This window comes from Colias croceus, chromosome 10 (assembly GCF_905220415.1).
Source record: "Colias croceus chromosome 10, ilColCroc2.1".
Classification (NCBI taxonomy): domain Eukaryota; kingdom Metazoa; phylum Arthropoda; class Insecta; order Lepidoptera; family Pieridae; genus Colias; species Colias croceus.
In genome coordinates, this window is record NC_059546.1 from 5,709,004 (window position 1) to 5,957,087 (window position 248,084).

The 248,084-nt window shown below is 33.5% G+C and overlaps 11 protein-coding genes and 4 long non-coding RNA genes across 41 annotated transcripts; 5 read left to right on the plus strand and 10 right to left on the minus strand.

Moving 5' to 3' along the window:
* The first annotated feature begins 7,527 nt into the window (after positions 1-7,527).
* LOC123694806 (microtubule-associated protein tau) lies at positions 7,528-22,360 on the plus strand. Of its 4 annotated transcripts, XM_045640375.1 has the most exons (10): positions 7,529-7,656; positions 12,976-13,102; positions 14,915-16,331; positions 16,456-16,499; positions 16,602-16,761; positions 16,847-17,055; positions 17,137-17,322; positions 18,464-18,634; positions 18,787-18,819; positions 19,049-20,515. In XM_045640375.1, exons 2-9 carry the CDS (start codon positions 13,070-13,072, stop codon positions 18,811-18,813), a joined length of 2,247 nt encoding a protein of 748 aa, XP_045496331.1. In that variant the 5' UTR covers positions 7,529-7,656; positions 12,976-13,069; the 3' UTR covers positions 18,814-18,819; positions 19,049-20,515. The 4 variants fall into 4 exon arrangements, with proteins under 4 accessions (XP_045496329.1, XP_045496332.1, XP_045496331.1 ...); XM_045640373.1 differs by lacking the exons at positions 18,787-18,819; positions 19,049-20,515 and adding an exon at positions 21,704-22,360 and having other exon boundaries at positions 7,528-7,656; XM_045640374.1 differs by lacking the exon at positions 18,787-18,819 and having other exon boundaries at positions 7,532-7,656.
* On the minus strand, positions 9,909-11,059 carry LOC123694807. Its single transcript, XM_045640378.1, has 2 exons — positions 10,872-11,059; positions 9,909-10,604 (listed from the first exon to the last, which is right to left on the minus strand). Exons 1-2 carry the CDS (start codon positions 10,939-10,941, stop codon positions 10,390-10,392), a joined length of 285 nt encoding a protein of 94 aa, XP_045496334.1. The 5' UTR covers positions 10,942-11,059; the 3' UTR covers positions 9,909-10,389.
* Positions 22,361-23,014: 654 nt separating the features above from the next.
* Positions 23,015-89,778, minus strand: LOC123695089. 9 transcript variants are annotated; one of them, XM_045640795.1, is made up of 20 exons: positions 89,575-89,778; positions 85,869-85,931; positions 44,269-44,422; positions 43,406-43,640; positions 40,172-40,267; positions 37,340-37,592; positions 37,039-37,225; positions 36,792-36,948; positions 34,657-36,702; positions 33,979-34,102; positions 33,589-33,837; positions 33,408-33,513; positions 33,046-33,298; positions 32,282-32,686; positions 31,515-31,674; positions 29,743-29,854; positions 28,364-28,471; positions 27,971-28,066; positions 27,175-27,315; positions 23,015-26,020 (listed from the first exon to the last, which is right to left on the minus strand). In XM_045640795.1, the coding sequence occupies exons 2-20, from the start codon at positions 85,906-85,908 to the stop codon at positions 25,852-25,854; spliced, it is 5,091 nt and encodes a 1,696-aa protein (XP_045496751.1). In that variant the 5' UTR covers positions 85,909-85,931; positions 89,575-89,778; the 3' UTR covers positions 23,015-25,851. The 9 variants fall into 9 exon arrangements, with proteins under 9 accessions (XP_045496751.1, XP_045496752.1, XP_045496754.1 ...); XM_045640796.1 differs by lacking the exon at positions 89,575-89,778 and adding an exon at positions 86,050-86,066; XM_045640798.1 differs by lacking the exons at positions 85,869-85,931; positions 89,575-89,778 and adding exons at positions 79,737-79,982; positions 80,524-80,613.
* LOC123695090 (solute carrier family 46 member 3-like) lies at positions 80,594-102,563 on the plus strand. 4 transcript variants are annotated; one of them, XM_045640805.1, is made up of 9 exons: positions 80,594-80,775; positions 92,624-92,852; positions 93,032-93,325; positions 93,752-93,904; positions 94,708-94,900; positions 95,415-95,516; positions 97,107-97,244; positions 100,962-101,045; positions 102,205-102,563. In XM_045640805.1, exons 1-9 carry the CDS (start codon positions 80,738-80,740, stop codon positions 102,513-102,515), a joined length of 1,542 nt encoding a protein of 513 aa, XP_045496761.1. In that variant the 5' UTR covers positions 80,594-80,737; the 3' UTR covers positions 102,516-102,563. The 4 variants fall into 4 exon arrangements, with proteins under 4 accessions (XP_045496761.1, XP_045496762.1, XP_045496763.1 ...); XM_045640806.1 differs by lacking the exon at positions 80,594-80,775 and adding an exon at positions 81,103-81,202; XM_045640807.1 differs by lacking the exon at positions 80,594-80,775 and adding an exon at positions 81,458-81,527.
* A 7,329-nt stretch (positions 102,564-109,892) lies between these two features.
* LOC123695092 lies at positions 109,893-112,887 on the minus strand. The gene is made up of 3 exons (XM_045640809.1): positions 112,764-112,887; positions 110,905-111,049; positions 109,893-110,385 (listed from the first exon to the last, which is right to left on the minus strand). The coding sequence occupies exons 1-3, from the start codon at positions 112,827-112,829 to the stop codon at positions 110,225-110,227; spliced, it is 372 nt and encodes a 123-aa protein (XP_045496765.1). The 5' UTR covers positions 112,830-112,887; the 3' UTR covers positions 109,893-110,224.
* A 1,285-nt stretch (positions 112,888-114,172) lies between these two features.
* On the plus strand, positions 114,173-119,289 carry LOC123695091. Its single transcript, XM_045640808.1, has 5 exons — positions 114,173-114,277; positions 115,358-115,534; positions 115,842-116,077; positions 118,070-118,219; positions 118,718-119,289. Exons 1-5 carry the CDS (start codon positions 114,268-114,270, stop codon positions 118,829-118,831), a joined length of 687 nt encoding a protein of 228 aa, XP_045496764.1. The 5' UTR covers positions 114,173-114,267; the 3' UTR covers positions 118,832-119,289.
* A 1,277-nt stretch (positions 119,290-120,566) lies between these two features.
* LOC123695066 lies at positions 120,567-121,769 on the minus strand. The gene is made up of 2 exons (XR_006751893.1): positions 120,976-121,769; positions 120,567-120,794 (listed from the first exon to the last, which is right to left on the minus strand). It is a non-coding gene; the product is annotated as an uncharacterized LOC123695066 (long non-coding RNA).
* A 1,872-nt stretch (positions 121,770-123,641) lies between these two features.
* LOC123695013 lies at positions 123,642-127,507 on the minus strand. Its single transcript, XR_006751888.1, has 3 exons — positions 127,164-127,507; positions 126,144-126,498; positions 123,642-124,718 (listed from the first exon to the last, which is right to left on the minus strand). It is a non-coding gene; the product is annotated as an uncharacterized LOC123695013 (long non-coding RNA).
* A 6,243-nt stretch (positions 127,508-133,750) lies between these two features.
* LOC123694986 (pyrroline-5-carboxylate reductase 3) lies at positions 133,751-141,862 on the minus strand. Of its 4 annotated transcripts, none has more exons than XM_045640654.1 (6): positions 141,777-141,862; positions 138,132-138,349; positions 137,264-137,523; positions 136,850-137,071; positions 135,866-136,077; positions 133,751-135,557 (listed from the first exon to the last, which is right to left on the minus strand). In XM_045640654.1, exons 2-6 carry the CDS (start codon positions 138,211-138,213, stop codon positions 135,494-135,496), a joined length of 840 nt encoding a protein of 279 aa, XP_045496610.1. In that variant the 5' UTR covers positions 138,214-138,349; positions 141,777-141,862; the 3' UTR covers positions 133,751-135,493. The 4 variants fall into 4 exon arrangements, with proteins under 4 accessions (XP_045496610.1, XP_045496609.1, XP_045496607.1 ...); XM_045640653.1 differs by lacking the exon at positions 141,777-141,862 and adding an exon at positions 138,450-138,707 and having other exon boundaries at positions 138,132-138,344; XM_045640651.1 differs by lacking the exon at positions 141,777-141,862 and adding an exon at positions 138,450-138,707.
* On the plus strand, positions 139,638-214,064 carry LOC123694985 (protein lap4). 9 transcript variants are annotated; one of them, XM_045640649.1, is made up of 36 exons: positions 139,638-139,966; positions 142,022-142,139; positions 157,700-157,868; positions 161,422-161,542; positions 162,137-162,429; positions 162,607-162,852; positions 163,361-163,530; positions 164,551-164,640; positions 165,108-165,214; positions 168,497-168,664; positions 169,012-169,143; positions 172,651-172,723; positions 189,932-190,137; positions 191,956-192,089; positions 192,662-192,743; positions 193,420-193,615; positions 194,258-194,448; positions 194,760-194,871; positions 195,047-195,369; positions 195,681-195,776; positions 196,852-197,106; positions 199,272-199,382; positions 199,654-199,833; positions 201,171-201,329; positions 201,947-202,090; positions 203,014-203,106; positions 203,784-203,867; positions 204,188-204,304; positions 207,478-207,666; positions 209,201-209,306; positions 209,392-209,563; positions 209,999-210,140; positions 211,074-211,169; positions 211,680-211,859; positions 212,241-212,286; positions 212,642-212,739. In XM_045640649.1, exons 1-35 carry the CDS (start codon positions 139,808-139,810, stop codon positions 212,256-212,258), a joined length of 5,232 nt encoding a protein of 1,743 aa, XP_045496605.1. In that variant the 5' UTR covers positions 139,638-139,807; the 3' UTR covers positions 212,259-212,286; positions 212,642-212,739. The 9 variants fall into 9 exon arrangements, with proteins under 9 accessions (XP_045496605.1, XP_045496598.1, XP_045496606.1 ...); XM_045640642.1 differs by lacking the exon at positions 212,241-212,286 and having other exon boundaries at positions 207,478-208,815; positions 212,642-214,064; XM_045640650.1 differs by lacking the exon at positions 211,680-211,859.
* LOC123694988 lies at positions 166,235-167,866 on the minus strand. Its single transcript, XR_006751887.1, has 2 exons — positions 166,816-167,866; positions 166,235-166,722 (listed from the first exon to the last, which is right to left on the minus strand). It is a non-coding gene; the product is annotated as an uncharacterized LOC123694988 (long non-coding RNA).
* A 176-nt stretch (positions 214,065-214,240) lies between the features above and the next one.
* LOC123694987 (putative inner dynein arm light chain, axonemal) lies at positions 214,241-215,877 on the minus strand. Its single transcript, XM_045640656.1, has 6 exons — positions 215,736-215,877; positions 215,502-215,633; positions 215,256-215,405; positions 214,935-215,063; positions 214,411-214,608; positions 214,241-214,276 (listed from the first exon to the last, which is right to left on the minus strand). The coding sequence occupies exons 1-6, from the start codon at positions 215,820-215,822 to the stop codon at positions 214,241-214,243; spliced, it is 732 nt and encodes a 243-aa protein (XP_045496612.1). The 5' UTR covers positions 215,823-215,877.
* Positions 215,878-217,250: 1,373 nt separating this feature from the next.
* LOC123694802 (mediator of RNA polymerase II transcription subunit 4) lies at positions 217,251-220,262 on the minus strand. Its single transcript, XM_045640371.1, has 5 exons — positions 220,079-220,262; positions 219,512-219,692; positions 219,274-219,425; positions 218,739-218,917; positions 217,251-218,166 (listed from the first exon to the last, which is right to left on the minus strand). Exons 1-5 carry the CDS (start codon positions 220,144-220,146, stop codon positions 217,991-217,993), a joined length of 756 nt encoding a protein of 251 aa, XP_045496327.1. The 5' UTR covers positions 220,147-220,262; the 3' UTR covers positions 217,251-217,990.
* A 5,253-nt stretch (positions 220,263-225,515) lies between these two features.
* Positions 225,516-242,415, plus strand: LOC123694801 (peroxidase-like). 2 transcript variants are annotated; one of them, XM_045640369.1, is made up of 13 exons: positions 225,516-225,829; positions 228,026-228,135; positions 228,224-228,524; positions 228,915-229,152; positions 229,366-229,528; positions 230,135-230,331; positions 233,319-233,514; positions 233,750-233,947; positions 235,636-235,916; positions 239,100-239,255; positions 239,546-239,666; positions 240,264-240,435; positions 240,619-242,415. In XM_045640369.1, the coding sequence occupies exons 1-13, from the start codon at positions 225,708-225,710 to the stop codon at positions 240,755-240,757; spliced, it is 2,394 nt and encodes a 797-aa protein (XP_045496325.1). In that variant the 5' UTR covers positions 225,516-225,707; the 3' UTR covers positions 240,758-242,415. The 2 variants fall into 2 exon arrangements, with proteins under 2 accessions (XP_045496325.1, XP_045496326.1); XM_045640370.1 differs by lacking the exon at positions 225,516-225,829 and adding an exon at positions 227,877-227,944.
* LOC123694803 lies at positions 226,082-227,451 on the minus strand. Its single transcript, XR_006751867.1, has 2 exons — positions 227,406-227,451; positions 226,082-227,262 (listed from the first exon to the last, which is right to left on the minus strand). It is a non-coding gene; the product is annotated as an uncharacterized LOC123694803 (long non-coding RNA).
* Positions 242,416-248,084: the final 5,669 nt, after the last annotated feature.

The window sequence follows — 248,084 nt, forward strand, 5'->3', positions numbered from 1 at the left end:
AATGTAGAGTCATGTAGAGTTCTAGTTGAAAATGGATTTCCAATAATACAGTCATCGATTAATAGATAAATGATCCTTTGCATATTTACGTTACGTAACATTACGTTGTGTGGCAACAAAATGGAATTTATAATCCTTTACATTCTATACATATATTTACAGAAGTGCAACTATATTATGTTTCATTTGATACTTATTAGTTCTATTTACTTATATTATTGTTTTTTGCGTATTCATTATAATGAGATGTCACAACCTTGTTCATCTAACTAGACTAGACCGCGTAGTACATAATGTATTGGTAATTTAGTCGTAGCAAATCAACGGATGTCAGTAGAACAATGATTTGACCTAGCGCAATGCGCGCGCGCACGTCGCGTCGTCGGCCACGTGAAGTGTTTCTCTCGATTGAGTCGTAACTCGTAACCAAATATGCTTTTATTATTATAGCATTGTATTGAGAACCATTGTAATTATTATTGTCCTGTATTTATCATTTAAATAAAATACAAGCAACGATTAAAGTGGTCTGCAATTTGAATATAATAAATGTACTTTATATTGACTACTTCTATGTAGGTCTGTGTTACGGAAAATTAGGCCAAAATATTGTATTTATATGTGTAAGAAGTATTAAGTTTAGATACAGGCGGGTTTGTTTAAATTTCTTTGTAGGTAACTTGCAAACAAATAAAATCTAAAAATAAATCTAGCAATATATGTAAACACAATTTTAAAACAGCTCGCTATCACAGAAGAGAAGCATAATATTATCCTGTAATAAAACTTCATGTCAGCCATCAATGATCCAGCCATCCCATGAACCATCCTCACATTGACGCTGTGAAAGACACGTGATCTTGCATAAAAATGTCTGTAATGATCATCACACTCGCCTTATATTTTCCTTCGTAGGCATAAAACACATTAGATAATTAGTGAGCACACCACAGCGTTACATCATCGTTTAAATCAATTGGTGATTCAAGACGGTCTCGTATGAATTATGATTATAACAACACCAATTATAATTAAAATCTTGTCAAAGATATGATTCGCTGAAGACCTATAAATTAACCAATTAGTGCTATAAAATTAATGTAAAGATATTATCTCAGATACTTGCAAGACATGACAAATTTAGCACACTTGTCGGCAAACACATTCAATGGAATATCTGATAAGATTTGTTATCAACTTATCATAGACACACAGCGGTTGCTTTGTATAAGTTTTGAATAATATTAGTTGACCTATGACGTAGGTAGTAACTATTTAGTAATCTGTGCTACTAGTTACTACACAAGTCTACAAGTCAATAAGAACGTTTAGGTAATTTTAGTGCTGATGTAACATAATATGACGCAACGTGAAGGTCAGCTTGGAAGGTTTTGCATTATTTTTGTAACTTAAAAGTTAAAACACAAGGATTGTTTTGTTATTGCAAAAAAATAGATATACATAAACATCCCAAAAAACGCCTGTGACATCTAGTAACTACTAACTTCCTACTCACCTATAAAATTTCACTGAAAATGAAAAATAAAAGACTCATCGGTAGGTTGCCTTTTATATCAGAGCAGGGGGAAATATATCCCCCCCATCAGTTCCAAGCCTTGTCGTGGCCGGGGGGGCTCAGTAGCTTGGAGTGCCCTCGTGTACTCTGAGTGAAGCTAATTGGACGCGGAGGGGCTGAAAGGCCGGTCTGTCGTCTGACGACACGATTGGTTCGACGGCCAGGGATCCATATAGCTGGCTGGCTGGCTTGAAGGCCGGCTGGCCGGGCTGGCTGGAACCGGCTGGTCACACCGGCTGCCTCGCTGGCTGGCTAGGGGGCCGGCTGGCAGGCTGGCTGAAACCGGCTGCTCCACCGGTTGGCTGGCTGGCTGCTTTGGACGGCGGCTGGCTGGCATGCTGTCACCGGCTGGTTATCCGGCTGGCTGGCTGGCTGGCTGGATGGCTGGCTAGCTGGCTAGGATCCTCCGGGGGGCCAGGATTGGCTCAGGTGCCGTTGTGGTACGGCGAGGGATGGCGGCTAGCGGTCGCGGCCTGGTTATTTGGCTGGGCAAAACGGAGTTGGAAGGTCGATTCGGGGCTCGTTTGGGTCTCGTTCCGACCGACTGGCAGGGGGCTGCGCTTTGCGGCGATGGGTGGCGGACAGAGGCCGCGCGCGTTGTTATTTGTTGGTAGTCTAACTACCAACAAAACAGGGGGCGGGATCCCGACGCGTCACTTTTGTGACACGCGGTGACTCCTGTAGGTGGGTGTAGGGCGGCGGCTGTCCTGAGACAGCCGTCTGCCAACTCGTAATCCGGTCCGTGGGGCCGGACCGAAGGCCGCCACCTATCGTGTGAGGTGGGGGCTGCGAGGGAAACCTCTATAAAAGTGCGCCGGAGGGTCGTTTGACGCGTGACTCACGTTTCGGAGGGCCTTTCGGCGCGCGTCCTTCGGCCGGTCAGTGCTGGGGTCGAGGGTTTGGGGAACGCCGATGATGGAACGGGGAACAATCCATCGTCGGCGAGTGGGTGGCGTGAGCTCGTGTACGGCTTGCGCCACCCCGGGGTGGGCATTTGGTGGAGGGCCTGGAAACGGGCAAGTGGCGGAGAGCCTGGAAACGGGCAACTGCTGGGCGGGACATGCGGAAGATTGCGAATGTGTACCCGCATCCCGTCTAAAGCAGCGCGTTGGTACACGGTGGGGTTTTGGTCGGTAGGAATCCGACATAACCCACGGCTCCTTCCCCGGGAGCCGTGGGTATCTTAGGCAAGATTTCCCCACTTGAAAAAAAAAAAATCTTGTGTGGTTTTATGAAACCACGGTACTAGTGAAACTTTTTTTCACACTATAGACATTTAACTAAAAATTATCGTATTTGTACGATAATTATCGTACGTATCGTGCGTCACGCGACATGCGCTACACTGACCAAAAAGTTCAAGACGATGTAATAAAAGTTTCACTTTAAAAAGGGGGGAAATATATAAATAGATACTTACCTATTTTATACGAGTGATTTAAGGGTAGTTTTTGTTTCTCTTGAGCAAAACCTTTTGTACAAAAGTATTATGTGCACACAAATCATTATTTCCTACACACTCTGGAAATAATATGACTTTGTTAAATTATGGTAACCACCCCTTGTTAAATTTTCTCTAGATTTGCCAAATAAACGCCGAATAATTTATATCTCGAAGAGAAATATATAGCCCTAGAATGATTACTGAAAACAAACTTTAAATATTAAACGTCTATAATATAATAACGAATGGAATTTGCAAACACAAATGATATTTTGCGGTTTTGTTGCACTAACCGGCATCAATGCTGTGGTCAGAATAATTATATTGGGTATCTGCAGTTGCACTATCAATGATTGTTTTATAAATAACTATGACTGGTCCAATCCTTCAAAACTTTCATTTATAATTAAAATTAACTGTAATTACAAAGTAAAGATTTTAGTTTTGCTATAGTCATAAAAATCCTTGACCATCAGCATCACTCCTCAGTGACACAAAGTATGCATCGAAGTTATAACCCTTTTCTCTAGGACATTTAAGTACGGAAAGTCTGTTAGTAGGTAGTGTTTGCAATATATGTATAGGGGTGCTCCGAAGGACCCTTCTCAGTTTTAACCCTTTAATATTTGAAGGGGCTGTTCCGGCCATCATCCTTTGATCAGCAGAATGCATTGTGCGATGAATTACGTGCCGAAGGAAAAGTAAACATTATTTTGTCTTTCTGGAATTTATAATACAAAAAAATACAATTTTAGTTTTACTTCTAATTCTGGAGAAGTTATTTAAATTTAAAAAACTGTATTATAATTTATAATATAATAAGTAGTGTAACCTAATTATAAGTAACTATTATACAAAATATAGAGTTTTGTATACGTCATAGTTATTTACTACTCACATTATTATTTTTCAAAAGTTCATGAAATCTGGTTTCATTACAAACGCCATCTGTCGGAAATGTTTGAAGTTACGTTATGCCACGATGGTTGTATTGCCTGAAACTTTCAGACTACAGCGCCGTCTGTACCTACTCTTTATTCTTAATTTTATATAGATGGCGTTTATTGTGAAAGTTTTGTTTCTTATGCGATAGATGGCGCTAGTAGTAAAATTGTTATAAATCTCAAAATAATTATAGTTTTATTGAATCTGAATCTGACCCATAATATACATATATATACTCCAGTCTCCATGCATCAACGAAAGTTTTCCATAAAGCATGTAGTTACAAATTGGCTAAAAGCTCAAACAAACAAAGCATCAAGAGAATCCAACTCGTCCAGTTTTAAAAATTCCAACTCCTACTTTTTGGTTATCCCACATCATAATATAAACGGGAGAGTAAATTATTCTCTCGATGTTTGCTTCGGATGTCGAGGACGCAGAAACCTTTAGTTATTTTTCGACCATTATACGAAAAGGGCAGTGAAACAAAGAGGAAGACAAAGTACACAATTAATTTGCTATATCTGCATTTCCTCAAATAAATGCATTCACTAACCCAATGCCCTACTTAGCAGATTTTCATGCGTATTTTGGAGTTGAGCGTCATAAATAGACATCGGATTATATGCACTAACAAAATGCCAAAATATGCATGCAAATATGCACTAAAAAAGACCGAAATATGCACTAAAAACGACTGATATGCCTAAAATATGCACATATAAATCAAAAAAACCTTTATTATTTTTATATATTTAAATCAAAGATTGTACAAAAACATTGAAATTTTCTTGAAATTGAGTATAGTTTTTGTGCCAATATACAATTAAGCATTTTTACCAAATTTTCGAGCGCAAATTTGTGACGTTTGTCACCCGCGAGCCCAGTGTTGCCACCTTAGACCTTTCCGGGCTAAATCTAGCCCTTTTTTGGAATTCAACCCGTGTTTTACGTTTTTAGCCCCAAAAGGGTAATCTAGCCCTATTTTGAATGGCTCAAAATTTACTTAAAATGGAGCCCATTTTGTAATTTTTTGCCATTTTACCATGCCAAAATAGGGTTTGTTTACTCGCTGAGCGTTCTGATTGGCTAATAAAGGTTAGTCGACCAATCAAAACTCCCGCTACTTAACGATTTATGCACGAAATATGCACGATTGGAGAAAAAGGCTAAAATATGCACTAACGCCGTAATTAGAGAGTTTTATGCATTTGCATATGCAAATATGCAATTGCATATAATCCGATGTCTAGTCATAAACATCGCTGTTTATTTTGCTGGAAGAGTAAAACGTATAACTTTAAACAAATGGAAGAGTACAACGCGGTGAAAATGTTATTGATTCGCCGATAAAGACAATCGACAAGGTATCGCACATTTTAAGGCAAGCGCCTGCGAAGCTGCACGCACGCCAAAATCTAATGGAAAATGGCACGCAACGGACTCTTCCTGCTTTGAACGGATCGTAACATTCAAGGACAGTTGCGTATCCATAACATTTATCACGCAAACTTTGGGAATGTTATTTGTGCAAATTTGTCAACATAGCTAGGGTGGTTTTTGGATTATGAATTATGCGTTATAAACTTTTCTTATTATAGGTAATAGGTACTTTAATACTCTTTCCGTAGTCGTTTTTAAGACAGATATAATTTGTCGTATTATCAGAACGTGCGATATACTGCATGTAAATTATTCGGAATTCAAAAATATTTAAGGTACCTAGGTAGGTATAGATAAGGTGTTTCATTAATGAAACCAAAATGAATCACATACCTACCACAGCGGACAGGCAAAGGTTGATGTTATAGAAAACAAAATAAATACATACCTATTATTATATTATGTATATTGAGCCACATAAAATAAATAAATCATTATTAATTTATCTTTAAGTAGGTACTTACCTAAATTTGCATAGTTATAATAGGTATGAGTTTTTCAAGTTGACTCACTTTCGAAGGGATAGGCACTTATTTGGAAAATCAACCTATTTTTTAAATTTTAAACATGCAATTTGTTAACTAGTATCTCTAAATATATACCTATTAACACCTATTAGTAGTAATTACCTATTTGTACCGATTTGTTAACCTTGAACGATTTTTCACATCTTTCACAGAATCTTTAACTGTGACTAAGTTTTTGTCACTTGTCCTTCATCTTTCAAATAATGACTGATAGTCTTATCTTGTGCATTTTTGCGAATCATGAATTTCCTTGCGATAAGCATATTTGAGAGATGTAGAATAAAAGTAATCTGTGATACGAATTTATCTCAAACATAAGTATCTAATCAATTACATAATAAAAATATGTTAATTGGCTCTAAGTATTTTATAAAACATTAAATAATTATGAATCTAGAATGAAATACTTCTGTGTATTTTTATTAAACCACGCATGGGGTGGATAGTTTATATAGGTATCTAAATTGAGTAAACAAACATTAATTATGACTTATTTTGTTTCAGGTAGTTGGAGATATTTTATGAAAATATTTTACTAAAGAAGTATTATGTAAGTGGCTAGTTAATAAAGCTTGAGTCATCTCAAAATGTATTACATATTATATACTTAATTGTAATTTACTATAATAAGTTACTTCTTTGTTCTAATAATAATTGGGAAGCTGTTTTCCAAAATAATGGAGGTACTTAATATGTAAATGTGAGTTCTACATTGATTTAAACCGCCATTGCTGTTTGTGCATACTCAATAAGCATTTATTTTAACTTGGGCGTTACCATTTTTAAATTGTTTTGGTTATAAAAGACTAAGGTTGTACGTCAGTACGTTTTGTACATTGAATACGTTTCACCATTAGCTAGAGTCGTAGATCTTCACAGGGATTCTCCTAATTCAAGTGCGCGCGCAGCCTTTTCAGGGCGCAGGACGCACCCTATCTTAGAGCTATAAAACTTTAGACATTCACTTTATTCATTAAATATACTTTTGTGTATAAAATTCTTAAACACGCGATTTGAATACAGAGAAAATGCATCTCTATGTAAATCTTATTCTTTTTTATTTTATGTATTTTTCTTTCTATATATTCTTAGTATCAGTAGTGGAGATCGGCCAAAATACTTTAAAAAAAATGTAAGAAATTAAATGTTAATATCACCAGAGTATTATAAATACATAGTAAAGAACGTTATGTCATTTAGATTATAAAATTTAAATGTAGATACCTACTGAAATATTTAATATCCGGAGTTTGCTATTCCCAAACGTAAACGGTAGATATTCTTGAAAGGACCTACGTAGAGAAATAAAAACCGAATTACTACAGTTGATTGTTTTAATTTGGAATGTATGATAATATTAATCCACTTTGTTGTGTATAATATCTAATGGTTTAAATGTATTATTTGAAGAATTCGAATACTTTCTAATCTAATCTTGTTGTACATATTTCTCATCTTGTTAAAAATGATTTACATTAACAATAATAACTTGTTTTGAATAATGTATTGAATATAGAGATTTCTATTGAACAATATTTCGATTGCTGCCGCATCTATTAACTTCGAAGCTCTTTGCATACTTCAGTCGCCGATAGAGGCCGTAACATATCACAGCACACCAGCTCTTGCCGGCTTCTCTGACGGTGGATGTTCTTACTGAATTGCTATTCTAAAAATACCAAGTCTTTCATATAACAGTGATAGTCATTTGCGGCATCTCGGTAAGTTACCTGTTGTCAACAGAATATTAACCTATAGCACGGCCTTTGCTTCTCAATGGAATATTCTAGCGCTCACGTTCAATACTACGCAATGTATAAACAGTGTAATTAGATACTAAACGATCATTCCGTCATCAATTGTAGCCAATTCTAATATTTCACTTGATTTATAATTAATCGAGGTTTGTAGAGTAGTAAATAACTAGTTTTCATTTTCAATTTCGTCTTTCAACCATCAAACTACAGAAATCAATAGAATCTTTAAAAAAATAATCATAACTCAATAGAACAAGACAGTAATAGAATAGACTTATTGAATTTAATAAGATTTTAATAGTATCGACCGGCCTTCGTTCGAATACGCATGGAGAAATGGGATTGTGTAAAGTGCAATATAACTGTATTATCATTTATCAATAATGTGATTCCTTTTTAGATTAGGATGTTTACAACTGACTATTCTTATGTACATTTACCTACGTGATACGTATCGCATCCAAAATGTATAATGGAAAGAAACCGGCCATTGAATAAATGTTCTGGGTTTACGTGATAAGTCGTCTATAGCGTTGTCACTAGAAATACCGATAGCACAAGTGGATATTCCATTTACTTCCTATTGTTTTTCACGTAATTGCTTTTATAACACAATTGTTTATCAAGAATTCGATATTTTTTATGACGTCAATTTGAAATTACAAAATTTATGTCTCTACCTTGGTCTCTACTAAATAAATTATATGACAAATTTAATAACTAGTTGTGAACATGATATTTTTATAAACATTGTAATATTGTATTACGTCAAAATACTAATTTCTAGGAAGTTAATTTGATAGTCATCAAATTATTGATTAATAGATAGAGTCGCAAATTTCTTATGAATATGCGAATTAAGTATTCATTAATATTTGTTATTAGGCTCTTTGTGTAATATTCGTTATAAAAATGTATAAAAAATAATATTTTAAATTTATACCACATATGAGTTACAAAAAAATAAAGAAATAAATGTTAAATTAGATTTTTTACAGTTTAATTATTCATGTCAACAAAAAAGTATTTGTGATGACTAATAAAATAAATTATACACCTATTTTATTAATGCAAATGGTTTTTCTAATCATAAACATTAAATTTCACTCTTTGTCTGACTCATGGCATGATTCACGAAACGAGGACTTTACAGGTTTTTTGTTTTAGCAATGTCTCTTTTCTTAGCGATAGCTGTATGTAGGTTGATAACAATAAACTTTCTAACATAGGCTATCATTTAATTCCTAAGCAAGAAAAATAAATTGAAAGGAATATTGCATGCTCAGACGTTACCTAAATTAAATTATAATAATTAATAAGACCAACTTGTGTACGTAGTAATAACTTATACACCGAGTATGAATTAATTTGTCACATTATAGGGTGAGGGCAGAGGGTTGGTACTTGGTAATAGCAAAGAAAACGTAATCATAATATTTCATAGCAGGTAATAGGTGGTAGTTTAAACTTAAGGTTAGGGTGAAGTAAACATAGGAATATGAATAAAAAGTCAGAAACTTCTTTCTTTGATCCGTAACTAGCTTATTAGTTAATTTTCAGAGGTAAAATAAAATAAAGAGCATACAAGCATCAGGTTACCTGGGTCAGCTAAATCCCTATTGGAGGCAAAATCTAGGTATCACGGAAGTTGTCAGGATTCGTAATGCAAAGGGGTTGTGATTCAAGTATCAATTTCAGCACTATCGTTGCTACGGTCTAATATTTGCTAAAATCATAATTGTTAAATAGCTTAAATATTATAAGTATCAATTTATTGTAATACGGTAAAATTCAAATGGTAAAAAAACATACTTTTGACAACAAAATGAAGTAGGTAAGTACTGAATGAAATAAATGTATTGATTTTCTTTCTTCATATTTGTAAATTATTAATACTACTAAATAAGTCATTTCGACGTAAAAAATATTGGCCTTGGTTCTTATCTAACAGTTTCGATACACTGTGTACATATTAATAATATGTTACATCTATTAATAACTGATTAACATAGATACCAGAATAGGTTTGAATTATAGATTTTGATAACGATAAATAAGATACCTACTAAAGTATTAAATATGTCATTTAATATTCTATTAAAGAATCTATTACAAAAAAAATCATAAGCTAAGGGGTCTCTATTATTTATAGCGAAATGTATAAACAATTCGGTTTAATATAGAATTATAGCAAATAATAAAACGAATGTGTTACCTACTTATTGATTTATTCAGAGATTCCATTATTTTATATTATTAATTATTGCTTTAATTATCACAATTGTTTCCTATTAATGACTTACTTGTCTAAACCCAAAACAAAATACATATGAAAAATTATTTACAATAATAAATATTAAGCTGACTTCCTACTTCCCTAAATTTGAACACTAGATAGCTATATAGCTAATATTGAAATACAAACAAAAGGGTTTTCAGTTGCATGAATCGTTAAACTCTCCATTCAGCTCGCGTAACAAAACGTTGCAACGAAAACAATAATAATTCCCCATTATATTCTATCCACCATTTCACTGTTTGGCAAAAGCTTCCTTGATACGTCTTACGTTTACGTGTACACATTTATTAACGTAATGATATATTTTTATTTGACTCATTTAAAAATTCGCTCTTCGGTATGGCAGCGTGCCATTATGCCATTAACTTCAACCATCATAAAAATAATTTCGCATGTTTTTATCCAATTCTGTGAGGGAAAAAGTTGCTCGGTTTCTCAGTTCGCGGTGGTGGTGTGTTCGGGATATTGTCCTGGACTCTCAGTAGCCATGGGTTGTCTATCTTCTGGGGTGGCGTTCCTTCCTTTCTTTCATTGCTGCCGGAAGGTGTTAGGTGAAGCAGAGGCAACTTCGCTTTCGGGCTTGGCGGTTTTTCTGAATTAGGATGCATTTCGTCTGTAAGAATTACACACTCATAAATAACAATGAAAGCGGCAAAGAATTTATGCATTTACTTTGTTACTACAAACGAACAAATGCATATCCGTAATGTATTATAAAATAAACCGTCAAATCAAGGCTAGATTAAGAATGTAGAGCGATTAAAACACAAACAATATGATAATATTAGTGTTCAGTACAATTGTTATAATAATCAAAATTATTCAATGAAGTAGATTTGTATAGTAAGAAAAAATAATAATTGAAAAACGTGTAACTCACTTTGTTCCAGGTGATTTAGCGTAATGTTTTCCAATCGCGAGTTAATAACTTCGACACCGTTTATAAACATTGGAACTCACTAACACTTCAATGTACGGAGGCTCGATATAAAATGCGCGATGTTGAGTTAAGATCGAAGTTTTATATTGTATCTGAGTCACATTTGGCAAGAAGCGCGGAGAACCACGTCACTGCAGTACACTGACGCGAGATTGTATGACGCTTGTATAAATTTCTTTCAGCTACGTGTAGCATTTATCGGGCCTGTCACTCAATTATAATTGAGTGATAAGCACCAATATCTATTACTTTTAATTATGATAATACCGTACGTATGATCATAGGCTAAATGTATATAAATAATAGAACTACCTATATCGCTGCAGATTATTACTATCGAAATAATAAATTAGAGCATTCCAATAAAGCGTGCTCTGATTAACGATACTGTTCCTCAGCTAATTATTGCGCTAATAGATAATGTATAATAAGATATTAGGATGATACCGCGTTATCTATTTTTTCAACGTTTTCTTTCGCTACATTGCCTCATTTTCTAAACAGTCGTTATTGAATATTGATACAGGTAATTGTGTTAATTTAACAGATAAAACACGAGTACACAGACATAATATCCATTGAAATCTGGATAATCCTTATTCTGGCTTTTGTTAGTCACTTAAAATAAATAAATGTCGAGTATTTTCGAGAGATTACTGCTTAAAATTCCTTACGCATCTATGACTAAGCTTATCTTGAAGGAAAACCCTTAAATTTATCTAATGATTGTAACTTTATAAGTGTATCTAGGTACTTGGTACACAGTTAACGTATAATTTTTCCATAAATTCTTTGTTCCTGGTAGCAGCTATTTAGTTCATAGTTTTATCAATTTAAAATTTTGATTGATTACAAAGTCAATGAAACAACGGTCAATTCACACTATCTGATAACGTACGAAAGTATGTCAACTTATAAAAATAATTAGAGATAAGGTATTTTGAACTTCCTTGAAGAATTTTCCAACTAATTGAACCTTAATTCGCGGACAAGGTTAAGTAAGTTTCCTTGAGTAGTAATTGTGGTGACTGACACATGGGAGTGTCCTAGGCGAGCCATGGTGATGTCGAAATTCGGATATATTTAGGTCCATACATACATTTTAATAGTTATACAATCGATCAAGATTCTTTTTGGGTTTAATCTTGGTTTTAATAAAAACCATAACTATAATATATATACATAATATAATTTATGTGCTTTATTCGGAAAATTCCACTTCTTTTTAAAACGGATAAAAACCAAATAATAAAAGATTTTTTTTGTTTTTATTACAAGTAACATTTCACGATATAAAAATAAACGTGACTCAAACAAATGCAATTACGTTGGTTGTACATAAAGATGACGTTGGTTAAATTTTTGTTCATCATAAGTTACTTTTTAATGAAGAGTAGAAACACTTAGATATGCTTTTCTAGAGCAAATATCCATACTAATATTATAAATGCGAAAGTAACTCTGTCTGTCTGTCTGTTACTCAATCTGTTACGCCTAAACCACTGAACTAATTTTCATGAAATTTGGTATGGAGATATTTTGATACCCGAGAAAGGATAAAGGCTACTTTTTATCCCGGGAAAATGATGCAATCCCGGAAATCCTACGGGAACGGGAACTATGCGGGTTTTTCTTTGACTGCGCGGGCGAAGCCGCGGGCGTAAACCTAGTTTCCAATAAATTCTAAACTGGTTTCATAATATGCATCTATTAAGTATCTAGGTAGAGATCACATCAATTGAAAAGAATTTTAAAGATTTTATTATCATTATCCTTGATTTACCAACATTCATCAGTTAACATTAAATGATATATAAACTATTAGCTCAAACCATAATTATCAATTATCATGTATGTATGTAGGGTTTCATAAGTAACGTGTAATAATCGTAGCTGTTATTTAGTTTATTCACTGTAAAGGGGTTTCACTGCAATTTTCATCAATCTACGTAGATCCGTGGTTTTATGCGTCAGCCGTGCACGAAGTTTTATTGATAGCACCGCTTGCGTGGAATCAAAATAATAAAAACTTATTGTTTTATAGTTTCAAGGAGATATCGCAAATAGGCGTCGAAATCATCGCGTGGATATGACATAGAGCTATATTATTGCTCCAAGATTTATTATAACCAAGAAGTATGGAGCAAACCCCGAATAACAACGTCAGTCGGGTAAGCCTTAAGGCTACACCAGCGCACAGGTTGACAACCGAATGCACTTTGCACATTAACTGGAAATTTCATTCGTACCATGCGAAGTCAACAAACTCAAATCCACGTTGAATTAGCCTTTACAATGTCAACCATTTAATGTGTAGAAATTTGTTTTCATCGCGTGCTAGAAAAATAAATTCTCAGTTATTTTAGGAAAATCATTTACATTTACGTCTATTATTTGGCGCTACATGTAAAATGACACACATTTGAAGGAAATTTTATGTGTTATGAAGTATTCGGTTTAATCACGTTAATATAAATAGATGCTTTCGTTCCACTTGCTTACTAAAATTAGTTCAATGAATAAATAGACAACAGTTATTACACTACTAATATGATATTATGTAGAGATGATGATGAATAATAATAATACGAACAAATAGTCTGTTCATACACCGAATTTTTTTTTTTTTTTTTTTTAATTCTAAATAGATAAATTCTAATTAGATATAGGTAATTAGGTATGCTACTCACAAAAATTCAGAACTAAGATCCTTAATACTGTAAAGCAAATAGTTTCTCTCTCATTACATTTTTGAAAAAAAACTCACTAAGTTAGAAAATATGATACATCTTTATTATCAAGAAGTAATATCCCGAACAATAAATTATCAACCTATTCAGCAGCAATCATAGAAAATGCACAAGAAGTAACTCTACTAAAAACCCAAATCGAGCGCATTAGGTTTATTTGTTTTGCATCTGCAGTCGAATAATAGTCCCAAATTTAGTGTAGTTTAATGTAAATTCAAGAGACTGAGTTGACGAACACTGTTTGTTATATAAGGCAATATGATCACGCGATCGACATTTTTGTAACGTGTAGCCTGCTAGTACCAATAAATTTATTGATTTTTCTTTACTACATATGTATTAGGTAAAATAGCTGCGTGGAATGAAACGCTCGTTGTTAACTAAATCAGCTCTCAGGGTGACCTAATTCTTTTGTATTAACTATTACGTTTTATACTTATGATTCTTCTTGTTACGCAAAGAAAACTCTAATATGATAAAGGTTTAAATAGTATACAAAACTAACTGTTTAGACCTTTTAAATACATTTTGCTTGATGATTTAAGTATGTAAATTGAAGAAACTAAAAATTAAAACAAAGTACATACCTACTAGTAGGTATAATTTGAGTATTTCTTGAATTCCATTTCATTAGTAGGACGTTTGCATTTTAAAATCAGCCGTGCTTTGACCTAGTAGCCGAGTTCGTGTCAATTTGTGTTCGTGGGGCTTTGCTTGCTTTACTGGTAAGGTTTGAATTTTTTTTAACTACGAAACAAAGTGACTTAATTAATAGCCGGAAGCCAAGCCAGAGGGTTAAGCAAAATGATTCTAAGTAAAGTAATTCATTTCAACATAATATGACTAAATAGTCATTTTTTTCGAACCATTATCCATTATTCTTTCTATATCTTGATGTCGATATAATAATTAATATACCTAAATATTCCTCTAGGGAGTCATTGTTAAATCTGTTTCTAGTACCGATATCGCCGCCTTACTTCACCCCTTCAGTTTTTTCTCCAGTAAAAAAATTATTTTATATTAATTGACATAGAAAATGCAATTGAAAACGACGTCTACTTTACTTGAACATAAAATTTTGAATTTAATTTAAAGTTCATGAATTAATCGAAGAAGTAGGTAACTTTTGGAAATCATATTACTTCTCTCATTGTAAAATTTGAAACTGTTAATATTTATAATAAGTATTTATACTTTTAAGTATATTCATTGACTATTTGTCTTTTAAAGCCATCGGTAGAGAATCGTTCTCCGGGTATTCAGAACGGCAGTGAGTCAACTGTACCAAATCCATCGTTTGTTCGGCCGCCTCTTACCAGAAACGACTCTCGTTCTGCATTTCCATCGCCAGCGCCTCGTCCGGCTGCACCTCAGTTGCAACAGAGACCCCAATTTCAACCAGGAGGTCCAGTGACAAACTCTCCACAATTGGGTCCTCGTCCTGGAGCCCCTGTACCTAGAGGAGCTATTACTGGTGCACCTGGATCGCAGCCAATTCGTCCCCAGGCACCTTATTTGCGGCCAGCAGGCCCTCAATCCATAAATCCACAACAAGGACCGAGGCCACAACAAAGCCCCACGCAAATCTCACAGAGACCGCCTGTACCTAACAATTTGCAATTCGGTCCTCGCCAAACTCCTCAATTTGGAAGTGCATCTACACCTGAAGGTGCAAGGCAGAGTTTAAATTCTCAATTAAACGGCTCACCAAAACAAAATCCAGCACAGAATACAGGTCAACTTTCAAGACAATCATCACAGGGCTCTTTAAATAATACTGATTCTCCTCAGTCGTATCAAAGCAAACCAGTCAACCTGGATAATCAAAATAATTCCAATGAAAATCAAAATGTTAATAAGGCCGAAGGTAACAATGAAATGCCTGGGGCAGGAAAAGCGCGAAGTTTCAGCATTGCGGCAGCACCTGGTGCACCGAGCCCACTCAAAATGGAAGACGATAGACGCAAATCAGTTAGTGCCGTCAGCGGAAGAATTGATGAAATAGGTGCAAGGAATCTCGGTCTTGGGCAGATTCAAGAAATACGAGGAAGTAAGGACGTTTTAGGCTCAAGAGAAAGTGTCAGATCAGAAGCATCCAATGAAGGTACAAAAGATATAACTGATAGACCAGAATCGCGTTTGGCAGGATCAAAAATGACGGAGTCTTTTATGGGATCACTTTCTAATTTGACAAACAAAAAGAAAACAGATGATGATGACGATGTTGTTTCACAAAACAACTTAAGTGTGGGCAAAAACGATTCCATGCAAAATAAGACAGAGCTATCAGATCGTTCACCTTCTCTGACACGTAGTGATGATTCTCCGGAGCCCAAAAATATTTCTCAAAATTCTGTTCTATCTAACAAATCCCAAAGTGTAACCCCTGAACCACAAAGACCAAAGACACCAAAAATTGAAATAAAGCAAGACACAAATTTGGAATCTAAAAAGAGTCCTTCAACACCGAATAGGCCACTTTCTAAATCTCCGTTACTGGAATCAAAATCCCCCATACCCGATTCAAAACCACCAACCCAATTAATGAAAAAGACTTCAGAGCTTCATACAGCGGGACAAACACCAGTAGATTCAAAAAGGTCTACTCCTCGGAAGGTTGTTTCTGCACCCAAATCAAGACCGAAAGGTAATTTAGAACTAATTTTAACTATTTGAGATGACTCAACGCTGACTGTGTTTATGAAACATTTATCTTTATTTTTTATTAAACAACTTATTACTATTTCTTAACTATATGCATCTCGTTTTAGATGGTGACAATGACAGCGGAGTCGACGAATCTACTCAAGGAAATGTAAGTTATTATATTTCAAATCATCCCAAATAAATCTCAATATTATGTAATAATTTATTAACAAAAAGATAAAATTTTAATAACATGTACACCTTTTCACAGGACCATAATGGATCTCCTGGATCACCTAACAAAACCTTACCTAGTAAATTACCTACTAAAGAAAAATCAAGCAGCAGCCTTAAACCAAGTCTTTCAAGATCTTCAAGCAAAAGTGCTACTGCAAAAACACCCGAAAATCCTCCACCATCGGAAAAGAAAAGTAAGCTGCTTTTTTATTTGTTGAAAAAGACCTACGTACCCATATTTTGAAATTTTATCACTTATAATATATTTTGTTTTTATAGAAGTTCCAATGAATAAGGTTCAAGTTGGCAATGCACCTTCCCCTAACATCAAGACAGTGAAATCGAAGATCGGATCTTTGGAAAATACAACTTACAAACCAGGGGGTGGAAAAGTTAAAATTGAAAACCGAAAACTCGATTTTAACAAGGTAACTCCAAAGATTGCTGCCAAAAATGATGCTTACACTCCGAGTGGTGGAGCTAAGAAGGTATGTAATGTCGAAGCCAATTTACGTTTTTTCAATTATTATAACTAACCATTAAGTTTTATAATACTTGTACATCTATAGATTACGACGACAAAATTGGAATGGAATGCCAAATCCAAAATAGGATCTCTTCAGAACACATCATACAAACCAGGTGGTGGCGATAAGAAGATAGAGACGGTAAAGTTGGATTTCAAGGAAAAAGCCAAACCCAAGGTGGCTTCTACAGTTAATATTACACACAAACCAGGCGGTGGTACTGTTAAGGTAAATTTTTAATTTTTTTATAGAAACATTAGTACAACACTCACGAAAATTATAGGTGTATTTCGCATAATAATCAAAGTGGTAAAGGCTAAATCTTCGAATTGTGAGTACTGGATAAATTTGAGCAACCGAGCACTGTAGGTAAATTTAAATTTTTGTATTTTGCAAAATTGATGATTTGTTAGATGGTAATTAATACATTTGCCTATTAGTATACACACAAATTATGACGCTTATTGGCAAAGTCTTGTAAAATTTTATTAAAATCTATCTTTCCTTAGAGATCTATAACAAAACCTGGAACAAGAGAAGTAAGTCCAACGAATTTTGTATTTGATATTGTGAGCTTTTGTTGTGCACATCTTTTCTTAGCGCAATTGGCAACCAGAGAAGTCCTAATCTAGTGTAAAATGAACTACATTCAGCGATTTAATGGGCCCTCTATGTAAACAAAAATTGTAATTTAAAAACATTAAAATACGTATTGTACGGGTATTGTTTCTAGTTCATTAAGTGGGAGTTACCAAGATGGAGAGCGTCGAATAGACGATCTCATTTGCTTTTTGTACGGTGTCAGGTCAGTTTGGATGCTATAGAGTAAAATTATACATCATAGGACATAATTAATGGAAGATGTGTTGTCGCTAGGACTCTGTTGAGGCTGTTTGCCACGCTGCATTGTTTGTGATGAAAATCAATAATAGTGTGAATGGGAATGTCCAGTCAAATATATGCATAATATTTATGTATTCTATTTCAGCACATGACACTTATTATTAAAATGAAATATATGTTTATTGTTAATACTATTTTATTAAAATTGACAACATTGGATACTCATACAAAGGCCGTCATACGCACGCAAGAACTGTTTGAAATAATTATATATTATTATTGTTGATAAATATATATTATACCGTTGCTATTCACCAAGCTATATAAAAATACTGCAGTAACACATAGGAAAATTGAAATGCAAAGCAAACAAATATTGAATGTTTACAACTTTACAACCACCACATAAATAAAGACTGATATTTCAGCACAACAATTCTTATATCCATGCTCTATTTTATAATATATGCTTTTATATTTTATATATGCGTGTCACTTTACTGTATAATGCACACATTTTAAACAGATTGAAAACCAAAAGTTGGAATTCAAAGCACAAAGCAAAGTGGGCTCCCTCGACAACGTCAAACACAAACCAGGAGGTGGGGACATCAAAATATTCGATGATAAAGATTACATAAAGCAGATCGGTGGGCACTCCCCTCTCCCCAACAGCCACGGCCAGTCCCGGCAGGAGGTGAGACCGAGCCCTTGAGCGCTGGCCCTTATGTTTACTTCCGTTTTTGTTTTGAGTTTGCTCCTGTGTTTTGTTTACTGGTGAAGGTGTCATCCTCATTGCGATACATTCAGTTAACAGTATAAATATTCACATCGTTCATTTTGTTTCAGCCAGAGTACATATACACATTTTATTGACTAAGGGTAAAGGTATTTTGTGTCGCGTGACTCCATTATATCTATCGACTAACTTGTTAGATGTTTTGTTTTGGTTTGGATTGTTATTTTTTGGGCTTTTGTTCTAATTCACTTTAAGTTTCCCTTCCTATCGTATCGTTTACTTCTTATTGTTCTTTTATAACCATATGTTTATGGATCTTTGAACCATTGGTATCTAAAATATTTAACAGTGAATTTAATTTTTCTCTCATAGAGTCCAGTACCGCCATCACAGCAGCCTCCGAAAGCGGACGAGAATCTTAATGAGCAACAGAGTTAAAGCACAGAGCGAAAACTTTCGACATTTCGATACTAATTTTTAACTAAAAGAGTCCAAACATTTTATACATTTTTTTATCTTCTTTATTACTAATTTTAACTTTAAAATTATTTGTATCGTCTAATTCATAAATAATAGAGACTAAGCCATTTTATTTCGACTCAGCATATCTTACAGACAATATAGATAATTATTGGGTATTTAATTATAATCCACCCTTGTAGGGATTCTGGTTTTCTCACTGTTTGACCTTTTCATTTATAGACTGTAAGAAACTTCATTTTAAAATATAATTTTGCAAAGACGACTAAAGGTGCCAATGTAGATTCGATTTTTTTATTGTATCATATTAACATTCAATTGTTTTTCACAACATTTCATAGTTTCAAATGCGTAGGTACTTAGTACGTACCTATTTTTGTTAATTTACCACTACACTATGTAATTCTCACTTCATGTTGTATTAGCACAGTAATTTTATATGTTTTGTAAGTACCACAAATTAGAAACACTGGTATAGCTACACTCTGAAATACAATAGTCCTGGATTTGGGAAATGATAACATGATTATCATCTTTTGTCTACGTAATATTGTATCGTCCTTTAATACCTATACGTAATAATATAGTTTTTACAGAAACATGATTAATGTAATATTAATTGATTATCGGTATATATGTTAATAATGCACCTCTTCATAAGCTTATTGTCACTCATGTTATTAAGTATCACAGCAATCAGTGTATCATCCAAATATTATTTATTAATTAGGTACGAGTATATTAGATGTTACAAATGGAACTCGATCAAATTGTTGCTATTAGTTATTTTAATTTATTAGTAATAATTATTGATAGCTTTGGAACGGGAAGGTGAACGTGGTAAGACGAACGACAATTTTCTGGACATACGCTATTTCAAGGTCAAATTGAAGCTGAAAATTTTTGAGACAAATTAATGAACTATGTCCAGGAAATTGCGTTTGGCAGTTTGACTGATGAAAGTTAGAATAATATGTTTTTTATATGTATTAATGATTATATGAAGTAATTAGTTTAGGTAGATGTATCTATCGATTTAATGTTGATGCTTTGAAGTCACAGCTTTGTTTGCAATGTCACTATTGTTACATGTTAGTCGGCTGCATTTCAAGAAAATAATTAAGTATACAATTAAATTAAACGGTATTTCTATTGTATTGGATTTATAAGTAGTATTGATGCGATTTTCTAACAAATTGATACTATTATCATCCCACAAGAACACAAAAGTATTTACAGTAGTATTAATTAAGGAAACATTTTGGATTACAAGATATTCATCCGTTTTAATATGTATACCTACATACATGTACTGTATTTGTAACTGTCTAATTTAATACAGATTAACGTATTAATGTACGACACTTGTTTTATTTCGTTTTCTTTTTATTTTATGCTTGTAGATTTGTTTTGCATATTTTATAATTAACCATGATCAAAACCATCCTAGTTGAAATATTTCATCGCACCGAGCACTTGGTAGAAAGCTTTTAAATTGGAGTTTCTAGGTGAGTACGTCACTAATTTTAATAAAACGTTTAACAGAACTTGAAAGAAAATAAAATATATGTAGGTTCATAAATATAAAGTAGAACCATATTTTTCAGACCATTAAATATTGTTTTGATTAACTAACAGAATAATGGATTTTCGTCATGTGGGCGATTTTCTAGTCAAATTAAGGCTCTATCATGCTCTATGTTATCTACAATATAATATATATTGAAACTTTTAAATTCATATGAGTAGAGGACAAGTGATAACTGCGTTAAAAACAACCGACTTCAAACTTGCACTTGCAACATTTACAAATGCAGACAAAAATGCTCATAAAATAAAAACTACTGGGCCTATCCGAATAAAATTTTAAGGGACCAATTCGACACCATCCCGCATCGAACAAAAAAAGAATCACGTAAATTGGTTCAAAAACCTCGGAGTAATCGGTGTACATACATAAAAAAAAACATACCGGCCGAATTGATAACCTCCTCCTTTTTTGAAGTCGGTTAAAAACCATAAGCAATTGTTTAATTGTACAACGTAAGTTAAATCCCAATGTTAATGATTTTTTGTGAAAAGGTACCGGTACTTCCCTCAGCTGGTTATTCCGTCAACAAAAAACCTTGTAATTAGCGTATACTTTTGAACTCAAACTATATTCTTTTATTAGATACAGTTGCATTTTTGGTTATGAAGTTGACGTGAATTTATTTAGTCAAAAAGTAAAGTTATTAATATGTGATATTACAATAATTTCAATTAGAGCAATCACTTTATTATCTACTTGTCGGGATATTCATACCAACCGATATTTCAGAAATATTAGAAAATCTAATACTATGTTGTATAATGTATATTCAAGAACACTGACCAACTTATCATAAAGCCAAACTCTCGAAGTGTCAAAATGAATAATACCATGTAATAACATCAACCTCAAATGTGTAGCCAAGCCCTCATAAGAGGCCCGTGTTCCTTCAGGGAACGTATGTGGGCTGATCATGATGTAGATGGTCCAAATCTGTAGCATAAAACAAATTTCAGGGCGACTTTTACACGGAAGAGTGGGAGGAGGAGCGTCCATTGACCCGCAGTCGCTCCGCTCGGTTCTCGCGCACACCGCGCACACCACGCGCCATGTCGCCGCGCAAACCAGACGAAGAGAGATTCCTTCGCAATACTTGCACTATGAGGAAGTCCTCTAACCGACCAGTTAGTGCTAGAGACCCGCCTCGTATGACGTGTTCTAGACGCTCGTCTATTACACACCGTCCTGCTTTTACTGTGTATTAATCGCAAAATATGAAAACTTACAGGTTTTTTCTTGAATACAAATAGCTCAATACGTCAATGTGTCTCGTTATTTGAAACGTAATTCTGAATAAAATGTTTTGTTTGTTTTGCAAAATTAAAGCAGTTGGATTGAGATTCTCTTGCGAATCCTCAGTCTAATTTTGTATAAGGTTATAAAAACTTCACTTATTTCACATGTAGGGAGTACCTAAAACATTTTACACTACACATTAGTACTGTAGTTTATTAATAGGATTTTTTTTTGGTGTGGGTTTTTTCAAGAGCATCAATCACTGACTATGTCGTAATAATAGAATAGCTGAGTTTAATGTTCAAAAATAACTATAAAAAGATGGAATTTTACAATACCATACCGACCAATTGTTAGACGATGTATCATCAACAATATTTTGTCATGTAATTTTATTCAATTTAGGCGTCATTATTCGCAAACATCGTATCTTCAAAAACTTTTCCAATTATACTTAATTTCATATTAGGTAACATAATCGAAAACTTAATTATATAAACCCTATTTCTATTGTCATTCCCTACAACAGTTACTAATAATAATTAATTCTTGGTTCGATATAGGTAATATTGTAAACACAATAATTTCAATTTGATAATAAAGATGAACATTCCAAACACTGCACAGTAGTGACTTCGTTGTATGTAAACGTGTTGGTTTCTGTAGCTGTTTATCAATAAAATATATATATGAAAGACTGTCGTTTTATTTTCCTTTTACCACCATTTTAGTTACCTGACTCATAATAGAAGTGAGTATGTATTGCTCTTATATTGGGATTCGAACCCAAATTATCAATATAAGGCTCCTTGTATTAAAATAGGTCTTACTTATGTTAAAAGAATCATAGTCTTATTGTAGAAGATTGTGAATAGGTTGAATGAAACAACATTTTTTTATATATTATTTAATTGGTGTACATGGTTATGCATTATAATATTTTATTCAATTGTTAATTTATTAAATTATGGCACTTAACATAATAATATCTTTAAACAATACATATACAAATGGATGATGAATGTCTAATCGGAACACAGGATTTTCGAAATTAACTTAATCATAATATATTCGGAATTATTTCTCAGTCGTTCGTTGAAGTTCGCAGGATAACGAAAGCCTCTTTTTATTATTTTCATTTTTATAAGAAAATAAATTTTTAACTCAAACTTATTGATCCCAATCGTAAATTATAAATTAAATTTTCACGCAAAAAGTATAACTTAAAGTTTGTACGCAGTCTCACCATTCACTTCGATCAAACTTTCACAAAACGCGCAGGAATTATTTCATCTATAAAACAAGCATTCAATATCTTTCCATACAAACTGTTAAAAACTTACCACTAACAAACTCCGCTATTTTAAATATATACGCTAACTTCCAAAGCGATTAATTTTAAGCAAAAGAAGCGAGCTATATTAGAATAATATTTTAGTATTAATTTATAGAACTGTGTGAACAATTTAAGGCATGTTATTTCGCTAATTCTATACGGTTATTAGACTGTTCGAGTAACAACTATTTATACATAATCTGTGGAAGCATTCCCGATGCAAGTAGTAGATGAATACATGGACTGATGCAACAAGCTCACTCGCACTATATGATAATTTAAATAATAACATACAAAGGCCACATCACATCATTCAGTCACAAGCGCAGAGTAATGACAATGTATTTATTTCTTTACAAACTTAAATCACACAAAGAGATTGTAGAACTACAATCAACATTCTTAACCTAATTATTGTATAAATTACACCCTATATTACAGTCCATTTTACCTTCTCCACATTTCGCCAAATATTCGGTCGCTGCGGATAAGTTTCGTCTCGATAACAATAAGCTACGGGTAAAGGGAGGCAAATGTTCGGCGAAATATTCCAAGGCATAACGATTGTCAACTGACGTTCATCCAACATTAGAGATTAGTCGTCATCGAGCCTCTGTAACTGTACACTGAACGTAGTTGGCAAGAATTTGGGGACTATCACCGGCTTCGAGAAAGACGCAAATGTAACTACAATTTTGTCTACAACACACAATAATCTACATTTCGCCAATTTGTGACTCAACCGCACGACGGACTACGAGAGGAACTGTATCGTGCATTTCAAAGGTTTCATAATTTTGACCTTTTGAATTTCTAATTATAATTTTAATATTATTTACAACTCTATACAGACGAGTACTGCAATTCCGAGTATAATTATACGATTACACGAGAGTATTTTATAAAAAATTCTATCTAAATAAACCGTCCTCCCTTGAGCAATACGTAAACCTACCGAAAAATATCGTTCTCTCAATTGTTGCACTATAAGCAGTGATATGATAGTCTATCACAATATTAGTATCGTACTTGGCATGAATACGAGGTTTCTGGAAGCAAACGAAACCGATATTAAAATCCGTAAAATGGGTGTTATTCACATTAAAATCATGTTGTTAATAGATGCTAAGCAGACAATGCTTTAAAATACACCACAAGTTTGTTTAGTTCGATATAGTTATTAGGGTAACTTTCACCTATTTTATGTATTTATAAAAGATCTCATGGATGAACTTTTAATGGGTGAAGCGAACGATCAGGATATGAAAGTGGATAGGCGCATGCGATTAGTAACAGAGATGTTACGTCCCAACACCACGTAGAACTTTCCAGAACTGTGGACCTGAGGAAAGGAAATTCGGAAGAGGCCATGCGGTTAGTTCCACAACCAAGTTAAAGCCCACACCACCATAGACATCCAAAGATATATTTTGTGGATGTACCAAAGGTAAAAGACGTCGACCCCTACCACAAACCCAATAGGAAGGTGAAATGGAAAGGTCGCATGCTATTAGTGTGATGAAATAAAGTTACGTCTGTGGCAGACTATAGACAGACATATCGATTTATCGACCAGCACGAACACGGTATTCAACTGACCCTCCAATACATAATATGCTTAAACAAACTAACACCGATAAGTACAATAACATTATGATACAAATACCGATTTAATTTAGACACCAATATCCAATGTTTATCTAAAAATTTTAATATAGAGCGACTTTCTCTCGGCCGGTGGTTCCGCTAAATGAGATTTTGTCCTTAGAGTAAAACGTATCACGCCACATTGAGGCAACATTTACCGTCAATGTTTCAATATAAATTTCTAAATGCTTTATGCTACATAATTATCATTAGCGGTAAATACTCCCACATTTGAGTTCAATAATATTATCGTTATATTTACAGTATAAGATATAGTCGTGCCTTAAAACGTAAGACTAGATTTTACTACAGATTTATACATAAATGTGCGGAATCGATTTTACTTTGTAGATGTCCAATGGTGTCCTAGAACGGGGATTACTGCGACGGTTCAAAATAAAATATCCATGTCCAATTGTCCAAACGATTAATTATAAATGTGTCATAAAATTCCAATAAAATGTCATTATGCATGAGATTCTATCGTCGAATCTTTTGATATAAAAATAAAGTAGAAATCTTAATACTACGATCGTTGAAATCCCCGTAAAAGGACCAAACATGAAGAGTAGAGGTAACGTCACAAATCACTTAAACGTTCAATATTTAACACAATTTCGTATTTCGACTTAAACTAACACGATTAAAAGTTTCGAAACGATCTCACTTATCACCGTTCAAACGAAAAACGATGCATCGACGTTCGATTCGACGCATATTACAACTTGATTCACAATTCGACACAAATTACAACTTGATTCACAATTCGACACAAATTACAACTGGATTTACGCGCACTAAAAGTACTATTCGTTCTATATCTCTACACGTGACTCACTTGGTGAGCAGCGGGCGCCAGTGTGGCTGCCAGCGCTAGGGCCAGCATCAGAAGTCGTCCATGACCGCGTCCCGGGGTACAAGACCCTTCTGATCGCCGCGACAACAGAGTAAGTACTGTTCATCGACTTCTAGAATCAGCCGAAGCTTCTCCCCCTCGTTGAACGCTAGATGCCCTGAGTCGGAGGGCAGCCTGTGCCATAGCGTTCTTACGTATCTGGAATAGGTTTAGAAATTGTTATATTTACTGGTCGAGTTATGCGAGAAAAATTAATATTTTTCTAAATAGAGGTCTGAGGTCCTTGGGAAAATGTACCAGGCAGAATTCTAAAAGGAGACCAAATGACATAATTTCTTATCAGAGAATAGGAACACACAATATCAAAAACAAATAATATGTACGCTGAAAATTTATATATCATACGATTATGTTCATAAAAAATTTGATAACAAATATTTAGTCCGTCTGCCGCAGCCAGGCCTCGTAATCGGACTTAATTGCGACTAATTTATTATTCAACTATGTGCAGTCATTGCCAAAACTAGGACATCCGGCAATGGAATAATGTCAGACTGATTCAAGTTCTACTTGCAAAGCTAATCAGTGGTTTGACAAAGTTAGATAAATGGTTTTCCGTTCAATTTATAGAAATGTAACAATGCACTTATTTTGCTAGTGATATAATATGCGTACTGCATTTATAGTTAATGAAAAATCAAAAATAAAATATAAAGCTTTAAAAACACGCTTTAATTTCATGAAATTATTGTATTTATCCTAAATAATATAGAGTACAAAGTTCGAATTAAATCTGTCTGTTTATAGTGGGTCGAAATCGACTCTAAAGCAGTCAGTTACTTGCAAATATGCAGGTATAATAAAAGGGTGTTAAAAATAACCAGATTATTCAATTCAACCCATCAAACAAATTGTTGCAAAAAAGGTAATTTTTATTTATAATTTGCAATACTACAGTATTTTTTATTTATTTTTATTAAACCAGAAATAAATCTGCCAGACTAGGGCATCTAGAGGGTTACTTAAAATAGTCTGAACATTCAGAGATTGGTTAGTCCTAAAAAATTGCATATTGATGACATAATCAGTTAATATACCGGGTGTAGTCGTTAAGTGTGCGCAGGCGATTATTCCGTAACTATTGCAGATATCAAAAAACTTTAAATTAATATCGAAAGTACTTAACCTAATGAGTAAAATGGCATTACGGAAGATTTACCGAACGGACAGTTACGGAAGATTAGCCTGTGCACACTTAACCATTATCCTGTAATGGTATTTGATATGTGTGAATAAATAAATAAATAAATAAATACACCCTGTATAAAAATTAACTACAAAAATCAACAAACTTGTGTTTCTGCGTGTGGCGTGTAGCGGAGGAGGAAGCCGCGCGGCGCGGTGCGGGCGGCGGGGCGGCGCGCCCGTACGGCAGCGACGCGGGCCGCGGCGCCAGCCCCGCTGCACCGCCCGCCTGGTCCACGCGGGACGTCCTGCACATACCAACGATATGCGACTTGCTATACGTGGTTTGAGTCAAATTTTTCACACCAGTGAAAAATTAGTAGCCTTCAGCCCATATCACTCTTACTTCCTAACTATCTTCATACAAAACAATCAAACCATACAACGGCTCCAATGCAACGCAAAAGAAAAACAAACACCCTTTCGCATTTAGTAAGGATATAATTTTTGAGTGGGATTTAGATCCGGCTCGAAGTACCATATAATACACGAGCTTAATAATGACAGTTAAGATGTTAAAGTAATGGAATTAAATTAGGTCAACAATAACGTTATATACACTCGAACTCTAACGACGAGTACCTATGTAGTAATTTGTTTTTACATTTTTTGAAATATAATACGATTTTTTTTATTAACAGAAAAACCATGCATAATATATTATACCTAATTTCAAACTTCTGAAGAGTTGATTTAAATATTAAGAGAGTAAAATATCATAGATTCACCGAAAGTATGCTTTAAAACTTTTTAATAATTGAAAATTACAAAATGTATTTGTGAGGCAATATTTTTTACGGAAAAAGTACATGCAGCACATGCTATTATTGTATTATGTTTGAAGATTTGAAAACCAAAGTTAGTACTGTTATTTTCCCAACAAATCTAATTCGTTATACATACGGCGCCTTTCTTAAATTGCTAAGATTTTTATTTTCAGCAAGATTCAAGTTCCCGTTTTTGTCCAATGATTTCCTTGTTGGCTTCTCATGGATAATTCTGTAGGTTCGTGCGTAATTTTTATAAGTGCTTTTAAGCTTTCAAAATTTACCACATATATAAGACCAAACCACCAATAGTCTAAAGTCTATGTAATCCAAAGGAATGAAGGAATTGATATAGGTATGTATATTGAACATAAAACTTGAAACGTCTTAATTAAAAAAATATACTGCACATTTTCATATTTTTGAAGATGCGACAAAAATTAATAAATTGCGTTCAATATAACAAAAAATTAAACATATAGTTTGTTTAACCTACACAGTAATAGCACATAAATATGATATATTTTACCTGTTAGCTGGCTGCGGAGGTTTCTTGTTAGCGGTGTTGCGTTGTGCGGTTTGCGGCCGGCTTGTTGACGTTGGTGACGCGCCCTTACGCACTGCTACGGGGATGCCTCTGTAGATTTACAAATGTTTATTTTATCTGTGTACTTTGAATCTATAGTACTGTCTTATTAATAAAAAAATAATATAAAAGTTCGTGTGAACATTTTTTTTTCGATCGTAGAGCATTCTCTAATGATTCGTATTTTGATTCGTGCTAAAAAATCAACTAACGAGTAATTTAATCTTTTTAAAAGTTTAGAAACACAATTTTGGCATTATCGATTTATTTGACAAAGCACCAAGCCCAAAAATACACTTTTTTAAAATTATCATATAACAATTTTTTCTACGCCTTTTAAAATTTGTCTATAGTTTTAGATTTAATTTATGTTACAACATACCTAGAATCAATTTATTATTAGAACAATAGTGCGATACCTACGGTTATGCAGGTTTATCGATCGCTTATGAATACTAAATGATACAAAACTGAAATAAAAGCAGCTGTTCTGAAAATCCACATGAAATATTGTAAACGAGAAATTAGAACTACGTGTGGGAAGAATGATGATGCATTTTACCAAAATAACGAACACAAATCATGTTTTGATAACTCTTTTGTTTACGACGTAAAGGCTTAATTTCGAACGAAAAAAAGGCGACGAACACACACATGCACATGCTATCGAGACGGGACCCGCATACATAAAATTGAAATACGATCAATTGTCTCGACGCAAAAAATAAAATAACCTTTTCAATGTCAACTATCAGTAATTATTACAATGTCAACAAACAACTGTGCGATGTTATACAACTACTAGTAAACAATATCGGTAGTTCAAGTTTATTTATATCTTAGTTTATATTACACAAAACGATGTTTATACTTTTAAATTTCTTTAATAAAATAGGCAAACGTTTTATAAGACCAATTAGTTGGTTCTATTCGGAAATAAAAAACTCGATAAACATATATCTTAGTGAAGATTGGAGACGATCCAATTAGGTAGATGCCAACTGTGTTCAGTTCAAAGATACTAAAACAATGATATTTTTAAAACAGGTAGTCATCAAGGTAGATTTGTAACAATGTAGTACGGTCTATATTTCAAATTAAATAAAGAATGCATAAATAAATGTCAGTATGCATTATGCGCAGTGGACCAAAAGTGACGCTATGTCTTGTTACTTTATCATGAAAACCCTTGATAAGTGATTATAATTTGAAGTTATAAGTTTTCCGATGATAAAATGTGGGTGAATTTTAAATTTGATGACATACTTACAGCTTGACCTAATAAAAATCGAGATAAAATTTATAAAGATAGTCAATCATACCTTGGCGCGTTATGTGATTTAGCCGGTGACGGTATAGAGGGCGCCTGTGGTCGAACGGGCGATGACACGGGCCGAGGAATCTTCGAGCGCACAGCAGCTGGCGATGTCTCACCTGAGATATATTATGTGTTATTTTTATAAAGTTCACTTTTATATAGGATATGTATACGGAAATATAGCATACAACCTTATGTTTATAGATAAATCCGTAACAAGAAGGATGCTTAATTATAAGTAGCCTACAATCCATATGGGTAGAACACACTACTTAAAAATAATGCTAAGATTTTATAATAAACTAGTTCGAAGAATATCAGACAACATATAAAAAGTCATTTATCAATATTCGTGTAAGTATAAAGGTTTATCTACCGTTCATGTTTATGTTAAAACAAAAGACAGTTCAGTTCATGACATCGCATGACTTACATAATGCAATAAGTATACAAAGTATAACCATTTTCATCGAAAATATAATGTGGACGACACATTTAGAATGCAGCTCAAATGACTTAGTTTATTGAGAAAAAAATTAAAATTGCCTTCGTGAACTAGTATTTTTAGTATCTATTTAAACATATTATTATAATTAAATTCGGTCCAAAGATGTCTGTCCAAACGGAATGCACTAAAGTGAAGAAGCGCATGTATTGCTATTTAAAATCATAAGTAAATATTTAACAAAAACATGTGGTAGATCCACTTGAAGATTAAGATAACCTTGAAATTCCATTTTAGCCTACAGATGAGCGATTACTCAGATAAACAGAGACACTTAATACGAATATAATCATTATACTCAGCGTATGCAAGTCAATTTTCTGTTTCAGTTCAAATTTCAAATAGTAGATGGTAGACACATAATAAAAATGCCATTAAGAACAAATATAGATCAGATACGACAGAAGCAATATTGTATATTTTTTACGAGAATCACCTACGCTTTATTTGAAAATGTGTATCGTTTCGTGCCAATAGGATATGACGCGAGTTAACAAACACTTTTACAATGTATGTGAAGCAACAAGAGTTAACCCTCGTTACGTTAAAACATCTTTTTGTTCTTAACTATTCGGTGCCGGTGTAACTGGGTCGTCTATTCTGAGTCAGTCCATTTAATCCTTTAAACTCTTGAGAAAGAATCACGTAACTACTTTTATTAAGCCGAAAAGTAATATCATGATCCACATTAAATTCTTTACGAGCTGTAAGGTGTTAGTCTAACAGTATAGCGTTATTGCGGAAGTTCTAAATTTGGCGCATTACCAATACGGCATAACCGTGACTATTGTTGTTAGATCCGGGGTTTTTATTATTTAATTTATGGAGAAAAGGATGTACGCGAACATATTACAAAGTAAGCACCACATTAGACAAACAATAGAAGAGACACACATAGATGCAACGTTCTCAGTGTATCTAATACCCGGTAACTTATCTTAAATAAATAATATTAACCCAATATTACGAGCAGTATCAAACGGCAACGATTACCAGATAACGAGGCCTTTCCCTCTGGCCCGTATCTATCAATGCATTCGATGTTTCGATAACACATTAATAAACGTTCAATGTATCTTTGACTTGTATTTATTATTGATCGCTTGTTAAATACAATTTTATACCACGCTGAATATTAATATCACGGGCTATTATTGAAACCAAAAAAAGAAAAACATCATCATGTACTTATCATTTTTAAACTACATAAAATAATAGAGATCCTAAAGGGAAAATTTTGAAGGGGTTTTGTATGTGGTTTTCTGACTTACCGGTAGGTGTAACAGGGCTCTCAGCGGTGCTCAACATCTCCCATTTGAGCTGAAGTTTTCTGAACTTGCCACCGGAGTTATTGCTGCCGTTGCCAGTGTTGTTGCTTCCAGAGCTGTTCGCTGAGCTTGGTCTCCATTGCTCTTCACCACTCGTATCAAGCTGTTTGTATAATATAGAGATGATGAACTGGTTTCCATTTTTACTATTAGTGAATATGGATTGACTAGTAATTTCCAAAGATCTATTACGTATTGGATAGAAATGTATAAAACTATAGTATTATCTATCTATAGAACAGTCAGTACATTTAACTATTCTGGGATTATATCAGATTCAGGAAATTGTACTCCATCTAACGGTTGCTAGAATACTCATAAAACATGCGATGCACCTATAACTATATTCTAGACACAAATATTACTTCGGTGGAATGTAAATATGTTTCGTGTACACAAAATGGTTGCTCGGTTTTAGTCATATTTATGAGTAAGCACAACATTCTCTGACTGTATATAAACCACAAACTATGAAAATCAAATAACGTCATTTCATTATTATTACAGGGTATCAGTAACAAGAGATAATAAAAACAATTGTTTCTATGCACACTCAATAATCAAAATAAAAAGGTACCGTAAAAAGCAACTATAGTAAATTTAGTGGCACAAAGCTGAAAGCGTGGTTAATTACTAAAATAAAATGAACAAAATGAACGATCTACACAAATAAGCGTTCCGAGCTCACACAAAGGTTCCCTCCAATTTACCTTCGTCTCATTGGCGGCCGTTTTAGAGGAGGGTTTGTTATTCTCTAGGCTATCTGTGTAATCGTCACTATCGTCAAATACTAATCGGTCGAAGGCTTGCATCAACTTGGAGCCCAATTGCACTCCCGACCATCGCCTATTGTTCTCTAAATCTATTCTGCTATTATTTGGACACATATCGTATCCGAGAGGTGTTGGATTAACACATGATCGAGGTCTGTTTTTTTCGATGGTAGTTTTAAGATTGGCCGTGTCGTTCAAGAGGTCAGGAGTCGACGGTTCTTTGTTCCGCATTATAACACTCGCTTGGGAGTCATCGCTGATGCCGCTAGACTGCATCGAGCGAACCAATTTCAGCAAGTTCCGCTGGTTCAGGGTTAGTTGCGGGGTGTTAATCGCACTGGGCTGTTAAATACACCAAAGTTCTTTTAATCATGCAACATGCTATCCATCGTTAGTTCGAATGTAAATAGGGACGTCCTCGGTAGATACGCTGACATCGATCGTTCGATTATGCCTTTATTTGCATTTTATGAAAGCTGTGCACGAAAGTAAACGCTATACGTATCTTAAATCGCGGTGAGTTGTGATTTGAAAGCACATGCAATAAATAAAATGCAAATAAAGCGATGTCGGCTTTGATTTCTGGCGGCACTTCGTATGTATCAATGTACAATGATTTTATGATGAGAATACTTACCAACTAAAGTTAAATAGATAGGTATAACTAGCATTTAGAAGGTAGCATTAAACGTAAAACTTACCCGGCTAGCAGCTCTCATGTCGCTTTCGATTCTTTTGAAGCTTCTGTGTAATTCTCGCATTTCAAACATGAGGTCCAGAGAGAAGGGTAGCAGACGTAAGGGCTCGAGACTGGCCAATAACGTATCGAGTAGAGCTCTACAGCGCGGTTCGCCGACACAGCCGGCAAGTACGAGAGAATCAGGATCATAATGTTTAGCCAATATTGATTCCCGAGTTCTCACATACGATACCCACGCATCCACGGACTGCGCACTATAAAGGTAAAATTATATTTCGAAACCATCTTAAATGAAAACTAGATTGATTTTAATTCGTGTGTTTACTGCAAAATTCACTAACATAAGAAAAAACATTTACTTACTTTAATAGACCTAAAATGAATGCGTTAAATTTGACCAATCCTTCTGTTACTGCATCCTCGCTGTTTATTCTCAGAACTAATTCATTCAGTGATTTTGTTATTGGGCCTGAAAATAAAGTGTAATTAGTTTTCAATCCCATAAACTGTATAGAAATGTAAATGCAATTATTTGTATATTTACCTTGTCTCGCTGTTGATTCTACCATTTGCCAAACTGAATTATTGACGGCACCGAATGAGGTTTCAATGTTTTCCTTTAAACCGTCCCTAAATATAGCATAAAGGGCTGGACATAGCGCATTCAAGGCAATTTTGGCGCAAGCGGGCGATTGTTTCGAGTCGCCCAAGAATGCTAATTCAGCTTGGTCCGTGGCGGTTGAGAAATGTTGAATTAACATCTCTACAGCATCCGTAACATTTGAGACTAAAGCTAAAATTATTGAATTAAGATCAATTATAATATCCAATTATATTTCCCTTAAATTGAAAAGTAAAAGTTTATAAAATTCTCAATTGACTTCTTTTGGTGTACAATATTATGTTAATTTAAAAACACAACAATTAAACGAACCTCGTTTCTGTGACACGTCGATCATATCGTATTTAACCCTTCCCTCGTGTCGCGTGGGACTGCCAAACTCATCAGGACTTACTTCAGCCTCTTCACAAATTGGTATTTCGGCTAAGTTCTTCCCCTAAAATGCAATGTTTATTTCGATTTGATTATAAAATTTAATTATTTCAATAATGTTAATAAAGATGTTGAGGGTTATGGTTCATGGCACAATGCAATAAATGGAATTAAGTGGGGTGAACCAAGATGAGAATGCAAAGTAAAGTAAAATATTTGCAAAGAATAATACATTCTAATGAGAACTGCAAAAGAATACAAAGTGACGAAATACGAGTGATGCATACAAAATAAAAATAAAAAGGAACAAAAGTACTTACAGAACATAGCAGGAATTCGTGCAGATAGGATGGAAAAGCGATGGGACTTTACCTGATAATGTCTTTGTGCTACCACGGCTGAAATGTTAGGCGAATTAGGCGGAGTAGCGAGGCTAACTACCTTGAGGTCTTCCACTGCCTTCGATTGGCCAGTTGGAACATCAATCTTGCCTTCAGATTTTTGTGCAAAACTCACTGACTTCTTGCTGTTACAACTGCTCGCGCTAGAATCTGTGGATCGCTGGTTCTCCTCTTGAGAACGCTTCATTTGGAGGAACTTGGTAACCTGACTCCTTACCTTTTGTACTTGATTTTGATCCCATTCATCCATATTTTGACAGTTAAAACCACTTTGCTTCAAAAATTCTTCAAGTTGTTGTAAATCGGCACTGCTGATTAATGCGCCGGGCGGTGGAAACTCTATGTATTCTAATTTCTTAGTTCTCGGTTTGGGCATCGGTGGTGTATGTGGCCGGTGGAACTTAAGTTCGTTTGATTTTCCTGATTCCAAACTGCTTTCTGTTCCCACACCTTCATCGTGATAGTACTCATTGTAATCTATGTCCTTTTCAGCGGCATCCAAAAATTGTTGTGACAATCTCTTAGCAGCTAAATCATTGTTTTTACGGTAATCAATATTTTGATTTTGCAGATAATAAGGTTCTTGCAATGATCTTCTTTTTGTTTTATTTTCTACTGCAGCGTTAGCGCAAACTATAGGATCTTGTATTAGATCATCCATTTCAAACATGCTGTAACGTTTTGCACTAGATTTTCTGGTTTTATCTATGGACTTTCTTAATATACTTTTTGGTAACGGTGGTCTTGGCGGCACTGATTCTCCTTGTTTTGCCAAGCGATTCTGTTCAGCTAATGACAGTGATCGTCTTGGTATAGAAGGGTTTATCCTTTGACCATCATTGTGGAGACCGCTGGCTTCAGAACTTGTTGCACTATCGTAGCGGTATACAAAAAGAGGATTGAAAGCCCCCGTTGGAGCGGGGCTATTTTGTGCTGAAGAATCAGTAAGCATTGTTGATGACCCACGGTAGCCTGAAGATGGTTGAGTCGCAGTACTTGAACTTGAGGACACAGCTGTTGTATTTGTACCCAAGTTATTACAATCGCAACTCGTTGGCCTATTTCTCTGCCTTAAAGAAGCTGGAGTATTGCAGTATTTGTCTGTACACTTCGATGTGTTTTCTTTTTCTTTAATATGTTGCATTAGTTCTGGAACTTCTGATAGCAGTTGCCGACATTCTAAAGGCAATAAGAAGTTCAAAGAATCCCAATCTTTTATATGTCCTAGACCTTTCTTTTTCAACATTTCTACATCGTTACAAGAGAATGGTCGCTTTCCCTTGATTTGAGTTCGACCTCTTTTACTCTCGCTAGACTTTGGTGAAACATTGACTTTTACAGGATTAAGGTAAATATTTGGTCTACCATTCAAAAAGCTTATATCTGGAAGTGTATAGTTAGGATAAAGGACAAATACCGGTTTTTCGCAATCACCTTCTTTCAGTTTCTCTAAAAAGGAAGCTTCAACTACTTTAAATAATTCCCGATCTTGTGGGACACTGGCTTGTAAGTTTGACGTTTGCATACTTTTATCTTGGGTGCTACTTTCGAAATGAGTCGACGTCGCTTTCGTATCACAAGGTTCCCGATGTAAAGCTCTATTCATTTTTGTAATTTGAGTACCATCAGATTCCGAGCAACTTGAAATACTAACGCTAGTGGCGGATGAATGTGACGAGCATGATTTTCTATTACTTCTTACTTTAGACGGACTTCCTATAAGATTTGTGTTAGTTCGTCGAATACGAGGCTTATTCACTATGGCATAAAGATTACTTTCACTATCACTCAACTTTGTTCCATCGGATTCTTCCTCTTCTATTAAAACTTCATCGTATACTCTATTAAATGGATTTACAGATCGAATCTCCTCATAAAATAAGGAAGACGTTTCTTCAGTAGCTTCACTCGGTAGTTCGGCTTGAGGTCGATTAACAGAAATTGTTTTAGAATCATCAGGTTTGTTTTCGCCCAACGACTCACCGCTTTCGCCCCCTGATGAAGGCCAGCATTCTGATCTATCTAACTGATCCATTGTTACAATACCTTCATTACTATTACTTTTTTGTTTCATAAAAAGCTTAACTAAATTGAAAGATTGTTGTTTTGTTTGACTTTTGTCAGTAGAAGTTTGATTGTCAGTGGACGATGTACTCATAGGTTCTGAATGCTGACTTCCTTGTGAGCGATTTTGAGAAACGTCGTAAACTTTCATACATGTTGGGGTACCATTTAGCCTTTGGTTTGAGGTGAAGGAGTCGACCTAAAAATTAGATGGCAGTTAGTAAACACAAGAAGTCGATAACGTGTTGCTACAATTAATGTTTCATTAGCACATTTGCTAACACTTACCGTTGAATTGCTTAATGCTGCCGAATTTATTGAACTACTCATAAGCTTTTTTCGGTATAAATTCGGTAGGCTCTGACTTTTTATTACAGAATTATTCATTTCATTTGTAACATCGGTCGATTCGTTTGAATTTTCATTATTGTTACCGGATGGATGCCTAAAATATTGAAAAAAACATTATAGCAATAATTAGGAAGATCATTAAACCTAGGTTTAAAATTATGCCATATGCCTGTGTGACACTTACCTTTGTAAGGGCAAATGACTGGTCTGTTTCTTAAGCTTACTCCACGTAGTTAAACCTAAATCACTCCTAGCCATAGACGTTGTTAGCTTATGTGTTAGTTTCTTACATCTTTCTAATAATTCTAAATTCCTGCGCGTTCTTTCATCACTATCTAATATTATGTTTATATCATCTTTATCCAGTTTGTCTGAAAACAATTATTCACGGTTAATGGAATCTTATCAAATTAGGCGGTATGAGTCAATTATGATATCAGACATTAAGTCTCTTTTTATGGGAAATAAAACGTTTGCTACGTTACCATGATTTTGATTGACCGCGGGTTCAGCACACTCACTGTCCTCGGAGTAAATGGTGAGACTTCCCTCGAAGGCGATGGTATAGTTGTCTTTGTTGGCTTGACATGTGAGGATCAGATCTTGCTCCGTGGGTAGTTCACAGTCAAGACTATCAACGCTGAAGTGCACGCCATGCGCTCCTTCTTTAACCGGTGAAAATAGCAGTTCCGACTTGCATATTGACATAGTATTGATCGAGCCGACGGATTCTTCTCCCTGTATGAAAGATGCTTATTAATAAACTTCAAAGCTGAACCATTTGATGCTATAACATCAATTGGTACAACAATTTATTAAAGTAATAACAGTAATTGCTATTGAGTGTAGGAAATTTTCAAAAGCGTGGTTACATTGCATCGTGCACTCGAGATCGTTCCCGGAAGATTACGAAATGTAAACGTTAGTTAGAACATAAACATTTGTATGTTTTAAGTTTAATTCGGGATGGCGGGCGGTTTGAAACTTCTTGGGCGACGCTAGAATACCGTAGCCGTAAAATGACTGTTTAAAATGTTGGTTTTCGTTCATTTCTATTAATATCATGAACTTTGATGTCAAATGTTCTCGAATAACAGCGTCCACATTGAAATATAAGTGTTCATCAAATTGGTTTTATTGCATGATATGAGTGCATGACTGTGCGGGCGCCCGTTATCAATTTAATTCCCTTTCCTGCTATGAATGAGGTCACAAATCAAACAATTTAGTCACCAAGCTACGCAAATACATCCCATAGTTATTGTAAACTGTACCTATACCGATGTTTTAAAAATATTTAACTAATGTTAGCATAACTCGGTAACTATGCATATTCAACGGATGTTAATTAATTTGATTAGAAACAATGCATGTAAGCGTTTAACAAGAATTGTTATCTTATCTGCATTTAAGCAGAAGTGTCAGCGGAATCGGAAAGATGCAGTAGGGTAGTTAGAAGAAAGTTGATTAATTGATATCGTGCGTTATAAATTGTATTACTATTACCTACTAGATTAATAACTTTATAATATGTTGTTGTAAAATTTAAAGTGTCTTGTCGTTAATTACATTTCAAGAGGAAAAATAATGTTATATGAGATGTGAAAACTCACTGAATAATATCCTCCATTACAGGAGTCCCAATCAAACTCAGTCACGCCCATATTGTAACTTAAAATTGACGAGAATCACACTCACTGCACTAAAATTAACAAGCACACGCACTAATAGTTTTCAAGTGTCTTTAATTAGATTGATTAAAACTATCTTTAAAAAAATATCACCCTTGAACAGTCTTATTATCTGACGCAAACACAATTGTTTATAAGGTCTTGTATGCCCGATGTGACCTCATATAATAAACAACAAAGTATATAATGCATTGCAAGATAGTACGCAGTACAGCACTTCTGAAAGTCCGGGCGCTACTGGGCCAGCGGGTATATTAATTTTAATATTAGCCACATCCTACGCTTCTCAAACTTGACGCGCGATGAAATAAATTCGAACTGTAGTACAAACAACGAGCACCGCGTGTGTTGTAATCGATAATGAAAAACATAATTAGCGCTTATCTATGAACTTGAACTGTGTAAATAGTAATTACCTAATTAATATGTATTGTTTGAATATAAATAAAGCTACTAGATATTAGGTATGTGATTATAATGTAGTTTTTTGTAATTTCGAGTTAATGGGTTTTTAAGAAGATTACATATTCTATTATTGCAGTAATGGTTCAAAGTTTAAATTTTGAATTAGTACTTATATTCTGTGTAAGTTAATCTGTAGACGTACGTGTAGAAATTTTCTTGATTTATATCAGTCGTATAAAGTATATGCGTATTGCGTATAGAATAAAACAGTTTGGAAAGCGGTGTCAATTGGTCAGACTTCATTGGTAACACACACATGGTTCCCGTATGGCAACGAACACACATGGACAGCAGATATAGCGCACTCACACATGCATGCTGCAGGGGAATGAATATGACTGTATGAGTGTAGTTGATATTATTGACGCAATTGGTGTGAACGGTTTACGCACACATTAGCAGTCTTATTTTATCTTTACTATTCGAACATCCCGTGGGACAACGTACTATGGGGCCACAGTGTAGGAAGTCTTGTTGTGAATGCAAGCCAAGTACTTTAGACTTTCTATCTATTTGTACATAGGAGCTTTGGCTATGACTCCCCCTGAGACATTATACTGTACCAAAAATAAACCCGGATAGAATAGTTGCTTCGTAATGACATAATTGTATGCGATTCATAAGTCTATTCAATATTTAACTATTATTAAGAAGGCTGCAACAATTACAGTCAAATTATTATAAGTACCTACGTATACTACTTGTTTAATAAATATTTTAGACAAACTAATTTTTGGTTATAAACAAATTTAACTACAAATTTATTTATTATTTTATTACATAAACTATTAAACCTAATAATATTAAAAAAGCTTATTAAATGCCAATAAGTAATATAAAATTATCGTATTATAAAAAAATATAAATGGGATGCAAAGTTTCATTTTAAATAATAAAATAAAGTTTTATGAAATTTAAAGTAGGTACCTAAGTAGGTACATTTCAATAAACTCAACTAGTTTAAAGAAATCTATGCTATGCTGCCATCTATACAATATCTTTCGAACTTGTCTGCTATCAGAATAGTTTATCGTACGACTAACTAGATGGCGCTTTAATCAAAATCGCGTTGAACTTCGAAATAGTATGTAAAATGAGTGAAATGTGCTGATGAAAGTAAATTGCAGGAGAAACATAAAACATTGAAGTGGTGAGGCGAACCTGAAAACTACTGTTGTTACTCATGGAACTGTCGAATCGAAACTTTTCCATCATAGAGCTAGAAATGCTGGCAAACATCTCGCCGTGGGGGTTACTCTGCAATACACCATAACATGAGAACGGGTACACCAAGGGATTACAATGGGACTGAAATTAACAGAAAACATTTAGGAAGTTGTTAAACGGAATATAGTTTATGCTTTTCGTGTTTACAGCCAGCTAGAGACAAACGATTAGATGTTCTGGAATCTAGAAGAATACATTTATATTTGAGACACCAACACCAATCAATTTAAAATATTTCGCGTAAATAATTATATATTGCAAGCATGCAATTATTTAGCCCTGTATCACTATCGTGATGTGATTGTGTGCTAACAGATGATGGATAAGGTCACGATTGTTATTATTTAAAAGTTTAAGATTTATACCAATTACAAATAATTCTTATTGGTTTTATTGTACCGTAATTAATTAAAATGTTAATTTCTCCACTATTCCAAGGTAACCCAAGGCACTAATTGACGTCGACGAAAATTGTTCATGCTTATATTTTAATAACTTAATGAACACAATATTATACTCGGTTTATAAATTACATTATGTAAAACATGTTTTACCTTCTTGTGATTTAAAAAACTATCCTTATATAGTATGTTTCATAATGATCATGCTGTGACTTGGTCGAACTTATATGAATTTACAATTTTATTTTTGTTGGTATCAATGTTCATCCAACTTGCCCTAAATAATCAAAAGTTGTCAGAAATACAAGTTCCACAAGGTTTTAAATTTAATCTCGTTTTGCATATTATTTTATGGGGCAGTTAATTACTAACAGTAAAGTAAATTTGAATTGCAAATTGTTAATTTCTCTTTCCCAAACATTATTCAATCAATGTTATACCTATTTGTTTTCCTGCATTGATAGTTTATAGGTAAGTATTTTAATAATCTTACATGTTTCCCGGTTAATTCCCACTTGGGCATTGCTTATTTTTTTAACCGACTTCAAAAAAAAGGAGGAGGTTATCAATTCGGCCGGTATATTTTTTTTTTTTTTATGTATGTACACCGATTACTCCGAGGTTTCTGAACCGATTTACGTGATTCTTTTTTTGTTCGATGCGGGATGGTGTCGAATTGGTCCCATAAAAATTTTATTCGGATAGGCCCAGTAGTTTTTATTTTATGAGCATTTTTGTCTGTAGGTATTTGTAAATTTAGCAAGTGCAAGTTTGAAGTCGGTTGTTTTTAACGCAGTTATCACTTGTTGACTAATTTAATAGTTCTTAGTCTTAAGAATGAATATATTTTGTATATGTAGGTACTTCATGTTATAATGAAGATTATTTTATCCTAATATTATATAAGTACCTCTCCATTTACATAGGTTCTCATATATCTTATGAGACATGTTTACTGATTTTACTACCTATGTTATAAAAATAATTTTATGTTTATCAGGTTATTTGCTGGGTTATAATATTCACTACATCAAAATAAAGATATTCCTGCTATTTCAATCATATTTCATACAATCCAGATTCATAGAACAACAATTCCTACTTACTAGTTTACATATTAAAAGTAGGCTCTAACAAGTCGTCGTCTATGTTTTATCTATAATGTTTAGCATGTATCAACACAGCCCTAATTTCATCACCGTTCAAGTAACAGTTACGCCATCTTGGTTACAGGCTATGTCACAACACAACTCACAAGTCACATTTTCCGTAATTTTCGTCATAACTTTCCTTCGATTGCATTTTCCATTAGACCAGAGAATATAGAGTAATGTGCAACATCAGGAAGCTAGAAATAATGATGTAGGTAATTTTATAGTGACTTTTAGATGATAATACTAAAAGAATAATTATGTACCTACTTACTACTTGTTTACTAATATTTAATATTAATATTTGTTAAAAATATAATCTCAATACAATAATTTATTTTAGTACGTATGTATATACTACAAAATAATTCATAAAGACAAAAAATTAAAACTAGATTTACATAACACACATTACTTAATTTTTAACATTATTTTATAACTAAATCAATCGCCAAGTAATTCAATATTCAAACGTGCCTATACCACAGTAAATAATCCTCACGTATACAAACACATTTGATTACGTAAGGAGCGTTATGTAGTAGAAGCGAAGTGAAATTGTGAAAACATGGTGCACCTTGCCTCTGGCATGCATAATTCCCCACCTAGCCTTTTACGTGTGCGCTAATCTAACACGTGCCTGTAGTAACTAATAGTTTAGCTACTGTGGCTTTTCCAGACTGTGTGAGGATTTTGCATAATATCTCCATTTTGAGATGGAAATTATAATAATTGATATTAAGAGGGGAGGGGGGGGGGGTTATGCGCCAAAATCTACATTACTTAACAGATCGTATCAATAAATTTCGTTTTGAATTAAAATAAAATAATGAAGAATATAGCTTTTTGTGTATAAATTCTTATTTAATAGTTACCATTTCTGATTAGAACTTTTTTATAACAGTAACATTTAATAGGGAAGTAGTCTCGAAAAAATGCAGCATTAGACAGCTAAATAAAAAGTAGAAATCACAGGTAGAAACGTATACCTACTGTCACATTTAACAACGACGGTTTCTCTATTTATAGTAACAAACATACCATATAAGTATCTAATTATTAATCTACAATTGATTCCTACAACAGGCAAATGACGGGTAAGATCGTTATATTTAAATTTTTAATTTAATTAACTGAGGGCCGTTTAACGACTTAAGAATACTTAAGTACCTACATTGTTAGTAATTGAAATAAATTGGCGAAGTAAAACTCCGAGAGAATCACAAGTACAGCGAACGATCATCCAATCGAAAACAAAAATAATAAAAATCCACGGACATTGTATCTATCCATTTTAACCACAAATACCTCTATAATCTTTTTTCTTCAGTACCTTTTTGTGAATAAGAATGCAATGAATCTCAGATGCGGTTAAGGGTAATACGATTGAACATACTCAATAATGAAACTGCTTATTAGACTCATATGGTTTCATGTTCTTTTAATATAATTATGACATGAACCTATTAGATTCTATAGCAAATGAGAGGGGTTAAAATAATAACTAGGTACTTTATGACATGAATATAAAAACCAGTGGAACCAAATGTTCTATAATTTATCTGGAATTTTCAGGAATGTTGTATTGTGTTTGATATCCATGCAACTTGACTCACATCGTTAACTCTATCATCGTGCGGCAAGTTAGCGGTCATCAGGAGCGCATGGATGTCTTCAGTTTTAAAGCTTTCTATGTCGGCTTCAGCGAGGTTGGCGTCGAGATCTCTCGCTATATCGTTGTATCTTGACGTGAATTCGAAACGAGACGTGAGGTCGCCTATCCCTTTGTACGAGGCGGACACCGAGGACAGGACTGAGGTGTGGTGGCACGAACCATCCCGAAATATCGGACTGGAAAGAGAGAAATTAACGTTAGATATCTTTTTATAATCGATACAAGTTATTATCTACTTATATACGTAAGACGTTAAAGACGAAGAAGAAAGATAAATCATCGATTAAGGTGAAAATTACGTTTAACTAGAATTATTATTCTATTGCGCTAGAAAGAACGATTTCTAAGATAATAATATTATTCAGAATTAATGTTTAATTCAACCTTGTCATTGAGTCACTGAATAATCAATAACGCATTAAAATGCATTTTATTGTACGATTAGTTGAAAGTAGTTTTTTGGACTTGAAAATTATATCATAATTTGGGCATGTATTTTCTATATCATGTAGCAGGACCTAAAATGAATTCATAATAAAGACAGCCACGGAACTGACTGCTGTAACTACTTTCACTTATATAAGTACTCATCGCATCGATTTTTGCTTTTATCATCGTTTATGAAGGTAAGTTATTGTATAACAACGATTATTTTAAAAGGTTTGAGAAATTATAGGGAAAACCTGTTATAATAATTTATCTCATACATTTTGTACCTACATATTGTGTCAGTTTACTATTCAATACATTGGAAACACAATACCTATTACTTGATCGAACTAGGAAACAATTGTGATTACTTACTTATAGTCGAGAAACCACAGATATCCCGAGTTGTCGCAGTGTGCGTCGAGGTCATCGTGCGTGGAATGCTGGCTGCCAGCCAGGCTCGGGTTGCTGTTGCAGTCCTCGTCCACCCCGGGACTTGCTGCCTTCAGCCCCAACCTTGGCGGTGGCCCTGGAACCCAACAGAACACACGTTAATTAAACAATCATTAGCACACTAAAGCTGCAGTCTCCCAGCTAGTACATGTCTAATAGCGCGAATATAATATATTATATGGTTCAGCTTTTTTATCTACTACGTAAGCCAAAAGCTTTAGCTCGTTTATATCATCATGTTATGTATCATTATTTTGCTTTAAATTCTTACTTTCATTGTATCAAAAATTCCAAATCGTATCACATAATATCTCAATGCTGCTCATATGCATACCATGTTACGCGAATGAAACCAATAAAACTTCTCCGAGAACCGTATAAACATTTATATATGGATAGATACTAAATGTAGCAGTCCCTTTAGAGAACGGGACGTGGGAGGACAAGTAAGCAACTAGCCCTATAAGGAAACCTGACCCTCATCCACGGAGTAAGGAAAATGTAACACAAACTTATTTATCATACTATTTTTGATCACGCTTTAAAAAGAGACTCAGATAGATCTATATCACTGTTCAATGTTGATATTGAATATGTACTTAATGATGTTATGTATTATTTTTATTAGCGTAACTAATTTATACTTAAGGTCAATAATCGTATCGTACTTAGTACAATGTAAAGCAGACAGTGAACTTCTGTCAAGACGAGTTAGGAAACTTTAGTGACGCAAGCCTGACTCACTCATGATACATCGGAACGACTATGCGGCCCCTCGATTGTTTTTATTAGTTAAATCAAACTTGGAAGCCCAGTATTGGCTATTGGATGAATCATTTCCTCCAAACAGGTATATATTATGATAATAGAATTATTCGATAGCAGCGATCATGATTCAAGATTATGTCAACAAACGAAACAATGCAGCGAACTGCATAACGTTAAAACGTAATTCGTTATCGATTCAACCACCACCAGATTCAATCTAAATATGTATTATTATTTGTATATACATATACATATAAATGTTTAACTTTGCAAAATAACGACGAATGCGAGACGTGTTGCAAATAGGTAATCGATAAACAACATTATTTTGTATACAATGTTTCCTTCTGTTTACACAGTTCAAAGCACTCGGTATAATGTCCTTGTACAGGCGGGTCAGATATAAAGTTAGATTAACAATCTAACGGCGCCTAGCAAATCACACCATTGACAGTTGTTAAGCTGGTTAGTCTTCCCTTTGCGTTGGCGTTAAGCCTAATTGGCTGACTGGCTATCAATGTCAGATGAAGGTGGCGGTCAAGGGAGATAAAAAAATTGAAGGGCGCATCGTAAAATGCAAATTTTATTGTATAACAATATTTATTGTATTGCATACAAATATAATAAGGAATTTATGGACAATACTATCCTTGTTCGACATTAGGCCATCAAACGAACACATGTTGTAATGAAAATCAACCAACAGTTGGAGGATGTTTATTTAAATGGCATTTAAAAAGGAAACAGATGTAATTACTGCGTTATAATCACGGCAATAAGATAAACGCTACAGGGTACGTCGCTTGCATTCCACTGCATCTGCAGTGGGCGGACATTATGTATTAGTTCAATTTTGTCATTTCTACTTTAAACAAGTGAATGTAATTCTCATATAATTGTATCCTATTGTTTAAACATTAAAAAAGAAATAGAACAGGTTCCTTAAAAATTGAGAAAACTATCAATTTTACTTTGCATGTGTGCATAAGATTACACAATTTTAAGCTTGCGCGATCAGGCTATGCAATAGCAACGCAGCTTCAAAATCTTTAAAATTATTATGATGAACTATTCAAGTGTCCTCAATTGTTGAATGCAAAATATAATTGAGGTAGGCAATTATAATTGCTGGCATATCGTATGACGCAAATAGATGTCCGAGCCTCCGTGTCAAGGATGCACTGACCAGGATAGATGAGGCAAACAAAGATTTAAATTATAATGAAGTATTTAGCACTCTAACTGCCACACTCAGAAAGATTGATTAAATTAGTCCTAATGAGTAATTAACTAATTATCATTAAATCTGCTAAGTTACGCTTCATCCCAGAGACAAAATTTAAGGGTTCATTATTTAATGACAACTTTAAGTATCCATAGGGCGGAGTAACGTCAAATCATTCTATCGAATGCTTATCGATAAACGGTGAGTGTAGCCACACTTGAAAAACTGTTATTAGTAAATAGCAAAAAACTTTATTTAAACACATTGAAAGCATCTATATAAATGACATAAATTAAAATAAGTTCTTTTACCGGTCGTTTTTAGTGAAAGACAAAGCAAAACATCTGTTTCATAAAAATAATTTAAAGCAACCAGACCCTTTTTTTTCCTGGTATCACTTATTGCTAACTGTCAATGTTTTCAAGTTTATTTAAAAACTTTGCTTGCCGCTTGGATTGTGTTGTTGTGTTTCACCCGACAAGAAGTTTTTCGCGCTATTAAGTTTAATTCGGTCGGGTGCCAGCAAAGGCAATATAACATTTTTTACAGAATCTGGTGTGAATCTATATCGTGCATGGAATTCCTGAATAGAGTATTTTGTGAAGGGATCAGAATTATCTCGTAAATACCGCCTCGGCCCGACTTCTCTATACCTTCTGGCATAGTCCACAAAGTCAATAAAGTCTATGAGATCAGACATCTTTACCAATCTTTAATATTGAAAAAACTTTTAATTAATTTTAAATGTGATTTTTGTACCTATTAAAAATAAAAATATAACCTCAAGTCCGCAAACGCAAATATCAAAATCAACCATTAAAAAGTTAAGTAAAGGTTTTGCTGTACTTAACTTTAATTGTCATTAAGGGACGGTAATGAACCGTTAACTGTCTCTGAGAGCGAACTTTTTTAAATCTGTACTAAGGAACGACTTATGTAAACATTAAACGTCTCTGAGTGTGGCAGTAATAGAATTATTTAGTCAAAACATAATAAAATTCAACAATGGATTATTTGACCGGACACACTAGACAGAGCATATCGAAATGTCAGACTTAAAAAAATCAAACAATGGCCGTTTGCCAGCACATTTTATTTTCCTTAATGCTACTTCGTTCTCATTTGTTGCATCACACTAATAGTAGAAAATGGAATAATGTCGTTCCTAACCGTGTTTATGCATTTTAATTTAGCAATTCGTGTTATTTCGGGGAAACGTTCCATTTTCTTATCTAGCTTGAGAGCGGATTCATTTTTCAAATGGAAGTCTGGAATATACACTTTCCGACCTCAATTTCAATCAACATTAAACTTTGTTGAATTCTACGACTGAAAATTTCACACAATGCATTCCTAGAATGCATAATAAATTTAAATACGTAAGCATAATTTTTAATTGAAGCAATCTTTTAAAACTTTGCAGACACTTTTAGCAATTTTCAACGAACAATAGATTGCCCGTGAGATATCAAGCTAATTTGGCCGTGAGTGCCGGATAGAGGTCGCTGGCATCTACCACTATATTTTTTCACGTTTGCGATAGGATACATTTTTTCTTCGAAAGAAATAATTTCGTGGTACCGATAATTGACACAGATATCTCTAACCAACGCTCGTTTATAAGACAGTTAAAAACTAGTTTTATAATATTTTACTAGATTGCATGTCATGCTAGATTCTAAATTAATCAACCAATGTTACTCATTTATATTATATTGTCAGTAGGTATAAAGCGGATGTGTAAAAAATTTTTATATACCTACATTGAACACAAAAAAATATCTTAAAATAAAAGAAATTTATTTAAATTTTAAATTAATTCAAAAATTATTTTCTAACAAATAAAGATCATCTAAACTACTCAACGAATTTGTTAAAACAAAAAATAGCTATTATAAATCCCTATTCAATTTGAACACTGAATTAAAAACTGCAAGTGCAGTAATCGCTTGTATAAATAAACGAGGAAGTTTATAATGTTATTGACATCGTGCATAATAATTACGGTTTCCGGTCGCACATAATTCTTTTTAATGCTTAATCAGCGTTTACCTTCACGACGATAAATACCAACTTCAAGTTTTCACGGACAACACACTGTAATGGCATTTAAAAGGGCACTGTGCCTCCAACCTACTGAAATGGCGTTGTTATAAATGTTTACATAATTTGTGTAAAACAAAAATCATACAATGATACAAGATTTCCTTCAACGTATTTGGCGATATTTTATAGTTAATTGTACACCAAATTCTAATGTTTTATTTCACAAGTCACGTATTGGATGATTGAAATTGGAACAATATTAATACTGCATTAATATTCTAAAATGCAGTTCCATCATGAATAAACGATACAGAGTAGGTATAAAACTTATATTCAGGTTTGACGTTCTAAATTAAAAAACTAGAACTAAAATTTTAATTATAATTTATTTATAGAGTTGTACTTTAGTTCGAATATTGATTTAAAGTTTGACCCTCGTTTTCCCTCCTTCTTCTACATATTGTGAAAATTGGTCACCTATTTACACAGTATAATGAAAAAATAATCCACTGAATTACCTATTTAAAAAAGTTTTTAAGTAAGATTTATTATATTTAGCCTTTAGGTAAAGTAATTAATTATGAAATGTTCTAATGTCTGTGATAAGAAATAATAGTAATAATAATTAATAAAGATATAATCGACACCTTACAAGAGTGGTAACTGATTTGCATGCAATTAAACAAGGGGTTACACTATTAATTATGTGAGTCAGAATCACATTATGCTAATTAAAGAGGGTGAAACGCGTCCGTCCATACTTATTTGTTTTTGTCACCATACATGTCCCGAGTGTTGCAGAAACATGATTCATAAGAGTAAAATTAGAAAGCTTTAAATACTATTCGCCTTCGCAAATGGGAATTTCCATTTCTTAGCACATTCATGAAACAATAACAACAAAATTACTGAAGTGTTCATTTTGTTGTTCAAACTCGACGTTGAAATTCACGCTGAAAAAATTCGGGACTTTAAAAACGCGTCAATGATTTGAAATAAAAAAAAACTCAAAACAACAGTTCGCAAACTCAATCTAAATTGTACCAATAGAATTAATTTGAATCTGGGAGAACGACAAAGGTATCTAATTAATGTTTATCTGCGGTGTTGTTTAACAGACAGGCCTGATTACTTTTCGCCTCAATCCTTTTTAGTCTCTAGAGACCACCGACGGGATATTTGAACTGTTTACATTTCCCAGAAATGTTAATACAAGCAGCGTTGGACTACTGGGAATAGACATTACCAATTTACAACCATATCGGGATCGGTATTGCGAATGCTGATGATTCATTTAAATTATATAGTCTTCAATTCATACATAGAGCCACGGATTTTTATTTATAAAATATAATAATAAACACAAATTTTCTTACTAAACCCTAATTGAGGGATATTTATTTTATGGTTCTTAAATAAATCATTAGATAAAGCCCAGACGTACTTTAATTCGACACATATCACACGACATATAATAAAAAGTTAATAGTCAAACTAATCTTATAAGAGCATAAAGTATTTCGAATATTCTACACCGATATTTTTTGTCCCTACGTCATTTATACATGTATTTTGTGAGCCCACATTGTCATCTGATCCTCTTTGGAATTTTAACTAGAAGTCTTTGTTGGCCGAGATAAAGTATTAAAACTTTTTGTGTTCCACATACCAAAATACATATATAAAATAGGAGCGTATGGAACCAGTTATTCATTTTCGTGAACCAAATACGTCCAGGTAGGCTTTCATATTATCATAAAAACAACATTATGACCATACTTCTTCATTATTTAACATTATTACCGTTGCCGTTATATTGACAAATGAAACAGAAAGCAATAAATCCATAAGTACTATTCGCGATATTTTAAACATCGTAAACGGTAAATGAGTCATAAGAAAAACGAACCGTTAAACATAGAAGCGACAATAAAAGAAAGCTTGCAAGGCGCCGGATAATTTCAACGTGCGACGACCACTGAAAATGGAAGATACTCGTATTATAAATAGTCCCACTCCTGCAGCATGACCAATTCGCTAAATTTATATTCCATCTGTAACTTGGATGGATACAGACATAATATTAAATCCAAAAATTACGAATTTAGCGGAAAAAAAACAAAGGAGTTAATTCTGTCCTTAAACAAAAACATGGCCATTTGAATAACCTTGTTCACGAAATGAGGTGATGATGATGAAGCTGATAACTTTCTTTGTAGCATTTTTTTTTGTTTTTACAAAGACTTATCAACCTTGCTCGTTCGTCGTTACTAATGAGTATTATCTTGAAATCTTTTTATACACGTTCGTATAGGTACTTTAAACAAATTGCGCGCTATAGAGTATTTCTTAGAGCAAAAAATTTATGAGCGTAATCGACACGTACTAAGTAACAACCTTGGATGAAATATTGAATGCCGTCAGGTTACCGACATATGTCTATAGATGGACATGATGGAATCTGGAGCAATCGCGATTCAAAAAGTCATAACTAAAAACATTTGAAATAAATCTTCATACCAGCAATGTTTGCTGAAATGAAGAACTTGAGAACTTGCTTGTTAACCGATTGCTCTTGTTAACACTGTATTATGAGCGGCTATACTCAAGGAGGTGATAGACGAAACATTTAGTAGAGAACATACGACTCAAATGTGAAAAAGTCCGAGAAAGCGAGTTTCAATCGTGCCTAGTGAAGATAAAGTTCAAATTAGCTTGGAAAGTGGTTTTTATAGACACCCGGAGCGTGGTGTGCCATGTCAGGGTCACTCGCATCAAATGAGAGCTGATGAGACCGCCACAGTAACACCAAAGATGTAACTATATCACTCACTTCCTTTAATATTTGAAGATAGATATGTATATGCTTTACAATTATAATACCTAGATACCCAATAGCAAAGTACTTCCGCGATTATTCAAGGTTTAAACACATATTGTAATGGCAGTTACAGCTATGATCAATTTAATTGTTTCACGTCTGTTTAATTAATTTGATGTATTTACAAACGCTTCACGCTTTATCAAAACCTTACGAATTTATGTTTCCAGTCACACGCGTACCATGACCAATTCTAATGGAAAATACAAGTTGCCATGATCCATTTGGCAAGATTAATGTCCCACTAACCTGAGGCATATATATTGTTCACAATTGTCTTTATTACAAAAATATACTTACAAAATAAACATCTACATTTAATGTCTTACAAAACAAATTACAAGAGTGATTCGATGTTTTCGAAATAATCGCGGAACGGCATTAAAAACAAAGTAATTTGTAAATGATTTCATTTTTTGTGGCTGAATTACACTGCTGTACGTAATGTTATGAAGATGACTGTTGCGTTATTATGCCTATAGAGTTATTGTCCGACTGTTTAAGAGCATTACCGACTAGTAGTAGGTATTACAGGTTCTAAAGATAACTAACTAACTGTAAAATCGTTATTATAAGCCCTATTGTACATTGTCTCTATTCGATTTGGAGCCCCGAGCAAATTGACGGTTAAACCATTAAAGATAAAGGAAATAAATGGTATTACCATATGGGTCGGTATTATCACGAGCATAGCTGTGAAGTTAGGCTATTAGGGGTCCATTACCGCATCGTTGAGAGAATACTTCATTGTTGCAGTGCTGTTTTAAACCTGTTTTAGCAACGTGGACGTTATATTTAGAGTCTAGTAGTCATAATACAGCTTTCATTAAAGCATGGTTTGTTTAGAAGCTTTCGAACAGGATATTACACTTACTTTTATATCTCTCTTATAATCTAACTATTGTATGATAAGCGTTTGAAATCATTATGATTTACATATTTTGTAAACTAGTACTAAACGTTTAATTTATATAAGAAAACATAGAAATAAAGACAAAATATACAGCTGTGTTCTAACACTATAAAAACAATACATATTATATCACATAATCACAATACTTGTAGAGCCCCAAATAATAAAATTTGTGACGTCAAAAGTTCAGTGTAGGAAATGGAGTTTCAAACAATTAAAAACACTATGATAAAACGTAGTCCAGTAGAAAAATTAAATCGTTGAATAACAATGTGTAGCATTGTTCTCTTGTGGCATTCATATGACGGTTAACATAATGAAAAATACAGTCGGAGTATTATTAACGAATATTAATTATTAGTATTACCTATTATATAAACGATTTATGTTCAAACAACTTTGTAGTTCGATGCATTGAACTAATTTTAGAAAAAAATGACTTTAAATATTGAATAGTTATTGTATTGAAGAGACAAACGACGTACGACTGATGCAGAATGAATAGAATCATTAAAATCGTTGTCGTTGCTATTAAATTTATAAATACATAACTTAATTTTAGGGAAGGTTTATGTATTGAAAATAACAGTAAGTGTATTCAAGCGAATTCAATCGCTTGCATCTTCTCTGTATTCGGACAAATGAAAGTGCATCAAACCACTCGTAATAGAGAGCATCGCATCATCAGTCGCCTCAATGCAATTACACAGGCTAATGCATGCGTCGCCTTACTTAGAATACAAAGGCCCCTATCGGATTTATTTCATTGTCGTGCGCTCTGGTCGACATTTGAATACATTACCCACAACACTCCTGCGTAATGACAACTTACATTCAATTGTTCTGCATTTAACACCCATTCATTGTTGGTTTCAATTTCCAAAATTACCTTGTCAGCAACATGAACAGCCAAAATGCTATACGCAATCATCATTCGCACTGTGTGGCGAATTCGATATTCCATAGGTACCTTAGTCAAGCCGCTAAATGGCACTATTCGATATGTGATGATAATTCTAATAGGCAGCACAAAGACGCATTACGAATGCCCAACAATTTGTATTACAATTAGCTTGTTTATAGCGGAGGTCCGAGACTGATAATAGTATAATGTTGATGTTAAACGTCGCTGTTCGCAGTCGTCCTTGACTTGCGAGCTGGCGCCATAAGCTCGCCTCCTTACCGACTCTCTCCCTCAATTTATATTTAGCTTTATACCAACACCAGCAAGCCGTTTATTATTTGCAAATGACTGTGAAACAGACGTCGATTTGCCATTTGTCGGGCTTGCCCAATTAAATTCATAGATCAGTGTCATATCGTTTTAGCTGCGACTGAATGTATTTCAAATGACTGTAAGTATTACTGCGTACAGTAAGGTCAAGAAAGGAGTGGTGCCCAAACGGTATTCGCTAGTCATTGACCACAGACAACTTGATATAAGCAACAAATACCGTAATGACCATGTAAGCAACACAGTGACGCTAATTGAACCAATTTAGAGATACTGTTACGTAGAAAATTATACAAAATACAAATGTAACGTAAACCCAGTTGCCTACATTTCGAATAGGTATGTGGTGTATTTTGAAATATTTTTGAAACATAATTAATACTGAACTATTGCATTTCACTGGATGAAACTAACCCAATGAACATCAAATATGAATCACTATTCCATCGCCCCGACATTTTATTACCATTTAACTTTCGTAATCCGATAACCATATAAGAAAGAGCATGTCTTCACATACAACAGTCGATTAGAATATATAAATAGAGCCGACCGTAGTCGAGCATGGACAATGAATTCCGTAGACCAGACGCGTTCCATATGGATGAGCTGAGAAAGGGCATGTATGATTGCATTACAAATGTTTACTCTATCATGAAATATACGATAAACATACTAATTATTATTTATGGGCTTAAACATTCTGAAACAAAGACATTATAATGGAGAATATTTCGATAGAATACACGGTCGCTTTCTTTTTTTAGAATTTGTTCTACAGATTCAGGAATAACGTTTTGTAAACAATTTTAACCTCGTAACTTTTAATACATTAGTGATTAGTATACCAAGATTGTATACAACGATAAAGAAAACATAAAATAAACGAAAGTTGAAAATAATATGCAAGTCGGACTTATTAGACTTTTATCTCTTCCAGAGATCTGAAATAAGTTATCAGGCGATATATAAGTAAGGTCTAAAACATTTAATGCCGAACATGCTAATACTGAAATGAGTCAAGTTACTTAAAGGAACCAATTTATAGTTGCATAAGTATTACAGTTGAATGTTGGACATTATATTCAAGCTTTATGATAAATATTTTCATGTCAAGAATCAGTAACGTGTACCGACAGTACAGAGTAATTTGTCAGCTATAGAAATGCCAGCCTCGTCTGAAGGCTAATATATAATGAAGGCCTTATCTCAAAATTGCCACTCGAGTGTCAATATCAGGCTGGAGAGGAGCAGATACCAACACTATTTCTATTCACTACTCCTATTCACAAACATCAAAAGCTCATTTCAAATTCTATCAGCTTGCTTGGTATTAAACTCTCTCAGTTTACCAATATTCTGCATCACTATATGTTCATTGCGAAGAGTCGTAAAATGTCGACGAAGCTAAAATAAGAACACTGGAATTTAGCATCTTGAACTTTATCGCTTGTGTCGTCGATTAATATTCTTATCATGCACGTAACGAAAGCACTGTGAAATGATTTGCTTAGGATTCCGAGGACACTCATATGGGCACGAAACTAGAATATCGATATAAACTTACAAGAATTCATGATAGATGATATATTGCTCTAAAAATATTTTAATGCTCTGGTAGCATATGGATTCCATTATAATCTGGCTTTAGTTCTAGACGTTAGCTGGCTCGTTAAATTGACTCGAATGTCTGTGATAAAGAGTTTGACAGTGCCGTTATGTACATACTAGTAAATTTAAGCTTGCTTCAATATGATAATCATGCAACTACCAAAGAAAGCTGCACAAAAGTGAACCGCCCATGTCTAAATGGCATATAATATAAATCGGTACAGTGAATGCTGTTATATTCTCCCCCGCTTTCCTAGACATTAATCAGGTGTCACAGAAAATTGATGTTTCATAACGCTTAATTTAGGCAATGATACCTATTCAATTTATGGAAATTATAGCACGCATAAATCAAAGAGTAAACTTCATGGAGAATTATAATAAAAACTTAACGACCAGGACATAACTCTCTTTGGTACTTAAATATAGGTACGTTGAATCTGAGTAATAAATATTTTAAAGATAGAGCAATAAATATTAAATACATCCTGATGTATATTCTGCAGGTTTCATTTTTTATTCAAAATCTACTTATTATTCTACTGTTATACCTACTGTTCTACCGTTACTGTGTACAAAATCATTGAATCTAATCTAACTATAATGCATTTAAAATTTCGGTTCATTTTCAAGACCGACTCAATACATCTTTTAAATCTATGTAAAAGGCTTAACTTTGAAATCTAGTTAAGATTATTAATTTTGTATAATTATTATAACGACACATTGGTTTTATATTGTAATGGTAATAACTACAGTATATTTTAATCTAATACACAGAAGTGCGAGAACATGTGTTTAATACATGGAATGAATCATTGGCAATAACATGAAATCAGTCATACTGTATTACTACTCAGACTAGTTACATAGGTATCATTATATACATTTACTGTACTGCCACATAGCAACATATTTCAATGCAACCTAATTCTTTTAATTGGAATGATATTGATTTTATAAACACTTAAATATGTAACCGCGTAGGTATTAATAAAAACAAATTTAAGCAAATAGCAATTTGTAAGCTTCTATACAAATATATGGTTTTAACTATTGGTATTTAAAATGTTATGTACGTATATATTATATACTAGTGGTCAGCCCCGGCTTCGCCCGTGGTAAATATTTCGCAATAAAAGGTAGCCTATGTCCTTTCTCGGGTATCAAAATATCTCCATGCCAAATTTCATGCAAATTGGTTCAGTAGTTTAGGCGTGATTAAGTAACAGACAGACAGACAGAGTTACTTTCGCATTTATAATATTAGTATGGATTAGGGGTCGAAAGCAGACTTTTCGAAGTGTGGGCGAACTGGTGGTTGAAATATAGAGGAAAGTGAATCATGGAATTATTTAGCAATCTTAGTAATTGGCTTGGCAAAGCGCTGTAAATTCTATAATTGGATAATTTGAGTTCACACTCGGATATGTTATAGTTATATCAGCACATAAAAGAAAGGAGTTATATCATCTAACTTCCTTCACAAATACTTAATAGCCTTTCAAATTATTTGTTGATATTTGCAATTAGCAATTAGCATTTTATAAGAAGGTTTAAATTTCCAATAATCAAACATAGGCTTTCATAAAGCATCTAATTTTGCAATTATTATTGTGGGCGCAGTATATTATTTATCTAGTTGCCAAAACATTATCCTCCCACGTGGATTTAAAACAACTTTCATTTTAAATTTATTATGGATAGGCTTGAGAAATAAAAATTCTATGAAATTATTTTATTTGTAGAAATAAAAATGTGCAAGTTGTATTTTATCATGCCCTGAGTTTTACCAGAAGAAACAAATGTACTTAATCAATTTATTTTTGCAGCGTAATTTCTCTGAAAGTAACGGTATCTATGGAAAAAAGTGTATGTAATTGTAGGTATCTAGATCACTTGTGCTAGCTGCAGGAAAACACGCATCGGTGTTAATCAAGTCACGTACGTTGTGACCACGAATTCAATTTTTCATAATTCGTCACGAATTTAACGCGGTTACCTAAGTCTTAATTAATCTAGCCGTTTAGCAATAAAGCCTTTCTATTCTTTTTATGGCATATAGAAGCACCATTCATTAATTAATCGACTGTATAATTTAAATATTATACACTCAAATATTTATCGCCTATCGGCTATCGCTAAGAGCTGACGTGTGATTATGTATTGGAGTAGATAATTGATGCGCGTGTCTATCTCCTTTGATATTTATAGCATATGTAATCAAGTTTCTTCCTTTGAGCGTTATGTAATAGACAACGTTATATGAATATTTTAACGATTAACTGGTTTTGAGAAAACAATGATAATTCTGTCAAGAAACTTTCGTTAGGAATACGAGAACACGGTGTAAATTTCACTCACCGGGTATGACTCAGATCTGGCGATCCAAAACCAAATTAAATATGAATTAACACGTCACATACAAAGCAGGGTTTAGAAAAGAACTGAAGTCTGAAATGTTAGTCCTGTAACATAACCTCAAAGTATGTTGAAGGACAATATGTATGTCGTAGTTGTTCACCTCGCCAGAAATTTTCAGTGTGAAACTTAATGTAATCTCTGTGTCCCTGTAATACAGTTCAATTTAGAACAGGTATAAATGCTAAATGAAGATATTAGAGTTGCAGCAGAGCGTGAAGCATGAAAAGATGGTGTACAGCTTGTGAGCTTAAACATTTAATCTATTATAGCGAAGATAAAACTACGCAACTTTAAAATGAGGAAATCTTTTCTCTCTGTATTAACTACTGTATGAGTAGATATATTATAGGTACATATCAATTACTTATGAACACATTGACATTTGTGAAAAACTTATAATGGAGATGGAAAACAAAGTGACATAATTTGTCTATAATATATCTCTAACATAAGTTCCCAACATTCAATTCCTTATGCCTCTAATCTTCAAAAGGCTCAATTAGATACGTACAAGTAGCCAAGACAAAATAAAAGCAGAAACATCAATCTAGCATCTTAGAAGCCCGACACTTTCTTACATAAAACGATAGTGACACAATAGGATAATAATAATTATTCGGAAGAGCGCACCAGTAAGATAACAAACTTCTTTACTTATAGCATTATTTAAACAGACTTTACATAGTACAACTTGTTGATTTTGAGCGTTTGGTAACTGAATGATGCATTATTAGTTCGTCAAAATAGCGTCAGCAATTAACGAACGCGAACGGGATGCGGGCGGATGAATTGAATATGGCCTGTTGATCGAGGAAATGGCCTGTGGAGCAATGAACGGGGCCATTACTCTGCGTTGTATTTATTACCAAAAAAACTTTATCTCTAATTTATCTAGCAACTATGTAGTTTGAATAACTTGTGGGTGGAATTGAACGTATAATTTTGAAGGATCGTGATTAATTCCTTTTTTATGACATCGCCAACGTCATCAAATCGCTCAGGCGTGGTTAGAGGGGAGGATCGTAACTCGTAGGGTAATTCAAACGTGTTTGGTTGTGCAATTTTACACTAGAAAACTTAAATTATAAATAAAATATTATTTAGTTAATTTATATGCGCGTTATTTACTTTACAAAGAACGTCACGGCTAGAAACTTGCAAACTCTTGTCAAATTAATGTTTGCTTGAGACAAGTTGCTCATTTATTCTTGTACGTGGCATATAAAAAATGTAAAATGTTGGACACGCAAATTTGCTTTGAATAGACCGCTGTCAATATTAACTAAGGAATATGTTGACATGACATTTGACACAAAATGACTACTTTCGCCAGTATGACAGTAATGTAAGCAGTAGGCTAAAACTTTCCACTGTAGGTGTTCTATTGTAAGCGAGAGTACACAAAACAAAAAAAGGTTACATACGGAACTAAGAGATTGCGATATTTTGGAAAAGTTTTAAAATACGTAACTGCGATGTTATCTAACAACCCATCGCCATCCATAATTTAGGTATTAATATATCGGTCAAGTATTTTTGAAAGTGAATAATCTTATAATTTAAGTGAGGATTTAGAATCGCTATTTATTAAGATTATTGACATATAATCCGTATTCGTAAACGAATGTTTCTTGTAATATTACGACGGTAAATTTATTCTTCTTTCTACGAATGTTTAGCAAAAAAATACTACGACATCTAGAGCTCTGGCGGTCTACTATTCATAAATAAAAATTTGGAGCAACGTTTAGAGAACAGTTATGTCTTGAAAAACGATTTGTAAATCGTAAATAATAAATATGTATGTGACTAGAAATACAATATTTTATGCTGCATTACCAGATGATGTCTGCTAATGAATAAATAACTGTATTTGATAGCATTGATTTGGAATTACATTCTTAGTGAAAGATTTGCAGAATATCCAGATTTTTTTTACTTCTGACTACCTATGCATTCGACTTCCGAATCTTAACCAATACGCATAGATTACATACTACTCAATTCCTTCTCCTAAGTTCATTACATCCCTCTTCTAGAATTAATATACAAAGTTATTAAGATTAAAGATGTCAAATATTAATGTACGATGCATCAATATCTTTAGAAAGTCACATGAGCAGCATTTTATTGACTTATCTCATAGATAGGTAACCTGTATAACCATACTAGTAAGTTGTATCTTGTCGCGCCATACTGGGCTTGTTTAACTCTCTAATTAATTAATTTCTTTCCAAGAATTCCACTAAAATCGATCTTAATGACAGATTTTAAACGATTTTAATGCACGGAAGCTTCAACGAATATCTTGATGACAAAATGGATGGATTTTATAAACCACAAAATCATCGATAGGTCCTTAGGTGCCTAGTTAGTCAGTGAATTAAATTCTGTTCAATTTTATAAGGAATAACAATAGAGGTTCTTTTCAACTTTTCTCGGTAGAAGTTTTTTAATTAGTAGTAATGAAAACAATGTCTATTCATACCCTCATGCAAATGTTTACAAGAATAATAAGAATAAATTTAAGTTTATTACAACATTGTGTTAATAAGATGACATCGAGACGGATGCGCTAAACAATAGATGCATTCAAATAAACTATTTATAATATATTTATTCTAAACCTTGGCGCATGGTAATATAGAAATGCTTAGGGCACGCCGCCAAGACGAGTTATTAACAGTTAATAATATATGAACCTTGAACTTCTTGACACGAAAATATCAGCAACACGCAAACACTCCCTAGAGAAATAAAGCTAAATATCATTTTTGTGTGTCTAAACTCTAACTACACGTTTAAGGTGCCACGTGGTTTAAATTATTTCGATGTACCTAGGGGCGGATACGGGTCGAACACCCCAAACAGCGAATGTCGTTACTCCATGACCCCATATGTTTCCGAAACCCTAATCTTATTTAAGTCGGTGCTTTACCAATTCAGAAAATCAATACGCGTTCTTTTAAATTGCTTCAGTTCAAACCGGTCGTGTATCAGTTGAAATAAATACGACACATAACATAAATCCTGCAAGAATTTTAATTAAAAATTCTTAAAACAATGATAAGTCTCATATAAATCCATTGAATACAGAAGATTTAGTCACCGTGTAATGAGTCGGTATCGGCTTTCCTTTCTATGCGTTCACTGCGGTTACGCTATTTCATGGTTGACGTAAATGCTTCGATATAACATTGATAGGGAATGCACATTCTTTTCACCGTATGATTTAAAAGGCATTCAATGTACGCATGTCTGCTTTCTCTTTAAACATGCAGTTAAAGCTCGTAGGAGTGTAAATTGATGGTACCTATATTTAAAAGTACATCATAAACACGGATGTAATAAAGAGCTTATAAAATGATTTGCGATTTGCATGCCTAGCTAACGAGCATACGATGGGCTTATATCGATTTCTACGTGTGCGAGCGGGATAATTTCGCTCGCTTGGCTTGCATACAAATACCGCTGTCACGTCATGGTCGCTGCATTTTTTACCGCACGCTTGTAATCCGCCTTGAAGATTACAGGATAAAACCGCTATGCGGTATTAAAATTATTCTGGAAGCTATTTCATATTTTAAGACGCCATGCAGTTTTTGTTAGTCCGTTCTGATGATACTATAATCTTAGGATACTGGCAGGTTTTAATTGTAATTTCAGAACATTACAAATAAATAATTACTGTATATGTATAGCATATACAGTAATTATTTATTTACATTATCAAACACAGACATTATCAAAACTTACATAATAAATATTTATATTAAATTTATTCCTTTACCATAAAGTATGTGCATAAATATACTCATAGCGAAGCGTTTCGATCTCTGATAAAAAGGCGTGCATCCCATAATTTACGTCTAGGCAGCTATAGTTAATACAGGTCCTATCTTGGCTTAGAGTCCGCCTACCACACGATAACATGACATCCTATATTTTCAACAAGTTCGCTTCTAGCAATATATTACTGGCACCTTAGATTACAAAATAAAGTACAGATGGAGCATGACAACCGCCCGTCGCCCTTGTCAAAGAAAATACGAAATCAAAAGCAAATACGTCGCTGCACTAGTGCTATAGCGCATATAGTGTCATGCAATACGTCAAAAAGGGTTTGCAATTTTAGTAAAAAAATGCTGTCTTGTGATAATAAAACGCTGTAAAATTTGTTCCCGAAAACAAAAAAAAAGATGAAACATCGTTTAACAGGTTTTCTGTAGATTATTTGGCTGATTTATTTCTTTATACGAATAATAATTTTACAGATATGAAGGAATACAAAACTTCAACGTATGTTGCCAGTATTTTGAAAATGAATTTGCCATTTTTATTGGTAAAACCAAGAAACGGTAAAATGGTTAAAAGATCTTCAGGGTAATGCTGGTTGATTTTTCGATCGTGAATGTGATTATTTGTATAGTGCACTAAAGGTTCATGATCATTATAAGATTATTTTAATAAGCATAATACATTATTTTGTTACTTTTATAAAGCTTAAAAACGTTATGTCATAGTCGTTTTCGCTAGCGATTTAATTTATGTGAACTCCATGATGAAAATAAAATATCCCGTATTCTCGACTAAAAACTACCGCTACTCGCATTCAGATATTTTGAAAAATAAAAATTAATATAATTATTATAGTTAATATTGAAACTTTTTTTTATGTGGTTTATTTAATTAAAAATTTAATATAATTATTTTGTCCATATACATATAACTTTAGTAGGCAGGTACTTTATATAATAAAATAATTTTTACAATATTATAAAAAAATATCATAAACCCGAAATTATATTAATATAAAAAATTAAAACTTGACTGCTAATTTATGTATATAGCCTATGTCACTACCGCCACTAGCATAATAATTCAGATGATTGCAATGAAACCTCACATCTCAAAATCGGTCCAATGGTTTATACTGCAGGGCGTGTCAAAGAAATATTATACATACGTAGTACGTACATAAACTCGAAAAACATAACCTACATACCTACCTAATCTCTTTTTTCCGTAGTCGGGGAAAAATTTGGGAAATTTTTCAATATCCGGTAACATTACACGCACACAGAAGCACCGTGTACGTACAGTGCAGCGGCGAAATGACAGCACACATAGCTTTATTGAAAATGACGATAAATCATTTGGTTTAGTTCGGCAACGCTCCATCTGTCTTTTATTAACCGACTTCAAAATAAGGAGGAGGTTATCAATTCGGCCGGTATATTTTTTTTTTTTTTTTTTTTTTTATGTATGTACACCGATTACTCCGAGGTTTCTGAACCGATTTACGTGATTCTTTTTTTGTTCGATGCAGGATGGTGTCGAATTGGTCCCATAAAAATTTTATTCGGCTAGGCCCAGTAGTTTTTATTTTATGAGCATTTTTGTCTGTACTCGATGACTTAATTGGAATGTAGCAAGTAACTTTGATTCACTTCCCGGTAACCGATTGAGCTGAAATTTTGTATAAGTGTGTAAATTGGATAGCGATGAAACATTCTCATGACATAGAGCTGATTTGATGATGGAATCGGAAGGTGGCCATAGGAACTCAGTAATATATTGACTCAACTTTATCGAGTTTGGGCTCGTTTGATTCGTGTTGAAAATTACACTAAAAAGTATTAAATAAAATTAACTGCGTTAAAAACAACCGACTTCAAAAACGGAAAAGTAAAAAATAAAAAAGATTTGATATTATTAATTACTACATATTATTTAGATGTGCTATTTATTAAATAGGTTTGAAGTCGGTGCCAAACACTAAGCACTTAGTATTAAGCCCGTGCACCGACATCAAACCTATTTAATAAATAGCACATCTAAATAATATGTAGTAATTAATAATATCAAATCTTTTTTATTTTTTACTTTTCCGTTTTTGAAGTCGGTTGTTTTTAACGCAGTTAATTTTTTTTGTAATCTAAGACTGGCACTGTAATTATGCAAATATTGAACTGTTATTTTTCTTCTTTTGGTAAAAGACTACGATTAATATTTAGATAAAAAAATCATTTAGATACCGTGAGACTACGAGATTTAAACGTTATACGATAAAAAGATGCTCTTATCGCTTCCAGCATTTCTTTATTGAACATATGTATTTGTAACTGTCAAACGCTTTAATGACGAGATGAAAGATAAATGACCGTTTCAAATCAATGTGACTACAGACAACGTAGACACGTCCTCTATTCAACATGTATTTAAAAATTAAAATGTTAGAGCAATCAACTATCTTGTGGTTGATTGATTAAACTTTTTAGGCAATATTCGTATCATGTCAGTTTCATGTTCTATGAAGAGTTGCTTTTCATCGTAATTAACCTTATTATTATCAGTGATTTCATAAAAATCACAAGGAGTCGATTAATTTCAATTGAAACGCAATATATTGTTAACTTGTTTTCTTTTTGGATTTCATGCATTTCTACTCGAAAATAATTACAAGTATAAAGTATTGAAGCTTATTTCCAGTGAACTGCCTGTATGTGAATGTGCGGATGTGCCTAGAAGTGGGTTGTGAAACCTGGCTTATCGTTCATCTTTCACACAGGTTTTCTTAACCCTACTAATGAATAGCCCCGTAAGTGTGACATGAGACTTCTTTTGCGCGAAATATTATTTTTAATTAAGGCACGTAAGACTGAAGACATTCCTTTAATGACAAAAAGCTGCCGTTCAACACGCACGGTCTTATTAATATTTTATTTTGCTAGTTATTTGCACCTTCCAGCTAGTGCCTACATATTAAGAAATACGTCTCATTAATTAATGTTAAATGAAAATTGATACTAAACTGCGGATAAATAACAAAATGCGCAATTAATAACATTGCAGGATATAATATCTAATCAATTTAATATAATGCATTGATATCACCAAAATACTTGGCACAATAATTAATATTCAATAATTCAATTCTTTCTATTTAATAGTTAGATTGTATAATTACCGTGTATTTTCAAGTATAAATTGACGTTATTTTATCAAAAGATTATCTGATGTCAGATCACATGATTCAGGGCTACCTTTTATAGATGGTAGAAGGCGGATGTAGTCGTAGATAATTGAATTAGAATATTATCTCATTAGTAATCAAGATATTTATACATTACAAAGGAGATAATTGGTGTTTGACGATGTTTAAGAAAAAATTAAAATATATTCTAAAATATTTTTTCCTACAACTATAGGTAAGGTAATTTATAAACTTTATTAATTCAATATCATCTATATCTTTATATCTGTCTATAAAAATCAATTACTTAAACAAATGCTAAGAATACAGTGATTTAACAATAATGTTTATTGGGTATTAAGTAACATTAAATTAAAAACTGTAGACAATAACATTTTGTGCGAATATATTATATCGTAAGAAATAAAAAGAAGTAATAATATAACAAGTCAATTAGGATACCCAGTATCATCGTTAAGACATCTTTACGGAAGCATTGTGACCTTGCAGAATGTTTACATAGTACTCTCAATAAAAAAAATAATATTTTATATTTTATTACAATTACCAGTAGGTATTATTTACAGAAACCGACAAAAAATGGAAAAAACTCCGCAGGATTTAGGTACCACCAAATTTGCTCGTTACGTAGTACATAAAAATCTTTCTTTCTTCCTTCCTTTTCTTGAATTATCAGATAATTTATTCCGCATTAAAATTTTCATATTTTATACATTTAAACATAGGTAATTTTATAGATAACATCTATCTGTAAAGGTACATCAGTTTTATATTCACAGTATCACGTTTCCAAACACCGGATAAATTACAATGGAGCCGCGGACCAACATCAATGTCACCAAGGAAATCTTTTGTTTGTCGGTCATTTGGGACCGTGTGAATATTAATCTTATTATTTCGAAATGCTCATTATAATACAATGTTGCAATTTAAACGAGTTTTACAGTGTATGAGAACCATCTTAATGAATAACCGTAAATCTGATTTTAAATAGAAGTAATAAGGAAGCGCATAAAATTTAAAGCTTTGCTTTTTGTATAAAGTACATATTCCAAATTCCAATTATTGTATAATGTATATATACATGTAATAATGTTGTTTTGGTTTTAAGGCGACCTAATTGACTTATCACAAGGATACTGTGTGAGTTCGTTAATGTTAATATTTAGATAGAATGCAATTGCAATGCATAGATACCTAACTAAGTATAACATGATGACATCGTTTCTACGATTTCGACTATTATTTTGTTAGTTTAGTTCAAATAAACATTTTGGTAGAAAACACAAGCTCGTAATAACGTGCATATTTTATACGAACATTAATAATTGTAATACATTATTAAGAAAAAAATTAACATTTATTCTGGACATAAAATGTGTGAATTATACCTACTTGACACAATTTGTAAACCAATAAGTCAAAGGGTAAAAACCTTCAACCAATAAAGGTATCGCGAATGTTTATTGTCTACAGTGCGGTGTGGAACTAGGTCACAGTTTCAGTGAATTATGTACATAATCCGTATTTATAGCACAGTAAACAACTCTACCAATTTTATCACCAAACTGTTAATAAAATTGGGCTTAATTACATATGTGGACTTGATTAATATGAATTTACGTAAGGATTCAAAATACTTTTAATTATACAGAATTGTTCCTTCTTGTCAGATTGGATACAATGAATATTGTTTAAATAAAAATGTTAAACGATTATGGCTGAGGTTTATAATATGTTATTTTATATTGAGAGCACATTTACATCAACAAAAACTTCGTGAGATTTATCCGTCTGGTACTATCACATGGTTTGTCAGATGTGTGTAATTCCACAGAATGGATAATGGTCTGTATTTCTGTTATGATCTCACTAGTAATGTATGTTCATGAAATTTGTCACCTAAAGGATCGATATCACCATTTAAAACATTGAACGAGTCAGAATTCGAATTGCAAAATCGATACCGCGCAGTTCGAGCAATGCTATTGTTTTGTACTTTATAACGAAACAGCTGCGTAATCGGTGAAATTGATGTCATTTGTTTGAGATAAAATCAAAAGGTTTATACGGTATAGGATAGTAGATACTGTGAAACTATAGATATCTTAATTCATCCGACAGCTTCAAGGTGCGGAAGAAACTTTCTAATTTCGGCAATTATTGTGCTAAATTTGTAGAGGTGCATCGCAATGATTAAGCAAATTAATTGTTCACATTGTGAAGATAGAGCCTTGTACTTGCTAATTTCAAAACGTTGATAATTAGTTTTACGACATTGTTTCAAAATTAATATATTTGTAAACATAATAGTCTGTACTCTGTGCTGGCGCCCCCGCAACTCTCTGGCATGCTCAGTCTTGGCATTACCCATATGAAATAAATGCAGTGGGTGTAAGTCGTATGTGCAACCAAGTTAAATTAATAAACCAGTTTACATTTAAATATTACCTAACTTTATTCCCACGTGTATTTAATTGTGTTTTATTGGAAGACTAATTATGGGGATGTCATGTGGAAATTCGTTCTAAATTTTTGATAATTATTAATGTCACTATAGCCTTATTTAAAATTAATATGTGCATATCTATTAGTAGGTATATGCTTAGTTCTTAAATAAGAAACAAATATGTATACAGGGTGTAATCGTTAAGTGTGCACAGGCGATTATTCCGTAACTATTACAGATATCAAAAAACTTTAAACTGATATCGAAAGTATTTAACCTAATGAGTAAAATGGCCATAATAAATTTTTTAAAATAAAACGAGAAATATCTAAAAAATTAACTTGTAACCCTCCCATACATTTAGTATGAGATACGAATATCCCATGTACATGGGTTGATCCAAAAGTAATGATAATCAATATTAAACAAGGTCATTAGAGTTATAATAATTATGTAGTTCTCTAGGTAGTCTTCTAACTAGAAAATAAACTTCAATATTTTTTTTCCTAAACTTAAAAAAAAAAAACTTTGACTTCATCCACAAAAATCCCTCCACGCGGCCATCACTTCGCTGTCGTCTTAAAATAATTTATTCCTAAGAAAGTGTTTCTTGTGCCGAGGAAAGAGATAAAAGTAAATAGGAGCTAGATCTAAAAAATAGGGTAGGTGTTCAAGCATTTGGAATGCCGATTTTTGAATGGCAGCCATCGCAACTGACGCTTTGTGATCTGGTGCATTGTCTTGGTGAAACAGCATTCAGGTCCGCAGTTTGCAATGTCTCTTTTCCTTACTAACCTACCGCAATCTTTTAAATTGGTCTGTTTAGTAAGAGCCCAATAAAGTGGCTACCTTCTTAAAATATTCCACCATAATTATTCCTTCAGCGTCCCAAAAAACTACCGCTTTAATCTAACCTACTGATTTTCACTTTGAATTTCTTCATCGTCACTTTGGAAGCTCGCATCCAGGACATTGATTGTTTTTTGGTTTCAGCAAAAACATGGTGAACTCGGGTAACGTCCATGATCACAAAACGTGACAAAAAATTATCCTGATATCATTAAAAATTTAGAAATTTACCCTCTACATGTCGAATCGTTGTTTCTTCTTTTCGTCGGGAAACATTCTGGCACGCACGGTTCACATTCAAATTAATGTAAATAATTGGAAACGTGGCCTGTTGATATGATTTTTTTGTGATTACTTAGTGAATACATGAACAAGCAAAAAACATTTATTTTATATTTTCATGTGCACAGGAAATACCCAATTATCATTACTTTTGGATCAACCTAGTACATTGAATATGAAAGATTTTAGCTTTTTCTTTCTTTTTTTGGTTTTCTGCTTTAATTACTTTGCAAATTTGAAGGGAAGTTCATTTAGAAACTGTAAATAGAGCTCCTCATTGTATTGCACAATGAGGACATCACTTCGAAAATCTGCTATGAATACAAAATGTATGGGAAATAAAATGTATGGGAGCGTTTATTGTAACATTTTTGGATATTTCTCGTTTTATTTTTAAAAAATTATTATGGCCATTTTACTCATTAGGTTAAGTACTTTCGATATCAGTTTAAAGTTTTTTGGTATCTGCAATAGTTACGGAATAATCGCTTGTGCACACTTAACGATTACACCCTGTATACACATGACGAAGACATACTTTGCACATATTTTCGCATAAGTGCGATTTAAAAAACGTCAATAAAGGTACCATAATTTGTTATTATTGAATGACTTCACCTACCTAAAATATCAGTAACGTAAGTAACTAGTAAGTATGAAGTTCTTCCAAATTTACGTTTTTTTCTTTTCTTTTATTTTTGATCATTTTAAATTTTAATCATGTTTTATTTAATTTATCGATTTTATAATAAATATAATTTAGATAAAAATCAAAGGAAAGTTTAGTGTTTTCAAATTGGTATTACGAAATTGGCCACATTAAAAATTTATTTGATCCCAAAAGCGAAAATTCAAATGCAAATTGATATAGACTTCCTTAATATACTCCTAATTATAAGTAATAATTATTGTAATTTAATGCCTCATAGCTCGCATTTCACATAAAAAGTGAGAGTAAGAACTTGAAACCGCCACATTTGTCACTAAAATAACGATGTGAGTTTCCCCTAGCTATATTTTACAAGCCATGGGATTAAATAATATAAAAATACTAGTTTTATAAATTGAAAAACATTTTAAAGAATTTATACATAAAATGGATTTATGCACAAGTAATTTTTAATGACCCTGCCCACTGTCCATGTTACAATGTTGGAAAATCTTCCAAATATCTTGATAAAAATATTATACAAAACGAAGGCCATCGGACCTTAACAATATCTTATTTATTTTATTATCGAACCCAAATCTTATTTTCAATGATACACAATTTTGTTCTGACCCTTTTGCACACAAATTTGTATTAACAACAATAATATTTCCTTCTAACGAACTCTTAGCTCAACTATCTTAAAACACTTCTACGAGATCAAAATAATTGTAATATTGACATGATTTTAAAAGAGGAACAATAGAGTTTCTTGCCGGTGCTTCTCCATAGATACTGCTTTCCGAATCGGTGGCAAATGTTAAAAATATGTAATGAGGATTCGAAAGTGCTTTGAATAAGTAAATGTTTGAGTTTGAGATAGTTGCGAATATTCACACATAATTGAATCTGTCATACGTTTAACACTGTCTGCTTAGTATCGGAGCGTCTGAATCGAATTCTTTAGCAGTATTTATAGATCCTCTCACAACAAGTGTACTCGGGCTGTAACTAATATTTCGAGTGTTGGAGATATGAGCGTGTGAGATTTATTTTTATGGCTTGGATGATAATCTACATCTTATGATCTATGTAGATATGCGGTTGCACGTTTACACCAATGTTTCATATTTTGTTGTTTACACTATCACATATATAAATTTGCACTAACTACCTATTATAGAGATAAATTTTGAAATTTATATCGGTTCCCTTGCGCTATTTTTTTGTAATTTAAGGTAGGAAGAGAACGAGAAGAGAAAACAGTAATTATTTTTTGTGAGTTGTAAAAATACGATTTTTACGTATAGGCAGGTACCATAAATCTACACTAATATTATAAAGAGGAAAACTTTGTTTGTTTGTTTGATTGTAATGAATAGGCTCATAAACTACTGGACCGATTTTAAAAATTCTTTCACCATTCGAAAGCTACATTATCCACGAGTAATCTTAATATATATAAATCTCGTGTCACAATGTTTGTCCTCAATGGACTCCTAAACCACTTAACCGATTATAATAAAATTAGCACACCATGTGCAATTCGATCCAACTTAAGAGATAGGACAGTTTAAACATGTAGATTGTAGGTACCACGGGCGAAGCCGGGGCGGAACGCTAGTATAGGCTATAATATTATCACGCTAAGACCAACAGGAGCGGAGCCACGCGGGTGAAACCGCGCGGCACAGCTAGTTTAATATAAGATTTAAAGTTTTCAACTAAATGTTACATACAAATAATTATGACTTGACACTTCAAGCGAAGAGTGAACCGATACCTACTAGGGAAACGCGTATCTACCATCTTAGACCACATCTTATCTTTCCATCAGGCGAGATTGTGGTCAAGCGCTTCCCTATTTACAATAAAAAAAAATTACATTCAAATATTATCATTTAAAACTTCCATTAATATCTATGTCAAGACAAAAGTTTTATCATCATCATCATCATCATCATCAGCCCATATACGTTCCCACTGCTGGGACACGGGCCTCCTATGAGGGTACAGGCCATAATCCACCACGCTGGCCAAGTGCGGGTTGGCGGATGACACATGTCGTCGAACTTTTTTAATTCTTCGACATGTCGGTTTCCTCACGATGTTTTCCTTCACCGTTCGAGCAGTGGTGATGTTACAACATGCGCAGATAAATTGAAAAATCAATTTATTTCCTGCGCGCTCGCCTGGTCTCGAACCACGGACTTATCGATTCGAAGTCCGAGGTCTCACCACTGAGCCACCACTGCTCAAAAAGTTTTATATTCCATGAAATTCAGAACAATTTTCCAAAACAAACAACCGATTCGTGTTTTAAAAGAAAAACTTATTAATAAATGTTGGTTTTAAATACTAACACATTACACAACAACTAGGTCGTGCATTTAACTTGTCAGCTAAATTGAAAGATTTTAGCATTTCCTTTCATGAGTGAAACATTATCTTCATGTTTAGAAATATATCAATGTATAATATTTAAACATGATTTAAACTGTATTAAAAGGTATTCTGCAATTTAAGAACTAATGGATAGAAAGTGCTTAATCTATCGTTAAACTGTCAATATATGAGTATAAACTATAAACATAGAAGCGGCCGTGCCTTCCCACTTAACAAGGGAACCACGCAATAAATTTTATCTCCTTGTAATCGTTACTTTCTTCATTAACAGCAACTTATAGTGCTATAAAGATGAAGGAACTGAGATAAAAAACAAGCTACGTAGAAAAGTTCAAATAAAACTTTAGCTTTGCGTTTATAAATTGATTGTTTGCTATCGTTTTCACTCCATTATTTCAGTCGGAATTTAGCTTGTTTGTGTTGCTTCGCCAATGGAAATGTCAATTTAAAAATGCAAAGTTCAATTTGAATGTAAATTTTCAGCTTTGGGCTTTTTTCGGAGGTTATCAGATTTTTGATGATTAACATATTTTCGATTTAAACTAACGATGCATTATATATACAATGTTTGTTATAATTATACATTTATTAGCCTTATTGTGATATCATTTCGAGTGATAGGTACGCGCAAGAGAAAGCCGGTACGCAAACATTGGCTGTAAAACTGATAGGTTATTGCCATCTTCGTCTAGAATGTCGCCTGCAAACTGTCCAAGTATCGAACGAAGCAGTAAAATTGCAAGGAAAAGTTGGCCGTATGCCAACTGTCGCGATGCCAGCGCGATTTAAATCCGAAAAGAAACTCTTTCCTTATTCATGTGAAAATGTAAACGCACGCATTCCTCGTCGCTCTGAAAGTGAGTTTTGTTCATTTTACATTCATAAAATAAACAAGACACGGTTCTAAAGTACTCATATTTGAATATTTTGATAAAGACGTATGTTACAGCTATAGGTACATTATGCAAGCGCGCGGTACAACTGAATAAGTTTATTTTTAAATAATTCATTCATTTTAACATGTAACATAAAATCACCATATAGCCATATCATAGCTATTAGCATTAGTGATTACTTTACAACCGAGTTTCAACTTCCCAATAATGTGAATTAACAAAACAGGCACGCAAACCGTCCCTTCTCCAAGCGTTAGTAATAACGTGACTTAGTTAGTATCAAGCCTATTTCATCAAGCGGTCTTAACATTAAATACACTCCAAGGGAAATAATCAAGTATGTAAGCCCTGTTACTAAACATTGACTCGAAACACAATACATATAACAGAAGGGTTATGCTAAGCACTTTAGCAGACGGCTGTATCGCGTCATCATTTAAACCTTGAACCGTCATTATCCTCTTAAAACTCTCGTATTCTAAGGCACAAATATACGACAATTCTAACACTATGCATGAAGAAAAATCTGCACCGCAAGGAAAATAGTAACAATAAAACTCTAGTCGGCAAACTTTCCTTTCAAAAGTAACCTCTATAACAAAGAGAGTTAGGGCTACTTTAGGTTATTGCGAGTCATAACTCATAACGAGCCCGCCGCCGAGGATACCCTAGGGGCTGCATAGTTCACCCCAACCTTGTCAGTATTCTGGAAAATTTGCCAAAACAAGTTTGTTGTTCCCGTCTGCAATTGTTCGCAGGCTAACAACTGCCACGGCTAACTTCTAAATGCGATTGAATATCATTTTAAATAGCATAATAATATACAAATTAAGCTTTTTTGCCTGTATAAGGTATAATTAGTATACGCACCTAACAAACTTTTCTAATTTCTATATGGTCTAAAATTATATTGAGAGTTTTCTGGTAACTACTGTTTTCTTTCTTCTTGTGAACGTTTCCATCTTTGGCGGGGGCGATCTCGTAAATAATTATTGCTCTTAGGGTGTGACCCTCAACTTTATCCTAGACATAGGTACCTACTTACGCAGGATTTTCACGACACGAACGGATGATTCATTCAGTGGAAAATATAAGGGGAATGTCAGCATAATTACAACGATAAAATGTAATTACTGTCTGTTTTAGCGTAGGAAGGTTTTTATGAACGGTATAATAAGAAGTAAGAATCTCCAGAAATTCCACCTTCTTGGAATCTTTATTAAAAAAATTATCATATTGCTAAAGTTGTAGAACAGTGGACGTTATCGAAGTGATTTTGTAAGAAAAATTACATAAAAATTACTATGCAGTGCTACTATGATCTTAAAATTACCTGCATACATGCATTATATTAGTCACGTTTTTGATAATTTCCTTGTTGCTGAAGCGTGTCAGACTTGCGCTATTTTAATCAATGTTTTATTACTTCATTTCAGTATTACGAGTTTATGTTTTATTGTGTAACATGTGCTGTGTTTAAACAAAAAATTTAGAAGGATGAAGATTCAAATAAATTCAATCGGAGCTTCTATTAAGTGCGTACGTACTTCTTAGTAAGTTGATTATTTTTATAAACCTATTTCAATAAATCCATAAGCGAAGAATATCTATTCTATATAATATCTATTGTTCACATTCATAATTTACTATAACATTTTGTTTTTGGTAGTATCGAAATATAACGAATTAACTAAGTACTTAGGATATGCAAATTAAATGTAAATTTATTTTGAAAAAAAAAACAATATTCAGATTTGATCAATATGCAGCTTGATTGCAACATGCACGTCGCACGCGCAATGCTAACAAGTAGAAGCAGATGTGATCTTATTCTTCACCTGCTCGCCAAAACACCTTGTTATACGGAGACGTTTGCCATTTTTGGGCTCACGACCGTTTCGTGTAGCCTTTTCTTGACCCTTGATATTTAGGGCTTATATAATTAATCTTAGGTAAGTTTTAGGCATGACTAAGAAATAACCTTGACGAGTCGGCTGAAGGTTAATCGATAATTGAAGGAAAATGATTCACGAGAGGGATCATTTTTAGGAGCACAATTTAAATGTTACAGTTATGAGATTCTGGTTGTTATTTTATGTGAAAAATAATTATTATTTTGCTAACAGAGAAGTTAGGTAGATAGATACCTATGTACTTTTCAGGATTATAATTTGTAACTGCTAAAAGATTTAGCAAGTTTCCACATCTTAGCGAATCTTGTTAGCGGAACTAAAAGCGATTGAACAAAGCGACTTTCTGCGTAGCAATACTTAAATAATTTTAGATCAAACGAAACAGGATGTCTATGTCTAGTCTCGCCAATCCTGCCAATGTCTGCACATGCAACTAAAATAGAATCAAATAGTTTTCTTCCTTTCACAGTTGAAACAATGCATTAATAATGACTGTTAAATTGATTATTCCCTTACGTAAAACATTCATGTATAAAACATGATCTGGGGGATATTTCAAATAATGGAATGAAAATTTTTATGAAATTATATTATTGAATGTTATATAACAACTAGCTTACCGCCCGCGGCTTCGCCCGCTTTCTCTAAAAGATTTGAGATTTAAACTATCCTATCTCTCAAGTTGGATCGAACTGCACATGGTGTGCGAATTTTATTATAATTGGTTAAGTGGTTTAGGAGGCCATTGAGGACAAACATTGTGACACGAGATTTATATATATTAGAAAGATAACGTCTATTGTAATATTATATTATACTCTTTACTCTGAAACCACACAAATGATTTGTGTTTGACGTAAATAAAGCATTACAAAACAATACTAGTAACTGGCCTTTACAACTAAAATTATGCAAGTTTTATGAGTAAAATTGTAACACAGTCATGAAATTAGTGTGAAACTAGTGTTGCCCAAATTCAGTCTTGGTCTTGCAGTCTTGGTCTTGCGTCTTGCGTTTTTGCAAGACCAAGACCAAGAACAAGACCGCGTATTTTTAGCAAGACCAAGACCAAGACTGACCGTGCAAGACTTGAGCAAGAACAAGACATAGCCTGCAAGACTCTTGCGTCTTGCAGCTAGGACTTAGCGCTATTTCACTGAGTAGTTAGGTGTAACAGTTCGGTGTATAACTAGGTAGGTACGCTTAGGAATTCTATGAGACGCAAAAAACTGTATCAAAGAATATGAGAAACTGGACCTATGCGCATTACTAGTTATTTATTAATCTGCTTGATCTTTACTATGGCTATGTTAATTCAAGCTCACAATGTTCCAATTCTAATACGTTTTTCTAAGATTTAAAGTAAACTTTAATAAATAGTAATAGACTAATAGGTAATTGCAAGACTTGCAAGACTTGCAAGACTCTTGCTGCAAGACCAAGACCAAGACTGGGAGCGCAAGACCAAGACCAAGACCAAGACCAGGTGTATTGGCGCAAGACCAAGACCAAGACCAAGACCAGATGTATTGGCGCAAGACCAAGACCAAGACTGGCTAAGTCTCGTCTTGTTCTTGCATTTGGGCAACACTATGTGAAACTGTTTAAATATTAGGTAAATATGGAAAGGATAGCTTTCTTACCAAACAATGCCATGTCTACTATTTAAAATCGTGACAATAGATGTGCTATAGAGGTTAAAATTAACATACAAAAGTGTAAGTATATTGTGTAGGTACACTGTACAATACATTTTCAATCTAAAAAGATACTCAATCTATCGTTGATACTTCTCCAAGTAAATATTTAGGTGAGGGCGATATCGATTGACAGTCTCGACCGTCAGTCAGTCAGACCGACAGTCAGTCCCTTGTCCCAGACAATATACTCGTAAGTATATCGTCGGGAAGAAATCCATTAGCTACCTACCGACGGCGCATTCCAATCGATGCACTTATAGGGAGTTACGTCCGAAAACGCAGCAGTGCTAAGCCATGAATCTTTATTTAAATTCATGGAAAAGTTCTGGAATTCTTCTTTTAAATTTTTAACGGTTTAGTAATCATTGCAGCATTAATTACAGAATTTTAACAGTACTATTTCAAGTAACTGTAGTAGGTAGATATATTTTATGAGATATAAAGCGAACTAGCAGAGCAATGACTGAATTTAATTATTATAATGGCACTGTTAGTGGTGTGAAGTAAAATCTTCGCAAGGTGTTAAAAGTAAACGATTGTTCAACGCATTGTATTGAAAGTAACAAAAGAAACACATAAGTTGTTGAACAAACTACCTCGTTAGGCGATGACAATGGCCAAGCTTAGTAGACTGTCGGAGAAATGACAAAAGCCCAGAGATAGATAGGTAGTTCCTAAATACCTGTAATGTTTCGCACCGCTTCCTGATGGAAATTATACAAGGAAAAATAGTTTTAAACGTAGTCTTAGTTATGTATAAGTTTGTATTAAGTAGGTACCTAGCTCTTCTGAAAACGAAAATAGAGCACTACCATCCGAGGTGTGGAATTGCCAAAGCTGTCTTCATTTTGCTATGGCATCAAGATGAAAATATCCCGAAAAATACTCGAAGGGCGAACTGACGAACTCAATACTGATACTTGATAGTTGATACCATAGACTTATCTTCCAATGTCTACACTCGATACATAAGATACATTATTGTCCTTCCCGACCTAGCTAACTTTTTCAAGTAGACTTCCAAAAATATGAAGCTCGTGCCGTGATACAATCGCATTACACGCATTCCACCATCATGTCATTCAATTAGAGGCTGTCAAGTGGTCATGTCCTGGCATAGAGCATCCAATGACTCATTACGGGCGCATGTCGAGTTACCACTTGTACTCTTTGACAGCTTGACAGAAATGAATTTTATTCGCGATTAATGTTCACGCTGATATGCAGAGCCTTAGAATTCCATTCGAATGAGATTTTGGTGTGTTCAATTAAGATAACGCATGGTTATTTAATGTATGTCTGTGGTTATATCCCTTTATTACTAAATCGTGAATCATATTGTAACGTCTATGGTATTAAATCAGTCTTTCCCAACGTGGGCGATAACGCCCCCTTGTGGGCGATGCAGGCCTAAAGGGGGGCGGTAAGAGACCCAGAAAAAAAAGGGGGCGTTGTGTAGGGCTTTGGGGTCGATTTATAATTTCATCTAGGTAGATGCTAGCTAGGTAGCTAGGAAGACTCTTAGACACCGACTGAGCTCTCGACTTCGAGAGTCGACATCTCAAACTCGGTTCGATATAATAGACCGCGAGCCATCATGTTTTAACAAGTTTTTGTTAAATAATCCGATTTGTACATTCCTGTATCAATCAGCTGGTTCTATAATACTTGTTCTTGCCACAGAACATATAAAAGAGCTTAGAAAGGCGTTGTAGGCGGGGCAGACGCGCCAAGGATATGAGCACTGCTCACATCCATGCGATCGCGCTATTCAGTCACTCTCACTCGCTACTCGCAACGGAGAGAAGTACTGCGAACGCAGCGACAAAATTATGAGAAAATGCCTTCATGAAGCCTTCATGTGCGTTAATTACTTGCCGTGCAAGAAGCCAAGTGCTTAACTTAAACAAAGGAAGCATTTCTTTTCATCGGTTTGTTTTTGAGTAAATTGGAACCTGATATCAACAAACTTATTGAACAGCATCAGATTCAACCTTCACATTAGTTTTTATATAAGAATTGATTATGTTATTTTTATTTTCAATAAAAGATACTCTGTCCGAATACTATAAAGTTGCGTTTCAATAATCAGTTATAAGTACCTACTTAGCGGTTTTTAAGTATGTTTAAAAAGGGGGGCGTTAAAAAATAATTTATTCTTGAAGTGGGCAGTAGACAAAAAAAGGTTGGGAACCCCTGTATTAAATTCATCGTAACTAGGTACCTACCGCATAATAATGGGTATTTACTATTTACAAATATGTATATGTAATCTATACTAACTAATACATATTATAAAGCTGAAGAGTTTGTTTGTTTGTAGATATGTTTGTTTGTTTGTTTGAACGCGCTAATCTCAAGAATGGTCCCGATTTGAAAAATTCGTTTGGAAAAATCACGCTAAGAACAACAGAAGCGGAGCCACGCGGGTGAAACCGCGGAGCGCACTAGTAAAGTATAAAACTACTGGCACGAGTTAGTAATTAATAATCATGTTAATTGTTAACGCAAGGCGTCATTAATAGTCAAAATAAAATTCCATACCATACCATAAACCTTAAAAAAAAGTGTGAGTTTATATTCATAATTCATGTTATCATCAGGGAAACTGTTGCATATCTAAATTGTTACTTTTATCTCAAGATAGTTATTGCGCAAATTAATGCGGAATTTAATTAATAAAAATTAAAAACGTCATTGCAACAGCTAATGTCAGTTTTCGGAAATATTTATTTTATCATAGGTGAGAATGTCGTTAATCCTAATACAGCAAGACATCCATTGTCTTATGATCATTAACTGAATGCGTTTATGAGTGTGATGAAACGCTGTGACCTCGTCAGCCTCATTTTATACAATCAAATGCCAGAACAGCTCACCACAGTTTATCACATTTCGTATTCATCAAAAACGCAACGATTTTCTAATTCTGTTGAACTTGTAGCATACTTTTATTCTTTACGTCTTACGTTATTAAATTGACATAGGTACTAGGACAATTATAGGTACCTACTTATAGATATTTTATCTAATTATAGGTATAACCACAGGTATAACGCAGTTCAATAAAGAAACGAATCTTCAATGGCGGCGCTTATCATTCCCTCTCGCTTACATACGGCCGTACGGCATGCAAAAAAAAATGGAAAAATAAAATCACTAAAATGTATTTGATTTTCCCTATAATCGTTTTTATCATAAATTTACAATGACAATTATACATTTGCGAAAGTAAATAATGTTTTATTGTAATTTGACAAAATATGTTCTTTGGCAAAAGTTGTTCAGTTTTATGGGCTCATTGCAAGTATGATTGATTTTGTTATTACATTCTATATACGTAAATATGATAATTCATATAAATACACAAATACCATAACAAAAAAGTTTGTCAACAAACAATTTGAAATAATTAATAAAATAATTAACCATTTACGTTATTTTTATTTTCTTTTTTGCTGACCCTACCATACGTCAGTGTCAGCTCTAGTTTTACATACTTGTACCTACGTCGCGTTGGAGTATTTACTCCAATATCCAATCCAATCCAATAATAGGTAGGTAGGTATACCTACCTATTATACCTAGGTAGGTATATATAGTACCTAAATAGGTACTATATATACCTACCTAGGTACTATATATACCTACCTACCTACCTATTCTATGCTTGTACTGTGAACACTAGTGCAATAATTAGATCAATAATGAATTGCAGTCATGTTTTCGTTATCTCTATAATTATTGTTTAACGAAGGTGATGTGATGTATAATTCCGATAAGAGATAATGAACACAGCTATAAAAAACGCCCATATTATTGTGTTATTTTTTTTTTAATTTTGGTTTAAATCATACAATCTAAGATAATTGTAGTGTTTTATGGCCAATTTTGCTTTGTGTTCCTTGCTTAAAGTTGGCTAGACTACCACACTTTTTCTATATAGGTACCTACCTATAACATGTTAAAAACATTGTTATTATTACCTATGTTCTATAATTTTATCTACCTACACCCAAATTAAATCATTTAATGACTCATGTTCAATATATAACCAATTGCTTACCTATATGAAATAAATTAATCGTCGTTGCCGTGTTTTATTACACTTACGATTTTATAAAATAAAAAGAATTATAATATTTACCATTCGGGCGAAAATCTGTATGTGCTTTGATCCGCATTTTCTTTTCTCAATGTATCCTTTATGATTGTTCGAATAAAGACGCACTACACTTCATCACAAAACACTTCCACTAATTGAGATAAAAACTTCAGACATTTTGCGTCTTTCCTTAATTTAATGGGTCAAAAGGATACACGTTACTAAGAAAATTAATTTAACAACCACTTATCACATTGTTTTTGCACTCAACAAACACAAGTAAAGAAACTGAAACGAGAAAATTATAAAACTAATAAGTTTTAATAACAACAAAACGTCTCAGTGCTCGCTCATTGTATCGCTTGAGTTTTGACAGCAGCTGCGCCGTGCGCGCTATCCCTAAATTCCCTATTCAAACAAATGCTAGCAGTTGGCACGCTTGAATGGGTGCGATATGAGTGGCCGCGAGCGGGATATGTACACTAAAGTGAAGTTAATCGCAGTACACACTATTGGGGAACGACGGGAATGGACGTAAATAGATCAGGATTAATGAACGTATAGCGCGACTGACAATTCCCGAAACTTGAATTAGCCATTGCACTAACGATAAAAAATTACAGAAATAAACCATATTTTAAAATTTATAAACAAATGTTGAATAAACATGCACTTTCTACAAATTGAACGGTTACGTGAAACATCTTTTTGCTATATAAATAACACACGCCTATCAGATGCAAAAAATATATTCACTCAAGCGATGCAATGCACTATTTTAGGATAAAAAGAATTTGTTTTAAAATGAGAAAATTATAGTGAAACTGACGTTGTTAATCGGATCTTGACTTCACCACCGCCGTGTAAACGTCAAACGCGCAGGCGCAGTGCGCGTAACTGACGTACGCATGCGTACTAACTTCACTCCAGTGGTATTGTAATATTTCGTGTTCCTTTCGGCGAACTTAATTTTGTGGGGTTTCAAGAAAGACACCTAATTAAGCAAAGCGCTTGTATTGCAAAAATGAACCTTATTACACTCCATGGAAAACCCGCATTATAATAAATGTGATAGCAATGGGTAAGTTATGATGAAAATATAATACTGGTACCTTGTATTAAAAATTTTCTTTCCTTCTTTAACTAAAAAATGTCGTAATAAACATAAATGTAAGTAATATTTATTCCATACTATAAATTATAATTTATAATATAGTTTACACAGCATTTTGTGAATACTGCACTCGGACAGGTAATTTTTGCACTTCACATACGGACATACCTACCTACATAAGTAACGGTAAAATTTAGCAAGTCGGACATGTACGCGGTGAAGTGAACGACCTCGCAAATCAAGATACAATTAAATGTAATACCTATTCTTGTGTAATTTATTACATATTACAGTTTCTATATTATAGGAATAAAAAAGGAATAATATATTTTTGAGTGTTGGTTGTCTGTTATGGATCTTTACATATTTCGTGGATAAAGGCAAGAGGACCTAGGTAATTATATTTTATACACATACTTATCATTTTATTAAAATTATTATTAAATACATAGGTATTTAAACTAATAATAATTTATATTAGATAATATGTAATAAGTATATTATTTTTATAATTTTAAAGTATTCTCGTTAGTCAGAAACAATCCAGTCATTATAAATCTCAGACGCATTTAAACTTCATTCATTTTTTGCAATGATTTTTTGAATATTTTTTTATTTATTTCTAATACAAGGTATTCACTATAAAAAAATTCCCTATCAAAATTCAACACGCTCACAGAACAGTAAAAACAAACACGCTCAAGTACCCAGGCAATTCGGTAAGTATTGTTTTTGTTTTTTATTGCTATATGTATTTGAAAAAAAAACATTTTCGTGTATTTATACGAGTATATTATAAAATAAATGAAAAGCCTTCTTTGAAAGACCGAAAAAAAATCTTTTTAATTGTGTAGCATAGGACTTATTCAGCTTTATTTTAACGCCATCTATAGGTAGCATATGACAAAAATTATAACAATCGCGATCCATTGGTTGTGTGCCGTGCAGGCACTTGACATTGTAAAATAATACAACGGTAGTTTTACTAGATGTCGTTGTTTTAAAAATGTGGTTATCATTAAAATAAAAGACATTGATATAATATATCAAAAATGTTGATAAATAAAGTTGTGTCTCGATTACGATTATTGTCAGGATCTAGCAAAACATATTATATTATATTGTACATACCTAGTTGTTCTGTTCAATGTGATATATTATAATGTATAAAACTGCTAAAATCTAACTCACAACAAAGTAATTTTCAACGCTAGGTACCTAACTATCTACTTAGTAAGTACCTGAAAATATTACATTATGCCCTAAGTAGAGAAAGTACGTAGAATTGCTATCGAGGTTTTTGCATGTATAAAGCTATTGTTTTTAAAAAATTAGATTTCCATTGTGTACAAGATATTCGAATTTTCGTACGTACTTTTCTGTTCTCGTTTCCTTTCCTGAATGGTTGCATATTCAGTGAGTTGCACACATTTTTCACTATTATCGTTTATCACGAAACCAACAATTTTTGCAAACACGCACAACACCAAGGCAATCATCTCCGGTTTGTTCTAGATCTGCGTAATCCTTATCTAACACCAGTTATCTTACGCACTTGAGGTTTTGTCCTTCTCTTTTTAATATTTGTATTAGTCACTTGCTTTATTCTTTGTTTATTAAAACACACTACCGGTATACAAACTCTCCTTGTACAAAAAACAAGATGCCACATAGGTGTTCCTTTAATAATATCGTTCATAAGTTGTTATAACAAAGAGTTTATCAATGGGTTATCACTTATCAGTATCACTTAGAGTTGTATACAAGTCGATGTCTTTTTACATTATGGTAAAATAGATGCATCTTTTATTATGTCACACAACGCTCCGGGAGCCTTGACGTGATTTCTTAATAAGGCTAAAAATATACACGCGCCAATACTAAGTGCAACGAGTTATCTAACATTCGCAGCTATGCGATCAATACAGTTGGAAGGATTAATTTTAATTAACCGCGGTATTATATGGGCCCTTTTAATATACGTGCAACGGTACCAGGATTAGAACACTCCAATTGTAATCAAAGGAAAGTACTTAGGTACGTCCTACACCTCGTGACTATAATAATATTATTATTAGAGTCTATAAGGGCATCGTCCGTGAATCGTGATAGACCGTCTAAAATGGAGAGTTATCAATAAGTAGTAGATATACTAAAAATAGACTTTTTAATTTTTTTTTAATTTTGTTTATATATGTATATTCAAAATAAGAAGCAAATACATTCTTTAAGTTAGCTTATATTAATATTTGCAATACGATGATAAATTAAAATTATGTGCTAATAAATATCTGTTCGCATGCAAATAAAACTTGCTATATTATTTGCTTGCATTTATGTAACGTAAAATAAATATCATAAACAGCTTTATACCTACTTAATCACTCGGTTGGTTGTTAGTTGGCTAGATGGATATAATAATTTGCAGGCAAAACCTCTTAGCAACCGTAGCATTGTTTGCATCACTCATTAAAAGTTTTAAAGACTATCGAAAACTTTGGTTCTTATTTACATAGATACTACGATGCATACATATTATGATAGTTTTTTCTTATAAAACCAATGTGCAGTTCATGAAAAAAATACAATAATAATAGATAGGGAGGCGAGGTAGCTAAATGACGTAATTCAACGGCGTCCGCGTCGTCGAGACTTATCAAAATCGAAAGAGAAAATAATTTCGAAAAGAAAAGCTTCTATGGTAAAAACCATTTTAGCGGTGGGTTTGGCGTGTACGGATTTTCAAAAATGTAAAAAAAAACAGTTACTTGGGCATTCTCGAGCGCGTCAGATATTCATACTACGTATGCCCCAAGTCCCTCTGATAACAACGGTATACTAATCTGCCGGTTTGCGTGGTGGGGCTAGGCATAAAAATTCGTCAAAAATGCACAAAAAAAAAATTTACTCGAGCGCGTCAGATTTTCGGAAGGGGTGTTAAGTAGGCCCCAAGGAAGCTCCCCTTAAAAAAACTGACGATTACGACATGACGATAAGTTATGATGAATTTTTGAAAATGCAGAAAAAAAGAGTCCTTTTGAAATACTCGAGCGCGTCAGATTTTCATAGGGGAGGTTTATCTCGGTATCCTGAAAGCATATTTTCTTAATCTGACAAAAATGTTGGTGGGTTCTCTTAATCTGACCGTAAAAGGTTTGTGGGTTTCTTTTTTTTAATCATCGTTATTTCATATCAATTTTTCTTAACTCCCTCAGTTTTCGAGATATACACAAAAAACCGGGAGTTTGACTTTTTACGATGCTTCAAGTAAAAAAAGTTTTAATTTTGGACAAAAATGAAAAGAGACCTTTTTTTGTAAAATAAAATTACCTTTTTTGTTTATTTAAACTTTTTTTTTGGAAAAAGTAAAGTTCGCGACTTATATGCTGCAACGCGTTTTTCGGAAGATGAAATGGCTCCTCCAGACTTCCAGTCATGCGGAAACCGGCAGATTTTGTATTTTTAGTAAGTTTTAGATTATATTCTTCAAAATAAAAATAAAAACAATCGCGCTCGAGAATGCCGGATTAACGTTTTTTTTTTACAAGTTCGCGACCCTATAACTCGGCGGCGTCAAGGACTTATGGTCAGATTAGTTAAATTTAGTCTTAAAACACTAAAATCAACCCCCAATATCTTAATCTGACGCGCTCGAGTATTTCAGACTATCGATTTTTTTTTACTAATCTGATCGTCTATCCTGGGCGCGCGTCACTACTTAAAGAGCTAAATAGTTAATAATGTTGTTCTATTAGGTCTAAGGTATCTCTCATATCTTAAACTGCCACGCTCGAGTATTGCAGAAAATTCCCCTCTTCGCCTCCCTATCTATAATATAATTAGGTATTGGGATTTACTAGCAGATTATTATTAACCAATAGCGGTCCGCCCCGGTCTCCACCTTGATACATGTTTAAGTTTTCTCTCCATTAGAAGTTAGAACCATCCTCTCACTTCATGGATTTTTATAAAGTCAACTAAAATCGATGACTAAAATGGATTTTTATAAAGGATTTTGATTGAGTGGCAATTAATATTAATAATATACTTCAATATTTTTGCATATTGGCTGCTCAGCTAATTTCGGGACGTATAGTTTTAACAAGTTATTTCAAGATTCATTTTATAACATATAGGTACGTATAGATATAAATTAAGATGTTCAAACAGTGAAATTAACACTTAAATAATTACATTCACGGATCGAATTTGGTCTCGGAAAGAGAAAACGTTCGTGACATCCGCAGTTGCGGCGCTCCTGACATTCTAATTAAATGCTTCATTACTTTAATATAGATATATCTTTTATATGGAACTAATTCTAAAGATGTTTCAGCTGAAATTATTTAAACGAGTATACTGGAGTAGCTATATGGATTAGAAACTCGCATATCAGACATCAGTGTATTGCATTTACGCATTCCGTTTTGAATCTATTTTTATTCAAATTATTAAAACGACGACAAAGTGTGTGTGGTCTGTTTTAGAATTTTAATAAATTTTTCACGTTGGGCGTAATGTTTAAAATTAAATTAATTATTATTATTAAGTTGGTAATATTCTCAATTAATTTCATGTTATTTCTAGGTTTTAAATATAATTTATTTCATAAATATCTAACTGCGATTCCAACAATTTGACTTTTATAATCACTGGTTTTCAGTTGATTGTAAGTTGTAACTTTAAATATTTTTTTAATAAAATATTATACAGGGTGTCCCACTGTTGGTATACTAAGCTCAAAGGAGGTTATAGTTTTTGTGTTTAGCAATTAGCATACCTACGCTGAGTTACGAAAAAATTTGTATTTAAAAAATTCCAGACACAGTATTTTTACAAATACCTAGATGAATTCTTAAAACTCTGTCTGTGTGTACACTCTACACCCATAACAAAGTACCTATACTGAAATTACTTGAATTTAAATAAGTATTATACGCGTATGGTAGCAAATAGCTACAATGTAAGCAGATATGACTAACAGTATCATATAAATCTACACTGCCCACATTTTTAGAAATCAGGTCATGAACACAAAACAAAAGGCCTTTAATACTCACCCAGCATCCTATTTACTTCTTTTTCAGTCATCGTCGTCATCCACGGCTTTCATGGCGTTTAATCTGAAACCAAATAAACGTTTCATAATTTTTTATTCACGTTCACATCATGAGGTTATATTATAAAGTTTTACAGTACGATCGAACTTTATGTGCCAAGCGAAGCCGTAACATCCCTTACCGTATAATCGCTCTACGCCAATGTACTATGCGAGCACAACAGTTAACTATCACAGACACTGAATAGAATTTCATATAACCGTTTATCGATACACTTATCTTACCGAACTATATAAACATATTTTCACTTAAAAATAGTTAATAGTATTGTATAAATGGAATAATGATCAAAAGGTTTTCCGTAACTTTGTAGAGCCATCGCTCTACAAGGGATGGAAGGCGAGCTACGGAAATGCGCGAGAACCTCCGAACACTGGCGAATGCAAATAACGCACAGGGCCGTATTTAGCGCTGTTTTGACCTCTTTAGCGATATTTCGACGAGAATAGCTATAACCCTAATCAGGGATTATTTAAAAACATTGTAATTGTTTTATTACCTGTTACGCGTTTTTGAACTATGAGTCATTTTATTATTTATTTATTAAACTATTGCATAGCTTCTATCGCGGGCCTTGAGCGCGGGGACCGAATCCAGAAATTGCGTAACGAAAAACCTCTCGCTCCCCACTCCGACAGGCACGCGCGGAGGTGTGGCTTGAAGGCATGCTATGCAATAGCATTACCGCGGCAGTCCCCGAGTGCCACACGTATTTTTTTCAGTTAATGACATTTAAGTACTTATTTCTACAATCATCTTTTGAATAACTTACAGAAAATTTTTTAGTAGATAAAAAGCCTCAGTGCATGGTTTTTATACCAGCTTTCTTTGATATCAGCTTTCAATTTCATTATTTTGTAAATACATAATTCATATTCGTGTTGAACTTAATTTTAACTATGTACGTAAAAACGACGTAGGCATCTCTATATTTAGGTTTTGTGCACTCACATAATATTGATAACTTTCATTTTTATTTTATTATTTTCTATGTCCCTAGAGCTCTAGTACGCCCCTTTTTTTTTTTTTTTTTTTTTTTTTTTTTTTTTTTTTTTTTTTTTTTTTTATAGTGGGGAAATCTTCTTAGATACCCCCGGCTCCCGGGGATGGAGCCGTGGTTATGTCGGATTTCTACCGACTAAAACCCCACTCTGTTCCATCGCGCTGCTTTGGACGGAACTGCGGGAACGGTTACGACTCTACCGCGTGTCCCGCCCAGCAGATGCCCGTTTCCAGGCCCACCACTAGATCCCCCCTCGCTGGCGGCTGCTGGAACGAAGGCTTACGCCACCAACGCGCAGACAATGGATTTTTCCCCGCTCCATCATCCGCGTTCCCCCGAACCCCCGACTCCATCACCGTCCGGCCGGAGGGTGCACGTCGGAAGGTCCTTCGATGTGTGAAATACACGTCGGGGGACCCGCCGGCGCACTTTTATAGAGATTACCTCGCAGCCCCCACCTCACCAGAGGTGGCGGCCCTCGGTCCGACCCCACGGACCGGATTACGAGTTGGCAGACGACCGTTTTACAACGGCCGCCGCCCCACACCTCTCTGCAGGAGTCTCCGCGCGTCATCACAATGACGCGTCGGGATCCCGCCCTCCGCTGCACGGCGTGGCTTGCTAAACCAGCGAGCCCGCCGCGCCGCGACCTCTGGCCGCCATCCACCGCCGCATAAAAGCCGGCTCCTCTCTGGTCCACAAACAGGACCTCTGCCGTCGGGTCAGTCGAGGCTTTCCAACCCCAACTGCCGTTCAGCGCCACCTTTGCCTAGTGGACACGGGGTCCACCAAGCCACGACCTCTGGTCGCCATCCCACGCCGCACACAGCGGCCGCTGGGCCACACCTAGCCCTGGCCGTCGGGCCGGTTGAATCTCCCCGACTCTAAACCAGCCGTTCAGCCCCTCGCTGGTCCAATTTCGCTTCACTCAGAGGGCCATAACTCTGAGCTACTGAGCCCCTCCGCCGCGACAAGGCCTGGACCGTTGGGGGGTCTAGTACGCCCCTGCTCTACCCTGCAGTGAGGTCGACGGCGCCATGTTTTTCACGCATGCGCCTTAATTTTATTTCATGGGGCAATCACTAAATACGAAACCTATACAAGCAGTGGTAGTATAGCCATAATTTTTAAATGTTGCCATGTATTTTAATCCTACCTTTCATTGATTCTTTAAATTTTGTACTTTTATTCTCCAGTATATTTTTTATATGCAAAAAATAAACAGAAAATATTATTTTTTTTATATTTTGTGGTGTGTGCACACTAGATAGTTTCTATATGTCCTAGTCTGAGCACATTGACAGTAGGGCGCGGGATCGATGCGATGACGTCACGCCATTGACTACAGAACGGAAGAGTCTACTTCCTCTCTCGATGCGGAAACGTAGCAAAACGTCTAAATATAGATAGACGTTTTCATTTTCTTTCATGGTTATTGTAAATTGTACTGAGACTAAGCCTTGATAAACATGACCATACTTATCATGATGTTGTCTCTAAGATGGATATTTTACGAGGTTCGATGCTATAATTTCGATAATTTTGAAATTGGAATATTTTTTGAAAAAAAAATTTTTTGTTCTAAGTTTTACATATAACTACTAGCTTGTAGCTTGCGGTTTCGCCTGCAGTCAAAAGAAATTCTCAGGGGAATGAGTTGTTTCACTGCAATAACTATAAATAAAGCTACTTCATATGTCACTCTCTACTTCTCTAGCCAATCTTTAGATACAAAAATCGTTTTATGCGACTTTAAGCATAAACAAATAAATTAACAAAATTCACTTTCACAACTGAAGTACCTATCTAACTACCATCTATTAGCTAAGAAACATCTAAGAAAAAGGAATAAAAATAAAAATGTTACATAATATGTTTTTATTACGAAAATCATTTTTATGTGATTTTTTATATGAACTAAACAAAAAGCAAGAAAATTTAATATTTTTATCATTATAATAAAAATGAAGTATATCCTCAATCGTACCGTAAAATTTTCCAAATCGGTATAATTATGTCTACAGTCTAACTACATATTAGACATCATCAAGGCCAGCTAGTACCCTCATAAGGAGACTAATTACAATGTTTATTATTCTATGTAAATGCTACCCCACGTCATGTACCGAGACTTAATTGTAGCGAGACAATTGCGATGAAAAATATTGGCTACATTATGATTATTGTTTCAAAATAATACAATGCAAGTATGTTAATATTTCACTGCTTTGTTAGCTCAGTGGTGTCATAATTTTAATTTAAACTTGCAATAATTATGATTTATGGTTTTGATTTGTTTTCAGTCGAGTTTATAAATATAGTTTTTATTTATTTACCTAATAAACATGCCAAGAGGTGCATTAAAATTAAATAGAATTGCTATGTGAAACATATATGAATAATTAATACTTAGATCATTAAATGATATAAGATCATTATCTTCTAAGTTTCGATAAAATGTGGTGTTGAAATGTTAAAATTATATCTAATTAAAAAAAACTAAAACAAAAATTGTATAATACCCATGTTTTAAATGAATTCATTATAATTTTTCGATATACCTACTAATAACGCTTGTGATTAGTAATGAATGAAATGACTAATTAAAGTATACGAAAGTGTATAAAAATATTATCGCCTGACCTGTATTTTTGAATAGTGATATAGAAAACCCCGCCAAATCCGTTACAATCCAGTTCACAAATACACACACAAAAAATTGATTCAAAATCGTCTCTTACAACGAATATTTCAGCTCGACTGAACTAAGAACTCACTGCAAGAAACACTAACTTTTTCAACTAAAAACTAGGAATTTACGTTTCAATTGCCTTCTAAATGAAAGAACTGTAGCGCGCCGGTTGCTAAAATACATTAATAATTAAAACCCGGTTTTTAGATATCAGTAATTAGGTATAAAGAGTAATTCGTGCGCTAACGTATCAAGGCCTGAATTAAATTTAATTTAATTTTATAGTAAACGTCGTTTGATCTTTTTATTTGGCACTGAATTTTTCTCGGTAGGTACATTAATGCTTATCAGCATAAGCCGGTGTGGAGATTTATTACAAAATCGCGTAACAACTTAAGATCAAAGATGAGATAATTACACACGTAATAGACGCGTAATAGTACTGACGCGTGCGGGCCACCGAACAAGATTCTCAACTGTTTTATTTTAGACCTGGCACGGAGCGGCCGTGAAAATACTGCAAAGGTGTAGTATGTAGGCTGCTATTCAAACCCGATGAGCAATTTACAATGTCGTTCGTTGACTGTATGACTTGTTATTAATTACCAGGACTAGCAAGTAATTGATTTTCATGGTATATTATTCTCGCTGTCAAAGAGAGAGTGGGCTTGCGACAGAGAATTTTACAATTCACAGCACGTCTGTCGTTACCTAATAAGTGGAATTCAAGTGCGTATAGAAATGTGGAGCACGAACGTTGCAATGTCTCTAGGGCGTTTGCATCGAAACCAATTTTCTTCCTCTTGCTTCACGATTCACGATTCAAAATTTATTAATAAATTGCTTTTGATCCCGCGTGAATTCATAATCTATTAGTGTGTTTTATTACTTAATATTTAGATATTTGATTTTAGAAATAAAAATACATAAAAATCTTATCATTAGTCGCAATCATAAAACGATTACAAGATTATTATAGACCATGAAACATGGGAGCATGTTAAATGTTTATCACTTTGTTTTATATAACACCTTTTTGTTTTAAAGTAGAATGTACTCCGGTAAGAATTAGGTCATGATGGCATCGACACAGTTATTACACCTACACAGATTGGTTAATGGTTGCATATCCTTTAAATCTAAAACTTTGTATATAATAGAGGGGATGCGTTGTTATGTAACCTTTACCTTTCCTCGTTAAATGGATCTTGCCTAGAATAAAAATATTAGTTTAATCCGAACCAGGAGCCCTTCACAATTACGAGCAGAGAGCTTATTCGTCACTGTCCTATTTTGTTTTATCCCGGTTCAATTCAATTCTGGACAGACCTAAGGCGTGTGGCTAGTTTATTTGCTGTATAGGTAGGTATTTTTAACTAAAAAACAGTGTATTTATTAGGTAAGAGTAATGGATGAATGACTTGCAAAGAAGTTGATACCAATAAGCCTTAACTCTCTTGAAATTGATAACATGGAAAGTGTTAACTCATCTCGTTCTAGAATCTAGAGCCTTTTTTTCATACTCACACTTTAATTTTACGTTACGGCTCGTCTACCTTCTAGCTGACAGGTCATAAAATCCAAAATCCAGAATTAGTTAAATATTATGAGTAAGGTTCTGATAAAACGTAACAAACAATTATTGTGGATAAAATTACTATTATTCCTTTATTGTGATTTAATTAAGAAACGACACAATTATAAACATTAAATGTTGTTTCTTTATTTACAGGTACGATCTTGTGTTAATACTAAATGTGAAATTGAACTAATGAATACTAAATGTGAACTATGTAAACTAATTACAATAAAAACTTTATTTACAGAGAAACTCAATTGTGTTTTGTGTCGCCCAAAACTTGGGAAAATACCTTATATATTTATAGAGGAAAGTAATGATAATTATCTGTAACTGATAACGAAATTATAGCGAGGAAAATTAAAAATAATATAAAAATGTATTATTTTAATTAATAAAACAAGTGACGTAAGTAACAAGTGAACTCTACCGATGCATTGCTACTATGTGATATCACTCACGTAGAATCGCCTGAAGCATTGTGACGACTTCACAAATGAAAGATAATAATGATTGTAATCATTTACAGGTGATTACGTTAAAACTTGCTGACCGACTTTCTTATCGCATTAAACTATATACGCTACCGCGAAACTAATTCTTATTGGTATTATAATCTATACTTAGAGAAATATAATGCTAAAACATGTCTCCAATGAAATCAAATTAAATAGACAATATTAATAACTCCTATGTTTATTAGACATTGTTAGTCAATAATGTGAATTTAGTTTGCAAATAATGACACTTATTAGCAATAACTGCTGCCCACACAAGCCACCGTTCATTGCTTATTCGACCGTCAATTGGCGCGAACCGCTAAATTGGCTCAAATAACCTTTAACCGAGCGATACCCTTAGCGTTATCCATTGAATCTAATGTTGCATTTCTACAACCAAGTTCACATATCTCTATTTAGTTAGTCTCATTGTTTCCGATATGCAAACACCAATATTATCTTATCATTTTGACATTAGTGGAAATATCTCGTTACGGAACACACGCCTGGACTAACCTGATGTGATGTGAATCTTGCTTTATTTATGTGTACAAACATGCAGTTTAATTATCTGGTGTGAATTGGATTGCAATTTATATATTTTAAGTTCGTGTAAGGTATCGTTATAATGGGGGACAGCACGGATATACATGAATTAGATAAATTAAGGTGTGTGAAGCTAAAATATTTTTTTTACAATTATCTAATTGGACTAATTAGTTACAAGAAATTAATGTATAAATTCCCAATTTTAAATCTTATATTCCAAGCGTCATTGATACCATATTGTTTACAACCTCTTAATATCTGTCTGCGGTAATCATAACTAATATTAGTTATCTCATTTGTAGCGATTAAAAATTGGAGATTATCTATCATCATTACTGCAAGAGAATATTAATTTGGTTTCGTTTATTCCAGCCCTTCTACTCGAAATATCAACAGAGCGAGCAGCAATGCACCTGCAGACAAATCTTCAGAGAAATGGAGGCCAATTCTCGAGCCAGCGTTGGTTGGTGCCATGATAGCAATCAACCTGGGCCAGACTTCTTTACAAAACTTCTACTTACGAACTGCCTGTACTGTCGACTTACAAAAACCTGTGGATATTTGCAGTAAGGGCGTGGGCGATGAATTTAGAGCAGCCGAGGTAATTATCGTTCTAAATATAGCTATGATTTTTGAAGACTTTATTTTTATCCTCAAATAAACTAAAATAGATACTAATACTACTTGCTAGAGAAACATGCGTTGTTGCTGGATATCTAATATAAAAATAGAAATTTACGGCTTTCGATTAATACAAAAAATAACGTTTGCCGGTTCCAGGTGGCTAGCCAGGTGGTTGTATCAAGTGTAAATGTTAGTCGAAGTTTCATAGGATCTCTAATTTCAACGGTGGTGCTTCTTTTCGTTGGTCCATGGAGCGATTGCAGCGGTCGACGAAAACCTTTACTCATCATGCCATTAGTTGGGATGTCAATCATGTCGACCGCTGTCTTGCTGATGTTGACATTCCCTGGAGCTTCCACAGTACAAGTTCTGTACGCTGTTCAAATACCCATGTCACTTGGTGGAAATTTCGGACTCTTGTTAGCTGCGTCTTTCAGCCATATAGGTGATGTGAGTATTATGTATAGAGTTAAAAGTTAAGGCATTTCAATTTATTAATAAATATTATTTTATAGACGTCTTATATGTCTTATATGATTTTTCGGGCTTACTTGGAATTCTTTTATATTGAAATTACGGTACATTTACATCAAACGAACATAAAGCCAGAATTAGAGCAAGAGCATACTTTCGTGATCTTTTAGATAGTGTAAACGAAAATTCGTATTAAGTGTTATTCAGTATAAGAACATTGCATAGAATATTTTCGAACGCACTAAGAAAAACGCCTGTTTACACTAAAATAATTTAACATTGTATGGTTAGAATGAGCATTCGCTCGTTTGATGTAAATGCACAGTACCAGCAAAACATAGTTCCTTCAGCTATTTTATCACTATTTAAAAAAAAATCCAATGATAATTATGCATATTTCAGTTATGTCATGCAACGGGCCGTGACGTCACACGCACGATGGGCACCCACCGTGCTGCTATTCAAATAGCTCATGTACTTGGTTCAGTTAGCGGGCCCTTGCTCTATCGGCAATTGGGCTTCTATGGAGTCTTTCCTTTAGTACTGTTTTTACAGGTAATGTATTATCTATATGACTAAAATATTATTATTTGCGATAGATAAAGAAAGTATAGTGTAACGGTGAACTGCAATATAATAACATGTCACATGATACCTTTAACTACATAATATTATGAATAACGCTATTGCATATTCGTCAGTCATTACAGTTTCCTCTTCACATAAACATAAAAATACAGCCTTGCAACATTTAAAATATTTATCAAACACTTGGTTAGGTCTTGTGTATAAAGTCTAGACTTTAGCACACCTTTAGCATCTACGAGTTCAATTATTTTCCACTAGATGGCAATTTTTTAAAATCCAATGACAATATTGTTATTATTTTAAAATATTAACGTTTATGAAATGCAATATATATCGCCATTTAAAAAGTTATTTTTATTTTTTCATTATTTTATGTCATTTTTTTTCTTTGAATAATAATCAAAGTATGAACATATCAATAGACAATATTTATTATGATTAAGGGTTGTCCTGACTAAAATATAACTCATTCCTGAAACGGTTTGGCCTCCGAGGCGATAAATCTCAACCTTGGCCTTAATTTCTATACCTAAGTATTAAATACTAGCTGTGCTCCGCGGTTTTAGCCGCAGTACTCCGCTCCTGCTAAAACCTTGTGGTCTTAGCGTGATGATATAGACTATAGACTTCCTCGATAAATGGGCAATCTAACATCAATCCGAACCAGTAGTTCCCAAGATAAGCGCGATCAAACAAACAAACAAACTCTTCAGCTTTCTAATATTAGAATAGATGATTATAAGTCTTAACTATATGCTATCTTCTTACAGGTATCTTCCCTAATCTACGTGATAGTTGCAGTAAAGGACGTGAATGTTAACGTTGACAACAAAGTATCGGTACTAAACTGGCGATTACCATTTAATGCCATCCACTGTTTGGTAAGGAAAAGGGATGGCCATAAGAGAATGATCATATTGTTGATGCTGGTTGTAACACTTGGAGATAGAATGATGTTGTCAGGTAAGATTACCTGTTAATCATTTATTTTAATCCTATAACAACCACCTCCTTGGTGCTTTTCCTCCAATAATTCGCGAGGATGTGTTTGTAAATATCCAATCATATGGCTTCATTTAGTATGAAGTTTGAATCGTTTAGCGTTTGAAGCGATACTATTGGTTATTTACATATTTTATAACATGTGACCTTGTTACCTACATGTGATGACTTAATATTATTTTTCGTATGTATTTGTACCTATATAATATCGTGTATGATAAAAATGTGTGCGTGTACTAGTGTGCACACGTAAGAAGTGAAACTTCTTTATGACCTTATTTTTATAAAAATAATTATGTACTATATGCAACTTTACAGAAATACGTCGAATCACGCGTGGTAGGGTTAAGAAAAAGATGGCGCGTATAACGGAAAAATGTCACGCATAACGAAAAGATGTTACACTAAATTTTTTTCCAACCCCGACAAAGAAATTTCACTTCAATAAATACTTAAATATAATTTATTTCAACAGCGGAGGTGTTACTCTCGTACATGTACTACAGATTCAAGTTCAACTGGGACGACATACTTTTTGGCTCGTTTCTGGCTTACAGAAATATTGTAAGCTTTTTCGGTAAGTTCAATATTTATCTATAATTTAAAATAATAAGTTATCCACAAATTATAGGTACTGCGTATATCATGAGATAAAAAATTAAATTAATAATAAAATTATTGTGGAGTAAGGACATTTAATTAAAATAAAACATTCATCAGAAACAACGCTTTATACGCGCGAGCATGTATCAAATTAAGTACCCTACATATAGGTACATATGAAATAGTTTATATGTAAATACATTATTATTTTAATTGTTTAAAATAATAATGTATCACTATCACTACATAGTATAAAACAAAGTCGCTTTATCTGTCCCTAACCCTATGTCCCTTTGTATAAATATTGAATTGAGTGTTAAATATTGAAATATACTCAACGGATTTTGATGCGGTTTTTTTTAATAGATAAGAGTGATTCAAGAGGAAGGTTTTCGTATATAATTTATTAGGTTTTAGATAAAGCGGGCGAAGCCGCGGCCCGCGGGCGGTAAGCTAGTTTACATATGTATAAACTATTAGACATGTGATTTAAAAGATAAAATTATTATGTTGTGGCATAAAATAACGCCTGCACTTACAAAAGCAAGTATATTCTGGTTCTTGTTCTTCTATAAGAATACTTCGTTTTCATTATAATATAACAGTCTGGAATAATTTTGATTTTTGATCACTATCCCAGATTTAACTAAGATTTACTCTACTTTAACTAAAACATAATTAAACACACAAAAAAAATATGCGAAAAATCGAATTCAATATACAATAAAAACTTTGTTATTGTTCTCCTCATGGACCTTTAAAAAAAGATCTTTTTTTAAGAATTGATGTAACTACAATAATTTATTTGTAATTGCAAAAAATATTAGGAAATGAAATTCATCGTTTTTCATTTATTATTTGTATACTGTATACAAGTATAATTTACATAATACTTACATACATATAAATGCTTAGAAAATGTGTTATCTGTATTAACTGTGTTAAAATAATTCAAAAAGATTTTTATATAGAAATCTTGTTTTAAAATTAAACTCATATTAAACTTTACTACATATCTCAAGCAGTGGAGTCATTGGAATGGGTCAAGTGAACTTGGCTGAAACTTGTTGAATAAGTCTGAGTCTAGGTGTTACGTCATAAACTGTCAAGGTGGCTCATTACGTTGAGTGCATATATATATATATCTACTGAAAGAAAGTTAAAATTGTGATATTTTTATATAAATTATAAAACTTTTATTGTCTTTCTATTTTCTTTAATTTTTGGCTTTGAAATTCACATGTACATCAATGCCTTGTAGGTATCATCCGAGAGGTTGTTCACATTATTTGCAATACAATACATTTCAAGCGATTTATATTTCATACTGTATACATAATGTTGTGTACGTCTAACTACATTGTCTGCTAATTTTATTTCGTATTTCTTATTCACTTTTTAGGACTCCTTTCATTATTCTTTGTGTAAGTTTAAGTGTGTATTTTTATAAGAGCAAAGTTGGAATTAATTTATTGTCGTTTATTGAGATAGGATTATGAATTGCTAAACTTTACAATTTATAATCATGTGTATATTAAAGTAATAAAGATTTTATTTATTTTAGGAACGCTGCTCATACTAACGGTGCTAAAGCGCCGATTCCGATTCTCCGATGAGATGGTGGGAGTGGTCAGCTGCATGTCCTATGCAGTCGCTACGTCAGGCCTGATCGCTGCTAGAAACACTATCGTCGTTTTTATAAGTAAGTAAAAAAGTAATTTTATGTAAAGCTAAATAATTTATAAATTATAAGCTTTTAGCCCGCAGTTTCCTATACACGTACCTACCTAGTCAAAGGAAAATCCGAATACTTAGTTCACGTTCAAGTGGGATTTTTTAAAAACTATCCTATATGTGTTTATCCAAGTTACTCTTTGGGTGTGTGCTTTTCATGAAAATCGATTCAGCAGTTTTTGCGTGAATAAACGTACAAACTTTTGCATTTATAATATTAGTAGGATATTCGTCTTAAAATATTGACAATGTTGTATATTACCATATGCAAACAGGTGTAGGTACTTTAAACTTGCCTAATATTTCACTGTCTCTGTAATTTGTATTTTATTTTCAATTAATGATATTGGTACAGCAAACAGTACCTTATAATATTGTGTCTGAATGTTGAAAATCTCCTATGCCTTGAAAAAGGGAAAACAGCTTCAATTCTTTTTCTTTTCTAATTTCTTTTGATCCAAAAATTTTTCGTAATCACTTATATTATGTATATGCTTTATGCTTGAATGTTATTTATAGTTTTGCTTTAAATTCTTGTATTATTCTAGGAGGTAGCAACGTTGACAAGTGAGCATTTTAGTATAGTTGGTTCTTTGATATGCTGTTCCTCTTGCTATTTCGGTTACAGTCCGGGCTGTCTGGCTGGCCGCAGTGGTTGCGTTTATTAGTGCGCATCTTATCTGCACAGGAAAATATCCTTAATTTAAAGTCATTTTTTAACGCATAATTTTTAATCTTTTGCCTTTAGATAGATCCATTAGATATACATTTTTTATTGCAAGACGTTTTTTTCGTTGTTAAATAGGTGCCAGACGCAATTTTTATTTCAAAATAATTAAAATATCATCGAAATAAGTGAAATTCCATCAACATGAGTCCCCGTGAAGGATAAGTAATCACTGTGTTACATATACTATATATAATATTCATTTTACTATTTACAATTTTTTGCAACAATCTACCATGGTGTAAGCATGGTGCCTCCTTTTCCCAACGAACCTCAAATAGGACGTTAAATGTAAACTTGATAAAAACCAAATACATATCATCAAATTCATATTAATACCCAAAAGTGTAATAAATATGAAAGCATCTATTAAAAATATTAGTTTACTAATTATTTAATATAAGTATTAAAAAAGGATAATATAATATAAGTAATAAAGTTATTAGTTACTTATCTTTTAAGCGGACTCATGTTTATGTAATTTCACTTATTTCGATGACATTTTAATTATTTTAAATAAAAAATTGCGTATGGCACCCATTTAACAACGAATAAAACGTCTTGCAATAAAAAAATTAAGTCTGATGGATCTATCTAAAGGCAAAAGATTAAAAATTACGCGTTAAAAAATGACTAAAGTTAAGTATAGCTTCCTGTGCAGATAAGATGCGCACTAATAAACGCAACCACTACCGCCAGCCAGACAGCCCGGACTGTAACCGAAATAGCAAGAGAAACAGCATATCAAAAACCCAACTATACTAAAATGACTTTTTTTAAAACGTTGGTAGCTCCCGTACCATTAAGAACGGTGAGTTTTTTTCGTGGAAATAAATCATTAATCAACCAATTGATTATCAATCTCATAATATCTTGATGAAACGATAGACATTTTCAAACTAATTAGATATGTAGGTACCTATAAATTAAATTTTCTCTTAATGCGATAATTAGGTATTGATTTATTAATACAATCATTTGAAATATAAAAACATGTATAATAGATAGGTAGCTAAATGGCGTAATTCAACGGCATCGTCGAGACTTATCAAAATAGAAAGATAAAATAATTTCGAAAAGAAAAGCTTCTATGGTAAAAACCATTTTAGCGGTGGGTTTGGCGTGTACGGATTTTCAAAAATGTAAAAAAAAAACAGTTACTTGGGCATTCTCGAGCGCGTCAGATATTCATACTACGCATGCCCCAAGTGCCTCTGATAACAACGGTATACTAATCTGCCGGTTTGCGTGGCAAATAAATTCGTCAAAAACGTTGGTGGGTTCTCTTAATCTGACCGAAAAAGGTTTGTGGGTTTCTTTTTTTTAATCATCGTTATTTCATATCAATGTTTCTTAACACCCTCAGTTTTCGAGATATACTACTAAAAAAACCGGGAGTTTGAGTTTTTACGATGCTTCAAGTAAAAAAAGTTTTAACTTTGGACAAAAATGAAAAGAGACCTTTTTTTGTAAAATAAAATTACCTTTTTTGTTTATCTAAACTTTTTTTTTGGAAAAAGTAAAGTTCACGACATATATGCTGCAACGCGTTTTTCGGAAGACGAAATGGCTCCTCCAGACTTCCGGTCATGCGGAAACTGGCAGATTTTGTATTTTTAGTAAGTTTTAGATTATATTCTTCAAAATAAAAAATCGCGCTCGAGAATGCCGGATTAACTTTTTTTTTTTACAAGTTCGCGAATACACACAGTACAGTACAGATTAGTTAAATTTAGTCCCCAATATCTTAATCTGACGCGCTCGAGTATTTCAGACTATCGATTTTTTTTTACTTACTAATCTGATCGTTTATCCTAGGCGCGCGTCACTACTTATACTTAGAGCTAAATAGTTAACAAGGTTGTTCTATTAGGTCTAAGTTTAAGGTATCTCTCATATCTTAAACTGCCACGCTCTAGTATTACAGAAAATTCCCCTATTCGCCTCCCAATCTATAAAGGGGCAATTAAACATTCGTGTGTATAACGAAAAAGCATAATATGCAAACACTACATTCGCTATTCGCCATGAAATTCGCGTATTCACTACTAGAATAATAGACAATAAGACGACTCAGGAACTACCTGCCAATATATTCCGGACAAGGTTAATAAATGGCTAATCAAAATTTCATGTATAAGTATGAAGAAAGACAATGAGAAATTTTTTCAATTTAAAGAAATTAATTCACATTTACAATACCAGTTCTAGTTTTTGTTAATACTCCCGACTGTAAGTCTCATATTAATAACACCATGTTTTTATAGTCTAACAAAAAAAAACAGGAGCTAACTTATCCGATATAATTTCACTCTCCCATCTACTATGGAACTAACTCTACATTTTGACTTGGTACATCACACGTAGACTCATCTTTTATCAGTATATTTATATCAAGTTTATCAACGCTTTGTTTTGTAATAGAATATCATCATATTGGAAAATCTCGGGATTTTCCAATTTGATCATCACCTTTGTAGAAAAAATATATAATCAGTCATCTTTGATTTTGCAAATACAATCTATGTTCATTTTTCAATAACCTTAATAAAGTACAATGTAATAGAAATATTATGTCTCATTTTTATCAAATCCAGGTAGTCTGGAATCTTAAAAAGTTATCAGATTATATTAATTACCAAGCATTCTTTCTTTGTGCACAGATAGGCAATATAATTGATATACCTATATATCTATTAACCTACTTTCTTTTGTAAAACTTCTCAGACTCTTTTTTTTCTTTTTTATTTTTTAAACGATATCTTTATTAAAATATAAAAGTAGTTTGGTCCAGGTCTGCTCCAGTTAATCTGAGATAAAAACATGAAGAATTTAGTTATTTTATATAAAAAAAACTCTGTTTTTCTTCTTCTTCTAAAAATAAGAAGCGGTGTATGTTTTTTCTCCATAAGTATTTAATATTGGATTTACGTCACCAAGGTTTTCTCTCTGTTACAGTTCCAATCATCGGCATCATTTCACAAGGATCTCAGGTTGTGCAAAGGCCGATAATCAATAAACAAATTCTTCCTACTGAACAAGGTACAATTTTGAATTTCATACATTTTATTATCACACTGTCAATTTAAAGAAATCTTACCAAAACGTGTATCTATGTTATTATATTATGTGTAAAACAAAAACAAAACTTTTAATATTGTTAAGATACTTCACAAATAGTAAATATAAAGAAGAAAAGACTAGCAAATAAAGTCTCCTACTTATCAAATGACCCACAATTTTTTTAATCGATTCTCTTAGTAATGTTTATTGTATTTGTGTTTATCCTTATATAAATATTTTTAATGAGCGCCTAAATGAGTAATATTTTCCCAGAAAAGATTAGTAGCTTTTAAATATATATGCAACACAATATTTGTAACGGAGATTGATAAAATTAATCTTATTTGATTATCATCGCTTTACTTTTTATAATCAAATCAATTTCTCAATAAGTAGATAATTATCGGTCTTTATTAATTGTTGTATATATAATTATCATAATTGTTAAGGAACTTGTTTGTGATGTGCAAAACTGTCACAATAATTCCTATACACTGATTGCTTTGTTTCTATTTATGAAATGTTTATTACAATTAAGTTACCTACTTATAAATCAAGAACTGCTAAATAAATAGGTACTTATACCTTTTTTTGCAAGTGGGTATATTTGAATGGATACCTACGCCCCCCGGGAAAGGGTCTTGACAACAATTAACGTATTTAATATATTGCAATTAAACTACCATTACACCAAATTTATGTCCCAATTTCTTACCTACATCTGAATCAGCGGGCAACACATATGCAGAGACTAGATTTCCGCCCGCGGCTTCGCCCGCGTTTGCAAAGGAAAACCCGGATAGTTCCCGTTCCCGTGGGATTTCCGGGATAAAAACTATCCTATGTGTTAATCCAAGTTACCCTCTATATGTGTGCTAAATTTCATTGTAATCGGTTCAGTAGTTTTTACGTGAAAGAGTAACAAACATCCATACATCCATACAAACTTTCGCATTTATAATATTAGTAGGATGTGACTCTGCAACTGACAGATGTGACTCTGTACATTGCGGTGGCAGTCGCTTATCAAGCGAAATATGCGATCCACAAGATCGATTGAGGGCTCTTACTTAAAAATCCAGACATTTTAAATAATATTAGTCAAAACAACACAAATAAACCATAAACTTTATTTCAGGTAAAATCTACAGCGTCCTGGGAGCGCTAGAAAGTGCGACCCAAACGATCTCTTCGCCACTCTACTCCTTGCTATATTCAGCAACTGTCCCCACGCTGCCCGACGCCTGGCTCATTCCAGGGATTGTCCTCGCGTTAATCCAACTACTATCTTACTTCAGCAGCAGACAACTCCGCCTCCGCAGCCAAAAGAACGTCGGTGGAGAAAAAATCGAAACCAAAATAAAAACCAACGATAGTGAAACCAAAAAAATACCAAATGAAGAAACCAAAGCTCTCAATACAAAATCAAAAGAAGATGACGTAACATGATATTATGGTATGGACTGTGGAGTATCGAATAAAATGAATTATTTTGAAGATATTTTGTTTTATTTTGTTAATTAATTGCTGTGTGATGTAAGATAAGGACGTGATAGATTGGTGCGAACAGCGATCAGATAAAAGATATTGATGCAGATAATATGGAAAGTCCAAGTCTTCAGTGCAAAATTTATTTTAAACTTAACAAATAATATACTAAAACCTTCCTCTTGAATCCTATCCTATCCTACCTACTAAAAGTTTTTTTAGTAATATTATAAATGCGAAAGTATGTGAGGATGGATGTATGTTTATTACTCTTTCACGCAAATACTGCTGAACCAATTACAATGACATTTAGCACACATATAGAGCGTAACTTGGATTAACACGTAGCCTGTAAGTTAGGTTTTAACCCGGTAAACCCACGGGAACGGTAACTATGCGGGATTTTCTTTAAAAACGCCGCGGGCGGAAAGCTAATGACTACAAATCTTTTAAAAAATCTTTTAAATAAAATAATTTATTAAAAATCTTTTAATAATCCCCTGAGTAGTTTTAAAGATTTAAGCATCCAGATAGGGACAGACAGCGGCGCGGCGACGACTTTCTTTTATACTATGTGATACCTACTCTGGAGTCTGGCATTACAATAAAATATTATAACATTGCTTCAAGTCCGCTCGTCATTGTAGAAACTGTTTTCGTGATAAATAATTTATTTCTGTATATTGACGATTCAGGAGCGCTTTTAATAAATGAAGCCAAAATTCGCAAAGAGCTGAAAAATTGGCAGAGAAGTTAAATGTGTTTGCATGTTTATAATTGAGAAAAGCGCTAGTCATTCAATCAAATAATAGCACTTCAACCGATGACTGCGACATAAGCAAAACCCTTTCGATCCTGCAATAAAAAAATTACATGGTTAGAATTTTGTATTTTTCTCGAAAACGGTAAATTTTATCGTAAAAATGAATCAGACAAAATTAGATAATGAAATTCTCTACAGAAACGGTTCCGACACTTTTTCTCCTATGATTCACCATTCGTAAGATATCATAGTTTTAATAATGACAAAATTCATATTTTCCATAATACTAAGATTTTCATTTACGAATATGCCATTTTTGGAGCAATTATATAAGCAAGAATGTGATATATAAATACATAAGTATTTTCTCCAATTTGCGTATGTACCTAATTCATAAAAAATAAATGCTCAATGCCGATAGCTGTTTGAGCACCTTGCTTCACAACAAGAGCAGGAAGAACAAAGACCTACATAGTTACAGCAAAACCATGAAATATCCAGTGTCAAGCGAACTTTATAAAACCGCGATATCTCACAAATAGAAATGGAATCATACGAAAAAAACCGTCTTGACCATTTCTGCAGAAAATTGTATAATCTACAACTTTTGTCTAAATATTTTCACGATAAAATTTACAGTTTTGGAGAAAAATCGAAACTTACATTTTTAACATTTTTTTAGAATTAGGAGCGAAAAGGATTTTTGGTATTTTAATTATAATATCGTATATAATATATTCAAAATTAAAATATCAAAAATCTGCCATTTTTTAGCTCTATGCTAATTTTCGCTAAGTCTAGTTTATGGTATATTTGACTTTCGTCTTAATAATGAAAAAGGTAATGGAAATAAGTAGTAGAACATTTTATCACACAGATTCATGCAAACAACACGTGATTACTCGTCTTTACACAAAAATAAAGTTCAAATTGAAAGATAAATTTAAAATATAGAGCAATAAATTTTCTGAATCTTGTATTTAATGTTTATAGACGTGCAATTGGTTTGATAGCAGCTATCCACTCTTTATAAGTGGCCATAAATTTGTTAGTTGAATGGTAGGTATTTCATTAGTACTTATTAAAAATATATTGATTAGGTATAGGTATGTATAAATCCATACTAATATTATAACTGTGAAAGTAACTCTGTCTGTCTGTCTGTTATTCAATTACGCCTTAACTACTGAACCAATTTGCATGAAATTAGGTATAGAGATATTTTGATACCCGAGAATGGACATAGGATAGGTTTTATCCCGGAAATCCCACGGGAACGGTAACTATGCGGGTTTTTCTTTGACTGCGCGGGCGATGCCGCGGGTGGAAAGCTACTAGGTAATAAAGCATCAATTCGTATATCTGTGTTAGTAACTAAAAAATGATTATACATGTCCAATATCCATGTTGTGTGTGACAAACATCTCCTCTCATAATGATCGTAGTGTGATGTAGCCTCAATTAATGGACTATCTAGGACAAAATAAACATACATATCGCCAAGAAAAGCTCTTCAGCTTTAAAATAAAAAAGAAAGTTCTATGTACTAATTGATCTTTCATTTTCAGTCCTGTAAATATACTCTTGCTTTATACAAGAATATTATGAGTTACTAATAGTAGAGAGAATAATATAATATTACGCACCATTGGTATATCCTGGTAGCTCTACCTTCTTAAATTTCATAACTATTACTGAATATCGCTTGTTTTCATTACGTAGCGTATTGCCTAATATAGTAAACAAATAAAACGTAAGTCACCTACTTACGTTTTATTTGTTTGTTTAGTTTTATCAAATTAAAAATCATTAGGCAATGCATCTATTGATCATAATCAAGTAAAAGTTTCCTTTTTCAACAAATTTTATCACATTAATGCAGAGGAAATGGTTTGTTCTTAGACGATAAAAACAATATCTATCTATTGCGTTGATCTTCAATAAAGTAATAATGTTTATTTTTAGAATGAACTGTAGGTATCTTGATTATTATGTTCTTAAAATAGAATTCAATCGAAATTAACCATCTGATAATGAATAATCCGATAAAGCTTCAATATAAATATTGCCGCCTAAGACAAATGCACACACTAATTAACTTGAATAACGCATTCACGAGTGAAAAGTGCTATTTTCTCTAAGCGTTTAAATCGCGTGTTATCAAAACATTCGTAAAGTAAGTATACATAATATTAAAGATTTAACTAATTATTTAACTAGTAATTTAATTTTCCTGAAGTAAAAGTAACTGATTCGACAAGCCAAATATTAGTGAATTGTTTTGGAAATAATATATAATTTAGATAAAGAAAAATCAATGCAGTGCTCTATCAAGTTTCTTGTTAACAATTAAGATTGGGGTTATTTGCAATCACTATATGCATTATAATTTATAAAATATATCGTGGATCTTTCCAGAATGCAGCGTCCAACAAACAACCCGATGGTTTCCGGACCTTTCTACAACGGACCGGTTGCTCCAAACCCTTGCTTTGGGCCCAGCAGGCACAACCTGAACCCTTGCTTCGGTCCCCCTTTGCCTCCACCACCACAACACATGAACAACTGCTTTGTCTCCGCGTCTTACCTTCGCAGAACATACCCTGCGCAAATGGGACCACAACCACGCTACGACCCCTGTTTCAAGTAATTTTCTTTGACCATAAAACCGTTGACATTGAATCTCGCCCTTTTATTCCATGGATTAAACAAGTTCGTTGCTTCGAGATGTAAATTTATTGCCTTTGAGTAATGAATGGTTAGGATAATTGATTATTTTAAGAATTTGTAAATGTGTCTCTCAATAAATGTATTTTTATATAGTTTATTGATTTAATTAGCCCCATTCCCTTCGATAACACACGGAGAATTAATATTTATTATTATCCAAATTAATGAAATAATATAAGCACTAAATTTTCTTTCTTGCACATTGCACGTCTATAAAATATGTTTGTGCGTGTAAATGCTGAAAAAATACCTAGGACACTTTTGAAAAAAGAAATTTAAATAAAATAATTTTTACACGATCTGCAATATACATAATATGCATAGTCCGTTTTGAGAGCTTTTTGTTCGAATGCAAATAGGACGTTCAGTATCTTAACGACTCTACCTTTTTTGCATTGTTCCAAATTTCACTTTTGTCAATCATCTTAATTAGGCCGGGAGATACTGACACAAAATTTCGGGTCATTTGTAACAGGATGGCGGTTCTACAGGGGTCTTAATCTTAGTACGCAATGACAAAAAGAAAAATTATGGTCAGAACGCTGATACCGGCGGACTAGTTGCGTGGGCGTTGGTCGAACTCGTTGGATAAATAGCGAAAGTCAAACGATTTGTAACACAAAAATTTTAGAATTTACCGATAGCCCATAAAAAAGAGCTAGGCGGTAGTGTCATGCCATACTTTTCCGACATGGGCGTAGCTAGCCATGGGCTCAAGGTGGGGCAACAATAAAAAATAATATGTAACTAGCAACTGTATGTACCAAGTATGTACCCAAAGTTATATCAAGGCGGCTGTACCGCCGGCATTTCCTTAGGCACTCGCGAAGGCATTTGCGAAGGCATTTGCGAAGGCATTTGCGAAGGCATTCACGAAGGCATTCGCGAAGGCACTCGCGAAGGCATTCGCGATGGCATTCGCGAAGGCATTTGCGATGGCATTCGCGAAGGCATTCGCGAAGGCACTCGCGCAGGCATTCGCGAAGGCATTCGCGAAGGTATTCGCGAAGGCATTCGCGAAGGAATTTGCGATGGCATTCGCGAAGGCATTCGCGAAGGCATTTGCGAAGGCATTCGCGAAGGCATTCGCGAAGGCAATCGCGAAGGCATTCGCGATGGAATTCGCAAAGGCACTCGCGAAGGCATTCGCGAAGGCATTCGCGAAGGCATTCGCGAAGGCATTTGCGATGGCATTCGCGAAGGCATTGGCGAAGGCATTCGCGAAGGCATTTGCGAAGGCATTCGCGAAGGCATTCGCGAAGGCATTCGCGAAGGCATTTGCGAAGGCATTTGCGATGGCGAATAAGTGTAAAGTAAAAAGTATCAGTGAGTTGTAGAACGTGTAAAACAACAAAAGTGAAATTGGATAAGTTAGTGGGGTAACTAATTGGGGTATTATACTCATTTTTCTTACAGTTCATGTAACATAGAAACCTCAGCTATTTTCTTTTTTCGTGTGTAATTCGTTATTCGAATTATTCTTATTCAAAACACCTAATAAAGTGTTTTGAATAATTTTTGAACAATAGTTCACCTACCACACCACGAAATAGATCCAAAAATCTTCAGCCGTTTGGTCGCTGGGCGTATGACACTTGTTAGGTGTTAGTCAGTCAAAAGAGTTAGTAGATACTTACTTCAATTTTTAGATTTGGTTAGGTATCTACCTACCTTCCAGGTTAAAGCTAGAGTGGGGCAAGTGCCCCACCCTGCCCCACCGTGGCTACGCCCATGTTTTCCGATGTGACTTAAAACCCGCCATACCGACGCGAATGCGTTGATTTAAAAAAAACAATTCAACCATTTGTACCAGGCTAACTTTTGCACAGGTAACCATCGTCGTGCAGCAATTTACGCCATTCATTCATTCATTCATCGTCGTGCAGCCATTACGATTTTCTCACCGAACGATTTGATTTGTTTGCTTATGCCCAATCAAATTTCCCGATTCGTATTTTCTATAACGATCATATTATATTATTTTCTTCTTTTAATGGATGTCTATGAAGGTAACTATTTATTCTGAGGGTGAACGTTGATGCTTTCATAATTCATTAAAATAACCAATACATAGTTTTTCATCATATTTTTTATATAATTTTCACTAAAGACACACGGTCTGAAGAAAAATATTTCGCGAGTGTATGAATAATAATGAGAAATTAAATACAGCTACCACTTATCATATTATTATAAGATCAATATGTTTTTATTGAACAATGAAAGTTTTGATCTACATTGATAAAAGATGTATCTTGTCATAGCAAGTGGGTTTTCATATAAATCCAAATATCATCTAACGTAGAAAATTGGAAAACCCAAATATTCAATGAGAAACTTCGATCTCATGAGATAAACCGCAGAAATCTGTTATCGAAAATATTTATAAAGGGCACGGCCGCTTGTTTTACTAAGAGTCCAAGTCTATACATAACTGTGTTCTGTTGTGCTAATATATTTTCCTCCACTAAAATATTTAAAGGTAAGCATAACTGATTTTTTTTTATTAGAATTTAATTCTTAAATCGATATTAAACTTTTTTATTATTAATTTATTTAGTAAGTATTTATAAAATTATTAAGTGTTTTGATTGATTAATTTGTCATAATTATTATTTCTTCTAAGTTGCTTTTTTTATTAATTTTAAAGTCCTATTTATATTAAAACCAAAGTTAATTCTTAAAATACATTTTATGTAAAAATCATGGAAGGCCTAGTCTTCGTCACGACAAGGAAAGGGAGGTGAATTCGAATAACGCCTCATGATTTTTTGTTTTTCAAAATTTTTGAAATACCTATTTTTTAAGACCGGCCGCGGCGTAACTAATACTACTATAACCCATTGAGCCCCAAGTGGCCCGATCGACACAATAGATTTTCTATTGTGTCTGTGGTTCCGGGGCCTGAGTTAATAATGCGGGAAAAAGATATCTCAGTTAAATAAAAATAGATATCTCTTAAATTATTATTATACAGATACGTATAGGTAAAACGTAATAAAATAAAATACTCTAATACTTGTTTCAATTTTTACTTGTGTTGTTTGGTGGATCAGTGAATGTTATTGATCCACCAAACGTTGAAAATTTTCAAATGTAGGAAAAATACATTTCGAATCTTAAAGCGGGCGACAAAAAAGGTTTTTTTTTCTATTAGATTTGTCTATATAGTTTACATTTATTATATCAAATTACATTTATTTGCTACAGATGGCCGGTTCTGGTGACAGAGACAGGAAACCTTTCCGCCCTCCGCCCTACGAGCGACCCTACGGCCCTCCAGATGACATAAAGACGCCTCAGAAACCATGAATAATAAAGAATAATAACTCGTGGTTAGAAATAGCAAGATGTATTAGGATACCACGAATAAAACGATACATCAACTCATCTTTTTTATTAAGTTATGTGTACATAGTTTATTTATGAATTGTAAATATGTAAATATTCTTAAATTTAAGAAAAATTAGGTTAAATATATGCTTTCAGTAATAAAAAAACTCTTTTTATTTTATAAATATGTAAATTTTATAAGGCGCAGGGAAATTTTATTATTCCGTCGTTTACAAAAGTAAATTCTCGGCATATTACAATTTACAATATACATGCCGAGTGATGGACGCCGTTTCTAAACGGAAAAAATTTTACAGTTTGCCTGCGACATAATATACTTAAATACATTACCTACCTTTAAATATACCAAAAGTACATGAAATAAAACATTTTTGTTGTATTGCACATAAGATTTATTGTGAACCTTGGGAGTTTACAAAATTGTGATATCCATTTCAGAACATTGTTCTAATTAAAATACATATAACTATATTAAACATAACATTGTTATCGTCGTTTGTTACAATGTATCCTAGATAAGTTAAGTCTCAATTTGTAATTTTTAAGAGCAATAAAGTATTAATTAAATAAATAACACTTCTGAACCTTTATTCAAACCCAAGAAATTTTACCAGCTTACGTAGATATTACCTATGATATATAAACACATTTTTGGGGTCACTTTACAGAATTAACTCAAGTTCCATATTAAACATTACCTTAGCAGAGAAGACGTTGCGATCATAAATAATAATATATTAATACATATTATTATTTATATTAATATATTATTATTAACTATATTATTTATATTAACTACTCCTTGTTCTACATAATTCTTAGCCTAAAACAGTTGAATTACCATAATGCTGTAGGTAATGACACTAACAACTGTTCCCAACATCGAGGCATAGTTTAATCTGTAAAGATTCCCAGCTGTGAACTGTAGGCTATTTATACTAATCGCTTGCTTGAAAACATTAAGAACGTCTTTCGTATTTTGATCTGGAAAAAAATAAGAACAAGAATTAATAATTGTCATAAATCGTGGATAGAGCAATGAAAGCAATTTTAAGCCAAAGAGCCAACATAGAGCAAACTAATAATTGAGAGTGTATTTTCTAAAATTCATTTCCTATAAACTGTATAGGTACGTGTTTAGTTTTGTATGATTGGTAGGTATGTCTTAAAAATTTGGTCTATGATAATATAATCAATGCACACTGGCAAAGAAGGTACAATTTACCTAATCATTTAGTTTAAATTACAAACTCTTTAAATTTCTTTTGCAACATTTAATTTTCTTTTTTTCTATCTATATGCATAGATATAAATGTAGATTTTATCACTATCTCTGGAGATATTTATTGGATACTTCCAAATCTGCGTATTTCCCTAATGACGCTTATCTTATCTTATAGACAATTCTATTCTTCCCAGAGATCAAATCCTGTCAAATACGTGTCATGATAACGTTTAGCATCCAATAGTTTTATACACAGGTTTTATAAGAGGGGGAATTACCATATCGGAAGTCGATCAGATGTTTTATGATAATGAGGTCGGTGCGTTCCACCTCCTTGCGTATCTGGTCATCCAAGTAACATCCAATGCTGTACCAGATGAAAGGCAGGAGACCCTGCACGAAATCTAGCCACGGATGCTTCGTCTGAAATTTAAGAAATGAAAAAGAACATATATAATACTAGGTTTCCGCCCGCAGCTTCGCCCGCGCAGTCAAAGGAATGCGTCATTTTCCCGGGATAAATAGTAGCCTATGTCCTTTCTGGGGTATCAAAATATCTCCATACCAAATTTCATGCAAATTGGTTCAGTAGTCGTGATTGAGTAACAGACAGACAGACAGAGTTACTTTCGCATTTATAATATTAGTATGGATTAGTATGGATAAGTAAAAAATGTAAACTTGTTTAATAGTGGGAGGAGTTGTTGATTCTCCTGAAAACACACAAAAATCTTAATTTTAATACAATTTCTCCGATACAACGTGAAAGTAATAAACAAATAAATGCTCTTTCGCATTTGTAATGTTGTAGTAAATAAAATAGAAATGGTAAGGATTCGTCAAGGGTTTAAGTTAGAACTTTATTGAGAAAAGTAGAGTTGAAATCAGGAATCAGGAATAGAATGACTTAAGCGAAATTGTCAAGTGCATGTGGACAGAACCGCGGGGAGATAACTAGTACCTACTAAATAAAAGATAGTGATGTTAAAATAGTAGATCGTGTCATTTCTGTATCTTTTATTTCATCTTATAATTCTCTGTCAAAACAAATGGTATCTGTAGGTATATGACGCAGCGAAAATTTATCGATAAACGTGGTAATCTTCTTATTCTTCTAAAACTAATTTTTTATAGAGCTAAAATTTCCACCTTTGTTTATTAGTTTTTGGGGGATAATGTTGACACACACACTATGAAAAGTCTTATAATATCTACTACATAATTATATGAATTTAATAATAATTATAAAATATAAGTCGTAGAAAAAGTAAGTTGAGGAAGTGCTCTATTAACTATGTGCTGTTTGTGCGCTAACTAAACAATTCCCACGAGCAGCAGCAGTTAGCAGTCATAACATTCACCAATTTTTTTTGTCTTTATTCACTTTTTATTATTTCCACAAAAAGGCCTATTACTGATAGCCTTAGATTTATGTTTGAATTAGGCTGGTTGTAGAGCTTGACGCGTTTGCGCGAGTGCGTACGTCAGTCGCGCTTGTCATATGTATGGAAATTCATAAAACCGTTCATAGCTAGACCGACCATACGCACGCGTATTGTCATGCGCATTAGTGTCATAGTCATACAATTGTTGATGCGTATCGTCAGGACCGACGGTACGCACTGACGGTCGGTCAAGCTCTGCAACCAGCCTTAGTGTCATAGTCATACACATTGTTGATGCGTATCGTCAGGACCGACGGTACGCACGGTATAATATATTTTAATTCTGATGTTTATTTAATCATATTTTTAATCATATCAAAATAAATTAAATTACACAAAATATACAATTCTGAAGTGGAGAAAAGAGACCTAATGGCCTCTATGAGAAAAAACTTCTACAAAAGTCATGAACTACTGAAATGCAAATCTTTTTATCGAATTGTTATCTACACACACTTTTTTTTAATCGTCTGTTGTGAAACAAAAAGGAGTTAACAAATAATATATTAGAAAATATGTAATATAAATTTATATTAAGATACCTATAAGTACTATAACCTAAAAAATACAGGGCGTGCGCGATTATCAATTAAGTAAATGGCAAACATTTTTATCGACACATTAGGTATCTAAAACAAAATGCGCGTACAATATTTTTTGAAAATAGAAGAAAATAATTCAATTCACCTCACCTGTTCCGAACTGATCAAAGCTACTGCGCTCACTGCACTTGAAAACATTAACCATATTGTTATCATAATCTGAAATTAAACAGGAAAAGTAAATAAATATTTTATTTTGTGTTTACGTAAAACGTAAAAATACGTGATTGCTCAATCAAATTTATTTATTAAAAATAAAATAATAAAAGCACATCACATTAAATGTAATTCATAGATATTACTCACTTACCTGTAAGCTGTGTATTTTTTGTAACAATTGAGTACAAGAACAAAGATCGTCATACACCTTGCACAGGTATTTAAGATCAAAACTTACATTTTGCTTTACATCTATAAAACTTATATCGGAATCAATCGTATATTTAAATAAATTCTTGCTCCTAAAAGATTGTTCAAGCAAATAACTGTCTTCATTGTTTAATTTAAATATTTGAGACATATAAATATTAACGACTTTCAATATAGCGAGTAACAAACTCAGATGAATGTAAAGATGAAACAGGGACAAATATAAGGGTATCCTTATAACCAGGATAAATGGCGGATCGAGCAAAAGGATTTCTTCTAACGCTAATACCCCATAAATAAGAGTAAAAATAAATATCCATACATACAATTTAATAACAAAGAGTTTTATATTTCGGTTACTCAGCTTCAGTCCTGTTATATTTTTATTAATGATTGTATATAGATGTATGTAGGCGTCTCCTTTTGTAATATTAGTCAGCATGATGACTACACTGACGCAGAATTCATTGATATTTTGCGTTTGATCATTTTCTTTAATGTGAAAAGAAGCTTTAAAATTTATTGTCAATAAAGAAGAAGCAGCGATAGCCATTATGATACAAACAGACCATAACTTTGAAGCAATACTAATACTTGGTGTAGCATCAGTTTGGTAAAAGAAAGGCTTCCGTAAACCAAATATAGTACAAAAATTATTGAAAAATCGGAAATAATAGTAAAACATTAGGAAAGTTTCATAAGCTTATTCAAATGTAACCTACCGCCCTATAACGGATACAATAATATGTGACAATTGAAAATATTTTTCATTTATTCAATCTAATTTATTAGGAAAGTAGATTGGAAGGCCTGTTATTATTTTGACGTTATATGTCTATTAGATTTATCAAACATAAGTTAAACACATATTTATTGAAAGGCCTGTTATTATTTTACCGTTATATGTCTATTAGATTTATCAAACATAAGTTAAACACATATTTTATTCGAGCCCTGTGACACTAATTAGAAAGATTTTATCTTGTATAACAATATCGTCTTTCTCCGTATATTTACTTATTTTCTATACTTGTTCTAGATTATTTCATTTAATAATAAAATGACCACTCTTCTTTTTATAGATATTGATTTATCTTATCACAAGCCACCTTTGATAAGGGCTCGATATATTTTAATACAAGATAAACGTAGAACATTGTCGTTTTGAACAAAGACGGTGCATTTTCAGCCTGAAAAGTATAATTGCCTAGAAGGAATTTCCAGAATGTCTCATTGTAAGTCTATTTCTTTCCTTATTATCTATTTGGTGTTTATGGTATCTACCTATACTAATTTAAATGTCTAAATACAATTGCACTAATAATACAATTACAATACAATTACAATACAATTACAATTGCACTAATAATTACCAATATTAAGCCTCAATAATATTAATGAGTAGGACATTGTTTGTTTAATTACTTTGTTTATTAAAATTACAATCTATTTTGTTTTTACTGTATAAATTTTTAAAGAGGTCCCAAATGCTTTCGCTGCTGACTCTATAGTACAAACTTTAACTAAAATTTCAATTATTGTATTTTATTTGTAAAATCTCTGTTACAAAAACTATTGCCCCTTTCTACAAAAAGTAGAACAAATTAAAACACTGAAGTGTATTCGTAAGTGTCCACATTCTTCCGTTGAATAAATTTTATACTAAGTAATTTGATTTTCACAAAGCACAATATGGCAAATTCTCAAAATAATGATGACATACCTAAACAGATATTTTCGTCAGAGAAAGCAATCATTTATAAGCATTTACGACACTTAGATACCTTTCTGATAACTTGATAAGATACTGTATATTATTTACCTACGTAAATCCAATCGATAGGTTATATGTATCCAGATATAAACATAATCATTTCAAATATATGGATACTAGAATATGAACACATAAAAAAAAATATCAATTAATAATTTTATTTTATCATGATACCATGAATTATCACACTGATAATGAATAAAAAATAAACATATAGGATGCGCATATACCTACTTACTTATTTAGGTACAATATGATTGAGAATAGAACTTTTATTGAAATCAAAAAGGTACCTATAGGAAAACGAAATGGCACGTGAAATATCCACCTAGTTACGTTTTAAGTAAGAAGCCTGTTAAAGTTAATTGATTTAGGATAAAGCTTTATAGAATTATAGAATTGTCGACAGCAGACCTAATCGCACAACACATTCATAATATTCATAAGAATCGAATTCAAGTACTTATGTAATAATAATCTATAAAAAGCTTACGAAGAACAATACATTTTAATGTAATACGTCATTCTTATTTATTTTCAGATCCTCCCCACGGCGGTCCACCCCCCTACGTCGGCTACCCCCCGCCCCCCGGGGTTGCTTACGTGCCAGCGCCTGTGATGATGCCCGTGTACCCTCCCCCCGCGTTCCCTTACCCCCCCGCTTACCCGCAGCCACAGCCGCAGCCACCTCAGCCAGATCCCGTACAGGTTGTTGACAGTAAGTATCTAATTGTTACCTTGGATTGTTACGTTAGCATCTGTTATTACATATCATCATACACAAAGGTAAAATATACAAAATATTTTCATCTCTTAAATTATAATTAGCTTAATCCACGGCTTCAGTCGTTTATCAGGATTAAAAGTATCCTAACGAGTTACGAGTAACAAACATTAATTATTATCCATGACATGACCCATTCCTTAAATTTTATGAATTATCCTATTAACATTCATTTAAATATTATATTATTGTCTCTACATTTAAAGAAATTAACTATTCATCGTTCTCTATATGTTTATAGATGTACCACCGCCCCCCGTAGAACCAGAAATTGATTGGGTATCTACAACCACGCATGCTGCTGAATCATTAACCAACCGTGTATTTGTGACTGGTCGGGAGGGCTGGGACGGTAGCCCTCTGTGGACCATCAGAGCGCACCACAACGGGAACCTCGTGCCTGGCAAGCTGGCGGTCGTCCACAGAGCTGCGTATATACCATTTGCTGGACGGGAAATACGTGTTCATGATTTCGAGGTAAGTGTATCCTTTGCAAATGATCTAAGTTTGCAATAGGTTTTAACGTATCTTCTTCTTATATATAAAAATGAATCGCAAAATGTGTTGGTAGGCGCATAACTCGAGAACGGCTGAACCGATTTCGATAATTCTTTTTTTATTATATTCCTTGAAGTACGAGGATGGTTTTTATGTAGGGAAAACGTAAATTATGTACCACGGGCGAAGCCGGGGCGGACCGCTAGTCTATACTATAAAAATGAATCGCAAAATGTGTCGGTAAGCGCATAACTCGAGAACGGCTGAACCGATTTCGTTAATTCTTTTTTTATAATATTCCTTGAAGTACGAGGATGGTTCTTATGGAGAGAAAACGTAAACATGTACCACGGGCGAAGCCGGGGCGGACCGCTAGTTAACGATAAATAGTTTGGAAAATCCAAAAGTGCACGCCTCATAATCTCATCCTTTACAATAAAATTGATTATTTATACACTATAAATATAAAAAAGAAATGAAATAAAACAGTTGGAAAAGTAAAGAAAGCGGTACCGTAATAATTGAGCTATTTTTCTTGTGGCCCCACCTAGATGTGAAACTGCGCAGGTTTAAGGGACTGACTACCAACTTATTTTTTTAAACCTTGGCTTATAGTATAAAGAATCGAGTTTATAATGGTGAATTTTGAGTACACTATAAATATAAAAAAAAAATAAAGAATATATATAGATATACTAAAATTATGGAGAACAGTCGAAATTTTTTTTGTTTATTTAATAACAATTAAACCACATCGAATCAGACCCTGAAAAATGAAAGGGTTCTATTCCTGAGCATACTCAAGCGTAAGAGAAAAAAAAAGACTCGATTAGTAAAGTATTTCGGTCGCTATCGTGTTAACAAGAAAATCCTCCGCACATACAGACACACGGACGTCCAAGACAGAACTTTTTTAAACTGTTTTTTAACTAGTTTAAATAACAAAAATGACATCAATAAAATTAACTGCGTTAAAAACAACCGACTTCAAAAACGGAAAAGTAAAAAATAAAAAAGATTTGATAATATTAATTGCTACATATTATTTAGATGTGCTATTTATTAAATAGGTTTGATGTCGGTGCACGGGCTTAATACTAAGTGCTTAGTGTTTGGCCGATTTTATTTAATACTTTTTAGTGTAATTTTCAACACGAATCAAACGAGCCCAAACTCGATAAAGTTGAGTCAATATATTACTGAGTTCCTATGGCCACCTTCCGATTCCATCATCAAATCAGCTCTATGTCATGATAATGTTTCATCGCTATCCAATTTACACACTTATACAAAATTTCAGCTCAATCGGTTACCGGGAAGTGAATCAAAGTTACTTGCTACATTCCAATTAAGTCATCGAGTACAGACAAAAATGCTCATAAAATAAAAACTACTGGGCCTAGCCGAATAAAATTTTTATGGGACCAATTCGACACCATCCTGCATCGAACAAAAAAAGAATCACGTAAATCGGTTCAGAAACCTCGGAGTAATCGGTGTACATACATAAAAAAAAAAAAAAAAAAATATACCGGCCGAATTGATAACCTCCTCCTTTTTTTTGAAGTCGGTTAAAAATATCATGAATGTTAAAAATAGTGTTTTTTCTTAATATGTGTGTGTATGTATTATCTTACAAGTGCAGTGTATGATACATAAAGACATTTTAAGTTTGAAAAGTCAGATGTTTTGCGCGAAGTGACAGTAGTACCCACCTCAACGCTTCGCTTATGAGGCGTGCAAAAAGTATTTCCAAGTCTTTGTCAATAGCCAATTGAGTAGTAAAAATTTTTTAGATATGGTTTGTAATTTTTAATTAATATAGTTTTATAAAACATCTTAAGTACTAATTAAAACTTGCGTTCGTCAAAATGGTTTCATTGATCGTAGTTATGAGAAATGTCAACTAAACTTTTCGTTTTTTAATCTCGAAAATAATAATTAAAACAACAATAAATTTATAAATTTCAGGTTCTAGTCGCAAATCCAAACAAAGTCCGATGGATTCCAGCTAGCAATGGACAAGTCCCGTCCGGTGCGATCGTGGGTGGTAACACTCACACAGGGGAGCCTCTGTACATCGCGCGCGTGAGACATAGAGGTTCTATCACGCCTGGCAAGGTACGCATTATTATTAATACTCCTTATTAACGCTGATGCTTGCTTATTTGATGGTTTTGAATCCATCTCCGAAACCAATGGGGCGATAATTTTTTTTGTCGATCCCAACGATATTTCAAATTGAAAAATTCAATTCAATTGACACGACCATTAAAGAACTGCTATAGTCTAACTTCCTAATAGAATTCCATAATTACATGATATAGATATAGAGACTCATATCCCCCAATGTTTGTCTCATTTTGTAGATGCCATATTCATTAAGTATCGTCAAATGCTTAGGTCAAATGGATGTAGTCAAATTAGCACAATTCTTTTGCTAAACAAATATTTTTATAGAGCCGTGAGCTCTACATAATAATTTATATTTAACTACTGTTTCTATTAATAATATTTTTTTTTTACTTCGATACCTTATAGTACCTAAAGCGATTTATGTTTTTTTCTACTTTAACTTTTTATGTTTACTTTTAGTATATACAATTTTTCATTTTACAGGTTCATCCTAGTCATGGCTGTGCTTACATTTCTTTTGATGGATCCGAGATAAACTACAGAAATTACGAAGTCCTTTGTGAAGTTGGCAGCTATGGCGGAATAAGGCCATTATAAATGGACCCTTCGATCTTATGAAAATAATAATTGCACTTGATTGCAAACGTTGTTACCTACCAGATAAATGTATACAGAGTGACTGATAAGACGTCAGACGCATTTTGACAGGAGCTTCTTCTCATGAAACTGAACAACTTTTGTTCTACAACTTTGCTGAATTCGTAGAAAAAAATTTGGACTTTGTATGGAAATCGGTCAGCTGATTAGCGAAGTTTCCTTACAAAGTCCAATTTTTTTTTACGAATTCAGCAAAGTTTTAGAACAAAAGTTGTTCAGTTTCATGAGTAGAAGTTCCTGTCTAAATTCGTCTAACGTCTTACCTTTCACCTGGTATTGTTATGAATTGTAAATTTTTTATCGTATTGTAAATATTGACTATTTTTAAATTGTGAATTAATAACCGAATGTAAATTTTGAACTTTAATAAATACTTACGGATTTTTTTATTTTATAAATTCAAGTATTTTTTTATCATAAAATACATTACAATTACATTAATCTTTTTTTTGAGAAATTTATCCTTCTAGAGCTCAGTTCTTCTTCTTCATCATTTTTAATTGAATTGAAAAATACCGGTGCGTAGAGGTAATGTTCAAATGATTTGTTTTTGGTAGATACCTATTTATACATATATAAAGATAATGCACAAAATATAAATGACTGCCTTATCGCTAGGTTGCAATATCTTCCAGACTTTCATGTCTCCCTGTGTAGAGAGTCATATTATGGAAGTCTGACATTAAAAAAGGCGGAATAAATAAGTTCCAATATAATTAATTATAAACCCATAGACTATCCCGTCCGATTAGGGCCCTTCTGGCCTCCTCCACTTAAGCGACAGCCCAAGCCGAGGTTCGAGATCCCCGTCAAGGGGGGACGCCCTTGTGCATGTTGCTACCAGGATGAACCTTCAGTTCACCCCTGCGTCCGCGTTAAAATGTAGAAGCCCTTCTGGCTAACATTGAGAGACACCACACAAAAAAAAACCATAGACTATTTGAGACATAAAAATATAAACAACCTATACATTATCTGTGGTTTAGACTTTATGAAATTTCAACGAAGTCGGCTCTTAGAGCTAGCGCGCAAGAGCAACTTTTGTCTCCGCAACTATTTTGACTCTACCATCAACTCTATGGGCTAGTTGATGGGAGAGACAAAATAAAACTTTCTTACTTTATTAGTTACTTGACTTTTCTTTATTTCTCGTCTCATAGGTACATGTCATTTTAACATTAGGTAAGTTTTCAATGAATTCTACTTACAAAACATTGTCAAGGGCCTGGGTTTCGAAGTTTTTCGCAAGTACTTACCTAAAATAAAATTTATGATATTGCAAACTCGGGTGTAATAAATTTCAAACACCAAAGATTTACATACCTATTACCTACCACATTCATATTTATTTTTGGAATATCTAAGTATAATCTACACTATAGAACTTTTATTTCTACAAACTATCAATTAAAATAACTGTAACATGTGGTCGAATTATTCCTATTGAAGATACGTAAGTATTTAGAAGAAAACTTTAATGATTGTTAGGTACCTACACAGTCTAAATCTATTTGTCTTTATTTATGTATGTTTGTATTTTAACCACTGAAACTTTTAATTTTTAAAATAAACTTGTAAGTATAATCATAAAACATTTTTGGAATGCCATGTTATGGAGCTTATCATCGCTATAATCTATAGTTATATATGAGTCATGGAAAAATAATACACTATCTCACGTCTGGCTTAAAATATTTTAATAGCAAACTTAATCAAATAAATAGGATACCTAAGTATTTCTCAATACTGTAGACTATCTTCTCTGATAGTTTTGGGGTTGGTCGGTAACAGTAACCACGTCGTTGGGGGGATAGTAGCCCGGGTTGTTGTCGGCTACTTGCACTCCGTCTCCCGAGGGAGGCCTGGTATCGCAACATGAACTACATCCGGAACCCATGTCTATCTGTAAATGTTTAAAAATAAATAAATACTACGTTAAACAAGTATAGAGCTACTTCGAATTACATGTAGAACGCTGACGCATAAAAGCGGAACAAAATTAAACAAAAATAATTTTTATACTATTTAGGTACTTAATTATTGGAAAATATAACATCGTACTTAATATAAAAAAAAATACTTACGTTATACGAGTATATTCGGCGGTAAAATAGGAACTGTAATGACTATCTAAGGTTATTTCATTTAATATTTCGCAAATATAATATAAGTACCTAGGTTAAATACATGGAAACGTTCCTGATTAGATAGGTTAACTAATCAATGCGGACAATTTATCGATAAGTACCTCGAAATACGACTGATGAGTCTACCTTTGATTTAAAATGTTTTTAAAGAGTAATATACCATGGCCAATATTATGATAATGAATTCTCAAAAGTACTGATTAGCCGCTGACTAATTTCCAAATATTTTGTGATTAGTACCTATACCTACTTATGTAATAAAATACAGTCACTTCATGATATTATAGATTGCAAATTACAAGAACACATTTAAAATAATTAAATATAATTTGGGTGTAAAAAACTAGCTTATGCTTATGAATTGAACTTAATTATCACGATCCTTGATAAGTGTACAAAGTTAGAATTATGTAAATCTGCCCGTTTAATGTGGGCCAAAATCGGGTCTGAGGGGCTTTTCCAGCAGAAATGTGCTATGCATCTACAATACGAAATGGTGACAGCTGTGCTGTGAATCTATGTTACTGTTTCCACTGATACTAAGCTATGTAGCGGTGCGAGTAAGCATGTGCTATGAAGGTGCGCCGCCGCAAAATAGCTGTGCGAGGAAGATGCGCAGCTCCAGCCTCCAGCTATGTGATGTATAAACCCTGCTCTGCTCCTGCTCTGATACAATATGTTTATTATTCTGAAAGAGATAATGTATAGTGACAAAAAAACCTTTAAGTAGGTATTGCAATTTTAAATTAATTGAATTGTACGGTTATTTGCCGTTGAAATATTACATTGCGGTTGCATTTCTCAGAGGAAGCAGTTGGGGTGTTGTGATAGGCAGTTTCACACTTTATCTCCTAAACTAGAAAGTCTATAGGAATAGGAAGATTTCAAATATATTATTCGTTACAAATTAATATTTCCGAACCGATTACAATGATGTTATGTAGGTAGCTGAGGATCCAGGTTTTTCTTTGAGATCGCAGGCAGAGCTGCGGGCGGAAATCTAGTTTTCTTCATATACCTATCAAATAAAGTGACATCGGACCGATTAATAAACTCTATACTATGATTATACTAGTTATAGAGTTTATTAATCGATGATTATTCACTACATTATTTTATTAACTAATGAAGTAATGACCCCTTTGATGTGAAAAGTGCTAAGCCCCTTTTCCTTGAAATACTGAGACATGAAAAAAGATAACTAGATAAGTGAAGTATTTCGCTCTTTATCGTGACCATATTCAGTATCCGCACATCAGACACTCGTACACATTTTTTTATTATTTTAAACAACATAGTTAATGAGTGTACAAAATTGTGCTTTTTCTGTTTATATTTTTTACCTACAGGTGAAATATGAGAATAAAAAAGATATATTTAAAAAAATACTTGATTTTCGTAAAGCACCGTAAAGGTACCTCACGCACTTCGCATATGAGGCATATGTATAATTTTATAAAAATAATTTTAATCCAGTATTTTTTAATTGCAACATAATCACAAACTGCATCCATCACAGTTTGTTATTGTTAGGTAAAGATAAGAAATTAATCACAAACACGAAAATTTCCTTATGATTTTACAAATTTTTAATCTTTATAAACAAAGTTTTGTCAATATGCATAGAAAATCAATCGATCAACTTTCTTAGTTATACACAATTTTAACAATTTATTGTTATATTTATCATAGGTCTTCCATTGGAATGATTCTTGGAACACATTTCATTTGTATTTCGATGAGGCGTCGAAGCGGCAAACGATGTGAATAAATATCTGAAATGAAAAATTTATTCATTTTTCATTAAAAACATAATATTATCTAACAAAAATTTATGGAGAAACTTGATTAGCTTGATTAAAACAACATGAAACAACTAAATATTCTGAGGTACTAGGGTAGGTACCTATCTGGTTTTGCCCGTTATGCTTGCGTTCTAAATGTAAATTCTGAATCCAACTAAAAAAAATATCGGTTCAGTTGTTTAGAAGGAGTTCAGTGGCAAATAGGCACAGAAGAAAGACAAATGTTTATTGTCATTTGTCGTAGATATTGTATTTATTGTGCCTTTTGGGTAATCAAATACCGCACAAGCATCAAGTTTCTTTAAACCTACTGGTCACTCACCTAAAATATAATTTATAAGGCTTATCTCCTAACAGGATATCCCGGATAATCTCCCGGCGGAGGCGGGGGATACATAGGTGGTTGGTTGTCAATAACAACCGGCGGTTGCGCTATAACAACCGTTTGAGGCGGCTGCTGCTGCCCACACGCGTTCGGACAGAGACACGGCACACAGCATAGCGCGGTGAGAGCCATACAACAAGGGTTCACACAAACTTCACAGTCCCCGCAGTCAAAAGAAATACACAGCCCCATTTCGATACCACTTCTGAATCTATCTGAGCAAAGAGCATTATTTGTGACGAGCATATCTAGAGATTAGCTCTTATCTCCGATATTATTTTTGAGTGATATCCGAACTCACAGGTTGATTTTTGTTGACATCATGTAAACACGTAAATCTTACCAAATGGTCGATTTTATCTAGTTCGTAGAATCAAAATTTTGTAACTATTTAAATGAAATAAAAGTCAACGTGGTAAAAAATTGTTTATTTTTTTAGATTTAAAATTGTTTCAATCATAAACATTTTAATTTAATTGTTTTATTAAGCGGTTCATAATCTAAATAGAAAGATTACAAAGTTCACAATGATATGAAACAATAAATAATATATTTACACATTTATCGGTTACATAATAGGTTACATTAATTCCTAAAATAAAATATCCTATGCAAAAATACAACAAAAGCAACTAAATGCTATAAATTGTTACAAAGGAATGAGAAACAGAAATTTAAAATAAAAACATGAAATATATTATCTCCATACTAAAGATATTGGTAAAACAAAAATAACTAACAAAAATATTAACAACCCAATTCAACAAGCTAAATAACAAGCCAACAATTTTATTTCAATGATTGGCTCAGATGCTGCCAGTTGCCACATGAATAAAAATAAAAATTATTATTATCGTTTATTGGTACAATTTGAATAAATATTTAAAAACACTATTATTTCCTAACGATACCTAAATATAATATGCTGCTATCTTATTGATGGATGTAGATTGTAATGATTTGTAATTATTGAGCAATTTATTTTTTAATGCTTCAAACCTAATATTTATTAGTTTTGAAGTATTAAAAAATTATGTGTTTTTTTGTACGGAATTTAAATTAACACAAAATAAACTTCACACAATTTGTAGTCTTGTCTGGTATTTAAATTCGACCACCTTATAAGTATACCATGGAATAGCACAATCGCTATTTGGGGACGCAAATTATTAATACGGACGGTTTTTGACGCAGTTATCCAGCTCTATATAATCTAAGCTTCAAATTCGGTTGAGTTGTCTGCAAGAGACAAGAGTTGAAAAAGTTTATAAATATAAATGTTTTATCTGGTTTTGCATATTTTAAGTATCGTAAATAACTATCTATAAGGTGGTGGTGGTTCATGGCTAGGTCTTTGGCGGGGAGGCACTTGCACGACCGTGGTGGTGTGGTGCACCACAGTGCGGGGCGGCGGCTCGGAGCAGCAGTCGCAGCAGAGACAGGGGATGCAGCAGCAGCAGCACGGACGACATGATATGTTACAACCCATCCTGGAATTTGGGAATGCTGGTATTAGGTACAACATACACATAGATTTATTAACATTAATAGGCTGATCGACTCTAGGTAGAGAATTCTATATTTCTAAAGGCTGCAGGCAACTGCTTGAAAAACATTAATGAAAAAATGGTCAAGATTGTCTTCGGAAAAAAATTAGAGACGTAGAGACGACCTATATTTCATAAAAATAGAAAGGATCAGATTTAAAAAAATATATTCAAATATTACTAAGATTTTCTCGTTTGAAAACGTATTATCAATAAGCCTTCAATTTAGTCACGTAGCGTTAACTTCCATTCCATGGTCAAAAGTTTTTAAGTGTAATACATTTTTTTAATAATTTAAGATTGCTAAATAAATGAGTTAGTTCTTGACTAGCTTAGCCATATATATAGAATTAACTATTTAGTAAGCTTTACCTATATTTTTTATATTCCAAATATTCTTCGGGAATTTGACAGATATTTTATTGTATACTGTACTTGCCTGTTTGTTTGTTATACTTAAAATACATCGTAAAATCATAATGACTCAAAAGAAGCAGATTAGTTTGGCTTAACTGATAAATTTATTGATAAATTATATTTATCTTTACTAACGGTACAATTACCTTGATAACTTAACAATTATATGTAAGTATCTTATCGGAAATTTAATATGATAAGTAGCTTCTTTGTAGTTACGTTTATATATAATTTGTGCTGTATAACTATAAAATATAGAAAAATATCTCTAAAAACAAAAATGAGTTAAGAAGCACTCTTGAACTAATTTAAGTCGACATACTTTATGCGATACCTTATACCAGTACACTACGAGCAAAGAAATGGAAGTGTCAAGGTAAAACGATGACGTGGCCACGAAGTAAACACATAAAATGTATGGAGGCTTGCTAATATTTTGTTCTATGTATATGAAGAACATTATATTTTATCGGTACATGTAGGTTTATTGTTGTTATGAGCACAATATTAGCCATTCTCTAACAAAAATGACGTTGAGGTCTTTTGCATATTGGGTAGAATAAACAATAGTAATTCTATGTGGTATTCCGCATGGCACTATTCGTTCTAAAACAGGAAAATGACAGAAGATAATTTTAATCACGAATCAATATACGAACAGCCAACAGGTAGTTAAATTTTAAACTAATCGTTAAAGGGGAAACTGATGAGGCAATTGTTCTGCTTATCAGGTAGGTAAACGTAAGCAATATCCGCTTGGCATTATTATCAATTTTGTATTACTTATAGGTATACCTGTATGTTTAATGGAAACCAAACTTTTAGTTATAAATGTTAGTTCTATATATACCTAAGTGTTTTTCTAAATGTATGGCAAGCGTGAAAAATTAAGCGTTAGAAGTAGATACACATTTTGTGTGAAATGCGGTCGTCCACAGGTGCAAAACTTACCTTATCTATTTAATTGAGAATCAGTTCATCTATAGGAGGGGTAGCCGGGGTAACCTCCTTGTTGTGGTGGCGGTGGGTAGCCTCCTTGTGGGGGATAGCCCGGGTAGCCGGGATACCCGCCAGGCGGCGGCTGGTGGGGATAGGGCGGGTTGTCGATAACAACAGGTGGCTGCTGTATTATCACAGTCTGCGGTGGCTGCTGCTGCTGCTGACCACAAGCGTTCGGGCACAGGCACGGGATGCAGCAACACGCCGTCAAAGCCAAGCAGCAGGGATTCACACAGCCATCGCAACCATCACAATCCCCACAATCGAATGACAAGCACAGCCCCATGATATTACGTCGCGCCTTTAACTAAAACATATATATGTGTGTGACTAATGATATGCCTCGTGATATCAACTTATCACCTCGTACTAAGACTTGTTCGGTGTTTAGTGCATGCTTTATTGCCATACTATTACCAATTCTATTTGTAGCTGGGTAAATTCGAAAATCGCAATGTAGAGTCGTGTTGATACTGGGAATTATAACTACTTTACTTTTATCAAAAGCCAAATATGCTGTTATCTTTTGATAAAAGATAATGCCTATTTATTGTTTATGAGCTTCCTTTGCAAGCTTCAATATACTAACGAAGGCAGGTATATCTGTAGGTACGTAACACCTATGTAGTGAGCAGTGACTAGTGACTCATATTCAAATAAATTCTTACAAACATTATGAAGGTACTTAATCTTTATAAATATAAAGAAAAATCTAAATAGAATCTAATTGTTAGATAAGTTATGCATTTTATTTACTTTTATAGACGTTTATTTAACGTTCATAATAAAATATATTTAATTTTATAAATAATTCAATCAGCGACAATAACAAATTATAATTTAAGAAGATAAGTACCTAATAATCGATAATAATATTTCAAGAAATGTAGTTACGCCTATCTATAGTGGACGACCAATAATTATTGTGAGCTAAAGCATTAATATACATATATGAATGTATGTATTTCTTACCTTATCGAGTCAAAAGTAATATTCAATTTACAATATAATTAAAACAACAATGCACCTAGCGGCCGGAGAAAATATAATGTTTGTTAGCACTTGTTTGTCACACTGCGGGAAAAACTGTGATGCGGCCGCTTGCGCACAAGCCAATATTTTTCATTGACTAACCCTGCTCTTTCTAACCGAAGCACTCACGACATGAATGAAAAGGATAACTATAGCTCACGCAATGCAAGCGGAAAATGAATTCGTAACGACAACCTTGCTCCGATACGAACAATACTATAAGAATATTTTATTTAAAATACTTTACAAATTAACTTTAATAGCAACTCTCATTTCAAAGTAATTTAAATGCGTCATTATAACGTTATCTTAATTGTTAAACAATACCTTTGAAAATTGTACGATTAAAATTGTGTTTCAACTAGGTATGTGTACCTATAGTATGTGGGCTTTCATATGATTCATATTATTGTACATGAGTGTATTTCTGTTTAGCTAGGGTCATTGCGCCTGTTCGCGTCCACCTGCCTATTCGCGTCCATTTTGCGGATATCTTTTAGAAAATTCACGAAAATAAGTATACTTTATGTAAAATTGTAATAAGAAAAATTTCCGATAATAGCTCAACGTATAAGAGACATGCACACATATTCAAAATATGCCTGCGCACCGCCTATCCTATTAAAAAAATATATTTAATTTTGGCTATTAAACGAGAGAGCTAAAACGCGCGGGATTTTGAGAAAAAAATAGTGCGCAGCGTCGCGTTTGACGGTAAGTATCTTATTGTTAAATGTGAATTTTTGAATATGTAACTGTTTCTTTGCTTTGCTAACAAAACATGGAATAATATGGATTATAAATAAGCTTATTTCTTTTACAATTAATAGCTAAAATAAGGTGGACGCGAATTACTACACCGAATTTGTACAACTTCCATTTTGCGTCCACGGTGGGCGCAAACTATACCTGTAGTGCATAACAATAGAACATATTGCGTCCACATTGTTTTTCATTACGTAGCAATGAATTGTTTGTTAAAATATGTAATTTAAAATAGATTGTAAATTTTTGACTAAGACCACAAGTTGATAATTTAAATTTTCATTCAAATTAGCAAATTTTTATGCTATTTTTTCATTTTAAAATGGGTATTCTAAGAATGAGACCAGTATTTTTGAGAATGAGAGTCAATAAGTCTGTGGTTAAGAAAATAATATAAACAAAAAAGAAATTTAATTCATTAGAAACTAAAAAATAGGGTATTTAGGTAATCTTAATAGAACTGATTATTATTTATTTACATAACGTAACTTCGTTTTTTGTTAATTTTTGGTTCTAATAATGATGAGAACATAAATATAATTAAGTTTTTCCAGTTTCCTTACACAGTGAATTATATTAATAATAATGTTGATTTTAGGATTCCGAACCTCAAAAGGAAAAACCGGAATCCTTGTAGGGTCACTTTGATATCCGTCCGTCTGTATGTCCGTCTGCCGGTCTGTCTTTCTGTCAAGACCCTTTTTCTCAGTAACGCGTAGAGGTATAAAGCTGAAATTTATTTTGAATACTCAAGTCTACGGTCCCTTGAAGCAGTGAAAAAAATCAAACTTATAAGCCAAAGCAATCAAAAGATACAGCCGTTTATGCTGCAAATTTTCGCAAATTTCGACATTCGCAAGGGAATCAAAACCTACAGGGTACTTTACGTGAACACAGACACTTGTACGAAGCAACGTCTTATATTATAGCACAAATAAGGGAAACATTGAAAAAATAATCATTTACAGTTAAAACATATGAAAAAAAGACAGGTTAATACGGAACCCTCGGTATGCGAGTCCCACTCGCATTTGGCCGGTTTTTATTAAATAACTATATTCGTAAATAAATAATTTATTAAAATCTAATTTTTATTTGCATTTATCTGATAAAATATCACCCAATACACTCTTAATTCCTTTTCTAAGCTGGTGGACGCGAACTGGTCCACGGGTGGACGCAAAAAGGAATTTTTGGACGCAAACTGGGTAAAACGCCAAATTCTGCTATTTGTCTAGATAAATAAAAACCACATGATATTTCCAACACAATTGAAAGTAAATCTTAAAATAGACTATGTAATGAACACGTTACATAAATTTTGCGTTGAAATTTGTTCTGGAACATTTTTATTTTCTCCTTCAAACTTTCCAACTGCACTAAGTGGACGCGAACTGGCGCAATTACCCTACTTCGTAATGAGGAAATATTACCTACGCAGAACTGATGTAATTTTGACTACGCTGTATTTATTTATTTATTTATTTATTTATTTTACTCTTTAATACAACTAAACAGACTTACATACTAGAACATACAAAAATAAAAGCAAGGAGCAGTTTAGTGTATTTGGCGGCCTTATCACTTAGTAGTGATCTCTTCCAGGCAACCAGGGCAGAAGGTAATCAGCTCAATTAAGTTGTAAAGGTAGGTCGAGAGAAAAGAAAAAAAACAAAATTTTTAATGCTGTATTCAGTGATGTCCTTAAAATGTCACTTAAATTAAATTTTCAATAAACGGTAATACGGTAATCAATGGCTGTGTTGCAAAATACAATCTAATTCGTTATTGGAAGATACCTTTGTAATTTATTTCAACATTAAAGTGATGTTGCAATTAATTAACTAAGTAGGTATGGTGACAATTAAATTCTTAAATTTTACGCTTACTCCATAGTTACCTACTACTTACTCACAGAATGACCTTAGGAACAAAACAGGAAGGTATTGCAACCATATCACGGTTACTGAACACGAGGACAGCCTCGATTTTCTTTGGCGAAACCAATCAATAAGCAATAAAATGTAGAAGTTTCGGACTTACTAACGACAATATTTCGACACCTTCAATACTTTATTTAAAAACATAGATAAAGTAATTTTGCTTTTACTTTTATAAAGGCGTTTCGTTTTAATATTTAAAATCAACACTACATTTTATCAAAGACTACTAGATTCTTTAAATTAAAAGTACAAAACACAGAGTACATTGAATATATGGTACAAAATGAACTAACAAACGCTCGGTTCTTTCTAGTATCACGCGTACAATGAACTAAAGCAACAATAATAGAACTCACACAAAGGCAATAAACATACATATTACATACATATTACATATTTTTAAACATTATTTAAATTACTAACATACCGCGCCGTTTCATTTCCAAGGGGAATATTTTATGACAATTACGTTAATTAAAATTGAAAATTATTGATTATTATTTAAATGTGTTTAAGTGGTAATTTTATGAGTGCCGTCATATTATTTTAATAATAAATAGAAACTTCAACTTAACTAGTTCTGCGACCCAAACAGAGTCTTGGCTTCCGACACGAGTTCACGCCACTTTCCTCGAGGCTCGATCGCGCGCAGTTTCTTGCCAATTGACGGCCTCCAGATTGCGTAGATCGGCTACCGTTGCGTCGCTCCATCGATATCTGGGACGGCCCACGGGGCGTCGGCCAGTTGTAATGCCCAGATATGCCTTTTTCACGGCCCGATCATCCCCCATTCTTAAAACGTGACCGAGCCATCGGAGGCGATGCGCCTTTGCAAGTAGTTAGTAAATAATTTCATTTTTTTTTCTAGACTGTGACGCCTCTCACAATTATATTTCAGAATAGAAGTAGGTAGGTATTGTGAAATGCTTAATATAATCGTTATCTATAGACAAAAATCGGAGTTAGAAAATCTTTTTTTGCATTTGAATTCGTTTATTGTGGCTTCCCATGCTCAGACATTTTTAATTCCACGTTATTACTAATTGTGTAAGTACCTACCAAATTCTACAAATTTATAATACGTATGAATCGACTATCGTGACATAATACAGAAATAATATAGCGCATGCATTAGGTACTATTCGCTTTATCAAAATTGGTCCAGGCACTGAAGGCAACTGATGTTGGGAAGAACATACTAGTTCCAATCATGCAGTATATTGTTCAGCATCTAATAACATAATACATAATATATATTGTAATTAACTGTACATATAAAATAATGAACATCAGGATTTCTACATGTGTACAATAAATCAATACATTTATTACATGTTACAAATATTATATAAAATTGTATATAAAACACCCAAACAATGTGAGCAGAAAATCATAAAATTAATCAGTGTAATCCTGGTAATCTTATCGCGAGAGCGCGTCATACTCAATCAATGCCAAAATTAAAGAAGGATTTACTGTGGTGTGATACGCGAACACGGCGCGTAGCTGATACTCGAATTAAATAATACATCGCAATAAAAATGCGAAAACAAAGCGATGAGTGGTGAAGACTACGCTTTAATCGCTTTAGCAGAAACTACCAAAGACTGTGTTAAACCGTGTAAAGCTGAAAAAGTTACCCTATTGGAGCCTAAACCGAAACGTAGAAGAAATGAAAGAAGTCGTTCTTTTTTTTGGAAACTACCGACTTTACGCCTGGTGCCAAGTATGAGCCAAGTGCGACACAGGTTAAGGAAATTGAGCTGTGTAAGTAACGACGAAGATGAGGAACAAATGATTCCAGCTGATATGCCGAGACACAAAAGTATCGATATCGGCGTGGGGTTGGCTCGGCGAATGTCCCTTTTTATATTTACAAGACGATCGGTCTGCGTGCATCCCTATCATCCCTTCACGCCTAAACAAACAACGAGGAAGATTTATCTAAGATGTGACGATAAAAAATAGAAGAAAAAAACAGTATGTTATGTAATATCCGTCCATTTTAAGAACGTAATTACTAATTAATGATGATAATAATCAGAGAGGTGACGCTCAACTACCTTAAAGGAAACTGTGTGCAAGCAAGGAAAAGAAAAATAGTAGAACTTGAAGGAGATTCATTTTGTATTTTAATTGGTATTATCAACAAATTACATGAATGCCGTCGTGATGTCACTATACTTAAATGTCCTCTCAAATTTGATTGACTGGAAGAGATTGTTTTATAACTATAAGCCGCCTGTTGCAATTTGATCGCGTATTTTGCATATATATACTTGTGTTATCCTGGTTTGTACAATAAATAATAACTAATGTAAATACAATGATTGTTTAATGTTAACCAAAATATTTATTTTAGGATATTAAGTACCGAATTATGTAATTATATATTTTTAAAGTTTATAAATTATAGTACATCTAAAGTTACAACTTTTGAAGTATTATTTAAAACTAATACATAAATAAAATCATAAAATATATAGGTAGCTATTAACGTTCATCAGATCCAAGAAATTAATTAATTAATTATTAGATACATAATAAGGTAAGTAAATAGTCCTTAAATGATTATTAATTAATACCTAATTAATGGTTAAACTCGGGAGATTATGGCGATTCATTATTTAAAACTAACAACAAGCAAATGAAGCAAGTCATTCATATTTCGATAATTTCATTCTTGTACATACATGCTATTTCTATTTGAATTTGTTTTATCGAGCTAGGAATGTGCGAAGTCTTTTCTGTTTTTTATTGATAATACCAACATAAATTACCGTGTAATCTATTAATCTGATTACTAAAAAGGAAGTTTAATATTTATCTATTGAGTATTGAGTTCTAGTATGCAATGTAGATTGCGAGCCATAAGATTAGTGTTGCCCAAATGCAAGAACAAGACGAGACTTAGCCAGTCTTGGTCTTGGTCTTGCGCCAATACACCTGGTCTTGGTCTTGGTCTTGGTCTTGCGCTCCCAGTCTTGGTCTTGCGCTCCCAGTCTTGGTCTTGGCTATTTATTAAAGTTTACTTTAAATCTTAGAAAAACGTATTAGAATTGGAACATTATGAGCTTGAATTAACATAGCCATAGTAAAGATACTTGCGTGATCAGTATAATGTATTCATTTTCATTCTAAGCACTCTGAAACTTATTTATTCTTTGGAACACCTGTAGGTACTCTTAAAAAAATTCGAAATTATTTTGCATGAGTATACCTACGCCCTATGGCGGCAATCAAATAGTGTCAAATGTTATGATTTTGGCGTGGCGGCAACGATTGTTTTTCTTTGAGAAGTAAGTACAAAACCTTTGATGCCGCATTATCAAAGTGCCGATGGTTAAAACATAACTATGCATGCACTCAGTTTGATTTTAATAGATATTTTTTTAATCGCTATGTTTATGGTATTAGTCGTAATGCGCATAGGTCCAGTTTTTCATATTCTTTGATACATTTTTTTGCGTCTCATAGAATTCCTAAGCGTACCTACCTATACACCGAACTGTTACACCTAAATACTCAGTGAAATAGCGCTAAGTCCTAGCTGCAAGACGCAAGAGTCTTGCAGCTAGGACTTAGTCTTAGGTCTTGCTTAGTCTTAGGTCTTAGGTCTTGCTAAAAATAAGCGGTCTTGTTATTGGTCTTGGTCTTGAAAAAACGCAAGAACAAGACCAAGACTGCAAGACCAAGACTGAATTTGGGCAACACTACATAAGATACAAAAAAATCCACTACAAAATATTGTTTTTAATGCGTGTGTAATAATACCGCATTTGAGTAGTTAACTTAAAGTATAATAAATAAAATAAAAACTGATTTCAATAAAATTTTATTTAAATATTATCTAAATATTATTTTATGTACCTATATCCAAAGCCACTATTTTCATATTCTATACCGCCATATTTATTACACTTCTTACATATAATATTTTATTTTTAAACATTATTGTTTTGTGTTATTATTCCGCTTAAAATCCTAATATTCAAATTAAATTTAATGGGTGACAATGGTTCCTGTACGAACTACTGAGAATTAAAAAAGATAAGAACGACTGAGAATAAATCAAACGCAAGTTATGAGGTGCAAAGCACGTTACCAAATGTCTGTTAATTTTTCGTAAAGTAACATATTTAAAATTCAAAGTAAAAGTCTTTAAAAAAACAAACAAATATCTTAAGTTGTAAGTACGTGCAAGTCAGCACTTAGCTTACTTCAATTGATAAACATACAAATTGAAGTATGCTAAGGCATACGAGTTAAAAATACTGTTCACGAAAGAGAAACCGATCTTAGAAAATTTGTTTCCTCGGTTATCAATGTTTCTTTAGGTTTATTGATAGAAAAGGAAAGATATTTTCTGAGATTGGTTTCTCTTCTGTGAAAAATTGATTAATATCATACTTGATTCAAAGAATACTGATATTTATCTAGAATATTTTTTACTACAAAATAACTATGCTTACGTCTTACAGCAAAACAAAATTTTACCCGTATATTAAGCCATGGAAACAATCAATATTGATTATAAGAATTGAAATATTGTATTTCTTTAATATTTGTATAACCACATAAAAGAATATTAATGCAAATAATTTCAAAAGGCAATGAGTAGTGGAGTACTTGGTACTCGAAAATAATAAGATACAAATACAATACTGAGGTACTACCTAAATAAACTAAATATGTAGGTGTGTTCCTAAATAGGCAAACTAAATACATTCAATACTAACTACTTCAATACTTTTTTTTTGTGTCAGAGCAAGCAAAGGGGCAGGTGGGCCACCTGATGTTAAGTGGTCACCACTGCCCATAAACACTAGATATACTATGGCAAATGGGTGTGATTTTTTTCGAGTATTTGAATAATTTACTTATACTAATATAGCAACGGTACTTGTAATATTATGTGAATAATATATAATATATAAATAATAATTTTTACAATAATTTAGGATAACAAAACCATTAATCCCAACTACTTTTGAGTTTTTAACTGTGATGAGTACGATCTTATAAACTGTAAAATCACAAGGATTATTCGAAAATCTATTTAAAATTAGCGTGTTATGAAAGGACAATGTCTGTCTCTTCAACAAGCTTAAATAAAATAAAATAACTAATCTCATTAACGTCGGAGATTCATTTCATAATAAACTATACAGATTCATAATAAACTATATTTCTTCCTCCTTTAGCAATATAGTGGCATACCTTACATGAAGGTTGTGGAAACATTATTGAACTATTTGATTCTTTAACATATTTCTACATGATGTTTGCCTTTATCAATCGGATAACAAAATAAAGTGCATATTTAAAAAAATAATATTTGCACTCTTTTCTGATCGTGATACAAGAACCACTTGATCTTAATTGCAGGCCTTAACTACTAAGCCAAAATTTCTTTTATAGTCTGTAGTCTATACTGATATTAGTGCTTCAATAACAATGTGCTACTTAAAATAGACTGAAGGCTTTTTAAGCCATTTATAATTCCATTATAAATAAATATTTAGCAAACCCACAATATGATACATTCGAGTATTTTCAGTTTTACTTTTTACCCATTTCTAGAGTTCTATGAGTTGCAGCTTCCATTGCACTGATGAGTGTTGCCCTGAAAAAATATTTAATTATACATTTTTGTCCATTTAAAAAATGATCACAGAATATTATCTATAATCAAGCTTGTATATCTTTAATAATAATTATCAAGATTATGTTAAGTACGTAAATTATTTTTTTACACAAAACATACATGATTATTTTTAAATCATTTTTAAACAGTATTCTTGAAATTAAAGTCTTATCCAGTTTCAATTAATTAATTGCCACTTTACTAACACACTTCCATAAATATTTTTCACCCCTTAAAATGCGAAAACTTTAAATTTTTTTTTTTTAATAATCTTTCTAAAATCATACCTAAATTTCCCGTCTTCCAAAGCAGCTACACCAGCAATCGTAGAGCCTCCTGGAGAACACACCTCATCCTTCAACAAGCCGGGATGTTTGTTACTCTCAAGGACCATTTTCCCCGATCCCATAACCATTTGAGCTGCAAGCCGTATCGCTTGAGCTCTTGGCGCGCCTTGCTTCACTACAGCGTCGGCTAGAGCTTCTATTGCTATGTACATCTGAAATTCAAGAATAATAATATGTTTGTCAAATAATGTAGGTAATCAATATTATGTATGGAGATTTTGCAATGACACAGATAGATTTGGTACATTGGCATCAGAATAATGTAAAACATTTAATTAATGGTGTAACGTTACAGACAATAAACTTTTGTGCAGAATGTAGATCATGTGAGAAAAAATTTATCTATGTATGTAAAATACTATTTAAGTATTTCAAACTTTGAAATCTTAAGACTATTATATAATAATACTAGCTTACCGCCCGCGGCTTTGCTCGCTTTCTCTAAAACGATTTGAGCTTTAAACTATCTTATCTCTCAAGTTGGATCAAACTGCACATGGTGTGCGAATTTTATTATAATCGGTTAAGTGGTTTAGGAGTTCATTGAGGACAAACATTGTGACACGAGATTTATATATATTAAGATAATTAAATGTTTAACATGTCACGCATCAAAATGGGAATTGCAAGACTATAAATGTGGACATTACAATTTACACAAGTGTGTTAAAATTTACATGGTTTATTTGATTAAGTTTTAGAACAATATATTGTATGATTTCATTTTAGTTTAAATATTTAAATAACTTTTTTGAAAACTTCTTAGATAATAATAAAAAAAAAGTTGCAACAGTCCAATAATACTTGGTGAGTAGTAGATCAAAGTCCAGCTTATAACATATTATTCTTGTTAACATAAATATTAATTAATAATTTTCTAGAAAGTTTTTACAGAAAAGTACAACCACTATCATACAAACTTACAAAAGCAGGACCGCAGCCAGTAAGAGATCCCAAAGAGCTCAAATAATGTTCCGGAACCCTTTCACAGATTCCACATCCAGAAAGCAGATTCTGCAATTCTGCACATTGTTGTTCTGAAACTGTGCTATCTGGTGAGTATAAGCATGCACCAGCTCCGACAGACATAGGTGTGTTAGGCAATGTGCGAATCACTTGCTTCTCGCCTGGCAGAACACTTAAAACCTGAAATGAGTGGAAGGAATGTTTTATGAAACAGAATATTGGTTCCCATCACTGTTACCCCCATAGAAATAAGACTGAATTTGTTTCTAAAATATAAATTCTTAGGTTTATTTCTTAATGAAATGCTAAAGTATCATTAGGATGAGTTAAAAATAAACCCAAAATTGTTTAACCTTAATAAGCATATCTTACCTTATGTAAATGCTCAATTGTGATCCCTGCTAGAATCGAAACAACTAATACTTTTTTGGTGGCAATGTTATTGGGTATAGTGTTTGCACAATCATCTATTGCTTTTGTTAAAAATTGAGGTTTCACTCCCAAAAAGACAACATCGCAATTGCTGTACACCTCACCATTTTTATTTGTTATATTTGCACCACAATCTTTCCAGTGCTGAAGATTTTCTAAATGTGGTCCTGATACCCATATTTTAGAAGTTGGAAATTCACCTGTAAAAAAGCAACTATAATTTATTTATTATAAATTTAAAATTTATAATTTTACCTAAGTAACTAGTTACTTTGAAATTTTTTCTCTTCTAACAGCATAAATGAAAAAAAAATAGTTTTAAAATTTAGGTTTGTACCAACATTGTTTGATTCACAAGGTTCAGTAAATAAGAATAAATAATGTGAGACTTGGCCTTGTAGGCAATCTCAATTATGAATAATAATTTATATGGGGTTGCATTTAATGAAATGAATTGACATTCATTGCACACACTGATTTTATAAATGAAATATTCTCCACGGACATTGTTTGAATAATGATGTTATTGGTAAAACTGTACTTTACAGGATGTCTACTTCTTGAGCACTTCAATTTACATTATCACACAAATATTCGGCCTGGGTGGGAATCAAACCCACAACCACTGGCACAGGGTCACTACCAACTGAGCCAACCGGTCATTCAAGTATATATACTTTAAAAAAAATGACAAATTAATAAATAACATTAATTACTATTATAATTATTAAAGCTTTCAGTATTGTATAATATTACTTATACTTAGATATCATTTAACTTATTTAAAGACTTAAATAATATAATGTACCTTTGTTACCTTTTTTAATTATTCCTTGAAAAATTGATGAAGACATATTTCCTCCTCCAATAAAACCCAAGTTATAAGACATGATGACTAGATATTAAATTAATATTTTATGTGGTTTTTAGAAAAATTCTTTCCTCGATGTTTTTCGAAAACTAGATTCGAAACACAGATGTTTTGCTTTTATAGTTAATAGACGCGTGATTTCTTTATTCACTGCTCTGGAAAAAAACCACAACCTGTTTTATTTTGTCGGTTAACCAAAATCACATCACGATGATAGGATTTTTCATTACAACCACATTACAACTGGGTACCTACCTATATTTATAGGTAACGGAAAATATTCCCTAAATTGTACAAATACAATAGGTACAAAATTCTTACAAATTTATTTCTATATGTAAAATTTATTTCTCTAAGTTTATGACATAAGTAATATGTATATATATATTAGAGAAAATAAATCTTTTTTTTTTTCACGTTATTTTTTCTGGCAGAGATTTGGGCCACATTTGGGTTTTGGCAAGGGTTTTGGCCAGATTTTGCCTTTTGGACAATTTTGGATTTGACCACAGATTCGACTGTGGATTTGACATTTTAATTTAGTGAATAATCTGACATTTAAACGTCAATTTAACAGCGACATTGCCACATTCAAATTCAAATTCAAATTCAAATTTCATTTAATTACAACTCATTTATTGCTCTGAGAACAAGAATGTAGTTACAAAAAAGGTGTTGTTATAATATTAAGGCGCTAATACATTCTACCCACTATTTGGGTGTGCATTGCTCTGTGAACAGCGAGTAGCGTTTAAATTTACATCAAATTCAAAACTCAAACTCAAACATATAGTTATTCAAATAAACTGATTAGACTTCTTCTAGAAGCACTTTTGAAACGTCATTAGGTACATATGTATTTTTAACATTCTTTCTATAATAATTATTAACTACCTAATTGAGTTAAGTTTGATATGTAGACTAGTTAAAATATCTTCTTGTAATTCAAGTGAAATGTAAATGATGTAAACGCACAGATGTAGTAGATCTGTGCGTAAACGAATACATATTTATGTTTCCGTGTAGGAATAATTAGTAATTACAATAAAGAATTGGTATAAAACTTATAAAAATAATCATCTAATCAAAATTATTCATCTATGGGTAATTATTACTCATATTCTATTACCGCATGATGCGAATAGTGAAGCAAATAATGAAATGAAAGGGAATGAACGAATGGAATCGCATATTATATTCGGTTTTTCTGACTGTACTATGAAAATGTACTATGTAAACATGTCTTAAGAAACTCTTTTTCATAATATAAATATAAATTCATCTTTCATCATAATTCTCTTATCACGATATAGTATAATTATTAAGTACCTACATTTTGATCATAATTAAAATCTTCATTGGTTATTTGCACTTGAAGAATTATGGCAATATTTTGAATACTTACTTATTAAAATATTTTTAAGAAGTGGCAATACTGGTAGTTTGTGGCTTCATTTTTGAGGGTGAGGTGTTCTGAGTGTCACTTGGTGTTTTTTGATATCGTTATTTATATTTTAAAATGCTGAAGTAGTACAGCGATCGGGAAAGTGCTCAAATATGTGTCGTGATAGTGATTTATATAAGTATAGTTTCATTAAAGTGTAGTGTCCACCATGTTTCGATGTATACCTTTGTTCAAATGTAATCGTCAAGTGGAATGTGTAGACAAGCGGCACTGCTCGTTGCCAACAGTACCTGAAGACATTTTACGTTATTCTAGGAGTTTAGAGGAACTTTTTTTGGATGCTAATCATATAAGAGATTTACCGAAGGTAAGTTGATTTTGGGCATAAACTGATATGTATACGACGTGGGCGTTCACCTTATCACTATCGTAAATAATAAAAAAATCTAATTTTTAATCTGTGTTGATAGTGATCAAATGTAATATGTAGGTATAATAATTTTTCTATATAAATAACTTGACTATTTTCTTATTTCATGAAAAGAAGCAGTAATAATTTTGTTCAGAAATAAAGTTTCGTGAAAGCTAAAAGTTTTCATTTTGCAATCTTTGATATCAAAAGTCATAATGATAAATTTAAAATTTTCAAAGTATTCTGCTAAGAAGCAAATGATTTAGAAGATAATCATAGTTTAGATGTTGTATGCATTACTATATACATGTTTTTATGTATCTTTTTTAGACTACTTAAGTAAATGAGAATGTGTAAAGAAAAATTAGTAATGAATGCTTTGTGAGAAGGATTAAGTGTAATTCCAAAACTAAACAATTGCAATTTATCCAGTTTGGTTATCAGATTTATAGATAGTATCAATACACTATCTTTTCATAAAAGTTTATCTTACAATTCATTTTGCACTGTTTATATAGTAACAAACAAAATTGTCATGCTAATAATGAGTAAATGACATCTTATTAATAACAAGTGGTACTGGTCCACCCTGTTTTTGCCACTGGTACGTACATGTTTATAAGTTCAGCCGTTCTCTAGTTTTGCTCTAACCAACACATATAGCAATTCATTATTATTATAAGTAAGTATATAGATTAAATTTAGTAATAATGAGAATTTTAAGTTGCTAATTTAGTCATTAACAATGCTTTTTATTGTTAAAGTGTTCCCACTAACTTTCATGCAATAATATAAATTGCACTATTTTCTTTATATTTAAAAATCTGCTCGAATATTTATTTCAAACTGTTATATATTTCAAGAGTAATTTTTCAATCCTTGCTTAAAACCTATATCATGCATTAAACACCCATTCAAAATAATGTTTTCTGTTGCCGAACTTGACTGTTTATGTCTGTCATTTTTATATAATTACGTCATATTTTATCGGAATGTTTAAACCAAATAGTTCGAAATTAACTATAATTGCACTGCATTGAGGTCATTTGGAATGTAGTATAATTAAAAACATTTAAATGAGATCCACTTCTTATCATTGTTAAATAAAGAATCATTATTTACAAAAGATCTTTCGTAAATATTGTTCTAAGATCCTGAGTAACGTCAACCTGCATTCATAAGCTGTCTTCATTCTGTTAATGTTTAATATTTTTATCATTGTAAACACTGAATAAAATATTTTGATTTTATATGGCTATGTTGACTATTACAACATGCATAATAGTAGTTATTTTAAAAATTTTAAAAATGAAAATCAATATCACCATCATATATTAATGAAATTGCCCCACCATTCTTAATAGACTCAAAACACCTCTTTACCTGTTTGTAAGTTTTTAAATAATGGACACATTACATTTTAAACTTAAAAGTTAATGATATTTTCGTTACTCAGACAGATTGATAACCCTAAAAATATGTTACGTTCAACGAAGGTCTAAAGTCAATTAAGTTTTTATAAGTTATCCAAAACATGTTTTCGATGTGAAAAACAACTTTAAGCAATGGTACTTGGTGAAAAAATAATAAGTATGTATATTGTATAACTTAGTTGCTCATTTGTATGCCAATATGTAGTTTATATCACACTATAGATGCAGAACTAGTAAACAATTAAAATTGTTAAAAAAATCTTAACAAAACTTTAAAAACCAGAATAACTATCAATTATCATACAATAAAAATTAAATGAAATGGAACATACCATACAATTAGCCATAAATATCCAGTCACTAAAGAAACAAGACAGCTGATACAAAATTCAGTACCTATTATTTTCGTAAATATGTACTGTATGCAGTTTACATGTCACACATCACTGAACATGAAGTTATTAGAGGTGGCTAAATAAATCCTTGCATACAATATTGAAGGTTGTTTAATACAGAAATCATCTTCAATAATTTTTTATACCAATAAGTTAGCTAAAATATATTTCTCTTGTTACAGAATTTCTTTAGATTACATCGGTTACGACGATTAGGACTTAGCGATAATGAAATTCACAAGCTACCAGCAGACATACAGAACTTTGAAAACTTAGTGGAGCTAGATGTATCCCGAAATGGTAAGTGGTTTTGTAATGTGTACACACTATAAAGTTGATAAACTATACAGTTATAAAAAGTTTTGCCCGTGGCTTTTTTCGCGTTCGAATCGCAAGTTCAGACGACCTGAAGACTTATAAAAAAAAAAAAAAAATTTAAATTTAAAATCGGTCCAGCAGTTCAACAATTCGTTCAACAGAAAAAAATATACATAATATAATGAAGATGTTTACGTAGGTACGTTAAATATTTAATTCGTAAAATGACGCCAATTGCTACCTACTATGTTTTTTGTAAATACATATTACATACCTACCTTACTTTTAACTATATTATATTATGAAGGTTTCTATCCTCCATACTATATGAATATAAATTGAGTGTTTGTTTTAAAATGAAACGTGCTAACTGAAAATTCTAGCTTAGGACGTTTTTGAGTTAGCACAGCATTTGTATGTATTGTAGCATTAGTATGTTTAGTACTCTAACAAAATTTTATAAACCGGATGTCTAAATATTTGTGCAAATACCGTTACAGAAAAGGCATCGAACCTTTTAGAGTTTTATTATTAACTTTATTTGTATGCGTAACCATGATCACCCACACATAACTGCGCGTACGGACCAGGTGCGAAAAGTATTAAAAATGGCACTAAAATTATTGTCATCAAATTCAATTACATACTTACCTACTTATACGATACGAGATACGCTTATTAATTAAAAAAATCTATGACTTTTCATGAGACCAGCATGGTTATTTTGATTTGAAATAAGTTTTTACTCCAGGCATTAAACTGATCTGTTCAAGAATAATAGTGAAGAATAAGTAATATTTCATTTCGTGGTTAAATAAACATGCATACTTCAGGATAAAGCAAATCAGTCTAGTTTTAATATCTCACCTAGAACGGAACGAGCGTTGTTTACGATAGCGTGTTTACCTGATACTCACGTTCTAAAACGAAGGGTGCAGGCCAATAAATCTTTTCCATACTATCGTTATTATGTAATCAATAAAGTGGATATTATTTTATTGACTTTAAATTTAAATGTTCTTAAATCAATACATTTTTAAGTCTTTTTAGCTTTTGTTACCTCTCTATAAAGTATACACGCAAGTATTATTTACGTCTCAATTTGTTTATATATTTGCGATGTTGCGATAGCTACTTTGCAAAATGTGGTAGACGTACTACCTACTAATATGTACACAATATAATATATTTATTCACGAATGTAGCTAATTTGCATTAGAGCAGGTGTGGCGCGTTATGCCACAGGCCCTTTAGATTTGAGAACTGACCGTGTAAAGTTGAATTACATTATAAAAGCGATCAAAATTTTGTACCTACTTAAATATTTCCATGGCGATGTGATTTCTGATGCATAACAAATCACGTCACTATTGATTTTGGATTGTATTTGGTCGTTTAATGACTTGAAAAATCATTTAGAAACTGATATTACAACTTTATTCTAACGTATTAAAATGCTGGGTGGAAGCATTTTCTATGAAGAAACCACTTGTTCTAGATTTTCTCATAATTTACGAAAAATGGAGCAGTATTAAATTTCCAAACAATGTAATATAGATATAGAAACTTAAAATATTACACAACGTTCGTGTGCAAATATAGTATCAAATATCGGTTAGTTCATTAACAATCCCATCTGTTGACATACATTGTGAATAATATGACTGTGTACAATTTAGATTGAAGACATACCTAGGTGTGTCAAGAACATTGCTCTATTCTTTATTATACGAGTAGATATTGATGTTTGTAACATTATACATATATTGAACTACTTTACTATTAAGTGAAAGCGTGATAAATAATTAAAAATATTTAAATTATAGATGATTAAATATTTGAACATTTCAGTCTCATAAATGTTCAATCTCGGACTTCATCAAGTTTTCTTTCAAAGGTTAGTCCATAATTTATTGCTAGAGGCTTATTTGAAGAGGAACCGTATCCCGTGAAAACAAACTTGATGGCATTTAAAATTCGTTAGAAACAAGTAATTATTACGTCTGAGATTTGTAATTAGATTTAATTAAACGTTTCTATTTAGAAAATATGAGATATAATTTTATATAATAGTCGTAATTTTCAGAAAGTTATAAGTACATTAATAACCACTTTATTTATTATTTCTTTTTAAATGAGGAATTGTAACGAATGAATTCCACGAATGTGTGTATTTATAAAAGCCGCGGTATACTTTGTATGACGTTGTCCTGAGGTATTTATTTTCAAGCGTACATTATAATATTATTTGACGTGACATACCCTTACAATTTATATTCATTATTATATTATGTCTATCTTTATCATTATATTGTTTTCTAAAAAAATATTTTTTAATTCGCTCTTATTTTATTTTCGTTATATCAATAAATAGCGTTATTTACGCCTAAATTTTGGTCTAAACATATATGAAAGCATAATATAGTCAAGTATGTAAAGTAAACACAACCCTCTAGCATTTACATAATTATGAACGCTTGAGATAGCACACATTATATGCACAGACTTCAGATTCTGAATGGGATTATTGTGTTTTTTGGCCTTTGCATGAATATGTTAATGATAGTGTGGAACTAATTAACAAAATTTGAATATAGGTACGTAACATTACATATGTATTCAATTGAACCCGTCGATAAAACTTTAATTTCAATATTACCTCTTTAATTAAGTATCTAATTGTATAGCAAAGTGAAGAAAAAGTACCCTACTAGTTACTAACGTAACGGCACCGGTTTCCGACTAGCCTCCTCTATCCGACCATTTTGATTTTTATTTGATAAAACGTTTAAAATACGCGCGACAATCGTGAAACTGAAGGCTTTCGATCCAATCACTTATCGTACGTCATCTGTCCAAAATTGGGTTTCAAATTTTAACCGACATTTCGTCAATCCAAGAAAAGCTAGGCGAGGGTGTAGTTTGTATTGAATTGAATGCGAAAAAAACATAAAACGGTGAAAATAAACATTTGGATTTTTACGCTAAATACTCTGGTAAGTTTGTGGTTAATTTACTTTGAACGCTTTATTGGTGTTTTAAATTATTAATTTTAAAATATACATGCAAAGATATCGTGTTTTTATAGGTTTTTTTGGCCAAATAATTATGGACGGAATGAGGAGCTTTTCAAAATAACAACATTCCGAAATCCGACCGAATCGGTCGGTAAACGGAATTTCGCACTTTGTAAAAGAAGGTAATTATCTATTATGCATGTTGTTTTGTGGAGGTTTCGTAATAAGTTATTTATTCTAAACGCTATGCTTACATACTACACCTGTATGCGACCAATGCTAACTTTAATGGATTATTTGTAATATACGTTTTAACTGACACTCTTTTTTGATTTTTTTGTTATTCATTTACAAAGACCGGTCTGGTTTAAAAACCCTATATTTTACGTTTATGACACATAATTGCATAACTACGAAATTGTGAGATCTTTATAAGTGTACATACGAAATAGAAATGAACTAAAAATGAATATCAATTTCGGTTTAGAGGCTTTATTACGCAAATTTAGGTTTGGTCGGAATCTAGGTGCGATATATTTCCCTGTTTCCGTCCAACTTGGTTGCTTTTGCTTGCGCTGTGCTTGAGTGAAATTGCATGCGTTTATTTCAGGTCATCATCATGAGTGATAAAAAAGAGGCTGAAGTATTCTCATTAGCTGAAATAATACTTTTGGTGAAATGGATTTTAGAATTAGGCAAAGTAGTCAATGGGACATTCTAATTTAGTGTGGATGACCAGTGAGGCATTTTATGAGTTTGAGTTTGAGTAAATGTAATTTTAAACTACTACAGTCTAAAATAGAGTTAGTTTTTGTTATTATAATAAATGCTCAAATATTATCTAAAACTAGCGGTCCTCCCCGGCTTCGCCCGTGGTACATATTTAAAATATCTCTCCACAAGAACCATCCTCGTACTTCAGTAATATAATAAAAAAAGAATTATCGAAATCGGTCCACGCGTGATGCAGTGAAAAGACGAAACGGGTTTTTACGAATTTCCATTGTATTTCTATTATCATAAAGTTGATTTTAGTAGAAAATATTTGGCTGGTCGGAATCTAGCTACTCAGTGGTCGGAAACACGTGTATTTGTACTCAGTCGGTCGGAAAATGGTGCTTTCAGTTAATTTCCAGTCGTGACAGTTAAAATGCTAATTTAGGTAATAAAAAACCATTATGAAATACAATTATGTGCATATTTTAAAATATAAGTTCGTAATCTTTCATAATATCATTTTTTCTTATGACCTCTAGAGTATTTAATTTATCTTTTAAAGGATTCATTTAGCCGTATCCACACATACTTAGGTAATTTAAAATATGTAAGTATATCTTTGTAAAATAGAAATGAAATATGTAGAATGTATATTGCATATGTTTTGGTATGTATTTTATTACTCACATTGATCACCCCTTTCCAGATAACAGATAAAAATGTATGATAAGTGTAGATTTGAACTACTTTTACCTAACTAAAATATTATGTCGCCTTGTGTTTACAAATTATAATCGTTAACGCATACAAAGGTATGTTACCTGAGCAAGTTGCATAGAAGCCATAGAGGTGAATGTGATATTATGTGTAATTTTCATCGGAAACGCCAAGTTCACGGTGTGGTGCTCCAATAGCGGCGACCCGTGTTATATGGACATCGCTTCCGTTTGAAAGTAATAATAGAATAGTATGTAGTTATTTCATAATTTGTCTGAATCCTATATCTATAAAGTTTTAAAGGGGTTGTATCTAGTTTTGGCAGTATCTTATGGGTTTATGGACGATGCGATGTAGCAAGAGAAAGTTGGAAACTAATTTTTTTTTTCAATCTATCTCAATTTCACGGCTCGTATCGTTTTATTTAATGTCACAAAAGTAATTAAATTGAGAGTTAGAGATATAAAGATACTATAACTTAAATTATACGTACTTGTTAAAATTTATAATTAATTACCGGGCAGGTAAGGAATAAGCAGGATTTACCTTGTTTATTTATAATATTCCCTCAACAAATTCATAATACCTACATTAAATATAATTTCGTCATTAATACTTAGAAATACAACCAAATCAAACTTGGGAGTTAATCTGATTATTGTATTGAAATTTCCATTTCCAATTTAAAACGAATTTGTGGATGATAGACAGTGGTCCAATTATTCCTGCGATGTACATTGTACATATCATGTAGGAATATATATTATTTTTCCCTACGTAGTTGTATCCCGTATGTAGTTATTAGATTTATTGTTTTTCAATGATATTTGTAATCGTTGCTGGAATCATATTATTTTACTTTTTGTATGTACGTACCGACTTCTTAATGCTCTATAATATATATTAAAATGCGTACAAGATTAAAAGAGGGCCTTGAAAAGTATTTTCTTATGTTTATACAACTCACAATGATCTTATAACTGCGGTAATATGCGTTTACCTTGCATGTTCTCTTTTTTAAATTTATTTATATCTATAAATAACTACTCAATATATATATATTCACTTTATAAACTATCCGATAAGACATGTAAAAAATTTAAAGAATCTTTCCGGAAGGCTGTGTTTTTCATAATGTTTGATTTTAATCCCTTCCTGGATTCCTTCAGAATAGATAAGCATGGCTTGATAACGTATCTATCGACCTGAATAGGTTGCATAACTGATATCAAATAACGAGTTCAATTCTATTGCACATTACGTTAATTATTTGTAGATTAGATCCATTGAAGTATCAAGATAGCTCTTATTTTTAATTAAACCTTTCATTATTGCTTGCATAAGCAAGCTTCATATCACGCAAATATAAAGCAAGCTCACTGTTCCTATATATAGAATATAGAATCATTCATCTCATTCGCGTGTTAGTTGTCAATTAAATATGTATTATATTATAACAAAACAAACGGTTTCAGTTAACAATACCTATTTACATATCTTTTTTTCTTGTTAAATGTTAATAGAATGATAATGTGTAGGTTTATGAAAAACAAGTTTGTTGAACTTTTCGTTCTTATAGAAAAACTAAGTACCTAGGTATTCAAAAAGACGCAACATGCAAAGAGCAACTTGAGTTCATCGCGTTTTGCTAAAACTAGGTGTGTATAAGGAGGTTGGTAGGTATGTGTCTATAGCTTTACATAACGATTCATTCAGCCCGTGAGAAACAAATAAGAATTAACCGCCATTGTATTAGTTACAAATAAGAGTAAAATCTATTCGATACGCTCGGTACGTTTGTGTAAAAGTGGTTTCCTTTGAATGTAACTCGTTTGTGCGGTTCGATGCCTCTATGGCTTATTCGGCTATTGAACCTAACCGCATTGTCCCCAGCTCCCACGCCACGGCAGGCCATATCACTGCACATCTCTCCCATACTCTCGTTAATAATGAAAATTACATACTTTCGTGGATTAATGAAGAGCGACTCCACCTGCATTGTTATGGTGTATTGATGTGAAAGCTCGGCTCTAAATTCACTCGTGTAAAAATGTTGTTACATTGTACCTATGTACTACTTACAATAATAAGTATAGAGTAGTTAATGGTGAAAAATAATGGATCACAAACTTTGTGCCTATATGTTACTGCTTCCAATCACAATTTTTTCAACTCTGATATTGTTTCTATATAGAAGTACAAGTCAATAAAAGTTTTTCATAACTAACTATTGCCCTAAAAATAACGTCAAATTGTTTTCCATGGTGTTTGCTGCGATATTGTTTGTAAGATTTAGCCATTTTAGCAATTTATCATCCTGTCCCATCACGTAATATGCCAGACAGTGAGATCACGTTTTGAACCGGTTTAGTATTATTATTCAAAAGAATGGTTAAATGTTTAGGATGTAAATTTACGTTAAAGGGAGATGACTAAATTAATAATAACAGAACAGAAAAAAAAATACGTTCAAGTGAACAATTATTCAAAATTAATTTACTTTACCAATATATATTTATAAATTATAATGTATTATATTAGCACATTTTAGTTTTCCTGGCCTGTGTTATCGATCTAAAGCCCGTCAAAACAATCCTTATAACATTCGACAAAATAACAAGTTGTTGGGGAACTTGTTGAGAGGTAACAGATACATTGAATTAGGATGCGGTACATGATGCCTGAACTTTAACTCGTGAGGGCAAAACCTTTAACATAATAATATATTATATTAATTAAGGTTTGCTTAAGTAAAATGCAGCTGACAGTTTAATGATTCTCAAGTCTCAACGCATGGCTCGTACGGTTTTATGAGCTATAAAGGCTTTGCTAATGTCTACACTTGCGAGACATAATATGTATTCCTCTAAAATGTACTAAAATATATTGTGCACAGAAGCTCAAAAGCAAATTGAATATAATAGGTAACTTATAATGGTAAGGGACACACATAGTGCATAACTGCATATTGCGTATACCCTCGAAAATATGTTTGAGATAGCTCTAATTGAATTGTTTGTTTTTTAAGTTCTGCAACAAAGAGCATTTTAAAATATTGCGTAATTTCGCACACTTATTCTATTCGAAACAGTTTATGTAACATTATCCATGTCTGAACTTTTGAACAATAGCGTCTGACCTGCATAAAGTATACTTATAAAAGAACAGTTCGAGAATTCGAGAGCCTTTGCATCATCCTCAATAACTGGCGGATTTTATTGGTACTCGGTTGTGTATTTTTTATTTATATGTGATAATTTTCTTCTTGGGCTGAATATTCCTCAGCAACTCTATCAGTTTAGATGTAGGCATTCGGGCATCTTGAAATAAACGGTATTACAATCTCGTTCAGCCTGTCACGGGTATAATATAAAGCTGAATTATATGAAGTTGAATAGCGAGTGGTAATCGGCGTATAGCCGCGGTTTGCGTCATTACGTAAGCACTGTATTGCTCATGTGTATGAAAAGTTTGCGAATAGCATAGTTTGATTGTGTCCTGCTGTTCGCGACCGTCGTCCATTATCGTGGACGGCGGGTCGGCACAGTCCACTTGCGACGCTTTGTACTTCGCACAACTCAATAACGCTCTAATGGGATTCCAGTTGGAATGGAGTAAGCCAGCCGCGACCGCCCGACCCAGACTAAATAACTTTTATTTTAATTTTCTTTTTCCCTTTTCGCCGAGCTGCCATTGTTCGTAGATATCGTAAACAAAGCATCGCAATAACATTGGTGTGTGAGCGTAGACGGCTGTTTGTGTTCGTACCTAGATTGTGGGATTTTGGTTTGAGTACCTTATTTACGGTGGACGTTATTTTTTATGCTTTTGTTTACAAAACACGTTTGTTAATACATAATAATATTAATGTCTATGAGTAAATGCTTTTTAATCACAAACGTCCGACCTATCTTTTAGAGATGTGGAAAAATTCGTAATTAACTATTTACATTTAAATTGATTTTAAGGACATTAGTCGAAATGCACAAGTTATACAAATTGGGGACCTCACTTGGTATTAATTTCCCTCTGGTTTCCCACATAGGTCCCGGTCGTTCAGCGCTCGTGGCGGATATTGCGTCCCCGACTTGCACGCTGAGATTGTCAATCATCGAACAAACATCCCGCGTCCTTATTACCTTGTTATATTAACTATAAACAGGAAACGCAGAGCAACTGTTACTACATTGAACTGCATCCCTGCTTTTTGCACGTTTTTGCTGTCATGAAGTGTCCTTTGAAATTAATGTTATTGATGAAGCATTTATTTTAACGTTCAATAATAATACATTTTATATTTACTTGCCTTTTCAGATTTCGGTTTTTTTTAAACCTAACTCGATGATGTAACGTAACTTAGTAAAAGGTTTTAAATATGCAACACGCCAGACCGGTTTTATGGGACGTGGTTATGTGAGGCAACTTTATAAATTAGGTATACCCAGTACATTATATACTTTACTGAGGTGTGTGCTACACATTGGTTGGAACATAATCAAGTCTGTTTACGTTTCATGCGTACGTAATGTCTATAACTTCGAGAAACCTTAAATAAGATGTTGTTTTCTATATGTCTCAATAAAGTAGGTACCGCTATGGCTTGAAATTGCTTTTTCAGTGTCAGTTTGTCTAAGTCTCTCAAGTCCAATAAATCCAAGATTTGATTAATTATAAAGTAATATTCAAATTAAAGTGACCTACTTTGCTACAATTGGTTTCATCATCGCATCTCCGTCAGACATTTGCGCCAATCACTTTTCGCTTGAATGAGCTTAATTACACTTTATGATGTCATTAAAATTTGCTCATTACCGATGTCTTTAGAAAAGGGATTGTAATGAATTTCAAACGAGCAAAGAATGTATGCTTCCTGATATTCAAAAAGAGAGAGCGGAAGTTTCAATGAACGTTTTAGATCGCTTCAAAGACGTTGGTGCGCGCCATTGCCGCAGGCTTCCTACATCTCTGAATAGCCATTCACCCTTCACATAAACATAGAGATGCACTTAAATACACACTCTTAGTAACCGGCATACCTTTCCTGAAATAGCCCACACTTGTTAAACGCTTACATTTCTACGTGTTCAGTTTAAAAATGACTTACATAAATAAACTAGCTATGCTAAACATTCTCCAGGTGAAATAAACATTTCATATAATCGAACTTATCTTTAATAATGCGTTACGTAAATATTTTTCGAGTACATAGGTAGTCGCTAAGCGAAGTTATCGGTACGGTGAATCGTGAAATTAACATGGTCAGGAAATGCCGGAGGGCGTTTAAACTTCGACCTAGTTAGTGTACATTGCGATCAATGTTCAGTGTACACCACGGTAACGGAAGTTGTATGGAATTTGCAATGAATCCATATATCATGGGAGGCGGGAATGCAGCTTGACAAAATGAGTGATGACAACACAGCAGACGGAACGCTCGTTTGCGAAACCGGAAACCAGAGCGCACTACCGTTACCATCGCGAAATTAGAAAACAAGCTGAGCCTAAATATTACAAATGATCCTATTAAACATTGATGTTATAAATATTTAATACATGAATGATGAGATGTTAAATGTTTTGACTGTAATAAATTATGAGAACAGAATGGAAAATAAATAAAGCTTTGCTTGCGATTATTCTTTATCCGTTACAATATGCACTGGCCTTATCGTTGCATAGTTTCCTGACTAACCTGCATATTATTCTATATGTACCTGCCGTATATAAAACCGAGTTACAGTTATGAATTGTTTGTATTTGCAACGGTAAATGCGCAGAAATAACCTGGATTTACGGTATTTTTGTTTGCTATACCTACATTACTTCTAAGTTCTAGTTTGATTTTATATAATTTTGCAAACATTTTCGTACGTTTTCATTTCAAATTAAATCAGAGTTACGAATTCGTGCTATTGAACATCATTAGTGGTTATTGTGGTTATCATTTTTAGACATTTTGTTGTTATCCGCAACTTTTTCAGGTATTGAGTTATGATGTGGAAGATTTGATTCAGGATTTAGAGCTTCAATTCTATCTGACCCTTCAAGCATTCTTTAATTCAATATCTACTGTGAAAGTACTTCCTAATGCAATTCGTATCGAAGCGTGACACCAATACCAAAGTTATTCGATCACAAATTCTACTATTGAACCGGCAGAACCGGTAGAGTATAGGAAATAGGATTGTTTAATATAAAAATATATTTGCCGTATGATTGTTTTGTATTTGCTTTAATAAAAAGTGACGAAATCTTAACGAGATGATTAACGCCTGCGAATCGACGGATGATAAATATTTACGGTTTCTTTACTTGAGCAATAAAACATTAATGTGTATCAAAGTGACGCGGGGCACGTTCGTTTAAATAGTTTTATTTTTATCTTTCACTTCATCCAATTGAAGCCAATGATTGTTATGGCAACGATGGCAATGATTTTTATCAAGGCTTCAGATTTTTTATTTGTGATTGGCATTTAAATTATACATTTCATTCATTGTTTCGTTTAATTTAATGATATGACATTGCTTTTAGCTTACTTTTTTCAATTGTATCATTCAGTAATTTATAACATTAGTGTAAGTGTATTGATGACTTATCATTTAAACTAAAATCCGCCTCAGAGTTAGATGAATGAACGATAACGTACGTAAATCTTTAATTAAGTGTTAGTATTCTACCACAGGTAAAGGTAACAATGGTATTGTTTAATATTAGATAACCATCGGGATATGAATGAATGTTTACTAAATAGTCTGGCCAGACCGACCTTGTCCCAATATTCTACAATGTTCCGCTCAACATCTTTAAACATTTATTATAACAATTGTAAATTACACCGAACTGTTTACGTGTCCGTGTGCCAATTAATACCGGTATCGACCTTCGGTGGCCCTTGCAGACCATTAGATCCTGACCGCTAAAAGCTTAGGCGAATACGATCCAATTTAGCATCACTAGGCGCGTTTAGATTGGGATACTCGAATTGAGTTTTCACTAAAATATTCCATTATATTTTACCGTTTCAATTTTCATTTTAGATTCTTTTTCGTCAAAGAGCCTTAGAGCTTCATTTTAAATTTAAATACCTACGCTATGGCAATCTCAGTAATGGGTATACCTGTAGATGGGGAATGATAAATTATAAATACTTTTAGGATTGAGTGAAACAGGGTTGTTATTTTATGTTAATGAAATAAAAAAAAACATTGAGATCGAGATTTTTATTAAAAGCATAAGTTTTTACAAATTTTATAACCTAAAGTGATCTATTAAGATAAAGTACGTTCCATGAAATATTGGTATTCAATAGTCGACTATAGAAATTATTCCAACCCATTTCGTAATCTCATTACCAGCAGGGATTTAAAGCTCTATTCATACTCGTAAAGTTCCAAAGGTTGTTCAATGACGCTTATGACGTCATTATTGTGTCCAAAACGTTAAGCATTGTCTCCATACATGGCCCTTGAATGCTTTCCATGTTATGAAATCATCAGTCGTCGCTGACCCACTAAATAAATGAGTACATTTGCAACTAGTTATTAAACTGTATAAATGATGTAATATGTACATGCAAGGGCCATGCATCTCTGTTGTACATTTAAATTATGAACTGACGCATTCATCATCACACATACATATGACTGTGACTTAATTTTTAAGCAAGATTTCCTTTTAGATAAAAGTTTAGTTACCTTTTAGTAAGGAAAATGTCAGGAAAATGGGCATAAACCAATATAATTTTCCGATATATTCCACGCAGAAAGTAATCATTCTTTTGTTATCATGGAGACACAAAATATGAATGTTTCTAATTAATGTTACCTAATTATATTATGTTCATAACTTATTTAAATGCACTATGCTTAAAGGCTTCACAATTTATAATTTACCTCACAGTTCGTACGATGAATGTATTTTTAATCTGGAAAAACACAGTAACAATGCAACTAAATGCTCAAACTATGTAATGACGGTGTGCGACACGAATCTCATTTGTATTGCATACCTACATTACTTCTAAGTTCTAGTTTGATTTTATATAATTTTGCAAACATTTTCGTACGTTTTCATTTCAAATTAAATCAGAGTTACGAATTCGTGCTATTGAACATCATTAGTGGTTATTGTGGTTATCATTTTTAGACATTTTGTTGTTATCCGCAACTTTTTCAGGTATTGAGTTATGATGTGGAAGATTTGATTCAGGATTTAGAGCTTCAATTCTATCTGACCCTTCAAGCATTCTTTAATTCAATATCTACTGTGAAAGTACTTCCTAATGCAATTCGTATCGAAGCGTGACACCAATACCAAAGTTATTCGATCACAAATTCTACTATTGAACCGGCAGAACCGGTAGAGTATAGGAAATAGGATTGTTTAATATAAAAATATATTTGCCGTATGATTGTTTTGTATTTGCTTTAATAAAAAGTGACGAAATCTTAACGAGATGATTAACGCCTGCGAATCGACGGATGATAAATATTTACGGTTTCTTTACTTGAGCAATAAAACATTAATGTGTATCAAAGTGACGCGGGGCACGTTCGTTTAAATAGTTTTATTTTTATCTTTCACTTCATCCAATTGAAGCCAATGATTGTTATGGCAACGATGGCAATGATTTTTATCAAGGCTTCAGATTTTTTATTTGTGATTGGCATTTAAATTATACATTTCATTCATTGTTTCGTTTAATTTAATGATATGACATTGCTTTTAGCTTACTTTTTTCAATTGTATCATTCAGTAATTTATAACATTAGTGTAAGTGTATTGATGACTTATCATTTAAACTAAAATCCGCCTCAGAGTTAGATGAATGAACGATAACGTACGTAAATCTTTAATTAAGTGTTAGTATTCTACCACAGGTAAAGGTAACAATGGTATTGTTTAATATTAGATAACCATCGGGATATGAATGAATGTTTACTAAATAGTCTGGCCAGACCGACCTTGTCCCAATATTCTACAATGTTCCGCTCAACATCTTTAAACATTTATTATAACAATTGTAAATTACACCGAACTGTTTACGTGTCCGTGTGCCAATTAATACCGGTATCGACCTTCGGTGGCCCTTGCAGACCATTAGATCCTGACCGCTAAAAGCTTAGGCGAATACGATCCAATTTAGCATCACTAGGCGCGTTTAGATTGGGATACTCGAATTGAGTTTTCACTAAAATATTCCATTATATTTTACCGTTTCAATTTTCATTTTAGATTCTTTTTCGTCAAAGAGCCTTAGAGCTTCATTTTAAATTTAAATACCTACGCTATGGCAATCTCAGTAATGGGTATACCTGTAGATGGGGAATGATAAATTATAAATACTTTTAGGATTGAGTGAAACAGGGTTGTTATTTTATGTTAATGAAATAAAAAAAAACATTGAGATCGAGATTTTTATTAAAAGCATAAGTTTTTACAAATTTTATAACCTAAAGTGATCTATTAAGATAAAGTACGTTCCATGAAATATTGGTATTCAATAGTCGACTATAGAAATTATTCCAACCCATTTCGTAATCTCATTACCAGCAGGGATTTAAAGCTCTATTCATACTCGTAAAGTTCCAAAGGTTGTTCAATGACGCTTATGACGTCATTATTGTGTCCAAAACGTTAAGCATTGTCTCCATACATGGCCCTTGAATGCTTTCCATGTTATGAAATCATCAGTCGTCGCTGACCCACTAAATAAATGAGTACATTTGCAACTAGTTATTAAACTGTATAAATGATGTAATATGTACATGCAAGGGCCATGCATCTCTGTTGTACATTTAAATTATGAACTGACGCATTCATCATCACACATACATATGACTGTGACTTAATTTTTAAGCAAGATTTCCTTTTAGATAAAAGTTTAGTTACCTTTTAGTAAGGAAAATGTCAGGAAAATGGGCATAAACCAATATAATTTTCCGATATATTCCTCGCAGAAAGTAATCATTCTTTTGTTATCATGGAGACACAAAATATGAATGTTTCTAATTAATGTTACCTAATTATATTATGTTCATAACTTATTTAAATGCACTATGCTTAAAGGCTTCACAATTTATAATTTACCTCACAGTTCGTACGATGAATGTATTTTTAATCTGGAAAAACACAGTAACAATGCAACTAAATGCTCAAACTATGTAATGACGGTGTGCGACACGAATCTCATTTGTATTATATTAAAGCGGTCGATCGCATTGAAAACAGGAAAATGAAAATACAACCATTGTTATAATCCCGTAATCTTTCTTCAACTCTGTAAAGCATCCCTAACGACGTTAAAACGGGCGCTTTTAGAAAATGTGATTGTTACGCCCGTGCCAAATGATTGTGGAATAAAACGACAATGTACATTCATATTATGAAGAATTAAAGAGAGTGGTGCACATAGAGTTCATGCAGAAAACGTTGGATGAGATTAAAAAAATCCATCACATCCTAATTTGTAAAAATAATAAATATCTAATAAAAACGATTATTTCTTTCTTTATATCTTAAAGTCATATAGAGTAATTATTGTTTACCGAGAAGTTAATAATAAGACGAAAGTTAATAATTCGCTTGTTAATTCCTGTATGAAATTTTATACTGTATCACGATTTTACACCTACACATTCCGGTGATCGCATTCTTGTTAAAACTAACATGCTATTCATGTTATGAAAAGAAACACTACACTTCCTTTCATTTCTCTTCATAATTTTTGACATGTAAAAATCGTTTGAAGGCGTATAGATTCTATTGAATTAGCGGCACATCTGGTTCCTTTGAGCTTTACGCTATTTATATTGTGAAGTAATTACATCTTACTTTATTCTAATTTTAGTTTTAATGTCTTATCTATACAAAATATATGCAGAGTAGGAAAACCGTAAATCATAAATATTGTATGAGATTTGAACGCACAAAGAACAATTTTGATTTTATTGCTATTCTAACTTTTGAATCTAAGTTTTCTGAAACAGCGGATTTATTTGTTAGATACAAATTTGATAAGACGCGCTGTCTCTAGCACCCTCAAAACATTGAATGTATCCCGCTATAATTCCAACCCATACCTTCCAGACATTCCCGACATACCAGAAGACATCAAGAAGCTGCGGGCGCTGCAGATCGCCGACTTCAGCAGCAACCCGATCCCGCGGCTGCCAGCCGGCTTCAGCCAGCTGCGCGCGCTCACCGTGCTCGGCCTCAACGACATGTCCCTCACCAGCTTACCGAGCGATTTCGGCAGGTGAGCATTAGCTTAAGTGTCTTTAGATGAGTTGGACATCGAGAAGCTGCGGGCGGCAGTATCGCAGACTTCAGCAGCAATCCAACTTCGCGCCTGCTGGTTCAACCATAGAGCCTATGAGAGAAAAATCTTATTGGTTCACGGTCGATGTACCCCCAATATTAGTATCAAAAATTATATTTTCGTCTAAGCACGCTTCTTGAGCATTAGTATCTTATTGAGCCACATGTTGTGTCGTAAATAACATATCACAATTATGTAGCCACAAGTGTTATTTTTGCGATCAATACGAGACATAAAGACGAATCTGGAATACCAGTTTGGATGTTTTTGAACATATCATGTTATATAATTATTGTGTTGCTATTCGGTGCTCAATACCTCATCTATAGACACGAGAACACGCGATTCAATTTGCGCGTTAACCACCTATTCGACAAGGTCTTACTCGTAATGTAATTAACTAGACAAACAAAGTTTACCGCACTGCATGTAAGTTCATACTTTCAACATCGTCAGTTTGGAGAGGAACTATATTTCATTTAATCATGACAGAGCCCATTGTAAAGCTCTACAAAGACTAATGAAAGCGAAAGTTTTGTGGAAAGTTACGGACGCGCCGCGGGCCACTCTGCTTAAAAGTTAGTGTACCGAACTCACGAATCGTTTTGTTATAATGGCAATATTTCATCGGTATTTTTATGAGTTACGAAACTGTTTTGTGTGATGAAGTTTTTATTCGCTTGCATTATGTAATATTGTTGACGATCGGTATTATTACATCGCTTAAAAATAACGGTATAAAACTATTGCAAATTGATGTAACTTAGTTTCTTTTTACGTATTTCATCGTCCCATTTAAAACGAGGTAACAAAATAAGATAATTTTGATTTTTGATTATTTTAAACTGTTAAACAAGATATTTAGGGTTCTATTAGTAGTTCATCCCATAAAAGTGCCAAGGTAAACTTCAAGTGGCAAGCGACCTTTACTCGATTTGGTAAAACGAGTATTGTCCAAACGGCTCGGACAACATGTTTAAATTGCAATGGAATTTAGGACACTTATGACATTGTTCCAGCTTTAATGCCCTATTAATTAAGTCCGTCAATTTAACATTTACCTTTCAATTTGAACCTTATACCTTCATTTATTAGGTTTAATTTTTGGTTCCATAAACATTAAATGGAATGCAATGTAGGTAAACTGACATGTGACAAATAATAGGGCGTACCTACTGCGAGGCTTATCAAGGTATCATGTTTTTATCTAACTTGTTACTTTAATAAATAACACTGTTATTGATAGTGAAATTATTGCCTTCCATTGTTTAGGTATATAATAAAAATACTAATGTTAAGGTATACCAATAAGCAGACTCTTCATTATTTAACCGTGGAAGTATTACTAACTGATAAATCTTGTATTGGACTTATACTGGAAATACGGTTGTAAACTATTTGTATTTATGAAGGTTTAATCAAATCAGACTCACCATGACTAATGAGCGTCGCTGCAGCGAGACGATAAACGCATTCTTATAAGTTACGACTAACTTCGTAATTAACAACAATAATAAACCTAATTTCTTATATCCGACAAGGTTTCTTTACGACATTGTGGTGTCTTATTAATGTTATGCGCGAGAAAAGTTTTATGACCACGTTAAAATCAGAAGCAGGTCATCAAAATAATTCGGAAAAGGGAACATTTAATAATTAATTTTAGTAATGTTTAGAGGTCTTCACCCTTTCAAAATAAATTTTGATCAAGGAATTTGGAGTGAAATTATCATTATTTATGGTGAGTGTACTATCCCAATTATTTATTTAAAAACAAAATAGAGTTAAAAGTAAAAACACAATGGTCTCGTTGTTCCATTTACATATTTTAATTTAACGGCGGTTTCATCTTAGTCATAAATTACTTTAATAAGTAACATAAACCTCAAAAACTAGTGCGGTAAGAACAAAAAATACTGCCTAATTCAGCTACAAATTTCCTCTAAGTTGGAAACGAAACCGTAACAGCCCGTTATAAACGGTAGTAAGTACGCGAGAGATCTTAAAATAGTTGTTTTTGAATAAAGCCTTACAACCGTGTCGTGAGTGATTCATCAATCGGTTTGTATATCGAATGTTGAGCTAAGTGCTTCGACATCTTGCTTAGGAATGCGACGTCAAGGTTCGGAGTATAAGTTGCGACCGCGTGCAGAATGTAAACAAAATCCTATTTACTGCGCTCGCTATATGCGCGATATTGTCACTACATCCACGATATAATAGTATAGGCGTATAGCGTAGCGTATCGTGGAATAATATTTATTTTACTATACTCAACTGCATTGTTCGAGACTACGAAATCTATAACCTGTGTATCGAATTGAATATCAAGATCTTTTTATTATTATAATGTAGTGACATTAAGGAGCTATTCTTGTTTTTTTAGCGTACATAATATACTAGTCATTGTAAATGATAAATATGCAACTCTACACCTATGACTAAGAAACTGGATTGAAATGTTTTTCCGGCTCTAATCGCATTCGATGTTCAACCGAATTATCCTTCAAAATATTCGCGTAATCCACTTGTCAACCTGCTATTAAATTCAGCACTTATCCATTTAGCCTCGCTTATGGCTGTAGTTCGAATAGTCACCGGATTAGTCATCCATTGTCTTAAGTCCCACGGCACCATTGTCATATAATATGAGGGAATTCGATACTTAAACTCGTCAATGACTTTCTTTTAGTGGAATACTTATGCAGGTATGAAATTAGCAGAACCAAGAGTCCGTGGAAATGAGTATTACTTATTCTATTCTTTTATTTCTACGTTTAAGGATATGTTACGGATGATTCATTCTTTAGAGATAAAGTATTGTGCAAAAACCATTGACCTAATGACAAATCCGTTTGTAAACAGCCTCTCAGATTATGATGTAAATTGCTTACGGACCAATTGCGTCGCGTAAAGAAAGGCCTGAAAAGAAACCTTACATGGTTTCGTCATTTATCTAATCATATTAAGTTTTGCTTACTTATTACTATATAATAGTTGTGGATATTTAATATTGACAAAACTGTGATATATATTTTGAAGAATATTCGAGACAATTAGATAGAGCGCCCCAAAAAAATTAAGTTTTGTTCTATAAAAAGTTGGAGGATGTGTTATCTAAGTAAACTGTAGCATACTAACCATAATGAATGCAAATAGATGCGGAGCAGGGGTTGCATCACAAACCTTATCATGATGTTTTTGCTTACTTTAGTTTTTCTAGGTCAAAGGAGTTGAGTTGCAGAGTTGTGGAGATAGTAAATAATATTTGTATGTAAAACATAGATTGCAACTTTTTCTATCTTTAGCTCGATATAATAATATGTACTCTTGTCTGTTTGTGTATGTACTCTTTTTCCTCATTACATATTATTTTTACGTGGCCGTTATTTTTACCAAAGAGATGTTGGACATAATGCATATCAATTTTAAATATGATCCCTGTGGGACAAAAATACATATTAAATTAAATATATGTTTTTATTTTCAGCTTGGTGTCTCTCCAATCACTGGAGCTAAGAGAAAATTTGTTGAAATCTCTACCAGAGTCGTTAAAAAACCTAATTAAGCTAGAACGGTTGGATCTCGGTGATAATGAAATTGAAGCACTGGTAAGATTTTTAATTATTTATATGTATTAAATTCTTCATAGCTGGCAATTTCCTTGCAGTGGGAAATTTTGTAGAGTGATGAAAAATATCTAAACTAACTACTATATATTTAATACTTGTTCAAAATATACGTACCTTTACATATTACTATTAACAAAAATTAATTTTAAAATATTTTGTTACTTTTAGCGAACTTACCATTATGGCGGGAAATTACCATTTCTGAAATTATTAAATTTAAGTTTGAAATTAGTTCTAGCCACCAAATTTCATTCTAACACGATTAATTTCGCTTAATTTTCAATGCTCATTGCCAATTTTAGCGGTAAACCTAGTTAAGTTGAAATTCGACTAATTTGATCGTGCAATAAACGTTTGATCATAAATGTATTTGAAATTCTAGGTATTAAAATCTTAAACCTAACATTGCAATTTACAATACTACAATTGATTCTTTGTAGAATTACTCTTATTTTCTTTATAGTGATGACGATAAAAAAAAAAAAAAAAAAATAGTGAATCTAATAAAAAAAAAATAGTTCATAATTTCTTACATTATACGATGTTTTAATAATATTTCCTATTGTTTTTTAGCCTGGGTTTATCGGTGAGCTGCCCGCATTACAAGAATTATGGCTCGATCACAACAAACTTCAGTATTTACCTTCGGAAATTGGCAACTTGAAAGCTTTAATTTGTTTGGACGTTAGTGAAAACAAGCTAGAGAAGATTCCAGAAGAAATCGGGGGTTTATGTTCCCTTACAGATCTGCATTTATCGCAGAATATGCTTGAAACAGTACCAAACGGTATTGGCGATCTGGGAAAATTAGCGATATTGAAATTGGACCAAAATAGATTACATACATTAAACGAGAACGTTGGAAGGTAACTATAATAATTTGTTGTACCATGAAGATGATGAATGTCTTTTGTTAACCTACATAACTGTTTACTCTTAGCAAATTAAATAAATAAGAGATTATATATAAAGTCCTTAAAATCTTCTTCTAAAAATACAAAATAATATTATCAGTCAGTCTTATCCCCAACAATTATTTGCAGGTGTACAAATCTACAAGAGCTTATATTGACGGAGAATTTTTTAATGGAACTGCCAAGATCGATTGGCAATCTAAACGAGTTGACGGTACTGAATGTGGATAGGAATTCCTTAGGCGATATACCGCAAGAGATCGGCAACATGACGCTGTTGGGCGTGCTCAGTTTGCGAGACAACAAGCTCACGAAGCTGCCAAATGAATTAGGAAACTGTAAATCCCTCCATGTGTTAGATGTAAGCGGCAATCGGTAAGTTGTTGTGTAGTTTTTATATGGTAAATTGTTGTTTTTAACATGGTTAATGCAGACACTGGTTTCTTAGGAAAATATGAAATTGCCAGTCATATTTAGTCGTAAATATACGAACATTTTTCATGTTCAATGGTCTAAATAATGTTTACATTATACAGGAGAGTAGAAATTATTGTACGAAGATATTAATGAAATGTTAACTTTAAATGTAAATTTTCATTTTATCCATTTGACATTATGAGTATGATTTACCTATGTTATATTAGTATATTTACAACATAAATTTTAAGTAAATTAAGTTGGGTGCAACCGGAAGATGATGATGATGAAGATGCAAAAAAAAAAAACAAATTTATTACCTACTTAAAAAGTATCTATTTAATTAAAATTATATTGACTAAATGACAGGTCATTGCTTGATATGTGACCAAAAGTATGTGTGTAACCAAAAGTGAACATCCCATGTTGACTATGATTAATTATGTAAATTATTCTCCCTTTACAGATTACAATATCTTCCATACACGCTAGTGAATCTGGAGTTAAAAGCGGTCTGGTTATCAGAGAACCAAGCTCAGCCATTACTCACCTTCCAAACAGACAGAGACGAGACAACCGGAGAGAATGTGCTAACTTGCTTCCTCCTGCCGCAGCTCAGCTATACACAACAGCCAGGTATCGAGTTTGTAGGGATGGTATACACTGGTATACGTTGCTTTGCTGTGATTTTAGTTATCATGAACGGTTAATATGCACTGTAATTAGATCACTTTTTAATGGTATAATATAATGAAATTGATAAATAATTAAAATAATGGGCTTTGACGGAAAGTATAGAAAATGAATTCATTCAAAGTATGTACTTTTAAAATTACATAAAAAAATTGTTTTATATAGATTAATAATTAGTTCTCAATGTTAAATTATATACTTAATTAAAATTTATATTATAAATTATAAAAGAAAAGATTAAGTACACAAATTTAAGAAGAGTGGAGTAGATTGTAGAGTGGAGGAGTAGACTTAATAACAAATCAATTACTAGTCAGCATAAATTCGAAAAATTCATGATAACTATGGAGTCTATGCTTTGGTTGCTTCATCTATATGCTTTTCTTTAATAAAACAGTTTTAAGAATGACTTCATCACAGTAATTCAAGGCAACACTGTCTGTACATAATAACAGTATAAATTATAATGTTTTAATAGGAATTCTCAAATCTTCCCGTTCTTAAGGCTGTTTATGTTAGATTTTATTTTTATACTATCACGTCACTAGCGTTATCTTGACGAGATACACACATTCTTAATGTTTTATACAATATGGTAATACAATGCAATGTATGCAAACGGTATTATCTGTTTTTTTTTTTTGCTTTTTGTGCTTCTCTTTAATTGTGCAAGTGTCTGTGTCTATACACTTTTAATGAGGTCTATTTTGGGTATTTTGCTCTATTAGTATCGTGAATGATATAAAAATACTTTATTTGTCTTCTGATTAGCAAAATTTAATAGAACCAGTTTTAGCAATACCATAATATTTCTGATATTTGCATATTCTTGAACAAGTCTTCATATTATTTATATTATTATATCAGGATAATGAAAATAATAGTGTATAGGCACCGACCGGTGTTTGTTTTGTTTTGCCGTGTAAATACTAAACGTCACTTTTGACACAAAACACAATATAGAGTTGGAACACACGTCAGAGGTCGGCAGTGGCACGTGGTTCAGGGAACACAGATTTAATTCTCAGTCACAAGAGCTTGATAGGATAAGAGGTAAGTTATGTACATAAATATTGATTTTTCAATATCGAAATTATACACCGCGCCGCTTTTTACACGTAGTTTAGATACCATAGATTTGATATACTAGGCAATTCCAGTATATTTATATAATAGAATAGAAAAAACCGGTAATTTGCTCTATTGAATTTATTATTATAGAGATTAGAGCTACACTGTTGGTTCTACCGCTCGTACCTGTAAGTGAATACACAATACACATGCCTACTATACAATGTTTTCCAGACAGTAGTGTTTGTCAATGTGTATTGTCCTGTTAAATGTGGTGTTGAACGCTTTATATGTTGTCTGATGTCCCGGTTTTACGTATGTTTAAGTCCTTAATAGTAAAGCTAAGCGTAATCCACTGTATTGTAATCCAGATCTCTGCTAATACAAATATTTAAATTTATTTTAATAATCAATTCATTTCAATTCTAAGATATAATTTCATGTAACAGAGTCGACATTTTCACGTGACCACGACTCTGACGACGATTGGGAGGAAAAAGAAGCGTCCCGCACTATTTCTGTGAAATTCACCGAAGACATGCCAGAAGCCAAAGAGGTGAGCAAATGCTGTTGTCCATTTCTTTACAACGGAAAAACGTTTCGTACCAAACGTCCACATAGAACTGTTGATAATGTGCCCCTGTACGTACATAATACTGGTTATGCAATCAGAAACCAGTATAGGAATGTTAGGAGTTGGTTTAGCAATAGAGTATTTTCTAGACAGAGAGCATATTTAGCGCTAAGTTCTATATTAGTTGCGTTGGAGTAATATTTTATTTTGTTTTATTTGAAAAACAGTATTATTTGTTAGCTTTATCCTTAGTTTAAGTTTGTATTCATTATTGGTTGTGTATATCCTGTGTTATTTTGTTTTAAATGTGTTCAAAGTATACTTTATTTTAAGCCTACATATTTATTTTTTGTCAAATAAAACTACGCAAATGTTTTGTATGTTTTATTTTAACAGCGTATTGTATAACTTAGATAAGTATATGTTTAGATTTAGAACCTTAAACTTGTATGTAACATAGCACAATGTATTATTTCCTTGAACCAAAATTATGTTCGAATTAGAAACTCAACTCCTCATCTCCTGCAGTTTTCCTTAAAAATTTACACAAACATCTCAAGCCATATAGAGAATATTTCTTTCAAAAGAAGCTTACACTGATAGTTATTTTTATATCATTATTGAAATATATCAATGTCAACAGAAAATTTAAGAGTAATTACCAGGGAATTTTAAATGCACTAAATCGCTATCTTTTAACTTTATCTACTATTTCTATAATATGTAATTTTAATCTTAAATCTCCATGATATACATAATGCCTTTGAAAGTCTGTTAATGTAATTTGATACGTTGTGAGGTATGCTTGCTAGTGACAAATATTTATTTACATATGCGTAAGTTATATTTGTTTTACCACTGTACAAAAAGACGAAAACACGACATTCAATCTAAATTCTGCTTTATAAATTCGCAGTCATCAAGCTTTTACTGTCATATGTACTTAACCCTCTAAGTAATGGGAGAGGTAATGAATAACACGAACACAAAATAAATGTTTTATTCAAGTTTTTGTAAAGATTTTATTATATAGTACACATTTGTACGCACCAATTGCGTGCGCGTACGTTGCGCGTGCGTTCATTTTTCGCCGAATAGTATTTGATTTGAAGGTGACGTCTATACAGGATGAGGATGAGGCGACCGATTCGTTCTTCAGCACGCAGATGTTAGGGCTGAGACGGCCTCTAAATGTAGTTCGCAAGCTAGTCACCACGCAGCGGAGGAGTTCGCTGCAGAGGCTATCTCTCTCTATAACTAACCTCGCTGAGGTACACCACGCTGGGTGCATTCACAAAAGTTTTGCCTTTAGTGGAGTTTTTTTAGAAATGTTTGTACAGGTCTTTGTAGCTTTTAGTTTAAAAGCTTTTAAGATTTTGTAATTTTTAAAACGCTTTATTAATTTGAAGTCTGTTTTATGATTTCACTAAAAATATTTTAAAGCCATTTAATTTGATATGTTGTTCAATAATTTACCAATGCTGGTTTCTCTGAAACATAAAAAGTACGATTATAATAATGCATATTTCATTGGAGACAACGTTATGATATCAAATGTGTGGTTCGTTATATTTGAACAGTACACTTTGAGGTCAAATGGATTAAGAGATATCCAATATCGTCGATTTGCAGTCGATACCAAATGACTTTGTGAATGCACTCGTATGCTGTATGCGCTGCCTCCACGATGCATTTAGATTTCAATTTATTAGATTTTGCTACCTAGAGAGATGCTGTAGGATAAAACAAATATTAGTATTGCCTCTTAAATAATTATATTTGAACATATTATAATTTTGCGGATGTTTTACTTAAGCACATGTTTTACAATGCTTTACTCATTTACATTGTAGATATTTAACTCCGTTATCAAATTTTAGATAATTTTATCGCATGCATTTACAACGTTTGTCTTATTCGTGATCATATTACACAATAATGCCGGAATATCAAACATCAAACATTTACATCGATATGGTTCATATTTATAAGATTAATTTACTTACATTAAAAAATTGTAAAAATCTACAAAGTAATGTAACTTTTTTTAAGTTATCGAAAATCAAAATTAATATCTTCGGTATATTAAATTGTAAATAGATTCTCATTTATAAAAATAAAAAAGTAAAAAAGGATACCCAAATCTTCATATAAATCACACAACCATAGAGCGTATCACTACGTGACATTCTAGATATTGCAAGAACACTGTTTGCACTGCACTTATGATGGATAATGTAGATCCCAAGACATCCCAACGTCGCAGCCGTACGAAGGTGGAGTGCTGTGTGATATCATATCCTGTGATTCACGCCTAGTTCTGTTCCACTTGATGAGCTTAATAGGCTAAACGGCAATTATACATTTTTGTGGGCATAAAGGTCACCTTACTAACCGTCATACTTGACCACTATTGAAATATGTATAGTTAACATGCACGTATGCATTTTATTATGTATCAACGAAAAACACTGTAAAATTTAAATACGACTTACTTTAGCAGCGCGCGGGATACAAATACATCTTTGTTAACTTTATGACATTGTGTGTGCGTCATTATCATTTTCACGTATACATTATGTTTACACAAAACTGTGTGCAAATATATTTTCTGTCGTGTTTCAAATAAAAGGAGATATTCATGCGCACATTGCATTTTCTGATTATAATATTGTAATTTGTAGCATTTATTTTTGTATTTTCTAGCTTCATTATAATTTTTAAAACTATTTACATCGGTAAAATGGAAAATGTTTTCTAAACTAAGTATGTAAAAAAAAAAAAAATGATTTGGTTTCTAAACACATACCATTGAATATGAGTATGATATTGAACTCAAATTCTTAGAATCTTCAATACAATAGAATAATTTTTCGCGCTTTGTTGTTTTAATAAGCGTTGCCTCGTTTGCTTTTGTTAGTGGTATGTGTGTAGGAACCATAACGCAGTCATCAAATGAACATTGTAATAACAGATATTTTTACATTATTCATAATTATAGCATGCGCATGTATTTTTTATACTTTAGGTTGTTCTTTAATTACGTATTCAATTTTATAGATTGATTTAATCATATTATTTTAACCTTTATCTTAGTATTTTTAATTACGTAAGGTTGCCACCTGACTAAAACAAGAATTCTTTCAGAACTATTTTCAAACTGAACCTTATTCAACACGCAAAATTAAAAATTACAGGTGGCGACTCCTAAGTGGCCAAGAGCTCAATTTTCAATGTATTTATATCATTTTTAATGTTCAATAGACCCCATTCGTGCGGCAAAACACACCTCACCCGAAGGAGTTGAAGGCGAAAGCCGTGAAACTGTTCACGAGGACACCGGAGGCGCCGGCGCAGACCAACGAAGTTCCGACCACCAATGGGATCGTCGCGTCGCCTGAGCCTGTGCAGACTGTTACGGAGATTATCGAAGTATGTTCATCAGCACATGCAATTTTAAAGAGACTAGCTAAGCAGATAGCTAGTTAAAAAAATAGGTTTTATCATTTATGGTACTCGATAAAGATGTAGCTTTCTCATGGTAAAAAATCTAAAAGTCTTTGAGTTATTTTGTAACCAATTATTATTGTAGTATAAATAATTCCTCTCCATAATTAGTAGTCAGAGAAAAAAAATTGTGGCTTTAAATTGTATTTTCTGCTATTGGAAAATATTTTTTTCTTGGTTCTTATTGTAATTTGTATTGACCCTGGAAAACAACTCTGGTCTTGAGACATAATATTTTAATCAACATAGAAGTTAAATATGTTTTTCAACAGCCACCGCAAATACAGCAAGCGCCAGTGGCACCGGAAGTTACGCAGGAGGAAGATAGCGACAGTGAAACGGCTGACGATAAAGAGTCTTCTGAAGGGGAAAATGACGACAACGACGATTCTGACGAATTGGAGGTACGGCATTTCGTATTTGCTGCATTTGACATTAATTAACCCACATTAAATGAAAATTTTATAGAACTTAGATTGTAGTTGGAAAGGCATTTTATGGTACACTATGGATTGATTACTGACAACCATCTACGGTATTTTAATGGGTAGCATTTAATTGTATTGATCTCCACCAATAGTGCATTTAATTAAGCGAGATAATAACTAACATATTTAACCGCTTCAGAACTAATTTTACTAAGATAGTCGAGGGAAAGTTGGGGCTCTAGGCTAGTTTATTAACGACGAATGGGGTCGGATTTACTTTCTAAATGATAAGTAATAATTAGGTAGACATTTTCTTCGACATCATCTTGCAATTATAATAAATAACATTTTCCTTTGAAAGTTGTCGATTGGATTTGCTTATAGTAATTAGTATTGATCACTGATGCTAAACGTTCTAGGCAATTTCATCATTATTTCAAAAGGATATGTTCCTAAATTAGAAAGGAAATTTAAGATACGCATACGAAGAACGTTGCTGTGTTTGTGTCAAACACATTTAGGTGCGTTATTAGCTGTTTTTTTTTAAATTTTACATTGATCAGTTATTAAGAAAGTTTTTCACAGTCAAAATAATAAAGACTATGTTACATGTTACATGGGCTTTATTTAATTTTATTTATGCATTAATAAAATGTTATAAAATATTTCAATAAAAATTATGTGCTCGCTTACATGAGATTTATGAATTTGGAGGGGACAAATTAGACGTTTCAGAATGTGAATTATGTACTTTACTTTTTAAATCTTAGCATACAATTTTTTTCAAGTTTATTTGTATGAAGAAAGGAAGAATAGGAACTTCAATGAGTTTCTGTTCAATCATTTACGATTTTGAAAATACGATTTACTTAGAAATCCTTTATGTATTTTAAAGCCATTTAATTTTCTTTCTATAAACGACTATTATGTCAAACTGTTGTGCACCCGGCGGCGGCACTCTGCGCGCCGTGTAAATGCGTTCATCATGCGTTTACCCCTTTTACATGGCGTACAAAATGTGTCCCAAAGAATTGTTCCCCTCCGTACACGTGTACCTATTGCTACAATTTACAAAGTAAGAGTAGCAAATGTCATATTCAGTACACGTAATACATGTCGCTTATACTAACCGCGGGGTATGGATGTGTCGCGTGGCGCGGGTTATCGGACCGGGTAGCACCGCCGCGACATCCCGCACCATCCGTAAAACAAAGCGAGTTCCCTTTTAAATCACAAACGTCTGTTCTGTTTCCCTACGTACCCCTGTAGCGGTTTTTGACGTGACAACGTCTTATAATTCGATAGAGCCGGATGCACGCACGAAAAAACATGACTCATGCGGCGTTACCTCGCTCTGAGGCGTTCCATGTGAAGTGCAAGCGAGAGCGCGTTGTCACGTTCTACTATCGTCAGTAAAGCGACTTTACAGACAACCAATTTTTTTCTACAAAGTATGCGTCCCAAACGTCATATTCCGTACACGTATCGCTTACTAACCGCGGGTATGGGTGTGTGGGCACAGCGGGGCGGGCGGCGGGTCGCGTGGCGCGGGGTGTCGGAGCGGGCGGCGGGCCCGGCGGGCCGGCTGCACCGCCGCGACACCCCGCACCATCTGAAGAACAAGCGCGTCAACCAGCTGGACTCGGCGCGCGCGAGGGAGATACTTGCGCAGGTGCTATGTGCATGCTTTGCTTGTTGAGGTCGCTAGCGGTGGTGTGATGTGCTGGTAGACTGGACCCAAAATAGTAATTGACGGAGGTGGAAGGGAAATCTGGATAGTAGAGCACCTCGATGTCTAATTGCGTAGTGGAGGGTAATGCGCGCAATCTCTATTAACAAGAGAGTAAGGCTAACAAAACAAGTAATCTTTCATAGAAAAAAAAAATAGATGAGTTGTAATTGTACTATTCAAGTTGTTAGATAGATAGAGTTAAAACACTGCCAAAAATTTGTCAATGTGGAAATACAAGCATTTTATTTTGAGTAGAATGCATACATTCTACTATAAGTTAAAATTGAACACCACTTCAGGGTCCTATCGGTCTACCAACATATTATTATTACCCCACTGCACATGTACTAACACTGATTGATTTTGCACATTATCTAATAAAAAGTAGAGATTTGTGTATGTTATTAGTGTAACTAGTTATAAAACGTGGTGTTTGTATTTGTTTTATGCACCCTACTTTGAACGGTGTATGGTATTTGATGGAAGTTTAACGAAATCAGTTTTTCTCTTCCAAGTATTTTGTTTAATCGAGAATTAACGAAGAGTAGCATAAGTTCTGATACTATTAGGTTTCGAACAAAAATAAACAAACTTTCTATATAAAAGTTAAGTTCTTTGTAAAAGTAAAAGGTCATTTATGTATCAATGAAAATACCATTTGAATTTATTGCCCATTGTAGCCAGAAAGCCAATAATCGATTTATCAGAGAAGATAAAAAATAATAGCTTGGGTGTGTCGAATTGTTGTTTATATTAAATTCTGTTATTCAGTGAAGAATAAACTTTCTATCGATCAAAGCGTTGCGTTGCATTGAAATTGCATTTTATTAAAAAAAATATCTATTTTGGCCTTTTCTATCTGGGTCAGTATGTTATTTTTTGACAGTAAATTTTCCACCGATTGAAAAAAGAAAATTGCAGCATGTAACGTTCCGTTCTTATAAGTACAGTTAATTACATTGTCGTAGATTGACGCTCACAAAGTAGATTGCAATCGTGGGCTTTTCATCATGATGGCTATCTACTAAACTAACGTATTTCGCTACGTACGCGGACTCGCGAAAGGGTAAAAGCTGTCTTTGAAATTTCTTACTCGTTCGAGAACAGCAAAAACAATAGAGTCGTGAGATCGCTATGCATATGATGGAGTATTGTGTGCGACACCACATGAGAAATTGCTCGTGTTTGTTTTTTAGATGCGCGTTTAAATTTGTGTAAAACAAAAAGAAGTCTTTGTCCAAAAAGTGGGTTAGATTATAGTGGAATAAACAATAAATCTTCCGGTGAATCGTTTCTGTGAGTGCGACTGAAGCGTGGGTAATTGTTGGAATACGGCTGTCACGGGCTGGTGCGCGGGCCCTCAAGCACATCGCTCACGGCAGACGTATACCCTCAGTGACGTTCGCAGAAACAGTCTTGCACACCGTCCGCAACATGCTCCTTTTACGATCGATCGATAAAACTTTCAAATGCAACTTAATTAAAACTTAGTTTAGTAAAATGAGGTGCTTGAAAGCGGCGGGAGGATGGCTAGCCCGGGTGAGATCCGTTAAAAGATAACGCGACATTTAAAACAAGATTTCAATTTAGATTCGGGCAGGTTTTGTTTGGCTTCGTACTGGCTTATTAGTTTTGATCGTGATCATTGTATTCCATCATGTTCACCGGAATTTTCTTGCATGCTGTAGCTTTAAAGTTCATACCTGGAAAGTGTACTGAGGAAAATGTATTAAAATAGTGCATTTTCGCAGGCAATTAAGAAACGGGAACAACCAGAAGAACATAAAACGGACAATGAAGAGGAAGTGGACGATGTACCTGATGGTAAGTGGCTTTTCTTTCTTTCTTTGTAAAACATGAGACGATTCTTGGATTAGAACTTCTAATTTTTATATTTATTTTCACCAAATGTACACATAAATAGCCGTGCGAATTGTTTAATAATGGAAATTTGGATAAATAATTTCCGAAAGCGATTGTGTGGTTTTGTTATTGCCTTATTCACTTTCAATGTTATTAAAGCTCGTATTCTTTATAAAAACAAATAAGCTTGAGAAATCACAGTTACGTTTGATACGTTAACATAGATATAAGATAATACCTATTTATCTAGCAAACGCATTTTGAGATGTATCTCTATTGAATTCTGTTATTGTGTGAAGAAGACCTTTAGCGCGTAGATATGAAAGTATCGCCGTGTATGGTGACATCGGTTGTGCACGATGCGCCGAGATAAATCGTTGCGACACTTCACGCGGTCGTGACCACATTTGTTCTGTGGGATCACGAGGATAAATTAACTTAGTACTTGCCTCTAGATACTGGTACATTTGTGCACGAAACATTAGCTTTTGTAAGCTCTTGATGTTTGTAAATGGAACCGTTTGTGACGGCCGTCCGCGTCGTATTAAGACATGTAGGAAATTGGTTGGAGATTTCGAAATTTAGTCTATATGAAATGCTATTCTCAAAGGTACAGTTTTTAAGAATTGTAGATTAATCGATGTAATTAAATAGTTAATATATTCTCTCGAATGTTTAATTCATTAAAATAAACAATATAACACTTTATAGTGAAATCGATTCCCATAAACAAATAAAATATAAATATCTGTGGAATGCAATCTCATCAATCAATAAATTAAACCTTATCGTAGATATACGGGTAAAAGATAAACGTTTTTTTTATTATTATTTATCAAGGTTGTACTTGTAAAGGACTTTTAGATCTAAAAATATTTGCCATGGATTGAATGAGGCAATGTTTTTCATTCGCAATGTTTTAGGGCATGTAATCAGTAGGTATCGTATCGTTATCAGCTTATCTAGCTCACTACGTGCCATATGCGCTACGTATGGCCAGTGTGTCGTTTACTTTTGCTAAGATCGCGCCGATTTCTGCGCTCATTAAAACGATTTAGTGTCCATTGCGTGTATCAAATAATGCATTAGAAAATTTAACCTTCGTGTGTGCTTCTAGCGACTCGTATGCGTGGGCCGTACGTCCGCGTCTCCATATTGTTTTGGTTGCATTCGCTCAAAAATAGTTCGTTCAGACGCATTCTCGCAATATCGAGTGACACGAATATATGCGAATAATATTTCATAATGTGATTTTAAATGTGATTTATTCAACACATGCGCATAAATACATAATTTGAATTACCAGTTGTTATACTACAATTAAAGTGTTTGTTTCAATAAGAATTATTCTTCGACGTCTATTGTATACACAGGGGTAATGTAGAGATGTATAATAAATAGATCATATGCATACGTAAATGTCGTTTAGTTTGCTCGAAACGTCGATCACTGAAGGCCAAGTGAAGCTATTGTTGTTGTAGTTGGTAAATATTGTCATGTGATTCATGTCTCCGTTGAGCTATACTTGTGTTCTACGGAAGTCGCGATCTGCTCTATTAATTGAATTGTTTGTTTGTAATCCGTTACTTTGCTGCTTTCTCTGTAATGTAAGGAACGCTAGTTTAATTTTTTGATATAGAAGACTGAATCATGTTTTGAGTTTTTGAACGATTTTAATTGAATATCTATATCAGAAAAACATGTCATGAACTAGATACTAATTGAATGTGTGTACTTATTCTTTGTTATGTAAGTAGATAATTAAATTTCACGTAAAGGAAAATATCATGCTAATTTACTATCGTGTATGGAATTGTAACATTTAATTTAATATCATTAACCTGACTAACAATGTTATTGAACTAACATTATCTTATCAGAGCTACACAAGCGATGCAAGTTCGAACAGTGGTCAAGATATCCTTTGCCAAGAAAGTCGTGTGCGAAATTTTTGCATAATTTCAAACTAAACATTACCCAAAGAATCGTATTGCACGACTTTCCCATAATTATTATTGTGAAAGTGTCCTAGAATAAAATCATTTTAATTATTATAGTTACTTAGACGTTGCACAAGTAGAAGCAAGTTATATTTAATTTAATGTACCTCGCAAGAAGCAAGTTAAATTTATTCCAGTAATAACTAACTCAACGTTGGTGCACGTGTTTCATGTTCATGGATCGACATCACGAATTTTCTCCTGTCATATTTGATTGTCTTCCATGTCGGGCCTCCATCTCGCTCGCAAAGAGAATTGACAGTACCTTTGTCTGGCGATTAGATGAGATGTTATGAACGAAGTTTTAACCTCAATTAACTCTGACAAAGCTAAGCTTGTTCTCAGTCTTGTGATCATTTACTTGTACATCATTATTCATTTTGCATAAAGAGCATCGCGGTCATTTACTTTCGTGCTACGATACACTATATTATACTTTGCTTAAACGCTACAATTAATCTGCTAATAGAAAGTGGCTTCAAAGTTGACAGATTCACACGGTAATATTTAAAAGTTCAAACAATTAAATAAGTAACGTTATACACGAGTATAGAAGCTATGAAAGATAAACGTTTGGAAGTGAAATTGAGTGTTAGGAGTGATGGTTCTTTGAGTCGGAATAGTACAAGAAGTAGTACAAGAAGTAATCGCAGCAATTTGAGCAACAGCAGTAGCGGGTTGCCCGTGAGTGAAATATTTGCGACAGACCGTTATGCGCCGCCACAGAATAGAGCTTTTGATATATTAGATAAGTACCGGAGACAGCCGCAAAAGTACGGATATGCGTATCCGGCGCACAGCCTGCAAGCTCTAAACCAGTATGAACAACCGAGAAATAGACATTTCCCGGATAGGAACAGCGCCTATGTCGAATACGCCTTACCGTTGAGAGATCACGGTTCGGAATACCCGCTCCGGGCGGTGTACCCGAGCTATCAGCCGGTGTACAATAACCCTTCTGCTCAAATATACGGCACACTACCACGCAATGGACATTACGTAGAAGATAACAACGCCCAAGCCCCTGCTCATTATACCTTACCGGCTAGATCGGCTCGACGGGTTCGCATAAGTGAACTGCAACCTACTGTACATGGATATGGTACGTTGAATTCTAGTTATGTAGAATTATCGCAATTAAGAGCCCATGATTTTGAAAGTTTAGGCATTTTAGGCGCTGAGACGGCTCGCGCCCGCGTTCCGCAGGAGCCGGCGCGACATGAACTCCGGTGACCTATGGAGACGGGCGAGCACGCCACAGTATAAATAAATCAGTAGTTCGATTTTATTTGCTATCGTAGGAATGTTGTTGATAAATAAATTTACTATTTATCCTATACCATTAAACGAGCAATATTTGCATATTTATATATTTGTTTGTATATATACAGTGTGGAAATTTTCGATGTGCCCTGAAAGGAAAGTACTTGAAATACTAGGGATAGCAAATTTTTCTGAAAGGAAACATTCCTTTTTCAAATTTTATTTTATTATTCAAATCGATAGAACAATATAAAAGATAATTTATTGTTAATTTCTCGTTTCTTATTGTAGCATCAACATCATCTAAACATAAAGAACGCTTCTGGTTTATTGGTCTTTAATTTTATAAATACATTTAAAGTTTAAAATGAAACTCTCGTTCTGGATACATCAATAATTTATTTTCTTCTGAAAATATTGGTAATAATAATTAAAAGTAAAACAAATAAAAAAGGCAAAATAATAATTGAATTTTGTAAATTGAAGTCTTGCACCGCAAACATGTTTAAGGACGTTGTCACATCTTAATATATGTATATCTTAATATCTTAATCCTACTAATATTATAAATGCGAAAGTTTGTATGGATGTATGTTACTCTTTCTTTTTATATGTTTGTTACTCTTTCACGTAAAAACTACTGAACCGATTACAATGAAATTTAGCACACATATAGAGGGTAACTTGGATTAACACATAGCATAGTTTTTATCCCGGAATTCCCACGGGAACGGGAACTGTGCCGGTTTTCCTTTACAAACGCGGGCGAAGCCGCGGGCGGAAATCTAGTACATATAATATCTGCGTTACTCAAATTTAGGTATCTAATAACGTCGCAACGTGGTGCGCGGGAACATCACGCTCACGTAAACATAGCACATTCCATTTTATAGACCATCTTCAAACTTGATATTATATTATTTTTATTGAAATTGATTCTAGAAGATTACTGGGAACTTTAAAAATTCATTTTGTCTTTTTTATTAGTAGGTACGATCCTGATAAGTATGTTAGTGTATTCAACCAACTTAAAAAAGTGTGACTATTTTACAACAATTTGAATAATAATCAATTAATGAATTGTATTATTGTATACAATATCGAAGCTTATTAAGAAATGTATAAAATACTTTTTTATGAATTATTAATTATTATCATACATCATAATATTATGTTACCGGTAATATATTAAACCCTTCTTAGAAAATGTTTGTTATTCCGAGAAACGGTCGGAATGAAATTTCAAATTATAATCGTCACATTACCTATGATATCTTTAAATCTGAACTTTTCCTAAGTAGCAAATGTGGGTGGTTTTTGGGGTAGCGATTAACCAATATGAAGTCAAAACTAAAATCCAAGATGGCGCCGACGAAAATTTTAAATGTTTTCGTCATGGGTGTCATTTTCAAAGAGTTGGAGTAGCTATTAATAAATATGAGGTCAAATCTAAAATCCAAAATGGCGCCGACGAAAATTTGACATCATTTCGTCACGGGTGTCATTTTCATGGTTTTTGGGCTAGATATTAACCAATATGAGGTCAAAATCAAAATCCAAGATGGCGCTGAGGAAAATTCGACATCTTTTCGTGATGAGTGTCTTTTTCATGGTTTTTGGGGTAGCTATTTACCAATGTGAGGTCAAAACTAAAATTCAAGATGGTGTCGACGAAAATTTTACATCTTTACGGCATGAGTGTCATTTTCAAGGTTTTTAAGACAGCTATTTACAAATCCCCAATGTTACCGTGGATAATTAGGTATATTTTTCTTACTCCTTTAAAGTAAACATAAATAAAATAACAAAAACGTTTACAACTACAGTTTTGTAGACAGTCTTAAAAACAATTTTAAAGAACATTGAAATGCATATTTAGTAATGTAATATATATGTTACCGGAAATGTATGAAATCAAGGAATTGTATACAATTCCTAGGAAATGTGTACAATTCCGATACCATTTAGGAAATGTATAAAATATTGTTTAAAAAACTATTTAATGCATGCATATCCTAGGAAATGTATAATCTTCCTAGGAATTGTATACAATTCCTTTATCGTATTTCCTAATACGAATGTGTAAAGTAAATGCTTTCTGTAATAAAACACGTTGTTATTTTTTTTATTATAGCTCTTATTGATACAATCGGGTAACAGTCATACCGTAAAATTGTAATGATATTATGTTCATATTATTATCTTCGATCGTTCGATCTTCGTTGACGGAGCCCCGCTTCGCGGGGCTCCTATGTCTGTGTAGTTTTTTTTTAACAAACCTAACTTAACCTAACCTAACTTTGAGGGCGAATATCTCGGCTATTTTTGATTTTAGAGAAAAGTTGTTCCTATAAAACATGCTTATATAAGCGTAATCTTTACGATAAAACAATAATAAATAGGTGTTATAATGATACCAACTCCATCAAAATTTTTTAAGTCCTGCGCCCCCTTTGCTTTAGTCCAACCCTTGCCTGCGACATATCAATATCTTAAATGTTTTACATTTCCGATAGCTATTTAGGAATTGTATAGATTTCCTAGGAAATGTGTATAAAATAATTTATTTCACACATTTCCTTACAATTTTAGGAATTGCATACATTTCCTAGGAATTGTATACAATGACGGATTACATACATTTCCTGTAACATATATAAAACGTAACTCTGTGGCAATCATGTTAATATTCTAACAAATATATTCGCTTAACTTTTTTTAAAATAAAGTTCATCTAAAACATTAAAACGAAGAGAATAAAATAATAAAGAGCGTGTGTGCCGAGATAACGTGTCAGAAGTGAAACTTCTTTGGCGAGATTTATAGATACCAAAATCACCGCCTTGCTCCATAACATGACAGTTGCAGTATTACCATGACGCGTTCTTGAAATTTTTACTCTCAATGCGTCTAAAGAAGTTTCACTTCAAAAGGCTATTATCTGTGTACAGTTCCACAGAATTTGAATTCTGCTCGAAAAATATGTAAACGGTTGTAAGAAAAATATACCAAATTATCGACGGTTACATTGGGGATTTGTTAATAGCTGTCTCAGAAACCTTGAAAATGACACCCATGCCGAAAACATATAAAATGTCCGTCAGCACCATCTTGGATTCTAGTTTTGACCTCATATTGGTTAATAGCTACACCAAAAACCATGAAAATGACACCCGTGACGAAAAGATGTAAAATTTTTGTCGGCGCCATCTTGGATTTTAGTTTTTACCTCATTTTGGTTAATAGCTACCCCAAAAACAATGAAAATGACACCCGTGACGAAAAGATGTAAAGTTTTCGTCCGCGCCATCTTGGATTATAGTTTTGACCTCATATTGGCTAATAGCTACCCCAAAAACCATGAAAATGACACCCATGACGAAAAGATGTAAAATTTTCATCGGCGCCCTCTTGGATTATAGTTTTGACCTCATATTCGTTAATAGCTACCCCAAAAACCATGAAAATAACACCCATCACGAAAATAAGTCAAATTTTTCGTCGGCGCCATCTTGGATTTTAGTTTTGACCTCATATTCGTTAATAGCTACCCCAAAAACCATGAAAATGACACCCATCACGAAAATAAGTCAAATTTTTCGTCGGCGCCATCTTGGATTTTAGTTTTGACCTCATATTCGTTAATAGCTACCCCAAAAACCATGAAAATGACACCCATCACGAAAAAAAGTCAAATTTTCGTCGGCGCCATCTTGGATTGTTGTTTCATAAAAATAATATTTGTCATACTCATACAGATCAACCAACATCATAATAGTCTTCCTACAGACTAGTACTTCAAAACTTTGCCGCTATTCCTATTCAACAACCCATAAAAAAGAGGGTCTCAGGCAAGGTAATTTTTAAAACATAATTTTAAATCTATACATATTATAATAAATCTGTAGAAGGGTCAATTCTGTACATTGAAAATATTGAAAAAAATTACTAGCAGGGGGTGTTACTGGATCGATACCAAACCCAAATATGTGATTAAAAAAAATTTTGTCTGTCTGTCTGTCTGTCTGTATGTGAAGACAATGAAGACATCACGTGAAAACTACCGGTTCGATTTCGATGAAACTTGGTATAATTATAACATTATTATCCTGGGCGTAAAATAGGATACTTTTGATCCTGGAAAAATACGTAGAAAAAAAATTGTTCTGTAGTAGGTACCGCGAACACACGTTGCGTATTATTATAGACCTAGCCGTATTTGGGTCCAATAGATATTTATAAGATGTCATTGTCCGAGTTACTCAAAATGGAGAAATAAACCATCCACGCAAAGACCGACATCCGCGCGGACAGAGTCGCGGGCGGAAGCTAGTTACAAATAATTGTAATATGAAACTTGTGTTGATTTGAAGAATAAAATAGAAAATTTTATTTTTTTACATTTTTAGTTCTTTCGATTCCCGGCCGAAGAAAATGAATTTTTGAAAATCTTTGAATGCAGGTCTATTTCTTTTTAAAAATAAAGGAATGTTTCGTTTCAGCAAAATTTGCTATCTCCAGTATTTCTAGTACTTTCACCCAGGGCACATCGAAAATTTCCACACTGTATTTACAAACAAATTTACAAACAAATATACATATATAAATATGCAAATATTGCTCGTTTAATAGTATAGATTAAGAAGTTAATTTATTTACACCAACAATAGGTAATAAAATTAAACTACTGATTTATTTATATTGTGGCGTGCTCGCCGTTGTACTTGCCGCTCGGTTCTAATTAAAACGAGCGGCGACTACAACGTGGTCGGGAGCAAAACTAGCACAGGTCCTCCCTCGATGACGTCCGGTTGGACTTTGGTGGCACTGGCGTGGTGCGCGCGAGTCGTAATTTACGTATTATATTTTATATAAAAAAAATAAGGGCTAAATTATATATCTATCCAAAAATTCTTCTGTAAAACCTGATTAGTAAATGAAATGTAAAATTTTCATAAAAATAGCGTTTCCCTAATTCGCATAAAACTGTATCTGCTTTCAAAATCGATGCAACTTCTGATTTTTTTTTTATCGAGTTAAATGTTTAATATTGTGTTTCTATCCAAAAATTCCACTAGATCAAACGTTTATCTGTACTATATATTTTTTTAGGATTTTAAATATGATGATTTCTTTGAAAAAAACATGATTTAGAAACATGAATTTCGTATCAAGGCCCCTTAATGGCTGTGTTAACTGTGTTACATAAGACTGTATGTCTCATATGTTTAATTTCGAAAACAATGTTATTGAATCGCGTTATTTATTACTTATAAGTTCTTTTTCTAAATTCAAATTAAATTGCACGATAAAATTCAAATATGACTACTTAATAAATTTCCATTGTTAAATAGACCTACAAATTCCAGTAGGATATCTTTGAAAGCGTTTAAGATATCAAGAATTTACTTCGAGGAGAAATTGGCCTTAGAAAGCTGCTTTGAATAGAAACTAATCTTGTCATCGACCTAAAGCTTTACCATATCTCATGAATTTATATAAAGATGCCATTTATAAAATCATAATAATGGATAGATAGAAGATAGCCTTTGACTTTTGCAAAGAATAACATAAATGGCGATTGCATTCCAAAATATGTTATTGTTTATCGAACTTCCTTGACAAGTAGAAGAAGAAAGAGCTCTCCTATTAGAGATTTTTTGTCTTTTCGCTGTAGTGTTAATAGCTCGCATTATGTATGTTACTTATCGCACATCACTTGATATTTAAATATCATATATAATTTTATATCAATGACGTCATAGCGAATCAGATGCACGATTCTGTTTGGTAGATAGATATTTCTGCGTGTTTGCATATATAGGACGAGATGAACCCTCTAGGGACGGACAACAATAGCAACAGGGCTCCCCGAGGCAGTGGTGCGCTCTAATGAGCCACAACAGGTGCAAACCGCCTTCGTCCCACAGTTCTTTATGAGCTTCTTTATGATACACTCATACACTTTCATTGCGTTCTTTGAGTGATATTTTTTTAATGAGTTTCATAAACATGGCCGTCACTAAGTCAGCTGTTCGCGGTATCATGTGTTCGCTTATGGAATTCACATTCAAAGCAAGTAAGAATTTGCCATTTGCAAAAAGCACTATTTTCTAAACAATCAAATCGATCTAATTTAAAACATGTTCCTAATAAATAAATTGCCGTTATACTTTTGTAGCCCTCGATTATTCTATATCAACATTTTGGTATGTGCATAGAGCATACCGGTTTTCGAAGGTCGATGGCAAAATAACATCATTTGTATTTTTGTTTGTGACGCCTACAGCTCTGTCACTTCCAACCATACATTGAACTTGCGTTGAACTTTTAAGTTTATTCACAAGAAAGGCTTCAACTACTTCGATATACACATAATTATACAATTATGGCACTCGCTTAACTAAATTGTGTTTATCTGTGTTCTAGATCGATCGGAACAGTATTGTTGCATAACATTTAATCTGTAACAACTTCCGTATAAGAAAAACTAAACTTAATCTTTTCCGTTCTAAAATATTATTATGTCGTTACTAACCTTATCAGATAGAAAGTACGGTAACTGTAGGTGGTCTTAGCGAGCTGCATGATTTACAAACATAAACAGAAATATGGATAATACAAATATTAAATTTGAAATTTGTACATTCAACTTTGTAACTTGTAACCCTAACGGTTCGTATTCGAAATTTTGTTCTGATGTTAAAGATCGACAAATAGCGGATATTATGCATTGTTCGGCCGAGCTTTTGAACGTGATCTCTTGCTATCTTGAATAACAATCGCATTGATAGCGATGCGACCGTTTAACCTATGCGGCGCTGAAAGTTGGTAACTGGCGTGGATGAATTTTATATCGTTTGATATTTGCATGTTCATGAACCTATAGAAGTTCAGACCGCCACCGCCGTTGGTGAACTTAGCTCGAAATAACGTTACCTCCCGATTTAATTTCAACTCAGGTTCATATTGCCTTCGGCTCTTTAAAGGTCGAACACGTAATGTCTCGTGAGGCTAAATGATTCCTTGCTATTATCTTAGTCGATGTGAATGCTATTGGAATATAATAACAGACTACAGAATTTAAATTTCTACACGCATTGCAATTTTTTATTTAATGGTATGTGAAAACTTTTACTAGGTAACCATTTTTGTATACGATTCTTGAAACAACTAATACTCAGTTGCATTAATCTACATAATATTACATTTAAACGATATGCTTTTTTAAAAAGATGTCTTACAAACACACCTTAAATTCTTATTCAAACTACATGGCATTTGGCATTTGGCATGCTCTTTCAAACGCTCTAATACTCGACTTATTAGTCGAGTGATATTAGTCTATTGAGTACGTGACAAAAATGTTTCCATTAACCATATAAGTACCTCGTCAATCATGTGACAGCATAGCAAATTACTAGATACATATTACTTTCCAAGTCATATGTTAATGTCAGAGATCGTAAATTGGGCTATATTCTGACGCATAAAAACTAAAAAAGCCTTTCGCTACAAAGTAATTACTGTAATATAACAATCTCGGACATTCCTAGTGCTTTACTAGATTGTTATGTTTGAAATAAAAACATCCGGTTTATTTTGTGGTTGTTTGAAATATTCTAACAATACTAATATGTTGTTTTAGAGATATTTTAGCAAATCATATTACTTATTATGTTAGGTCAATGTAGTTTACCACACGTGTATTTACTAATTTCTATATTATCCAAATAAGATTTAATCTTGTAACTAGTAATTACCCAACAACAAAAAATGTATTTATTGAAAATATCATTGGCCAAGTTATTTATAAAATATCTGGGTATTATGTTTATCTCCTGTAATATTTATCGTTTCGCATCGGTATGTTATCTGAAACTAATCTGAATACGTATTCACCGTCCACCTTTTGTGTCTGAATGTACCTTTCTCTATTTCATTCCATCCGTAGGTATATAAATCAATCTTGTGGTAACTGTGCCCTAGAGTTTCTCCCATTGCTCGGGCCCACTGCGGACCGGTAGCCAAACCGCATACGTTGTGAATAATCAAAGTGCGGACGCTGTGGGGTTAATGCGGTTAACACCCGCGCCTCGCTCGGATCTCGAAAGCGAACCTGTGAAATGAATTATTGAAGCGCAACCATTATCTGATACCCTGTAGTTAAACCGTGTAAATTGCACTATAATTCCATTGTAGATGAACGATAACCGCGTCATTTTGTACTAGACTTGGCGGGAATTCCACTGTATTGTTTTTATGTTTTTTTCATTGCGTCAATTTTCTTTGTTAGATATTTGTTAGATTCACTATAGATATATTTGGCTACTTTTTATTTAGATAATAGCGAAGCTGTTTGCTTAAACCAGTAATTGAACTATCGAAGAAAAACAATTGTTTTTAGTAAATAACAATACAGCTGAATAAATACTTTCTTTACAATGCAACACAATAGAGCCCTCAAAGCCTCACATACGTGTAACTTTTTACTACCTTATGATGGTGCAATAAATTTAAGATACGGTACACGAATACAGGATATCAGTTTCACATCACGTCCAGTTACGAAACAAAAGCGTCTCCAATCGTACGAAATTCCCAACGAACAACATCACCGATTGTCATACCGTTATGCGGAATATAAAAAAACCTTAAAAGAAAAGCATGTTCCTATGAGGTATTTTCCCATTTATAGCACGTCAATAGGTTCATGAGACCTGCGGATGTTTTGCTTCAATGATTAATTATGAATAAGGTACTTATAAGATTCTAGGAGAAAAACTCCTTAATTATTCATGCATTTAACGTTACGATTTGAATCGTAGAGTTACAAGTTAAAATATGGATATCACCGTCAATAACAATATATTCCAAAAGAATTCCAAAAGATTAAAAGTTAGTTTCTATTCGAATACAAATTACAATTAGTTAAGAAATATTCATATATTCAATATTCATGCGGAAGTATGTAGATCACTGCACGGTGAAAAGTTAAACCGTTAAGATCCTGCCTTCTAATAATAATCTCTTAAGCTATCCTGGTTGGTAGTTTCTAGTTTCACTTGTAAATTGTTAGGTCCGCTTGTTACCTGCCCACTTAACATAACGCGCATGTTAATTCTTAATGAGACGACTGTTAACATTATAATTAACGTTCAGTATTTGTTCAAAATTAATGATATGATTCATGTATTTAGGTGGATAGGATTTAATGAGAAGAAGTGAAAGGTATTAGGGCCGCATAACATAATTTAATAGGAAGTTAATATTTATGCTTTGTTTTAACGATTGACACTAATTTAACAAACTCAAACATTTAACATGTCAGGGACATATGGATTCAAGTGCCATTTTTTCCATTTTATCAATATCGACATTTCATCTTTACTTTTACTATAAATAATAATTATAAATTAATTTCCATCATGCTCGAAAGCAAAGCTCAAAAATAAAAGGCTACATTCGACACGTAGTCAATCGAAAGTATCGTAGCGCTGTTTTAATGATCTAATGGTGATAATAGGTAGGTAACGCAAGGGTAAAATAAAAGGAGTCGGTATGCAGCAGGTTGCTTTCTATTTTTAATCGAGGGGAGAGGTCGCGGGCGGACGCCGGCGCCACAGCCTCTCATCTCGGTGGTGCTATTGCGCGCATTCCGTCATCGTTTGCGCCCCGGGCTGCGCGCACACACGCGACCCGACGTATCATTGGTGCTACATTGTTTATACTTTTATCTGACGGACTATTTACTTCTCGCTTTTTGAGCTGCTCAATGAGTACGGGCCCATACTAATTATATAGTTTTGCGTGTTCGATGTTGGACAATGACCGAACCGGTATGCGTTAGAATAGCTGGCTGGTGCATAGCTGATTGATGTTAAGTCTTCTATATTAAGCGACGGATCCAGTCTAGACTCGTGCCTACGGCCGGGCCTTTTAAGGAAATTTAATAGTACTGGTTTTCAATAATAATCAAGAATATTATTGAAAACCAATAATCAGGAAATGGGTGTTATAAGGAGGAAGAAGCGTAAGTTGTTTGTTTATTTTGGTTTAATATGTGATTGATTACAGTAAATTTCTTTCATAATATCAGTGAATTCATCAATCTTTACCTTTTTTAATTCAACTTTTTGTATATAAAACTTAAACATGGAAGTTGTTAACATTTAAACTGAAAGTTTTTTTTTATTATATTAAAGCCAGTTAGGGACTAAGGAGTTTTCATATGCATCAGCATATATATCATATTCTTATCTTAGATATCTAGAGTATTATACCTTCATACAAAATTTGTATTTTCTACTTATATATTATTTATTATTCCTTAAAAGGACAGCTGTGTAATACTCATTTTCTTAAATTTACATTGTTTACAACGTTCTTGAAGGACAATCGATAGAAAAATATTCCAATCACTTAATTCGATATTATTTCTTATTTCACAACAAAGCTATAAGCCGCAGCTGTTAATAATGACATTCCAATGTGACAGGTGATCAAACTGATCTTATTTTAATTCATCTTAAAAAAAAAGTTAGGTTAAGATCTGTGTATTAAATAAAAGTACTTAATTGAATTTGTGAGTGATTTTCCACCCATTAACTATCATAATTTATAACTTCAAATCTATTGGATAACTATTAAAATCTTCACATTAACAATTATAGTGATAGAAATTCTATAGGCTCAATTTCTTAACTTAATTAATGTAAGTATATTTGATATTTTCAACCGTTCTCTTGCTTATTTATATCTCTATGAATATTTTATAGTTCATCTTATTTTATGGTGTACGTTATTTATGGTATTACCAATGCGGAGACTTGCGTAAGGTTCAAATGATATACGAGTCAGATAGGAGAATATATTATTGTTGTATAAACTGTGGAGCTCATGGATCGTGTAGATTGTGATGGTATATGGGATGGTCTGTCGCATCCATTCAATGGGGCACACGCGTAATAACAAATGTTTTTAGTAATTGTGGGACAGGTGTGAAGGTGAAACAGTAGTTACTCGCGATGCGGTCATCGCTCATACGTTTACACTTAAGGTTCTATTTCGTAACTGCGTAAAATATATTCGTTTGTTTTGATGATGTCATCGATGTGTGGATAAGCGAAGAAAATACGAATATTAACGCTTATACATAAATGTGTTAAGAATACGATAATTGAACCATTGTTGATATAATAAAATTCAAATACTTAGTTAATAAAAAGAACTTACGACATGTAAGGTATAATTTAAAAGCTCTATCTATATCCGATTTACTACAGCCGAAAATATCATGCACTACTAACGATAAGTAATTCAAGGGCAAAAAATGTAAGGCATGTTCAAATCGGTCGCGCAATTTCCGCTATATATTTTTTACCAATAACTCTTAATTACATAGAAATTTAAATTTTATCGATATCAATGTTCACACTTCCCTGTAATTTGATACAATTTAAATTAGATATATTCACTTTGCACCGGCTGAATGAATGTCATACGGCTTCGGAAACAGTAGATGATCGGATGGACTTCCTTGAAACTCTACCTTCGTTAAGTTTTGTATTAGCTTTCTAATTCTATTATAGCATTTATGTTATGTGTCTCCTTTTTAAGTCTTTTTATTATCTACATTCCATGTGTGTCTGTCTTATTTATTCAAAATTTCTCCTTAATGCTTATTTAAAACTTATGCTAAATAGGAATATGTAAATTTGCTCTATTGGCAATGAGTCAAGGTTAAAAAATTTGGTCAATGCAAAGTTATTGCTACGATGCGTGATAAGCACCTTAATCGTGTTATTTTACCATAGCGAAGTGAACTTCCTCAGAGTAGTTTGCCTTAAAATAAATGTCAGCAGAGAAAATATATTAATACTAGCTATTATAAATAACTGTATTCAATACTATTTACGCTGTCGTGATTGAAGTAAACGGTAGAAGCTCGAAACGTTTTGCCATTAGTTACAGCAATCTCCATTAGATCCAATCGCGCTGTTATTTGACTTAAACCATCGAATACTATATTTAAACTTAAACTATCTACACTTAACGCTGTAAAACTGCACTGTTCAATAATTTTCACTCATTAACAATCTTCAAAATTGCAACCGATTCGTTATTTGGCCTTTTGTTACATGATCGGTAATAGTGTAATTCTATTGACTTTCTCCTGTCTATTTCGTTTCGATTGGTACTAAATTACCATCATTCCTAGAGAAGTGTTTCCCAATGAAATAAGACTACCGACTGATAAACGATGGTCACGAATCCTTTTAAGCATCACGATTCAGCTGTGGGATACAATAGAGCGTTGTTATTCTGTTATATCTATCGGTGGGGTGAAAGTATATCGACTGATTGGCCATTGTAGGGACAGGACACAGACGTTGGTCTGGATCATGATTTCTCAACACCGCGTTCATTTATCTCGACGTTCGCTGATTGTCGTGCGAACAGCGTGCTCATTTGTTATTCAATTGAATTTGTTCTGCATTCAAGATGCGAGGGAAGAGAAATGTATCCGCGATACAAAATCTTTCTTTGAACTGTAAAAGCTTTCGTCTAGAAATAAAAGGTGTATTGTTGGGAAATTTGCATTGTTGTTTTGTGAGTTACATTGTAAGATAATTTCTTGAGTGTGCTATAAATTATGCGCGAAGGATCTGTAAAAACAAATGCATACAAAGTACCTACCTAGTTGTTTTTTAGACTATAATGTAGCTTAGGACGAAGATGACGAAGAAGTAGGACATAAATAAACATATGCAAAGCCTTATCTCATTATCTAAAGAACCGTATAAATAGCACTACAAAGTCAATGAGTGTTTAATATTTTTGCATTGTTGTCGTTTGAATAGGAATTTCTTTGGTCATTCTTCATTTCATGTTTCATTCGTGAGAATGGTTACCCATTGTGCTTAATGAAAAATTTGACCTTGTATTCTGCAGCATTCGCGGCATCCTTGAGTGCATTAGTTAACATGAATTATCGAGTGAACAGTAATGACTCTTGTAGCGTGCCCTTTGTAACACCCACGTTTAATTATCGAGGGGACAAGACCTTGTTCGCTAATTGCATACCTTCCTGGTAGTAGGGCAGGATTACGTTTGCGTTTGAGTACATAGCCTGCGCTCCATAGTCCATATAAACATAAAAATATACTAGGTACATACCTAGTTTTTAAAATCCACTCGTCTATATGTAAAATAATACCATCGTTTTTAAAGTTATGCAGGCATATGTTTATTAACACATGTATATGTGTAAAATAAATGTATGCCTTTAGGCATACATTTATTTTACACATATACATATACAATACTTTAGTATTTACATATATGTACGATACTTTTGTTATTCTACGGGTCGTTAATAACGTCCTCATTGTCTAACAGTTTCAACAATACAATATATTGAATGTCCTTCGATATTTAATTAATTTTTAAGAAACTATTGCTCTGCTATTTAAAATATTGCTCTATTGTTTAAATGAACATACATTACATAGTTATTACCGTGTACGTGACGTACTTAGTTTAAAATGAAATTATTTCCTGTAAAAATTTGGAAAAACAATTGAAGTACATTAAACCGATGATAATTGTATTTCGTTTATCTACTGGCTTTTATTTTATATTTACTTACTGGTAGCTCCTTGTACGCAACGCCGCAGGCGCATCGTGAATATTAATGGATGAATATAATATTGTTGTTTACATCTATGTGACAAGAAGCTGTCTGATTACATTGTTATAACATACCGCATAATAGAGTAAGCGATATTCTTATTACATGAATCATCTCAAGTTTTTCCCTATTTTTCATACTGTGGACAATTGTTAGTTTTTTTTTCAAAATTTCTTATTCTAGACAAACATATAAAGAGTTATGTTTTTACAGGTGAGTCAGTATCGGACCGTCCGGAGAGCGAAGCGCGTATAGTGAACGACCAGAAATGTATGGAAGTGCGGATAGCGCGGGCGGCGGGCGGGCTCGGGCTCAGCATAGCGGGCGGGAGGGGCTCCACTCCGTACATCGGCGACGATGAGGGCATCTTCATATCGCGGGTCACCCCCAATGGACCGGCTTATTTGGCTGGACTTAGGGTATGTACGCTGTCTGTTGTGAAATGTCTTTGAGTTTCGACACACTGGTCATATGTTTGAATTTACTTCTTTGTGAATATCTTCGTAGTCTTCTTTAAATGTGTGCGTATTTTCGCAAAGATTTACGATCAAATGATATTTGCTCAGTTTCTTTATGTAGAAATTGATAGTGGATACAATTTATTTTAATACCTAATTGATTATTGAAATTAATTTGTTGTTTATTCACTAAATTTTACACGCAAATATGTATGTGATGATTAGACATCGGATTATATGCACTAACAAAATGCCAAAATATGCATGCAAATATGCACTAAAAAAGGCCGAAATATGCACTAAAAACGACTGATATGCCTAAAATATGCACATATAAATAAAAAAAAAAAACCTTAGTATTTTTATATATTTAAATCAAAGATTGTACAAAAACATTGAAATTTTCTTGAAATTGAGTATTATAGTTTTTGTGCCAATATACAATTAAGCATTTTTACCAAATTTTCGAGCGCAAATTTGTGACGTTTGTCACCCGCGAGCCCAGTGTTGCCACCTTAGACCTTTCCGGGCTAAATCTAGCCCTTTTTTGGAATTCAACCCGTGTTTTACGTTTTTAGCCCCAAAAGGGTAATCTAACCCTATTTTGAATGGCTCAAAATTTACTTAAAATGGAGCCCATTTTGTAATTTTTTGCAATTTTACCATGCCAAAATAGGGTTTGTTTACTCGCTGAGCGTTCTGATTGGAGTCGACCAATCAAAACTCCCGCTACTTAACGATTTATGCACGAAATATGCACGATTGGGGAAAAAGGCTAAAATATGCACTAACGCCGTAATTAGAGAGTTTTATGCATTTGCATATGCAAATATGCAAATGCATATAATCCGATGTCTAGTGATGATATTAATAAAGCATAGCATTAATATAACTGGAACTATTCTGGTATGTGTTAACATATAACTGTTGATGCAATTAATTGCAGTGATAATCTTTCTGTGAGTAAACTAGAACATTAACTGGATTAATGGGAGACGATTGCTCATTTAATTAAGATTTCTATTACTTGTCAGCGTAGCTAGTCTTATACGTATTTAATTAATATATTTCATGTCTATAATACTTTAGTATAAGAAATGACTGCTATCTTTATTTCCTGTATAGATTTTTATCACTATCGAATGTACACAATAAACAAATGCGAATATTCTAGTTGTAAACGTAATTTACAGTCAAAACTCGTGCTATCACGATAAGAACATAATTGAACACGACAATTATGGTCATGATGTCATTATTTACTTAAATATGGGTATTATCGCAAATAATAATTATAAGTGTGAATTATCGAAACACATAGATAAGAGATGCCACACCTGGTATTTTAATTCAAGTGCTATATTTTGCATTTAATTCATAAAGAATGAAATCAACACGTACATTGTGCAAAAATTTTCTTACCTATTCACATATCTACTGAGAAATGGTTTCTGTCCCGCTTAAATGTCTTAAAGTTTTTCCTTTTAATCCTAATGTTCCTGTGGGAACATCATGTAAAAGTAGCCTAAGCTTCTCCATATTACATCAGTCATTTATCAGTGAAAGTAAGGTAGAAAAAAAATATACATATAATATTAAAAAAAATATATATTATATTTTGTTATATTTAGTAAGACGCGGTTATTTGTATATAAGAAACAAACAGTCCAATTTTATTATTGTAAGATATAGATTAAAGATGCTCCAGGTAATATTACGGTTGTTAGCACGTTGTAAAGGGCGCGTTCGTGACCGCATTTCACTTATTGCACTTTACAGGTCGGTGATAAAGTGTTGTCGGTGAACGGCACGTCGGTGGTAGATGTGGACCACTACTACGCGGTTGAGGTGCTTAAAGCTAGCGGCCAAACGCTCACTCTGGTCGTGACCAGGGAATCGCCCACGTCGACGAGGTAAGATTGGATCGGGTGATGGAAAATTATGGAAATAAAATCAATCTTAAAGTTGGCTTATAATTTCAAAGTAAAGAAAAATTCTGTTGGGAAATGTTTTGGGAGCAAAATCCTTTAAAGTTGACTGATCTGATGAATGGAAATACCTACTCCAATCTGTATTACTAATGTGGTTTTACTCATATCGTAATCAGAAGATAAGGAATAGTCAAACTTGTTGAAAAAGTCGAATACGCCAATCAAATGCTATTCCGCGAAGCACTAGACATTTTCCTTAGAATAGGAGATTGTTGTTTATAAGCAGATAAAGAATTCCTTTACCCGATAAAATAATGACTGTGTTGAATTTCAATTTGTCCTATCATAAATATTTTTTTATTTGTCGTGATCAAATTTATATTAACATTATGTGGACCTGGAAACCTAAAATTCAGATTATTTACCTACCTGCTTAAGGCACTTAATTATTAATACTGAAATAAATTAATGTCTTCATGGATACTGTTAATTGAAGTTGTGATACAAAAAACCTATTATTTATTTTTTTTCAATTAAAATGAATCAATTTGCAGAACACACAGCCGCGCGGCGAGCGGCGCTAGCCATCACTCAGTATCGACCGCTGATACGGTATCGACGCTCGAGAACGGACAGGTAATAACATTCCAGCGCTATCTGCTGCCCGCTATCCGCTATACGCTATCTGTGCTCGTGGATCGTGATGCAAGAACGCGGGAATGACGAGATCTAATCAATGTTTGGCTTTCTACTTTTTGTTGAAGATTGAATGTTGTACATATTCAAAATAATAGACTTTTCTGATTTGTTATTTAGAATACTGACATCCTGCATTTGAAATAGAATGTTTTTATAGAAATGGGCAATCGGTTCTTTGATATTACATTTGCGCATACATTTGCCCATTGAAAGAATAAAGGGCATTAATTAGCTGAGAAATTTTAAACGCTGTTCTAATTTAAACGATAGTTTAATTCAACAAAATATCCTTCATTGATGACATTGAAATGTAAATAGTCTTTATTTGGCATCATGTAACTTATAACTTACGTATTATCTTTCATAAAAAAAAAAATGTTGTGTGGTTTTATGAAACCACGGTAAAAGTGAAACTGTTCGAACGGTTCCGAACACTGCTTTGTGTAGCGCATGTCGCGTGCCGAGTAGGTATACCTACTCGGCAGCCGCGATACACGCGACATGCGCTATACAGACCAAAAAGTTTGAGACGATGTAATAAAAGTTTCACTTTAAAAAACAGTGATATAAAAATATGTTTGCTATTTACTTACAACATGCATAAATACTTTAGATCCAAACGGGTCGAGGCGTGCCCAAAGCGCTAATCATCAGCAACCCGTACGCGCAAGAGTTCGAGCCGGAGCAGAAGGAGCACGTGATACACACGATAGTGACGAACGTGTCGCCCGAGCCCGAGCCGCAGCCCGCGCACTACCAGCGGCTGCAGGCTTCGCCGCCGCCAGCTACGCAGCCTTATGTACCACCCGGTAAGATAAAATTGTATAATTACGCTATTTTGGAAACGGAAAATTACAATTACCAAGAGAAAACAGATACTAGATAACGTGCAGCAAACATTTTTAATTTCTCTTTCGCAACCGGCTATATTTTTGCTATGTCACAAGATACTATTAAATGTCTCATTTATTTGGGATTCAAAAACATGAAGACAGTTTGACATTGACTTTACAGAATTGAATAGAATGATTTTTAAAAATTTTGACCAATTTTGCAATATAGAGTGCATATTTTTAACCGATTTTGTACCAGTATGTTTCTTTTTATGTATGTACACCGATTACTCCGAGGTGTTTCTGAACCGATTTATGGGATTATTTTTTTGTTCGATGCGGAATGGTGTCGAATTAGTCCCATAAAAATTTTATCCGGATAGGCCCAGTAGTTTTTATTTCATGAGCATTTTTGTCTGTATTTGTAAATGTTGCAAGTGCATGTTTGAAGTCGGTTGTTTTTAACGCAGTTATCACTTGTCATGTGATGGCTATTAGGGTAGAAACCTATACGAAATTCTGTTTCACTTCAATGCACTTGCGTTCGTTTTTCTCTTGTTATTATTGTTATCCTGTTTTATGGTAATACGTGTTCACTTAAAAGTATTTATTTTGCAGCGTACCAGCAGAAGGTGCTGGTGCACACGACGCTGATCCGCGACGGCGCGGGGCTGGGGTTCAGCATCGCGGGCGGGCGCGGCTCGCCGCCGTACCGCGCCGACAGCCACGCGCTCTACGTGTCGCGCGTCTCGCCGCACGGCGCCGCCGCCAAGGACGGCAAGATGCTCGTCGGCGACCGCCTCGTCTCGGTGCGTACACACACACGTGCTGTGTGTACACGCACACACACTCAAACAGACGCACACTTACATAAACTGAAACATATAATGGCATTTCATACACGCATGTGTATACGATCACGCACGCACATGTGCGCGCTTACACAATATGCGTAAACACAAATACGTGTTTTATAATACAGATAAAAAATTAATAGTTATATTCTAATTCATGTTTTATTATTCATTTTGTTGGTTATTTTTCGGGGGTTTGTATTGTACACAATGGAAATAATTATTTTTAATATTGTAAGTCATCTCTACTTTACTTCTTCTTACAGATAAACGGCGTCGATATGGATAATGCAACACACGACCAAGCAGTAGCCATGCTCACGGGACACGAAAGATTTGTGAGGCTCGTCTTACAAAGAACCATCACGCCAGAACAAGGTTTGTATTTGAAGATAATCTTAATTTGAATAAAAACAAACCGTATTTTTGAAAATTTTCGAACTTATTTTTATTTATATATTAACAAATTTTCATCAGCATTATTTTCTATGTTATTTTTATTATATACTTAAGTTAACAAAAAATTTAAATCAGTTAATGTTAATAATTTCAGCGGAGATCCTATCGAGAAAGTCAACATCGGAAGAAGTGAGAGAGCACAAAACTAGCCAGCAAAACTTGAACGTCACTAACACCACGAAACCGATCTCGAATCACGTATCACCCACACCCGCACACAACCACACGATGCCGCGTGTAACTACTCAGATCGCACCGCAGGTTACACAGATACCGCCGAACCAACAAACACAAACGCTACCGAAACCGCAAACGCAACCGATAACGCAACCGCAACCACAACCGCAACCCAAGTACGCACCGAATGTCGCCCCGCCGCAACCCGCACCAAGAAAACTGAGTCAAACTAACGGAACGGTAAGGTTTTGGAGACGACACGATTCTGTGAATAGCTTTGTTTATTGCAGTAATTAGATAACCAACAAAAATTGGCAATTGTACCTACCATGTGATTTTATGGTTCTTTCTTTGTAACCATATTCTAACATAAAGAACCATCAATTCATTCCGAAACATCGACACTAAAATTGTAAATTTTTAATAAATGTTTCAGTCGGTTGAAAACATAGTTTAATGTAGTCGAATAGTGTAAATTTGTAGCAAATTGACAGTAGCGGCTTGCGAAGTCCGGCTTGCTTCGCGTCTTAATAATTGATTGTTGATCGCAGGCGGAAAGGAAATCAACTAACAGTGCGAGCACGCCTTTAACTCCTGGCGCGAATAAATTGCACGGCTCTAACGACGACGTATTCGACGACATTCAGGTGAGAACGCATTTCCCCCCCCCCCCCCACACGGTGAAGGTTACGGCTTAACACGTTCACATCCATGCTTACAATGTTCTAGCTTACACTGTATACGCGGCAATAGCACACCATATTATATGTACCTATGATTCGTTCAGACCGACGGTTTTCGAAGATGTCACATCCGTTTCGTCTTGAAATAAAGAGCTCATATTTCATGATGATAAGGTGCGATATCATTCGGGACCGTTTGGTTCTGCCACGATTCTTCATTGCATTTTGTGTAGATGTAGATCTTACGCTTGGATATCATGCAGCATATTACGAAACTATGTAAGTGTTTCAAATCCAAATATTATATTAATGACCATCATGTTTATGCCTCATTATAATCATTGTGTTTTAACATATCTATTGTGTATTTAAAAAAGCGCATATATCTAATATCTGGATTTGATAAATTACAGATACGTGTGAGTATGGAAAACTTCGTCGTCATATATGTAAATTTAGGATTAAATATTTCGTAGTCCAGTAAAAAAAATCGTGCTGAGATCTTTAGGCACTATACGTTCGCAATTCAAGTGATGTGACATGTTTATTTTTACAAACAAGATTTGTGAGTAAGAGTGGAAAAAAAACCATTGGCAAGTTTTTACATTTGAATCACAGAAAATTAAATGTGAAAAATTACCAATATTCAAATCATGTAGGCGTTTTACGAAAGAAGTCTCGCAGTCCCTAAAATTTCTTACCAGTAGATATGTAACGTAGACAAAATTTTATTAATTACTGATTTGTTACTTAGGTATTGTTTTGTTTAAATGTGAAAAACAAATAAGTAAAAAATATGAGTAAGGTTAACCTTGGTAATTGTGACTATTGATGAATAAAAATCACATCAAAAACCTAAAAGGATTTTGCGACAAAACATGATTATTTAATTATAGTGTTAATAAGTAAATAAAAAGTAAATTCATCATAAGCGATAATTAAGATAGTTAAGCCATCAGTAGTTAATTCACAACACTCATAAGCCGGGACTTCTTTCACAAAACGCGATCACTGATGCGATGTGAACGTGTACGCGCAGCCGTCTCGGCCAATCACGAGCGAGGAGTTCCAAGCGATGATCCCGGCGCACTTCCTGGGGGCCCCGCGCGCCGCGCCGGAGCCCCCGGAGCGCGGCGTGCGCATCACCGTGCAGAGGCCCGCGGGCCCCGCGCTGCCCCCGCCGGGGCCCCCCACACTCGGCCGCGTCACCGAGACCATCACCAAGTCCACCTTCACCGAGACCACGGTCACCAGGGTCACCGATAACCACCTCGTCGCGCCGCTCATTATTGAAGTAAGATGTTTGCTAGATCGCCTCACGGCTTACTGTGCCCTATGGGCCTATGGCGTCATAATATGCGTTGTTTATATACGATCAAGGTGTTTTATTTATTCATATGCTGTTACCAAGTATGTACGTATGTACTGTTACTGTTACCAAGTATATACGTAGCTCCTTACCCCCACACGTCAATCTCAGAATATTATGCTTTAGTCAGTTCTACCCAAAAATAAAATAATTACACTGCTTACAATAATTACAACATCCAAAAATAAAATATGTTTTAGGAATAAACTCTACATTGCTTTTTTACGGACACTCATTACATATTATTAAATATGTGAATCAAGGCCGTTCACGGTACTGATTCACATATGTGCAGTCACTTTAAACATTTTGATTTATTACATATTATTTTAATATCGTTATAAAACTTCCAAATATGTCAAATGGTCCATTGATCCAATAAAAAGGCTCTAGTCCAGATACATTTTCAGAAAATAGGAAAAACATTTGCCTTATAAATTAATCGAAGGAGTTGTACTTTTTTATATGTTGGTACATAAATATGCTGTAGTAACTCAGGCCCCGGAACCACAGACACAATAGAAAATCTATTGTGTCTGGGACCGATCGGGCCGCTTGTGGCTCACTGGGTTAAACCTGTAATGTTAATATAGAGTCTGTTCAGTAATGATGAATTGGAAATGGTAATTACAATAACTGCCCCAAGGAATTGTTTGTTTTCAGGACAATCAGTCAATCATTATTAAAGGATATTAAATCGGTTAATGGTGGAATAATAAATCGGTTAAAGGCGGAATGATAAATAATATTAAAATAACCACCTCCTCCTTTTTTGAAGTTGGTTCAAAATTAAAAAAGCTTTTAAAAAATACTATTGCTTACCTAATAATAATTCTGAAAATTTAAAAGGGCTTAATTTGATTTAATAAACTGATAATCTATGATTCTATTTACTTTTAGAAAAAACAAAAACTAATCGGTTCTCATAATCGTATATACCGATATAAATTATAAAAGGGAACCGCCAAAATTGGTTGGTCTAGACAAATCAGTAAAAAACGGACTAAGCAATGTTACCTGTAAATATAAAATTCAACAAGATGTTGAGGGGAGAGGGGTATAAGTTTTTGAAGCATTTTAATTCTATATTTGTATAGTTTCACCCAGTAACATTAAATAAATATACCTAAGACTACATTTGTCTCATCTACATTTTGTGTGCAGCTAATTCTGAAAAAAAAAATGAAGTGTTCGTGTCAGCTGCTAATATCATATTAAAGATTTTATGTATGCTAGTACTTAGCGTAACACAACTTTTATAAATAAAATATTTAATAATTATTGACACCAGAATAGTATTTTTGAGATAGTAATCGTTTTTATTGTCATATTATTGAAAAAGGTCTAGATTTTAGACTCATTCATGAAAACTTTAATAGTTACTGGAGTATATAAATAAAAATAGAAAATTAGTATGTATTGCGATTGAAAATGCTATCATGAAAACTTACAAGCCAGATTTAGTTCTATAAATGATTGAGATGCCCCAACTTGTGTTTTTTTTTTTATTTAAAATGCATTACGTATTCTGAAAATTTTAATGTATATTAAATATTGCAATAAAAAATTAGTATTGATTTTGAATAGGGTCGCAATCGCACAAAAGAAGTATCCCATATCGTGGATATATGGACGGATCTTAACGTCCTAAAAATGATTAATGAACGACTTCTGACAGTGAAACGACAGATAAAAAAAACGGGCCAAGCGCGAATCGGTCTCGCGACACAGACAGACAGACAGACAACAAAGTGATTTTTTTCTTTTGAGGTTCCGAACCGTAATACGTAAATTATTACATTTGAAGGTCTTAAAATCAGAATTCCATCAATTCAACATCAATATTGCATTGAGAGTTGAGCTTTTCATTAATATATACTATAGAAATAAAATGCCAATCGTAACTTCGTGGAAAATTGAGCTTCTTTCCGCGAAATTTCGATGAAACATTATTTTTTGAACACATAATATATTAATAACGTAATCATAGGTATTACATACATTTTATACACGAATGCAAACAGGAGTAGACCTAAGTGCAGGTAAAACGCTTTTATAGAAGTTAAACACGGCTTTGTCGATTGTTCTAGGATGTGACATTAGTTAAAGAAGGCGGCTCTCTAGGATTCAGTATAATCGGTGGAACGGATCATTCGTGTGTGCCATTCGGAGCCAAGGAACCTGGAATATTTATATCTCACGTAAGTGTATTAATTACTTAGTAAACTTAATTTAACATTTTATTTCTTTCTTAGAAATTTTAATAGTAATAATACATTAACAAATTGTCTCAAACTCAACTATACTTAAAAAGCTCACCTCATGGGAACAAAATCTTTTACTTCGGTAGAAAGAAGCCTATGTCACTCTTCCTAGCTTCCAGATATCATATTCAGATATCAGATTTCAGAACTTTCTTTCTAACCTTGCATTTATAAAATCGTATTAGTAAGGATAATGTAATTTCCCCAGATCGTTCCCGGCGGCGTGGCGGCTCGGTCCGGCAAGCTGCGCATGGGCGACCGTCTCGTCAAAGTGAACGGAACAGAACTGACAGGCTCCTCCCACCGCGACGCGGTACAGCTGCTGCTGCAACCGGGGGCCACGCTCACACTGACCGTGCGACACGACCCGCTGCCGCTCGGCTTCCAGGTCAGTGTGAACACGCCCGCCCCTGTGACACAGGATGCGCCAATGCGGATTGCGCACTTTTATATAAAATGTTTGGAAGTTTTGTATGAAATTGCGCAGTTCTTTCTTATATGGATAATGAAATAATAGTATTTATATTGCACGTGTAATATATACGAGTAAGACAGATATTAACTTAGGTAATGATTAAATTCTAGTAAGATTTTTTATGCATATTCTATATCATAGATACTTATATTGTTTGTAATATGCTGATATAATTACATTATAACGGTTTGTAAACAAAATATTAAGTCTAGCGAAACCAAGCATGACGTATGATATTAATAATCCCAGAAAAACTTACAACAGTATATTATTAATAGTAGCTAATAACGTATTTATTTTTCGACTTGGCGATCCTGTGTCATGGCAGTAAGTTTATGTATGTTTGAGATTTTAAATTGAGTGATAATAAGCTTTATGTTGTTTGAAATAATTATGTCGATTAACACATGCATTTCACTGTATAATTTACATGACATGAGAAGTGAATATGTTGATAACATCGATACACCCACACATATGCAAAATGGTCCATGTCTGCATGACTGCAAGTATATAATATTTATATGAACGAATATGCTACACGAAATTGAGTAGAGGAATTTGACGCTTCGTAGTATTGGCGGTTACGACAAATATGTATTACGCTTATAAACCGTATATAGATTGAAGCTATGACTGTGCTGAACTCTACGTACTTGCAGTGAATGTAAAAACATAATATGAAAGCCTTTAGAATGATAAGTATATATAAAAAAACAAAACATTTTGTTTCACACGTGCGTACGACGGCTGTTGCGACACAAATTCAGGGTCGCATTCAAGTTGAGATTGTTGACGTAACTGTAAGTGACTATTCACCCGAAAAGACATCTGTGTGTTTTTACTGATATGTCAGATAAATGTCCCCTTTCCCAAATGAAATTGGTGTGCTCAGCTATCACGATTTAAATGGTTCTATGTAACCTCGCTTTTTTCACATTTTAAATTCACAATTCCATAAATTAAAAGTTTTATGCAAATATCAAGTCCTTATATGTTGTCGTAGTTATATAGATGTTTAGAAAGTCGTTGTGAGTGCATTAAGACAATATGTTCCATAAATTATTACAAAACTCGATGTTAAATGCATGGCAACGTCTTTGCATGTAAATTGTGGCTGCTTGTGTAGTTGAAATTGCGTAAATTAAGAATTCGTTGCTTGTTATACTTATTGCATTGATAAATATTTTGATCTAGCTATTATTGTTATTCTAGTAAAATAAATATTTACAAAGTGATTTGTTTGGCAGGAGTTAACGATAATAAAGCAAGAGGGCGAGAAGCTTGGTATGCATATTAAGGGTGGATTGAACGGGCAACGCGGCAATCCGAATGATCCAAACGACGAAGGAGTGTTTATATCGAAAATTAACAGCGGTGGAGCGGCTAGAAGAGATGGAAGACTTAAAGTACGTATTTTTATTATTATTTACTAGTTAAATTACTGCAGAATAAGTGAAAAGAGCTAGCTAAGTTGTGTCGAATAGTTGACAAATGTAAGAACTTTGTTACTGGAAGTCATGATATTATAATATAAGTAACAAGGTCATTAGTGTTCCGGGAGTTGCAAGTTGATATGTTGCTAATTAAAAATCTGTCTGAATATTCTACTTCAAGTTGTCTCTGTTTTGCTCATGATAGTTGAAGCGTGCCATCTTATCTAGTCGCACACAACGTTAGTGTGCCGTTTTGGAAGATCAAATAGTGTGTTGGAAGTGTATAATAACTATGAACAAGCAATCAGCTAGATAAATCCATACTAATATTATAAATGCGAAAGTAACTCTGTCTGTCTGTCTGTTTTACTCAATCACGCCTAAAGTGCTGAACCAATTTGCATGAAATTTGGTATAGAGATATTTTGACACCCGAGAAAGGACATAGGCTACTTTATACCCCGGGAAATAGGATAGGTTTTATCCCGGATATCCCACGGGAACGGGAACTATGCGGATTTTTCTTTGGCTGCGCGGGCGAAGCTGCGGGTGGAAAGCTAGTATATAATAATTTAATGTGTACGTTACAGGTGGGCATGCGGCTGCTGGAAGTGAACGGCGTGTCCCTGCTGGGCGCGACGCACAACGAGGCGGTGAACGCACTGCGCTCGGCCACGCTCGCGCCGCTGCACCTCGTCGTGTGCCACGGGTACTCGCGCCCCGACAAGTTTACGGTGAGTTAGTAATTGTGTGTGACTACAATTAGTATAAGTCATCTATACATATAATAAATCTGTAGAAGGGTCAATTCTGTATATTGAAAATATTGAAAAAATAAATAGCACGGGGTGTTACTAGATCGATACCAAACCCAAATATGTGATACAAAAAAATTTTTGTCTGTATGTGAAGGCATCACGTGAAAACTAACGGTTCGATTTCGATGAAACTTTGTATTATTATACCTTATTATCCTGGGCGTAAAATAGGATACTTTTTATCCCGGAAAAATGCGTAAAAAAAATCTCAATTTTTCTTAATTTTTCCGCGCGGACGGAGTCGCGGGCGGAAGCTAGTAAGGAATATGTATCTAACATTGTAAAGCTAAACAGTTTATTAACTAGTGCACCGAATTCAAAAAAAACTTTCAAAAGATAGTTGTAAACTTTTATTTCAACGAATTAACATTACGAGATCTGCACAGATTGTTGCTAGTCGTAAATTAAAGAATTCTAGATGCATTATTAAACTAGATGCTTGTATGCGCTATATTATCACATAAATTTCACACTAAGTTTTAATTTTCATACACGACACGTTCTAGACTTTGTATACAGTACGAAAAAGCTAGTAATTAGAAATAAAATTCATAATTGAATTCACTTGGCTATTCTGCACAGTAATAAACGAAATAACTATTTTAAGCCGTAATTTTATTAATTTTATAGACAACATTCAGTACCTGTATATATCAAAATGAAACTTATTCCATTTCAAGCACTATTAAGTTACTTTTTCACGTTACTTCCTAACAGAATTAAATTTTTTGTCATTTCAATTTGTATTTAATAAGGAAAAATATTCTTCATAAATGGTAGTAATCAATTGATATATAAAGGTATTATGTAGTGTGTGAAATTAGTGCATGTTGCCACAGACGGGTAGCGAGAGCGGGACGGCCGAGACGGGCGGTTCGCTGTCTCACTCCACCTCCAGTCTCGATAGAGACGAAACGATGCATCAACAACAGGTTTGTTTGTTTTTATAGATAATAGAAAGTGTGTAAGCAAGGTAATGTTTTTGTATTGTTATTCTAGATACACAAAATTGAGTATTTGAATAAAAAAATTTTTTGTGCTAAATGGAAAGATTATATATTAGTTTTATAACAAAACTATTTTTTTAATTTTTTTTTTTTGCAATAATTCAAAAGTTATTTCAAAATAAAAATTAGTCTTTAAATCCAGTACCGAAAACACCCCGACAACTCCCGAAGCGTCACCCGGACGCGTGTGACGTCATAATGTTAGTTTTCACTCTTTGCAGTTGATATAAAAACGTATACAACTATAACATTTTGACGTCACATCTATGGTGACCAGCCATGGCGCGTTTATAGTCACGTGATTTTAATTTAAATTTCATCAATTTTTAATTGCTTATAATTAATTGAAAAACATTTTTTTTGAGTATTTTGCATTAAATATCAATATTATTAATAATAAAGTTTTAAAATACATGCAAAAAATAATTTTTTTTTTTTATTCAAATACTCAATTATGTTCACGACTTTGTTGTTTTGCTATATTATAAAGCACTGAGTTGCAATACATTTTTATCAATTATAATCGTTATAAAACCTTAAGGAAGTTCGAGTTTTTATCATGCTGTTTAATTTGCCATCAATGATATTCTTTTTCGTTTTAGGATCATAGCCCGCAGCAAGATATAGTTGAATTCGAACACGATAGGCAAGTTGCTGAAATGAGGGAAAAATCGACACCCGAAAAGGTATATAAAATATTGTATTTTTAAACCATTATAACGTATGTGCACTAATTATTTGAAATATAATCAAAAGATAGATTTTCTCTTGTTTTCTCATCATATGTATTTTATATTTTCTACACGTTTCGCCCTACCATACAAATAGTTATAGCTAGTTTTGATACTGTTGCATATTTTAATTATAAAACAGTTACCTACTGCGTATTAGGTTATTAAGAACCATTCATAATATTTATAAGACGCTTAATTCAGAAAGTAGAGTTGAAAAAAAGAATTTAAACATCCACACAACAAACACTTAACCCAACCCCACTAAATTGCAGGTGATGGACATAGTGCACGCAGTGGAAAGCATCGCCCTAGAGCCGGGTCCACCGTCCCCAGAGCCGCAACACAAGACGACCACAGTGGTGATGTCCAAACACACGCTGCAGCCTCAGGTCAGTGACACGCGCACGCACGCGCGACGCTAGCACCTAGTGAGGCGTACGTGTACGTGCTACTGCTAGCGGTAGGGGTAGGGGTAGGAGGACGTTCGAAGTATGCCTGAAAATCTTTAAGAAAAATAGTGGATTTTATTTAAAAGTTTTAAGAATTTGATTTTGGTTTTGAAGGTTAAATATTTAATGTGGACACGTTTGAAAATTTTATAAATGTGTTTTAGACTTACATGATTTGGATTTGCCATAAAAATATGGCAGATATAAAATATTCTACTACAACTATAAATGATAAAATCTATAAGTTGATAATAAAATAATAGTTTCAAATATGAACCTTCTTTTTGTTATAAATATTTAATATAGCATTAATTTTGAAACCGATTTTTACCATACTTTGGACGGACTTTTTAAATAAAATAGACAATTGTTATAAACAATTAGAAGCTAATTTAAGTAGTTAATTAAATAATAGTATTTAGTTAGTAATAAAATACGATAAATGTAGTATTCAATAAATTTGTAATTACAAAAGTATTTATAAACATGAATATTATTCACTATTTAAAATTTTTGTAATTTAAATTCAATGTAGTAAAATAATATTATAATCGCTCTACATATTTATTATTATATAGATAAATATACTAGAGAAGCTATTACGAAAATTCTCCTTTATATGATTATTATGTTCCTAATATTATGTATAGCATGGAGTTGATTTATGTAGTTTTGTATTATATTTTATATAAATATCTTCAATTAAAATATCCAGTATAATATTTGCACGGTGGATTTCCAAAAGATGGCATGCACCTTGTAGTTTATGGCTTGCATGAAAATAATATCCTTGTATTACGTGCTCTTTCAATTTATCTTCCAAAATAAATGTTGCAGTCTATGTTAATCCGTAGCTATTAATGTGACGGAGGTAATCGGTTATATTCTTTTATAGTATCACTGTCCGTTTGTTCTCTTTTATAGTTATTGTGATTTAGTTGGAATTGGTTGATATGTGTTATTGCATGTGTATAAAATTTCCGGGAAAGGATAAAATTCAAAGAAAACACTTATCAATGTCTTGTACCCGACTCTATAGATGTTGTATCGTGTTAGAATCATTGATGTTCAGCTTACTGACGATTACTTACGTCCGTTGCAGAATGCATACCCTCAAGGACAGGAGAGAGACAATTAGTAAGCAATAATATCTATAATATGTGCAGTCCAACACGATGTAAATATAGATAGTCCGTCGAATTGCGAGTTTTGTACTTGTAGGTTTTAATAGGCATCATTATTGTACACTATAATCTTATTCGCGCACTGACCCGTATGTAACTATGTATATTCCGATTTCATATTAAATAGCAAACATTGTCAACGTGTGTTATTTATTTTGCGCTCGCAATAACTTGATAGTGTTTTAAGTAACTTTAGTAGTCAGACCGTCTTGTTAAGGTTATTATGAACGGATGTGGCTGTGTATTTAAATCAAATTCATACAATATGGTTCATTCATTCAGCTGAAAAGGCCTGCTTACAAAATGTAACTGTGACTTAATATTATATTTTATATTTCGTCTGTTCGTATTGCTTCAGTATAATTGAACACTGTAAATTGTCTTGCAAAAGTATTGTTATTCGCAATTGTGTCTCATGATAAAATAGATAATATTTTTGGGAGAATATTTTTAATGTTTGCTATTCTGCATTTGTCTGTCAATATTGTTTTAATTGTTTACATGTAATACTTATTGTATACTGTGGTGAAAAAGTGTGTATGTGTTTTCAATATTCCGTACAAATATTGAACGGTTAATGTGGTGGTGTTTCAGTGTTAATGTATTTGATAAGAGCGTCTTTGAGGAATTTACAATAAACATTCTTCCAAATATACTTTCTATAACATATATTTTGGTGATGTATTCAAATTTTCTGAAGTGTAACCGCTTTTTGTGAACATTTATACCGTATTCGATTAATACCATATATTTTTACATGTATTGTTAGCTTTTACTGTATAACACCAATAGTGATGGGCGTGACTGCATTCTAAAACAAAATATACGGTAATGAACAATAACCAAAAGACCAATAAAGTAGTTTAAATATACCTCAATATTCTCGGTAGCTTGGAGTAGTTTCTGCAGCAATTTTGGATACGATTTTGTAATTACACTTGATAATACTCTCGATAATGTTCCAAAAAATTGTTCTAAAAAAGTAGTGTTAGAGGATCTTGGATATTTTGCAGTACAAGTTTTGTGTTGGACGAGTAAAAACTACACGTAAAATAAAAGGGATAGACGCGTTACAAAAACGTTTAATGTCCGTAACTCGCAAGAAAAACAAATAAAATTTCCAATATTCTCCAACACTATTGACAAATAGATTAGCTGATCGTCTCGATCACTTGCAGCCTTATCTATATTATACTAGTATAAACAGTTCCATGGTTTTACAATAGCTTTTATATCTTATTAAAACATCTAGAAACCTATATGTTCTTTTTAGATTTATGACGTGTTCCCAAAATTAAATTTTATATAAGCGTAGTTGTTGAATTATTCACTTTAATAGTATATTTCATGTTATTTGCAGTCGTTTATAGTATATTATGTTGTTTCGATAAAGTGTGTGCTCCCATATTGGATATCGAACACGAATAAAAGTTTAACATATCAAGCTTAAATTTTGGCCTTCAGAAAATTGTTGATGTTATTCGTTAAAATTCCATAAATTGTATTGCCAAAATATTGACTGCCAATTATTTCAATTGTGTTGATTGAAGTGACTTTATTATTAGAATAAAAATTTATGTTTCAATTTGTATACAAAATTATTGAAAATGGGAATTATATTTTAGTGTTGATCTTAAATACATAATGTTTCAGAAAATAGTGTTTTTCTCTTACTCTCTTTACAATTGTTAATTTAAGTTAGCGCCTTTAAATCATTTATTTTGGAAGATTTTTTGTTATTAGCTAAATTCTGTTTATTTTCTTCGAATTATTTACATTACGCGTTTTCGTGCAAGTCGCTTCGCCGCAGCCAGCAATCTATGGAATACTTATATCTATTATCTATTCAGTTCTCGCACTCTCAGCTTTCGGTCTACAATTGCTAAGTAACAATTTGAGTAAAGTGTATATTGTGTTGGTTCCGGTTAGTCGTCTAGCTCTCAAGCGGCGCCGCTATCGCCGCTGGCGGTGTTCACGGAACAGAAAGTGAAGACGCCGTCCCCCGCGCCCGGCGACGCGAGCCCGGCCCCACACCCGCACACGCAACACCCGCAACACCCGCCCAACCCACCCGCCAAACAGAAACCTCAAGTTCCCCGCAAACCGCAAATCAAGCGAGTTAGTTTCACGCCGGATTCCGACGACGTACATGAAATAATATCGCCCACGAAACGACCGACCTCGCTATCCGAATCGCATGAGTTGCATGACCGCGACCCGAGTGACCGCTCGAATACTAACGATGCATGCTCCGACAGTAGGCCATTACTAATCCGCCACCAAACTACAGTCGAGACACATGAACCGAAAAAGTTAACGCCCGTCGTTCGGCCGGAAGATTTTATAATTCCCCCTCCGCCATTATTCGCCACTAAAGTAAGTGAAAGTCAATTAGTTCACGACATCGTAAAAGGCGTAGACGTCCCGCTAATCGCTGTTGTCCCCGAACGCATCGTTCTGCCCGAGCCGACCGTGGCAGAGACGACCGTGCAGTCGTCTAACTCCACGAATTCCCCAGAAACTGAATTTCCACCCCCCGTAAATTATGAAGCTTTCCCGGCTTTTGAACCTACAAATAAACGTAGTGATGAATCATCACGATCTATTATATATTCCGATGTGCCTTCACCACAAGTCTTCCGTAGCGAACCTCCTTCATTAGAAAGTGATGAAATATATTATAATGAGCTATCAGTCAGTCCAGGTACGGCACCGGAACCGCCTGCGTTACTTCATGCTCAATATAAAACGCTTCCTACAGTCTCACACGTGCCTAATTCTCCCTGCTATTTACATCCAGACAGAAATTATTTCGATGATATGTCGAAGTCAAATGAGAGTCAATCATTGAAAGATTTAAGAGTTAAAAATATATCATCTACTATGGTACATTCGACGACGTATCCGCCCTACAATCCTTATCCTTCATTAACTACTGTAGCGGGAACATACAATCCTTATACGTGTGTAGTTCCTGAAAACACTCATAAACCTACATATTCAACCCAAAAATCTTTATCACCATCATTAGTAACTTCAGTAAGCAAGGACATAAACGCTAATCTTACACAACCTGGTCCGCTTGTGGGTAATCGACCTAAGAGTGCGCAGTCTGAGAGAAGAGTACGTTTTGGCGAAGTGACGAGTGCTTTTGAGTACGATATTTTGCCGAAAAGTTTGGAAACAATGAGAGAGGGGAGCTCCTCGCCTGCACCAACCCTCAAACCCGCATGGAGCAGCAAAACCAAATCCTTCGCCACCGGCGAGGTAATAATTGATGTTCGGCAATTTATCCACACACACCAACACTCAGCTTCTTATGATTGTGTTCGTCGACAACCCAGTTCGAGTATTTGACTAAAAACACACATGAATCAGTGTTCCCACTCCCATTTCCCCTCATTTTGTACGGATTTAACTTGCATTTTTTATACTTTGCATGCTTAAAATATATCCTAACACATCTTTATTTTATTCATTGTAGCAATTCATGTTTTCATTTCATATTAATTAACTGCATGGGTGTTTGCCTGGTGACGGGATCTCATTATTTGTATATATCATATGCTTCTTACCATTATTTAAACATTGTCACTTATTTGTAGTTGGTTTTTATTGTTTTATATTTTGATTAAAACCCTCGTTTCCCCAGGCTTCCCCACCTCATTCTGGTAAATTTGTGAAAGCATCTGTCAGCGATAAGAAAAAGTTTTTCGAAAACGCAATGGAAGAAAGCCACAAATCATCACCTAAACCAGGTAAATATATTTTTAAACAAATTCATACAGTTTTTATGTGGGTTATGATTTTCAGGTCTGTACTAAAATTATTTTATAATTTCAGAAAAAGTTTTCACATTCCTGTCGGCGGATGAGGTGGAGAAATTGAAGCAGGAAGAGGAAAGGAAAATGGCGTCGTTATCTCGCTCCGAGCTCAGGTCTTGGTCCCCGGGGGAGGACCGACACAGCGGAGACAGCGAGCATTCCGACGATGAGCCGTACGAGAACGGCCATAGGTAATGGATTACACTTAAATATTGTGTAGTATGATCTATTTACTGTTATTTGAAGTAGATGGATAAAATGTAGTATCAATTAAATATATATAATTTTGAAATAATACCAAGTATCTATATAGTTACGTTTCTGTTTTGTCGCTATTGCTTTTTAATATAATATTATTTTAACCGTCCAGGAGATAATTGAAAATTAATTGGAATCGGAGAGAATGCCATAGCGGGCCACGAAAACAAAATCATGTAGTGCTTTTTGTAAAATCGTGAGCGAAGAACACGACGTATTCCATGCATCTTTCTTTGTTTTAAACTATTTTCATCATTTGAGAAATCCAAAGTTAAGATTTGCATATTATATCGTATTATACATATATGTTTAATATTATTATTTAGTATCTACTGTATATTTTACGAACATTTCCCACACACTTCCAGCGTATCCCTGGGCGGCGTGAGTCCGTCAGCAAAATCTCAACGGCGGCGACAAGCTCGCTCGCCGTCCGAGCACGAGGACGAGCACGAGCGGGCCGCGAGGCGGGCTGCCTGGCGAGCCGCTAGACTGCGCTCGCTTGAACAGGTGCGTCGTTGTTGCACGGGGTACACACACACACACCTATAGAGGAAGAGAGATAGGCACACACGCACACACACACCTATAGAGGAAGAGAGATAGGCACACACGCACACACACACCTATAGAGGAAGAGAGATAGGCACACACGCACACACACACCTATAGAGGAAGAGAGATAGGCACACACGCACACACACACCTATAGAGGAAGAGAGATAGGCACACACGCACACACACAACTATAGAGGAAGAGAGATAGGCACACACGCACACACACACCTATAGAGGAAGAGAGATAGGCACACACGCACACACACACCTATAGAGGAAGAGAGATAGGCACACACGCACACACACACCTATAGAGGAAGAGAGATAGGCACACACGCACACACACACCTATAGAGGAAGAGAGATAGGCACACACGCACACACACACCTATAGAGGAAGAGAGATAGGCACACACGCACACACACACCTATAGAGGAAGAGAGATAGGCACACACGCACACACACACCTATAGAGGAAGAGAGATAGGCATACACGCGCACATAGATAAGCAGCAGATAAACACAAACGTGAAAAAGATGCGTACACACAAGCACTATAGAAGTGCTTACATCCAACACAAGTCAGACCATTTCAATTGAAACACTGCCTTACCTCGAGAACTTTCATCAACGTTCGACGTATTGGTCAGTTGAACGTTACCTTAAATATGATAATTTAGGTACACTAAGGAACTAATTTAGGTACTTAGGTACACTAAGAAAAGTGTGAAAATATCAAACTGTAGGGTTTATGATGATAAGGATCTATAAACTATTGACAAATTAGGTAATGTTTTAGAAATTAAAAACAAAACATTTCCTGTTCGAGTATATTATAGGGCAATAGCTTTCGAATAAAGAGGCTTGAATGATTAACATTTTAGGATGCAATTGAGTCACAAAAAGCAATTAAAAGCATGGTGGGCCCGGCGCATGACATCATAGGAGAAGTACCTCCGAGGGACAGATCTCCTTCAGAGGTAAATTTAACCTTTATTATGTGTCGACTGTCCTATTGATATTAACTAAAGCTATTTCCAGTGGAACGAACATTTATAATAAAATTGTTTTGTAATAATAAAGACAACGATGTCTTTCAAACTTTTAATTTAATATTCATCCATATTATTTTATGGTTTAAACTATTTATCATTTTATTAATTTTATGTTCATTCCACTTCTATGTCAGAATGTATGTGTTAATCCATTATCTAATACATGTTTTGTTGTCTTTAACATCATTGTCATTAACATTCAAATATCCTGGTGATGCATTTATCACGTATCATGGTATACGTGACTTCACTACTTCACACTGTATTTCTGCATTGAGAGTAAAAATTATAGCTTTCGAAACAGTGAGACAATGAACTAAACTAAACCAAATTGTTTAACTCGTATGTATCTGAGGTCGGGAGTATATGTCGCTTAGCTGGCGCATTGTGTACGTCTAATCGGGGTGTGTGTCACATTGGCTTTAAAAATTATAGAAATGGCCCCTGCCACGTATCGCGTTGCGTACAAAACCGGGGCCGATACTGGCCGTCAAGGAGAAGGAAAAATTATTAGACGAGAGAATAACGCTTCGCACGGAGGAATACGTGTGTCCCGCCACCGGCGAGACCAAAGTCCGAACTGTCGAGTACATTGAGAAAGTCATTGAGAAAGAGGTACTGCGATTGTAAATGCTAAAGTATACTAGAGGTCGCTGTACACAAGCAATGCCGTTTCGTGTGTGGTTTAATGTTGTTACATATGTGTGTATATTGATTGACGCTTAGCTTACTTAGGGACTGACTTGACTTTTTGACATATATTTCACTAGTGGGGCCTACACGCAAATAATTTCTACACTGTTGAAACACCGTTTAGTTAAGTGTAAATACAGCAGAATAGCAGCACATTGTCACGAATGTTCGTTATGGTGATGGTGGAAAACGATCAATTACTGTAGATATATTGATGTTTTATATAATTTAAATGTATATATTTATTTGTTTATTGCATGATATTTGAGCATGGCATGTTAAAGTTTGTTGTGCTTTTGTCAGACCATACCTGGGTTCTAGACATGGAATCTTCACAACAGGAGTAATGGTTCGTTGAGTTTATTTAATACACGTAATACATAACCGTACTTCAGTTTCTTATATTTTTTCATTGCTAAAACTGAAATACGGTTCATAGGACGATAATTGCTTAGCCTGATCGACGCTTTTTAGTTTTAGATAGTGCTATTTTACATTTAAGCATAACATGTGGCATGAAAATCATTCGAAAACATTAAAAGTCGAGTTCATTCGAACGCATTTCTAACGATACATAACCAGATCGTACCGAAAGTTCATTCATTCATCAATTAAACGATAACTTTCACATTTTTATTCAGGTAGAATCTTTCATTCTCTCTTTTTATTTTTACACCAATCACTGACAAGTGATATCTCTCCAGGTCGAAACGACGCAAGAGAAAATAATATCGTTGGAGCTGACGACGAGCCCCAGCAGCGAGACGGCGCCCACAGAGCTGGCGGGCGCGATGGGGCTGGGGGAGGGGGAGGGCGAGGGGGAGGGGGAGGGGGAGGGCAGCTCCCTCCAGCCTGACATCGTGCAGGTTGTCAACCCCCTGCTGGACGGCGGCGCGGGCCACGTCACCGCCATCCCCGTGGGGCCCGCGCACAGACTCACCGCCTACTCGGAGCACCAGTAGACCCCCCCACGCGCGAAACTAGAATATTTTTATTTTTCTTTCATAATTTTGCTTTGCCGTGCAAAATTCTTTTTAAAGAAACGCGTAAAAATAATTTATTAGTTGACGGCGCGAACGTCCCGGCCGGCCTCGTGAGCGCCAGAACGCGCGAGATACGTAGCAGCCGCGGCCCCGACTCGCTCCATCCGAGCGACGAACTCGTTTGTAGATTTCTTCAGAACAACGAACGTTTTAATGTTTCCATCTTCTGTATTATAACTGTGATAATAAAATAGAAATTCCACCGATGTATAGAGGCCCGTCGAAGAAATCCACCAACGACTTTTTTTTTATAAATCGTGCATTTTCTTATCACAATTGTTTTATTTTTTTACTATTATTTCGCGACGGAGATTCGTGTACGAGATGCGTATCTATTTTGATATTGTACTTTGAATACTTTACGTATTGTAATATTTTCATTCCGTGCAAGATTTTATTGTTTGACTGAATGCCGATGCAGTACTTGTGTACTTTAGGAGCGATAAGAATTCATCGGGTCGGTAGGCGAGATTACTTAAGTGTAGGTACAAACTATCAGTCACATGTTTTATCAGATAGACAGACTATATTTGGCATCACAGTCTTATTCGTTCGACACTTTGATCATTTTTAAGTACCTTTAACGTAGTTTATAATTTTTATTTTTGTATTGTCATCATTCGTACAGTATTTGTGTTTTAACTGGTGTATTATTTTAATTTAATAATTTTATTGTAACAATTATGTATGTGGTGCCTTAATTCTAAATGGATTAATTATTGTAAAATAGCGATTTTTAACAATGTCAACTCTATTCATAATGATAATAGATTCCAATTTAATTGTAATTATACAAATAGAATTTTTGCATTTGAACTTAGCGATGCTGTATTGTCTTTTTTAAATGTATAATTATTGTCTATTGACTAAATCTCAACAAATTGTATATTTCCGTTGATAAATGTTTTTTGGAAAAATAATTTAATAGACTCATGTTAGTATGTACCGCGTGTTGATTGAGAGAGTGGTGAATGTGTGTCCTTTGTATCTTTTTAAGACTCTTTAGCTACATGTGGATTGTAAACTAATGGAAATATTGGATGTTTGTCCTATAAATGGTTTAATATATATTTTAATAAAATGATTTGGTTGTTTTATTGTCTTTAACCCTGTATTTAAATTGGTAGTGATATAAGTAAATTAAACACATTACATCCAGTAAAACATTTAATATAGGTAATGGAAACAATAATAATAGGTATAACATAATTAAAATTAACTAAATATCTTATTATTAGTTATAAATTATAATAATCTTGACTACTTCTTTGGTGCAATGATGCCTTCCAGTTGCGCCTGAAATATAATGGATAATAAATTCATAATATTAATTGTAGTTACAATATTGTAAGAAAACCAATTTGCAACAATCTACTCTATTTTAACTTAAAATAAGGTTGAAAATATGCAATGAAATACTAAAAACGTACCTTCAATTGCGCATTAGTCTTCTTCAAAGCAAGTAGTTCTTCTTGATGACGCTTTTCTTCAGCGGCGCGTAGTTCTGCCGCTCGTCTCTCTAATTGTTCAGTTTTCTGTTTCAACTCAGTACATTGCTTCTCAAGAGCGGACCGCTCAGCTTCGAGCTTGGCCACTTGATCCATTAAATCCGATTTACCTTGTTCAGACTGCAATCAGTTATAGATTAGTTGGTTAGAAAAATATTGAGAACTGTGATGTGAAATTGCAGTAGGTTTTTTTACTTGATTTTTTTACTGTAGACATGGTACCTATGCAATTCAATTAAAAGTGCTGGAAGGAAAATTACTTTTAAGTGCTTGACACCTCGCAGTGAGGACGTGAGGACTTTTGACCATACTTCCCTACTTATTTATGTCTAAGAATACGTTCGCTTATTTCGAAACGGGATGCTGACTAACTTTGTATCCATTTAAAACATTTTTGTTTCATTATTATTATAACAACAAGTTTTAGGAAATTAAAATTAATTAACCTGTAATGCTTTTCGCATTCCAAATGCAATTGAACTACAATACAGGGTTTGGTATGCTTCCATAGTAATTCGAGCTTCATCACGCACACGCAACAGCAGTAATCCCCTCTCACCACAGTTTATTGTTACCTAAAAGTAAATAAGTTTTATGCCTTAGTAAGTTTTAATTTAATTTCATATGGTTATGAAAAGAATTGTAGGTAACATGATCAACGTCCCTATTCTAACCGGAAATAACAAACTATATCCAAAAAATTTTAATTGTTTGGCTTATCTAGAATTTTTATATTTTTACGTAATCAAAAACCCCAATAAACTTACTTGTCGTATCAACTCGTCGAAGCATTGTGTATAGAGTTGTCTACGAACGGGACAAATGCCCGTTTCACGGGCCTGCCTCTGTTGCAAACGAGTGTCTAACATTTCTTGCAGATTTATTACATCGAGTCTTGTGGCGGGAGTCGATGATATCTAAGTAAGTATTTTAAAAAAATAAATGAGGACGTATAGAAAAATTGTTGTAGTTGTTGTTGGATATTCCTAGTAGGTGGTAATAATTAAGATTACCTTCTGGGTCCATATTTGGCCATCTTCTTCCCATTCTTTAGGAGGTAAGATAGCGTTTAAAATTTCCTCTGTTTCGCGTTTGGCTTCTGTTGGTACACATGGCTGTGCCGCTGTGCTTATACTTGGCGGTTGCTGTAGTTTATTTAAATAAAAATGTAATTTGATTAATGATCATGTTTGTCTTTTTTTCTGCCTTAGAAGCTGAATCATCATTGGGTTGTAAATATTACCTACCGCTTTTTCCGGTTGTTTGGTCACTAAAACTGGATTATCATAACGAACTAGAGTATCCTCTGCAGAAACTGGTGCCCTTTCACCCATTTTTTATAATAAAAATATTTTATTGTAAACCGATTTGACTGTTTTTGAGTTGTTTATCAACAATAGTGGTAACTATAGCAACCACAACTTCATGAGATAGCTATGAAATCTTGTATGAAATATGAAATCCATAGTGGTCTAAAAAATTTTTAGTTGCAATAATTTTACCTACCTTCCTACGTTCTTCACCACCACTAATATCTTGAGCTATGCTATTCTCGAGAATAGCATAGCCACAGAATACTTCATAGTAGACATGACATAGCTCAAGCAAGATACTAGTGAATAATAATAAGATTAAAAGAAAAGATAATAATTTATTTTAGACATAGGTAATAATTATTGAGGGTGTGCGATTGGAGCCTATAAATTATGTTAGGGAGCATTTCTATGTAATGCAGGTAACGTTCGTGTGAATGTTCGACGCTCCTGTTCGTCATAATGCTTTTTAATTCAACCTTTTGCTATAGAAACAGTGTCAGTAAAATGTAAAGGTAATGCCTATAGGAGCACTTATTTTTAAAATCAAGTTATTCAAAACATAGAACCATCATGTTCGATAAAATTTGAAAATGGTTAATACATTTTCTGCTACCTACTGCTCTTATTTAAAACCCAGCCTTTAAATGAGCCTTCAGCCTTAAGGTTTCCTGCTTTTGATCAATAAAAAAAACCTATGGGTATACTCACTTATAGCTAAATTATAAGCTAAAGCTTATGATATTACGCCACACGGCTTAGGGTCAACTCACACCAAAAGAGCGGCGAAGCGCAGCGCAGCGCGGCGAAGCGCGGAGTAGCGGAGGCCCGCGACTTCTCGAGCATTCCAGCGACTTCTCGAGCAGTCGCGGGAATCCGCGCGCCTTCCCGCGAAATTCACGGGTCGCTCTGCGCAGTTCGAATGCTCGCGCGCACAGACGCGTGCGGGGAGCGGGCGCGAGGGGCGGGATATTGCCAGCGGCCGCTCGCGAATGCTCGAGCATTCTCTGGAATTCCCGCGACTTCTCGCGCAGTCGCACGGCTCCGTATGGAATTCCACGAAATTCCAGCGGCGCCGCGGGCATCCGCGCGACTCGTTCGAGCTTGTCATGCGATAATAAGTATTATAGTAATGAAGATAAAGTTAAAATTCATATGACACGGAAACTGCGCTCCGCTTCGCCGCGCTTCGACGCTCTTTTGGTGTGAGTTGACCCTTAAAAGTATAGCTGTTAGTAAGCGAGATAGTTCAATCTGTAATGCCTTTGCTGTTGGTAGTAATTACAGGTTATTTTAATAATCTTACTTGTTCTTAAATGATCGTTCGAAGTAATGTAAAAATTATAAAAAAATTATATTAAAAATTATATTAATTGAATAAGGATACAATTTCGCCAGTAGTTAATAAATTACACCATAATCTTATGTTATAATAAAATAAAATACATGTTTATGTAAAAAATGTTTTATTTCTCATAATTACGCCTACCATACTACATATTGTGTATCATCAATATACACAAACTGCACTTAACAAACATCCAATTACACGCATACACACTTAGCAACGGGTGCGACTTAAGCAAATAATTAATTTACAAATACTTTGAAACGCTTGAATATTTTCGATGATATGAATGGTAGATAAACAAAGGTTTGATGAAGTTATTGTTAAAAAAAGCTTATAAAATATTAGCAAATGTAATTATAAGTTTTTTTTTAACAATAGTTGATTTATATTTAGTTTAAATGATTAATTTACTTATTTATATTATTTTGTGTGTTTATTCAAGCTTAGGAAAGTACTTTGTGTAAAAATAGATTGGAATATACAAATATTTTATAGGATTATTGATAAGTTTAGTATCCTTTACTACTGAGGTATTTTCACGAATGAAGTTTTCATACAACATATTATTATAGAACTACTAAACTGTACAAGTTGATCAGGCAAATTAATTTCAAAGTAAAATAAATCCTTCTAAGTATATCTATTTTGAATAGGTAGGTAATTATAATATATTTTCTGGACAATTTTTTAACCGTCTTCAAAGTTGTGGATGTTACCAATTTCTCTGACAATTAGACCAATTTTCAAAAACTTTTTTAATACCTTGACATACACATTTTCAACGTTTAAACACGAAATTCCCATTCTTCATTCATAACCATTCACTCTACATCATTAACTATTGAGAATCGCTGCTGGAGCTCGAGCTCGAGTCCGTGGACATAACTTCGACGTCCTCTTGTGCGGGCGCATCTTTCCCGCGTCCGTCGATAGCGACCGAGTTCCCGCCGCCCACTGACATGTGTAACTCGCCTGACGGATGCCATGTGAATTGATTTGTGGCTGACGCAGGCACTGGAAGATAAATTTTTAATTTATAGATATTGGTATGGGAGTAGTATATTGTGGAATATTCCAACATAATTATATATTAAATGCGATTTGTTTTTCTTTAAAAACACTTTGGGCGGAAATCTAGTATTTTTCTCACTCCTAAACAAAGCTTTGTTTTATATTAAACTATCTGTTCTATATTATAAAAGTTGTAGTGGTATCTTACAAATAGTTTAAATACAAGATTTTTAAAACTATATTGGATCTATCAAGTAATAATGCTGGAAACAAAAATTAATATCTTTATTTTTTCTGATGAATTAAACATAATATGATATGCCTATTCCAACAGCAAGTTAATATCCAATTTTAAACCTAGCTAGCTTAGAGGTCTTCTTCCAAGTATAAATAAAATTCATCAAATACCAACATTACAATATGTTACAGGAAAATAATACATAACACAAAAATCCAAACAAAACAGATATCACTAATTAATACAACACTTAACGCTGTACAAATAAACAAGCTGATAGTAATATTAACATAACATACTTTCGTTCATAATTACTAATTAGGTGATAGGTCCTTACCTCCTCCTGTAGTGATTCTATGAAGATCGTTAAGAGTGGACGGTGCATGACCATTGAGAGGCAAATCACATAATCTTCCGAGCATTCCCAGTCGCATCTCTAGATCAGTTGGATAAGGCCTGCGAGGGTCTCCCGGCTGCCAGGACAGTGGCGCGCTGACTGCATTTGACGCACTTATCCTGTAATCATGAATAGTTTAACAGGAGGTAAGATATGTTGATTTTTTCTGCAAATAATTATTGATATTCATACTTAAGTTACTACAAGTTACTTCTTATATCCAGAAATAAGAGTCAAATTATTCAATTATTTAGGTTTTTGCTAAAATGCTTTTCTATCTCTTGCGGTAAAATGATACTTTATTGGACGTCGATTTGAGAGTCGTAAATTTTTTTGTGGATAGCTATTGTTATAACCATATAATAGCTATTGCTATTACCATGAAAAAAAACCCCTCTGAACTTGACATCCATAAAATAAAAGTACAGTTTAGCCCTTCTTGCTATCCAATAAATAAAATAGAACAAAGTCTTACCTATGCGCAAACTTAATCAATTCTTCTGATGGAACAGGCCTCTTTCTTGATTTCACAATTGATGCCAACTTCTGTCTAGCTTGATATAATGATGTAGCCAATATTTGTTCTGCATCTTTTAGTTGCCGTTGCAAATGATATATGTCTTGATCCTAAAATATGTGACATGTTATATCAATGAGTTAGAGTTATATCAAGGAATCTATCATAACAAATAAATACATAAAAAAAATGTTACCTTATTGTCTACTTCAGCTTTCAATTCATTCATTTTCTGTTGAATTTTTGCTTGCTCATCAGCTAATTCTAAAGTTTTCTTTAACTCTTGATCTTTAGAAAGTAGAAGATCAGTTAACTGTGCATGATCAGCCGCTGAGAGTTTCTGAGATTTAGGAGCAATTGCTACTTCTATCATTTCTCTGAAATAAAAACCAATGTTTTAATACTATCAGTTCAACATGGAACATTACAGAGATAACTGTAAATTTTGCTTTTCTAAGTTCAAATCCAAGTTTTCTCTAATTATTTAGGCTTTATTATATTTATCTAACATCTAACATATATTATAAAGGCGAAAGTTTGTAAGTATGGATGTATGGATGTTTGTTACTCTTTCACGTAAAAACTGCTGAACCGATTACAATGAAATTTAGCACACATATAGAGGGTAACTTGGATTAACACATAGGATAGTTTTTATCCCGGAAATCCCACGGGAACGGGAACTATGCGGGTTTTTCTTTGCAAACGCGGGCGAAGCCGCGGGCGGAAACCTAGTATAATATATATGCACAAAAACACTTACTTAGCTATTAGTTCTATATCATCGATCAGCGACAGCAATCTATCTCGGGTGCTCAAATGTGATGCCATAATGTACGCAAGTTAACGGCAGTTTGAAGGTTCTCTTTTAATTGTTTTCTGTATAAGTTGTTATTTCAGTGCAGTGTGCACAGTTATTTAACATTTTATAAGAATATTAAAAAATAAACAAGAACAGTGCATTCGCCTTTGCTTGATTTGACATTGACAGTATGTGACGCTGTTTATTTGACACACACCGTCATCATTCGAAATTAATGTTGCCATTTTCATAATAGAAAAATGCGTTCCATGTTTTTCATGTTTTTAAATTAAAACAATGGTTTTATGATTAACGTAAAAATTTATTAAAATGTCGCTTTTATTAGCTTCACCTGTATGTTTATATGTATTGTATTCCTTTAGACTCGATTTTGACCCACTTTAAGGCTGGTTGCAGAGCTTGACCGACCGTCAGTGCGTACCGTCGGTCCTGACGATACGCATCAACAATTGTATGACTATGAATTGCGCATGAATTGTCATGTGACCATACGCGTGCGTATGGTCGGTCTAGCTATGAACGTTTTTATGAATTTCCATACATATGACAAGCGCGACTGACGTACGCACTGATGGTCGGTCAAGCTCTGCAAACAGCCTAAACGCAATTATTTAATTCAAACTATGAGGATTGCCGAAATTCATTGTCACCTGACAATGAAATATATTTATTCCTTTTGTGAAATACTGAGTGTTGAGTTCACTGAGTGTCACCCATTTTTATTACGGTCTATTTAAATAATATAACTACAGCTTTATTTGAGTGCGTTTCTTTTAAGACGAAAACATGATAATGTCTTTTCTTCTGTTAGGTACCTATATTTGAACAGTATCGACTATAGTATAAAATATTTCTGAGAATAATAATTATTTCACAGCAAAATTATAGGGTTGGTTACAATAGCTTATTCCATTCTTCCACTAGCGTGACCGCTCCCTTCACGGCCTCCGGGGCCGTTCCCGTGGAATTTCCGGGATAAAATCTATCCTATGTGGTTATCCAAGTTAGTTAAGTTATATGTGCGTTAAATTTCAATGTAATCGGTTCAGTAGTATTTGCGTGAAAGAGTAACAAACAAATACATACACATACATCCATCCTCGGAAACTTTTGCATTTACTTAATAATAATATTTAAGTAAGTAGGATAGGTTAGGATAATATAACATTGATAAAATACAAAATAAACCATTTTTTAGGGTTCCGTAGCCAAAATGGCAAAAACGGAACCCTTATAGTTTCGTCATGTCCGTCTGTCCGTCTGTCCGTCTGTCCGTCTGTCACAGCCGATTTACTCGGAAACTATAAGTACTACAGTGATGAAATTTGATGGGAATATGTGTTGTATGAACCGCTACAAAAATATGACACTAAATAGTAAAAAAAAGAATTGGGGGTGGGGCCCCCCATACATGTAACTGAGGGATGAAATTTTTTTTTTCGATGTACATACCCGTGTGGGGTATCAATGGAAAGGTCTTTTAAAATGATATAAAGTTTTCTAAAAAACATTTTTCTTAAAGTGAACGGTTTTTGAGATATCAGCTCTCAAAGTCGTAAAAAGTATGTCCCCCCCCCTCTATTTTTATAACTACGGGGTATAAAATTCTAAAAAAAATAGAGGTGATGCATGCTAATTAACTCTTTCAACGATTTTTGGTTTGATCAAAGTATCTCTTATAGTTTTTGAGATAGGTTGATTTAACTGTAATTTTGGTTAAGTTATTGTGCTTACACTGAAAACGATGGCTGAACCTTATAAGATAGATCAAAAAATATACTACAGTATTGTACACCTTTAAAAATCCGCGATGATATAAAATCTTTATAATGTAGGTACTTTTTACGAGAAATATTAGCTTATTCAAGCAATACGCCATTAATATTAATATTCATACATAAAAGTACAAGGCAAAATATCGGGAGAGTTTAGGCTCCATTCACCAGGTGTATAAATTGACATAATAAGTTTATTATATTTGCTGCTACGGAACCCTTTGTGCGCGAGCCCGACTCGCACTTGGCCGGTTTTTATTACAATGATTCCATTATTTTTTTTTTTAATTTACCACGTTATCCTGTTTTCAAAGTTTTTGACCTTCCAAATTGTCGTAATAATGTTGGTAGAAACTCTCCAGTAACTCGCATATGTAGTACTTTTAATGACCTATGTAAGTCGCTGGGTGGTATAATAGACATAAATTTTGATTCAATTATAGTTTTTCGCAAAAAAATTACAAATTTCTTGTTTGGCACAAAAATTCAGTAGAAGAAATTATGTTGAACGATTTATTTTTTCTATTCTTTTAATTAATTTATTTAAGCACTTAAAACAACAGTAACGTAATTATATTATAAGTTTTCTTGTGCATACCTGTAATTGGTGTATACATCATATTAATATTCGATAGTTGTTTAGTTTTAATTGTGATAATTTTCATGTGTACTCTGTTGGTATGTCTAAATTAAATAAATAAAATAAATTATTTTTAATCAATATCATATGAATATTATAAAGTATTCTTAGGCTATTAGAATATATATTTGATTTCCCCACTATAAAAAAGGGTAATAGATATTTCCTAGTCCTAAAAAATGCAAGATTTTCAAAATCAAAATTGCTCCTTTCATAAAATAGGAGTAAAAAAGATTTTCCGAAAACTTTTGAGGTAAGGAACTTGATCCTTCAAGTTCCTCAAAAGTTTTACCAAACCAAACACACTATACTTTTTACTAGATGTTTATTAACTTGCAATGTACCTAACTATTTGAAGCAGATAATATCTGAAATTATTTTACACACATACACGTTCAATTTGTATGACTATTGTATGGCTATTATCCAAGTGATTCAAATGGCGGCATATCCAAGATGACGGACCAATTTTATTTTTTAATGCACTCCTCTTATATGGGTAAAAAGTGAAGTCCCGTGTCCCCGTAGTGGGGTAAGGGGCAGATGCATTATGCATACATCTGTTTCACTGATCGATTTTCTTTAGGGATAAGTAGGTGATCAGCCTTCTGTATCCTACCAGACCGAGACATTTTTTTTTTCTTCGTCTCCACCGGGAATCGAACCCATGACCCCTCGGTTCTACGCTCACGCGTCAACCACTGTACCAAGGAGGCAGTCAATATGGGTAGGTATAAAATAAAAAAGGGCTTGCTATAACTCAAACAAAATATATATTGTGATGTCGTTCTAAAACAATATAGCGGAGAAACTTAAATTAAAGCTTGTTTTTAAAATGACTTTTACCTCAAACTTATTTGCATTTTGCAAAATAATTAGGTTCCTATCTATAATATTATGTATCTTTAGGAAAGGCTTGTATGTTGTACTGTTTGTTTGTTGTTACCTACATCGAACGAAAGATCGGAATCAGTTATCAGATGCCTAGTGATTTCATCGAAGGAATTAGGTATACCTAGCCTGTATTAAGAAGGAGGAGGACTGAGGAGGTAAAATAAGTTTCCTCAAAGATCTTATTCATTCTTTATTGAAAGTAGGATAAAGATTGGCTCATTTATAACTACCTAGTTAGGTACGTAATATTATGTAATTTCAAAATTTTGTCAGTTATCTGCTTTTGTCAGACTCTAAGCAGATAACTGACAAAATTTTCTAAGCCTTAGAGCATTATAGTAAATAGTTATCTGAGTAATGAATGTTCTATGCCATTTTTTATATTTTTATAATATTATCTTCTGAACTATAAGAGTTAATAGGTATTTTCATAATATTATGATAAAATTCCAATTAAAGGTCAGTTATAAAAACTGTTTTTTCTGTTATAATTAAACTGTAAGACTGTAAAGCGAAAGTTCTCGCGATAGATTGTTGTTAAAAATTCCTTAGTAGTATTTCTACTTCGTACATGCAAGTAGGTACATCAAAATACCTATGACGTAAGTATGCAGTGCGTTAAAATGTACATTCTCTCCTCTACTTTTCGTTCGCAGGTAGGTAATAATAATGTTATAGTTGTGTAATGCATGAGTTAAGCGTTACCTATAGATCATTGACATAATATCCTTTCCATTTACGTGTTTTATACGAAGCGTCATCGTTTCATAGTCTGCACTTTGTATTTTAGGCTAGCCGCACACACGCAATATTATGGATCAATATTATTGTTGACTATATTGAACAATATTCAAAAAAAAAAGATGGATAAAAAAGTTGATGATGAAAAAACCTCAACTAAACCATTTAAATGTCATAAATGTTCTTTTTCATTGGCAGCTATACTTCCTTGAGTATTTTCTAGTGTCCGTCTCACAGGTCCGTCTGCCCAATCTTACTCTCAACTAAAATATTGACGCACACTCTGCACACGACAATATTATTGTCAATTTCCCTGCCTCCCCCCGATATTGACGAAAATATTTCAGGATTTCCGGAAATCCACAATAATATTGATCAATACATCAATATGGATAGCAAACGATCAATATTATTGACAATACGTAAATTATTGACAATATTATTGCGTGTGTGCGGCTAGCCATAGAACCGGCTCCGATCATGCAGCCTGTGCATGATAGTAAATAAAGGCCACCATACATTTGTAGCAAGGTCTGAAGTGGGGGGAGGGAAGCGCCGGCCACGCGGTGAGCATGCGCACACCACGTGCTGCTGAGCCGTTATTACTGTGCCAAATTTTTTTTTTTTAATCAATAAAATTGACATTTTTTTTGATTAAGTTAAATTTATGAATGTGAGTTGGTCACTAGGTACATGACTTTCGATATAAAAAAAATAATTTATGAGGCTTAAGATACATGGACAAGGACAATAATGCATTGAAGTACCTAAATGACGCTACGTATAAGTTACACACACTTTGTCGATCGTATTGTATCGTTTACAACTTTACAGTTTACTCCTCCTTTTTTTAAATCGGTTAACAAGGTATCATTTTTATACTGGTAGTGTTGTTATGCATTGACTTTTTTTATTTGCCAATTTATATTAATTATATTTGCCTAAAATATCGCAAAAGAAAAAATAGAGCAAAGCTTTAGTCAGTTTTAATGCATTTGTTATGGTGAACAGCTGTTATATGATACATTGGAATGAGCTCACTAATAACCGATCCCTGTCACAAAATGGACACAGAGCAAAAATATGCAGATACTAAGTGATTTCACATAACGTGAAACTTTGAAACAATTCTTCAAATTTGTTACTTTATGTATTCAACAATGTTATCCTATCGACCATTTAAGATTAATGTGTAAAAAGTAATAAAAATAACTCGTTTTGCGCCTTTGCATGTTGATTGTTATTGTGGTGTACCTACTGAGTATTGAGTTACTCTGTGGCCTGCATTCAAACGCGGGGGGGTGTGGGACGGAGGGGTCGAGAGCATTCGATCGCACGGCACGGTGAACGCGGCAAAGTTTCAGTGCAAGTTTGGCAGTAGAGGTGAAATTGGCATCTCTGCCAATCTAATGGAACATCGTTCCTTCGAGCAAGTTTCAGCCGCGGTAGTCCTACACAAGTCAAACATTCGCCACAAACGTGATAACTGTCGTAAACAACAAATCCTACTATTGCTATTATGTTGTTTAAACGGATCATCGAAGGAAAGTCGATGTTGAACGCTGATGTTAAGAAGGATAAGACTCCAGAGAAATGTTCTCGAAGGAAATCGGAATGCGACGGATGTGGAGAGCATTCCACGTAAGTCTCTAAACAATTTCTCAATCTCATCAAATAAATAAATTTTGATAAACCTGAAAAACGGATTTGCATTTTTTTGGCACTAGGTATAATAAAATTTCTATTCTGTAGTTTATAAGACAGAATTCATCCCCAACCCTGAAAGTTTATAATAAATATGTGGTACATACCGATACGAAACAATTGTTGCAAAACTGTGGATTCGTTGCGCATTCCATGTAGAGCTGAAACTATATAAATAAACATATAAAAACGTATAAGAACCTACCACAATATTTATCAATGAACTACATTTCGTTTCGCTTCGCTTCGGTGACAGAAAACCTTTATACAACCATTTACATAGTAGATATTATATTAAAAAATATATAAGGCAGATAATAAACTTTGGAAAGATTAGATACAAAATATACCTCCTTATTTTGGATATAAAAATATAGGTATAAATTATAAACGGCAATCCAATTAGTCTGCAATGTAGAGACAAACTTATTTACAGTTTTTTGCATTAATGGCAAAAGTTTACAAGGACAATTAGTATTGTGGCATATATAGTGGAAAAATAATTTTCAACCTTAAAGCCAGTAATTAAAATTTATAATTGAGCCGTCCATCGTTTTCCCTTTTAATAAATCGTATTGCCATTCGCGCATAATACCTAATTGTTATTGAAATTGAATGACTTTGTCTTTTATGGCATATCCTCTATTTGATAATAGCGAAGTACTTGACCTAAATATGAGCTAATAAATTGATTAAATCTAGTTTATTTACACGTATTTGCATACCTATTAGCAATGTTTATTCTTGGTGAAAGGATAATTGAAGAAATGGCGCCTCGGTTTACTTTCTTTATTTCATTTCCGACAATGACGATTAAGTATCAAAAAAAAAATATTGCAATATTAAATTTGAATTACATTATTATCAATAAGGAAATTTTAAATTCAAACATACCTTAAATGAGAGTTACTCTAGTTTTTCAGGACGCATCGGCCGACATTTCTGGAATGTTCTTCATCACGTTCAATTTTAGCCGTTAAGTATACATTACTTAGTCGATAAATAAAAAAATCATTAGGAAATAGGTAGTAGGTAGTACCTACCTACATACCTAACTAGTTGCCTTAATTTCTGATTATTTCTGCAAAACTTTCAATTAGCTGTGATAGCCTAAGAGCAACTGTTGATATTAATTGTAATTTTGTATAATACGTAACTACCTACCAAAACAATGAAAAGCGTGAAATATTTATCGAAGTAGGTTCAACAGCTAATTATAAGAAACTCAGCTGTTTCTAGAATGTCTGTTAAACACAAGGAAATGAAAACATAACACAGACAGCTCATGTTAACAATACCGTATAAATATCACAATGTTTAGTAACAATTGAAGAATCTGGAAGCAATTTAATATTTTTTCATTATTATGTCTGAAATAAAAAAATACTTTAACATAAAAAGTAGGTTCATCAATAATAATTCATGATGATAAACATTTGATTATCCAAGTAAAGAACAAATAAACTCTTAAATGTAATGAAAATATTATGATGGTGTAAGCATACCTACTTACCAGTTTTAACGTGTTCACAATCAGCAAATAAAAACTTAAATGTTCCTCGTTCTTTATCAATGTTCGTAAAATTCCTGAGTGGAAAACTCTTTCTTCGCCGCTTAAATACCTAACAAGTAGACAGCTAAATGATAACATTATTAATAACGAAGAATTCACATCCATGAATTATAAATATTTATCTTTATAATTTAATTACTTTCTTGTAAATTAACGGTAATAAGCTACAATGAAAATAAGCTACATATGGACCAATAATTTAATTAATTGTCTTGTTATTGTACTTTCTTAGTACCTAGACACTTAGTCATGTTGTTTTCAAGAGAAGATCCGGGGGCTCGTCTGCAAATTCCGATAGCAAAAAGATGCGTGACGATACTATTGACGCTTTAGGGTCAAAATAACAGAGGTCTCAGAGATACCCTCTTGAAATATGGTTCTTAATATAAATCATGTGCCGACAGAGTATTGCTCAGTTTTACTTTATTATTCAAGTCAGACGAATGGATTTTAATGATTCTGTTTAAAGATTGTCGAATGTTCGTTCATGTAATTTATATTCAGTCCGTGTATTCCTTTTGTATGTATTCAAACTTATTAAGCCGATAATCCGTTTGCAGTATTCTAGAGGAAATGATGAAGATGGTGCTACTAGGTGTTGTGTTGTGGGCAGGAGTGACTTTTGGGAGTCATGTCGCACCCTACCCGTTGAACCTGATCGTAACCACAGGTAGGTAACTATTAAAAAATTACATGTATACGTAGATTTATTTATTTATTATCCGGTATATAGGTACTAAATAAACTGTTTCTTGCAGAATTCATTCATCCACCTCCGATGTATGATTTTCCGTTTCCAAGCGCCGACAATTTGAAGAGATTGCCGCCTGTCACAGCAGTGCATACCAACAAGTCGATAAACTTCAGTAAAATGTCGATAGCGATGCTCGAGCGCTTGGAGGACAACTTAGAGGCGTCAGGAATCAAGCCTCAGCCAGGATCTGCTGCTCAAGGATTGGCCATCGCTGGTTTCCCGTGTAGTGACGCAATGAGATATGAAAAGTCATCAATGACCATTTCAAAAGCATCTCAAAATTTAGTGTGGACTCGTTGTACAAGGTTAGTGTTACAAATATGAAATACGTAAACAATTTGTATAGACGTACAAATTTTTTACGTTTTTTTTTTCAAGAATTAAGTAAACTAATGAAATGATGTGTGAGGTGGGGTCTTTAAACATATGTATTGTGATAAAGATTTGTTATCAGTGTTTTTGCACAGTGGGTGTTCCGATAATGGTCCTGACCTCGTATCCGAATCGGACTTTCTTGTATTGATTTATCAGACAGTCAATAATTTATAGATTCCTCTAATTTTTTGTAGAAAATTTATATTACATTTCCGTAACATGTCAATCATAGAAATCCAAATCACATTTTATAAAGCCACTACAAAAGGCCAACTCAAAAGATACAAAATCTCAGTATTAAGAAAAAATTCTCCATTTAGATACGGTTTGGCGCACGATGAGTGCGCGAGCTTCATAAGCACCCTGAATTTACGGGAAAGTGAATTTGGAGGAGAATGCGCGCAGTTAGAGAGGTTCACCTGTCGCACGAATAAGATGTCGTCCCGTTATCGCACCTTTGATGGTTCCTGTAACAACCCAGTGAGATCGTCCTGGGGCCAGGCGCTTACGGGATACAAGCGCCTCCTCCATCCTAGATATGCTGATGGTATTGAAGAGGTAAGGAGGATAATTTAATCTTTCGACTCTTCCTTAAAAAATCTTTCAATAATCTGAATTTCCTCATTTTTAACTTAAGTATTCTGTTGAAACTTTGTCATAATTATCTAGCTGAATTTGTTATTTTTGATAAAATTTTTATTTATTTTGCATCCGAATTTTTCAAAATTATTTCTTTAACATTTTTGGCTAATTATTATTTTCTGTTTGCAGCCACGTCGTGCCTTAAGCCACAAGGAGCTGCCTTCAGCTCGTCTCGTGAGCAACAAATTAGCCAGTAACTTGGATGTACCGAATGAAAAGAAGACCATCGCTTTGGCGGTGTGGAGTCAATTTGTTTATCATGACATGGTTCATACGCCTGTGAGGAAAACAAGTAAGTTTATGAATAATTTGTTTGGAGCATTTTGAACATATCTACCAAAATAATTATTTTGTATAATAATTTTATGGCATCTCATCTTGTTTTTAATTAAATTATGGCATTTAAACTTTTTCTTTGAAAAATTAGACAATGTTTACATTATTTTCGAAAAGTTTACGTTATATCCTTAACGAAAGATGATGCTATATTTAACAAGTTCATCATACGATGCTAAATTGATGATTAAACATATAGCCACTTGAATAAACACAGTTACGTAACGAGGCAATTTAAGACATTCTTTTTGCTAACAATAATTGGTTTTATTCCTTGGTTTTATTTGATAATTTGAAAAAAAAAGGAATTGTATTCATTCACCTAGAAACATCAAATGTAAAAAGAAAACTTGCGATATACTTTATTTATACTCTGATCGTACATATTAAAAAAGCAAACTTTTATGTGAACTGCATTCAAAACGTTCTAAGCTGCGCAAAATAACGCCTTACAAAAAAAATCACTTTTTCACCTACAATTTCAAAAAATATATACTTATCACAAATACAAAAAATATATATGTATATCAAAAAATTAAAAAAAACAACCTTTTTTTCCTAGTTCACACCGACCAAACAATCCGTTGCTGTGACACCACGGGGCTGGGTCTGACCCCACGGTACTTACATCCCAGTTGCATGCCAATCTCCGTACCAGATGAGGATCCGTTCTTCAAAAACAAATATGTCACTTGTATGGAGTACACGAGATCGGTCACTACGTACAGAGGGGACTGCACTTTCGGAGCTGCTGAACAGGTAAATATAGTAGTTAGTGGTAGTGAAAGTATTTGGTAGTAGTAAGTGGTAGTTCTACTTAGGACGCCCGTTTGTACATAGTGTAATTTGTATCAATAAATAGTACGTAGTGAATAGTTTCGCAGTTCGCATTTTTAGCCGAAAATTAGTGAATCGTCTGTTCGTTCAAATAATTTTACCTGCACGAGGATATAAATATACCTGCTGCATTTTAGTATCTTAATTATTAAATGCAGCAGGTTTTTAATAAAATCAAACATTCGGTAGGTTAATAAAAATCGACGATAACAGGTAGTGAGCATTTCCATGTTTGGAATAAAAATAAACCTTGAAACTATAATTTTGGTTCTCAATACGTGTTAGAACGATTATGTATTATTATTATGTGTCTATAAAAAAATCGACTATCTATCCAATACAATAAAATTACACATTACATACAATAATTATAATAATTATAAATTACATCTTATTCTGTAAAATAATATCAATTTAGGTAAAAAACTGTATCAAACTGCCGAAATATTCTTTAATAAAAACATTATTGTTTAACATGTCTATCCAATGTATTTATTTATAACGAGGTAAGTAGTGATAGATAAAGCCGTTTATGCTTATAATAACTAGTAATAGAAGTGTTAGTAATTATTTTTACTGGGGTCCTGATAAACGATGTTTGTCTGTACATTTATGGCTCATTTGACGTCACTGTGTTTACTATACATGAATAACCTTGTAATGGGATATTATGTAAAACTTAGGTCTGTGGTTCTAATAAACAATGCACACATTCTAACAATTATGTACTTGACACTTATTTGTTTGCCCATATACACAAAAGTAATCAGTTAAATGCAAGGTTGAAAATTGAAACAAAATAAACTCATCCCATATTCAATATTACTCATTTACGAAATTAGGTAGTTTTCTACTTTAAATTAAAATTACTCATCTTATTTATTTACACTTTGAACTCATCTAATAAATTACAAATGATAATAACAATTTATTGCGCATTGTTTATTCTTAATGATGATGATTTATTACTTTTCCTTGTCCTTTCTTGTCGATATATTTTTAATTACGACGCAATAACTGATAGATAATACATGTATATATTAAGAAAGTTAATAAAAAATTGGGAAAGGAAAGGAATATGATAAAACTGGCATCCCTATCATAACAAATATATTATACCTATATATTGCAACCCGCATTTGCCCGGTAATTGCGAAGGGAGAGAATAGAAATAGATGAGAGATCTGCCTGACGGAGTAAATTGTAAAATATTTATCTTGGTACCTAGTACTAAAATAGTATAACTGGGTAGGTAGTTGTAGGAACCAATATCGCGTGGTAAGTATGCACATTGCACACATAGCAATATCAGATGTAAACTAGAGACAAAATAAATAATAGACTATTTTCTATAGACTATCACAATACCACTTACGTACCTAGCTGAAAGTTGTTATGATTAACTAATAAGAAAGTATTGTTTGAAAACATTATCTACTACGTATTAAATAATAAAAGATTTGTTTATTCTCATATTATATGATTAGGTAAATGGTCATAACAACTTTTCATAAGAATCGATTTCACGACGGGTGTTTACAATAATATGATAAAAATATATTTTAAATACGGAGAACTTATTTCAAAGTTCATACTTATTTATTTCAATGGAAACAACAATGATTAATACCTAGCATAACACATTAATTGAGCGAGTTACCAATTTACTAGTCCAAAGATGAATCATCATTAATTACTAATGGATTGCTAGATTTATTACCTACAATGAATAGTTTGCTTAATCCCTTGTTAAAAGTTGTTATGTTTGTTTTAGGCATTGCATTGTTTTAGGCATTTTAGGCTTTGTTATAGGCATTGCAGATTATTATACAACCGTTGTCATCAGAATTACGTTTTTATGCAGTTTGTCGATAATAATAACGAACGTTTGAATAAAAGGTGTATCATCTGAACATTTCTAGACTGCATTCTAGATGTACCGGTTTATTCTATAAATAGATTCCCCTCTTTCCGCTCGTTACTGCATTCTACAATCATAATAGTAAGGTAATCGTTGTAGCATGCACTTAGCATGAACACAGCACGTGTTTTGAAGGTTACCATTTGATATCGATTAATCTAGGACGAACTACGATCAAAATAAAACAATCATAATCAATAGAAACAATTTTCTTGTTTACCGAGCTGTTGTTATCCACTCATACATATTTATATTGATAAATGAATAATCATTGCCCTATTGTAATGCTGTTAACTATGTTTGTACGTGTAAAATGAAATTAATACGGATTAAAATGTTTGAATGTGTTATAGGACTTATAGGTACTTTAACAAAAAAAAATGTTTACGTTTAAAATTAGAGATTGACAACCTTTTGACTTTAGCCGTTATTTGCTCAGAAATCATCAAAATCTGGTTTCCGTGAGATAACAAACATCAAAGTATATTGCAGAGCTAACTTTGGCATACTAAGCGTATTGGATTGTGTATTAAGAACTGAATATTTATAATCTTCAATCCTATGATATTAGTTCCAAAATTAATCAATAAACTAAATAATTTTCATTAACTTAGGTATTTGATTAAATCAGATTTAATCACACCCTATCTTTAACTGGAAAAGTGTGTCAGTGATGTCAGGAAAAATAAATTATTGAGAATATTATCAGAGCTACGTGACATCTTGTAAACATAGGTCATTTGTTTTTACCGAGCAATTGTTATTGAAAAGATCACAATATGTCTAACTACGTAATACATGAGAGGCTTAAACCTTTAGTGTACCTTCATGTAGGTACGGCTTATTTTTTAAGCCACATATCACTACCAATGCTTTATTGTTCTTTCTTAAGTATTTTAATTAAAAGCCGTGAAAGAAATAAATATTTGGTCTCTAGAATAATCTTATGTGAGTCAAAATACCTTATCTAAATGCGAACTTCTTACAGATGAACCAAGCCACCCATTTCCTTGATGGTTCCCACATTTACGGCACAAACAGTCGTGACGCAGCCGCTCTAAGGGAGAAGACTGGAGGCTTGTTGAAAACTTCCAATGTTGATGATGAAGAACTGTTGCCTTTGGTCTCCAACCCACTTGAAAAGTGCCTTGTCAATAGCAATGACGCTGCTTGTTTTAATGCTGGTAAGAATTTATGGAAAATATTAAAAATAAAAATGAAAAATGAAATAATTCCAAATCCATATATGTAGTATAATCGGTAAATGTAGACATTTTTGTTTCCATAATAAATAATACAACGTCTGAATTATACAGTACATTGACGTTTTTACATAATGCATTCTTATACATTCTTATTATTAAATCTATAAAAATGTTTATATTGTAAAATAATATAATATAATAAATAATTTACCAGGTGATGTCCGTGCAAATATGCACCCCTGGTTGACTGCTATCCACGCTTTATTCGTCCGAGAGCACAACAGAATCGCTAGGAGTCTAGCCGTTCTGAACCCAGGCTGGAATTCGGACAAACTGTACCATGAGGCTAGAAGAATTGTGGTTGCTGAAATGCAGCATATTACGTATAAATACTGGCTACCTGCTCTCACTGGTGAGTTAATTGTTCAGTTTTTATTCAGTATTGTTAAATATTTTATAAGGATTCCGTTAGTTCTAGGAATATCTGCACATTTTAAAGCTAATAATATATTCAGGTAGCTTTTACTATAAAACAATATAGGTAACGAATGTACAACGTATGAAACAAATATTTATTTATATTGTATAGATGTGGTATTTGAGTTTAATATTCAATTATCTTAAACGATATAAACAATATTTATAACTACCGAGTATATACTTATCTAATTGTTTTAAACGCAGGTACTTAAGTGATATATATGAATAAAATATGAATTAACTTTAAACAGATAAGCATCAGGCGTTTAGAACGTGATCGCATATACTATATTACCGACACGTGCCATACAAACATATCAATTGACTATATACTTATGTGAATCACGTGTAGTAGTTGAATGATGTTTACTACCATTTCAATCATCGGTCTTACAATGTTACATTTCTATGTATGAAGGGGTCAATAGGCAAATGACCCAATTGCCTGCAGAGGAAATATGATACCTATTTTTGTGTGACACTTTGTGGTACCAATTTGCAATTAAATATGACATTCAAATGCGCTTTTAAAATAAATCGACTTTAATCATTGATTTGGATAAATAAATGTTTAATTTTGTCATGTGACGCAAATAAAATCAAGGTGCAACGTTGAATGAGCTAGCTTGCGCAACGATGCAGCTGTTATAGTCTATACTAGCTTCCGCCCGCGACTCCGTCCGCGCGGATGTCGGTCTTCGCGTGGATGGTTTATTTCTCCATTTTGAGACCTCTGACAATAACATCTTATAAATATCTATTGGACCCAATTCCCAAATACGGTTAGGCCTATAATAATACGCAACGTGTGTTCGCGGTTCTACGGAACAACGTCTATGGATAAAACTGAAAAATTAAGATTAATTTTTTTCTACGTATTTTGCCAGGATAAAAAGTATCCTATTTTACGCCCAGGATAATAAGGTATAATTATACCAAGTTTCATCGAAATCGAACCGCTAGTTTTCACGTGATGCCTTCACATACAGACAGACAGACAGACAGACAAAAATTTTTTTAATCACATATTTGGGTTTGGTATCGATCCAGTAACACCCCCTGGTATTTATTTTTTCAATATTTTCAATGTACAGAATTGACCTTTCTACAGATTTATTATACCTATGTATAGATTTGCACGGGATTCGTGACCTAATTCTTCCGAATTTTTATATGCAACATCTTTATTTTTAGTTGACTGTTGCCTGTTATAAGTGTATGTGGGTTGATACCTATTATCTTCGCAAACGTCTTTTAGCGACTTTCACTTCTTAAAATATAGGTACCTACGATGAATAAATTACGAGAACGGGTTATGGTTTTGAATTCGGCGTATGATACCTATTTGATTTCTTTTTTTGATGACGTTGTAATTTGTAGTCGGAGTGCACGAAATTATTCATTATTTTACATCCATTCAAGCAATATATTTTATTATCGTTCTTCCAAATGGAACCGATGGAATTAATTTATTGTTTAAGCTGTATTGATCAGCCCAATTTAAAATTTATAGAATTCTTCAACGTCAAAATGTTATTAACTACGAACATTACTTCTTTTGCTTTAAATTTAAAAACAACGAAAGAACAAACATCTAACAAGACAATACTTAATCCACAGGCAAGTCATTCGACGAGCTATACGACAGCTACGACGTCGGCTACAACTCCGACATCGACCCGACAATCACCAACTCCTTTGCAACAGCGGCCTTCCATTTCGTCAACAGTCTCTTCGATCAGGACATTGAACTCGTGGACGATGATAATGTGACGTCATCACGGCTAGCTCTACACTATTTCAAGCCAGAGCTGGTGGCGAAAAAGGGTGGGATCGAAAAGTTACTACGCGGAATGACCAGTCAGATGTCGCAGGGATTGGACTTCAACTATGATGATGATGTGAGTACTAGAATTTTATATTTTACTTGATTTGGATAGCGAAAAATTAGCTCTGCTATGTGTCAATGGAAAGATATTAAAAGGAGTTTAGCATAGTTTAAGAAAGGTAATATTATAATTAGAATGAAATTAATATCAATAAAAGTTATATTGATAGGTACACAAGCAGAAATATAATAATAGTATTATCGCACCGAACGGAAATGTACTGAAAAGCATTACCACAACGTTGTAATACGTTTATTTAAAGACAAATACTCAAATATATGTACAGAGTACAAACACATAGACAATAAACATACTTATTTAAAAACATTTGAATGTCAAGCGTAGGTCGTTGGACTTATAAAATCTTATAAAATATTGCTTGCATTGTTTTGGGTTCACGCTTATGATTTAGGACCAAATCATTTGCGAATAATGATTTGGAATTATTAAGTATAGATGCAAAATAGATGCAAAATTAATATATATGAAATATTAATTATCTTTAGAACAACCAATTGAAGAGATTTTTACATTGAAAGTTCTTTATAATAATAATTAGTTAATCTAAAAAGTTTTTTTTAACATATCGCACATCCGGAGAAATAACGTCACAACTGCATTTTTTTCAAAAATGAGTTTTATGTCAAAAACGTTTCCTTTTATGGTTTAGTATTCAGGGAATTAATGTCATAATTTTAATTTTAATATCCTCCACGAGAGGTCGATTATGACGTCGCGGTTTTGACATGTTATTGGCCCATTCTGGCGGCACGATGTCTTATTAGTCAGTTGCGTCCGGCCATCCGAGCGGAGTAAATGTGTTTGGAGCTGCGTTGTCACATAAGGTAATTATGACATTTACTAAATAAGCTTTTGGTAGATAATTGTCACAACTGTATTTTTCTAAACAATTGTGACAAAAGCGCTCTCGATTTATTGATTAGTTATTTGATTCTATTGGCTATATATGTCATAACTGTACGGTATAAAACAATTATGACAATAACGCACCAAACTATTGGATATTCAGCTATGTGGCTTAATGTAATATTGTTATTTTATGTACAGTTGTGACAAAACCGTCCTAAAATTGGATGTTCAGCTATAGCTATAATATATTATATAATATATTATAACGATTTGAGTTATGACAGTTATACATACTACTTTTCAATACGTGTTATATAATTACATAATTTCGTTTTAATTTTTATTTACAATACTTTTAAAGGTGAGAGTACTCGCAGCGGGGATTTTTCGCCTGATAGTGACAGTGATGAACTACCTACTGAATCTTCAAGCTCTAGTTCCTCTAGAAGTTCAAGTTCTGATTCTTCTTCATCTAGCGAAGATTCAGAAGTAGAATCTACTGCAAACCCTGTCAATAGACCTTTTGTAGAATAAGTTGCAATTTCTGAAACTGTAAATAGTACAAGTGAGAAGGAAACCCCAAACAATCTTCGAAAAGAAACTACTTCGACACAGAAAAAAGGTAAAATAGTGCTCACCGTCGTACGATGTTTTCTATTTAACCTACGTGCTTTTAAGATATACCCAAAGCCCGCAGAGATTTCCAAATTGGCAACAAATTCCTGCGTAGAATGGTATGATGTCAGTGGGCACTCCTCTTACGTGAATAATTGTATAAGGGGATAATTGTGCTCAGGTTGTGCTGGGCCAATATTGAATGACCAATAAACACATTGGCATCTTCACCACTTAAAATTCGATAGCAACCCTATTGCGGCCTATTCTTAATGCAATCTGCAAATATTTTTGATGCCATTTCTTACAAGTAGTTGACCGATTTAGAAGGCCCGGATCGAGGTGCCTGATGTGGGGTTATTTTCTATCTTACTGCAATGTACAATGTAAGGTCCAGTCAGTTACAGAATACTGTCGAAAAGGGCCTTCTAGAAGGGGATGCTTATAAACGGTATCTATGTAAATAGAGTTAGGACAGTCGCTTAGAGAAGATTTCTTTGTCTTGCTTCTAATATCATCACCAACATCCTGGTCAAGATGACGGTTTGGCCTTGGACGGGGCACATCATCAATCATAGTCTCAGGAGGGGGAGGGGGATCAGGTGGATCAGGAGGTGATACCTCCACTATTTAAATAATATCTACTAGAAATTAAAACAAACTTCGCGTAAACCGTCACCAACACAAAAATATCAGGTTTGATAGACTTACACCAACGCCGTTATTCCAAATTAATTAAAATGTTACAATAAAGATGTTTTTCTCTGTAGAAGTGATATTTTTTTCATACCTACCTACTAAATTTGACATAATAGATTTAGTATACTTTGAATCCCAGGGCCATAATGTCATAAATGTAGTACCATCCTTAAAAAAAGTAAAATAAGTCTTATCTAGTTATTTCAGCCTCCCTGAAAATGCTATATATTCGAAGTTGAATATATTCACCAACATAATCAATTAAATAATTTTTCTTATGTATAAACTGGGCCCATGAATAACAAAGCAAACTTTTAAATCTCTGCCCTGTAAAAAGTGGTTTATGACATTTATGACGTTATTTCTCCGGATGTGCGATATCTTTAATTAGATATGTAAAAAACATAATATTACAAAAGTAATCTCTGTAATCTCTGTTTAAGAAAAATGTGTATTATCTCATTTATTTGGTTTTATATACCTTGAAAAGTCGTAAATATTTTACAAGGTAACTGAGACAACATACAGGCCTTGACCTTGTCGATAACATTTTTTCCGGGATTTTGGATTTGTATTTAGTAATCTAAAATACTATGACGTTATAAAAGTTTATATAGTCTTATATATCCAAAGATATGGCAGTGGTAATTCGTTTGCGTGCGGTCCTTACAAATTTCTAAATTGGTCTAACGACTCACTAGATGTCTCTGCATTATTTACCACCAAATTATGTACCTATAATCTATACTAATATTATAAAGCTGAAGAGTTTGTTTGATTGTTTGTTTGTTTGTTTGTTTGTTTGAACGCGCTAATCTCGGGAACTACTGGTCCGATTTGAAAAATTCTTTCGGTGTTAGATAGCTCATTTATCGAGGAAGGCTATAGGCTATATACCATCACGCTACGACCAACAAGAGAGGAGCCACGGGGGTGAAACCGCGCGGAGCGGCTAGTCTATAATAATATGTATTATAAATATGGAAAAATAAATAAATACTTTATGAACAGTTACGTAACGAATGGCTGGGCGGTCTCGACGTGTTAGCTGTGGACGTGCAGCGCGGCAGAGACCACGGGATCCCCGGGTACGCGCAGTTCCGATCGCTTTGCGGCTTGCCGGTGGCTACTGCGTTCTCACACCTGAATGATGTTATTCCGCAAGAGGTATGTATCTGAAATCTGTACTAATATAATAAAGCTGAAGAGTTTGTTTGTTTGTTTGAACGCGCTAATCTCAGGAACTACTCGTCCAATTTGAAAAATTATTTCGGTGCTAGATAGCCCATTTATCAAGGAAGGTTATATATCATCACCCTAAGACCAACAGAAGCGGGGCAATGCGGGTGAAACCGCAGGGCACAGCTAGTATTACATATAATTAGATGTTGAAAATCGTTAAACATATGAAGATGTAGGTATAACATAATAACTATGTTATATTTTTTAAATTCCAGACCATAGACAAGTTGTCAGCAGTATACGAGCAAGTTGGTGACATCGATCTAGTTGTAGGAATGATGGCGGAGACACCTCTCGCCGGCTCCTTGATAGGACCCACCGCCACTTACTTGATACGTAAGTATAATTTTTTCAACCGACTGCAATAAAAAGGGTTCTCAATTGGGTTGCTCTTTGGGTTTTTTGACTCAGAACTTTCGACTGAGTGCGCTGCTGACTGCGTGCGTGCTTGCGTGTACGCGTCGTTGTGTGTGCATGATTATTATTTATTCCATGATTTATATATATTCCATGTTTATTCCATGATTATTATTACTAAATTATATGTAGGTTATTGACTAAGGGCGTCAGTCAATAATATCCTTATTGACTGATTTTATCTGACAAAATCAGTTAATAGGGTTATTGACCTGTCGGTATTGTTTTACTTGCCCATTACAGAAAGATTTAAGTGTTAAAATCTATTCAGTACGTTGGTCAAAATCTATATTGACTGAATGTCTGCTCTTCAAATTGGCCAATAAAGTTATTGACTGAGGGTGTCGGTCAATATCCTTATTGACAGATTTTATCTGAAAAAATCAGTCAATAAGGATTTTGACCGACGCCCTTAGTCAATAACCTTATTGACTAATTTTACCGGTCAATAAGGTTATTGACTGGTCTAGGGTTTTGACTGTAACATATAATATACGAACTGACCTTTTATTACAGGCGAGCAGCTCTGGCGCACGCGTTCCGGCGACCGGTACTTCTACTCGCACACGCACGAGGCGGGCAGCTTCAGCAAGCGGCAGCTGGCCGAGCTGCGGCGCGGCTCGCTCGCGCGCCTGCTGTGCGACAACCTGCGCCTCGCTGCGGTCAGACGCGACGTGTTCCATGTGGGGTGAGATGTTGTTTGTGTCCCACGCTACTGCCACTCGCACACGCACGAGTTTATCAGATGCAATGAAAAAATAAATAGGAAAATAAAAGAAAAATAAACCTCTTGCTTCATTTTCAAGTGTCAAAGTAAACAATTTGTGTCATGTAAATTTATTTATGCTAAGAACTATTTTTTTGTTTACAGAAGCCCAATCGTCTCTTGCGACGAAATTAAGAAAGTGAATCTCGAAGCATGGCAAGACCCCGCACAGCAGCCGGACATTTTGACACGTACTAATAAATGGATCAAAAACAAAGTTGCCAGCTCCAATTCTACCAAGTAGACTGAATAGATTTAAAATATTATTATACTTACGTCAATAAAAGTAAAAATGACAGAAAATCTAAAATGTGTTCCGTAAATGCACTCATACTTTCGCCTCGATTTTGTCAACTAAAACCAACGACGATTAGAACCAAGATTAGAACCAATAATTCTTATGTCATATTTTGACAGCGACGCGACGTCCCGTTGTGTTAAACTATTCTTAGTTCATATTATAGTAACAGGAGTAAAGTTTTGTTATATTCAGTAGAAATACCGAATTTATTTTATAACTTATAAAACAGATCGATAAATTGGTTAAATATTGAAATAGTGTTGCAAATGTAAATTATTTAATTAAAAATTTAATCAAGCACAGATACCTAACTACATATTCTATAAAAACCACCACAGATAAAAATATATACCTACGCATTTAGATATTATAAGATTTTGGTTGTGTGAATGAGTTTTAAAATGACAATATGAGTAGCTTGATTCTTAAAAGTTATTATAGTACTTTAAAAGCATTTACACTCGTACCGGAATAAGTTGCAGTATTTTAGTTAGGTTATAATTAACCACGTTGATCGAACTTGGATCGAAATTATCCAAGTTTCTGTCCCTTGTGGACGCCATGGAAAGTGGCTGTGATAACGTGTGTAACATAGCAGTGTAGTTAAGACTAAGTTTTTCTAGATTCATATGTTAAAAGATCTAGAAAACTCAATGTATGCGTCTTCTACTACCTAGTTAGTGCTTTTTTACAGGGAACAAGATGTTCTCTCAGGGTTTAGAAAATAGACGAAATTGTTACATGGCAATACTTAGATTGTGAGAAATACATAATTATTGTAAACCAATTATCGCCCTATTTCTACTTCCTGGGATGTTTATTGTCGACAGTGGAGCATAGACAATTTTTTTTAATCGCAGATTCCTATTTTAAAACTTCATTTATTAATAATAATGTCTTTGCACAAAAAAATGTTACATGTTGAGATTTATTTTTAGCACAAAATTTCGTATCTTTTGAGACGCTATAAATTTATACTGAAAAAATGCTATGATATTTTGGCTGTGTTTGTGCGTTGTACGTTTAATCCGTTCTTTACGTATTATTATAATCTATTATCTTATTACCTTTTATTTACGTGTTACTTTTATTTCTAAAATAGAATTTGCTCGAATTACAAATAAAGACGTAAAAGTTTTTATAAAAAACAATAAAAAATTTGTACACATGAATTAAATTACATTTCAAGTGTATGTCGATTACCAAAGACTGTTTTAAAATTAATTAATATTATTTTGTAAGGAAATTTAATTATAAAAAGTTGAAGATAAACCAGTTTGATTTGATTGAATATTAATTTCCAATTTTTACATGTATTAATTAATAATATGTGGAGAATAGAGCGATAATTCCTCTTTCTTTTCTGTCTTTCCCTTTTATTTTGAATCTGTACTCTTAATCTTAAGATATTATGTTATATTGATTGAAGATTGAAAAAAAATGTACTCCCAAATGTAGGCAATAGAATTATAATTTATAATTTGAATGTTGTTTAAAAATGGAAGACGTTTTTTATGTAATCTCGTCCGTCTGAAATCAGGGTTTGTAATTTAATTTATTTCTTTTTGTATTTGACAATAAATCTTATTTATCAACAGCCACAATTGTTTATTATTTAAACTGAATGTATCTAACACATCTAACCTATGAACCTGTACTTACATCAAACACAATTTATTTATATTCTATAATAATATAATATTCAGTAAAACACATACATTACTATCAATAAAAATACGATCTTGCTGTTTTCCAATTGGTATCTAGGACTTTAAACAACTGTGACTGAAACTGAAGACTGAACACTGAACTGAAATAATGCTTACCTACCTACCGTTTATAACAGAATGAAATACATAAGTAATATTTAAAAATTCATTTCGTTCTTGCTAACTTTGATTCATTTGAATTTATATGTAGTCGGTACAATTTGTGTTTGTTATTTTTAATTATCATTCCGGCACCTTTTGAATCAGGCCGTAAACCTCAAACCCTTTTCATGGAAACAGAAAAACGATGTTGAGTTCCCATTATACAGGGAAAATGTACCTATATATAGGGCTTATGGCTGTAAAAATGAATTGTTGTGATTGTATATTATGATCCTTTTTTTAACGCGTCTTCCTATCTGCGGAAACATTTCGGTCGTAATAGATATTTAAAGGACCATATCACTGTTATCGTTCCATGAGCTGTAAACATGGACTTCAATATTTTTACATAATATGAATAATATCGATATTTTTGCTTGGTTGTTATCTGTCGATCTATCAATAAATAGGTAGTGATGGAGTTGCTTGCGTATAATAGTTAAAAATATATGAACATTTTTTTTGTAAAACAACGTTATTAAACACTTATTTAAATTACAATAAATTTCTTCTTTCTTTCTTTCCAATTTTTATCAAAAAATATGAATCTCCAACATGTATCTCTGTGTGTGAGTGTGTTAAAGATTTGATTACAAATTACACACAATACAAGGTAGGTAAGCAAGTAATGGATTTCAATAAAAATAAATCCGATTAACCTTCAACTAAATTTTATATTGTAAAAATAATCAAAGATTGTAAACAAAAACGGAAAAAAAAGTTACTATTCTCTCTTATTATTACAATTATTCAACCATTTTTCATAAGGAAAAGAAAGACCAAAGTAAATTTTATTCGTTTAATCAAAGGGAAAAAATTGTGGGCTTTTGTATTATCTATACGTATAGGTACCTAATATTCCTAATAGGTAGGTACCTAACTAAGTAACTTGATCAGGTACATATATGAAACTTAATAGCAAAGCCCTTAGGTCGTGAGAAGATAACCTTAATGTATTAGGTACCTACATTGTCTTAATAATATTATGTGGTAAGTTACCGTCATTATAAGTGAGTGGAAATCATTTCCTAATGCGTAAAATTGTAACGTAAATGTAGATAAAGTTTATAATATGTCCTATAAAGATTTTGTGCTTTAGTTTATACTAGTGGTCCGCCCCGGCTTCGCCCGTTGTACATATTTCGCAATGAAAGGTAGCCTATGTCCTTTCTCGGGTATCAAAATATCTCAATACCAAATTTCATGCAAATTGGTTTAGTAGTTTAGGCGTGATTGAGTAACAGACAGACAGACAGAGTTACTATCGCATTCGTTATGCCGCCCTGAATAAAAAGAAAGAAATCTACAAACTAAATTCTCAATAATAAACATATTATATTTATATCAATATGATAAATCACGTACTCACTTAGCCTTAGGGAAGTGGATTACGAAAGATTATAAATGAATAAATTTTAACATAGTTTTACGTTGACAAAAATAATTGTTAGAAAGGTTTGCAAGGTTTATGATTTTTCCTACACTTAGTAATATTATAATATTACGAGAAACTTATAAGATAAAAGTACTGATCATTATTAAATCGAAAGAGGAGTTTCTTCGTCCAATTTGTGCATAGTATACTTATTATTTTTATGAAGACATGTGAATTCACTGATTGCCCTACTTTTATTGGTCCAATTATTTAAATCCTATAATAATCTTGTTATAAGCCATAATAAACTCTTTGCACAACTCCAAATTAACTTGCGCAACACAGAAGGCAGTATCAATAGCCAGTATCTACTAATTGTACTTTAATGGGTAACCTGGCATTCGAATGTTCTCAAGGTGATAAAAGTTTTAACGTGATTAACCACATGGTGTATTTAATCACAGTATCGAAACAAAAAAATCAAATTATAATTTCACGTCATGGTCATGTTATTATGATAATGATCAGCTGCAAATGGTATCAGGATATTAAAACAGCGAAGTGTTACAATACGACTCTCAGTTCATTTGAATGGACAGTGCGAATACAATTGAAAAAGAAATATTTCTCCCAGCTATTTCTTTTCCGCGCTTTGTTTCCTTACAATAATTTAAATAAATTTTATAGCATCTAGTACAAATATTATTCTATAAACATTCTTGCCCAATTTGCGACGTCGGAGCCTAAAGGAGACCATTAAAAGTTTTCGACTGCGGTGATGTTAGGAAAGGATAGATTAGCAAGAGGCATTACACCATAATATGGTTTGTTCTTGTAGTTTTGTTAGTTATGTAATATTATGTATTCAGGGTACAGAAAAACATGATTGTTATATTCATTCGTTAATCAATATTTTCACCCGGATGGATCATAAAATCTACCCAGCAGCAAATATAATAATATGTATTTGATATTATTTTAAGGCCAAAATGTAAAGATGCAGGGATACAATTATTTGGTTTTACCGATAAATTATACGGGATATTAATCTTCTATTTTGTGATAAATATTTCCAATGTTTTCTTTTAGAAAATCGGCAGCAAAGTAAGGCCACCGTCCATTATAGGTGTTGACTGTTGACTGATCATGGAAATTAGTTATTAAACTATTAAAAAAATATTTTAAGGTAAGATCTTTGTTACTTGTAAGGTAAAGTTATAGTTAGGTATTTTAGACATAATAAATAAAACAGCAACAAAAGCTAATATTTTCATAAAAATGGCGCCTGAAAAGGATATTATTTCCCCCATCGTAAAATAAAGGACAAGAAATTCAATACTTGGACGTGACCCTTTATCGCTTCCTTTCAATTTAACTTGCGATATTTCAATTCAAAAGAAAATAGTCATGGAAACATAATTTATTGTGACGAGGCGATCGACCTTGGGCCTGTCCTATTGTATTGTAGGATTTGTAGGTATATATACACATACTATATCCTATATTTTCAAGTGTATTATCTCGTTCTTTTAGGAATAAAGTAATATTGAACTTTATGAGGTATATCTACACTAATATTATAAAGAGGAAAACTTTGTTTGTTTGTTTGACTATAATAAATAGGCTTATAAACTACTGGACCGCTTTAAAAATTTAAAAATTCTTTCACCATTCGAAAGCTACATTATCCAGGAGTAACATAGGCTAGGTTTTATCCCGGAAATCCCACGGGAACGGGAACTATGCGGGTTTTTCTTTGAAAACGCGGGCGAAGACGCAGGCGGAAAGCTAGTAATTAATAACCATAAACTTTCAAGGCGCTACTTTTTATCGTCTGAGTAGGTATCATACCAGAAAACTTTATGAAACCATTTAGAAAAGAAATCCATATTAAATGAATGAGCTTTAGTTAAGAAGAATTTTTTACTTATCCCATTTTTATATAAATTAAAAATCAAATCTCTTTAAAGTTATTAGAAATGCACACGCACGCAGTGTTAGGTGCCTATTATTTTATGTGGATTTCATTAAATATCTCTGCTCTTAAAATATTTACCTGGTTCTGTATATTTTATTATAGCCTTTATTACGGCAGGGTAAAATTATTTCTCATCTTACGAAAAATAAAAACTTCAAGTATGTATAATATTATGTATAACACACATATAACACATAACTGTGGGAAGGTTGTCGTAAATTTTTACTTTATTTTATGGTTTTCCATTTCTTTTTATTCTTATAACATTAAATGCTCATATAAATAAATAGGTTAATAAAAGCATCCCAGGTCAGAATCGAGTCCTTTTGTGGTGGGTTCCGCTTTGATATTTGGACTAGGTAATTTTGTACTTCGGGCGGTGGAACGGGGAATGTAATCCATCGTCCGGTGCGCTGAGGCGGCTTGAGTCGTGTTTCGCTCATGCCGCCAACGGGAGGGAAGAGCAGGCAAACCACTTTTCCTGTTCTTAGCTTGCGCCTGGCCTGGAGATGGGCTGCCGCCGAGGGGGTCGCGGAAGAATTCTAATCAATACCCGCGGCCCCATCATTAAAGCGGCTCGACGGAACACAGTGGGGTTTTAGTCGGTAAGAATCCGACATAACCCACGGCTCCTTCCCCGGGGGCCGTGGGTATCTTTGGAAGATTTCCCCACTATTAAAAAAAGGTAATTTTGTACTTGAATTTGCAATTAACATGTTTAATAATATGTACTGTAATTATTAGAGGGCATTACAATATAAAAATAATGTTAAAGGAATTAAATAACTTGGGCTCTTAAAGTGGGTGTGTTTGACTCATGTTTGACCACTATAACAATCAAATCAAAAAGTAAAAAATCGATATAAGTATCGATAATTTCGATATTATATAGATATGCGTGTAATTATAAAAGTAATACAGAACACAATTATATAATGTATAAAATACCTATTTGAAAAAATTTCAAACATTTATTTCCTTATTTATTTTAAAAACTACTGAACCTTGAAAAAGGTGAACCTATTATGATCTTTATCTAGTTCAGTTACCATATGATCTCCAAACAAATATTTTATTTCTGACGTCAGATAGATAGGTATATATTTTAGGCTGTTAAAATTTCTTTGTAGGTACCTATAATGATAAACGTTAATTAAACTGTTCCAATTTGATAATTAGTATGTATTTTATGAAAACGTATCTCTTTTATATTATTTTAAAGCCAAAATATAACATATTCAATTTAGATATTTGCTAACATTACTATAAACATGATAAGGGCAATAAACTCAAACTTAACATTTATTAATGCAACCGAACCTTCAGAAGCGCTTTTGAATCGTCCAAATAAAAAAAATGTTTCGTCTTTTAAATAAAATAACCGAGAGATGAGTGAAATAGAAATAGAAATTAATTCACATAGTTAATCTGGAACACGTTAATGCACTTAATATTATATAATTCAAAATCAAAATATATTTAAATGAGAAATCCTGAAGAAATGGATATATTTTTATTTTAGAAACTAACCTAACACAGTTGTGTCTTTAACCATGTTATCACAACATGCAGACAATGTAATAGCTCAGATAAAAAGTTGAGCAAATGCATGTAATGACATCCTTTTACTTAGAGACAGGCGACGAACTTTATCTTGCAAAGGAAATTAATTTAGAGTGTCATAAAATGCAGTGCTCTGGATATTCTGTTGTTACTTGTTAACAGACAAAACAACATCCAAACAGATCGTTCTAAATACCACTAACATTTTTTCATATTATAATATTAAAAATATGCATTTAGAAATTCGATTATATTATTCCTATAAGGTTTTCTGAATATATTAAATTTTGTGTTGTATTATTCATGCTGCTGATGCAGAAAAATTGGTTTATGGTACCTAATGTCTAGTGTACTGTGTAATCCTGCCGAACTGAAATAAGTTGGAAATATTTTTTTATAAAGCTCCAAATTGACTCCAGTATAGATTTACAATAATAAAATAACATCCCCAAAGTACCGAAAAGTAAATAGGTATGCAGACTA

Excerpts from the sequence above, each read along its gene's own strand:
- LOC123695092 (XM_045640809.1), bottom strand. The coding sequence starts at position 112,829 with ATGATAACAATATGGTTAATGTTTTCAAGTGCAGTGAGCGCAGTAGCT. Across the intron at positions 111,050-112,763 it reads CTTTGATCAGTTCGGAACAG|ACGAAGCATCCGTGGCTAGA; the intron begins GTGAGGTGAATT and ends CTTAAATTTCAG. Across the intron at positions 110,386-110,904 it reads TCTGATCGACTTCCGATATG|ATCAAAATACGAAAGACGTT; the intron begins GTAATTCCCCCT and ends ATTTTTTTCCAG.
- LOC123694802 (XM_045640371.1), bottom strand. The coding sequence starts at position 220,146 with ATGGCATCACATTTGAGCACCCGAGATAGATTGCTGTCGCTGATCGAT. Across the intron at positions 219,426-219,511 it reads AAGCTGAAGTAGACAATAAG|GATCAAGACATATATCATTT; the intron begins GTAACATTTTTT and ends CACATATTTTAG. Across the intron at positions 218,918-219,273 it reads TTGATTAAGTTTGCGCATAG|GATAAGTGCGTCAAATGCAG; the intron begins GTAAGACTTTGT and ends TCATGATTACAG.
- LOC123694801 (XM_045640369.1), top strand. The coding sequence starts at position 225,708 with ATGTTGTTTAAACGGATCATCGAAGGAAAGTCGATGTTGAACGCTGAT. Across the intron at positions 228,525-228,914 it reads GTGTGGACTCGTTGTACAAG|ATACGGTTTGGCGCACGATG; the intron begins GTTAGTGTTACA and ends TTCTCCATTTAG. Across the intron at positions 239,667-240,263 it reads CACCGCCACTTACTTGATAC|GCGAGCAGCTCTGGCGCACG; the intron begins GTAAGTATAATT and ends CTTTTATTACAG.
- LOC123695090 (XM_045640804.1), top strand. The coding sequence starts at position 92,331 with ATGGGGGACAGCACGGATATACATGAATTAGATAAATTAAG. Across the intron at positions 93,905-94,707 it reads CTTTAGTACTGTTTTTACAG|GTATCTTCCCTAATCTACGT; the intron begins GTAATGTATTAT and ends ATCTTCTTACAG. Across the intron at positions 101,046-102,204 it reads AATTCTTCCTACTGAACAAG|GTAAAATCTACAGCGTCCTG; the intron begins GTACAATTTTGA and ends ACTTTATTTCAG.
- LOC123695089 (XM_045640794.1), bottom strand. The coding sequence starts at position 82,307 with ATGATTGCCTTGGTGTTGTGCGTGTTTGCAAAAATTGTTGGTTTCGTG. Across the intron at positions 32,687-33,045 it reads ACATGAGAGCTGCTAGCCGG|CCCAGTGCGATTAACACCCC; the intron begins GTAAGTTTTACG and ends TGTATTTAACAG. Across the intron at positions 26,021-27,174 it reads CGCCACACGCAGAAACACAA|ATACGTAAGAACGCTATGGC; the intron begins GTTTGTTGATTT and ends AACCTATTCCAG.
- LOC123695091 (XM_045640808.1), top strand. Across the intron at positions 116,078-118,069 it reads TACGTGTTCATGATTTCGAG|GTTCTAGTCGCAAATCCAAA; the intron begins GTAAGTGTATCC and ends TATAAATTTCAG. Across the intron at positions 118,220-118,717 it reads GTTCTATCACGCCTGGCAAG|GTTCATCCTAGTCATGGCTG; the intron begins GTACGCATTATT and ends TTCATTTTACAG.
- LOC123694986 (XM_045640654.1), bottom strand. The coding sequence starts at position 138,213 with ATGTCTTATAACTTGGGTTTTATTGGAGGAGGAAATATGTCTTCATCA. Across the intron at positions 136,078-136,849 it reads CTGGCTGCGGTCCTGCTTTT|ATGTACATAGCAATAGAAGC; the intron begins GTAAGTTTGTAT and ends CTTGAATTTCAG. Across the intron at positions 135,558-135,865 it reads TTGGAAGACGGGAAATTTAG|GGCAACACTCATCAGTGCAA; the intron begins GTATGATTTTAG and ends ATATTTTTTCAG.
- LOC123694985 (XM_045640642.1), top strand. The coding sequence starts at position 139,808 with ATGTTTCGATGTATACCTTTGTTCAAATGTAATCGTCAAGTGGAATGT. Across the intron at positions 195,370-195,680 it reads TGAGTCAAACTAACGGAACG|GCGGAAAGGAAATCAACTAA; the intron begins GTAAGGTTTTGG and ends TGTTGATCGCAG. Across the intron at positions 195,777-196,851 it reads ACGTATTCGACGACATTCAG|CCGTCTCGGCCAATCACGAG; the intron begins GTGAGAACGCAT and ends GTGTACGCGCAG.
- LOC123694807 (XM_045640378.1), bottom strand. The coding sequence starts at position 10,941 with ATGTTTATAAACGGTGTCGAAGTTATTAACTCGCGATTGGAAAACATT. Across the intron at positions 10,605-10,871 it reads GCTAAATCACCTGGAACAAA|ACGAAATGCATCCTAATTCA; the intron begins GTGAGTTACACG and ends TAATTCTTACAG.
- LOC123694987 (XM_045640656.1), bottom strand. The coding sequence starts at position 215,822 with ATGGGTGAAAGGGCACCAGTTTCTGCAGAGGATACTCTAGTTCGTTAT. Across the intron at positions 215,064-215,255 it reads TCGACGAGTTGATACGACAA|GTAACAATAAACTGTGGTGA; the intron begins GTAAGTTTATTG and ends ATTTACTTTTAG. Across the intron at positions 214,277-214,410 it reads AGACTAATGCGCAATTGAAG|GCGCAACTGGAAGGCATCAT; the intron begins GTACGTTTTTAG and ends ATTATATTTCAG.
- LOC123694806 (XM_045640373.1), top strand. The coding sequence starts at position 13,070 with ATGGAGCAAACCCCGAATAACAACGTCAGTCGG. Across the intron at positions 13,103-14,914 it reads CGAATAACAACGTCAGTCGG|CCATCGGTAGAGAATCGTTC; the intron begins GTAAGCCTTAAG and ends TGTCTTTTAAAG. Across the intron at positions 16,762-16,846 it reads TCCACCATCGGAAAAGAAAA|AAGTTCCAATGAATAAGGTT; the intron begins GTAAGCTGCTTT and ends TTGTTTTTATAG.